A 253,762-nucleotide genomic window follows, 5' to 3' on the forward strand; every position below is an offset into this window, starting at 1 on the left:
TCTCAAGGCAGGCAGGCGCGTTCCTGTTAAAAATAACACCATAAATTATATATGGTGATAAATAAAGCAGGAGAGATCTAATCCACTTCCCGGGCGTGTCTCGAAGAGATACAGCACCACAGAGCCTGATTCTGTAGTGAAGGTGGGGCGCCTTGTAGGCAGCTGGGGAGGGCGAGGGGGGCATTCAGCTGCTCCCCCTTCCCACTTCACCTCCGGTCTACCAATGTCAGGTCAATCCTCCACGCCGATGCATGTCCTGGAAAGGACTGAGGCGGGGGAGAGGGAGCGAAGGGGATAAGGACTGGGCTCTTAGGTGGGCATGAACAGACCCTCCCCAGCCCTGTCACCAGAATTAAATTTCACGGGTTTAAATACACGGGACGTGCACACCCTCATGTTAGGTGCCCCCTTCTATTTTGCAAAAGTCAAGCATCTTTACTGCCCCCCACCCCCAAGCAGAACAGAAGGCGGAGAAAACCGCCGCCAGTTCTGGGGAGCTGCTGGTCTCATCCGCGCCCCCACTTCCAATTTTGCAAGACGGTGCTTCTCTCTCCCCCCTCACCCCCCCCCCCCAGGCCAGGGACGCGCCGTCGCGGCTTTAAAACCGATCCCCTTGGAGAAACTTTGCCGATCAATCAAGCCCTCGGCCGGATCCCTCCGCCGGACGGCAGAGCGAGCGAGCGAGGCGCGCTGCAGCCGCTGCACTGTGGCGCCCTCCGCCGTAGGGAAGAGTCCCGCAGTCTTCGGCTGGCAGAGCGGAGCCGAGGAGGAGAAGGGAGAGGAGGAGGAGGAGGAGGCGAGCGGGACGGGGCGAGGCGAGGCAGCGGAGGCAGCGGCGGCTCAGCATCTTTCTCCGCGGCTTCAACACCACCCAGAGCAGCGGCGGGGGCGACGGATCGGGCGGGGGCCGCCGGCTGCTTCTGGCCCTCCCTGATGTGAGACGGACGGCGGACGGACGGACGGGAGGAGGAGGAGGACGACGACGAAGATGGGGGGCGCCTTCGGCCTGACCCTGGCCCTTTGCCACTCCGTGGGACTCTACCTGCAGCTCGGAGCCTCCTCGCGGCCCCCGCAATGGGAGAACCAGATCTCGGGCAACGGTGAGTGGACCGAGCGGGGGTGCTGAGCCGCAGGGGGGGGGTCCTATGGGTGCCCCCGCACCAAATGATCAACTGCTCAATATCCTTTCGCTCCGCATAGTCCGCTTTGTAACCCCCCTTTAAACCCCCACTCACACCCAGCTTTGTAGGGCACAAAGTCGTATCCCCCCCCCCGTTTTTCATGCGTGGCGTGTTAGTTACCCCGTGTTAGTTGCTCTCTGGGGGGGGGGGGCAAGTCCGGAGCGTTGGCGCAGAGTCCGAATAGGGTTTCTCCGGGAGCGGTGGCATCGGGTACCCCCTGGCGTCCGGGCAGAATCGTGCCTCTGCCCAAATTGGGACCGCGAGGCGGAATGTGGTCCTTCTCCTATTGCTGTCTACGACGACCAACGCGTCCCCCCTCAACCATTTTTAACTGCTCGGGATGGAAATTGCGAGTCCTCCTGTTGTGGATTGGGAAGCGATATAATTTTTGCCAGTTTGCGGGGCGTTGATTGGGGGTGGAGAGAGAGAGAGAGAGAGAGAGAGAGAGAGAGAGAGAGAGAGAGAGACGGACTTGGTTGTTTGTAAGCGGCAAAGCGATAGTGAGGGCAGGGCTGGCGGCGCGGGGGAGGTCGAGGCAACCTCTTTTCTGTCCCCGAAGGGAGGCAGAATCAGTCCTGGCGATTCGGTACTGGAGGCAGGATACGCGCAAGTTAGGAAGGGAACTTTTTTTTTTTATGCGGTGGGGGTCTTTCCTCGAAATCCCACCCTTTGTTTGGAAGGAAGACTGGGAGACCCCTCCCCAGGGAAACCGCTCTCCAGTTTGGCACAGCAGACCAGGAGATGTATAGGAGGAAGAGAGGCTGCGTGGCTGTTGGGGAGGGGGGCGGAGAGAGCCCCCAGTTAAGCATATGGAAGAGTCAGAAACCTCACATCTGGGCCAGATCTGTGCACAAAACCGAATCTATGAGGGGAGGCACGCACACTGCATGTACACAGGCACAGACAGATTATTTCTAACTTCTGGAGTTTCTCTGTCGGGCGTCCTTCCTTCCTCTCTGCCCCAGCTGTGGCCACGATCTTGGTCCACATTGCAGGGGGTTGGACTAGACAACCCTTTGGATCCTCTCCTACTCTACAGTTCCGTGATGTTGTGATAAATAGTTTCTGTGCATAGGGAGTCATCAGGGTGGAGAGGGTGGGCCTCACCTGTGGAAGGTGGGAAACACCTTCTTCCAAAGCAGAAGGTCCCACTTTCAGTCCCTGAAGGAGTAGCTACACAGGGCTGGGGATGTCACCCTTACCTGGAATCCCAGGAGAGCCCCTGTCCCCCAGCTCCGAGGATGCTCCTGCCCAGAGTAGCTCTTTCCTGCTCTTAGCATCTGCCCAGGTGGAGTTAGAGCACCCCCTTGCAAAGCCTGACTGCTCAGGATGCTTTAAAAAAACCAAAAACACCTGGGTGCCCTCCTGGGTGGTTTGGTCCCAGAGAAACTGCCAAGGGGGCACCCTGAACTTCCTTCATCAAGGCAGGAGCCTGAGGGTCTTAGTTGATGGCAGGAGAAGGCATAGAGGGTCTCCAGACAATAGCCTTGAACAGGAACCACCACAATGGCCTTCCTTAAACCTCTCAGGTAGCAGAGGAGGAGGAGGCAGGAGTGTCCTGTGTTGTGCCCAGCTTGTGGACTTCCTTGAAGGCATCTAGCGGGTTGCTGTTGGATGGAGGGCTCTGGATTACATGGATCCTCGGTCGGATCCTGCATCCTTCCACCCACCCTGGTGCCAGCGCCAGCTGGGGTTGGAGATTTCGGAATGGCACAACTCCCTTCCTTCACAGGCTTCTAAAGTCCAAAGACCTCCTAGAAAAAGTGTGTAGGACTTTTTGGAGCCGGGGTTAAGGTGAGGATGAGCTTGGGCACAAATCCAGGAGGGGAGAAGGAAGAGGCTGGCATCCTCTTTGGGAACAGCAAATGAGCTGAGTGCCTTAAGATGAATAAATCAGGCACCACAACAAGCTGAAAAACCAAGAGGAACCCTATATAGAAAGGAACCCCCCCCCCCAACCCTGGATGTGGTGGGAACCAGATACACCCCTGGAGGAGAGGCAGCAGTTTGAGCTGGCAGTGTTTGGGGAAGTGTTTCCATCACTCTGCTTCTTTTCCCTTGCCTTCTTCACTCCTCCCCCTCCATTTGCCCAGGAAACCAGTTTCTGGCAAGAGGAAGAGGTGCAAGCTGTGTTAGCAACTGGTGGGGCTGGGGGAGTTAGTCAACTTACCCTTCTGGGGACAGAGCTGGCTCCTTTCACTGACCCCTGGTGCAGAAATGTCCTGGAAGTTTAATATCACCTTGTTGCAAGGCAGGGACTTGCATATCTGGCTGTGCAGTGGTGTGAGGCTTAGGCAGAGGGGAAGGATTTCAGTGTCGCGCCCATTAGGGAGCAGGCCCCAGGCAGCTTCCTGGGTGCAGCAATTCCTCCTTGGCTTGACCAGCATGCTCTGTGAACCAGCCTGCCTTTCCTGAGTCCGGAAGAGTCAGAGGCCCATTTGTTAGGGGTTGCTGTGTTTTGTTTCTTGCAAAGCGGGGAAGCAGCGAGAGCCCCAGTATTGCAGAGCCTGCGACCAAGAGTAGTTCTGCAGCAACTCACTTAATCACAACCAAAAGCCTTTATTAACGAGGCTGAGGAGCAGTGAGTAAGTGGGTCGTGTATAATAAGCCACTCGCGATCAGTAGGTGAATACCAATTTGAGGAAAGTGCAGCTTGCAAGGAACTGGTATCAATGGCTGTTTAGCAGATTGGAGATTGGCCATTTCATTACTTGCTGGAACAGCTTCCTCCTGGCACAGCGAGATGGGGAGGCGGGGGAGGCGGAGGCCACAATAACTCCCTGGGAAGCAAGGAGCATGAACCACAAAGCTGGTGGTGATGTATTGAAAAGAAGGCAGGGGCAGAAAGGGGACTGGCTATATAATCCCCACCAGTGACACCTCCTCTTGGCCATCATTGTGACACCTTCCCTGAACTGGACTCAGGCAAAAGCCTGGCTCAAGGGTTGGGGGAACCAAAGGGGTGGGTTTGCTCAGGCAGCTCCCCCACTATGAGGTGACTTCAGGCAGTCACAGGCAAACCTGTGAAGAGAGTCTCACAGGAGGAGGTAAAAAACCCCCAACAACCTTAAATGTGTATGTTGGTGGAGATTGCATGAACCCATTCCAGGCACCACACGAGTCCACACCGTGTGGAAATGGAAGAAGACTGAAGCCCAAAATGCATGGTGGGATCAGGAAGGGTGTGAGTTTAGGGCTACAAGCATGCTAACCCTTTTGTAGCACACACAAAAACATGTGTTTTCTCCATCCGGAATCATTCGTGCCCATCTTCCCTGTTAGCTTTTGACCCTTGAGATGTATGTTTTTATGATTGTGTAAGCTGTTTCCAATTGTTTTTAATACTGTATTTTAATGCTGCAAGCCACCCAGGGACCTTTGAGCGAAGGACAGGTGATTAATGACAAACATAATCATGGATCCTGCCATCCACATTTGTGTGGGAGGTTACCTGATACACATTTGGAAAACCTCCCCTTGATTAGGCTCTCTGCGCCTTTTCCTTTCTGCACGTGCTCCAGCCGAATGAAGAAGGAAGTGGGGATTATGCTCTTGCTATATGACCACCCACAGCGTCATTGGGGAGGTGTGGATATGCCCCCTCCGTGAATTTCTGGGACCACCTACATGTGTTTTCAAGTGGATGCAGTACAGGGTAATGCAGAATCAGTCTGCAGGGAGCTTTTGTTTTCAGGATGAAACCAGCTTCTCAAGAAGCACCTTTCGGGGGCAAGAAATATGCAATAGATTTCGGTTTTGGGGGGCTATGTAGGGGGGGAGAGAGTGCTCCGTCTCCATTGATTCTGGAATAAAATGCTGGGTGCACATAGCCTGGGAAGGGTTGAAACAGAAGAAGCCACAGTTCAGTGGCAGAGTATCTCCTTTGGAGGCAGAAGGTGGCAGGGTCCAGGAAGGGCTGGGAGAAAACTCTGCTTGCAACCCCAGAGAGCTGCTATCAGCCAGTGTAGACAAGACTGAGCTAGATGGACTTACTCAGTCCTTCTTCTACTGGTTCTCACTCAGTATAAAGCGGCTCCCTGTGTTCTAAGCCAGCGGTTCTCAACCTGTGGGTCCCCAGATGTTGTTGGACTACAACTCCCATCATCCCTGAGCTCTGGCCTTGCTAGCTAGGGATGATGGGAGTTGTAGTCCAACAACTCTGGGGACCCACAGGTTGAGAAAGGCTGTGAATCTAAGCCAAAGAGCAGCAGGGAGCAAAGAGGGGAAGCCCAGTGGGAGCTGCTGACCAACCTCATGGCAGCCGCTGTAAAAGAAAGCAGGAAGAAACGGGGTGAGCCAGACCCAAAGGAAGCAGGGAGGTATTGAGGGCAGGTGGGGCCTGATTCCTGACATGCACCAGCAGGTGGCCCAGTTACTATTCCAGTAATAGAACCATAGAATTGTAGAGTTGGGAGGGACACCTAGAGTCATCCAGTCCAACCCCCTGCAATGCAGGAATCTCAGCTAAAGCAACCATGACAGATGGCCACCCAACCTCTGCTTAAAAACCTCCAAGGAAGGAGAGTCCACCACCTCCCAAAGGAGTCTGTTCCATTGTCAAACAGCTCTTACTGTCAGAAAGCTTTCCTTGATATTTAGTCAGAATCTCCTTTCTTATAAGTTGAAGGGATTGGTTTGAGAGCAGGAGAAAACAAGCTTGTTCTCTCTTCCATGTGACAACAATTGAGATACTTAAAGATGGCTATCATAGCTGTTGTTGTTGTTGCTGCTGCTGCTGCTGTTGTTGTTGCCCCAAACACAGCAGTAGCACTATAAGGCTGCAGAAGAGAGGCCAGGGTGCTCCCAGAAGGAAAGCCATAAAGCTGAAACTCCTTAGGCCAGGGATGGCAGAGTCTGTGGCTCTCAAAGTATCACAGGACTCCAACTCCCATCAGCCCCAGTCGGTGTGGCTGATCATTGGGGATGATGGGAGCTGTAGTCAAGCTGTTCCTCACCCCTGAAGCCCACAACCTTTTGCAGGAGAGACTTCCCTTGCCCGTGGGGACCAGGCACACTCCTCCCTACACCTCCAGGCCCGGCTGCTTGGTATTTGCTGCTCTGCAGCTCCACTGCTGCAAATGGCCAGAGGGTGTATTGCATCTCTCAGGCTCAAGTCCCCTGTGGATTTATGCAATTGCTTTGAGGAAATTGTTGCAGGGTTCAAACTGAGCTGCCCCAAACAGCTTGGGAGGCTGTGCATCTGGTCTCTGAAAACTCCCCAGGAACTCATTTCCAAAATGCTGTTGGGTGCAGGTCCAGCTTGGATTAGGTCCTGTGGAAAAGTATTAGGGCAGGGACGTCTTTTTTGCCCAGGAGATTGAGGAGGGGGCTTTGCTCTGGGTTAGGCTGCAGGTCTCGGTAGTTTTGTAGATCACAGGAGCTGGTCGCCCACCGCTATGCCAGGGACAGTATTGCAAAGATCACTTCTCTGCTTTCATCGGAGTTCCTGAGTTGCTCAGTCTACACACCAAGGTGTCATGAGATGGGAATAAAATGTGGTGATTTAACTTGACAAAGTTATTGGGACCAGGTGGAGATTGGTATAGCACTGTGTCCTTCTTCACAGTAGGATTAAGCCACCCAAATATCTCTTGCAGAAAACACCACCCAAACTCCTCTGATGCTAGCCTGAGGCTTCAGTTTCAGCCCATTTCCCTCTTAGGGTTTTTCCTGTGCAGGTAAAGGACACCTTGTGCTGAATCTCCAGCCTTTGACCTTCCATCCTTCACTGGTTCTTCTCTCTTCTAACTGACCCATGACCTCTGCAAACTACCCAACAGACCCTCCTTGTGCCGGGGTCAGGGCCTCTTTTCTGCCCACCGTAATTTCCCAGTGTTGCAGTGAGCATGCAGCCAGTTAGAATCCCTTCTTTCTTTAATTGGTCAGCAGGACTGGATGGAGTCCCCTCCTCCCTCCCTCCCTTTCCCCCCTTGAGCTTCCTGGAAATGTAGGCTGTGTGCTCTGCCAACCAGGCAGGCAGCAAAACAAAGCCTCCAGCTTGGCGTCTCTTTCTCTGTGTCCAGCAGCTAGCCAGGCTCCAGGGCACCCCAGGAGGCAGTTTTTACTGCAGTGCACATCCCTGCTCCCTTCTTCCTCCTCTTCCTCCTCCTCTACCTCACTGCCTCTTAGCTTTCCCCTTCAATTATTCATGCCTCCATTGCAGGCAGTCTGCGAATGCCCGGCGGTGCCACGCCTGCTTGCCCTCCTTCCCTGCTAGCAAGAGACTTTCTTCTGCCCGAGCCTGACAGCGGACGGGCATGCTTTGCTAGGTGGCTACAGGAGAGTAGCACCAGGTGTGTGGCCATCCTTTCCCACTGCATTTTCAATCTCCATCGATAAACCACTTAGCGTGGCCGCCAGACAATTAAGAGCCCCTCGCTGGACCCCTGTCCTCATTTGGCTGCTCTCCCCTTTGTCTCAGCCTCTGATGATTACACTCTCCATTATCTCCCTGCAAACACTTTGCATTCAGCTGGATTTCCTCAAGCTTCCAGTGGCGAATTCTCCGCCCACCTGTGTTTTTCCTGCTGCTGTGATGCAGGCCGTCATCTAGTGAAATTGCTTCTGACACAACTCCCCACCCCCACCCCATAAAATGTCCCTGCACCCCATCTCCCAGGCCCTGAGAGGCTTGTTTGTAATGGTGGGAAGTGGGATTTCATTCCTAGTTTTGAATTCTCAAAACATGTGCGACAGCAAAGCCAAGAGCTAAAGCCGATCACTTTCCTTGCTCAGCAGAGATGAGCTCTGTGTGACACCGTGGAATGTGGCTTCCTCGGTTCCTATGATACTGAGTCAGGTTATTTGTCCAGCATTGTCTACTCTGACTGGCAGTGGTACCCTAAGGTTGTAGATAGCAGGCAGGGAATGATCCCGGACTCTTTCCCATGCAAATAAGGTTTCTGCCACTGAGACACTTGAAGAAGAGACAGAAAGAAGACTGAGAGGGGAGGAGGAGGACAGCAGCTGAACGGGGATAGCAGTCAGCATTTTGCAACCAGCTCTCCATCTTCCAGCTGTTTAAGATTTAGGTCAGTGGTCTGCAGCTGGTAGCTTGTGGATCAAATCTACCCCATGTCATACTGGTTGACACACAACCCCTCAGTGCCCTTCTCTTGGCTAAACCCCAGAAAGGAAAACTGCCCCAACCAGAACTAGCAGTGTGGATTTTAGCTCAGGATGCTTGATGGAGGCAGGTGGGTGGGTTGAGTGATGGCTTCTTGCCTATGACCGCTCCCCACAAGTGGCCCACTGAGGAGGCTAGCCGCCAGCCACAGGTTTCAGGCATACACAAGGTCACAATCACACACCCATGACAAGGCAGTGGGAGAGATGCTGGTGTTGTAAAGAGCATGTTTTCTGGGTCTTTTGCACAACATCCTTTTCAGCCTTTGCTAGGTCTACAGTTACCTGCTGCAACATCAGTAGGGCAGCGGATGATGAGGTCCCTGGGATGTTTTCGCCATATCTGGCAGGAAGTGTGTTTGTGTCCTGTGCAAGCAAAGCAGCAGCTGCCCTTGAGATGCTGGATCTCCATCCACCATCACCTCTTGTTTAACCCTTGGCGGCAAGGAGTGGGGTGTTTTCAAGACCTGCCATGCTTCACGCATCTTTTAGCCCCTCACCTGCCCCAGTACTTAGTGCGATAAAAGAGATGTCTTCTTTTGAGGCCTCTCACACACAATCTGTGCACTGAAGTGGGTGAATAGAATAGAAATCAGGACTAATGAATAGAAATCAGGACAGAGAAACAAAACGTCCATTGCTGGAAGCCGCAGGAGGGAGAGGGGTCTTGTGATCGAATCCTGTTTGCGGGTTTCCAACAGGCACTTGGTTGGCCCCTGTGAGAACAGGATCCTGGACTAGAGGGGCCACTGGCCTGATCCAGCAGGGTCTTCTCATGTTCTTGTGTACGTCAATGGTGACTACTCATGCTTAAGCCACCTGGACTAAAGCTGTGGTGGTTTTGTGAATGAACAGACTATTCTCAGCGTGTGAAGTAGCTTAGCGTGTTGAGTTGGCTGCCTTGAAATCCTCTTCTGCTGTGGTCCTCGGTCTCTGCCTGGGATGTGCTGAAGCAGCCACTAGCAGGCAGGCAGTCTGGAGGAGGCTGGCAAGGTCTTGGCCTTCTCACTGGGGCCGGGCTCAGGACTGACATCCAGAAGGTGGGCGGGATACTCAGCACACCTGCTACCCTATTCATTACCTCCGTCGTCAAAACCTGATTAAAATCTTGCTCCTGTAATAATAGGTTTGCTTTATTTATTTCACACAATTAAGGAACCACTTGAGGGTAAAACAACAACAACAACAACCCACAAAGCAGTTTTACAAAAATGGCAAAATAATAAAATCATCAGTAAGAAAAATTAATATCATTTAAAACTTTCTAAAAGTTGAAATAAAGTCTGTTAAGGACAGATGAAAACTTGCATCAACTTTCTAAACATCTAGGTAAGGTAAAGGTAAAGGTACTCCTGATGGTTTGGGAGCTCACCCCGTTGGGGGGATTCAAACTGCCCAAGGCTCAGTGGTTTAGACCACAGCGCCGACCCTTAGAACATTTGGGTAGGCTTGTCTAAAGAAATGTGTTTTTAGCAAGCACCCAGAAAGGTTCAGCGAAGGCGGCTGCCTGGTGTCAATGGGCAGAGAGTTTCAAAGTGTAGGTGCCCCACTAAGAGATTGAGTCCTTGCAAATGTGGAATGGGTATTATGGGATGCCTCTAACAGGGGCAGTTCTGCTGATCAAAGCAGTCCCGTATATGGTTCCTGTTACCCCTCTGGCTCCTATGAACTAGCTCTTTCCAGTGTTCTCCTTTTTAAGATTCATTCCAGGACTATTCCCCTCTCTGCAGGCTGCAGTTTTATGGATGCTCAGAAGGGCTGCTGTCTTAGATTTTGAAAGCTGCTTCTATGTGTAGATCTGAGTTCATGGGTGTGTGGCACACAGGCCACTTTATAAATGGTGCTCTGTGAATCCTTGAACGAGGGACCCTTCCTGCTTCTGGATGTTTTCACAGGCAGATCTCTCTGTCTTTCTCACTACGCTTCTCAAAAAAAATGTGTCTGCTTGTTTCCAGGCTCTAAAACTGAGGTGTACAATTTGTGGTTGGAAGGAATGGGGGCGGGCAATGAAGTGTCTCTTGTGGAAACAGACTGCTTTTCTGCAGCACTTTTTGGTCATCTTCTTGCTAGATACTAGATCTCTTGGCATCTGTGCAGAACATGCTGTGTGTGTGTGTGAAAGAGAGGTGTGTGTGTGTAGTGTATGTACATTGATATGAACGGCATATCCCTTTGAGGATTCTAAAATCCATTTTTTTTCAAATAAACATCTGGATTGCCAACACTGAGCTTTGTAGGAATATCTTAGATTGTGCGGAGAGAGGTAAAGGGAGAAGTTTAGATCAGGGGTCAGCAAACTTTTTCAGCAGGGGGCCGGTCCGCTGTCCTTCAGACCTTGTGGGGGGCCGAGCTATATTTGGGGAAATGAACAAATTCCTATGCCCCACAAATAACCCAGAGATGCATTTGAAATAAAAGGACACATGCTACTCATGTAAAATCTCGCTGATTCCCAGACCATCCGCAGGACAGATTTAGAAGGAGATTGGGCCAGATCCAGCCCCCAGGCCTTAGGTTGACCCCCTATGGTTTAGATGATGCAACTTCTCTGCTTACTGTGGCAGAAGCCACATCTGCCCAATCGCTCTTTACTGCTTCAAAACAAAAGGAGGCTGCATCTCCCTCTCCCTTTCAGATCATTCTTAGGAATTCTAGTCCTATTTTTGATAGAAAGCAAACGATGGAAGCTTTTAAGACTCATTTGCAGTGAAGTCACCCACATCCACACTCAACTGATTCCATTCACCCCCACATTTATTTATGCCTGTTAGGTGCTGTTGTGCTCAAATCCTCCTTGTGGGCTTCCCACAAGCAACTGGTCAGCCATTGTGAGACCAGGATGCTGGGCCAGGTGAGCCACTGGCCTGATTCAGCAGAGTGGTGCATGCTCTGGTTATTCTCTGCTTGGACTACTGCAATGTGCTCTATTTGGGGCTACCTTTAAAGGTGACTTGGAATCTACAACTATGCCAGAAAGCAGCAGCTAGATTGGTGACTGGGAGCAGCCACTGAGACCACATAACGCCGGTCTTGAAAGACCTACATTGGCTCCCAGGACGTTTCTGAGCACAATTCAAAGTGTTGGTGATGTCCTTTAAAGCCCTAAATGGCCTCGATCCAGTATATCTGAAGGAGCGTCTCCACCCCCATCGTTCTGCCCGGACACTGAAGTTCAGCTCCCAAGGTCTTCTGCTGGTTCCCTCACTGCGAGAAGCGAGGTTACAGGGAACCAGGCAGAGGGCCTTCTTGGCAGTGGCGCCCACCCTGTGGAATGCCCTCCTATCAGATGTCAAGGAAATAAACAACTATCTCACTTTTAGAAGACACCAGAAGGCAGCCCTGTATCTGGAAATTTTTAATGGCAGATGTTTTACAATTTTTAATGTGCTGCAAGCCGCTCCAGAGTGGCTGGGGAAACCCAACCAGATGGGTGGGGTATAATATGCTCTTCTGGTGTTCTTAAGGGATTATTGTCTATAGGATCCCAGTCAAATGTGGTTCATATACTGAGCATGAAATACCACTATGAAGCCCATCAGATTTGGCTATATAAAAGTGTCACAGGGCAAGGGAAGTTTCTCCCCTCCTTCTACACCAAACCATTGGCCTTAATCTCCAAATGGGAGGGAGATAGATGCATTGCTCAGGCAACTGGGTAGATGTGCTCCACAGAGGGTTTCCTTGCCTGCCAGCTCTGTGAAGCAATGGTTTTGCCCTCATGCAGCTCTCATCATTGGTCATTGGGATAAATCTGGAGTGTGCATCTCTGTTCTGCCCACTTAGTCAGCTGATCTACACAGGACCAGGGTGGGGGTTCTCAGCTTGGCAAGGGGGATCTGTTCATTTCCCCCTCTCCTGCCAACATTCAGCCCCATTTGAACGGTTTTGCACCCTTTTCCAAAGGGATGTGAACAATTGCTGAAAGGCGTGCTTGCAAGTGGGGTTGCATTTTGTACCCAGCTTTGGTCAGTGTCCCCTTTTGGTTCGTTTGGCAGCTCAAAGGAATTTCAGTGTGGATTAAAAATGCAAAGTGTTTTGCTCAGACTCCACTAGAAACCAACAAAGTAGCAACAAACAGAAGGCGGCCTTTGCAAATGAGATTTGCTATCCCTTTGCAAACAGGCAAGTGCTCCCGAGAGACGGGCCAGGGACTTGCATTGCGGGAAATTGAGTAATAAGTCTGTGAGTTCTGAGCTTGGCATCAGAATTGTTGGAGGAGCCTTGGGAGCATCTTTGGCACACAAGAAGTTCAGCTTACAGAATCATAGAATCACAGAATTCTAGAAGAAAAAGAAGAAGAAGAAGAAGAGGAGGAGGAGGAGGAGGAGGAGGAGGAGGAGGAGGAGTTTGGATTTGATATCCCGCTTTATCACTACCCGAAGGAGTCTCATAGCGGCTAACATTCTCCTTTCCCTTCCTCCCCCACAACAAACACTCTGTGAGGTGAGTGGGGCTGAGAGACTTCAGAGAAGTGTGACTGGCCCAAGGTCACCCAGCAGCTGCATGTGGAGGAGCGGAGACGCGAACCCGGTTCCCCAGATTACGAGACTACCGCTCTTAACCACTACACCACACTGGCTAGGGTTGAATGTCATCTAGTCCAACCCCGCAATGCAGGAATCACAGCTAAAGAACCCCTGCCGGGTATCCACCCAACCTTTGCTTTAAACCCTCCAATGAAGTAGAGTCCACCATCTTCTGAGGGAGTCCATTCCATGGTCGAATGGCCCATGCTGTCAGAAAACTCTTCCTAATGTTTAGTGGAATCTCCTTTCTTTTAATTTGAATTCACTTGTTTGGGTCCTACCTTCTGGAGCACCTGAAAACAAACTTGCCCCATCTTCCATGTGACAGTTCTTCAGAAGTTTGAAAATGCCTGTCCTGTCACTTGCACTAGCAGAACCTCATTGCACGACAGATTGCAGTATCTATTGTGCAGTGAAGTCACCAGCAACCTGCTTCTTCATTCTCTTGAGCAAACAAGATCCACCGGCGCCAAACCTTTCACCAGCAGAACAAGTTTACCACTAAGAGACTTAGCTCCGCATTGGAGGCAGCCCAAGACAAGGAAGTAGTAACTTGAGAATTAAAAATAGACTTTCAGAATTCTGCTCAGATCGGACCTCTGAAATAGCACATTCAAAGTCCAAAGGAAGCTAATTTGCATGGATTTCCAACCCAATCAATCCCAGGATGGAGCACAATAATTAAAGACAGAACAAAACACTTCAATTCCATTCATAGTTTTTCATCCCGCCATTTCACTAGGGAGCTTGGAGCAGTGAATGGGGTTTCCCTCTCATTTTAATCTGAAGGAAATACATCTTACCTTATCTGGGCCAAGGTTACTCCAGCAAGCTTCATGGCTGAGCTTTCATTTTATCCCCATCTCCAGCACCATTTCTGTCCCGGGCATGAAAATCCTACCAGGTCCCCAAAGATGGAAAATATTTGCAGCTCTCCTGGCTTCAGCCACAATGTTTAATAGCAGTTTGGAAGATACAGAGGCCAATAGCAGTCAAGTATCCAGAAATAGGACGCGGGTGGCGCTGTGGGTAAAAGCCTCAGTGCCTAGGACTTGCCGATTGAAAGGTCGGCGGTTCGAATCCCTGCGGCGGGGTGTGCTCCCGTCATTCGGTACCAGCGCCTGCCAACCTAGGAGTTTGAAAGCACCCCCGGGTGCAAGTAGATAAATAGGGACTGCTTACCAGCAGGAAGGTAAACGCCGTTCCGTGTGCTGCGCTGGCTCGCCAGATGCAGCTTGTCACGCTGGCCACGTGACCCGGAAGTGTCTCCGGACAGCGCTGGCTCCTGGCCTATAGAGTGAGATGAGCGCAAGACTGGCCCATACGGGCAGGGGTACCTTTACCTTTATCCAGAAATAAGGCAATTCGCAACTGTGAGGGAGCCATGAGTGGTTTTCTATATGCCCATGATGCCAGTGTGGTGTAGTGGTTAGAGTTTTGGACTAAGTCCTAGGAGAGATCTGGGTTCAAATCCGTACTCAGCCATGAAGCTTGCAGCACTCTCATCTCGGCACCCAGCCCAGGCGAACTGGTTGCCCTCTGCTATAGCCACCTCTTGCTGTTGTCAGCAAGTATGTGGGGAAAATCAATCAATCAATCAATCAATCAATCATTCCACCTCTGTTCAATGGCTACTGGCCATGACGGCCTTTTTCTGCCTCCAGGATTGGAGACGGAAAACACAGGAGCCCGACTCCTGTTTGCTGATTTCCCACAGGCACCTGCTTGGCCACTGTGAGAAGAACAGGATGCTGGACTAGATGGGCTGCTTCTTCTGCTCCTCCGCTTGGCGGTTCAGAAGTCCTGCTAGCCAGAGCGAAATCCAATCACCCAGATGGCCGCTGGCCCAGATCGCCTAACAGAGGGCACTGGAGAACCTTCCTCTCCATGGAGAACCGTCTTCCAAACTGCCCTTCTGCCCGGCTTCCTAGACTCTTGGCAGAACCCAGCTCAAGGAGAGGTCCCTGCCCAGCGCCGCCTCCACCTGACAGCACTAAACCAGAGAGCCCCTCTCCCTTCCACGCACCCACCACCATCTGTCCCCCTCCCCTCCGCCGGGCTGGTGTTGGAGGAGAATTAGAAATGCCTGCAGGTTTCAAGGTTAATTCAAGTGCCTTGGCAAAGTCGCACTCCAGTCCTGATGGCAATCTCCGAGCTGGCTGGGCTGTCTCTTTTTTGCCTCTAATTTACAGTGCAAATTCGAGATAATTCTGCCACTAATATGACAATAAATAGGGTCAGGGAAACTATTCTTCTCCGCCTGCTCGGAAAACAATCGCCCTCCCCTGGTGCCTGGCGGCACGTTCTCCGGCACTTCCCCGCCAAGGCCGGCACTTTCATCTGTGGAAAAGGGCAATTGCATAATTACTGGAAGGAATCAGCTCATCAGTTGATAGGGCCCTCTCCAGTTTTACAAAGCGAGAACAATAGAGGCCAGATGGCTCGCAGGAGCATCTCCTGCCCTGCTGCCCGCCAGATACCAGCTGAGGGCAGGCAGCACTCTCGGAGAAAAAGGGCCGGATGGAGGAGAGCGAAGCAGCTGTACAAGCAAGGGAGAGGCTGGCCTGTATTCTCCATCACTTTTGCCTGTGATTCCTGGCCAATTTGTGACTCTAGACTCTTCGGTTTTGAAGGGGTTACTTCCTATAGGCAGTGCTGCGAATGGTTAGTGCCTACTCCGATCCAGTGTGGAAACTAGATATTCACCCAAGGCTGCAACCTCTGACTAGGACCGACAGGGTCTAATTAGTAATAATAATAATAATTAATTTTATTTATACCCTGCCCTCCCCAGCCAAGACTGGGCTCAGGGTGGCTAACACCAAATATAAAAACAATTGATTGAAATACAGCTTAAAAAACAAGAATAAAATACAACATTAAAATGCAGCCTCATTTCAGTAGAAACCCAAATCAAAAACTTTTTGGGGATGAAAAGGTCAAATCTTCACCAAGGCCAACTATCCAGACTGGTCCTACGTGGGCCAGGGGAAAAAGCCAGGGAAGTCCCCAAATAGGAGTTCCATCAATGAAGAAGAAAGGAGAAAGGAGAAAGGAAAGAGGGGAAGGGGATCAAGTTGATTCCAAGCTAAAGGCCAGGCGGAACAACTCTGTCTTACAGGTCCTGTGGAAAGAAATCAGATCCCACAGGGTCCTGGTCTCTTGTGACAGAGTGTTCCACCAAGTCGGGGCCAGTACTGAAAAGGCCCTGGCCCTAGTTGAGACCAATCTAACCACCTTGCAGCCTGGGACCTCCAAAGTGTTGTCATTTGTGGACCTCAAGGTCCTCCGTGGGGCATACCAGGAGAGGTGGTCCCGTAGGTACGAGGGTCCTAGGCCGTATAGGGCTTTAAAGGTTAAAACCAGGACCTTGAACCTGATCCTGTACTCCCCCGGGAGCCAGTGCAGTTGGTAAAGCACTGGGTGAATGTGATCCCGCGGCAAGGAACTTCGCTGCAGCATTCTGCACCCACTGGAGTTTCTGGGACAGCTTCAAGGGCAGCCCCGCGTAGAGCGAATTACAGCAGTCAAGCCTGGAGGTGACCGTTGCATGGATCACTGTGGCCAGATCAGGGCGGGAAAGGTAAGGGACCAACTGCTTAGGACATAAGAACATAATGAGAGCCCTCCTGGATCAGGCCCACCTAGTCCAGCATCCTGTTCCCACACCAGATGTCTGTGGGAAGCCCAGAGGCAGAATTCGAACACAAGAGCAACTCTCCCCTCCTGGGTTTTCCAGTAACTGGCCTTCAGAAGCAATGTTCCACCAGCTGTGGAGGTAGAACAAGCATAGCCTTCATAACTAGTAGCCAGCAATTGTCCTCAGAGGGTCACCCAATCCAACCCCATGCAATGCAGCAATTTAATAATAATAATAATAATAATAATAATAATAATTTATTATTTGTACCCCACCCATCTGGCTGGGTTTCCCCAGCCACTCTGGGTGGCTTCCAACAAAGATGAAAAATACACTAAAATGTCACATATTAAAAACTTCCCCCGAACAGGGCTGCCTTCAGATGTCTTCTGAATGTCAGGTAGTTGTTTATCACTTTGACATCTGATGGGAGGGCATTCCACAGGGCGGGCGCCACTACCGAGAAGGCCCTCTGCCTGGTTCCCTGTAACTTGGCCTCTCGCAGTGAGGGAACCGCCAGAAGGCCCTTGGAGCTGGATCACCTTTAAAGGTAGCCCCACGTAGAGCGCATTGCAGTAGTCCAAGCGGGAGATAACCAGAGCATGCACCACTCTGGCAAGACAGTCTGTGGGCAGTGAGGGTCTCATCCTGCATAGCAGACGGAGCTGCCCGGGACACAGAACTGACCTGCGCCTCCATGGACGGCTGTGAGTCCAAAATGACTCCCAGGCTGCGCACCTGGTCCTTCAGGGGCACAGTTACCCCATTCAGGACCAGGGAATCCTCCACACCTGCCCGCCTCCTGTCCCTCAAAAACAGTACTTTTGTCTTGTCAGGATTCAACCTTAATCTGTTAGCCGCCATCCATCCTCCAACCGCCTCCAGACACTCACACAGGACCTTCACCGCCTTCACTGGTTCTGATTTGAAAGAGAGGTAGAGCTGGGTTTCATCTGCATAATTTCAGCTAAAGAATTCTCCTGCCAGGATTGGAAACTGGGATCTGTGTTAAGAGGGATCCTCCCTCCTCTCAGGGGCCCCTTTCCAAGAGACAACTGGGGCGGGGGGGGGGGGCGGGAACTCGCCACGCAACTCAATGCTGGGCAGGTGGACAAAGAATCTGAGCTGGGAGATGGCAGCATCCTTTGTTTCTATGACTGATGGGAGGAGTTTCCCTTTTCCTGGTCAAATTTGGCTCAGCCTGGACAGAACAGATGCCTGCCTCACTTGCTTTCAGGCTCCCTGCTCCCTCCGAAACCAGGACGGGCCAATCCACTGGGGGGAAAGGAGTTTGCAAGAGGCTGAGCTCCCGCTGACAACCTGCTTGGCCATTTCCCTGTTGTTAGGCCAGGCATGCAGGGAGAAAAAAAGGAAGCCCTTCATCACCGGAGAGGAGCTGAGCCGGCAATTAGGTCTCTCTGAGCACCTCGGCTCACCGAGCCATAATAAACCATGAATGATGACAAGGGGCTTTGTGGAAGGCAGAGAATAAGCGGCACTCCATCACTGCCCCACACATAATAACAGTCATCAAAAGAGCCAGAAACATTAGGAGCAATATTGATAGCAGAGCCGGAGCAACACGCCCCCCCCCAACCCCGTGCTGCAAGTCAGCTCCCCCAAGCCCAGCGCTCTCCACTGCCTCCCACTTGCGGCCTTCAGAGTTTTGCCACTGACTACCTTCTGCTGGGTGATGGAACCACAGAACTGTAGGGTTGGAAGGGAAGAGCCGTTCGACTGGGGAAGGTGGTAGACTCTCCTTTGTTGGAGGAGTTTAAGCAGAGGTTGGATGGCCATCTGCCAGGGATTCCTGAACCGTGGTTCCTGCAATGCAGTGGGTCGGACTAGATGACCCTTGGGGGTCCCTTCCAATTCCATGATTCTACGAACTCCCAATTCCATAATAATAATACTTTATTATTTATACCCAGCCCATCTGGCTGGGTTACCCCAGCCAGTATTGGTGGCTTCCAACAGAATATTAAAATACAACAACCTATTAAACATTAAAAGCTTCCCTAAAAAGGGCTGCCTTCAGATGTCTTCTAAAAGTCTGGTAGTTGTTGTTCTCTTCGACATCTGGTGGGAGGGCGTTCCACAGGGCGGGCGCCATTACTGAGAAGGCCCTCTGCCTGGTTCCCTGTAACTTGGCTTCTCGCAGGGAGGGAACGCCAGAAGGCCGTCGGAGCTGGACCTCAGTGTCCGAGTAGAACGATGGAGGTGGAGACGCTCCTTCGGGTATACTGGACCGAGGCCATTTAGGGCTTTCAAGGTCAGCACCAACACTTTAAATTGTGCTCGGAAACGTAGTGGGAGCCAGTTTAGGTCTTTCAAGACTGGTATTATATGGTCTCAGTGGCCACTCCCAGTCACCAGTCTAGCTGCTGCATTCTGGATTAGTTGTAGTTTCCGGGTCACCTTCAAAGGTAGCCCCACATAGAGTGCATTGCTGTAGTCCAAGTGGGAGATAACTAGAGCATGCACCACTCTGGTGAGACAGTGTGTGGGCAGGTAGGGTCTCATCCTGCGTGCCAGATGGAGCTGGTAGACAGCTGCCCTGGACACAGAATTGACCTGCGCCTCCATGGACAGCTGTGAGTCCAGAATGACTCCCAGGCTGCGCACCTGGTCCTTCAGGGGCACAGTTACCCTATTCAGGACCAGGGAGTCCCCCACACCTGCATGCCTCCTGTCAAACAGCATGCCCATTTGCCTTTCTGCCTGTCGCCTTTCAGAGTCGGTGTCTGGCAGCTTGGCAGCAACATCCTTGAAAGGCCCGGCTGGCGGCTGCTCAAGACCTTCCCGTCCCCTTTATCTGATACAGCCTTGATTGAGATCTGCCCTTCATTTCCTCCTAGGATGTCATTCTTGCATCTGCTCAGTTCGGCCCGTCCCCACAGCCGCCTTCGCTTTCCGCAGCTCTCCAGGGGAATTTTAATCCTCTCAACGCTGCTGTTCTTCTCCTTTCTCTCCTTCCTCATCTCTCCCCCTCCCACAGCCACCTCTTGGCCCTCAATAAATCAGCAACTTTACCACACCCAGAGATTTTGCTAGAGAGCTCTCTGCATGCACTGGGGCCAGTGGGCCAAAGAACTTATTTCAGGGGTCAGCAACCTTTTTCAGCCGTGGGCCGGTCCACCGTCCCTCAAACCATGTTGTGGGCCGGACTATATTCAGGGGCGGGGGGGGGGGGGGGAATGAATGAATTCCTATGCCCCACAAACAACCCAGAGATGCATTTTAAATAAAAGCACACATTCTGCTGATGTGAAAACACACTGATTCCTGGACCGTCTGCGGGCTGGATTGAGAAGGCGATTGGGCCACATCCAGCCCCCCGGGCCTTAGGTTGCCTACCCCTGACTTATTTCTATCCCCTCAAACAACAAGTGGCTCAGTTTCCCAGGCACCAGAAAGTGCACTCCAAGCCCCCAGAAGCTGTCTGGGGATCTGTCAGAAATACTGAGCCGTTCCTTGAACCCCAAAGCGGTGTCACTTGAGGAATAAAGACCACCTCATGCCAACATTTTGCAAAGCAAACACCTCTTAAAAACCTAGTCGATGTAGAAGAAAAATGCAGTGTATATTTAGGGAGTGTCTTTGGGGGGATGAGGTAGAAATGGTAACCAAGGGTGACCCACTATTGCTGAAAAGGTCAGTCCACCTTGCGGTGGCAGAAGCATAATCTCTGCTTCTGGCTTAAGTGTCTCGCCTGTTGCCTGCTGTCCTTAGATTTTCGGACCAGGCTGCTCTTTTTTCTCTCTGGGGAGGACAGACTCCTTCCACACGCTCGCCTTTCTGCAGACAGATTGCCATTCCCACTTGCCTGAAACTGACTGAGGGAGATACCTGTGCATAATTTGCAATCTGCCGTCAGGCGGCACTGACACCGCTTCTTCTGTATTCAGACCACCCTTCCGACTGCTGGAAGAGAATCCTGGTGGGGGAGATTTTGCTTGCAGGTCCCTCTCTAAAGATCTGCTTCCTGGGACTCTCAGGTTGTTTGCAACCAGGCCTTGGGGTTAAGGATCTGCAGCAAAGCACTCGAGAGCCCAGTGCCTGCTGGAGGAGACATGGAGCCTCTGAACGGAGTGTGTGCAGTTCTGGTCGCCTCACCTCGAAAAGGATACCGTAGAACAGGAAAAGGTTCAGAAACCACAGTGATCAAGGGGCTGGAGCAACTCCCCGATGAGGGTCTGGGACTTTTGTAAGTTTAGAGAAAAAGTGAGTGAGAGGTTTGTAAAATTTCACATAGCATGGAGAAAGTGCTAGAGAAAAGTTTTTCCTCCCTCTCATAGCACAAGACTTTGTGAGAATCGAACGAAGCTGAATGTTGGGAGATTTGGGACGTACACATAAAAGGAAGGACTTCTTCGCACAAGGTCAAACTTTGCTTGAGAGTCTCCTGTTGAGACATCTGGTTGGCCCCTGTGAGAACAGGATGCTGCAATAGATGGGCCCCCATTGGCCTGACGCAGCAGATCTTCTTCTCATGGTCTTTTCTCCATTCCCTTCAATGAAGGTCAAGCTGCCTGCCCTCCTGCGAGCTCCCAGTGCATGTTAGAGTCTCCCCCATCTAGTGAAATGTGGGCAAAAGCGATTTGCCTCTGGGCACTGTTGTCCCCTGAAATGTGTGGGAATGTTAAGGAAGGCAGGAGAGGATAGACAGTGGTACCTCGGGTTACAGACGCTTCAGCTTATGCGTTTTCGGGTTGCGCACCATGCCGAACCCGGAAGTACCGGAATGGGTTACTTCCGGGTTTTGGCGCTCGTGTATGCACAAAAGCACTAAATAGAACTTTGTGCATGCACAGAAGCGCGGAATTGCAACCTGCATGTGCACTGACGCGGCGCTGCGGGTTGTGAATGCTGCGGGTTGCGAATGTGCCTCCAGCACGGATCACATTTTCAACCCGAGGTTCCACTGTATTGTTTTGATATTATCCCTCCTCACTCACACTAGAGAGTAAACAGCAGAGCACCTTCCCTTTGCAACTTATGGGAAGCAAGTTGATGATTTGTTAGAATCCTTTAATTAAGCAATCCTGTCCGGCTTGTCCAGTCTGGATTGTTCCTGGTAAGTTTCCCCTTAAAATAATAATAACACAACACAGTCTTCTTTAAAGGTAAGAATAAACATTCGGTTCACAACAGTAATCTGAAGGCAGGCTTTACCTTGTGGTTACAGTGAAAAGAAATCGGAGCTGCATCTCAGACTCTCTGCTTGTGGGCTCCATCCCGTGTGAAGGTTGAGCCATGCGCTGGCTAAGAGCCAGGAGAACGAGAGGCCAAGAGGGAGAGGGAGAGGCCAAGAGAGAGATGGCTGCGTGGCCAGCCCTTTGATCTGGTCAGCTAGGGTCATGCCCATCTACCTGGCCACACCCAGGGGGAGGAACCTCCAGACCAGGTGTGACAGGAAGCCCTCTTTCTCTGGAGCCACATTCCCCTGTGTGTCCATTCTAGGGAACAGGAAAATGTTGCACTTGACTGCTCTAGTAATACTACACCCCACAAAACGGGACAAGGGGTTTTGGCACCTGTTGACCAGGTTTAATTGCTGCAGTGGTGAGTCTGTATTTTTAATTGGGACAGGGAGAGAGAAAGCTCACATGAGGAATTATTCTCTCCCACTCTCTGAGCAGGTGCACCACCCATCTGTAATGTATTATGCCCTGGAGCATAGAAATATGTCCTATTCATAATCTCTAGAGGGAACATACAGCCTATTGAACCATTTGCTTGTAATCATGAATGTCTGTTGAAATTTGTGGCGCTGCATTAATATTACTAAGCAGTGATGAGAATCAGGCTATTTAAGGATTATATTTTATTTTTAGAAAAGGACTCAAAATGTACCGAGGCCGGCCATGAAAAACACATCCAGTGGCTTTTGTCTAAACAGGTCTTACTACGCATTCTCTGCGCTAAGTTTCTAGAAAGGTGAACAATTGCTCATACAAGGCGGGAGTGAAAGGAAGTAAGACTACAAGAATGTAAGAACATAAGAAGAGTCTGCTGGATCAGGCCAACGGCCCATCTAGTCCAGCGTCCTGTTCTCACAGTGGTTGCCCCAATAGGAAGCTCACAAACAGGTCCTGAGTTCAAGAGCAGCGCTATGGTTTCCAGCAACTGGCATTCAGAAGCACTTTTGTCTCCAACTGTGGAGACAAAACAGAGCCATTCTGACTAGTAGCCATCCATAGCCCTCTCCTCCTCCGTGAATTTGTCCAATCCTCTTTTATAGCCATCCGAGCTGGTGGTCATTGCAGCCTCCTGTGGCAGGGAGTTCCAAAGTCTAAAGGCAAATCTTTCAGACCACTTGAGCCATGGAGCAAGCTGCCATGGAGAGGCTCAGCCTTGCCCCTGAGCTGGGTGGCAGCGGTGCTAGAGGGTGACAGCAGGACATTCCTAGGTCCAGACAGAAGCTGGGGGTGCTTCTGTGAATGCAGGAGTGTCCCTCATAAAATGGAGAGCTTGGAGGGTATGCTCTGAGCATGTGCAGAGAGCCACATCTGCAGCCAGCATGCTAACTGGTGACTGGGGTCAAGGCTGGTGGATGTGTCGAGTTCCCAGAGCCTCTCATTTTACAAATTAGGCATGTCAGCCTTACTGAAGCACCGGCAAGCTGCTGAACAGAGAGAGAGAGGCTTCTACCTGAAAGCAAATGTGCCAGCAGGTGCCCTCCCACAACCCCAGGCCTTAACGAGCGCTGCTAATGAGCCACAAGGCAGAGAAGCCTCTCTGAAACTGGGGAGGAGCCCTTGGCTTAATTCCGCTCTGGCAAAGAGCTCTCTGACTCCAATGGTCCACCAGAGGCCAGGGAGAGACCCCTTTGCTAGCTGCAGGAGAGGCAATTAATGTGCCTTCGCCATCCCTTCCCTCTCTGATCCTCCCGGGGTAATAGGGGATGGTGCCAGGTTAGTTAAGAAAATTGCCTTCCTCCTCTCTCTCTCCCCTCCAGTGCTGTGCTTTGTCTGAGATGAGGAGTCAGGTTTTGCGGGAGTCTCCTGGGCTGTTAACTGCAAGAATCAGAGGGCCTTGCTAGTCTTCCCTCTTACTTTGGGGTGTGTGAGTGAGAGAGAGGGGGAGAAAATGCTCTTTTATATTGACCCTGATGGAAGGGAGTTGCAGGACGGAGCAAAGATGGCTTGGGAGAGAATCGAAGCAGAAGGAGAAGGCTACCAGCCACAATGACTCTGCTCTGACGCAGAGGAAGCAATGCTTCTGAATACAGTGGTACCTCGGGTTAAGTACTTAATTCGTTCCGGAGGTCCGTACTTAACCTGAAACTGTTCTTAACCTGAAGCACCACTTTAACTAATGGGGCCTCTTGCTGCCGCCGGAGCACGATTTCTGTTCTCAACCTGAAGCAAAGTTCTTAACCTGAAGCACTATTTCTGGGTTAGCGGAGTATGTAACCTGAAGCGTATGTAACCTGAAAAATATGTAACCTGAGGTACCACTGTACCAGTTGCATACCCTCCAACATTTCTCCGATGAAAATAGGGATGTCCTGTTCCATAACAATAGTAATAAAAGTGTTATTATTGATACCCCACCCACACTGGGTGGCTTCCAACATATATAAAAAGACAATGAAACATTTTAAAACTTCCCTATACAGGGCTGCCTTCAGGTGTCTTCTAAAGGTGGTAGAGTTTCCTATCTCCTTGGTTTGGTAGTCGCAATGCTCCATACCCGCCAACATTTCTCCAGTGAAAATATGGACGTCCTATTCCATATCCTCCAACATTTCTCAGATGAAAATAGAGATATCCTAAGGAAAAGAGAGACATTCCGGGATCAGATCAGAAACCAGGATGGCTTCTGTAAATCTAGATCTGTCCCTGGAAAATAGGGACACCTGGAAGGTCTGAGTGGAGAGGGCTCTTGTGCTTGAATCCTGCTTATGGGTTTGTGTGGCGAGTTCCCGACCCCTCCAGGTGGAAATAATGACACATGACACAATTATTAAGGTTAATGGGCTAAAAAAGGCCACAACTTTATTGATACAGGTGATGAGCCGTACAGTGGTACCTCAAGTTAAGTACTTAATTTGTTCTGGAGGTCTGTACTTAACCTGAAACTGTTCTTAACCTGAAGCACCACTTTAGCTAATGGGGCCTCCTGCTGCCGCTGCGCTGCTGGAGCACAATTTCTGTTCTCATCCTGAAGCAAAGTTCTTAACCTGAGGTACTATTTCTGGGTTAGCGGAATCTGTAACCTGAAGTGTATTTAACCTGAAGCGTATGTAACCCGAGGTACCACAGTATTGGCTTAGGCATTGGTCCTAACTGACTATATCCGACTCCAGCCCGTCTGCTTGAAGTCCGTGAGGGGTTAACCACCAGTAGGGGGAGTCCTGCTGATGCACATCAACTAGGAATTCCCCCGGGGTCACCGATAGGGGGTGTGCCTTGGCCCCTAACCTCCTTAGGCTTTGGACAGGGCCACGCCCCCCGGAATCCTTTATCGGACTTCAGTATGTGGGACAGGTGATGGTGCTTCCTTCCCTCTTCCATCTACAGAGCAATACCAATGCCTAACCACCAATACCCAGAAAGTTGTGACAATTTGCTACAACGTAGGCGAAAACCAAGTGCCTGGTGCCAATTTGCCAAGTGGAAAAATTCCTACCAGGCCCCTCAATGGCGACCAACCAAGGTCCATAGCAAGGTCAAGGAATGAAAACCTTATAGGGTGGGAGCGTGGGGAAAAACAGGAACAGCTGGCAGGCGACAAAGAGGGAGATCCCCGGCTGTGTCCTGCCTTAAATAGGGCAGGCCACACCCCCCAAGCCAGCTGATTGGCCGACCAGGGAATGACTCGGCCAGGAATTCCCCCCAATCATGCAGGGCTGGCTCCACCCGCCGCACACGTGACGGGACTGTGAAGCCCACAATCCCACCTCCTCCGTAGGGTGGAAGTGGCTTTCCCCAAAGAGGCACCTTCTTGGCCACTGTGAGAACAGCATGCCTGACTAGATGATTCAGCAGGTGCCCTTCTTAACTTCTTAATTTCTTACAACATTTTGAAGCTGATACTTCCTGGTACCCTTGTTTAACCTTGTTTTTGTTAATGTGCCTTTATAATTTTTTAAGCAGCCCAGCTGCAAACATCTGTTATTAAGGCAGCACTGGGCAAGAGGACTGCAGCTAAAATTACTTCCGAGTAAACATGGTTACAGAATGGGGAGTTAATCCCCTGGATTGCCCTGGTGGAATGCCAGCTCTGCAGTCAGCACAGCAGGATCTAATCAGGAAACACAATCTGGTCAGTTTCACAATCACACCCCAACACCCACGGAAAAAAATTGCTGGCTTGATTTTCCCTGCTTCTTAGCTGCGCTGTTCTACCAGAGCACAATTGCAATTGAAAGGGAGGAAAGAAACCAATTCCCGTCTCTGCAGAAGAGGGCTAGAGGGATCTAAGCCACGGCCAGAGGATTTGCAGCCTTGAAAGACACAGTCACAACCACATCTGGGAAGAAGCATTGCTGTTTCATAGAATCATAGACTGTAGAGTTGGAAGGGACCCTAAAGGTCATCTCTTCCAGCCCCCTGAAATGCAAGAATCAGCTAAACTGATGGCCGTCCCAGTTTCCTCCTGCTGGGTTGAGGAAACCTCCTTCCAGGAAGCAATTAGTTAAGGCTGAGAGCAGAGGCAGATTTAGGGCAGTTCCACCACACTGGGTACCAAGCCTAGTGGGCACCGCAGGGCATCACAACTATGATGCACTGAACCAAGCAGAATGGAAGGCAAGGGGGGGCACTGAATTTTGGCCTGAATTCTGAAAGATCAAAGTCCTTCCCTGCTGAGAGCCACTTGTTATCTAGTCGTTTAGTCGTGTCCGGCTCTTCGTGACCCCGTGGACCAGAGCACGCCAGGCACTCCTGTCTTCCACTGCCTCCCGCAGTTTGGTCAAACTCATGCTGGTCGCTTCGAGAACACTGTCCACCCATCTCGTCCTCTGTTGTCCCCTTCTCCTTGTGCCCTCCCATGTTTCCCAACATCAGGGTCTTCTCCAGGGAGTCTTCTCTTCTCATGAGGCGTCTTTTAATTTCGTGGCTGCTGTCACCATCTGCAGTGATCATGGAGCCCAAGACAGTAAAATCTCTCACTGCCTCCATTTCTTCCCCTTCTATTTGCCAGGAGGTGATGGGACCAGTGGCCATGATCTTCGCTTTTTTGATGTTGAGCTTCAGACCATATTTTGCGCTCTCCTCTTTCACCCTCAATAAAAGGTTTTTTAATTCCTCCTCACTTTCTGCCATCAAGGTTGTGTCATCTGCATATCTGAGGTTGTTGATATTTCTTCTGGCAATCTTAATTCTGGCTTGGGATTCATCCAGCCCAGCCTTTCGCATGATGAATTCTGCATATAAGTTAAGGAAATGTATCACTGGACATGCCCACATCGTTTGCCTCAGTGAGGGATTTTAAGCATTACACCTCCAACATCCATTTAGAAAGTTTGTAGGGCTTTCTTTTAGTCTATGTTCTATTGTGGTTTTAACTTTCTGTATGTTTTAAATTATGGCTGCAGACTTTCCAGTGATGATTTTATTGTTTTATATTTTCTCTAAACTGATTTGAGGGTTTTTCCCCCTACAGTCAAGCAGTACAGTGGTACCTCGGGTTACAGACACTTCAGGTTACATACGCTTCAGGTTACAGACTCTGCTAACCCAGAAATAGTGCTTCAGGTTAAGAACTTTGCTTCAGGATGAGAACAGAAATCGTGCTCCAGCGGAGCGGCAGCAGCAGTAGGAGGCCCCATTAGCTAAAGTGGTGCTTCAGGTTAAGAACAGTTTCAGGTTAAGTACGGACCTCTGGAACAAATTAAGTACTTAACCCGAGGTACCACTATATATAATTTTTATGAAATAAAACCAACTAATCAACATTAGACAATATTTCCTCTTAAACACACACATCTCATGCATAATTTTATGAACTTCTATTAAGCCACTTCTCTCTCTCTCTTTAATGTTTCTTTCAATGTGATAACCTGGAGAGGTTCGTAAATTTATACATGTTATCGAGAAGAGGCAAAGCTCAATGGCAGAGCATCTCCTTGGAGAAAGAAGGAGAAGTTTTGCTTCCTCTCTCATAGCACGAGCCACCATGGGCATCTGCAGAACGTCCAAAGATTCAGGACAGAGAAAATAAAGCAGTTCTTTATGCAGGTTCCATAGTTCTACTGTGGAACTCACTCCCACATGAAGCAAGGATGGACACCAACTTGGATGCCTTTAGAAGAGGATTAGACAACTTCACGGAGGAGAGGGTTGTTGATGGCTGCTGGCGCAAAGGCTATGCTCTGCCTCTATGCTCAAAGGCAGTATTTTTCCAGACCTTTGACCATCTTGGTTGCCTTTCTCTGCACAGTCCCAGCTTCAACACAACCAGAAGCCCGGTTGAAATCCAAAGGCAAGGAAGGGCAATTGTATCCTTTGGGTTTTTCCCCCTTGGAGGACTGCAGACACTCTGGAGGAGGCATGGGGGGAACTGGCCATCAGCCCTGCATGGGTTAAGTCTGCCTTGCCCTCGACTGCCATGGGCCTCCCTCTGTAGCAATGGATATTGGCTCTGGGGCAGGAAAATAGCTGAGCAACCGGTATATCTCAGGTTTATGAGAGCACCAAGCTGTCCCAACAGGCGTTTTCAATTCTGTTTATCTGCGTTTCCCCACTGACTTCGTTTTATTTCCCCTAAGTTTTGTTTCCTGGAAGATTTATCCATCCTGATTTTCTCAGTTTATGACGGCGAGAGTGCCATAAACTGGCAAGCAGGCTGAGACCATTCTTCTCTCTTTCTCTCTTTGGCTTTGTCTGTGTTTAAGAGAAGCTGCTCAGCAGGTGGACTGGCAGCCAGGGCAGCGGTGGGTGCTGGTGCTGATGGTGGTAGTGGTTGTGGGGACTGGGAAGGAAATGGCAAGGCAAACTGGGGCTCCAGACTCGCCTGAAAGGCAGCCAGGAGGACGTCTTAATGCTAGGACATGTGGACACCCACACTGGAAGATTCAGAGCAGATTTCTTCACACAGCCCATAGTTTTACTCTGGAATTCGCTCTCCCAGGAGGCAGTGAATACCCGATGCTGGAAACAGCAGGAGGGGAGAAGGGTTCGAATCCTGATTGCTGGTTCCCCACAGGCACCTGGCTGGACACTGTGAAAACAGGATGCTGCACTAAATGGGGCACTGACCAAATCCAACACACTCATCTTACGTTATTTTATTTGACCTCAGCTTTTCAGAAGTCCTTCTCAGGCAAAACCGTGCCTGGTTCAATGAACCTAAAGTCCTAGGCTTCAATATTCCTCCAAGTTAGGATTATCAACGCATATTGTTGTTGTTGTTAACATAATCCAGACGCTTAAAGCAGCCAAGAAATTTTTAAACCACCAACAACTTAAAGCCAGTGCAAACACTCAAAAGTTGAAACCTTAACAGCACACAGCGACCGTAAAAAGCCAGCTGTAGCGTTAAAAAAAACTCAGCTCAAATCTTTAAAAATAAATAGGCCTTATGTTGGTTCTAGAAATTAAAAGGGGGATACATTAAAACGCATCTCCTGCAGGATGCTGCTCCATGGCGAGTCAGAGAGACAGGGGGAGTTTCCATCCCTGGGGGGGAGAGACCCTCTGTTTCCTGATGGATTGACAGGCCTAAGAGTAAAAAAGAGTCAAAGGTACCCCCGCCAGGGTATTACTTCTGCAAACAGATCCTGTCACTTCCAGCCCCCCCCCCCAATGCAAGCCTCAGTCAGAGCAAGGAGGGGGGGTCTCTTCGTTACTCTGAGCAAACGCCAAGGGGTTGCTGAAATTTTTCGTTTATTACACTGCCTTTTCCTGGAGAGGTTTCCAATGAGTTAGAACAGGTTTCATCCAGTCCTGGGGAAGTCTCAGAGTCATCCAGGGAGGAGGCCACTGGCACCAACCCTAATCTTTGACAGCGGCAAAGGAAGCCTCTCGGGCACCTGGGATGGCGCGGCCAGGGGCGGGGTGATCCGCCCATAGCGACGGGACAGGGCACGCAGTGCCCTTTGAGAGGGCTGGGACGCATAGCTGTCAATGTTTCCCGTTTTTTAAGGTAAATTCCCTTATTCCAAATAGGATTCCACGCAAGAAAAGGGAAAAGTTGACAGCTATGCTGGGACGGGGCGCTTGGCACCCAGTGAGGGTGATTGGTGCTGCGATCGTTGTCCAGGGAGGCAATTGGTGCTGTGATTGGCACCCAGAGGGGCAGCGCTGTGATCTGCCCAGGGGGGATTTTGTCACCCCCCCCCCTCAGGGATGACACTCGGAGTGGACGGCCCCCACCCACCCCTCCCTATGCCCATGACCTTGGAGAAGGCAAAACCCTTCAGTTTAAGAAATCCCTCAGGTGCCTCCCCTGTTGGTGAGCTTCCAGATGCGGAGGAGAACTCAAGATTTGCCTGCAGGATCAGGCCAATGGCCCACCTAGTCCCGCATCCTGGCCAAAGAGGTCCCATGATGGAAACCTACAATCAGCCCAGGATTTGAGCACAAAAGCAGCACTCTTCCCACTGTGGTTTCCAGCAATTGGAATTTGGATATATTGCTGTCTCCGACTGTGGAGGGCAGAGTATAGCTGTTGTGACTAACAGCCATCCATAACCCTCTCCTCCTCCACGAATTGGTCGAATCCTCTTTGAAAGCCATCTAGTTGGGTAGCCATCATTTCTTCCTGTGGAAGTGAGTTCCATAGATTTGATGATAATAATAGTAATAATATGAATAATAATTTATTATTTATACCCCGCCCATCTGGCTGGGCTTCCCCAGCCACTATGGGCGGCTTCCAACAGAAAATTAAAATACAGTGGTCTGTTAAACATTAAAAGCTTCCCTAAAGAGGGCTGCCTTCAGATGTCTTTTAAGGATAAGATAGCTGCTTATTTCCTTGACATCTGGTGGGAGGGCGTTCCACAGGGCGGGTGCCACTACCGAGAAGGCCCTCTGCCTGGTTCCCTGTAACTTGGCTTCTCGCAGTGAGGGAACCACCAGAAGGCCCTCGGAGCTGGACCTCAGTGTCCGTGCAGAACGATGGGGGTGGAGACGCTCCTTCAGATATACTGGACCGAGGCCGTTTAGGGCTTTCAAGGTCAGCACCAACACTTTGAATTGTGCCCAGAAACATACTGGGAGCCAATGTAAGTCTTTCAAGACCGGTGTTATGTGGTCTTGGTGGCCGCCCCCAGTCACCAGTCTAGCTGCCACATTCTGGATTAGTTGTAGTTTCCGGGTCACCTTCAAAGGTGCCTTGTGTGACGGAGTCCTTCCTTTTATCTGCCCTGAATCTTCCAGTGCTCATCTTCATTGGGTACCCACGAGTTCCAGTGTAATGAGAGAGGGAGAAAACCTTTCTCTGTGCCAGGCATCATTTTATACACATCTATCATGTTGCCAGGGGCTTTGGCACCAGCGGAATTGGTACGTGGCCCCCAAGAGAATTCAGCCTGGGGACGGGAAGAGAGACAGAAGTGAAACCCTCCTTCTGCACACAATGCATCACAAGAATTAAATTAGGGGATTCACAAGTCCAAGATGTGACTGCTAGGGAGGCGGCTGGCTCATATCTGGCCCAGCAAGGCAATTTCTTCCATTTGCCTCCATTTGGACCTGCTGTTTGCTGGAGCCGAGTTAACAGCACACCTGCAATTGGAGCTCTCCCGCTCCCTCCTCCTGGCTTGGCTTTTGCAAAACTTGTCTGCAATCATGTCTTCCTGGCAGAAGCATTCATGGAAAGTGAATCACAGGTGAGGGAGCTTTTGGGAACCTCATTTTGATTCATGAGCACAAATATTTGCAAGGAAAATAGAAGCATCCTCTCCCTTGCCTGTATTTGTGGAAGCAGCCGGAGACTTTTGACTGCCGCAGATTGCTCGGTGGAAACTGGGAGGCTGCCTTGGCTGCAGTGTTGTGTTGTGTTGTGGTGTTATGTTATGTTTTATGTTATGTTTTGTGTTGTTTTATTTCTATGCTGACTTCTGACCAGAAAAGCATCCCAGGGTGGCTCACAAATAATGCAAATCCAAACATACCATTGCAAATACCATACAACAGGCATAGGCAAACTCGGCCCTCCAGATGTTTTGGGACTACAACTCCCATCATCCCTAGCTAACAGGACCAGTGGTCAGGGATGATGGGAGCTGTAGTCCCAAAACATCTGGAGGGCCGAGTTTGCCCGTGCCTGCCAAACAATAAAAATTGCACTAAATCTTAGCATTTCAAAAATAATAAAATACATTCATTTCCCTGCCAAAAGGGCAACAGATTGTTCCCCCCCCCCAAAAAAAAACTTAAGCACTTAAACATTGGCTCTTGCTTGCCAGGGTCCCAGGCAGAGGGGTGGGCCAAGGCAGGGGGAATAGCTTTGGCCCTGATGGTTCCAGCAGACTCTCCCCATGGCATTGTCATGGCATGAATTGCCTACTGGGAAAGGGGCACCATATTTCCAGCACCCGTGGCCATATGTGTGGGTGCTGAGCAGCCGGTCGTGGTGGGAAAGGCACTTGGCATGGAAGCGGGAGCTGAGCACCATCTCACTGAGCAATTTCTTCTTGCTTCTGTAGCTGCTTGGCCTGCATCATTGAAAGCTGCCGGAAAGAGTGAAACAAAACCAAAAAAGCAAAAATAATTTCATAACAGATTACAGAAGCTCTGTTTCCAAAAGGAGACGCTTGGGTGCTTCGCCTGTGATGAAATTTTATTCATTGCTTGGTTTTTCCCCCCCACCCTCCCCACCTCGAGAGCTGTAAAAAGCAGTTACGGCACTTTCTCTTCAAAATGCTCCCAAGAACTCCTCTCTGTTCTGAAAGTGCCCAGAATCTGCACTTTTTGGCACTTCCTGTCACCAGCTCCTTTTATGAACCGGCTGGTACAGCAGCTAACAGAGCAATCCTAATTATAGCAAGTTGGCACAACATTGTTGTTGTTTAGTCGTTTAGTCGTGTCCGACTCTTCGTGACCCCCTGGACCAGAGCACGCCAGGTACTCCTGTCTTCCACTGCCTCCCCCAGTTTGGTCAAACTCATGCTGGTAGCTTCAAGAACACTGTCCCACCATCTCGTCCTCTGTCGTCCCCTTCTCCTTGTGTCCTCCACCTTTCCCAACATCAGGGTCATTTCCAGGGAGTCTTCTCTTCTCATGAGGTGGCCAAAGTCTTGGAGCCTCAGCTTCAGGATCTGGCCTTCCAGTGAGCACTCAGGGCTGATTTCCTTAAGAATGGAGAGGTTGGATCTTCTTGCAGCCCATGGGACTCTCAAGAGTCTCCTCCAGCACCACAATTCAAAAGCATCAATTCTTCGGCGCAACATATGCTTGCTGAAATTGCAAAAGAGCGTAAGGACAGCCTGCTAGATCAGGCCAAAGGGGGCCCATCTGGTCTATTACCCTGTTCTCAGTGCCAAAGAAGATGTCCCAGTGGGAAACAGCGCCACCCACGTCCCAAGAATCAGTTTAGGAGGAACCTAATGGCTGAAGGCCACAGTGAGAAACAACTCCAGATAAGGTGCAAGGAGGGCTCTGCATGTACAGTCAAAAAAGGTCAGTGGCTCCAAGGATTGTGATTGGATAAAGACAAAGGAGCCAACTCCTAGGGGCAGCAGTTCCTTTGACCCCACCCTAAAATATTTGAGGGGACTGCCCTAGCCCAAGTTGATGGACATTGCCATTCAAATGGTGTGAGTGTACTGCATCATGAGATTATGTGGGGTGGGGCTTCTTCTTCTTCCTTCTTCTTTCTTTTATTTATATTTTATTCCAGTTGGCACCCCTGGATGAAGAGATGGTAGGGTGCTGAGGTGGCAGGAGGGGGCATATTTTGGCTGTATTGTGTGTCAGGGGTCAGCAAACTTTTTCAGCAGAGGGCCGGTCCACTGTCCCTCAGACCTTGTGGGGGGCCGGACTATATTTTGAAAAAAATAATGAATGAATTCCTATGCCCCACAAATAACCTAGAGATGCATTTTTTTAAAAAGCACCCATTCTACTCATGTAAAAACATGCTGATTCCCAGACTGTCCACGGGCTGGATTTAGAAGGCGATTGGGCCTGATCCGGCCCATGGGCCTTAGTTTGCTTACCCATGGTGTTATGTACTTAAGTTCTCACCCTGGGCCAGCAGGGAAATACTGTAGATAGTTTTCACTCAGGTCCGCATATGCAAACAAGGAATTGAAAGTGACGTTCAGTGATTGGATAGTTACAGAAAGTTGTTACTGTTGCTTTGTAGTTGAGCTCTATATAAGCAGGTTGGCTGAACCCTTCAGTTCAGTTCTGTTCTGGCCTGTGAATAAACAAGAGCTGTCTGAAGAATCGCTGTGTCGTCTGATATGTTCAAAATCATGAAGGGGCCTTAGGGAAGCTGCTCTCTCTATCAGTCCCCTCCTGCCCCAGATTCACCAACAGAGATAACAGGGTTATTGTTCAGAATGGAATCAGATCATATCTGTGCGAACTTCTTTTTGAACATCCTAAAACACAAGATAATGGCTAAGGCTGCCATTATGAATTGCATAAAGTCTTCTGCCATTCCTTTTCACTTTTAGAAAAACCCTTTGTGTTGTTGCTGATTCATCAGAACAGCATTGATTTGAGGGCAGATTTTCAATATTCCCAAACTGAAACTATTTCTCTGTGTGGCACCCTGTAAACCGAGCGCATTTCTACCTCCTCCATAACATTTATATACGACTTAAAAATGCTAAATCCCTAAGCAGTTTACCTAAGGCGCAGTAACATAATTAGAAAAGGAACAATGCATGCATAACGTTTTAAACCCAAAATAGAAAGAAATGCTTGCTTTCTTAAGTATCTGAATCTTTAGGAGGCTGCCACTGTTTCTGTCTCGTGAACAGTGCATGGAAGGGGGTTTGGCCATTGGCCATCCTGCCTGAGGTGTCCTCACTGAAGGCTGACTCTGAAAATTTGGCAGGTCTCCTCCCTTGGCGCGGGGCCAGGCTGTGCCCTCCCTGGCTGGGTGGAAGACACCAAAGTTAAAGGCTGGGTCTCTTTTTGAAAATACTTAAAAACACACCCCAATACCCCCCTCTCTCCACCCTTCTGCTCTGTGCCTGCTGCAAGGGTAAACAGAAACATCCGGAGCAAATCTGAACTTATTTTGTTCCCATTTTACAGTGGTACCTCAGGTTACAGATGCTTCGGACTACAGATTCTTCAGGTTACAGACACCAGAAATAGTACCTCGGGCTAATAATAATAATAATAATAATAATAATAATAATAATAATAATTTATACCATGCCCTCGCCGTCCAGAGCTGGGCTCAGGGCAGCTAACACCAATAAAATCATAGTAAAAACATAATAGGGGGGAAAGAGGGAGAGAGAAAAAAACAATTTAAAATACAGGTTAAAATGCAATCCTCATTTTACAAGTAGCCGATTAAGAACTTTTCTTCAGGATGAGAACAGAAATTGTGCTCTGGCGGTGCGGCAGCAGCAGGAGGCCCCATTAGCTAAAGTGGTACCTCAGGTTAAGAACAGTTTCAGTTTAAGAACGGACCTCCGGAGCGAATTAAGTACTTAACCCGAGGTACCACTGTATTTGTTTCATAACAAAGGACAAAGGATCTACATGCTTTCCCTGCGTTCCGTTTTCCCATTTGTTTGGCACTGAATCATAGAGTTGTAGACTTGAGAGGGACCCTGAGAGTCTTCTAGTCCAAGGCAGGAATCACAGCTAGAGAATCTTTGGCAGGTGGCCATCCAGCCTCTGTTGAAGGGCTCCAGTGAAGGTGGAACCCACCACCATCTGAGGTTATAGAATCACAGAACTGTACAGTTGGAAGGGACATCAAGGACCATTTACTCCAACCTCCTGCAATGCAGAAATCTCAACTAGAGCATCCCTGACAGATGGCCACCCAACTTCTGTTTAGAAATCTCCCACCACCTTCCAAGAGAGCCCATTCCACTGTTGAACAGCACATACCATCAGAAAGATCTTCCAGATGTTTCGTTGGAATCTCATTTCACGAGACCAGGGCCCTGCGGGATCTGATTTCTTTCCGCAGGGCCTGTGAGACAGAGTTGTTCCGCCTGGCCTTTGGCTTGGAATCAACTTGATCCCCTCCCCCTCTTTCCTTTTTCCTTTCTCCTTCTGTGATGGAACTCCTATTTGGGGACTTCCCTGGCTTTTTTCTGGCCCACGTAGGACCAGTCTGGATAGTTAGCTTTGGTGAAGACTTGACGTTTTCATCCCCAAAAAGATTTGAATTTCTACTGAAATGAGGCTGCATTTTAATGTTGTACTTAATCTTGTTTTTAAGTTGTATTTTAATCAATTGTTTTTACCTGGTGTTAGCCGCCCTGAGCCCGGTCTTGGCTGGGGAGGGCGGGGTATAAATAAAACTTATTATTATTATTATTATTATTATTAATTTGAATCCTGTAATTTGGGCTGGGTCCTGCCTTCTGGAGCAGCAGAAAACTAGCCTGTTCCATCTTCCATGTGACGGCCCTTCAGCTATTTGAAGATGGCTTTCATACTACCTCTCTGTCCCTAGTCCAAGCCCCCTTCTCTGGACTCCACCATGCTTTCCATGGCACCTGTCTCGCTCGCCCTGCTCCCATGAGCTGCCCTGGGCATGTCTCCCGTCCCAGCAGCTGCCTTCTGTGCCACCGCACCTGGTACAAGCTGGTACTCTGCCCACCCTGCTTAGCAGTGTTCCTGCCACGAGGAGGACTGCCAACGGGGAACTGTGCCATCTCCTCTGGCTGCGGATTTTACACTCGGCTGCTCAGGTTCAGGAGGGTGTCGGGGTCTTTTTTGGTTGGCAAATGATGCACTCAGAATGCAAACATCTCCCATTACTGTGGAAAAAAAGGCATCTGAGAACGGAATGATAAGGAGAAGCAGCCGAGAGCCAAGGGGCCAGGGCAGTCGGATGGAAATGGATGCTGCTCCCTTCATGGGGGCAAAGGATTCAGATTTGCTTTCCCCAGACACTAGAAATAAATTCCCGAAAGGCAGAATGGCCAGCTCTCCATTGCTGGGTCTCCATTACTGAATGATCTACCGTGCTTTTGCAAATATTGAAGAAAGGTTAAGCGGCAAATTAATATTTAAAGATGCAGCGGCTACGTCTCACTCTAGGAAAACGCAACATTTCCAGACTCTGCCTTTTGCTCCAGAGATGCTGGAGGCCAACAGAAGGAACACAAACCCCACAAATATATCGGACGGGGGTGAGTAGCCCCTGTGTCATTAGACATCTGTCCCATCTAGATAGCAGAACGCTGGTCTTTCTGAAAGCAGACTTGCTTGCTAATGCATTGAGGGATGTCCAGTGCAGCTGCCTGACTGCCTTGGTTTTGACTGCGCTCTGCGTAATCCCCAGGGGTCGGTCACAGATGGGTCCAAAATGGCTGGCCTCCTCTTGCCTTTGATCCAGAAAGGGTGCAAGCGGAACAGAACAGCGTAAGGAGAGTGGATGCTCTTCGGCTTGAATCCTGCTTGCAGTTTCCCACATCTGGTTGGTGACTGTGACAACAGCTGATTAGATGGGCTTTGGGTCTGACCCAGCAGGCGATTCCTATGTTTCTATAATTCATGGGTGATGAGGCTTTCGATAGGCATTACTGTATTTTAATATTGTGTTGGAAGCCGCCCAGAGTGGCTGGGGAAACCCAGCCAGATGGGTGGGGTATAAATAATAAATTATTATTATTATTATTATTATTATTATTATTATTATTATTACTACTACTGCCGGCCAGGATGGCTCTGCCCTGCCTCCACTGTCAGAAACAGCAATGCTTCTGAATGCCAGTCACAGGAGGGGAGGAAAGAGCTCTTGTGCTCAGATCCTGCTTCCCATGATGGGCATCTGAAAACAGGGTGCTGGTCTAGATGGGTCATTGGCCTTAACCAGCAAACTCTTCTTAGGGCCGTGCTTTAGTTGAGATTCCAGCCCTCCAGGGGGTTGGGCTAGATGACCCTTGGGGTCCCTTCCAACTCTACAATTCTAGAATTCTCTCATTTCCTCCTCCTCCTCCTCCTTGGTAACACTCCCCACCGCAGGCACTAAGCAAGAAGGAGGAAAGTCATGCCTTTCTGACTACAGTGGAACCTCAGTTTCGAACGTAACTCGTTCCGGAAAACCATTTGACTTCTGAAACATTCGAAAACCGAAAATTGAAAGCGGAAGGCTCAATTTAATAGGGAAACTCAAAACGGAAGCTGCATAGCACATTCGGCTTCCAAAAATCATTCAGAAACCAAAACAGTTACTTCCGGGTTTTGGCGTTTGGCTTCCGAAACATACATCAACTGAGACCTTTGAGAACCGAGGTTCCACTGTACAGTGGTACCTCAGGTTAAGTACTTAATTTGTTCCAGAGGTCCGTTCTTAACCTGAAACTGTTCTTAACCTGAAGCACCACTTTAGCTAATGGGGCCTCCCGCTGCCGCACTATTTATGTTCTCATCCTGAAGCAAAGTTCTTAACCCGAGGTGCTATTTCTGCGTTAGCGGAGCCTTAACCTGAAGCGTCTGTAACCTGAAGCGTCTGTAACCCGAGGTACCACTGTACTAGAAATATTGACTTACTACAGAGCAGAGATTTGTGGACTCTGTCGTCCGAATGATCTAGTGCAAACATAGGGTGCCTTTCCTGCTGCGTTTTGGACTGGCCTACCTTGGTTCAGTTTAACTCTCTCTGTCTGCAATTTGGGGCCGCAAGATCCCATGGGTGGATTGCCGAAGAGCGTTGCTGTATCGCCGATCCTTCCTCCAGCCTCCCTCTCTCACCACCGGCCCCCGAGTCTCCGTTTATCGCGCACATAGCACCGTGCTGCCTCTCAGAGCTATCCTATCCTGCAGAGCATCTCTCTGCCTGTCTCTCATCCCTCGAGAGCGGGTCCCCTTCCATATCAGCCTTGATTCAATGATCCACGATATGCTGGGAGGCAGCATCGCTTGCTAATGTGATACGCGAAGGGAACCCGGAGGAGGAGAAGAAGAGGAGAAGAGGCATTTTCTTCCTCCGGCCTGAGCTATAGGCAGGAGCTGGGTTTGCAGCGGCGTGTCTATGGTGACAAAAGTACATATGGCATCTGTGCGCACTTGTGCATATAAATCAGGAAGCCGTTTCTCTGTAACTTACTGCACCACAGTGTGAATTGGGATGAAGGTCTGTTTTCCCAGCCGCAAGCTGAAAGCCCAAACAGGCAGACGAACGAGAAAAAGCAAAATCCATTTTTTTATATCTCTGATTCACTGTGTGTTGTTTGGGAATTCTCTGCTGTTTTAGTGGGCTGCTCTGCAAAGTCAACAGGCCAGGCTGGTTCCTTGTGGGAAAATGGCTGGTCAAAGAGACTAACCTTGCATTCTCCGTGCTGTCCAGCTCTTGGGTGATGGAGAGCGCAAGGGCCCCGCAGAGCTCATAAGGACCACCAGCACCTCCCCTGCCGCCAATATCACCACCACCACCACCACTGCAGCAATCCAAGGGAGAAAGGTAGGAGAGGACCAGGAGAACCAGGGAGGCTGCAAGGAAGTGCACAGCTTAGCCCAGCCCCAGCCCCAAACTGACCTCCCTGGCAGCTGGCACGAAAAGAGCAGGATGGGGCCCAACCAGGAAACGTGTGCCAGGGATCACCCGGGAGAACCTTATAATTCTATACTTGCAAAGTTGAAATATACTCGGAGTCGAGTGTGGATTTCATGCTCTTTATTCAGCTCATAGTAGTGAGGAATGAAAGTTCCCCCAAAATATCTGCTTTATATACATTATGTACACAATGGGCCGCACGTGATTGGCTAATTCTGGGATTCTCCTGTAGGCCAATCAGGTTGCAGATTCACTTCCACCTGGAGCTGGATTGGGTGGCTCCTGCGGACCAATCAGACTGCTGCATTCTGAATCCTATTGTTCTAGGACCAATCAGACTGCTGCATTTTGGATCCTATTCAACTCAGTACATAACAAAAGTCAAATTATTTTAAAAAAGCAAACCAAGTATGACATAGGCTATGAAATTAACACCACCCAATGGGCTAGAATGTGGTCCAAATCTCCCTTAAAATCCATATCAGCGAAAAGAAAGAACTCACCCTGAAGCTCACTCACAGATGGTACATAACACCATGGAAACTAGCGCTGATACATCCAGGAGCCTCACCAAAATGCTGGAGAGGATGCACCTCCACAGGCACATACCTCCACATGTGGTGGGAATGTCTCAAAATCCAACTCTCCTGGATACCAGTTATATAAGAAATAAGCAAACTAACTAAGCAAGTATTAGAAGTCACCCCAGAACCTGCCCTACTGAACATCTTCCAAGAGAATAATGCCCACTCACCACTTCTTCTTCTTCTTCTTCTTCTTCTTCTTCTTCTTCTTCTTCTTCTTCTTCTTCTTCCTCTTCCTTTTGTGATCACACGTAAGCCAGTAAGATTGTCTTCCATGAACACGGCCTTAACAATGAGTCCGTAGGTGACTGTGGACTGTGGAGGCCAATTCTGGATCCACACGTCCTTCCACAGTGGGGACATTGGTTTCCGGGTGGGAGTTGATCACGATGTGGATTTTCCAAGTGTGCCTTCCTCCTAGCACGTTTCTCCCTTGCGTTCAGAGTTCGAGTGTCTTCAAACCCCATGACACCTTTGGTCAAGGCTGTTCTCCAACTGGAGCGCTCGCAGGCCAGTGTTTTCCAGTTGTTGGTGTTTATACTACACTTTTAAAGATTTGCCTTGAGACAGTCTTTAAACCTCTTTTGTTGACCACCTGCATTACGCTTTCCATTTTTAAGTTCGGAATAGAGTAGTTGCTTTGGAAGACGATCATCAGGTATCCGCACAACATGACCAGTCCAGCGAAGTTGATGTTGAAAAATCATTGCTTCAACACTGGTGATCTTTGCTTCATAAAGAGCTCATAACCCACCTACTCTCAGCAGCCAGAAGAAGACACTAGAGAGACCTGTCAGGAGTAAACATGGACCAATAGTCTAAAATAGTATGGGAAACAGCCATACTAGAAAAACTAACCAATAAACTGAAACTGACACGGGGACAAAAAGAAGAAGATGCCTTCGCCCCGGGACGGTTCCCCTTTATCACATACACAAGACGACGACAAGAATCCACCAACAGCATACAAATCAATTTGGCTAACCTGATTCAAAAAATCCATCCTCTTACACACTCACACACATAAACAAATCCCACTACAGGCAACCAAAGACAACCAACCACACCTTAGGCCACCCCCAACCTCTCTCACCACCAAGGAAATACAACAAGCGAATAGTAAGAAAACCCACACAGGTGAGACAAAACCCCACATACACACTAAGTAGAAGACTGGAAGCATTGCCACTGCACTCCCCATCCCTCCTTCCCCCCTCTTTTCTTCCCAACTCAATGCTGCATGCCACACTAATGTCTCACAACAAATGCAACTGATCTGTAGAAAAAAGAGACAATGCATGTATTTTTGTAAACTAAGAAATCTTAAATAAAAAAATATATTTTTAAAAAAAATCATATCTCTGCTGCTGCTTTTTATTTAAAAGGTACTTTCACTTTTAATTGATTTCAGCATTTCCTTTCCATCCTGAGACACATATCCCTGCTTAGATTAAAACAAGGTAATTGAAATGGCTTGCAGCTTTAATTACAGGGCATTATTTATTTATTCAGTTTATTTATTATCGTTATCTGCAATATTTAGAGCCCATTCTTCATTTAATGTTTTCAATCCCAGAATGGGGAGCGGAGTAATAAAAATAAACAGAGGGCGAGAACTATACAAAAACTGCAAAACCATATAAGCAGGGCCAAGAAGCAGCAATTCTATCGTAAGGCAAACAAGCAAAATTGCAACATCAAAGATTATTATTCCCAATTAACTGGAGTTCAGGGCTCAGAGTCAGCAGGTAGTGATGGGCAGGTAGGTTTTCTTGCCCTCCTTCATCCCTCTCTTCTCCTTACCAGCCGGCACAACCACAGCTCCAGAATCGTGCAGCGTTAGCATCCCAGTGTTTGGGAATCAGAACGCAGAGCAATCCTTCATTTTAACCAGAAGAGAAAAATGCTACTCCGTCTTCTTCTGTGTGTCCCCACTTCTAATGAATAAGAGAAAACAGACGATAGAGGTCACAACCCCACAGCTCCTTCGATGCTTGGTAGATCCTTCAGACCATCATGGAATCTCTGAAGAAATCAATGCAGCCATTACAGAGGGCATGAGGCTTCCCTACCATAAATCAGGCTGAAGGTTTGAGTGCTTTGGGTAGGACTTTAATTAACGCAGAATATGGCGGCAATTTCTATGGCAAACCAGAGCTTTCCTCCCTCCTAGTAGTCCCCGCTTTTGGCCCATGATTAAGCAAAACATGGCAAACTCATTTTCAGCAACGCCGGCTTGAGCCGAGTTTCCAATGAAATGTGAAAGCAGACAATTAGTCAAGGCCTCTGACCAGGCTGGGCGCCTCTGGCCACCGAGATCCATCATTGCCACCAGATGCAGGAGCAATAAAGTTGCAATTAAAGGGCCCTGCCAACTTGTTTACCCAGGAGCAAACCAAGAGCTCCCGCCCCCTGCCCTGCTGGCATGCTTTCATTTATTTTAAGGTTAGCAAATTCACCCGTTGCCTGCTAAGGGAAAATTAAAGAGCTGGTTAGTGTATATGCACAACCCAAAAAAGCAGGTGAGGGAAATTAAGCCCAATGATGCAGCCCCACATCCAAGTTGGTCTATCCCAGATTCACAGCGTACTAAATTTAATTTCCGAGCTAAGTGAAACATATATTCAAGCATGTTGGGTGATTGGTCATCCAATGTTCGTGTTGTTGTTTAGTTGTTTAGTCGTGTCCGACTCTTCGTGACTCCCTGGACCAGAGCGTGCCAGGCCCTCCTGTCTTCCACTGCCTCCCGCAGTTTGGTCAAACTCATCCTGGTAGCTTCGAGAACACTGTCCAGCCATCTCGTCCTCTGTCATCCCTTCTCTGTCATCAGGGTCTTTTCCAGTGAGTCTTCTCTTCTCATGAGGTGGCCAAAGTCTTGGAGCCTCAGCTTCAGGATCTGTCCTTCCCGTGAGCACTCAGGGCTGATGTCCTTCAGAATGAATAGGTTTGATCTTCTTGCAGTCCATGGGACTCTCAAGAGTCTCCTCCAGCACGATAATTCAAAAGCATCAATTCTTCGGCGATCAGCCTTCTTTATGATCCAGCTCTCACTTCCATACATCACTACTGGGAAAACCATAGCTTTTACTATACGGACCTTTGTTGGCAAGGTGATGTCTCTCCTTTTTAAGATGCTGTCTACGTTTGTCATTGCTTTCCTCCCAAGAAGCAGGCGTTTCTTAATTTCGTGGCTGCTGTCACCATCTGCAGTGATCATGGAGCCCAAGAAAATAAAATCTCTCATTGCCTCCATTTCTTCCCCTTCTATTTGCCAGGAGGTGATGGGACCAGGGGCCATGATCTTCGTTTTTTTGATGTTGAGCTTCAGACCATATTTTGCACACAGTGTCCTTGCCTCTCCCCTTATCCATCAGGTGGACTGTCATCTTTGTGTGTGTGTGTGTGTGAGAGAGAGAGAGAGAGAGAGAGAGAGAGAGAGAGAGAGAGAGAGATTGCTCTGGTGGATGTCTGGTGTTGTTGATGGTACAGGTGCTAGCCAATACACACCTTCCCATCAACCAACTTTTCCCTGGTTCACACTGACCATGCTTGAAGCTTGTGGATGCATTTTGTCAGAGCTCACAAAGTTAAAAAGGATGTCCCTGCTGAATGTAGCCCAGGCACTTCCAAACTGGCCCGGATGCTCTGAAAATGTGACATTTGTCTTCACCCTCATTGTGCTGACAGTGGCTTGAAAGACAGGCCTTGGCATGCCTCCCTTTTTCTGCCCCTGCTAAATGACTTTTGCAAGTCTCTTGCTGTTTCAGAAACCCATTTGCCCAGAGACGAGGGTGGGACAAAAGATGCCCCTTCTGCCAGCAGAGCCAGCTGAGTCTCTCCCAAGGGAGTTTCCTTCAACTCTCTCCTGAAAAAGACTATTAATAGTCTCCAGCCAAAAGGGAGAACCTTGGACTGTGAACTTTGAGAAAGCTTCCTGTGGATCGGCAGGGGAGGCATTGTGCAAACAGAGGAAATTTTAAAAAGGAGCACAGTTGGGGCCTCCCTCCTGCAAGCAGCAAATCTATTTCCACCTTCTTTCAAATACAGAAATTTGCAAGCCTGCAGCTACAATCCACAAAAGCAGAAAAAGCAAGGAAAGGAAAAGGGAAAAAAAGGTTAGAGAAGGGAGAAAACAGGAAACAAGTAAGAGAGAAAATGATGGGCTGCTGGAAGGGAACATGAGAACATCGTAATAGCCTGCTGGATCATACCAATGGCCCATCTAGTCCAGCATCCTGCTCTCACGGTGGCCAAGCAGGTCACCCAAAGGGAAATTCAAGCACAAGATCAGCCCTCTCCCCGCCTGGGGCTTCCAGCAACTGGGACTCAGAAGCATCGCTGCCTCCATCTTATTTATAATGTACTGGGACCTACATCGGCTCCCAGAACATTTCCAGGCACAATTCAAAGTGTTGGTGCTGACCTTTAAAGCCCTAAGCGGCCTCGGTCCAGTAGACCTGAAGGAGTGTCAGGGTACAAATAAATAATAATAATAATAATAATAATAATTACTCCATCTGTGGAGTGCAGAGCATAATCATCCTGGCTAGGACTCACCGACAGCCCTCTCCTCCTCCATGAATTGGTCTGATCCTCATCTAAAGCCATCCATCTAGTCTGGTGGCCATCGCTGCTTCCTTCCCGCAGCAGGGAGTTCCATGGATTTAACTACGCCTTGCATGAAGAAGGGCTTTCTTTTATCTGTCCCGAATCTTCCAACACTCAGCTTCACTGAATGCCCACAAGTTCTAGAGTCTCCCCTATCTTCCCCCTTTCTCCACGCCACACTTACTTTTATAAACTTCTATCGTGCAGCCTCTTGATTTTCTTTTCTCTAAAGTGAAAAGTCCCCAACCACTGCAGACTTTCCTTGTAGGGGAGTCCCTCCAACCTCTAGATCATTTTGGTTGCCCTTTTCTGAACCTTCTCAAACTCTACAATGTCCTTTTGGAGGCGAGGTGACCAGAACTGCACACCGTGCTCCAAATGTTGCCACGCCATAGATTTATATGATGGCATTATGATATAATAATAATAATAATAATAATAATAATAATAATAATAAATTGTTTGTTTGTTTGTTTGTTTGTTTATACCCCGCCCATCTGGCTGGGCTTCCCCAGCCACCCTGAGTGGCTTCCAACAAAATATTAAAATACCGTAATACATCAAACATAAAAAGCTTCTGTGGGTTAAACCACAGAGCCTAGGACTTGCCGATCAGAAGGTCGGCGGTTTGAATCCCAGTGGCGGCGGGGCGGGGTGAGCTCCCATTGCTCGGTCCCTGCTCCTGCCCACCTAGCAGTTCGAAAGCACACCAAAGTGCAAGTAGATAAATAGATACCGCTCCGGCGGGAAGGTAAACAGCGTTTCCATGCGCTGCTCTGGTTCGCCAGAAGCGGCTTAGTCATGCTGGCCACATGACCCAGAAGCTGTACGCCGGCTCCCTTGACCAGTAAAGTGAGATGAGCGCCACAACTCCAGAGTCATCCGCAACTGGACCTAATGGTCAGGGGTCCATTTACCTTTAAACAAAAATATTGGCAGTTTTATTTTTCCTTTCCTTTCCTAATGACCCCTGGGCATGGAATTTGCCTTGCTCATCGCTGCCTCCCGCTGTGTCCACAACCCCCTATCCATCAGGGCTAGAGGGGGCGTAGGGTGTGTTGAGGACCAGAGAGAGGGAGCTGAGGACATGGACCCCCCCCCCACTCCATCAATAGCTGTTTCCAGGTTGTTCTCCTCTGAATGGATGATTTTATCAACTGTCTCTCAGACCTCCCTTGCCTGCCATTCACTGTTGCTTAGCATCTCCATCTTGCTCAGATTCTGCCACCTCTGGATTCCATCAATGATGCTTCCTAGGGACACAGATACGTTATGGCGGGGCAAGGAGGGGGGCAGAGTCCTGGCTGCTAAATTTATGGCATTTTGCGAGGGGGAAGGAGGCATCATAAAGGAGGTCAGGGGTAAAGTTTTCTTAAACCCAACAGTTTTGTGTTTATTGATCACTAGTAATGATACAGCAACTGTTCTTTGTAGCAAACCATTATATCCATTTGGGTTACCCTGGAGAGAATATTTTGCTGTTGCATAAATAACCACTCTGGACTCGCTGACGACCTTTCTGTCTTTCTGTTCTTGTTATTTATTGGATTGGGGCACCGCTTTTCCTGAAAGCGCACATAATCATAAATACAAAATGCATATTACAAACATACATATTACATCTCAAAAACAACTTTTGGAAAGCTGTATGCAGGGGACATTTTCCCAAGCCACAGTAGCAAGATTTTCACTGTTCTCTTACTGGGTATTATTTAAACCACAGAGCCTAGGACTTGCCGATCAGAAGGTCGGCGGTTCGAATCCCCGCGACAGGGTGAGCTCCCGTTGCTCGGTCCCTGCTCCTGCCCACCTAGCAGTTCGAAAGCACATCCAAGTGCAAGTAGATAAATAGGTACCGCTCTGGCGGGAAGGTAAATGACGTTTTCATGCGCTGCTCTGGTTCACCAGAAGGGGCTTAGTCATGCTGGCCACATGACACGGAAGCTGTACACCGGATCCCTCGGCCAATAAAGTGAGATGAGCGCCGCAACCCCAGAGTCGGCCACGACTGGACTTAATGGTCAGGGGTCCCTTTACCTTTACCTTTACCTTTACCAAGCTCCTTAGGTTTTTAAAATACTGCTTGCTGCAACTAAATCAGTTGGGGAATTGTGGGATGTAGGTGTCGCCCTTAACACCTGTATGGAAAAAACAAATAACCTCTGAACATTTCATGTGACTTCACAGGGATTCCCCTCCCCCAGCCTTTTGCTCAACATGGAGCTGAAAAATACTGTTTGGCATCTGTGCCTTAGAGTTCACAGTTTCCAGAATCTTAGATTTTTCTCTTTCTCCCTGCGATGTGGTGGCTGGAGGAGGCTCACAGGGGGAGAGGCTCAGCCTCTCTGCTTGGGGGTTCTCTCAGTGATGCTTCTTGGAGCAGCGGCAACTGAGCCGTTGCGATGGGTGAAACAAAACGGAAGGAGATGTGGCAGGACAAGGTGCTCTGCTCCTCCGCTGCTTCCTTTCCCCACGGAAATGTCACCTGGAATGTCCTCCTTGAACTGGCAGAGCTCAGCCACCTTGGAAGGGGCCCAAACGGTCATCTAGTCCAACCCCCGGCAATGCTGCTTTTCTCTGGCCACCCCACACATTTTGCAGCAAGAAACCCTGGTCTCAGTTTGTATCCTTCCAAAGAACTGCAATGGGCATATTGAAATTTGCTGTATAATATTTCTGCATCTGCTTGGCTCATTGACACATTACATATTCGGGTGTACACTTCAAAAAGGCCTAAGTGCGCAGCTTAAAAACTGCAGCATCTGAAGATAATTTCTCCATGTGCTTGCATTGCTTTCCCTGCAGCAAGCAACCTTTACAAATCAGGTCCTTTTGCTGGGATTTGAGGCGGAGACAGTGGTCTGGGATCTCATGGTCTGCGTGGGCATATGTGACTGATTTTCCTGGAGGAGTGCATTGGATCTCTGGTGACCTTGCAGATCAGGAGAATCTAGGTCCTTTTATGGTTCCATGCAGCATGGGATTTAGACCAGGCGTAGCTGACCTTGGGCCATGCTAGCAGAGGCTGATGGGAGCCATCCAGTTGTCACAGAATCATAGAATTTCAGGTGGAAGGTGTTAGGATATTGAGTTTCCGTTCCACCTTTAGAACAGGCATTTGGAGTTTTTGTATGTCACATGTCTGTTTACTTCCAGCAGAACCTGCTGGGAACTTCTCTTGTATATAGCTTTTGCCACTGCTGTTTGCTTGAACATGAAGGGAAGCAGACATGTTTTTCCTTTGTTCTAATGCTGAATAAATGCTTGTAAATATGCTTAGATATGCCTCTGTCCGCCACTTCTGTTGCAAAGAGTTCTTATCTCTGCTGACTTGCATGCTCAGTCTCTAAAGGTTTCTGAGGCTTGAGTCACAGTTTTTGATGCTGTTCGGAGAACTGGAGTTCGCCCGGCTGCCGGGCTGGAGCCAGCTGGGCCCTGCCAGTTGCCCCCGTCTCCCAGGATGCATCCCAACAGAAGGGACCCCGAGTGTCATCTAGTCCAACCCCCTGCAATGCAGGAATCTCAACCAAAGCATCCCTGACAGATGGCCATCCAACCTCTGTTTAAATACCTCCAAGGAAGGAGAGTCCACCACCTCACAAGGGAGTCCTTTCAAAGGGCTCTTCCCGTCAGAAAGTTCTTCCAAATGTTTAGTCAGAATCTCCTTTTTTTGTAGCTTGAATAGTTTTGTGTTCTATCCTCCGTAGCAGGAGAAAACAAGCTTGCTCCCTCTTCCACGTGACAGCCCTTTAGATATTTGAAGATAGCTTTCATATCACCTTTCAGTCTCTCTTCTGCAGAATAAACATATCCAGCTCCAGCAACTGTCTTAAGATGGCTTTCTTGTGCGCACATGAATTCTGCTCAGATCTGTACGCGAATGCTTGAAAAATACAGCGGCGGGCGGCAGAGGTGGGGATTTGGGCTGGCAGTTGTGATCCGGCTTTCCCCTTCCATGCATTCTTGGGACAGGGCCCCCTTCAACAAGAAGCTTCTGCTGCAGCAAATGTGTCAGCCTCCAGTGTGTCACAACATGAAGCAGCTGACATTAAGACGGAAAAAAATCCCACATGTTTAGGGCTTCCAGTGGGGAAGAAGCCATGCTGCTGGCTGCCCAGAGATAAATGACTTTCCCCTGGGATGAAACTGTCTCTTGCGTGTAGGCTGCTATCCATTAAAGGCCTTGGAGGCGTTAATGAGGTTTCTTTTTCTCGGAGGCATAAGGCGCAGTTTCCACATGACCTTTCACAGCCACAGGATGGCAAGCCTGAAAAGGACAAGTTGTTGATCGCAGGATAAACTGCAAACTCTGCTATCGGCTACCCACTTGCCTGCCCTGTTCGGCTTAGGCTCAGGTTATCTTAAAGACTGTATCTCCCTTTATCCACCTGCCCAGGAGTTAAGATCCTCAGGTGAGAATCTCCTCTTGGTCCCATCCACATCCAAGGTATCCAAGGCAAGTTGATGGTGCAAGACGGAGGCTTTTCTGTGGCTGCTCCCATATTGTGGCATTCCTTCCCAAGGGAGGTCAGACTGGCTCCCTCTTTGTTATTCTTCCGCCACCTAGCTCAGACCCTCCGGTTCAAACAGACAACACTGACCACTGGGCTGCTGTCAGGGAAAACTGTGCAAGATATGCAGTCCAATCTAACAGTGAATGTTCTTGCTAGTTAGCATGTGAAGGGGTTAAGGTCATAGAGCTGTATTGCTGACAGGCAGACTCGGACCACAGAAGTGTAATTGGTAGAAAAGGCTCTGTGTGATGTCATTTCCCCATCTCTCCTGGGAGGGAAGAAGCAAATAAGTATTTCCTGTTCCTGCTTGCTCTCTCTGTCTTCGACCAGCCATGGGAGCGGACGTCTGTCTGCTTGCACCAGGATCATGCTCATGCCTAAGGCTGTTTTTGCTGTAAATACAAGAATTTTACCTGCAGTTATTTTTACTGCTGTTGCTGCGAAGGATGAATGCCTGAATGCGAGTAAAGTAAAGTTACTTTTTAGTCTGTAGCCTGCTTCTCTGAAAAGTAGGGTGACCAAAGGGAGAAAGCAGCCTAATAGCTAATTCCTATGCTTTCATTAAACTGTTTAAGATGAGATTCAATCTCTGCTCAGCCCCACGCTTTTAAACACAAGCGATAAGCTGATCCTTTTGTCTGCTAGCGCACAGATGAGGGTCTGTGAAAGGATAGAATATAGGGAATATGGGGAATACCTCCTCAAACTACAATTTAATAAAGGTAAAGGTAAAGGGACCCCTAACCATTAGGTCCAGTCGTGGCCGACTCTGGGGTTGCGGCGCTCATCTCGCTTTACTGGCCGAGGGAGCTGGCGTACAGCTTCCGGGTCATGTGGCCAGCAGGACTAAGCCGCTTCTGACGAACCAGAGCAGCGCATGGAAATGCCGTTTACCTTCCCGCCGGAGTGGTACCTATTTATCTACTTGCACTTTGACATGCTTTCGAACTGCTAGGTTGGCAGGAGCAGGGACCGAGCAACAGGAGCTCACCCCATATTTTAACAGCTGGCTCTAAATGTGTTTTGACATATTTTAACTATTGTTTTGAATTATTATTTTTTTATTACCGTATTTTTCGCACCATAGGACGCACTTTATTTTATAGGGGGGAGAACAAGAAAAAAAAATCTCCCCCTCTCTGCCCAGTGCCCCTTCAGCGAAGCGGCAGGAGGCGCTGCGCAGAGAGGGGGAGAATTTTCCCCCTCTTGTTTCCCCCCTCTAAAACAAGGTGCCGTTTAAGGTGCGTTCAGTCACCTTCAGGCGGCTACCTTGGAAGCCTGGAGAGAGGGGTTGGTGTGCACCAACCCCTCTTGCTCTCCAGGCTTCAGGTTCCTTTCGACCTGCTCTTTGGGGCTGGCGGGGGGAAGCCCACCACCAGCCCCAAAGAGCAGGTCGGAGAGCAGCAGAAAGGCGCACAGCAGAGAGGCTCCTGCCATAGCCGCACGTCACCTCTCCAGCCAGGAGAGGGTTGCGGGGCTATGCCATCTTCGGTCCATAGGACGCACACACATTTCCCCTTCATTTTTGAAGGGGGAAAAGTGTGTCCTATAGAGCGAAAAATACGGTACTTTGCTTTCTCTAACAGTGTTTGCAAGTCGCTTTGAATCCCAGTTTGGGAGAAAGGCAGGATACAGAAGTACATTGAAACATCCTCCTCCTCCCCAGTCTCAGGGGAGCAATAAGTGGCCCTCATCGCAGAACCTCACAATATATTTGCTTACTGGCCTAATCCCGCCCATGTTAACTTGGACTCAACGACTAAACCACAACAACAACAACAAGCCTCCCTGAGTTCAGTGGGACTTAAAGAGCCGCATGAATTACGATTGTGCCTGCAGCCTTTGCAAACCCGAAGGGCAAAGGGAGAAATCCTGACTCCTGACTGGGCTCAAAAGGCAGGGCAGCCTTCAGCCTGACACTCAAATCCCTGCCACTCGCTTTGGCCAGAAGAGAAGGCGGAGATGCCCTTTTTCTGCTGAAGCAGGAGGCAGGTCACAGCCACAGCTTCCCTCCAAGGCTGCCTCTGTCAGAGGAAACTGATCCCTTCAGATGCCCCTTGGCTGAAGGAAGGCAGGACCAGCGCTCTGATTTATTTAAATACATGCAACTTTTGAAATTGCTTGTTGCATCGCATGAAATAAATCCGGTCAGGCTGACTTGGACCTAGCCGGGTGGAACTCCGAGTCTCCCTCTTGAGTGCCCCTCTTAAGTGGAGGTTAATTGAGGGCGCGCAGCCTTCTCCTCCGCCCCAGAGCACCCCAACCTCACATGCAAAAGAGGGAGCAATGCTTCCTCTCCCGCTGCCTGGCCGGGGGTCTTTGCTGTCCCCCAGGGGCCTGGGAGGATTAGCCAGGGGGAAGGTTGGCTTCCGCTGACCCTCGCAGGCTCAAAGCGCCACCAACCGCCGGGCCATTCCGGGGCTCAGTCTCATTTTAATAAGCTGATTTAAGACCTTAAGCCTACAAAGAACCCAGATATTGTAACAGATGCAGCTATGAGAGTCGGATTTATTTCGTGCCTCTTCTCGCCCTCCGTGGCCTCCAGTCTCTTTCTCTCTCTCTGATCACAGATGTTGCTGCCAGGCGGGGGGGGGGGGGAGATGACCAAATGCAAAAGAGGGAGGAATTTTAATGCAAAAATTGAGCAGGCAAAGCTTTCTTCTTCTGGGGAAAAAAATCATAATCCTGCACACAAGTTTCTTTTGCTGACTGAAATGTCCTAAAGGTCCCAGGCATATTTTTACATTTGGCCATCTGATGGTTAAAAGTATTGGGGAGGGCCAGGTTCGCTCCCCTGCTCAGCCAGGGACCTTGGACCTGTCACTCTTGATCATCCTGGCCTCCCTCACAAGGCTGTTGTAAAGATAAAAAGGGTTGGGGGATTTTGTGGGGGGGGGGGGCAGGACTTGCTTCCAAGAAGTTGCAAAGGGAATGAGCCCTGCTGTTTACTTACTAGCGTGAGTGAAGAGGGATCATATCAAAACAATAAATCCTCTCCTACCTCCCTTATAATTCTCACACCTGTTCCTCCCTAGCAAGGCAACTGCGTTGGTGTTAAACTGTGGAACTCCCTGCCACAGGAGGCAGTCATGTCTGCCAACCTGGATGGCTTTAAAGGAGTGTTTGAAAAATTCATGGAGGAGGAGGGAGCTGGAGGGGGCAGTGTTTCTGAACACCAGTAGCTGGAAATTAAAGGAGGGGAGAGGGCTGCTCTTGTGCTCTAATCCTGCTTTCTGGTTTCGTGATCCAGCAGCCTCTTCTTATCTTCTTATGGGTTGCTGTTGTTGAGTCGTTTAGTCGTGTCCGACGCGTTGTGACCCCCTGGACCAGAGCACGCCAGGCCCTCCTGTCTTCCACTGCCTCCTGCAGTTTGGTCAAACTCATGCTGGTAGCTTTGAGAACACTGTCCCACCATCTCGTCCTCTGTCGTCCCCTTCTCCTTGCGCCCTCCATCTTTCCCAACATCAGGGTCATGTCAGACTAACCTGATCTCATTTTTTGACAGAATTACAAGCCTGGTAGATGAAGGGAACGCAGTGGATGTAGTCTACCTTGATTTCAGCAAGGCATTTGACAAGGTGCCCCATGATATTCTTGTAAAGAAGCTGGTAAAATGCGGTCTTGACTATGCTACCACTCAGTGGATTTGTAACTGGCTGACTGACCGGACCCAAAGGGTGCTCATCAATGGTTCCTCTTCATCCTGGAGAAGAGTGACTAGTGGGGTGCCACAGGGTTCTGTCTTGGGGCCGGTCTTATTCAACATCTTTATCAACGACTTGGATGATGGACTCAAGGGCATCCTGATCAAATTTGCAGATGACACCAAACTGGGAGGGGTGGCTAATACCCCAGAAGACAGGATCACACTTCAAAACGACCTTGACAGATTAGAGAACTGGGCCAAAACAAACAAGATGAATTTTAACAGGGAGAAATGTAAAGTATTGCACTTGGGCAAAAAAAAATGAGAGGCACAAATACAAGATGGGTGACACCTGGCTTGAGAGCAGTACATGTGAAAAGGATCTAGGAGTCTTGGTTGACCACAAACTTAACATGAGCCAACAGTGTGACGCGGCAGCTAAAAAAGCCAATGCAATTCTGGGCTGCATCAATAGGAGTATAGCATCTAGATCAAGGGAAGTTATAGTGCCACTGTATTCTGCTCTGGTCAGACCTCACCTGGAGTACTGTGTCCAGTTCTGGGCACCACAGTTCAAGAAGGACACTGACAAACTAGAACGTGTACAGAGGAGGGCAACCAAAATGGTCAAAGGCCTGGAAACAATGCCTTATGAGGATCGGCTAAGGGAGCTGGGCATGTTTAGCCTGGAGAAGAGGAGGTTAAGGGGTGATATGATAGCCATGTTCAAATATATAAAAGGATGTCACATAGAGGAGGGAGAAAGGTTGTTTTCTGCTGCTCCAGAGAAGCGGACACGGAGCAATGGATACAAACTACAAGAAAGAAGATTCCACCTAAACATTAGGAAGAACTTCCTGACAGTAAGAGCTGTTCGACAGTGGAATTTGCTGCCAAGGAGTGTGGTGGAGTCTCCTTCTTTGGAGGTCTTTAAGCAGAGGCTTGACAACCATATGTCAGGAGTGCTCTGATGGTGTTTCCTGCTTGGCAGGGGGTTGGACTCGATGACCCTTGAGGTTTCTTCCAACTCTATGATTCTATGATTCTATGATTCTATGATTCTATGATTCTAGGGTCTTTTCCAAGGAGTCTTCTCTTCTCATGAGGTGGCCAAAGTACTGGAGCCTCAGCTTCACGATCTGTCCTTCCAGTGAGCACTCAGGGCTGATTTCCTTCAGAATGGAGAGGTTGGATCTTCTTGCAGTCCATGGGACTCTCAAGAGTCTCCTCCAGCACCAGAATTCAAAAGCATCCACTCTTCGGCGTTCAGCCTTCTTGATGGTCCAGCTCTCACTTCCATACATCACTACTGGGAAAACCAGAGCTTGAACTCTACGGACCTTTGTTGGCAAGGTGATGTCTCTGCTTTTTCTTATGGGTTTAGAAGATCCCTATTCCCTCCTGCTCTCCTTCTCCCTGGGATTCACATCCCCACCTCTGAGCAGAGGGAAAGGGCCAGAGGGAGTTCCTCCCAGCCGTTGCTCCCTCTGCTAGTGAGGATTTGTGCCATGAGATGGGCGAGGCAACATTTCCAAGAGCAATCGGCCCCTCTGCGCCACCATGCACTCACACTCACACTTGTGTGCGCACGTACACATATATATGCAACATCGCTCCGCCTCGCTCTGGCTCTGCATTCAGAAGGCCAGGCCCTGGGGTTAATTAATACCGTGGCTTCCCAATTAAAGCCTGACAGAAAAAAGATGTTTGATTCAATCAAGCCTCTTTCTCTGCTCCTCCGCTGAATTTCTAATCTTTAGGAGCGGATTTTAATTGTGTTCTGAGCAATTTAGACCCGGTCTCGGGACCTCGGGGCAACGGAGGGATGCGGTGTGTTCTCCTTAAACTCGATAATTAAAGCCGCCTCCCTGGAGGGGAATTTTTTTGCAGAGGATGCTGCCTGAAAAATACAGAGGGTGGCAGAGATGGGGGTGGGCACTGGGCGGAGGGGGTTGCAGAGGAGCCCTCCTCAGAGGGAGCTCTCGGGGGGGGGGGGAAACCACCATCTCCCTGACACCCCATTTAACTGGAGCTGGGGCTTGTCAACTCCAGATCCCAGCTCTGAATGCGAAGTAATTTACAGAGTGCCTCTGAGCTCGTGCAAAGTGCTTTCCACTCAACCCAGTCTTATTTTCTCCAAGGAACTCAAGGTGGAGAACATGCTTCTCTCCCCCTCCTCATTCAATCCCCACATCAACCCTGTATCAGGAAGTTTGTAATGTTTGTTGCTTTATTGTGTTCTTATATTTTCTGTAAGCTGCCCAGAGTGGCTGGGGAAACCCAGCCAGATGGGTGGGGTATAAATAAAACAACAACAACAACAATAATAATAATAAACTTGAGCCAGTGATACCAGCTTTTCAAAGTCATTTACATCTCCAGCGTCCCCCTGCTACCCCGTCCTGGTAATCCCACCCCCCCAAGGGGCAGGAGCACCCTCTTTCAGAACCTCTGGCAATGGCTCTGAAGGCAGCCCTGGGTGGCAACAGCCTATAATAAGAGGCTCTGGAAAAGTTGCCTTGAACCTCTCCAGAAACCTCTGCCTGTTTGTGTCTCCCTCCAGACTCTCTTGCCTTCCATTTGTCCTCTGACTGAACGGACGGCGAGAGGCTCTTGCAAAAGCAGCGGGGAGACAGGGCTCTCATTAAGCCTCGCTCCCCACTCTGTATTTTCCAGTGTTCCCCTGCTAAAATGGATTAAAGGAAAGCAATAAGTCTGTGGGATTTCCAGGCATCCAGGGGGACAGAGAGACATTAGAGGTATTAACTTTTTCTGTCTAGCCTGATAATAATTCACTTTTCAGACCGGATCAGAAACTCAGGGGAGGCCGCAAATTCACTTGCCGGTCTCCTGAGAAGCCCCGGCCGGGTCCCATAAATGAATAAAGGGGGGGGGAGGCCTGTGATGGATTAATCTGCGGAGGGAGTCACTTTGACAACCCCGGCTTCTGTTAACATCGGGTCTCGGACCCCACAGGCTCCTTTCATGAATATCTTTAGGCAGCTGCGCTGAAGTTCAGAGATTTCTGGGGCATCCAAGTTGTTCCCAGGAAAAGCGCTGTGCTGTGCAGGCAACGGCTTCAGACGCATCTGGCATTTGATCCGCACAACCAGTTTTATAGGGTGTTTGCTTTATGTGGTACAGATGCCATGCGCTCAATGCTTGTGCATAACAATCAGCCTTGGAAGGGCATCAGCACATCCTGGGTTAAACCACAGAGCCTAGGGCTTGCCGATCTGAAGGTCGGCGGTTCGAATCCCCTCAACAGGGTGAGCTCCCATTGCTCGGTTCCTGCTCCTGCCAACCTAGCAGTTCGAAAGCACGTCAAAGTGCAAGTAGATAAATAGGTACCACTACGGCGGGAAGGTAAACAGCGTTTCCGTGCGCTGCTCTGGTTCGCCAGAAGCGGCTTAGTCATGCTGGCCACATGACCCGGAAGCTGTACGCCGGCTCCCTCGGCCAGTAATCAAGATGAGCGCTGCAACCCCAGAGTCGGCCATGACTGGACCTAATGGTCAGGGGTCCCTTTACCTTTACCTCCCGATTTGGCAAGCAAGGTTGTGGCAGCGAGGTGGGGGGGGGCAGAGGAGGGCAGACCCCCCCCCCAAAAAAAGCATCTATACAGACAACTCCTGGTGGGCTTTCAAGCTGCATGCACCGTCTTCTTAATATATCTAGAGATACCAAAATATATCTAACTAAAAGCTCTCTTGCCTACCTGGAATTTAAATTACTCCGTCTGCCACCCAGAGGGGGTCTGGCAAATATATATATATATATATATATATGCTTTCGTAGATTTTCACGGGTACAGGAATGCAGGTTTTGGTGTCCTCGGGTGTCTTCCCGTGTAAAAGTTGGGGTGTCTAGGCGACGTTTCGACGAGGTCTCACTCGTCATCTTCAGGCTGGTGCTTTCGGCTTCTTGTTACTGGAACAGAGCAGGATCTCAGTGTTTGAGTTCCTATAAATACTGTTGAGGAGGTGTGGTGTATAGCCTCCAATGTTCTGGGCAGAGAGGAGGTTCCCAGGCTAGTGTGCCTTTTCTTCTTTTGTTCCTTAATTACTTGAGGGATATCTTGAGTGATTTCTTGAGTGATTTCCTGAATCCCACTTAGGTGGGTCATTAGGTGTGGATTAGTTGCTAAAGCCTTCGTGTCTTGAACTCTTGAACTTTGTGAAGAGTTTTTCTGAGAAGATGGCTGTACTGCACTTGGTTGTGCTCTGGCTTGGCTTCGTGTATAGGGGCGAGCTGTGGTTTTGTGGCCTGTGCCAGCCAGATCTGTGTAGGGATTGCAGGGGGGTGCAGCATCCGGAGGTGCCACCCTGGTTTGGCTACTGGATGGTGTCTGTAATTTATCTGTGGAGAGGGTCTGGGTTTGGGTCTGGTGTGGTTGATTGGTGATGGCGTTCTGTGTGCCTCTGGATCTGGTGTCAGATTTTGTGGGGAGGGCTAATTTCCAGATGTCTGGCAAGCGGGATGTGTCGTCACGCTTGTTCATGTTGTGAGGGTGTTTCTCTATCTCGATGGCTTCCATGATTATTCTCTTGTGGTGATGTTCCATGTTAAAGAGCAATTTGGAATCTGCAAAATTAATTTCGTGTCCTGTTTCTTTCATGTGTTGGAAAAGAGAGGAAGTTTTTTCTTCTTTTTTGACGGCATTCTTGTGTTCTGCGATACGTGCATTTATTCGTCTGTTTGTTTGTCCAATGTACGTGGCTGGGCAGACTTTGCAGGGTATTTCATAGACCCCTTGGTTTTCCAACTGAATTTTATTTTATTTTCAGGAAATCACTCAAGAAATCACTCAAGATATCCCTCAAGTAATTAAGGAACAAAAGAAGAAAAGGCACACTAGCCTGGGAACCTCCTCTCTGCCCAGAACATTGGAGGCTATACACCACACCTCCTCAACAGTATTTATAGGAACTCAAACACTGAGATCCTGCTCTGTTCCAGTAACAAGAAGCCGAAAGCACCAGCCTGAAGATGACGAGTGAGACCTCGTCGAAACGTCGCCTAGACACCCCAACTTTTACACGGGAAGACACCCGAGGACACCAAAACCTGCATATATATATATATATATATACATATATATATATATATATATATATATATATATATATATATAAATTTTTACATGAAATTTCAAAAAACAACAACATATTTTCTCATCTTATTCAGTGTTTTGGACTTCCATCAACCACATCTGAAGATTTTTCAATCTTCATTGCTTAATCTGCATTTCATTAATTCCACTATTACTTTTAATAGTCCTTCACTGATAATTCACTTCATACTTTTCTCTGCAATATTTCAAATAGTCCTCCTTACAGAACTTCTTGCAATCCTACTACCGTAATCTGTTGATTACAATTCCTTTTCACATATTTTCTCCAGTCGTCTGGGAATCTCTGATCCCGCAGGTTTCAAATCCTTCCTGTTGATTTATCTAATTCTGCATAGTCCATTAATTTTGGGGGCAATCCTATTTCATATTTGAGTGGGGAGTGAATGGGGGGGGCAACTGTCAATGACTTGGGAGTAAGGAGGTTCCATGTCCGGTCTCGCTGTGGCAGAAGATGGAAGATGGCCAAGACACCACGATTCTGCCCCCCCCCCCCAGTCTCCAACAGTCACACAATTCTTCTAAGTGTGATGATGAGGAATCCCTTGCTAGGGGCTCCAGTGACTAATCTCAATTAGGTTTCCTCCGCCCGTTCCGGAAAGGTTCCAGCGATGCAGAAGGAACTGAAGTGGAACCGACGTTGCTCCAGGAACAGAGATGGCAGATTATCTATGATTAATCCCGATCTCCCCTTTTTAGTATTCCGCTTCTGGCTTGTCGCGTTATCCCTCAGACGGATGTGCGGAAGGAGGCGGAGGGGGAATCCTAGTGCGCGAGGTGGGGGTTGGGTGGGGTTGGCGCAGGGAACTCCGCACATCTCCCAACAGCTGCAGGGGCGGACTCTGCAAGTCCAATGCACACAGCCGGAGCCTGGCTTTGATGTGCATCCTTTGTGCAGTATTGCAGAGCAGGGATTTCTGCACTCGGAGGCAGGTGCCTTTAGACAGTCTTGTGGGGGCCATCCTGAAGAACAGAAGAAGGGGCTGCTGGATCAGGCCAATGGCCCATCTGATCCAGCATCCTGTTTTCACAGTGGCTGACCAGTTGCCTCTGGGAAACCAGAAAGCAGGATCCGAGCAAGAGAGCAGCCCTCTCCCCTCCTAGGCTTTCTGCATCCTTCTGCAACCTTCTGCAACACGCTCCCAGAAGGTCTGTGTGCGAGTGATGCAGGCATGTGAGTAGGGCATCTGACGGGAGGGCATTCCACAAGTCGGGTGCCACCACCAAGAAGGCCCTCTGCCTGGTTCCCTGTAACCTCACCTTTCGCAGTGAGGGAACCACCAGAAGGCCCTCGGAGCTGGACCTCAGTGTCCAGGCTGAATGGTGGGGATGGAGACGCTCCTTCAGGTATATTGGACCAAGGCGGTTTAGGGCTTTAAAGGTCAGCACCAGCACTTTGAATTATGCTCAGGATATATGGTTTTATATACCACAGGCATGTCCAACTCCCAAGAGACTGTGATCTGCTGCCAGTATAAAAGACTGGCAGTGATCTACCCATTGTCATCGGAGGGAGCCGGAGCGTGCGTGGGGTGGGTGGGTTGCCCAGAGTTGCACAGTTGCAGATTGCACAGTTTTTTAGCCTTTTTCCTGCAACTTTTTGTACATGATAAGGATCCCGCGATCTACCATGATCAGCCGTGGATCTACCGTTAGATCACGATCCACTGGTTGGATGCCCCTGATATACGACATGAGCGTAAGATGGAGGGGCTCAGGGCATTGACATCCTTGGAGATTTTGCTTCTCCAGCACAGAGCAAGGAGGTCTCTGGGTCTCCAGCTTCCAGTGTCCTCCAGCTCAGCTCTCACACAACTCTGTGGCTCTTCTTCTCCTACCTATGAGAGCCAGTGTGGTGTAGTGTTTAAGGGTGGTGGACTCGTAATCTGGTGAACCAGGTTTGCTTCCCCGCTCCTCCACATGCAGCTGCTGGGTGACCTTGGGCCAGTCACACTTCTCTGAAGTCTCTCAGCCCCACTCACCTCACAGAGTGTTTGTTGTCGGGGAGGAAGGGAAAGGAGAATGTTAGCCACTTTGAGACTCCTTCAGGTAGTGATAAAGCAAGATATCAAATCCAAACTCTTCTTCTTCTTCTACCTATCAGCAGGGTGATGGGGGTGGAGGCAAAGTGCCCGCATTAATGTGGAGAGCCCCAGCCCTTTGTTGTGGCACCTGCAAGCTGGCTCTTTCTTTTGGGATGCTGAAGAGGACACTTAAGTGGCCAGCCAAGGACATTGTCTTGACATGCTTGTCTGACTAGTTCAGCAATATAATCTTCAGTTAGTATCTTCTATTAGATCCTAACCCTTGCTGGGTCCAGGACCCCAGGAACTGGAAGGGACTCAGGGCATCATCCAGCCCTGACCCTGTTAAAGGAGAAATCCGAGGGCTCCCTTGGACAAAGAACAAGGACACCAGCCAGGAATACCAGAGCAAAACAGCAGCCAGCAGGCTTGGTCTTTATTGAAGACTGTCGCCACAGGACGCCCACCTGCCACCAGGTGGAACAAGATGGAAGCCCAGAACAAAAGAGAACCCAAACTTTTATTAGCTGTTAACCCCCATGTTACACCCCCCTCTAACTACATCATGGTTACATCATGAAAGGGGAGGTCTGGTGGCAGTAATCTGAGCATCCTGGACCCTGCCCCATACCTCCCCTTGCCCTCCACCAAACACCCATCAAGTGTAACAAAAGAGACATTTACATTTCCCTGTTTCCCAGCCAAGTTAAAGGTAAAGGGACCCCTGACCATTAGGTCCAGTCGCGGACGACTCTGGGGTTGCGGCGCTCATCTCACTTTACTGGCCAAGGGAGCCGGCGTACAGCTTCCAGGTTATGTGGCCAGCATGAATAAGCCACTTCTGGCGAACCAGAGCAGCGCACAGAAATGCCGTTTACCTTCCCGCTGGAGGGGTACCTATTTATCTACTTGCACTGGTGTGCTTTTGAACTGCTAGGTTGGCAGGAGCAGGGACCGAGCAATGGGAGCTCACCCCTTCGTGGGGATTCAAACCGCTGACCTTCTGATCTGTAAGCCCTAGGCTCTGTGGTTTATCTGGGATTGTTATTTCTGGGATGGCTAACTGTCTGGCACTCAGGTATCAGGATGCCAGGGATTATCACTCAGGCAGAGGGGCTGCTGAGAAGGTGAGCTCACATGTCTATATGAATTTCTGAAGTTTTCCCTGTGAGCCAGTACATAGATGCATTGATCAGTGAATTCTTACATTTGGTATTGTGCAGCAGAGGCCCTTTGAGTAGATAAGAAGAAACTGTGATGAAGTGTTTTGTGGGGACAAATCACAAAAGTCACAAAAGCGATTGTGCTGATTTTGGTAGTGGGCTGCATGTGCATGATATCTGCTGGATGGGCAACCCCCCCCCCCAACCTACACATAAATTCCCACATCCCCAAACCCACCACATCCTGTCTGTATGCTTGTGCTCTCCAGAGCAGGAGGGAGACGTGCTTGGCTGTCAGAGCCAGGCATGGAATCCAGCACTCCCTGCTGCGTGCAGGATTGCTGCGGCCAATCTTTCTGCATCTCCCCATCGCAGCAATGCACCGAAGATGATTTCCCCAACAATAAATGGCTTGTCTGTGTTATTTAGTCAAGAGCAATTGCCATCTTAATTGCATATTCTCAAGATAACACCTGTATTGAGTTACTGTAGTATTTATTTTAATTGGCTAATTGATTAATCATTTGAAAGGAGATAGCTAATTAGCTAAAGGGCCGTTAATGGGCTGACAGCTCTGATTTTTAATTGTTGGAGAAATGTTTAAAAAAAGGGAAGGAGAGGAAAGAAACACCCTCCCCCCTTGAAATCTAAACCTCCCCATGTGCCAAAGAATTGTGATAAATCCAATGGCTTTCAAGGGGTTACCAAGCGACCCAAAAAGTGTGCTGGTTTGAGGAGCGCAAAGGTTGACATGGAGAAAAGTGTTGCATCCTCCTTGCCCCCCTTGCACCTCTGCATCAACCTGCTGTGAAATGCAGAGCTCAAGACTCCTGAGAGTGACCTGCCTTGCTTGTGGCTCTTTGTCTCCCCTGCAGCGTTTTTCACAGAGACCCCCCACGACATGACCGCCCGGGCTGGTGAGGACGTGGAGATGGCCTGCTCCTTCCGTGGCAGCGGCTCCCCTTCGTACTCGCTCGAGATCCAGTGGTGGTACGTGCGCACTCACAAAGACTGGACGGACAAGCAGAACTGGGCCTCCAACCAGGTATGGCTGACCCACTCCTCCCCACCCCCAGACCCGCCCTGCCTCCACCTCCACCTTTCCATTTTTCTGCAAAGAGCTCAATGCAGCTGCATCCCCATTGCAGACACCCTCTCTGCGGGACTCCACTCGGGGGAAAGACTCCTGGTCAGGAACAACCCCCTGGAATGCCTCCTCCAGGGATCCTTTTGGTGCTATGAAGAGCAGGCCTAGAGAAGGGTCTAATATTCATTCATTCATTCATGTATGTATGCATTCTGTGAGGAATGTGTGTGGTTGCTCACAAAGATAACAGCCAGGACTCCGACCTGTCTTTTACAGGTTTTATTGAGTGCAAAAACTATGTACAGTGCATGCGTCCAAAATCCATGTCTGCCTCCATCACTAGCAGATTCCGGAAGTGGTTTCTTCCGGTTCGCCCTCCAGCACAAAAGCCCAGGAAAAACCCCTCTCCACCTCTTTTCCTTATGCTTAATTCCCTGGTGAAAACTCTGCGGCAGAAGAGGCATTTCCAGCTCCTTGGGAGTGGTGTTGTGGCTCATCTCAGCCTGACTGAGCCTCTGCCTTCTGCTTGCCTTCACCAGACTCTGATGAGGTGCAGCTGCTCAACAAAGGGGGAGACTCTCTGTACGTTCCTTCCTCTCTGTCGCCTCCCCTGATGGCAGCCCCCTGACACATTCATTTATTTATGCATTCATTTATTTATTACATTTATATCCCACTTTTTTCTCCGAGGAGCTCACAGTGGCATATAAGGTTCTGTCATTCCACTTTTAATCCCCACAACAGCCCTGTGAGGTAGGATAGGCTGAGCGGCTATGACTGGCACCCAAAGTCCACCCAGCGAGCCTTGGGGCCGAGTGGCGATTTGAGCCCTCCAAAGGCCTAGTCCAACACTCTGACCGCCTGGACCACACCGGCTCTAATAGGGGTGTGCAAGATTTATTATTATTATTAATCGTTATTATCGCTATCTGCAGATTTTAATTTTCATTATGAAAGCTCAAATTCATTTTGTCTCTCGTTCGTTTAAACTGCATTCATTTCATTACCGAAATTGCTTCCATCGCTGCTTTGACGTCGATCTCTAGATGTCTCAAAATAATGTTATAAACACTGTCTGAAGCCCCTAAAAATAAATCTGGCTGCTTGGATATTCTGCCATCGCAAATCTTTCTGAGGGGGGCGAGGGGGAAACAGTGGCTGCCCCCCCTCCAACTCTATGATTCTGCAAAACCGTCTCTTCCAAAGGTGAAAGAGATCCCTTGCCCAGGGCAGAACAGGTTGCCCAGTGGCCTCCTTGCCTTCTGGCACCCGATACCACCAGGGGGTGTATCGCACACAGTTCTGCCACCACCATGTTCTCAGCTGCTCCTGGTTCTTCTCCTCCGTATCCTCCCTCCCTTCCATCTCCTGCTCCCGCCTTTCTCTCCCCTGCTATCAGACTCAGCAAACATCTGTCTCTTTCTTTCCCTCTTGCTGCTCACACAGAGATAAGGGCCAAACAATGGGGAGGGCCTCTTGCCATGGTAATGGGGCTTGGTGATGATTTTGTGCTTGGGCAACTCAGCTGCTGCCTGCGCTCACCCCATCAGCCGATGGCCCTGAGAGGTGAGAGGAGAGAGGAGAGAGGGCTCTCCAAGCTTGAGCCCCATTGCCCCAGAGTGACTTTGGGGGTGCACATAAGAACGTAGGGTTGCACCCCAGCCGAGCCGTGTGAGATTCCACAGGTTCCAGGCACATTTACCCAGTGTCTGTGTATCCTTTTGCAAATAAGGCACAGCAGAGACTGTGGTGTCTTTCGGCTAGATCGGTATTAGCACATTTGTACAACTTAAGCCTCTCCTGCAGTTCGATAGCACGTCAAAGTGCAAGTAGATCAATAGGTACCACTCCGGTGGGAAGGTAAACGGCATTTCCGTGCGCTGCTCTAGTTCGCTAGAAGCGGCTTAGTCATGCTGGCTACATGTCCCGGAAGCTGCACGCCGGCTCCCTCGGCCAATAAAGCGAGATGAGTACTGCAACCCCAGAGTCGGACATGACTGGCAAACCAGGGCAGCGCACGGAAACACTGTTTCCCTTCCCGCCAGAGCGGTACCTATTGATCTACTTGCACTTTGACATGCTTTCGAACTGCTAGGTTGTGGCAGGAGCAGGGACCGAGCAACGGGAGCTCACCCTGTTGTGAGGATTCGAACCGCTGACCTTCTGATTGGCAAGTCCTAGGCTCTGCGGTTTAACCGCAGAAGAACTTTATGAAGAACTTTAAACCAGGAAGAGTTATTTGACAGTGAAACGGACTCCTTTGGAAGGGACTCACCTTTGTTGAAAGTGTTTAAACAGAAGCTGGATGGCCACCTGTCAAGGATTCTCTAGCAGTGATCACTGCATTGGAGAAATGATTTTCTGAAGGCTGATCTCTGTCTCTCTTTCCACACCCCACCCTCATATGCCAGGGCCACCCGAGGGAGCCCCACTCTGCCTGCCGACTTACGGAGTGCAATGCATTGATCAGTGCTCCTCCAGGCCTGGCCGTGGGTGCAGAAAGCTTTTATTATCCCCCAGTTGACCGCATAAGGCTCATGCACATTGTTTCGTGCTTCAGTTATCAGAATATGTTCCGTTAGTTTTAATTCTCACCTTTTTTAAAATGCAATTTTAATCTACGGAGCATGCATAATGGAACCATCTCCTCCACACAGATACCCAGGAAGCCTCCTGCCAGAGCCAAGAACTAATTGGCTGAAGGTTTAATTTCCCTGTTCTTTCTCCCAAGGACCTGCAGGCCTGCAGGGCTGGAATGTGGGCGGTGGGGGCGGGCTTCTCCTGCAGACGATTCTCACTGCCCTCACCAAATGACAGTCCCCAGATTCTTTGAGAGAAGTTGCTGCAATGAAACCAGGTTTTTTTAAAAAGGCAACCTGTTTTAAATGCAGAGAAGAGTCATAGAATTGTAGAGTTGGAAGGAAATCTCAACTACAGCATCCATGACAAATTGCCCTCCAACCACTGCTTAAAAACCTCCACAGAAGGAGAGTCCACCACATTCCGGGGGAAACTGTCCCACTGTCAAACAGCTCTTACTGCCAGAAGGTTTTGCCAGGTGTTTAGTCAGAATCTGCTTTCCTGCAACTTGAAGCCATTGGTTTGAGTCCTACCCTCCAGAGCAGGAGAAAACAAGCTTGTTCCCTCTTCCATGTCCATCGTTCTGCCTGGACACTGAGGTCCAGCGCCAAGGGTCTTCTGGCAGTTCCTTCACTGCAAGAAGCCAAGTTACAGGGAACCAGGCAGAGGGCCTTCTGGGTGGTGGCGCCCGCCCTGTGGAACACCCTTCCACCAGATGTCAAAGAGAACTACCAGACTTTTAGAAGACATCTGAAGGCAGCCCTGTTTAGGGAAGCTTTTAATGTTTAATAGACTATTGTATTTTAATATTCTGTTGGAAGCCGCCCAGAGTGGCTAGGGAAACCCAGGTGGGGTATAAATAATAAATTATTATTATTATTATTATTATTATTATTATTATTATTATTATTCCATGTGGCAGCCCTTCGAATACTGAAAGATGGCTATCATGTCACCTCTTAGTCTTCTCTTCTCCAAGATAAACATGCCCAATTTTTGAAATGTACCCCATAAAAGGCTGCCTGGTCAGGCCACAAACTGCAGCGATCCCCAACTGCCTCAACCGTTCCTCACAAGGCTTGGTTTCCAGATCCTTGATCATCCTGATCCCCCTCCTAAGCACACCTCCCAGCTTGTCAATATCCTCCTTAAATTGAGGCCCCCACAACTGGGCAAGGGACTCTAAGTGGAGTCTGACCGAGGCAGAATAGATTGGTGTCTGAACCAAATGCAGAGAGCGCAGATTAGTCGAAACAAAATAAAAAAATTCCTTCCAGTAGCACCTTAGAGACCAACTAAGGGTATTATTGGCATGAGCTTTAATGTGCATGCACACTTTTCCAGATTCAGAGTGTATCTGAAGAAGTGTGCATGCACACGAAAGCTCATAACAATAACAAATTTAGTTGGTCTCTAAGGTGCTACTGGAAAGAATTTTTTTATGTTGTTTCGACTACGGCAGACCAACACGGCTACCTACCTGCTAAGATTAGCTGCCTCCGTATGCACTGCATTGATGAAAGGTGAGATTCAGGGCACTTTTGTGTCTAGAAGCAGAGCAAATGCATGCAAAATAAGCAAGGATATAGGGATCTTAATGTGCAAATTTTATTCCATTTTTCTGGGCTATGAATCTGATTTCTCTGAGCACGGAGGGCTTGTACAGCCCTGCTAACAGAACATGCTATGACTCCTTTTGCAAACTGGCTGGAGGGAAGGAGGAGGGCAGCTGGGCTATCCTGGCTCCTTTCAGTCCCAGGGGCGAGGTGCCAGTGGGGGTCAAACTAGTGCATCAAAATACCTGCCTTGCAAATACATTTCCCCACGAAAGCAATCTCATCCCAAGACCACGTCTTCGTCTTGGTTTGCTCAATACCTTTATTGATTTTTAAAGTAAATGTTAAACAAGAGAACACACACAGTTTCTTGAGAATATAAGGACAAGAAATGTCCACATATCATTTCATTTTAGCGAGTTCTAAATATTTGCCGCCGGGCGTCTTCCAGCTCTTCTTCCTTTTAAATTCCTTTATTTGAAGAACAGAGATTTGAATGACCCTCAATCACACAATGCAAATCAATCCTTCCCTCTGATGGATACGTCATCCATCAGTGGCTTCAGACGTCTTTTTGCCCAGGCTTTTCCTGACCCAGAAGACCTGTTGCAGGGGGTTGGAATAGATGACCCCTGGGGATCCCTCGCAGCTCTACAATTCCGTGATTTGACCCTGTTTCATATGTTTGAATGCCATGGATTTTTGTTTTATTTCCTTTGATATCTAAACTATAATCAATAAGACAACGGCAAGCCGCAGTGTAGCACCCTGCTTGTGGTTAACGCTTAGCTGGAATGAAATATTCAACGCAGCAATAGAGAAATTAAAATAATAATTTATTTGTCAGACAAATAAATGATTGGCACAGTGGTATATTTACCAAAAGCTCTGCACACCCCAGCCCTGGTGACCAGCACTTATATTCCCTCACCCCAGCCTCCTTACTCCTCCTTTGGCTGCCTCTGTCCAATCAGCCTGGTTGAAATTCCTATTGGCTGTTTGCTAGAACCAATCATAAAAGATACACCCATTTCCTATTACCTTTTATGGGAGACAAAGAGCAATATTTCCTTCTATCATATATCTTACATTTGTCTTGACAAGGCATCTTAATTATCAGATCCCCTATGCCCTTTGCTCTTTTGCTCTTGGCTCTTCTGCCCTTGGCAACAGGGACAGATGGCTAAAACAGATGGCTCATGGTTTTAAATCTTGTCATATAAACAGAGGTCTTGGGTTCACCTTCTCACACACCATCAATGAAATAAGAATCTAACATAAGAATCTAACATCTCTTACTTTCTACATTCTTTATATAGTTACATTAAAGTCAGTACATTTCATATATATATAACATAGATTGATTTTTTGGAAGAAACGATTAGTAAAGAACAGTTTCCAAAGTGACCAAAAAACAACCTCAGAGCAGTCTCTCTTCCTCACCAGGCTGCAGCTGTTGTTGCTTTTAGCTCTTTGCCTTTTAACCTTCTCAGGATATCTTAAACCTTGAGGAGATATGGCTGAGTTTGAGTAATTACCAACTCTAATTAATGTTTTTGCAGCTTGGATTGTATTCTGTAAATTGTATGACCTTTGTTCCCAGCTTTTGCTCCTTTTTACAACTTTGAAGTACTACAACAAATCAATGAGGGGCCCTGTTCAGAAAAATAAATATCTGCCAAGGCTAAACATCTGCCAAGGCTGGAGCAAGCATCTGAAGCAAGCATCTACAGATATATTTTTAAGCTTATTTAAAATACAGATCTTTGATCAGATGCCTCAGCAGTACATAAAACAATACAACACACATTGAGAAGCAGAGACTGGAGGGTAGAGCAAGGCAGGTGGAGGAGGCCTTGCCTGATGGAGTCTCTCCCCTCACAGTGGACAAAGAAAAGTTTCCCACCTTCTCTCATAACGCTAGAAATTGTGAACATTCAACAAAGCAGAATGTTGGAAGATTCACGACAGGCAAAAGCACGGTGTAGTAATAATAATAATAATAATAATTTATTATTTGTACCACGCCCATCTGGCTGGGTCTCCCCAGCCACTCTGGGCAGCTTCCAACAAAGATTAAAAATACATTAAAATGTCACACATTAAAAACTTCCCTAAACAGGGCTGCCTTCAGATGTCTTCTAAAAGTCAGGCAGTTGTTGTTCTCTTTGACATCTGGTGGGAGGGTGTTCCACAGGGAGGGTGCCACTACCGAGAAGGCCCTCTGCCTGGTTCCCTGTAACTTGGCTTCTTGCAGCGAGGGAACTGCCAGAAGGCCCTCGGCGCTGGACCTCAGTGTCCAGGCAGAATGATGGGGGTGGAGACGCTCCTTCAGGTATACTGGACCGAGACCGTTTAGGGCTTTAAAGGTCAGCACCAACACTTTGAAGCATCTTCCAATCTTCTTTAAACGTGTGTTCTTTTTGTTCTCTTATTCTATATGTTAAGTCTGCAAGTTGTGCATATTCCTTCAACTAAAGTTGCCTGTCTTCTCTGGTTGGGACCTCGCTTGTTTTCCATTTTTGGGGATAACGAAACACAGCCAAAATTGTAGCGTGCATAAATAGCTTTTTCTGACACCTGGGAATTTCAGTTTGAATTATCCTCAGCAGAAAGGACTCTGAGGTTTTTTGAGGAAAGCACTTTTAAACACGCAATATTATTGAGGCAGTGAACTGGGGCTGCGCAAATTATTTGAGTTACCCCTGGGAAAGCACACGATCCGATGCCCCTTGCTCTCTCCTGCCACCTCCCTCTTCTGGACCACTTCTTTTCCTTGATTCTGCTTTCATGCTTTGGATTTCTTCTCTCTAAATATATCCCCCCCCCCTAATTCATTCCCTCTCTCCCTCCCAGCCCAGTTTTGCCTTTGAAGACTGCATTAAAGTCCAAGGTGTGAATTATTTTGATGGGCTTTCTGTGGCCCCCCTCCTTTTTCTTCTTCTTCCTTTTTGTATCAGGCTGAACTAATGGGTTCTTCTCTCCCCTTCTCTCTCCCTCCTTCTTTCCCTTCCATTCCCGACAGCTAAAAGCATCTCCACAGGAAGAACCCGGGAAGGAGGCGACAAAAATAAGCGTGAGTTTTTCCGATAATGACTTCTCAGGAAGGCTTTAAATCAAGGGCACGGCAGCGGCAGCTTTTCCCTTGTGATGTGGGGAGCGCCCGAGGTTTTGCAGCAAAAAAAAAATGTGATGAAGTGCAGAGCTAAGGAGTTGGGAAGTTCTGAGAGAGAGTCCTTTGCCCTGGCTGCCCGTTTGCCAGGGAAGGAAGCGGCATCAAGAACGTAGGGAGAAGCATCCTGGTATTGCTCCATCCACCTCAATATTGCCTACACTGACTGCCAGCAGCTCTAGAGGGTTCCAGGCAGAAGTCGCTCCCAGCTCCACCAGGAGATGTCAGCAGGGACTGAACCCAGGACACTCGCAAGGCAGCCATTGCCAACCTGACACCCTCCAAATGTTTGGGACTAAGACTTCTGAAATATACTCTGAGTCCAGAGTGGATTTCGTGCTCTTTATTCAGCTCATAGCGGTGAGGAGGAATGGAAGTTCCCCCAGAATGTCTGCTTTATATACATTATTTACACAATGGGCCCCACATGATTGGCTAATTCCGGGATGCTCCTGTAGGCCAATCAGGTTGCGGATTCACTTCCACCTGGAGCTGGATTGGGTGGCTCCTGCGGACCAATCAGACTGCTGCATTCTGGAGCCTATTGTCCTAGGACCAATCATACTGCTGCATTCTGGGTCCTATTGTTCTAGGACCAATCAGACTGCTGCATTCTGGGTCCTATTTTTCTAGGACCAATCAGACTGCTGCATTCTGGATCCTATTGTTCTAGGACCAATCAGACTGCTGCATTCTGCACCCTATTGTTCTAGGACCAATCAGACTGCTGCATTCTGGATCCTATTGTTCTAGGACCAATCAGACTGCTGCATTCTGGATCCTATTGTTCTAGGACCAATCAGACTGCTGCATTCTGGATCCTATTGTTCTAGGACCAATCAGACTGCTGCATTCTGGACCCTATTGTTCTAGGACCAATCAGACTGCTGCATTCTGGATCCTATTGTTCTAGGACCAATCAGACTGCTGCATTCTGGATCCTATTGTTCTAGGACCAATCAGACTGCTGCATTCTGCACCCTATTGTTCTAGGACCAATCAGACTGCTACATTTTGGATCCTATTCAGCTCAGTACATGACAACTTCCATCAGCCCCAACATCGTGCGGCTGGGAGGAACTGCCATCCAATGCATCTGCAGGGCACAAGGTTGGCAAAGTCTGCTTTGAGGAGCTGGGACCAGACAGGCAGTCTTCTGCTGAATATGCCCAGCCAGGCGCTGCTTCCCCTGACTGCCAGGGGCTCCCCAGGATTTCCCAGAAATGCGAGTACTAACAGGTGCATTTGGGGGAAGGAGCCCTGGGACTTGGGGGGCTGGCAGGGAGGCAGCCGTGGTAGCAAGGGGGAGCCCCACCATGGGTCTGGCCAAAACCCAAAGGGGTCTCTGCTCCATTTATATTGCCGTGTAGCTTCTGGAACTAGGAAAAATATACATTCTTATTTTTTTCCAGGTCCCTTTATCCGTTTTGATCCCACAAGGCAATTTGCCTCTGAGCAACTTGCACTCCCTATGGTGATTTTCCACCCTTTCCTCCCTCCGGTCATTTGCATTCTTTGTTTGGGGTTGCAGAATGGTACCCCAGAAGCAGGGCTGACAAGGTGGGGTGACCGTCTCAGACGGCAGGGTCCCCCCTGGACAGCAGACTCCAATGTTGATCTAATGCTTATTTCCCCTAAATTGAATTCTGAATTTTATTGTTATTCATGTTTTTATACTGTATTTTATGCTGCTTTTACAATTAAGTGAACTTGTTGTGAACCTGGTTTTTGAACCGGGAAGGGCGGGGTATAAATATATTATTATTATTATTATTATTATTATTATTATTATTATTATTCTCTCTCTCCCAGCCCCTTTGTCCCTTACTTAGACCTTCTCTGACCTCCTCCTTCCCCAGCAGGGAAGTGGGGGCATCATTCTGGGGTCCACCTCAGGCGCCAAAATATATTGGGCTGAACCTGCCCAGAAATAATAGTAATAGTCCCACTCTGCTTTGGTCAGACCTCACCTGGAATACTGTGTCCAGTTCTGAGTGGGCACCACAATTTAAGAAGGATGTTGACAAACTGGGAGGTGTGCAGAGGAGGGTGACCAAGATGATCAGGGGTCTGGAAACCAAGCCTGATGAGGAACGGTTGAAGGATCTGGGTATGTTTAGCCTAGAAAAGAGGAAACTGAGAGGAGATATGAGAGCCATGTTCAAATATCTCAAGGGATGTCACATGGAAGATAGAGCAAGCTTGTTCTCTCCTGATTTGGAGGGTAGGACTCGAACCCATGGCTTCATGTTACAAGAAAGGAGATTCCAATTTAAACACCAGGAAGAACTTTATGATATGAAGAGCTGTTCAACATTGGAACTGCCTTCCTCGGAAGGTAGTGAATTCTCCTTCCGTGGAGGTTTTTAAGCAAGGGTCAGGTGGCATCCTGTCTGGGATGCTTTAGTGGAGATCCCTGCATTGTGGTACTTGGGGGTTTTTTGAATTTTTTTTATTAAGAATTTCAACACGACAAATTATCAAAAATACATCATCTTCATTTTTTCCCCCTCCCCATTTTTCCCTCCCCACCCTCCCACCCAGACCTCCCTCAGCTCCTCTATCTGGTTTTTCAACATTTGTTATTCTCTGCATGTCCCAGAATTGTACAGATCTTTAATTTATCTATCTAAATATTACCAGTAAAAAGTTTGTGTATGTTTATTCAAAAACCTGCCAAGGAGACCAGTTCATTTTGTTGCTTCTTTAAGTACTTTGTGAAGGGTTCCCTGGGAAGCCCCTCCCCTTTCGGATTGATTGACACTTGCTCCTCCCACCCCCAGCGCTGTGACTCACATTATTTCCAACCTAAGACAGTGGCTGGGACGTGGGTGGTGCTGTGGGTTAAACCACAGAGCCTAGGACTTGCCGATCAGAAGGTTGGCGGTTCGAATCCCCGCGACGGGGTGAGCTCCCATTGCTCGGTCCCTGCTCCTGCCAACCTAGCAGTTCGAAAGAACATCAAAGTGCAAGTAGATCAATAGGTACCGCTCCAGCGGGAAGGTAAACGCCGTTTCCGTGCGCTGCTCTGGTTTGCCAGAAGTGGCTTAATCCTGCTGGCCACATGACCCGAAAGCTGTACGCCAGCTCCCTCGGCCAGTAAAGCGAGATGAGCGCCACAACCCCAGAGTCACCCATGACTGGACCTAATGGTCAGGGGTCCCTTTACCTTTTTAAGACAGCGGCTGGCCATGGAAGCATCTGAAGGCAGCTGGAGAAGCCTCCGTTTGCAACTGCGTGAAGGATGGAGCCTGAGAGCTGCCGTGGAGATTTTAAATTTCCTGGCGGGTCCTATCCAAGGCCCTGCTGGATCCACAACTATTTTTTACCTCCTGTGGCCAGCTGATAAATTATAGCCAAGTCCTCTGCCAGAGGAAGGACGGCGTGAGAAATAAATTGCTCGGGCCAAGGTCTTCTGCTTTTCCTTTGACTTCCATTTACGCTGATAGATGTAGCTGTCTCTCGCGAGGTAGCCCACAGTAAAACTCTCTCTGAAAGGGGCTTCCTCTTCCTGGCTCAGCTGCCCAGCCTGTTTTCCCATCTCCTGCCCGGATGCCTGTTGTTCCAAGTGTCATAGAATCATAAAACTAATTAGACGAGACCCCACAAGGCCATCTAGTCCAACCCCCTGCAATGCAAGGATCACAGCTAAGGAATCCCTGAGGGATGCTTAAAAACCATGCAAGGAAGGAGAGCCCACCACCTTCTGAAATAAGCTTTGAGTCTGAAGCCACTGGCTGTTATTTTTAGGACTGGGAGACCAGCACAAAACTTTCATATACACCGCAGGTTCCAGGGTTGCTCTGCATTTTGTGTGGTTTGAAATACATGGCATATAGAGTTGCCAAATATCCTGTTGCGATGAAAAAGGGGTAAGTTCCAAAAGTGAAAGGGGTGGAAGGAACACAAGGAGAGGTGTACAAAGGCGAGCGCCAGGTCAGATTTAGGCTTGCAGAACTACACAAAGACCATCCCATTTCAATACAAAAACCCATCTTTGGACTGTCAGAGAGTTCAAATGACTTTCTTGTCATTTGAATCCTCTGGGGGAGCAGAAAACAAGCTTGCTCCATCTTCCCTTCCCCATATCGCCTCTCTTGTCTCCTCTTTTCCAGGCTAATACCTGCCCAACTCCTTCAACCGTTCCTCATCAGGCTTGGTTTCCAGGCCCTTGATCATCTTGGCCACCTTCCAGCTTGTCAATACCCTTCTTAAACTGAGGTGCCCAGAACTGGACAAAGGACAACAGTGAGGTCTGACCAATGCAGAATAGATAATATTTTTCTACTGAGATGCCCATTTGCTTGAGAGTTTTGGCCCAGCCACTGAGAGGCTTCTGGTTGTCTGGACGTGATGTGCCCTCTCTGGCCAGATCCAGCTGTTTTGGGACCCCAGCCACTTCATCTTTCCACGACACACTTGCCACCGAGGCCGCAGTGCAAAGCAGCTGCCTCTCTTCCCTGGAAACATCTCCTTCGATTTCTGCCAGCGCCTAAAGAACAAGTTGACGCTAAGGAGGTAATAATCTAATTTGCTGAGCAGATTAGAATTCCTAAACCCCATTTAGGCTCACGTGAACGGAATGAGGAGATATGCTAATTAGTTAAATAAAACAAATCTCCGGCGGCCCCTCGTGTCTCTGCCCGCCCTGCCCCCCCAGTGCCTTGGCCTCCCTGTCTCTTGCCATTCCCATTCCAATTTGTGTGTGTTAGGTTTGCAGGAGTTGCATCGTCAATTATCTTCCAGCTCATTACAGCAGAGGGTTTTTGCCCATGCTAAAAACGGAATAATATTTAAAAAGCATTTATTCTAATTGCAGCTCCTCTGACATTGTCTCATTTTAATCATTCTCGGCAGGCATCAGTTCCCTCGACCGGGGGGGGGGGGGGAGGCAGGATACGCCGATACTGCGGTGGCTGTTGGCCTTCAGAGCCAGCCAGCCTCAGTTGGAGGGTGCAATGCTTCTGAATGCCAGTTACTGGAAAACACAGAAGCAGGGAAGGTCCTGGTGCTCAGATCCGGTTCGCTAGTTTCCCCACAGGCATCCGATTGGCCACTGTGAGAAGAGGATGTTCAACCAGGTGGGCCTCCTTTGGCCTGATCCTGCTGCTGCAGCAGGGATCTTCTTTGTTCTTGTTTAGTCGTTTAGTTGTGTCTGACTCTTCGTGACCCCCTGGACCAGAGCACGCCAGGCACTCCTGTCTTCCACTGCCTCCCGCAGTTTGGTCAAACTCATGCTGGTAGCTTCAAGAACACCGTCCAACCATCTCGTCCTCCTTCGTCCCCTTCTCCTTGCGCCCTCCATCTTTCCCAACATCAGGGTCTTTTCCAGGGAGTCTTCTCTTCTCATGAGGTGGCCAAAGTCTTGGAGCTTCAGCTTCAGGATCTGTCCTTCCAGTGAGCACTCAGGGCTGATTTCCTTCAGAATGGAGAGGTTTGATCTTCTTGCAGTCCATGGGACTCTCAAGAGTCTCCTCCAGCACTAGAATTCAAAAGCATCAATTCTTCGGCGATCAGCCTTCTTGATGGTCCAGCTCTCACTTCCATACATCACTACTGGGAAAACCATAGCTTTAACTATACGGACCTTTGTTGGCAAGGTGATGTCTCTGCTTTTTAAGATGCTGTCTAGGTTTGTCATTGCTTTTCTCCCAAGAAGCAGGCGCCAGGGATCTTCTTAGTTTCTTATTATTCCTCAATGGAGTCTCCATGGACAGAGCCAGTCTGCCTTAGAACAAGAACAAGAGTGGGAGAAGGCTGTTGCTCTCACCTCCTGCTTGGGGGCTTCCCTTGGGGGGGGGGATCTGGTTGGCCACTGCAAGAACAGGATGCTGGACTCGATGGGCCACTGGCCTGATCCAGCAGCCAGCTCTTCCTATGCTTTTAGGACAGCACAGGACGTGGGGCACTGGGCCCCTTCCAACACACATTGAGGGGGTCGAGGTGTCTTCGGCCCCCTAGAGTTGGTGTGCTTGATTCTGGGAGTCACAACACTTTCCCAAACTCCTGGGCTCTTTTAAAAGTTAGAGGAGTCTGAGCGAGCAGCTGTGGAGAGACGTGTGCCCACATGTCTAAATGCCAACCGTGTAATCATCAATGTTCTTGGAGAAGACCTAAATTCAGATTCAGAAATGCCTTACTAGACCCAGGGGAGTGAGACACAGCACCTTCTTGGAGATAAGTAACCCATAAATTCTTGCCAAGGGTGAAATTAACTTTTGTGCCAATTGTGCTGGAAAAGACTCTGACGTCCCCCAAGACCCATTCCTGAGCACCATCCTGTTTAAGAGGGACTCGGGAACATAGATTTTTGTCGGTCTGAAGAGGACCGGAAGCTGTAAAAAGAGATGAAGGAGGTGCTTTGAGAGACACGAGAGGAATTTATTTAAACCAGTCTTTTAATGATGCCTCCATTTCAGAAAGACTTACGATCCGCCTGCCAGGCCCATCTCCCGCTTAAAGGGGCTCAGAAGGCAAACAGCCATTAAAGTAATTTGGGAGACATTGCAGGACTCCTGATGCATCCATGCAAAAGCGCATATTCCGGAGAAATGACAGGGAACCATGGCAAGCTGCTGCTGAAGAGAAACTCCATTCTCTGGCCCAGAAGTGTGTGAACTGCTTGTGCCTACATGATGGACCTTGGAAGGTGGTGGCACATGCTTAAAAGGAGTCTCTACTTAGTGGTATTGCTTCTCAGGTTAAGAACATAAGAACATAACAAATGCCTTCAGGATCAGGTCAGGATGCAGCCCAACATTCTCTTTTCACAGCGACTGATCAGATTCCTGCGCAAAACCTGTAAGCAGGACCTGAACACAAGAGCCTTCTCCCCTCCTGTGGTTCGCAACGTTTTTTTGGCCGTGCCCCACCTAAGCATCTCTAAAATCCTGATGCCCATCCCCTGTGACATACAATTCTTATTATTCAAAAATTGAACTCCTATTCATGTGTAAAGGTAAAGGTAAAGGGACCCTTGACAGTTAAGTCCAGTCGTGACCGACTCTGGGTTTGCGGCTCTCATCTCACTTTATTGGCCAAGGGAGCCGGTGTACAGCTTCCGGGTCATGTGGCCAGCATGACTAAGCCGCTTCTGGCGAACCAGAGCAGTGCACGGAAACTCCGTTTACCTTCCTGCCAGAGCGTTACCTATTTATCTACTTGCACTTTGACGTGCTTTCGAACTGCTAGGTTGGCAGGAGCAGGGACCAAGCAATGGGAGCTCACCCCGTCGTGGGGATTCGAACCGCGAACCTGCTGATCGGCAAGTCCTAGGCTCTGTGGTTTAGCCCACAGTGCCACCCGCGTCCCTTTCACGTGTAGAAAGCCTAAAAGGCCATTAACTGTTAATAACTCGTTCTCAGATTGCCCCCCTTAAAAATCAAATTGGGAACCACAGCAGTAATGGGTCTTCAGAAGCAGTGCTAACTCTAACTATGAAGGCAGAGCAGAACCATTGTAGCCTGTACAATGGTAGCCCTGTCCATGAATTTGCCCAATCCTTTCCCCCCCCCCCCCATATTGGTGGCAGTCCCTGCCTCCTGCAGCGGTTAGTTCCGTAGTTTAACCATGTGTTGCATGAATAGGGTTGCCATATTTCAAAAAGTAAAAAACAGGACACCCCAAAAGTCGTTGAGAATGCCCACAATTTTTCGACTGACTTACCTAAGATCCAGGACAAAGAGCCACCTTTCGGAAATTCTCCCCGCACTTCAATTCCAGATGTGCGTGAAGAAGGGCTTTCTTCTATCTGTTCTGAATCTCCTAATGTTTGGCTTCAGTGGAGCCCCATGAGTTTGAGTGTTATGAGAGAGGGAGAAAAGGCTTTTCTCTACAAATAAGTCTTCTGTTTCAGTCACGGTTGTATCTGCTCTGTCTCCACGTCCCCAAGTTTCCTATTAATATCCTGTGACTTATTGTGCCACAAATGTTCTCTGCTTGGGGGGGGGGGGTGCTTTCCTTCTTCTGCTTCTGCTGTAGCAGAAGGCTTCCCACCCCCCAGAAGGCAATAACACAGGAACACTGGGAGCAACTAGCAAAGTGGAACCGGGTGCGGACGGCCCAGTATAAATGCACCACGAACGCAGTCTGATTGCATCAGTGACGGGTTGCAGACTACAAAAGGCAACCCCTCATCAGCCTGGGAGGCCCTTTAGATTTGCTGCACCTGAACTGCAATAAGGAAAGGCTTCCAGCCTTTGCGTCACCTGTGAATGGGCGCTGCACCCCAAAGAACACAGTCTCTCACACACGCAGTGCCATCAAAATAACAAGAATATTCCTTCCTGACCCCTGTGATGGAGCATAAAACTCCGTTCTGCTTTTTCCTCCCAGCCGGAATAACTGCAAACATTATTAAGGGCCATAAAGTTACTCAGCCCTTTTATAATCCTCTGGCTTGGAGGAACCCCCTTTCCGAGCTGCGAGTTGTGCAAAGTTGCGTTTCCTTTTATGGGTTCCGAATTTGCCGGCTGTTAATTTCTCTAAGTGACTCCTTGTTCTCGTATGATGGAGTTAACACGGGGGCCTGATTCCTCTCCCCCGCCCACCCTTCGGTCCTTCAGCTAGCCGGAAGATGGAAGGGAAGGGAATGGAAGGAGAAAACGGGGTGTAAGGGGTGCTTTGCCCCTTAGTTCACTGGCACGCAGCGTGCAGACGCTGCCCAAGAGGTTTTGCTCTGTGCCCTGAGGACGCATTGCCTTGCAGGGCCAAGCTGCAGCAGACACAAGCATTTGAACCGGGGTCAAACCCCATCACATGCGGGAGGGCTTCGCATGCAGAAGGTCCCAGGTTCTGGAATGTCCCCCATTTGAAACCCTGGGCAGCCACTGCCAGTCTGTGTAGGTAATACTGAGCAAGATGGAGCAGTCCTCTGACCCAGTAGAAAACGTTTGTCTACACTGGTCTGCAGTCCTGCCCAAGAGCCAGCAAAGGCTATTGGGGTGGCTGTTGTTTAGTCGTTTAGTCATGTCTGCCTCTACATGACCCCCTGGACCAGAGCACGCCAGGCCCTCCTGTCTTCCACTGCCTCCCGCAGTTTGGTCAAACTCATACTGGTAGCTTCGAGAACACTGTCCCACCATCTCATCCTCTGTCGTCCCCTTCTTCTTGTGCCCTCCATCTTTCCCAACACCAGGGTCTTTTCCAGGGAGTCTTCTCTTCTCATGAGGTGGCCAAAGTCTTGGAGCCTCAGCTTCACGATCTGTCCTTCCAGTGAGCACTCAGGGCTGATTTCCTTAAGAATGGATGCGTTTGATCTTCTTGCAGTCCATGGGACTCTCAAGAGTCTCCTCCAGCACCATAATTCAAAAGCATCAATTCTTCGGCGATCAGCCTTCTTTATGGTCCAGCTCTCACTTCCATACATCACTACTGGGAAAACCATGGCTTTAACTATACAGACCTAACACATCATACTTCTAGATGTGATGCTGTACTGCAGTTGGGGTCATTTGTGTGTATGTTCATACTAGGAGCTTCCACCCATGCTTGCTGTGCAAAGCAACTCTGCCTGCACATTTGTCAACCACCTGATCAACCCCCAGCTCACCTCAAGCCCCTCCCCCTACGTGAAGCCCCTCCCTTTTAAAGGAAGGGGAGATGCTTCAGACATCAGTTGGCTAAACCGCTTTAGTGGTGGCCAAACTTGGCCCTCCAGCTGTTTTGGGACTGCAACTCCCATCATCCCTAGCTAACAGGACCAGTGGTCAGGGATGATGGGAATTGTAGTCCCAAAACAGCTGGCTATTTGAAACACCTCCCCCACCCCACCCCACCCCCACCCCCGGTAGCACAGCTTGCCTTGGCTGCCTGCCATCCATGCTGCTTTCTTTCTCACCTGCCTGCCATTCCTTATGCTGGAGCCAGTGTGGCCCCCTGCTGGTGGTCTTGTGAAGTGCAGCGTGACAACAGCCTTAGATTCTTATATATAGCAATCTGAGCAGACCACACCACCACCCTGCTTTAACTGGGACTGCGGCATGCAGGGAGGGAGGGGTTAACCCTTCCCTGCATCACCCTAACCAAAATCAACCTCACAGCAGCTGTTAGCCCCAGAATGCAAGCTGCCACTGAGAGCTGCCATGCAGGGGCATATTTGATTTTCGTCTGGACTGCAGCAGGGGAGGAAAATGTTGACCCCATGTGCACATGTGCCAGATACTCATTATTGCAGCCATGACATTTAATGTGATGCATTTAGCCCTGTGTCTAGTTTGGCGTCTCCCCCCCTCCCCCTCCCCCTCCCTCTCCCTCTCCTTCTTTTGCATGTGCTGTTATCATCCCCTTACCAAAATGCCATAAAACTGTCTGCTCACAAAGGCAGGGGCAAGTAGACAAATGGCCTTAAACTTCTAGAGGTGATTATATAGCAGAGCAGCTCCTGGGACCTCGGGGATGGGCAATATATCTGATTTATAGAGCCAGCAATGGGCCTTGTCACTCCCTTCCTCCCGAGGCTAAGCAGGGAAGCAGCTGGGACCCGGCCCCTCCTCTCCCTTGCTCTCGCTCGCTCTCACCTCTCCTCCTGGCCCTCCTGGTGCTCAGAACAGAGGAGGGCTGCAGAGCAAAGGCAGGCCAAGAAGGGCAGCAGGCTGAGCACAGCGGCCCCTGCCAGCTGAGGGGTTGTGCTTCCAGGGGCCACAGAGCCCCAGCCCTCAACCATCTTGGGCGCCCTCCTCTCTGCACCTTCTGCTTGTCAGCACCCTTCTTGATCTGGGGTGCCGAGAATTGGACATAGGACTCCCGCTGGGGTCTGACCAAGGCAGAATAGAGCAGTACAGTTATTTCCTACACATCTGCAGATGCAGCCAAGAATTGCGTTAGCCTTTTTTTGCTGCTGAATGACAACTGTTGACTTGTGAGACTCGCTCACTTGGTTGTCAGGATTGCAGACATGCCGTCCGTCAGAGCAGGCAGGGCAGGTGGGTCCATAAAAACAAGGTGGGTCCTAAAAATTCACGCTTAAAGTGTCAAAAAGCCAGGGCAGAGAGGTGCAAAAAGCCAGACTTTTAGAAGACATCTGAAGGCAGCCCTCTTTAGGGAAGCTTTTAATGTTTAACAGATCACTGTATTTGAATACTTTGGAAGCTGCCCAGAGTGGCTGGGGAAACCCAGCCAGATGGGTGGGGTATAAATAATAAATTATTATTATTATTATGTTCCCAAATATTATGGCCTTGCACAGCACAAGGATAGGGAACCTCTGGTCCTCCAGGTGTACCTGAGCCGGTAATCAGGACGCTGAATTTTGGACCAGCTGAAGTTTCTGCATCGTCTTCAAGGCCGGCTCCACGTAGAGCACATTGCGGCAATCCAGCTTGGAAGTCACCGCATTGTGATGCACATGCTTCCTGACGCGGCACAGATGCTTGAGGCATTGAGCCATCAAATGGTACCCTGGGAAGGGACTCGCAGGGTCATCTAGTCCAACCCCTTGCAAGGAAGGTTGTGCCAAGGTGCCTGAGGCCAGGTGCAGGATTAGAAGCAAAAGCCGTTCTCCTCTCCACCCCCTGTTGACCGCTCCGATTTCAAGAAAGGCCTTTTCCAAATAAATCTGCCCAGCGCTCAGATCAGTCCAGCCCATCATTCCTTCTTTCCACATCCTTAGTCCATCAGAAACACGGTGGGTTTTTGTGTGACCCTGATCCCATTACCTAGATGCTATAAAATCTTTAGCTAACAAAGGTGATGGAGACAAGGGCAGTGCGGAGAGGGGGTGGGCGGCCTTTAGCATCCCGCGTGATTAAGGGGAGCAGAGCCAGCAGCCTCCGGGCGGGTAATAAAATCTGATTTATTGACCCAGCCCAATAACAGCAGCAGCAGCAGCAGCAGCTCAGGCTAGTGAGTAAGTCTTAAATTTCATTAGGTGATAAATACTGAGAGCGAATCAATTTGGTAGGAAAGCTAATTAGCTCCCGCGATTCCACATCGATCTCGGGGCGCCTCGCATTGGAGGGGGCTGGATCTCATCTTCTGGTGATGGAGGGGGGCGTGGGATGAAGGGCCCCGGGGTGGAGTCATGGGGTGGGGGCCCCAATACCATTTGGGAAGAGACTGCTGGAGAGCAGAGAACGGCAGAGAGGGAAGTCATCTAGTCCAGTGCAAGCAGAAATCCTTGGGCTGGTTTGCTGAGTCCTGCCCACGGCTTGCTTTAGCTGAATGTCTGTGATTAGCATTTTTCTGGCTTATTATTTATAACCTCTGTGCCTCGGACCGCTCGAGGTGGCTTAAAATCAATTAAACCAGCATGGCTTTAAGCAAACAAGCAAATGGAAGAAACCTGAAAAATCACGAATTGCAACAAGGAGGGAATGGCTAAAATTATGAAGTGCGAAATAGAAAAACAAAGGGGAAAATATTTTTCTTCCATAAAGAAAACCACGCCCTCCAGAGCCTTATAGAGGATGGCACTGTGGTCTAAACCACAGAGCCTAGAACTTGCCGATCAGAAGATCGGAGGTTCGAATCCCCGCAACAGGGTGAGCTCCCGTTGCTCGGTCCCTGCTCCTGCCAACCTAGCAGTTCGAAAGCATGTCAAAGTGCAAGTAGATAAATAGGTACCACTCCGGCGGGAAGGTAAACGGTGTTTCCGTGCGCTGCTCTGGTTCACCAGAAGCGGCTTAGTCATGCTGGCCACATGACCTGGAAGCTGTCTGCGGACAAACGCCAGCTCCCCTGGCCAGTAAAGTGAGATGAGCGCCGCAACCCCAGAGTCGTTCGCGACTGGACTTAACCGTCAGCGGTCCCTTTACCTTATATCATGTTCGAATCTTATGTAAGGTTTGGCTCCAAGGATTCTACGCATACACGAAAATTGCATATGCCCGAATCCTTGGAGCCACCCCATGGCTACTGGTTGAGTGTAGGGGAGAAGGAGAAAGCCCCATGCTCCCAGAGCCCATGCGCAGAGTGTGTCTTTCCCAGCCAGCAAGGCAGAGAGCTCTTCTTTTGCACTGACCGGCCTGCTGCAAAAAGAGGTTTTAAGCTCTGCGTCTTGTTTGCTGGGCAAGGCCTGCTCAGTGCGCAGGTCCTGGCTGGCTAGGCATGCTCACATGAGATCTTGCAGCAACCCGGTTGCCCTGCCAGATTTTGTGCGAGCATCCCAGAGCCGGCACACTGAGCAGGACTTGCCTCCCGCCCCACGAACACACCAGCAATGCAGAGAGCTTAAAAGCTCTTTCCTTTGGCAAGTACAAAATGAGCTTTGAAGCTCTACACCAGGGGTAGGCAAACTAAGATCCGGGGGCCGAATGCAGCCCGCCAACCTCATAAATCTGGCCCGTGGACCCTGCCACCCGCTCAGTCAGTCCCCACGAGCTGTGGACGCCTGGCCACATAGGGACTGACTTTCATGACGCTGGCACGGCTTCTGGGCAGCGTTGCTGGCACAGCTTCAGATTGCCTGCAAGAAGTTCCTGTGGCCAATCCAAAGCCCCGCTGCCCGCACACTGAGGTAAACCCAGCACGACCATGGATGGAGAGGCCGGTGGGTGGGCAGCGGGTCTGGGCCGTGCCATGGGCATCGTGACAGGTGTGTCACAGTTTGTCAGCCAGAGCTTGGTGCGCCTGCTGGCCCCGCGCCTGGCTCGGCGGTGGAGCATGAGCTGCGTGCCGCCTGCCGCCAACCTGGCCTCAGACGACGGGCCGCAGCACGTGGTGCATGCCACCTGGGAGCTCTGCAGGGATGGGCTGATGGAGCAGCTGCTGCTCATCAACAACACCAGTGAGCGGGTGGCACTGAGACGCGCTCCTGAGCGCGTGCAGAATGCGTTCCTCCTCCAGGTCCAGAGGCAGCTGCGGGACCGGCTTGCAGGGTATTTATATTTTTCAAAATATAGCCCGGCCCCCCACAAGGTCTGAGGGACAGTAGACTGGCCCCCTGATGAAAAAGTTTGCTGACCCCTGCTCTACACCTCGCTTGGGTTTAAGTTGCGTCATTTCAACCAGCCGACCTTCAAGCACACATGGTTAAAGTAGCGCAAGTTGTGATGGCACTATCTTGCCGTGGTGTGCTGTTTTCTTTAGAGGAAAGAAGTCGGGCGTCTGCTCTGCATGCAGAAGGTTCCATCCCTGCTGGCATCTCCAGGTGAGGCTGGGAATGTCTTCCAGCTGCAATCCTGAAGAGACCCTGCCAGTCAGAGTAGACCATGGTGAGCTAGAAGGAGCAGTGATCTGACTCGCTGGTGTGGGGCAGCTGCCTGTGTTCATATGCGCACATGACGTTCAGTCTCCTGGTTTTATTTCAGCCCAAATCAGCTACACAAACTACATTCTTGAGCAGAAGGGGCCCCTCCATCCATGATGGGGGCTGCTTCACCCTTTCGTTTCCTGCCATATTGCAGACCTGGTGCAACTGGCTGTATTTGCACAACTTGCTTTTATGCTGCAGCTCAGCTCTAAGTGTGGTGCTGATACCTCTCCCCTGTTCTTCCCATCCACATATAAAATATTGCCATTAAACCTTTCTTTCTTTCCATTCTTCCAAATAAACTTTAAGAATAATCATTGCCATTTTGTTATTTGCTGGTTGGATGTTTTTATTGTCAAAGGCTGAAAAAGAAAATTTAGTCAGCAACAATACAATTTTTATTATAGAAATCCTGCCTAGGAAAGAAAAATGTAACTTTCCCCGTTGTGGGGCAGTACATTGTCTAGAAACACATAAATAATTCCAAATATTTTCTGACATCTTGTTTTTATTCCCACATATCTTACTGGCTCTCACCCACCAACTATAGTCTATCTTTTCTTTTATTTCGACTCAATTAGCAGTTACATTGATTTAACATTTTTCAGTTTTTCCCTTCCAGCTAAGGGACCATATTCAGTTATTACTAATTCCATTTCAGTAAAGGATTGCCCTGGTTTAGTTAGTGTCACAGTGACACTGGCCAGACGTATTTATTTACTTTTCGATTTTTACCCCAGTTATACACTATTTACTCTTATTTTACTTGCTTAAAATTAAGAGAAATATTAAACAGACACCCTTTCCTTTTGCCTTTTGCCACATTAACCTTTTTTGATAAACTCCCATTAGTGTGAATTCCTTCTTTTGAATCTGAATAAATGGCTTAAATCCATTGTCTGTTGCAAATCTGGAATCAAAGGCTTTAAGAGTTTCCAAAAAGGAAATGCCATTCTTTATTGTCAAAAGCCTTTTCTGCATATAGAAACATCAACAAGGTCTCCTCTTGACTTTTGGAGCCAATTAAAGTCTGTGTTGTGTGCAATACTAGTGCAACTCATAGTAGACCCATTGGAATTAATGAAGTGAGGTTTATTAATTTCATTGGGTCTACTCTGAGGAGATGTTTGTTGGATACAACCCGACATGACTTTTGCAGGTATTGTCACTGTTGTGAATAAAAATGGTTGCTGGGTAGGGATGAGTCTGGGAATAGTTTTGTGTCGGGACCTGAATATCTGCAGTGGCTTCAATCCTGTGCTCTCTCTCCCTTGCCCTGCAACCTCCTCCAGGTCGTGAAAGTGGTCGGCAGTAACATCTCCCACAAGCTGCGGCTCTCTCGGGTCAAACCGACGGACGAAGGCACCTACGAGTGTCGCGTCATCGACTTCAGCGACAGCAAAGCCCGCCACCACAAAGTGAAGGCCTACCTGCGGGTGGAACCAGAGGAGACCACCGAGCCCCACCGCCACAGCTCCCCCACCGGGCACCTGCAAGACACCCAGCTGCTGGGCTTGCAGCTCTCTGACCACAGCAAACTGAGCGGCTCCCACCCACACCACCAGCACCACAAGCCAGGCAAGGAGCTCAAGAAACGCTCCGTGGACGATGCGTCCTGTGCCCTCTAGACTGGGTTGCGTCCCGAGTTGTGTTACTGAATGGCCTAAATGGGGTTTCTCCCTCCTCCACCCCCCACTCTTCCACACACACACACACCTGCCCCATCCCACTGGGTGGTGGGAACATGACATCCTAGTGGCCAGTCCGTATTTGGGCCAGGTTGCTGAGGAACCGATGTAAAACGAATGCCACAAACTAGAGTCACCCCGTCCGCATGAACCTCATTGTCAGCACCCCTTCCACTCGGTCATATAGATATGTATTTTTAACATTCCTTTCTAACTATGAATTTCTCCCCTTGAATGGACAATGGGCTGCTTCCGGGACTCCGGAGACGACACGGAGCTGCTCCAGGGTGGATTTAAACGGAGGGAGCCCAGTTGGCCGGGTTACACTGTCCTGCTGACTGCCTATGTCCACATGGGTAGGAGAGGGCATCTTCCCCAAGGAACACAGCTGTGGATGCCCCCTGGCACCTTTACGGGCGTCCAAGCAGGACTGTCTTCTCTGATTGTCTTTTTGGAAGTATTTAGGGTGTCCGAACATGGGCCTGAGGCCACCTGCCTTGCTGTGAGGAGGTTTAATTCAAAGCTGGACCTTCCCCCAGCTCTGGGGACACTCTAAGCCACACCTGGGCCTGACCCTCCTCACCTTTGCATTGCTAGCTTCTTATGCCATTTGTGAACCCCCCGGAGATGCTCCGCCTTGCTTTGTAAAATGAGACGCCCGAGGGATGCCGTTTAGACCATCCGTTTTAATTCACTAGTATCAAACTGTGTAACTATGAAGTTGATGACTGTATATTGTAAATATAACTGACTGTTTCTCCCTCCTGCATTCCCAGGACACTGACCCAGCCCCCGTGAGTTTTCCAAGTGGCACCTCTTTGTAGCTGTGTGGAGAACCAGCAGGATGCATTCTTGGGGGTGCTAGCCGTTAAGAGCGGTAGATTCATAATCTGGGGAACCGGGTTCGTGTCTCCGCTCCTCCACATGCAGCTGCTGGGTGACCTTGGGCTAGTCACACTTCTCTGAAGTCTCTCAGCCCCACTCACCTCACAGAGTGTTTGTTGTGGGGGAGGAAGGGAAAGGAGATTGTGAGCCGCTTTGAGACTCCTTCTGGTAGTGATAAAGTGGGATATCATATCCAAACTCTTCTTCTTCAAAAAACAACAACATGGGAGGCCACCATTATAAAACTGGTTGTCTCTTACGACACCCAAATTTGCACAGTGATTTCATGCATTGCTGTGTTCTTTTTTAAACGCTCCACTCCAATCTATGTCCCAGATACTATTCTAGAGCGATGCTGCAATCTGGTACTAGAGCACAATAATATGGTGACAATTTGCCAGCTGGAAAAGTTGATGTGCAGCTCAGGTCGAAGAGCTGTCAATCACTGGCTATTGAGCACACAAATGGTGGGTGGCGGATTAAATTCTCAGCACTGCTTCTTATGATTTTTTTTTTTTTTAAATTTGGGAAAAGTTTGGGATCAGGTTGGAATCCTCTTTTTTATGTACTCCCTGGAGAAGGGGCACGGACACAACTGTAGCGAGGTCTTTGTATCTCAGTTGCTGGAAGTGAGAACAAGAAATATCTTAAGAAGCAGACCTTAGTTGGATGTGGAGGCCACGCCGGAGAACCAGTAGAGTCAAATTTATGGGCAACCTGGGAATATAGACCCACCTGGGTGGATACTTTCTGGGGGGGAATGTGACCCCACCCCTGTGGGAGTGGATGCCCACAGGTGGCTGCCACCCTAGCTTTGGCAAAAACTCATGGGCACACAGAATTGCAGGGACCCAAAAGAGCATCTAGTCCAATGCCCTGCAAAATCAATCCTTAGAGCGGGGTCTGGGGATGCCAAGGCTCCTGACTGAAACAATTCTGGTCCCCCAAAACGAGAGCATAATATGCAGATTGCACAAGAAATGCCAATTTTCTGGGTTTCAAAACCAGACGCCCAAACCACCCGGTTCCACAAGCCCCTTTCACCTCCCCTCCCCAGTCCTATTCTTCTTGTATATATTTCTATTTGCTATGTCTCGGGGGAGGTTGTTTGCAGAAGCCGGCAAGACTGGTGCAGGGAAAGGTAGCCAGCCAAGGGAGGTCAATATGTGTCTCATCAAGAATACAGTTTCCTGCTGCTGCTGCTGCTGCTGCTGCTGCTGCCTCTGGGCAGAGGGCCAGCCTAGCTGGCTACGAGTAACGACCCCTTCCTTACAGCTCTGTGACTCCAGGCCCAGGGTAGGAGCCCCCTATGCTGCACTAAGAGGGGAGGCAAGCAGCTTTCCCACAATGCCCTGCCCTTACCTGCACCACACAAACCAGTCTGTAACCAGCTGAAGCGAATAAAGTTCTTTAAATGGGCTTGCCATCTCCGAGTCTTCATTCATATCAAACGCGCCTGGGGCACACTCTGAAGTGTCATGGAAAAGAAGTTGAAGGCAATGACCGGGAGCCTGGGAGCCCGTCAGGCATGACTGGGGTGGGTCAAGTTACAGGGAACCAGGCAGAGGGCCTTCTCGGTAGTGGCGCCCTCCCTGTGGAACGCCCTCCCACCAGATGTCAAAGAGAACAACAACTACCAGACTTTTAGAAGACATCTGAAGGCAGCCCTGTTTAGGGAAGCTTTTAATGTTTGATGTATCACAGTATTTTAATATTCTTTTGGAAGCCGCCCAGAGTGGCTGGGGAAACCCAGCCAGATGGGCGGGGTATAAATAATAAATTATTATTATTATATTATCTGTGGGTGGTTTGGGGAAGGAGGCAAATACCATATTTTTTGCTCTATAAGACTCACTTTTTCTCTCCTAAAAAGTAAGGGGAAATGTGTGTGCGTCTTATGGAGCGAATGCAGGCTGCACAGCTATCCCAGAAGCCAGAACAGCAAGAGGGATTGCTGCTTTCACTGCGCAACGATCCCTCTTGCTGATCTGGCTTCTGAGATTCAGAATATTTTTTTTCTTGTTTTCCTCCTCCCAAAACTAGGTGCGCCTTGTGGTCTGGTGCGTCTTATAGAGCGAAAAAGACGGTATATTGTCGTGTGCTTGCTAATCTCCAAGTGGCAAGGCTTTCCAGCAGCTCCAGCTTTTACCCAGGGTTCAGTTTCCTTGGAATGAAGGTCAGCGGAGACTGCGGTGCATTTAGGATTTGCGGTTTTCTTTATGCGTATGTACAAACTGAGTTGGGGATGGAAGGGTTCACATTTCCTTATCCAGGAAACACAAGCCTATTTCTGACACCAATCACAGAAATTGCTGAGGCCGGGAGACTCCAGGGGTGTGGGAATGCAGCTCAGTGGAGACTGCGGCGACTTTAGGATTTATAATTTTATACACACACACACACACACACACAACCTGAGCATGGAATGGAGGGACTTGCAGAATTAACACCCCAAGGATCCTGCTTCTCCATTACAGCTTTGGGTTAAGTGCAGAGTAAGGCAAGCCTCTGTGCCTCTGTCGGTGATCAACAGAGTCATGCCAGAGCCCTGAACCGGAAGGCGTTTTGGCATACTGATGATGATGACGATCGCCAGAGTGATCATTGTTATGTACTGAAGTTCTCACCCTGGGCCAGCAGAGGGATACTGTAGATAGTTATGCAAATAAGGGATCGAAAGTGACATTCAGTGATTGGATAGTTTTAGAAAATCGTTACAGTTACATTGTACTGGAGCTCTATATAAGCAGGCTGACTGAACCCTTCAGTTCAGTTCTGTTCTGGCCTGTGAATAAACAAAAGCTGTTTGAAGAATCGCTGTGTCATCTGATATGTTCACCCACAACGTAACACTCATCTTTTGGTCTGTTGCTCACGCCAGAGAGCCAAACCAAAAACAGAAGACGGGATTGGCTGCTGTGATCTAGGATGTCCCACTTAAAACAGGACAGTTGGTGGGTCTGCACTGTGGATAACTTAAAAAGAGGATTGTAGCAATTCATGGAGGAAAGGGCTATCAGCGGCGACTGGCCATTATGACTATGCGCTGCCTCCACAGTTGGACGTAGCAATGCTTCTGAATTACTTTTGGCTGCAGGAGCTGCCAGGAGGCACCACCTTCCCGCCGGAGTGGTACCTATTTATCTACTTGCACTTTGACATGCTTTCAAACTGCTAGGTTGGCAGGAGCAGGGACCGAGCAACGGGAGCTCACCCTGTCACGGGGATTCGAACCGCCGACCTTCTGGTCGGCAAGTCCTAGGCTCTGTGGTTTAACCCACAGTGCCACCCGCGTCCCTGTGTAGGGTTTACACCTTGGCTTTTTCTTCTCCCAAAGATGTCCCACAAGGCTGAGGGTATGGACTTTCCCTCAGGGTTTACTCCCAAAGTCTTTCCCACAAGTATCGCCACAAAGGCAGGGGAAGTTTAGGATCAGAGTATTCCTTCTCCTGGATTAGCTACCTTCCCAGGTGTCCCTTACCTCCCTCTATAGCTCAGGTAGAACCCACCTTCCTGACAGTTGGGCCCACTATTGGCCTCGCCCATCTGCCGGAGCCTGTCTTTGCATGCAGGGGAAGTTCTTAGCTCCCAGATAGTTTGAGACCCATCGGATCTCCTCACCCGGTTTCGCCAGCCAGGCAAAGCCATTCCTGGGGTGTGTTTGCTGTCGTATGCTGACAGCTTCTAGGAGCCACAGGTGAGACCTGAGTGCAGGGTGGGGACCAAAGGTGGACAAAGGACCCCAGAAGGAGCACAACATGTCCCCACACCTCATACGCTCCAATTTAAATTAATTCATTATTATTAATAATAATAATAATAATAATAATAATAATAATAATAATAATACAGTGGTGCCCCGCAAGACGAATGCCTCGCAAGACGAAAGGGTTTTCCGTTTTCAGAGGTGCTTCACAAGACGAATTTCCCTATGGGCTTGCTTCGCAAGACGAAAATGTCTTGCGATTTTTGAGGGGTTTTTTCCACTCCCCAACCCCTTTTTCTAAAGCGCTAAGCTACTAATAGCCTTTTAGCAGCTAATCCGCTAATCCCTTAAGCCTTAAAAAGCCGTTAATAGCCCTTAAACTGCTAATAGCGCTAATAGCGCTAATCCGCTAATGGGCTTGCTTCGCAAGACGAAAAAACCGCAAGACGAAGAGACTCGCGGAACGGATTCTTTTCGTCTTGCGAGGCACCACTGTATAAGATGATGATGATGGAGACTTTGTCTCCAGATCCTTTTTCATCTCCCCAGATGTCCCAAAGAAAGGCAGAGGCTCAGACCTTGTGGAACAGGACCATCTCTCTTCCTTCTCCTCTGCCCCACAATCACCCCATTACGCAGAGAGAGAAGGGTGTGTGTGTGAACTTGTGCTCAGCTCCATAAGTAGCCCTGACGGTCTTGTCAGGAAAGAAATACACAGCCTCTCCGCAACCGTCCCCAGGCCTCGCTTGTCTATCTTCCCCGGACGGTGATTTCTCGCTTTGTCTGCCCTTCTTATGCCTCCTGTCAAGCAAACTTACGTCTCACCCAGCAAGAGGCGGAAGAGTGGAAGGTGGGGGCCGGCTGAGGTTTGCCCAAGGCTGATGGGACCCCCCCCCCCCCGCCGCCTCCAAATGAAGAGAAATAAATAAGCAATTCCATGATGCATTCCAGACACAGGAGCCTGGCCAGTGAGGAGGTGCAAATAAAAGCAGAGCCTCGGGCTAGCAAGGAACTTTGCCAAGCCCCCTCCCACTTCACCACATCTCTGTGCTGGGGGAGCGCTTGATTTCTGCCTGCCCTTGCAGCTGTCAAGGTGCAGCAGCCCTGCCTGGACCAAGGAGGGGGAAACCGGACGGAGAAGAGCCTGCGCATGCAGAAGCATTGCACACCGCTGGCACATGGCACGGACAATGCACAGCACTCTTTGCTGACCTCTCTCACCCACACGCGGCATCTCTGAACATGGGGCTGCTCCCGCTTCTGTTCGGTAGAGGATGGGAATCTTGCTCCCTCTCTCTCTTTTCAAAATCTTTATTAAACAATCAACATTAACATACACAACAGTACACAATAATACAATATATACAAAATACATACACATATTATACATTAAAACAAAAGAAAAGAATGAAACATAGAATACATAAAATAAACTTCTGATTATTCTCATTGTACTGTTTCTCATTTTGTTATTTTACACACACTGCCTTCTTGTTGTTTTTTGTTCTGTTATTTATCACCTATAGATTACAAGAATCATTCGAGGTCTGCCAGGAGATTTTTGTTATCACAATAATTTTTTTAATACTCTTTAAGTACTATCCATTCTTTATTCACCTTCACTCTCTGAACCTGGGGCTGCTCCCGCTTCTGTTTGGTAATAATAATAATAGTAATAATAATAATAATAATAATAATAATAATAATAATAATAATAATTTTTATTTATACCCCGCCCTCCCCAGCCAAGGCCAGGCTCAGAGCGGCTTACAAGCAATAATAAAAACAAGTTAAATGATTACAACTTAAAAACAACATTAAAAAATACAACATTAAAATATTGAAACATTAAAATATTAAAATGTAGCCTCATCGCAGGAGGAGAAGGAAAAGAAAAAAGAAAGAGAGGGAGGGAGGGAATCAAATTGGCTCCAAGCCAAAGGCCAGGCGGAACAACTCTGTCTTACAGGCCCTGCGGAAAGAAATCAGATCCTGCAGGGCCCTGGTCTCATGAGGCAGAGAGTTCCACCAGGCCGGGGCCAGTGTTGAAAAGGCCCTGGCTCTGGTTGAAGCCAATCTAACTTCCTTAGGGCCTGGGACCACTAGGATGTTGTTATTTATGGACCCTGAGGCTCTCCGTGGGGCATACCAGGAGAGGCGGTCCCGTAGGTACGAGGGTCCTAGGCCGTGAAGGGCTTTAAAGGTCAAAAGCAGCACCTTAAATCTGACCCTGTACTCCACCGGAAGCCAGTGAAGCTGGAAAAGCACTGGGTGAATATGCTCCCATGGCAGAGACCCCGTGAGGAGCCTCGCTGCAGCATTCTGCACCCGCTGGAGTTTCTGGGACAGCTTCAAGGGCAGCCCTGCGTAGAGCGAATTACAGTAGTCAAGCCTGGAGATGACCGTCGCATGGATCACTGTGGCCAGGTCGGGGCGGGAAAGGTAAGGGACCAACTGCTTGATGCGGCCAACCTAGCAGTTCGAAAGCATGTCAAAGTGCAAGTAGATAAATAGGTACCACTGTGGCTGGAAGGTAAACGGTGTTTCCATGCGCTGCTCTGGTTCGCCAGAAGCAGCTTAGTCATGCTGGCCACATGACCCGGAAGCTGTACTCCGGCTCCCTCGGCCAATAAAGCAAGATGAGCGCCACAACCCCAGAGTCGGTCCCTTTACCTTTACTCCCAGGTCATAGTCCAAAACTATTACACCATCACCGTCCTTCATCAGGAAATCAAAGGGCAGTTTGTACTTTCTAGCTTGTCCATCCATCCATCCACAACATGGAAGCTTGTTTTCTGCTGCTCCAGAGGTTCGGACCAGGAGCAATGGGTTCAACTTCCGAGAAAGCAGATGGTAAGAGCTGTTTGACAGTGGAACGGACTCCCTTCCTTGGAGGTTCTTAAGCAGAGGTTGCATGGCCACCTGTCAGGGATTATTTAGCTGAGATTCCCGCATTGCAGGGGGTGGACTAGATGACTCGTGGGGTCCATTCCAACTCTGCAGTTCTATGTTTCCATTATTCTTTTCCAGATGCCAAGAAATGCTCTATGAGGGGAGTTCAGCAGCACACGGTTGACAGCACTGAGGAAGCGGCAACACAAACCGAACCAGACAAAATCTTAAGAAAATTCATTGCTGGGGGCAGACAGAACTGGAAATGTATTTTTGTGAGTCTCTGGGGAAATAACCCAAACAGTGCTCACTAACCATTCCTTGTTTTCCTGGGGAAAACGTGGCAAGTGGGAGTTCTGTCCTGGGCCGCAGAGTTCTGTCCTGGGCCCGATGTTGCTCAACATCTTTAGAAACAACTTGGATTAAGGCATTGAGGGGATTCTTATGAAATTTGCAGATGACACCAAATTGGGAAGGGTAGCAATGCTGTAGAAGACACAACTGGGATTTAACAGATTGGAAAATGGGCCTAAACTAAAGGAATGCATTTCAACAGGCAGAAATGTCAGGTTCTGCACTTAGGCAGGAAGAACCAGATGCACAAAGATAGGATGGGGGACCCCTGGCTTACTAGCAGTACATGTGAAAAGGATCTAGGGGTCTTGGTAGACTACAAGCTGAACATGAGTCAACAGTGTGATGCAGCAGGAGAAAAAGCTAATGCTATTCTAGGCTGCACCAACAGAAGTCTAGAGTCCAGATCATGGGAAGAAGTCATAGTCCTGCTCTATTCTGCCTTGGTCCGACCACATCTGGAATACTGTGTCCAATTCTGGGCACCACAATTTAAGAAGGATGTTGACAAGCTGGAAGGTGTGCAGAGGAGGCCAACCAAGACAATCACTGGTCTGGAAACCAAGCCTGATGAGGAATGGTTGAAGGAGCTGGGTTTGTTTAGCCTGGAAAAGAGGAAGCTGAGAGGAGATATGAGAGCCATCTGAAGGCAGTCCTGTATTGGGAAGATATTTATGGTTGATGCTTTGCTGTGGTTTTATATGTGTTGTAAGCCAACCAGAGTGGCTGGGGAAACCCAGCAAGATGAGTGGGGTATAAATGACAAAATCATCATCATCATATATCTCAAAGGCTGTCCCATGGAAGATGGAGCAAGCTTGTTTTCTCCTGCTCTGGAGGGCAGGACTTGAACCAGTGACTTCAAGAAAAGAAATTCTGACTTAACATTAGGAAGAACTTTCTGACAGTAAGAGCTTTTGGACAGTGGAACAGTCTCCCTCGGGAGATTGTGGACACTCCTTCCTTGGAAATTTTTTAGCAGAGGTTGGATGGTCATTGTCATGTATGATCAAGTTAAGGTTCCTGGATTGCAGGGGGTTGGACTAGATGACCCTTAGAAGTCCCTTTCAACTCTACAAGTCTATCCTCTATCTATCTATCTATCTATCTATCTATCTATCTATCTATCTATCATCTATCTATCATCTATCAGATAGATGGATAGAACTGTAAATGGACATCCGGTTAAGGATACAAAAGAATTTAAACAGTGGCCCTGCATATCATGGGATGCCCTGAGATGACCCCTACCCACAGTGACCCTACAAGGCCCCCCTTTCTGCTCCCCTTGACGCCTCTCTTATAGACTTGTGACCCAGCTTAACCGTCCCATCAAGGCATTGATTTTCCCACCTCTGGCTCCCCTGCCCAGGTTATGGCCCTCTTTGCACAGGAAACAAGATGTTTCTCTAAGTTTATGGCGCCATTAGAAATTCTCTGGGAAGCTTGAAGGCTCCAGGCAGGATGGTTCATGTTCCCATTTTTATGGTGGTGTCTGGCTGGGAGGACGAGGGCAGCGGGGGAGGGGGCAGAAGTGACTCAAGAGCTTCGTTATCACCTTGGCTTTATTATAGGCAGAGTAAATTGCTTTTGTTTGAAGCGGCATAATGGTCAGAAAAGTGACTGTGTGGAAATGACATTTTCACGCTGCCTATTTATTCTCAGCTAGTGCTTTGCATATTAAGTTTGCTCCATTTGCAAACCAAAAAAGAATCAAAGCTTTGCACTGGATTTTTAAAGGCATCCCTCAGCTGCCAGTTTGCAAGCTTCTGCCTCTTGCTTCAAAACAGAACCTGAAGGTTGGATGGCTCTGCAGTATTTTTGGGAGGGGGTTGTAATATTTTTTTGGGGGGTGGGGGTTCCTTGAGTTTCCTCCCACCTGCTCTGCCACCTGTAGCCTACCCAAGTTCCAGAGAACAGGATGAATCCCTCAGGAAGAAAGCAGTATGTAGAGGACCTTCTCTCCCGATCCTGGGTCCAGCCACCTCCCTGGCCAAAGGGAGCTCAATGTCACTTTTCCCACCCCCTTAAGCACATTTAAATTTGGTCTCATTCACACAAACACACCCCGCCCAACACTTGTGTCTTGTTTTGCAATGAGCAAAGCTGAGATGGAACACTTTCCTGGAAGAGGCGGCCAAATAGTACGCAGGCTGAGACCCCCCCTGCCCGCGGACTGTCTCGCCAGAGTGGTGCATGCTCTAGTGATCTCTCGCTTGGACTACTGCAATGCGCTCTATGTGGGGCTACCTTTGAAGGTGACCCGGAAACTACAACTAATCCAGAATGTGGCAGCTAGACTGGTGACTGGGAGCAGCTGCCGATACCACATAACGCCGGTCCTGAGAGATCTGCACTGGCTCCCAGTACGTTTCCGAGCACAATTCAAAGTGTTGGCGCTGACCCCTTGAAAGCCCTAAATGGTCTCGGTCCTGTATACCTGAAGGAGCGTCTCCACCCCCATCGTTCTGCCCGGACACTGAGGTCCAGCGCCGAGGGCCTTCTGGCAGTTCCCTCACTGTGAGAAGCCAAGTTACAGGGAACCAGGCAGAGGGCCTTCTCGGTAGTGGCACCTGTCCTGTTGAACACCCTCCCACCAGATGTCAAAGAGAAGAACAACTACCAGACTTTTAGAAGACATCTGAAGGCAGCCCTGTTTAGGGAAGCTTTTAATTTTGATGCATTACTGTATTTTAATATTTTGTTGGAAGCCGCCCAGAGTGCCAGATGGGCGGGGCATAAATAATAAATTATTATTATTTGGATGTCTTTAAATGAGGATTGGACAAATTCATGGCAGAGGAGAGGGCTATCGAGGGCTTCTTCTGAGTACCACTTTGGGATGGTTTATGGGACGCAATTCATAAATGGAAGTCCTTCAGGAAGTGCCAAGTTAAACTCTGATGGAAATCTCTCCCATAGAAGGCTGTGATGGCCAACAACTTGGCTGGTTTTGAAAGAGGATTGGGCCAATTCATGGAGGAGGAGAGGGCTACCCAAGGCTAACTGTCACGGTCTGGTTCACGGGTGATCGAAGTCCTGGCTGGGGATGTCAGGACTGGGGGCAAGATGGTGGGGTGGGAGCAGGAACGGGAGTCCAGAAGCCAGGAGTCAGAAAGCCAAGAGTCTGAAGGTCAGGGTCCGAGGATCAGTAAGCAAGGGGTTACGAAGTGAGAGGTCCGAGGATCAAGAAGCAGGGAGTCAAGAAGTCAAGGGTCCAAGGATCAAGAAGCAAGGTGTCATGAAGTCAGGGGTCTGAGGATCAAGAAGCAAGGAGTCAAATGCAGCAAGGCAGGGAACATGTTGCTGTGGCAAAGAGCCAAAGGGAAATGCTGACCTTCTATCCCTTCCTGGCTCTTGCCACCAGGTGCTGTGAGTTACCAATCAGCCTCACCTGTGTGGTTGCGCCTTGCCTCTTCAGAACAAACTTAGGAAGGCCCCAGTCCTGCAAAGTCCTACTGGTCACAGGGCCTGGCTCCTGACACTACCCTACCAGCCCATCTAGTCCAGCATCCGGTTCTCAAAGTGGCCAATCAGATGCTTCTTCCCACAAGCAGAAACTGAGCACAAGAGCAGTCCTCTCTCCACCTGTGGTTTCCAGCATCCGGGATTCAGAAGCATCGCTGCCTCCAGGGCGCAGCAGAGCCATTGTGGCAATAGCCATGGAGAGCCCTCTCCTCCTCCATGAATTCGCCTAATCTTCTTTCAAAGCCATCCAACTTGGTGGCCATCACGGCCTCATGAGGGAGGGAGTTCCGCAGCTCAACTGCTCACTGGGTGAAGTGTGGGAATGTTCAGGGTGGAAGGAGACGATATATTGTTTGTTACTATCCTTCCTAACTTGCGCTAGCAAGTTCCTTTATTTAGCAGAGTTTGCATTCCCCTTTTTACACGCACAGCAGATAGCTGGTTGCAGGCTCGTGTGAGCCTCTCACTATTATACAGTTCAGTCTGTCTCAGATTAAATTGTACGTTCCTGGTACGTTCCTTTAATCCCTTTTAAAAGAATAAAGACACGAACGATGTTAATAGGATTAGTTTTAATAAGGTTAGGATTTATGTTTGTTTGTTTTTGTTTGTGTGTTTAAAAATTTGGTGGAAAACTAATAAAAAAATTGGGGCGGGGGATAAAAGAATAGACACGACACTCTTATTCAGTCAATAAAAGAAGTTTACTCACATCAGTTCACAGTTGGATTCCTGAAGGCAGACATAGATACAAATATGTACATGTGGATCTACCCCATATGGGGGAATAATCCCAGTGCTTCTGCTAGCTGAGAAGCGAGCAGAGCAGTCCTAGCTAAAAAGCTACTCCAACAACTGCGGAAGTCAGAAAGAGTGGCAGCATACCTTGTCCTATTGTGACCTGGACAGGTAAGGTCATGCACACCTCTAGTCACATGCAGAGGAAGGATGCTCCAGTCAGGAGGAAATGCATGTCTTCTCTAGGAAAACGAGGAATGTTGTGCTTGACTGCTCCCAGTGGATTACATCCTACTTGACTCTTTTATCTGCCTGAATCTTCCAACATTCAGCATCATTAAATGCAGGTGAGTTTTAGTGTTATGAGAAAGTGGAGCAGAATGTCCCGTTTTACTCTGCTGGCACCCCCACCCCACCTGCCTCTGCTCCTGTGTGTGCGGGGGGGGGGAGAGGTGGCACTGCCATAGGCACCCATTTGGGGCAAGGTCACGCCGATCTGGTGCGAGGTCTTGCCCGAAAAGGACCCCACCTTGCCAAAAATTGGTGCCTATTGCGGCGGGGCACCCATGGGCATAGCCACTAGGGTGCTTCTGCCGCCTGAAGCAGTGGCCTCACCCTGCCTAACGCTGGGCTGGCTCTGTGAGAAAGGGAGGAAAACATAAATTTGCCCCCTTTCTCCAGTGCCACGGAGAGGTGGCTGCTTGTCCCTGCGGCTACCTTGAGTACGAACGCCCAGTGTGAACTGCCATCATTCATTCAGGTGACAAGATTATCCTTTTTCTTCTCTTCTGGATCACAGCCCTGGATTCAATTTATCGGAAGCGGCCCTCCCCGGGAAAGGCAGCCGATCCATTTGCTGGAGCACAAAAGACAAGAGCCCGTGCCCCTCCCCTCGACCTTCTCCCGGGAATCCTGACACGCGGAGAGGCTTTGATGCTCTAATGTCTCTTTTATTCCCTAACAAACGACACCAGAAAAATCTGCCTTTCCTCTGACAGCTGCTTCATCTGTAGTGCTGTAAACCTTGCTCTGTAATCAATAGATGTGATGTGGACAAGCCTCACCTTTTATGCTAAAGCCCTTAATGGGCCGGGAAGGAGGAGAGATGCCCAGGGGGACCCAGAAATCAAATACAGGGAGATAAAAAAAAGAAAAGAAGAGGCTGCTTGCTCCATTTTTTTTATGCCACAAGGCCTGTTTTCCACCTTCCTTGAGGAACTAACTAGACATTCCTGCTGCTCCATCTCTCCCCCCCCCCCACTTTCTTGTACCATCGAAACACAACAAAGGAGGATATTGCAGAGTTGGGAGGGGTTCAGAAAAGGGCTGCCAGAAATGAGCAAGGGGGTGGAGACTCCCCCAGGAGGAAAAAAGGACAGCATTTCGGAATTTTTTAGTTTAGAGAAAATAATAATAATTTATTATTTATACCCCGCCCATCTGACTGGGTCTCCCCTGCCACTCTGGGCGGCTTCCAACCAAATATCAAAAACAATACAGCGTCAGACATTAAAAACTTCCCTAAACAGGGTGTCTTTTAAAAGTAAAATAGTTGTTTATTTCCTTGACATCTCGTGGGAGGACATTCCACAGGGCGGGTGCCACCACCGAGAAGGCCCTCTGCCTGATTCCCTGTAACCTCACTTCTAGCAGCGAGGGAACTGCCAGAAGGCCCTCGGTGCTGGACCTCAGTGTCCGGGCTGAACGATGGGGGTGGAGACGCTCCTTCAGGTATACTGGGCCGAGGCCGTTTAGGGCTTTAAAGGTCAGCACCAGCACTTTGAATTGTGCTCAGAAAAATACTGGAAGCCAATGTAGGTCTCTCAGGACTGGTCTTATGTGGTCTCAGCAGCTACTCCCAGTCACCAGTCTAGCTGCCACATTCTGGATTAATTGCAGTTTCCGAGTCACCTTCAAAGGTAGCCCCACGTAGAGCACAAGTTAGAAGAGACATGATAGAAGTTTTTACTGAAGTAGTGAGATAGCAACACAGACCTTGCGCAACCCCCTCCGCAACTCTCTGGAAGAACGGCAGCCCTTCCTGCAACAGCCACTTTGCATTAACCCTGCATGCCACTCATGGCTGCACAATAACGACTCCGACAGATCTACTATTTCAGAAGCAAGTCCAAGCATTTAATGGCAACGTTGTTAGAAAGAGTGGCATCCTATTTCTCTCCCCCCCCTCCCGTGTTTAAAAAAATCGCACTATATTTTGAACGCTTCCACCAAGCAACGAGATTAATGGGTGGCGGAGTTTGCAAAGATTGCCTGCGATAAATAATTGGTGGAGAAGTGAGGCGGCAGGTGGCAAAGTTTCGCATTGGGCTGCTCCTGGGTAACGGATCACTCTTTGCTTCGGGGTTCATCAGTCTCTTGAAAATCTACACAGGCAGGTTTTTTGCCTCTCCAAATGAAGCAACCATGCATTTTCGCCTCCCCACATTCCCAAAGAAGGGAGCACTGGATTTCCTTGGCCTGAGATGGTGCAGAATGGAAGGGGGAAGATATCTGCATTCAAGCTAACAAGGACGGATTTTGCATGAACTCAATGCGTGGTTGCAAAACTGCAACATTCCCTACGCATCTGCACATGTTTCTACCTCTTGAAACCCAGCAGCAGCCACGATATTTGGCAAGACAAGGATTTCAGAAAACTGCAAGACTTTTTTTTTAACCTACAGGAAAGTCAAGCATCCCTAACTAGGGCCCATCCAGACTCACCCGGAAAATCCACATTTCACATCACCGATTCATCCCCGTGCTAGCGCACACCTGAGTGGTTTATATTCGGGCGCGATTTCAGCCAGGGATTTGGGGGTCTGTTCTCCTTGCTTTCTACTATTTGCTCTTTCAAGCAGCCCTGCCGCCTGCAGGAGCTGCTCCACTTCAAAAACGCCCTTGTCAAAAGAAGGAAAACATGGACAAAGGTGTCCAGGGAAAGATGGCAGAAGCCAAAGGCAAAGGACAACTTCCTGCCTGCTTGATCTGACTTCACTTCATTTGTAAGCCAGGAGGAACATGGCTGAGGACCCCCCCCCCCTCGACCTACGAACAAATATGGTCAACATAGTGACTCGGGGCACCTGAATACTTTAATAACTTGGAGTAACAGGGGAACCTTGTCTTGTTTAACCATTATATCTATACTATAGTTGCTGCCACTGCCACCTACGCAGCAAAACAGCCCTGTGGTTTATTTATTTTGGCTTTATTTCATGTCTGTATTTGTAGATGCGCTAGGTAAACTGCCACACCAGATCCTGTTTCATAACACTGCATTTTGCAGAATATTGCATAACCTTTTTTTGAATCAATAAAAACGACAGGCAGAGCAGGTGTCCCTTTTGGATTTTCCATGGATCAAAGAAATTCCAGATTTAGAAGAATGTCAAGGGCAGTGGCTGTTTCCGGTGAATGCCGCATGGACGAGGGGAAATCAAAGGACACAGAAGGGGTGCCTATTCCACATTCAGCCGAGGTGTGGATGGGCTAAGGTCCCTAGGAAGGTGCAGTCATCTCATGCTCAGAGGCTTCGCAGTCATGTTCTCTGGCCAGCTGAGACCTTCTCCCAAGGAGGTGCATCTCCAAGACTCCTCTTCAGAAACTGCACAAGGCTGTTCCCCCATCGACCCTCCTGTTCCCCTTCCTGCTGCTGCCTGGAGCGCCACTGGACCCCCAGATTCTAGCAAAAGGCTCCCGTCTCTCCAGGTTTCAAGGGTGTCTCTCAGGGTGCAGCTGCCACCGCTCCTTCCCTCCCTTGCAGCTCGCCCAGCAGCCGCCCGACGTTGTCGGTGAACTCGCCCCGCTTCTTCTCCGCCCCGGCCAGCTTCACGGGCCGCAGGCTGGGGTGGGGGGGCTTGTAGGGGTGGGGGCACCAGACGTTGCTGAGGAAGAGCCAGACGGCATCCGGGTCCACCTGCATCAGGTGGAGGAAAACGCTGCGGAGACAAAAACAAAAGCAGGGAGGGGAAGCTGAGTCAATGGGAAGTCTAGAATCATAAAATCGCACGGTTGGAAGAATACCCCCAAAGGTCATCTATTCCAACCCCCGCAATGCAGGAATCACAGCTCAAGAATCCCTGAAAGGTGGCCACCCAACTTCTGTTTAAAGACCTCTGTGAAGCAGAGCCCACCGTATCTTGTGGGAGTCAAAGACAGGGCTCTTCGTCAATCCATTTTATTGTATGTGAACGGGATCCATGCGCGTGATGTCATTTTGAGCGCCTGTGCATGTGCAAGCGTCGAAACCCGGAAGTAAGGCGCTCTGGGTCGCAGCGGAGCGTAACCTGAAAACGCTCAACCTGAAGCATATTTAACCTGAGGTATGACTGTACAGTGGTACCTTGGGTTACATACGCTTCAGGTTACAGACGCTTCAGGTTACAGACTCCGCTAACCCAGAAATAGTACCTCAGGTTAAGAACTTTGCTTCAGAATGAGAACAAAAATCGTGCTCCGGGGGCGCAGCAGCAGCAGGAGGCCCCATCAGCTAAAGCAGTGCTTCAGGTTAAGAACAGTTTCAGGTTAAGAACAGACCTCCAGAACAAATTAAGTACTTAACCCAAGGTACCACTGTATAGCCAAAGGCCTTTACAATGGGCGACAGAGAATAAAAGGAAAACTTTCCTCTAAAACCATACAACGTAACCTGTAGCTGTTTACAACATAAAAAGAAATCTACAACATTAAAACTTAAGACTGGAATGCATTCACATAACTGGAACAGAGCTTCTTGGCTGCCAGAGCAAATTTGGCTAGGCTACCTGGTGTGTAATATCTAGATGTTTACCTGCTAGGAGTTCAATGGTGACTTCCTGTGTGGATTGACCTGGAAGCCAATTAAGAACTGGCAATATAAATTTCCCTCTGGGCGTTGTCTACAGGGGGCAAATCAGCAGACAGCCTGTGATGTCATCTACCTGATGGCATCTATGTATACATTTGCAATCCGCATGGGGAATTCCCCTATCTCTCCCCTCTAAATATGCTGAGGGCATCTGTTGGAATCTTAATTCTGCAAAGGCCCTGCATTGTGGGAAGGTCAGAGTCTCAAGGTGAAGCGATTGGTCTTAATTTGGGGTACCAAGTAGAGTAACGGGTGGCAGTGATGGATGCTCTGTCTTGGTTGGCATCCTGATCAAAAGTCCAGTTTCTAAGGCCACATGGACTAAGGACTAAGGAGTTCTCCATTTGAAGATTATAAACCCTAAACTCATCTTGCCACTTTTGCGCTCAGCCCCCTGCCCTTAGTTGCTCTAACCAGCTGATCTTAAGTGTATGACCCTCGAAGGCATTTAGCCTGCGCCAGTATCTCAGGCTAGATCAATTCAGGCTGCAAGGGGAGGTTGTTCCATGGCTGAATGGCTCTAATAATACCGGATCCAGGATTTGGGGAACCCAGGCTCACCCCAGCCCCCTACTAGACTTGGGTTAGCACAGCACTGAGGGTGCCGGATCTCTTTTCATTAACTCTTCTGATCACATCCACCTGAACAAGGGCTCAAATGATGACTTGAGGCATCCTCTGAAAAGACTAATCGGTCCAGCAAAGGTCTCCTTAACATGATGGAGAACCAACCTGAGTCCAACCCCCTGCCAAGCAGGAACCACCATCAGAGCACTCCTGACATATGGTTGTCAAGCCTCTGCTTAAAGACCTCCAAAGAAGGAGACTCCACCACACTCCTTGGCAGCAAATTCCACTGTCGAACAGCTCTTACTGTCAGGAAGTTCTTCCTAATGTTTAGGTGGGATCTTCTTTCTTGTAGTTTGGATCCATTGCTCCGTGTCCGCTTCTCTGGAGCAGCAGAAAACAACCTTTCTCCCTCCTCTATGTGACATCCTTTTATATATTTGAACATGGCTATCATATCACCCCTTAACCTCCTCTTCTCCAGGCTAAACATGCCCAGCTCCCTTAGCCATTCCTCATAAGGCATCGTTTCCAGGCCTTTGACCATTTTGGTTGCCCTCCTCTGGACACGTTCCAGTTTGTCAGTGTCCTTCTTGAACTGTGGTGCCCAGAACTGGACACAGTACTCCAGGTGAGGTCTGACCTGCAATGACTGGCTTGTCTTTCAAATCAATCAACTTTTCCACAAGTCTTCTCCACAATAATTTTCTTCCGTTCTTCTGGACTGGGTGGCTGGAGACCATTTTTGCTCCGCAGTGATGGTTCCCTGCCAGCCTCTCTCCACCTAATCAATGGCAAAGGATGTTAATTCATCCTGGTTGCTTTGCAATCCATATGTTTGATCCTGGGCGGCCGCGGAGAACACCAGCCCTGTCTCGACTCATTTGGAGCCCTGCCTCTGGATAAAGCCTCTTGTTTCTTCCCCACACCTTCCCCCCAAAATACGGTTCTGGTTCACAGCACAGTCAACACCCTGGAAATTGCAATGTGCTAAATAAGTGTTCTCCGCCTTAATGCTTATTTGCTGCGAGCCGAAGCCCAGAAAAAAACGAGAGAGTTCTGATTAAAGGCATTGCCACTTCCTATTTTAAACTTCCTTCATCAATACATTCCCACACGGAGGTGAATAGCGGTGGGTTCAGAGTTAGCTGCATTTTCAGAATGTGATTACATAAAGCAACTGGTTCAGAGATTAAATTTTTAAAAGGCTGTGAGAGAAAGAAGTAAATCTCTGGAAGGAATGTCTATCTATCTATCTTACGCAAACATACCTTCTCTCTCTCTCTCTCTCTCTCTCTCACACACACACACACACACACACACACACTTAGCTTAACACCTGAGATGACATTACAATCTTTTCCCAAACTTGCTCTATTAAAAGTAGGAATTGCACATACACAAAATTCAAAGTGCGACGTGGCTGCTGAGATTCCCCAACCTGGCGCTCTCCACTGGTACGTAGGCAGAGACCCTCCCTGCCCGCAGACTGTCTGGCCAGAGTGGTGCATGTTCTAGTTATCTCCCGCTTGGACTACTGCAATGCGCTCTACGTGGGGCTACCTTTGAAGGTGACCCGGAAACTGCAATTAATTCAGAATACAGCAGCTAGACTGGTGACTGAGGGTGGCCGGCGAGACCACATAACACTGGTCCTGAGAGATCTGCATTGGCTCCCAGTACATTTCCGAGCACAATTCAAAGTGTTGGTGCTGACCTTTAAAGCCCTAAACGGCCTCGGTCCAGTATACCTGAAGGAGCGTCTCCACCCCCATCGTTCTGCCCGGACACTGAGGTCCAGCGCCGAGGGCCTTCTGGCAGTTCCCTCCCTGCGAGAAGCCAAGTTACAGGGAACCAGGCAGAGGGGCTTCTCGGTAGTTGCCCCTGCCCTGTGGAACCTTCAGATGTGAAAGAAATAAGTAGCTATCATATCTTTAAAAGAAATTTGAAGGCCGCCCTGCTTAGGAAAGTTTTTAATATTTAATGCTGTATTGTTTTTAACACTTGATTGGGAGCCGCCCAGAGTGGCTGGGGAAACTCAGCCAGATGGGTGGGGTATTATTATTATTATTATTATTATTATTATTATTATTATTATTATCTTCATTTGGACTCAAGCTTCTTCCATCAGCCCCAGCCACCGCAGTCATGCTGGCTTGGGGAATGATGGGAATTGTAGTCCAAAGGCAACTGGGGAGCCCCAGTTTGGAGAAGGCCGACCTAGCTGACGCCAACAGAGCGGTTCCTTTCCTTCTCTCTCTCCTTCTCTAGAACTTTGCAAACAGTTTTATTGTGCAGCCACCTTCTCACTGACTTATAAATCTTGCCATTGCTGCTGCTTTTCTATGGGACTTCGTCCTCCAACGCAGATATCAGGTACAGAAGCCAATGCGCATGGTGGGGGTTATGGAGGGACCTGGCGTCTATAAATCATGCTTTTCTCTTTAAAAGCCCACTCAAAATTGCGAGAATATAATGCAAGTAATCAAAGAAATGAGGCAGGTACTCTACCTCGAGAGAACGTTTTAAGAACTTTCCGAAAAGGTTTGCAGTCTGCTGGTCCTGCTTAGCTCAAGAGGCAATGAGTTCCAAAGGTGTGGGAGCAGCTGTTGCAGAAAATGCCCTCTGATTGGCCAAAACACCAGTAAATTTGGTGTGGTTGTTCTACTGTTACTTTGCTAGAAATTGCCTTAATCAGGATTGAAAAAATTTAAACAGCTTAAATTGAAATGTGTTTATGTACTTAAAGCCTAGATTGTTTTGGTTTCTGAAGTCATTCTGTGTGAGCCAAATTGATGATTTTTGTCATTTTTGTATTTACTGACACGCCCTGCGTTTTGTACAGCGGTATTTCCGACGCTCCATAATTTGATGCTCTGAATGTCTGCTGTAATATGGTTTGGCCACAGCTCATTGGGGGAAAGCAGAATATAAGTGAATCAAATCAAACTGATGAAGCAACTCGGTTCCAAAGCACGGCACCGACTAGGCTGCCCAAGCCGGACCCCCCAAACCTGTGTGATTCCCTTGGCAGATTTCTGTGGTTTTCTCCAGGCGAATCAATCCAGAATTACCCTCCCAGAGGTGGGCAGTTTGACAACCACTGGCCGCCTCTAGAGCCGCTGCGGGAAACTGGGCAAAATCCAAACACCAAAGACTTGGCTTCAGGCAGAGAGGGCCTCTGGAGATGAAACCGGTCTCTTCTTCTCTCTCTTTTTAATGGATTTGCGTGGCTTTTTCAACTTCTTGTTTGTACCAGGCAAGGCACCACCCAGCTCAGCCGCTTCCCTGCCTCTTTGCGGCAGGTGTGTTTGCGCTGTGCCCACTGAGAGGGCCTCCGAGGCTGGAATTAGATGCTCTCCGCAGCCAAGCCACCGCTCTTGAAACCAAGAGAGGCTCTTCAGGTCTGATTGGGATTCAGCAGAGCCCTTTCCTAGAGGGATAATTGCAGCACTTCTTCCGTGGCCTAGGAAACGGCTGGCAGACCTGGAGAAATCCATCCTCTTGGGCGAGGAACCGTGCGGGAGGACCAGATGGGCTCCACAATGGCGTTTATTCAGTGAGTACAGAGGCAGCGTGGCACAGTGGTTAGAGTGCTGGACTAGCACCCACTTGACCGGGGTTCGAGTCCATCGCTGGGCCACGAAGTTCACTGGCTATGACCTTGCAGGCCAAGCGCTCGCTATCAGCCTAACGTGCCTTGCAGGGTTGTTGTTGTTTTGAGGATAAAATGAGGAAGAGGAGAGGTAGGCATGCCACCTCAAACTCCATGGAGGCGATAAATGAAATACAGTGGTACCTCTGGATACGAACAGGATCCGTTCAGGAGCCCCGTGCGCATCCTGAAGCAAACGCAACCCGTGTCTGCGTGGGTTGCGATTCGCCACTTCTGCGCATGACGTCATTTTGACCGTCTGTGCATGTGTGAGCAGCAAAACCCGGAAGTAACGTGTTCCGTTACTTCTGGGTCGCCACGGAGCGCAAGCCAAAAACGCTCAACCTGAAGCAACTTCAACCCGAGGTATGACTGTAAATGAAATGAAAAATAATAAAATAAAATAAATTAGTTAGAGACAGGGGATCCTGCAGGAAAGAGAAAAGTACTACAATGCCTTAGGATATAGAGAGGGACCTCTGGGCTCCCCAAATCACAGAGGAAGAGATGGAAGGGGTACCGTGATGCAGCCCATTACGCCTTCCAAGGTGGTGAATGCCCCTTCCTTGGAGGTTTTTAAACGGAGGTTGGGTGGGGATTCTTTAGCTGGGATTCCCTGAATCACGGGGGGTTGGACTAGATGACCCCTGGGAGTCTCCCCCCCAACTCTGCAGCGCTATGATTCACAGATGCTCCATCCCATCCCTGTCCCTCATCCCAAACCTGTGCCTACAAAACGATGCCAAGAGCCGGGCTGTCGTCACGCCACCCTTTGCACCCGAGAAACTCCACCAGGGAGTCCAGCTTGCTTGTTCTGCAGCCCTGACTGATACGCACAGCCTGCCTCGTCTGGGCAGCAAAAGCCACAGAGCCCACCAGGCACTGGATACCATCCGGCAACCTAATCTCACTTGAACCCCACCGGGCGGCAGCGGCCAGAGTCAACAGATGCATGAAGCTGCCTCACACCGAGCCAAACGGCCAGTCTGGCACCCTCAGGCTGGCAAGCACTCCCCACAGCCGCTGGCAAAGGGGCCTTCCCCAGTCCTCCTGCCAGGGATCTCTTAACGGGAAATGTTGGGGATTGAACCAGGGCCTCCAAGCCGGCAGAGCTCGGGCACAGCTGCTGTAAGTCCTCACTAAGCCATGTCCAATGATGCTGGAAGATTCAGGGCCGTTAAAATATGAGTTCCTTCTTCAGAAGTTCCTTCTTCATTTTGACCGTCTGCGCATATCCGAGCTGCGAAACCCAGAAGTAACGTGCTGAACCCGAAAATACGTATCCTGAAGCATACTTATCCAGAGGTATGACTGTATGGATACGTTTGATCAAACCTCTCCATTCTTAAGGAAATCAGCCCTGAGTGCTCACTGGAAGAACAGATCCTGAAGCTGAGGCTCCAATACTTTGGCCACCTCATGAGAAGAGAAGTCTCCCTGGAAAAGACCCTGATGTTGGGAAAGATGGAGGGCACAAGGAGAAGGGGACGACAGAGGACGAGATGGTGGGACAGTGTTCTCGAAGCGACCAGCATGAGGGAGGCAGTGGAAGACAGGAGGGCCTGGCGTGCTCTGGTCCAGGGGGTCACGAAGAGTCAGACACGACTAAATGACTGAACAACAACATGACTGTATATGAAATATGCACTCTCTGCAAAACCAAATAAACAGAAATCTTACAAATCTCTGAAAGTCACAAGATATGCGCTCTTGATGGATTCTCTTGGAAACATAGATCCAAATAAACATAAGTCTTGTAAGTCTCTGAAAGTCTTTGTAGACTATGCAAGTCTCTGAAAGAAGACTTACAAGACTTATTTTATTTGTTATTTTGTTTTCATACTGTTTAATGTTTTGTATAGATTATAACATAAAGAGTTTATATTGACGTTGCATTGTTGTGCTTGGTAAATTGTTGCCTTGGATATTACAGATAATTGTTTGCAATTGTTTAATTGTTTGGTTTCTTGCCTTCGCCAGCCTGGCAGGGCAGATGCACCTTGACCCCTTCCGTCAGGCGCCTCCACTTCCTGACTGGCCATCTCAGGTCCAGCCTGACCTTGGATGACCCACCCTCCACGCCAAGACCCTTCTCCTCTTGGGCCGAGATTCTCCCCTGGTGGTCCAGAGGGCTGTGCAGCTTAAGGACCAACTTGACTCCCGCAATTATATATGTGTGTGTGTGTGTGTGTGTGTGTGTGAATTTACTCCAGCAGTTTCCAAGCAACCTCCGTTTCCATGGCGAAAGATGCCCGGGTTAATCCAAGCAGACGTGCTCGCCTTTGTATTTGCTTTGCTCAAGTGCGGCTTATTGATTTTTACTTTGTTTTTAAGCTTTCGCTTGGCAGGGCTCTGCACCAGAGCTTGCAACTTGGCAGATGCAGATGGGGATGCGGGGAACGAAAGCGGCCCAAGCCGGGAGCACGGAGAGGCGCCTGTTTAACCGTGGCGAGAAACGGCTCGGAATCGCTGGCTTGTGCAAACCCGCCGGGTCTGCGCTGAACGGAGCTGGAGCGTCTCGATGGGTTTGGCTCGTCCGGGCAAGTTGGAAGCAGGCTGCTCAGCACAGAAGCTTCTCTACGGTGCAAAGAGGCCGATCTGCTTTGCAAAAAGGCTGTCGTCGGTGCCCTGGCCTTTCCAAGAATAGCCTTTTGGGCGCAGGCTGGGGGGGTAGGCAGGAATCTGCGGCCCTGCAGCTGATGGTGAAGAACAAAGGAAGAGCTTGCTGGATCCGGCCAGTGCCCCACCTAGGCCAGCATTCTGGTATCACAGTGAAATACAGGATCAGGTTGAAGGTGCTGGTTTTAACCTTTAAAGCCCTATACGGCCTAGGACCCACGTACCCACAGGACGGCCTCTCCTGGTATGTCCCACGGAGGACCTTATGGTCTTCAAACAAAACATCTTGGAGGTCTCGGGCCACAGGGAGGTTAGGCTGGCCTCAACCAGAGCAAGGGCTTTTTCAGCCGTGGCCCCGATCTGGTGGAACGCTCTGTCACAAGAGACTAGGGCCCTCCGGGACTTGACATCTTTCTGCAGGGCCTGCAAGACAGAGCTGTTCCACCAGGCCTTTGGCCAAGGCACAGTCTGACCCCCTCCGTCTGTAATTCTCATAGCATTCTAGCCCAATGGTTGCCATTAATTTGATTTGAACTGGTTTTAGAATGAATTGATTTTAGAATGTATTTCAATTAATTGATTATGATTTTATGTAAACTGTATTATTTTTACTGTTGTTAGCCGCTCTGAGCCCAGATTCAGCTGGGGAGGGCAGGATAGAAATAAAATTTGATGATGATGATGATGATGGACTTCCTTTGATTTGTCCTGAGTCCTACAACATGCAACTTGGATGTTTGTGTGTTATGAGACAGGGAGAAAAAAAATTCTCTACCCACTTTGTCCATGATGAAAGGTTGCAGCCCTTTTTTTAAGTTTAGAGTAACAAGTGACATTATAGAACTTTATAAAACAGTGCATGGCGTTTAAAATAAGCAGATTGGAAGGTACCCGCAAATGCCATCTAGCCCAGCCCCCCGCAATGCTGGAATCTCAGTTAAAGCATCCCTGGCAGATGGCCACCCAACCTCTGCTTAAAAACCTCCAGCGAAGGAGAGTCCAGCACTTTCCAGGGGAGTCTGTTCCACTGTTGGGCAGCTCTTACGCTCAGAAAGTTCTTCCTAACGTTCTTCCTAATGTTGACTCCTTCCTTGTAACTAGAATCCATTGGTTCAGGCCCTCCGTTCTGGAGCAGCAGAAAGCAAGCTGCCTCCCTCTTCCATGCGACAGCCATTCAGATCTCTGAAGATGGCTATTGCGTCTTCTATCCGTCTTCTGTTTGGCAGGAAGGACTCAGGCTGGGCGTCCCTCTGGGAAGGGAGAGGCTCACGGAACTTGAATTTAAGCTTGCAGAAGCTCTGGAGATGGGAAAGGTCTTTCGCTCCCACTGTGGCAGAGCAAGGAGCCACTTGCCCCTGCCGCCAGGGCATTTTGGCGTCGGTTGTGTTCAGATATTGATGTTCTGCCCCACCTTAAGAGGAACAGATACGTGGAGTTGTTGTATGTCATGACTGCTTACTTCCAGCACAGTCTGCTGGGAACTTCCGTTGTATATTGCTTTTGCTGTACTGCTGGTTTGCTTGGACACGAAGGGAAGCAGACATGTTTCTCCTTTGTTCCTGAACTATGCTGAATAAATGCCTGTAAATAATGCTTACACATGTCTCTGTCCGCCACTTCCCTTGTGAAGATTTATTCACTCTGCTGAGAGGAGTGTGCTCAGTTTCTGAAGGTTTCGGAGGCTCGAGTTGCTGATTGATGCTGTTCCGAGAACCGGGGCTCACCCGGCTGCCGGCTGGTGGCTGGAGCCAACTGGGGGCTGCCAAATGCCCCCTTGTTCCCGGCAGCATCCCAACAGGTTGGAGCCCCATCAACAGAACCACTGGTGCTTCTTCTGCTATTAACGTGAGTTGACCGGGGGTTTCTTTCCTCCTCCAAATTTCCTTGACTAAACATGTATTAAAAAGTAATTAAGAAGCCAAACTACAGGGACGCGGGTGGCGCTGTGGGTTAAACCACAGAGCCTAGGGCTTGCTGATCAGAAGGTCGGCGGTTCGAATCCCCGCAACGGGGTGAGCTCCCGTTGCTCGGTCCCTGCTCCTGCCAATCTAGCAGCTCGAAAGCACGTCAAAGTGCAAGTAGATAAATAGGTACCGCTCCGGCGGGAAGGTAAACGGCGTTTCCGTGCGCTGCTCTGGTTCGCCAGAAGCGGCTTAGTCATGCTGGCCACATGATCCGGAAGCTGTACGCCGGCTCCCTCAGCCAATAAAGTGAGTTGAGTGCCGCAACCCCAGAGTCGGGCACGACTGGACCTAATAGTCAGGGGTCCCTTTACCTTTACGTAAGAAGCCACAACGGCAACAGAGGGTCTGGTCCTTTTCCAGGATTTGCCAAGCGGTGGAGAGAAATGGATTTGGGCCCAGGCAAGCACAAGTGACGTTCAGGGCCAAAGGGACAGAAGAGAGAAAACAGAAAGAAAATGAGTGTGTTGTGGGAGAGCCACCTTTGCCTGGTTTTGTGAAAACAGCAGGCAGGGCTAGGAAGGCTTCCCATTGAACCAAATTTGCCTTTTTCCAAAGAGACTTAAATGGTAAGAAGATTTTGTTGGCTGGTCCCACTGGAATCCCAAGAGGCTGGGGTTAGTGCCGGATGCTGCAGCACAATTGCTGACAGGTTGGGGGGTGGGGTCTTGTCCACAGAGAACACCTGTGTGTGCTCAGAAATCTTCACCGGTTGCTAATTTGCTACTGGGCCAAGTCCAAGGTGTCAATATTAGCATAGGAAGCCCTGAAGAACTTAGAATCATAGAATCATAGAATCATAGAGTTGGAAGAGACCACAAGGGCCATCGAGTCCAACCCCCTGCCAAGCAGGAAACACCATCAGAGCACTCCTGACATATGGTTGTCAAGCCTCTGCTTAAAGACCTCCAAAGAAGGAGACTCCACCACACTCCTTGGCAGCAAATTCCACTGTCGAACAGCTCTTACTGTCAGGAAGTTCTTCCTAATGTTTAGGTGGAATCTTCTTTCTTGTAGTTTGCATCCATTGCTCCGTGTCCGCTTCTCTGGAGCAGCAGAAAACAACCTTTCTCCCTCCTCTATGTGACATCCTTTTATATATTTGAACATGGCTATCATATCACCCCTTAACCTCCTCTTCTCCAGGCTAAACATGCCCAGCTCCCTTAGCCGTTCCTCATAAGGCATCGTTTCCAGGCCTTGGACCATTTTGGTTGCCCTCCTCTGGACACGTTCCAGTTTGTCAGTGTCCTTCTTGAACTGTGGTGCCCAGAACTGGACACAGTACTCCAGGTGAGGTCTGACCAGAGCAGAATACAGTGGCACTATAACTTCCCTTGATCTAGATGCTATACTCCTATTGATACAGCCCAGAATTGCATTGGCTTTTTTAGCTGCCGCGTCACACTGTTGGCTCATGTCAAGTTTGTGGTCAACCAAGACTCCTAGATCCTTTTCACATGTACTGCTCTCAAGCCAGGTGTCACCCATCTTGTATTTGTGCCTCTCATTTTTTTTGCCCAAGTGCAATACTTTACATTTCTCCCTGTTAAAATTCATCTTGTTTGTTTTGGCCCAGTTCTCTAATCTGTCAAGGTCGTTTTGAAGTGTGATCCTGTCTTCTGGGGTGTTAGCCACCCCTCCCAGTTTGGTGTCATCTGCAAATTTGATCAGGATGCCCTTGAGTCCATCATCCAAGTCGTTGATAAAGATGTTGAATAAGACCGGGCCCAAGACAGAACCCTGTGGCAAGTTTGGGAGCAGTTTACCTACAAGGTTGCCTTGATCCCACATGTGCCCACTGAACTGCTTTGATCAGCAGAGCTGGCACTGATACAAGGCCACAGGATGCCTTTTCTGTGTTGGAAACTAAAACTCAATCTTTCAGTGGGGTGGCAGCTGGAAGCCCTTGCCACTTGGCATCAGGCAAGTGCCTTCACTGGACTCCAGACATTTTGATCTAGAAAGGACTGTCTGCATATGTAGAAAGTGGACGTATGTTTTAATCTCTTCTTAGTTCATAGCTGACTTTTATCTTTGGGATATTTCAAAGGTCTGGGTTTTTTGGGGTTTTTTACTGTTTTTACAGATAGTTTTATTGTTTTATTCCCTTTGGAAACTGCGTCAAGGTTTTTTTTAAAAAACAATCAAGCAGCAATAATAATAAATAATAACTTATTACTTATAGCCTACCCATCTGGCCAGGCCTCCCCAGCCACTCAGGGTGGCTTCCAACAGAATATTAAAAACACAATAAAACATCAAACATTTAAACCTTCCCTAAACAGTGTATAAATGTATCAGGAAGTTTTTAATGTTTTATATTTTACTATGTTTTATATGTGCTGTAAGCTGTCCAGAGTGGCTGAGGAAACCCAGCTAGATTGGTGGGGTATAAATAAAATAATGGTAATTATGAAATGAATGAATGCAGGTCCTTGTTGAGTGAAGGGCAAGGCCCCCTGCACCTTGGCTCACTTGCCTGAGTCACCTAAAGCAGCCGACTTTGTGGTGTTGCTTGTGGAGCATATTTATGGATCTAGGAGGGGGCAGCTTTTCTGCAGAGAGGGGGGATTAGACTTGATGGCCGAGGGAACCCTACGCTGCTATGTAATTCTGTTCCGGGAACAGCATGAAAGGCTTTGTGTTGCCTGGGTTTCCATTACCTGCAGGCGGCCTCTTGCAATTTGGCAGGCTGCTTGGCGCTGAGGTAGGGGAGGCAGGCGTCCTCCACTTTATTCAGGTCGCCCTCACCTGTGGGAACAGGAAGAGAGAAGCGTCAGAGGAAGACGACTCGCGCAAGGAGCGCCCTGGAGGGTGGGCAGAGCGTCAGCTTGCATCTGCAAACAAGGAGGGTCGGACAAGGTTTAGGGCTTGCAGAGTGAGGCCTCAGGGCGGGCAAGGGAGACTTGGTTCCTGGGAAGGCAGGAGAACAGGGAGTCCCAGTCTCTACAAGGCCGTTTCCCACAAAGCACACGCGTCTGCCTCGAACCTGGCATTGCACAAAACAAATGAAATACCGTGAAAAGCCCTGAAATGAGAAATAATCGACTAGAAGTATTACCTTGTGGAAATCAACTAAATAATAAAATCAAAAAGCTTAAGGAAAAAATCAGGAAAACCTAAAATAGAACAAAGCCTTTAACGGGATGCCGGCTACAAACCTCGTTCCACTGAACTATTCAGTTTCCTCAGAAAGAAATAGAAAAATCATAAACCTTAAATGGCCAAGATTCAAACAAGGGTAGAACCCCCAAAATTCTGACGTATTATAATCCTAGCTCGACCTAGGTAAAGCAAAGCGCAGTAATAAAGGATTGAGGACTCAAAGGTACAGTTTCTAATAGTGAATTTACAAAAAAGCTACAAAAATGGCAAGTTTTAAACAAAGCCCAGCTTGAAGAAAGCCAAGCACAGTAATAAAGGGTTGAGGACTCAACTGTGAAAATTCTAGTGCTGCTTTTACAAAAAGGTTTAAAAACCTAAATAGCACAAATTCAAAGAAAGGAATACAAGATGAAGCTGTTTTAGATTTTGAACAAACTCAAGAACAGGGTTGAAACACTCCCATGGTCTAGATGTTACTGCTGATGTTAAAGACTGATTAAAGACTGAAGACTAATGTTGAAGACTTTCTCACCTGGCATTGGGCAGGTAGAGATGCGCACACGACCCCTGCAGAAAGCAGCTCTGCCAGCCCTGAGTTTGTCTCGTTCCCAAGCGCCAGGCTGGCAGAGCCCCTTGTACTGCGGTTCCCAAGCAACAACCTCCGTTATCCTTTTTTATTATATACACTTTTTATTGAGTTTTCTTTAACATGTACAAACAAAATAAATACTCTAAAGTTCAACAATCATATGTCTGCTTATTTTCTACACGCTCTATCGCGCACAGACCTCCCTCCCTCCCTTCAACAGGCTTTCATATTAAATTTTCTCTTTCACAGGTTCTTAGTTGCATTCTATACACATCACAAGATTTATTTTAATCCTGCCACAGTCTTTAAACTTCTACAGTTATTGCCTATATACTCGACAAATTTACTCCATTCCTTTTTGAACTTTGTTTCCTCTTGGTCACGGATCCTGTGGGTCAGTTTTGCTAATTCTACATAATCAACCATTTTTGTCTGCCACTCCATTCGTGTTGGAGTTTTCCATTCCTGAGTTTTTCATTTTTCAGCTACTAAGATTCCGGTGGCAGTCGTAGCGTACATAAATAGTCTCTTGTCTGCTTTTCTTAATTCATCACCTATCAGCCCCAGCAGAAAAGCTTCCGGTTTTTTGGGGAAGGTATATTTAAATAGTTTTTCCAAGCTCTGTTATCCTAAGGTTACAAAGGTTCGGCTGTTGTAATTTGTCTAATTCTCTTTTAAAGCTGTCTAGGCTGGTCACTGCCTCCTGTGGCAGGGAGTTCCTCAGATTAACTACTCACCGAGGTCCAGAGTTTTGCATAGGGACCCGAGGCCCTGCAGCACGGCGAGCTGTAGCTTGAAGGCAAGGGTGTGGCTATAGATGGGCCCTGCCCGGGCGCTGACCGGGGCCTGGGTGACGAGGGAGGCTGCCAGCTTGGGCAGGACGTCTTTGGAGAATCGCCGCCGCAGGAAGTCGCCGCTGTGGGCTCCCAAAGTGCACAGCACCTGTGGAAATTCCACCAAACAGGCTCTTATTCACAGAGGCAAGTCCCATTTGCTTGAATGAGTGCAATCTGCAACAAAATGTTGCCATATCGAGGGCTCCTGTGCAGTTTTCTAGCCAGCTATGCCCTTTCCCGGGATACTCCATTCCATTCCCCTTCTCCCCTGCAATGAAAAGCAGGACTCTTTTTCATTCTGCTTCAGAGCACAGCCGCTCTGCGCCAGGCCACCCGCACCCAGTCTTGCTTTCTGCATGGATCTGCACTGAGTGGGCGATCTGCCACAAGACCCAGGCAGAGGGGCTTCTCGGTGGTGGCACCTGCCCTGCAGAACGCCCTCCCCTCAGATGTCAGATAAAACAACTATCTGACTTTTAGAAGACACCTGAAGGCAGGGAAGTTTTTAAATGGTTGATGTTTGATTGTGTTTTTAATATTTTGTTGGGAGCCACCCAGAGTGGCTGGGGCAACCCAGTCAGATGGGCGGGCTATAAATATAAATTATTATTATTTCTCTATGCCACGTTCAGCCCAAATCTGGGGGGCTCGGAGCAAATCCTGCAGGTTGGGCTTCCACAATGTTTGCACAGTGCCGCGCAGCTCTGTGTATGAGAGCGACTCTGCAAGTTGGGGTGCCTGCAGCATCATGCAAAGGACTAAAGACAAGAAAGTGCAAGAACTGCTGAGCCTCTAGGCATCGTAGGGGGTTGGACTAGATGACCCCTGGGACCCCTTCCGACTCCGCAATTCTACGGTTCTAAACTCGGCTGCCCAGAGGAGGCCCACCCAGCACAGGGAGGGGGTTGGGTCGCCTGCCGCACTGAAGTTCTCTCCCTCCCTCTCTGCAGTTTCAGAAAGGAGGCCACCACGATCAAAGGGATTTCTATAATTAAAAAGTATCACCTTCCCTGCTGCTTGGCAGCGTATCTCAAAATGCTGAAAAGGTAACTGCGTTCCTCGATAACGTCTTCTCCTCTCCAGCGCAAAAAATCCTGCCTGGTCCTTGAGATGTTGGCTGGGTATTGCGGGCTTGGCTGGGTTTTTTGTTTTTTTTTGTCCCCCCCCCCAAAGGTATTACGCCCCTGTGTATTACGCTTTTAGCTTTAAGTCGCTCAAACCATTTGCACTTCAAACGCTCTCCTTGTAGGCCAGATCTCGGAGCTGGAAGCCTGGAGGGCATCGGATGCTTCTTCCTTGCCAGGTTAGTTGGCAGCTGGAAGAATCTGCTGGCACACAACTGGGCCAGATTCACTAAAAGGGAGCACAATCCCCCCCCCCAAAGCAAATCTTGCACCAGCCCTTGAGAAACAAACAGGAGATGAAATACAGGGAGGGAGATTTCATCTTTGCTGCGCCACTTTCCCCCTGTAACCCTCTTTCTCACTTTGCTTTTTCAGCCAGGCTGCAACTGCGGAAGCCAACCTGGTGCCCCCACACTCTGACTTAGTTAGCACTACGGAGCTCAGCACTGGACCGCACTGTCAGGCTGTTGCTTTGCTTATTGCAAATCTGTGTTGTTCTCATCGGCCGACTGGCCGTCTTTTGGAAGAAGCAACGCTTCTCACTGCTGGAGGGGAGAAGGGCTCCTGCGATCGAATCCTGCTTGGGGGTTTCTTCCCACAGGCATCTGGTTGGCCGCTGTGGCAACTGGCCTTCTGTGGTTTCCAGCAGCTGATATTAAGAAACCGGGGCTGCCCTTGAGACTGACCCAGAAACTCCAGCGGGTGCAGAATGCTGCAGCGAGACTCCTTACGGGGTCCTGGCCGCGGGATCACATTCACCAAGTGCTATACCAGCTGCACTGGCTCCCGGTGGAGTACAGGATCAGGTTTAAGGTGCTGGTTTTATGTCCCATGGAGGACCTTACGGTCTTCAAATAAAAACATCTTGGAGGTCCTGGGCCACAGGGAGGTTAGGCTGGCCTCAACCAGAGCCAGGGCTTTTTCGGCTGTGGCCCCGACTTGGTGGAACGCTCTGTCACAAGAGACCAGGGCCCTGCGGGACTTGACATCTTTCCGCAGGGCCTGCAAGACAGAGCTGTACCACCAGGCCTTCGGCCAAGGCACAGCCTGACTCCCTCCTTTGGCAATCCTCACAGAACTCTAGCCCAATGGTTACCATTAATTTGATTTTGAATTGATTTTAGAATGTATTTCATTTAATTGATTGTGATTTTATGAAAACTGTGTTACTTTTACTGTTGTTAGCCGCTCTGAGCCCGGCTTTGGCTGGGGAGGGCGGGATACAAATTTTTTATTATTATTATCACATACTTTCTTTTTTAAAAAAAGTTTTATTAAATAGAGGGCTAGGGTGTGCCATTTTAGGGGAGGAACTTAATTTTTGCAAATCTCTTTCCTTAAAATGTGTTTCTGGGTGTGAGGAATTCAAATCTGCTATTATTTTTGTGACTAGACAGCATTTAGCTTGGTAAGTCTACATCTGATGAAGAATCACATAAACTGCTTCTGGAAAACCAAATAACTTCTAATTTCACATTCTGAAAATGTCAACTAACGCTAAATGACGGTGGAGATGTAACTGGAAATACTTGGCAATCAATGATTTCTATGCAATTTTCCTTACCAAGAAAACTAAATTCTATTAATTTAACCAAAATATATTTTGAATCCCCAAGGCACGTTACGACATTTTAGCACCCTTCATTTTCAGAATCTGCAAAAGTTCAATACCACCTTATAGGGGGAAGCCCCAAATTCAGCAGATCAGGCCCACGAAACTAGACTGTGGTCAAGACGGCTGGCTCCTCCCTTTCCGGAACTGCGTCAGGGGCCAAGTTCAGACCCTTGCTGGCCCTGGTGGGATGTGGGTGGGTGTTGAGGATTCTGAGCAGGCTCACCTTAAAGGCCCTGAGAACGGCCAGTGGGTCGTCCTTGGTCAGGCGGTGGACGAGGGCAGGCCACGTCCGATGGGCCAAGGGAAGGAGGTGGCTCTGGTGGGGGCTCAGCACCGTCACGCAGAGCTCCAAGACATCCAGGACCTGCCAGGGGAAGCGCAGGAGAATTCAGAGGAGAAACACAATGGCATTGATGGAGTTGGGGCTGGAGACAGCTAGACAAGTGATTCTGCGATGTAAGAGTGTGCAGCCCTCTTGTTTGTTCTCACCTGGAGAAGGAAACAGTCCTTGACCTCTTTTTCAAAGACTAAAATGTGTTGGTCACTTGCAGGAGTCAGTTGGTAGCTGACCACCCCTCAACTTGCGTGATGTGTCAGCAGAGGGTGTGGAGCCCCAGCAGTGTCTCCAGAGATTTCCTGCTCCCAGCAGAGTCCCCAGTTAAGGGGGAAACTCCTCTCCCGCACAGCTCAAAGGAACAATGTGCTTTTTGTCTCCAGACACAAGACAAAGCTAGACACTGCTATCTACTTATGAGCAGAGAGATCTGCTAACACTACCTCCATGCTAGCGAAACGCTGCTGTGTAAAACCTACAGCCTCTTCCTCTGACAGCTTCAGAGTCAGACCCTGACAGCAAACAGGGCACGGCTCAACATCAGGACAAGATCCCAGGCCCTAAGGAAGTCAGACTATCCTCCACCAGGGCCAGGGCCTTCTCAGTGATGGCTCCAACCTGGTGGAATGCTCTGTCACAGGAGACCAGGGCCCTGCAGGATTTCACTTCCTTCCGCAGGGCCTGTAAGACAGAGCTATTCCGCCTGGCCTTTAATTTGAATTCAGCCTGATCTTTTATTCCCTTTCTCTTCCCTCCCCCTCCCCTTTTTATGAAGATCACCCGCTCTGAGATCCCACAGCTAACTCTCCCCTGGTCTCCTCGCTGGCCCAAGTAGGACTAATTTAGCCAGCTAGCCCTGGTGATCATCTAATGTTTACTGGATGGATTTTCCCCCTAAATTGATTTTTGATTTTATCGTTATTCACGTTTGATACCGTATTTTATGCTGTTTTTTGTAGCATCAATTAAGTGTTTTAAATTTGTTGTTAGCCGCCCTGAGCCCGGTTTTCTGAACCGGGAAGGGCGGGGTATAAATAAAAATTTATTATTATTATTTATTATTAAAAGCGATGCCCTGGAGACCATTATGCCTGTCTCCCCATCCCTGAACCAACAGAAGGGCGAAGGACTCTGCAAATCATACACTCGACCTCGCTGGTGTTGCTATGGTGACCCAGGGCACCTGACACCCTAATCTCAGAGCATCCAGACACGGAGGATGTGCTCCTCAAGATATGAGGCCTAGCACTGTGTCATTTAACCCATTCTTCGCATTATACCCAAGGGTACCCTCTGGCCGGCTTTAAGATCAGCACTCTGAGCTGGGAGCCAAGCCCATCAGTCTCAGGCACATGAGAAAGGGACTGCGGACATGCTCGAAGCAACTCGTTTCATTGTTGTTTTACATATTCAAAGCAAGGGCTGGCCCTTGGCACTAGGATACCGTCTCCAGGGCTGGGCCAACAGCAGAGCGTCTGGTGTCCTGGCTGCTGCTCCAAGGCATACCTTCAGCCGCACATGGAGACTCTTGTCGGAGAGCAAGTGGGCACATCTCTCCATCACGGCCTTGGCGGCCTGGGCATGGGCTGGCAAAAGGCTCTCTGTCTCCAGGCTCTGCTCGTTTGCTTCTGGCTCCAGATAAGGCAGCTGATCCTCTGGGAAGGAGAAAGGAGGGTTGTTGGCACTTAGGGGAACGATACAGGGTGGAACTTAAACACATTTTATTATTATTATTATTTCATTAACTTTATGCTGCACTGCTTGACTGTAGGAAAAAAGTCTCAAAGAAGAAGAAGAAGAGGAGGAGGAGTTTGGATTTGATATCCCGCCTTTCACTCCCCTTCAGGAGTCTCAAAGCAGCTAACATTCTCCTTTCCCTTCCTTCCCCACAACAAACACTCTGTGAGGTGAGTGGGGCTGAGAGACTTCAGAGAAGTGAGAGTAGCCCAAGGTCACCCAGCAGCTGCATGTGGAGGAGCGGAGACACGAACTCGGTTCCCCAGATTACGAGACTACCGCTCTTAACCACTACACCACACTGGCTCTCAAAGCAGTATGGAAGTGAGAACTGGACCATAAAGAAGGCTGATCGCCGAAGAATGGATGCTTTTGAATTCTGGTGCTGGAGGAGACTCTTGAGAGTCCCATGGACTGCAAGAAGATCAAACTTCTCTATTCTGAAGGAAATCAGCCCTGAGTGCTGACTGGAAGAACAGATCCTGAAGCTGAGGCTCCAATACTTTGGCCACCTCATAAGAAGAGGAGACTCCCTGGAAAAAACCTTAAGCTGGGAAAGATGGAGGGCACAAGGAGAAGGGGACGACGGAGGACAAGATGGTTGGACAGTGTTCTCGAAGCTACAAACATGAGTCTGACTAGACTGCGGGAGGCATTGGAAGACAGGAGGGCCTGGCGTGCTCTGGTCCAGGGGGCCACGAAGAGTCGGACACAACTAAACAACTAAACAACAACTAAATATATGAAAGATGAACAATATTTCAAAACTTTCAAAAAGTTAAACTAGCAATAGACTAAAAGCAGGTTAAAACTCACACCCATCTGGGTAGGCTAGTCTAAACAACAACAACAACAACAACAACAATAATAATAATTTATTATTTGTACCCCGCCCATCTGGCTGGGTCTCCCCAGCCACTCTGGGCGGCTTCCAGCAAAGATTAAAAATGCATTAGAATGCCACACATTAAAAGCTTCCCTGAACAGGGCTGCCTTCAGATGTCTTCTAAATATCAAGTAGTTGTTTATCTCTTTGATGGGAGGGTGTTCCACAGGGCGGGCGCCACTACCGAGAAGGCCCTTTGCAACAAGAATGTTTTTTGCAGGCCCCAAAAGAGGGTACAGTGAAGGCACCTGCCTGACGTCAATAGGCAGGGAGTTCCGAAGGGCAGCTGCTGCCACACTAAAAGATCAAGCTCTCCCAAATGCAGCCATGGCATTCCATGCACATGCAGGGTCATGAGTGTAGGGGAAGAGGTCTCTGGGCTCCGACCAGAGACCTGAAGCGCTTCCAGCTGTACTGACCTGCCTCCTCCTCCTCCTCCTCTGTGAGATTGCCTTCTGCAATCTGCTTCTGCTTCATGTACTCGAGGAAGAACTCTTCCATGGCCTCTGCGGTGAGAAGTGGCGGAGAAGGGGTTTCCTCACTCTGCTCAGCTGCTCCCGAGAAACGGCCACCTTCGTGCTCCAAATTCTTCTCTGTTTGGTGCTCCACCACAAACCAGGAAGCTGCCAAGAGGAGGAAAATGTGAATTCCTCAAGCCCAACACAGCAATCCTAAACTTGGCTACGAAACGGGTTCTATTCTGGGCAGCTGGGATACAGATTTACCGTATTTTTTGCTCTATAAGACTCACTTTTTCCCTCCTAAAAAGTATGGGGAAATGTGTGTGCGTCTTATGGAGTGAATGCAGGCTGTGCAGCTATCACAGAAGCCAGAACAGCAAGAGGGATTGCTGCTTTCACTGTGCAGTGATCCCTCTTGCTGTTCTGGCTTCTGAGATTCAGAATATTTTTTTCTTGTTTTCCTCCTCCAAAAACTAGGTGCGTTTTGTGGTCAGGTGCGTCTTATAGAGCGAAACATACGGTAAGTCCCAATTTGGAGAAAGAGGGCTAAGCCACACAGGAAAGACACAGCGCAATGAATCTCCATGCCAGGCTATGTCTGTAAAACCATGCAGAACTAGTTTGTAACACTCTTATTATATATTTGTTGACTGCGGTTAGGTTGACTATTGCCCAGTAATGGAGAAATATGTTTGATTTTCCCCTTCACGTTTGGTTTCAGAAGGCCCTACCTACACATCCCAATTGCAGAAGAGTGGAATCATTTGATGTGTGTTTTACGAGACACCACCAAGCCAACAGCCCTCGCATGATGGATGTTTCTGACATGCATTAAGGAACTGGCAAATTCCCACGGAACCAGATTTATTTGGTGCTGACTACACACCAAAATCCACTACCACAAGCCCTCTTTGATCCCGAGAGAACGATAATCCCATTTTCTGGTCTGATTTTAATCAACCTCTTCATGCTCCCATTTACTATAGATAGCAAATCGCCACCAGATTCGTTTCGCTTCATTGTGTAAGATATTTTGATTCCTTAATAAAGTTCTAAAAAACAAAAAGAGGTACTGTACAGTACATAGTAGCAGCTACGAATTCTCCTGGCTTTCCTCTGCAACTGGGACAACCAGGCTGCAAACTTATCTGGAAGGAAGTTTCAAGGAATTCAATTTGTTCCTTTCTATACAGGTAGATCTTGACTCCAAAATAACTGTGGGATGAATCCTGTGCTGATCCTACACAGAGAAAACCCACTGAAATTTAAAAGGGCATGACATAGGTGCCTCAATTTCAATAGGTCTACTCGCAAGTATGATTTAGTTGGCTATAACCCTCAGTGCTGAATATTGCTCTCACATATGCATTCCTGAGTATGCATCCTCTGAAGGAAATCCCATGCAGAGATTAACGGAGTTATTCCCGAGTCATTTGGCATCCCCACAGAGTGTAGATCAGTGGGGAGGACCACCCCATGGGGGACAGTGGGGTTACCTAGGAAGGCACTAAGAGGCAAGGGGCAGGAAGGGGGTGCCAGAGGTTTAAAGGACTAACAGAATTTGAAAAGCTGATATCACTGATACAAGTTCATCTGCTTTGTTGAATTAATTAAACTAACTAGTTTTAATTGGATTTTGAATAAACATGGAATTAATTGTTACCATTTTGAATTTCATTGTGCCGTTCTCTTCCTTAGTGGGTTGGGCTATCCTGATTAGTGATCTTTACAGGGTTGGGGGTACTGAGGATGCGAATGTGGAATCAAGAGCGCAGTGGCCTGAAAAAGTTTGGGAACCACTGGAGTAGATGTTACCAGCACAGATCCAAGGCCCTGGTTCATTTCCTAACTCAGCTACAGAATTTCTGAAAGGGAGAAATGGGTGAATTAAGCAACACACTGAAACCAAGGCCAGGACCCCTGGGATAGCAGAGACAAGACAGAGGTCCCCCATTTTGGAGGGGGTGCTGTGGATTTCCTACTCTGAGTCAAGGTAGCAAAGTGGTTAGATTGCCGGACTAGGACCTGGAAGAGCAGGGTTCGAATTCCCCACGACCACGAAGCCTGGCGTTGGCCCATTCGCCATCCCTCAGCTAAGCCCTACCTCACAGGGCTGTTGTTGTGAGAGGGAAAGTAAAGGTAAAGGTAAAGGGACCCCTAACCATTAGGTCCAGTCGCGGCCAACTCTGGGGTAGTGGCGCTCATCTCGCTTTACTGGCCGAGGGAACCGGCGTATAGCTTCCGGGTCATGTGGCCAGCATGACTAACCCGCTTCTGGTAAACCAGAGCAGCGCACGGAAACGGTGTTTACCTTCCCACCGGAGTGGTACCTATTTATCTACTTGCACTATGACGTGCTTTCGAACTGCTAGGTTGGCAGGAGCAGGGACCGAGCAACAGGAGCTCACTCCGTCGCAGGGATTCGAACCGCCGACCTTCTGATCAGCAAGCCCTAGGCTCTGCGGTTTAACCCACAGAGCCACCCGCGTCCCTGTGAGAGGGAAACAGAGCCACTTATGGCTTGAGCTCCTTGAAAGAAAAAGCAGGATAGAAGCATGGCGGTGAATCGGTACCTAGCCTCAGCAGCAGTGTGTGCAGGACCCCGAGGAACGAGGCGGCCCGGTCAGCGTGATGCAGGTCAAGCTTGGCCAGGATGTCCTGGAGGACGTCATCCACCAGGGGCAGCACATTGGCATCCGAGTGTCTCAGCATGGCTTCCAGGACCCGCGAGCAACGGGGCACGTGAGCCTGGTGACGCAGGTGCAAGGAGATGCCGTTCACCAGGTAGTCGGCATTCTGGTTGATAAGGTCCGGGATGGAGCCGTAGCCGCAGGCACAGCAGATGTCCTCCATGGCCCCGCTGGCTGCCTGGCTGATAAGGAGCGTGGCATCTCCTGCCTTCTCCAGGACGGGGTACAAGGCAGAGATCAGCAGCGGGCGGAAGTCCTGCTTGAGCGCGGAAGCAAAGCAGCCCACCCCTTCCAGCTGGATGCAAATCTGCCAGATGTTGCCGTTCATGGCGTGGACGGTGAGCTTGGCATCTGGGAGAGGAAGGGGCTGGCCAGGCGGAACGGCAAGGAGCCCGGAGCGCTTCGCCTCCGGTTCGCTGGCCACCTCCTCAGCCTCGATGCTGGTGACCAGATGCCAGTTAGCTTGGTCCACGTATTCCTCCAGCACAGAAGCCACGACGCCTCTGAGATCCTCAGCACTGGTCACCTCTTCCCGCTCATGAAGGACGTCCACCTCCAGCCCAGCTGCTCCAGCAATTAGTTCATTGAGGACCATCGCCGCCTGCTTCCGGTAGACAGCCGACTCTCCGTACAGCCCCAGGAAATGGTCCGCCAGCAAATAGAGGTTCCCGTAGTATCCGAGGACCCGGCAGATCTGCTGGAGCAAGGAGAATATGCGCTCGTCGGCAAAGAACCGGAAGCACTTCCTCTGGGCGCTGCTGCTGTGCTGCGAAGGTCCTGGCAGGTTCCCGAGGCGCCGCTCCTCCACAACCTTCACATCCTTCACGTCCAGCTCCAGGACTTGCACAAGGGCCCTGGAGAGGCGGTGGAGGTGGGAAGACGAGTTCAGAACCAGGTTGACCCGGGGGCCCAGCAGCTTCAAGTACCCGAGGAACAAGTTCAAGGTGACCGTCTTGCCCTGGTCATCCTGGGAGCTCATCAGGCGGGGAAGGGCAGTGGCCAGGGAGTGGAGGTCCTCCGAAAGGATGTCGGCAAGAAGGCGGTTCTCCGCCACCCTTCCCTGCTCGGCGGTGCTCCGCAGGACCTCGCTGCTCCGAGTTCGGATCTCGGGCCTCTCGTCGTTGACGAGGCCAACCAAGGCCTTCAGGAGCTGGCTGGCGGAGTCGACCAAAGACCGGCCGCAGGTTGCCATCAAGAGCTGGACCATTTCCACCAGCTCCATCCTCGCCTTCCAGTGAGGGTGAACGGACACGGACCCAACCACCTTTGCGATCAGGATGGAGAGCTTGGCTGCTGTGCTCTTTGCCCAGTGGGGGTCTCGGTGGACCACGAGCTCCGAGAGCCTGCCTTGCCCCTGAACAGATGTCTCCGTCTTTGGCGGGATCCGTGCCAGTTGCTCATCTGCCATGACCAAAGCTACCACCCGGGAGAAGACTTTGATGGCCAAGACGACGACGGCATGGCCTTGCTTCACGTCCCCCGCGATGATCCGGGAGAGCGTGAGGGAGATCCCGGGCAGGAAGGAGGCAAAGAGATCCCCGCAACGCTTTGCCTCCTCGCCGTCCAGCGGCCGGTGGCCCCCCTCGCAGTCACACTGCAGAAGCAGCGCTTGCAGGCATCTCAAGGCCGTGATCTTCAGCTGCTTGGCTTTCTCTTGCTCCGCCAGGGAGAGCAGCAAGGAGACGGCAAAGCCCAGGTGCGGGAGGTTGGAGGGCTGGTACAGAGTCGCCAGGACGTCACCGGAAGCCGAATGCAACAGAGCCAGCAGTGCCTGCAAGACAGCCTCCTTCAGCTCCTCCGACAGAGGGGCCAGCTGCTGTGGGCTGGAGGGGGAGGCCAGGCAGACGCAGAGCTCAGAGAACAGCTCCAGGAGCAGCTCGGGCTTCTTCACGCACGTGGCGGAGAGCACCGAGGCCACGCACTGGGCCACGGTCTGGACCACGCGCTCCCGCTTCGGCCCTGGGATCTTGAGGGTGAAGCGCAGGGGGAAGAGGACATATTCCTGGAGCTCCTGCAGGGCAGAGTCGCTGACTGTTCGCAGCTGGGAGCGGAGCAGCTCCACGTTCTCCGCCGTCTGGGCTTTGGTCAGCTGCACACAGGCCGGGCGCAAGGCCCCAAACGCCTCCTGCGGGGTGTCGAAAACAGCCATGGCCTGGCCCTGCCGCCCTCGACTCAGGCCTCTCCTTCGGTCGTGGTCATCCTGAGTAGGGAAGGGGAAATAAGTTCTGTGAGAGCAGCTTTCAGGTTACAGGAGCAGGAGCAGGAATAGAAACACAACCAATAAATAAAAAAGGTAACAAGCCCAATGTGCCCCTTCACATAACTTTTGTCAGCCTTAAGAGGCCTTAAGTTCTCAAAAAACTAGAGGAAGGCTCTCTGAAAAACAGCAGGCAGTCTCAAGGTCCCTTAAAGAGTTTCACTGCATGGCTAGCTACCCCACTGTGTGCAGAGCAGGGCAGCTTCGGCCGATGCCTGGAGCTGAAGAGGGAAAGAAAAGCCCTCTGGCATTCAAAGGAAGCGGCCTGGGAATCCCAGAACTGTAGAACTGGAAAGGACCCCGAAAGGTGGCCCAGCCCCGACCCTCTGCAGTCCCGGAATCGCAGCATTGTGGAGTTGGAAGGGGTTCCCCAGGGGTCATCCAGCCTGATCCCCTGCAATAACTTGCAAGGGGTCAAGCCCTCTGGTTTAGCCTGGCAGATTCCCTGGCCTAGACCGGCAGTCTCTTTGGGGTCGAACTTTGCAGGAGGGGACCTGGCCTGGCCTTTAGGCCCGGAGGGCACATGCTCTACCCACTGAGCAACACTGCCTCACCTGGGGCCGGAGTCCAGCGAGGGGGCGGGGTCAGGCCGCCGGCAAGGCCCTGGAAGTGGGCCCGGGTCCGCAGGTCTCTGGCCCCCTATTCCCCCCTCCCCAAACACCCCACAGCCTCCCCGCCGCTTCTCCCTTCCTCACGCGTCGCCCGGGAGAAAGCGAGAGTTCGCCACATGCCGGAAGTCACCATTCTGACGGAGCGAAATATCTCCAGCGGGGGAGACGGGCGGGCGGAAAGGAGCGACAAAAGTCCCCCCGGAGCAGCACCGCCCATGCGCGGCGGCCGAACCCTACTGCGCACGCGTCGCTGGGAGTCCGCGCGTGCGCTTTAGGGCGGCGCCGGCTGGACTTGGCGCCGCTTGTCCGGCCGAAGCAGCAGCAGCAGCAACGGCCGCCGCTCTCTCGCGCCTCCCGGGTGGTTTGTCCCCCTTGGCCCCCCGTAGCATGCCGCCCTCTGACCCTCGCGCGGCGCCGGGGTGAAAGGGCGCGCGGCCATTTTGTGTCGGCGGTTGGTCGTCTGTGAGGCGAGGAGGGAGGCCGGGCGGGAGGCCGGGAGGGCGGCGGGGCCGGGCCGCTCCAGCGAGGCCGCGCCAGGCCGGGCCGGGCGGAGCTCCTCCTGCTCCTGCTCCTCCGCCGCCGGGCGCGCCATGTCCTCGTTCTCGGAGTCGGCGCTGGAGCGGAAGCTGTCGGAGCTGAGCAACTCGCAACAGAGCGTCCAGACGCTGAGCCTGTGGCTCATCCACCACCGGAAGCACGCCGGGCCCATCGTCACCGTCTGGCACCGAGAGCTCCGTAAGGGTGAGGAGGAGGGAGGAGGGAGGCGGCGGGGCGCCGGGGGACGCGGGAAAGAGAGGAGGCCGGGGGGTCGCTCGGTCTCTCTCCCCCGGGTCCCTCCTCCTGTGCAGTGGGGGGGGGGCAGCATGGCCGAACTGTTGCGTAAAAGGGAAGGCCACGCCCCCTCCCGGGAGAGACTGAGGGGGCCAGCATGGCTGAGCAGTTGTGTAACCAGAGAAGGGGGTGAGTGGGTGTGTTGCCAGTTGTTGTTGTTGTTGTTTAGTCGTTTAGTCTTGTCCGACTCTTCGTGACCCCCTGGACCAGAGCACGCCAGGCACTCCTGTCTTCCACGGCCTCTCGCACTTTGGTCAAACTCATGCTGGTAGCTTCGAGAACACCGTCCAACCATCTCGCCCTCTGTCGTCCCCTTCTCCTTGTGCCCTCCATCTTTCCCAACATCAGGGTCTTTTCCAGGGAGTCTTGGAGCCTCAGCTTCAGGATCTGTCCTTCCAGTGAGCACTCAGGGCTGATTTCCTTCAGAATGGAGAGGTTGGATCTTCTTGCAGTCCACGGGACTCTCAAGAGTCTCCTCCAGCACCAGAATTCAAAAGCACCAATTCTTTGGCCACCAGCCTTCTTTATGGTCCAGCTCTCACTTGTACCAATAATTGATCACATAACATAAATTCCTATGTACATAAATTCCTGCAACAACACAGAGCACAAACACCATTTGAATTGCAACGCCTACCAACTTCGCCCCCCTCAAATATGTTAAGAGACCTCAGCTCCTAGGAGTTGGTTCTTGTGGCCACCAGCATGGCTGAACAGTCATGTAATCAGAGCAGCGTGCTCCCCTCATGGGAAAGAGCGCACAAGTTGCAGAGTAGGGGTACCAATAATTGATCACATAACAGTGTTAAGCCAGAAATTGAGGACACCAGCCAGGAATGCCAGAGCAAAACAGCAGCCAGTAGGCTTGGTCATGGAAGATTGTCACAACAGGCTTCCCATCTGCCACAAGGTGGAACAAGATGGAAGCCCCAAACAAAAGAGAACCCAAACTCTTATTAGCTGCTAATCCCCATGTTGCACCACCCCAGAACGACATCACTCCTACATCATGGTTACATCATGAAAGGGGAGGTCTGGTGGTAGTAATCTGAGCATCCTGGACCCTGCCCCATGGTTCCCCTTGCCCTCCACCAAACACCCATCAAGTGTAACAAAAGAGATCTTTATATTTCCCTGTTTCCCAGCCAAGTTCATCACACCCTTTTGTCTTCATCTGGGTTTGTTATTTCTGGAATGGTTACCTGTCTGGCACTCAGGTATCAGGATGCCAGGAATTATCACTCAGGCAGAGGGGCTGCTGAGTAGCTGAGCTCACATGTCTATATGAATTTCTGAAGTTTTCCCTGTGAGCCAGTGCATAGATGCATTGATCAGTGAATTCTTAGATTTGGTATTCTGCAGCAAAGGCCCTTTGAATAGATAGGAAGAAACTGTGACAAAGTGTTTGGTGGGGACAAGACACAAAAGTGAATGTGCTGGTTTTGGTAGTGGGCTGCATGTGCATGATATCTGCTGGAGGGGCAACCCCCCCCCCCAACCTATACATAAATTCCTGCAACAACACAAAGCGCAAACACCATTCGAATTGCAATGCCTACCAACTTTGCCCCCCTCAAATATGTTATGGGACCTCAGCTCCTAGGAGTTGGTTCTTATGGCCACCAGCATGGCTGAATGGTCATGTAATCAGAGCAGCGTGCCCCCTCCTGGGATAGAGTGCACAAGTGTGGTAGGTGTGCAAGCGTGGCATATCCAGAGCACCATGCCCCCTCTTTAGAAAGGATGTGTGAGATGCCAGCATGGTTGAACAGTCGTGTGATAAGAGTGCCAAGTCCTCCGAAAGACTGCATTAGGTTAGGGAATGCCAGCATGGCTGAACAGCCGCCTAACCAGAGCACTATGTGCTGTCCTTGAAGGGTGTGTTGTAGGAGAGCCTTCCAGAGCAGGGCTGGGTTGTTGGGAGACATATGGAGGCTCTCCAGATCCCATTGTTCACAACATCTTTCTGGAACAGCTGTGTGAGTTGTGAGCTGGAAGTGTGGAGGTTTCAGAAGGTAGCTCTGGGAACCATTACTCCATGCTGTTAATATGTGCTGTATGCGGAGTTGCCCTTGAAGACACTTGGGGAGCTGTAACACGTTCAGAATGCAGCTGCTGGGATTTTAACGGGGAGCAGTCCACTGGGATCATATCTTGCCAGTTATGAAAGGGCTTCACTTAATTCCAATACAAGGTGTGGGTTTTGATTCTGAAAGCCCTCCATGGCTTTTGACCCAGGTGCCCAGGTACTTACTAATAAATAGAAATATTAAAAAACAATTACAATAAACACACCTGTACAATTAAAAGACAGGTCCTTCTGCCACATCAAAAGAGGCCATGAATACTTAGAAACCTTAATCTGATTCTCCAGATGATCAACCTGCCTGGATGTTAATATCTTCTACTGAGGCCTTTTTTCCAGGTTCCTGTGTCATTGAGATAAGGTGGGTGGGTGGTAACAGAAGCTTGGTGTCTTCTGTGAACCACCCTGAGAGCCCTGGGTATAGGGCGGTATATAAATTCAATAAATAATAAAAATTCTATTTGCTTCTGCAGGGCAGCATTTAGGAGCTGGGGATCCCTGCAGAACGTGGGCTGTGGGCTTGTTATCGCTTAACATCCCAACTTTTAATTTGTAATGCAACTTGATCTGCAGGCTCTTTCCCCACCCCTCTCAGTGGCGGCTTGAGCTGAAGATTAGCTTGGAGAACCTGAGCATAAGAGCTGATGGTGTGGTCTTCACAGCTTTGATCAGGGAAGGTTCAGACTTTCTGCCTGTGGAGCTCCCACTAGGACTGGTCCTTGTATGATTCTTCTGTTCCTCAAGCTTCAGTTTTGACAAAATGTCTACTAATTTATCACCTGCTGAGTTGTTCAGCTTCTCTGTATCTGCCCAACACAGGGCCTTCACAAAGGATGTGTTTGAGGAATTAAGAACTTACATTGTGGCTGTTCTTCTAATGGCAGGTGCTGAGCTTAGCTCTACCCCCTCATAAGGAAGCTGTTCTGCCAGCCTTGATAGTAGAATGAATTGATTGTGTGTCTTGGTGGAGAGACATGTGTCAAAAGGCACTCTCTGCTTAGTGCTGGGTAAACCTGGTATGGGAAAGGGAGGGTTTAAAAATTGCAGGCCTGTTAGGGTCAAAAGTCAACAGGGGCAACTGGCAAGCTACACATTGGCCCAGAACATCTTCAGAAAACTAAATTGAATTGCTCTGCATAGCCTGGGTTGTCTGTTCTCTGGTGCACAGTATAGTCTATTGTTCAGTATTCAGCTTCAAGGGCAAAGTGTTTGTTCTTGATCCTGTCCTGCTGGTTCTAAAAATATACGATTTGCAAATAACATTTGAGCTGACTGTTAGCAAGTAGTGATCCCTCAGTTGGTAAAGTAAGAGAAAGATACCTGGTTTCACTCCCAAATGAGGTCTCAGTAGCTGGTGCCCTTCCAGGAGTGTGGCACTCACTTTGGCTGCCCCCATCTCCCCCTGCCCCTCCAGCACCTGGCGGTACCAGGTCACATCACCTTAGGCTGATGCCTTGCTTCTACAGTTAGAAAGCTCTGTTAGGAGTCTAAGGTGTACTTTTATTTTTTTGGAGTTTAAAATGTGCTGGTTGATGCCAGGCACTTACCGCTATAGTCACTCTGAACTTAATGAACTATTCTGAACTCTAATGAAATTGTCATGCTTTGAATTGGGGAGGGCAGAAGACTTGCAGTAAAGACTGTGCTACTGTTTCTCTGATGTGCTGTGCCATGCATTTTTTTGAGTCAATTTGATGTTCTGTGGCATGCATTTTTGATAGTTAATTTGTTAACCGCCCTTCCTTGGTTAGGATGCCAAGCAGTTTCTGCGTTTTGACGCAAAGGAGCCAGTTTGCATTGAGTGGAACCTGTTGAACGCATGATGCAAAGAAGCCATGTGTGTGGCTCACTGCAATGAAGTTGAACTTTTATCTTCAGGACAGATAAAAAGCAAGTACAGGGAACAACAGATTTGCAACGGGTGACCCCTCAGGCATCTGTGGGGTGTGAATAAGCCTGTCCCGCCACTGCCCCTCATCTGTGTTCTCTCTTAATTTGGTACGAGGCTACCAGGCTGTTGTTGTTTTTTAAAAGCTTAGCTTTGATATTGTGGCCTGTCAGGTTTGAGCAATATAGGGCATGCTTGGATGAAAGATATCATAGAATTGCACAGCCTGTCAGCATCAACATTGTTTTCTGGGGCTGCCTCCTTCCCCGAGCCTTCACCGTGATTACCGATGAGTTCATTCTTGTCAATGCCACTTGCTTGCTTGTTTTTAAGGATTTCTACAAATAAGTCATATTTATTGGCTTTGATATTGAAATAATTACCACTGAAACAGCTCAGTGCAGCCAAGCAGTTCACACAACTCTTCTTGGAATATTGTAATTATAATGAGCACCAGCTGCAAGTGCTGATGGTGCAAAGAAATGCTTTTTTGGTAGCTGTTTTCTTTTTTCTTCCCTTCAACTCTCCAGACTACCTTTCTCTTCAATTCTGGGAACCTAAATCTTTTCCAAGGGCAGCAGAATTCTATGAAATTTGTTAATTTAGACACCACGCCATGGTTTAAAAAGCTCAAGTAGGGGTTGGCATGGTTTCTCAATAGAGAGTGACTCCTTTTGTATTTGGGCAGGGCTGAGCAGGGCATCTGGGAAGGGCAAGTCCATGCCTGGGCCTAGTTTACCTGGTGTTTTCCTACCCAGACCCTGAGCTCTAAATCAGATGCCTTTCTTTGAATGCTCCCAGCAAGTGAGGCTCAGCAGGGGATTATGAGTCACTGAAAGAGCCTCTTCAGCAGTGGCCTCTCTGTTGCGGAATGCCTTTTCCTGAAAAGTCCACAGTGCTTGGTCTAGTTCAGGGGTCGGCAAAGTTTTTGTGACTTGGGCCGGTTCATGGTCCCGCAGACGCCGCGGTGGGCCAGAGTGCGCACACACACATGCGCAAACGCTATTTCCAGCACAGAGGAGGCGTGTGCAGCTTCCCATTGGCTGGCAGGAGCTTCCTGCAGCCAATGGGAAGCCAGGGAATGTTGCAGAAGGCAGTCCGTGCTCTGCTCCGCGCTAGTTTAGCACGGTGCACAGGAGCTGACCGAGCGGGCGGTGGGGGTCCATGAACCTGTTAAGCGACCCCCATGGGCTGCTTGTGGCCCATGGGCCTTGGGTTGCTGACCCCTGGTCTAGTTCCTTTTTGCAAAGGACACTATGATTTTCTTAAGCTTTTAATGTTTTTAGATTTGCTTGTTTCCTTTGATTTGTTTCTGGTCACGCCTGATTATTTAACGCTGCGTTTAAAATAATTTAAACAATAAATGTAAACAATAAAAATACAAGATAAAATGGAATAAAACAAGATTTGTTTCATTTTGTAAGCCACCCATCTGACTTGAAATAGGCTAATTGAGAGCTGTTTTGTCTTGAAAGCATGGCGTTACTGAGGCTAACCACAGGAATCTTCAAGAACAAAGCAAGCCAGCTTGGGAGGTCACCTTGCATGAAATTAAATATATACTAGCCTGTGGAAGCTGACGCCACAATAAACCATCTGCTGGGCCTTTCAGTTGCCACAAGACGTCTTTCCTTGCTGTGCTTCTGCAGCTCTGCTCTGGTTAAGTGTAGATCCGCTGCTGGCTTTAAAGACGGGGGCCTGAAATGAGAATTTGGCTTCTGTTTGTGATGTCGACCTCGAGGGTGGCTGTGAGACTGAATGAAAAGGATGGGTGACTTGAGAGCTAAACATGCTATACAGATATTTTTTCCCTCTTCTATTTTCCCAGCAAAGTCAAGTAGGAAGCTGACTTTCCTATACTTGGCCAATGACGTCATCCAGAACAGTAAAAGGAAGGGGCCTGAGTTTACAAGGGAATTTGAAACAGTTCTGGTGGATGCTTTTTCACACGTTGCCAGGTATGTATAGCAACCTCTTCTAATGCCTCTGGCAACCTCTAGGCTGGATTACTGCAATGTGCTGCATATGGGGCTCTCTGTGAAGTTCAGAAACTTTGTTTAATGCAGAATGCAGCAGCCAGGCTGTTAACGAAAACAGATCTTCAAGGGAGGTCCTTTCTTCGGGCCCACCACCCTCATAGGCACACTCTGGGGGATATGGAAAAGGGCCTTCTCGGTAGCTGCTTCTAGACTCTGGACCCCCCCCCCCCCCGGAGAAGGTAGACTGTCTCCCTCCATGTTGTCCTTCAGCAGGTGAAGACCTGCATTAGGATTGGGGGGAAGGGTTTGGTCTCTGCGGCTGAAACACGAGCCATAGGCCTGCGGGCTCTACACCTGCTGTACTACAAGGGGCTTCCTTGAGGCACGCTTGCTTTGCTCCCTTTGGGATTGAACTGGACGCACTGTATTTGATCATTCTGTGCTGCAGAAGTGTTCTTTTCAGATTTCAGCAAATCTAACTTTCCTTTGATCTGTTATTTGAAGAGTTATAACTGTGGCAAACACATTACCACTTGGAGTATTCCCTGCAGAAATTTCAGCTTGTTTCCTTCAGACCCCCAGTTGGCAGCCTTGTGCAATTGCTAGTTATTCCACGTGCCTTTGCTCTGTCTGAACACCATTTTAAGTGAGGTCAGCTTCTCAAATGCTATGGATTTATCAGATTTTTTTCCACCAGATTGCCTTTCTGCTTGGCTCGCTCCATCTGTCATTGAGTGACTGTTCTCTCACTGTGGGGCAAGCTACAAATGAGCAGCTACGTGTCATTTCTTGGCACACTGTATGTTATCAGCTACTTAAAGGCTGTGGTGCTATTTAGAGAAGACCTTAGTCTGCAAACTGATTATATCTAGAACACACAGATGAATAAGTGAGCAAGTGTGTTCTGGATAACTCTATACTTAACTGGATGTGTTGCTGATGACTAAGTATTCCTTTTACTTTGAAATTGCATATTTCAAATTTGTGTGCCTATTGATATAAGTGGCTGGCATGCTGGTGAACACCTTACTTGGGAAGCCTGGTGGGTTTAGCTCAGTTTCATCCCTATTTTGTCTCTGATTGTGTCTCTCCTTAAACATTTTATGTGGGAGGGAAGGAATGGAGTGAACACCCTCTACCACTTCCCCCCCCTAGTGCGTGTTCTCTCTCAACCCCTTTCTGACATTCTGAATTTCTGACCCTCCAGAGAGGCAGATGAGGGCTGCAAAAAGCCCTTGGAACGATTGCTGAACATCTGGCAAGAGAGGAGTGTGTATGGCAGTGAGTTCATACAGCAGTTGAAACTGTCTTTGGAAGACTCCAATAGCCCCCAACCCAAAGGTAAAAAAATAGTATTTGCTTTTTCGAAACACCCTTGACTCTGATCGAGCCACTATGGAAAGGTAGCTTGCTAAGGAGCAAAGAATGGTGTGTTTATGGCAGTGGTGGGGAGCCTGGGGGCCTTTAGATGTTGTTGGACGAGAACCCTCATCATCCCAGGTCATTTGGTCATGCTGACTGGGGCAGATGGGAGTTGAAAAACATCTGGAGGGCCACAGGATCCCCAGCTGTGGTTCATGGCCGTTTGAATTCAAGGTACTTGTGCTCAAGGGCTCCTGCTTGGTTGGAACTGAACTGGTGACAGTCTTCACATCTGCACTGTGCAGACACTTATTGTATCGTGTCCCTCCAGCGTCTCTGTGAGTTATGTTTGTGGAGCAGGGTCCATCATCCCAGGGGCGTTTCTAGGCCCTGGCAGGCAACAGCCAGAGTGAGACATAGGAAGTTGCCTTGTACCAGATCACATTACAGTGGTACCTTGGTTCTCGAACTTAATCCGTTCCAGAAGTCTGTTACAAAACCAAAACATTCCAAAACCAGGGTGCGCTTTCCCATAGAAAGTAATGCAAAATGGATTAATCCATTCCAGGCTGTTGGAAAACTACCCGCAAAATGCTCCTCCCCACCTCCCCAGTCAGTGCGATCTTTCTATCTCTCTTTTTCTTGATCTCTTTCTCGCCAAAGCGGCTGGGCTGCAGAGTGCTGCTGGGATGCTTCTCCTCACCAGCCCAATCAGTGTGATTTTTCAAGATCTCTCTCACACACACACACATATCAATGCAGCTGGGCTGCAGAGCGCTGCCAGGACGCTTCTTCTCACCGGACCAATCAGCGCGATCTCTCTAAAAACGGAAGCACAACACTAAAAACAGAAGCTCAGGACTCAACATGTTCGACTCCCCCCCCCCCCCCAAATGAAGAACCAGAACACTCACTTCCGGGTTTGCAGTGCTCAGGTTCTAAGTTCATGAACTAGGCTGTTCGAGAACCAAGGTACCACTGTAGTTGTCTGTCTACCCCTGCATTTTCTCCTGACTATCGGCATCTCTTCAGGCCCTCAGACAGAGGTCTTTTCCATCAGCTGCCATCTGATCCTTTTAACTCGGGTAGGGAGGTTGCTGGACTGCAACTCCCATCAACATCCCAGACCTGCTCTGGAATGGAAGGGAGATGAACTCTAACAGTATATGGAGGGCCAAAGATTCTCCACTCCTTTTCTAACTGGAGGCACTGGGAATTGGGCAGCCAACCTTCTACATGCAGAGCTTATGCTTTGCTGCTGAGTTCTGGCTGCTCCCCAAATCACAAGGTTACTAAAGACCATTCTATGCTCTGAAGCTCGTCTTGTTATGGGAATGAAGGCACTGTAGTTGTTCTTAACATGTCTGCTATCGCAGTAGCCGTGGTGGCAGTCACCGCGTTCTAAATAACTCTGTCTGTTAATGATTATTTGGCAGTGCCGTGGGTCTCCATGGTTCCTTGTAGTGACTTCCCCCAATTGGGTTACAGAGAAGGCTGGGTTAAGCCCAAAGTCTAGGCAGATGTCTGTAAACTGAGAGTAGCTTTTGAGCCACTCGTGACTAGTTTGGCCATTGGGCACTTTCCCCCATCGTTCATTCATCCTTCACTAAATTGGCACCATTCAACTGTCATCCTGGGACTGGAGCAGGAGGTTACGTTGTCGCATTTGATTTACAATCTGACGTGTTTACTCCTGTGATAGGAACAAGAGTGTCAGCATGCAGTTGCCCAAAGCATTTCCCTCCCCTGCCCCATGAAGTCGCCTATGAGGCAGCTTCATCTGCTCTCAGATGGTTTACCCTTTCCTTATGAGCTTTACTGCTCTGTTTTTCAACGTAATGGCACTTGAAAGGGGTGCTTGGGACAGAGTGCCCTCAGCACAGCTGGCTTTCCTCGAGTTCTTGGTCGGAAGATCTGGCTTGGCAAAGAAGAGGAGCCCTCCAGCTTCAGGAGGGTTTAATTTGCACCCTGGAAGCCAGCCAGAAACAGCTGACCCCTTTGTCGATGGCGGCAGCAAATGCTTTCTGACCAGCTTGTGCTTCGTCTTTCTCCTGGTGCTGCCAGATGCTGCTCCCCTTCCAGGCATGATTGCTGAGGACATGCCAAACATCCCTTGCCCTCCAGCTCTTCACCATCTGTGCCCAGGTTCCCACCTGCAAAAACATGCCGATAGTTCTGTATGCAAGGGGGAGGAGGAGGACTGGTATTGAGCAAACCTGGAGTTCTGTCCAAAAAAAGGAAAGAGAAGGGGAAAAGAACCAGGGGACACCCAGCCTCCCAAAATGTTTTCTGAAAAGCCTCGGCATGCTGTCCTCCTCTACAATACAATAATCTTTATTCTCAGGCGGCTAATCCTAGTCTTTATAACCCTGTACCTTCTTCCAGAAGGCAGAAACTGAAAGAGATCATTTCCTGGGTGCGCACTATCCTGCGCTATCTCTGCAGCTTTCTTAAAGCACCTGGAAGCATAGATTTGATCCAAGGTGGGAAGAGTGCACCCAATTATTCTCTCCGCAGTCTTTACAACCCTGGACAGCATTGTTTTTTCCCTGACTGTGCAGCTCCCAAACCACACAGAGAGACCATAAGTTAATACACTCCCAACAGTAGAATCGTAAAATGCCATCAACAGGTCCTTTGAGAGATTGTTTTTCCGGAGGATTCTCAGATTCTCTACCTTAGATGGGAGGGGTTTCTGGCATCCCGGAGCTCTTTACTTGTCTGGTCTGCAGAGGAAGAAGACACAGGAATCCAACAGCGCCACCTTGAGATCGCCCAACAATTCAGCCTGAGAAGGATCTGCTATGGGGAATGGGGAAGCCTTTTGTCTTTCTACCTTGGTGCCTCCCCAGGTTACTGCAGGTTCCTTCTATATCTGCAGTGTTCTATTAATCTTTGGCAATTTGTGGGGTGGGTTTTCCTTTTTTTTAAAAAAAAGGAAGTAAAATTCATGATAAGATGATTCATACAAAATATGGAAAATTCTGGAGTGTGGCCTAATGATATGTCAGTCTTCAGTTGTTCACACCTTCCTGATTCTTCCAGAACCTTTAAACCAGTGGCAAAGAATGCCACCCATCACCAATTGTGCAAGCTCCCAAAAGCTGCCCCAAGCAGTGCAGAATTGAAATGAGGGGAAACGGAGGCCTCTGTGGTTTCCCTTTTATCTTTCTCACAACCCTGAAGGCAGGAGGCTTGTTCCTCAACCTGATCTATGGGACACTGTGGCAGGTGAGGTTGGCTTCTGTTTTAAGCTTTTAGAGCTAACTTTTTCTTTTCTTTTTAAAAGATGAACCTGTTCAGACTTTGACCTTCAAAGCAGTTTAGGTTTTATCACACACATATACACACGCTTTTCAAAAGGTACCACTGGAACAATGTCTCCTTACAGGATGTGATTGTCTCTCTCTGTGTCTTTTCTCAGTTACAGAGGAGAAAAAGTCATTGAAACGAACATTTCAGCAGATACAAGAAGAAGAAGATGACGATTATCCCGGGAGCTACTCCCCGCAGGACCCCAACGCTGGGCCTCTTCTGGTATGTCTGGAAGGCCAAGGATTGAGAGAGATAAAGGCCCTGGATTCTAAAGAGAGAGCCACATGGTGGCGCCATTAGCAAATGCAATAGTGTTGTTCTGTTTATTTGCTCAGAAACACGCCCTCACGACTCAAGGAAGAACATGGAACATAGTAAAACGGAACATAAAACAAATATTATTCCATAAAATTGCTGCAGTCAAAGCAAAATAAAACAAATTGCCCAAAGCGCGACAGTATATTATACCCAGCATGGTGTGATCTAATTTATATATGGTGGTAGATGATTCCAGGAAGTTCATTAAACTCAGATTTCCTGCTCTGCTGTCTGTTCTGTGGACCAGAAATGGGGGTTCAAATATTCTGTGATTGTAGTTTGGTTTTGAGGGTGGCTTGTTGACCAAGGGGCGGGGAGTGAGAGCTTTCGAAAAGCAAGACTTGTGTTGGAATAAGAAGTTAGAAGCAGGGTGGTGGTGGTGGCTACATGCACTGGGAAAGTGATCATGGCAGTCTCTTTATGTCTCAATTGCACAGACTGAGGACTTGATCAAAGCCCTGCAAGATCTGGAAAACGCAGCATCAGGAGACGCCACAGTGCGGCAGAAAATTGCTTCTCTTCCCCAGGAGGTTCAGGACGTGTCACTCTTGGAGAAGATTACAGGTGAGGCTCTCGAGTGCCAACACTTGGATGCAAAAGGCAGGACACGACTCTGTACCTGCACCAGGAAACTGCCCAATGAGACTAGCTTGTTTTTAAGGGTTTCCTTCACCCTCAGATGCCAAAAGACGAATATGAACCTGCCTTTCCCCTTTTTGTTCTGTTCCAATGTGGCTTGGACTCTGTTGGGCCACATGCCAAGCCCTGCCTGCTGCTGTTTGTGTGGCAAGAGCATTTGACACGTTCCTCACTGAAGGGGATCATTGCCTTGTAAAGGGAGCCCTGCAGATTGTGCGCAGAGGCCGCTGCTTTAACTGACTATGTGAGAGGCCCAGGACACATTCATTTCTGTTCCTCTCTGGCCCTTGATGACCTCCTCCATCACTGCTTACAGTGTCTCACAGTGGAGGAAAGGATGCCACTTTTGCAGTGTGTGCTGCTGGGTGGAGATCTAGGCAGAGCACCTGATGCATAGGAGCTGCACTCCCAAGGCAACTGTGGTAGCACAGCTCTCTTCACAGTAGGGCCCAGGGGGAGCTGAATCAGGCATTTAGCAGTAGAGTTCGCTGCCTATGCTCATCAGAAGAGAGCCAACACGCAGTTTCAGTTCAGCACTGCTTTCGCAGAGGGTGGCACTGCAGCTATCAGTTCAACAGATGTTCTTACCCAAGTCCTCTAAAGCAGCCTGCTCAGGCCTTAGCAGCTTGCTAACCTTGGGCACAGACAGAGCAGCTCTGGGACCACGCCTCCCTGCAGATGTGCCAGTCTGCTTCCTGGATCACCTGCAGCCAGCCAGCCCTAACCCTGTCCTCTTGGCCTTCCAGGAATAAAAGGACACTTTGGGCTAGCTGCACTTGTCTTGCTCTGCCAGTGCTTAAAGAAGTGTGTTGCTCGCTGGTCCTTGTGAAATCCACGCTTGATTGGAATTCACCCCAGATGAGCTGCTTTCTGTCACCCACACAAAGGCTTTTGCACACAGTCACTGTCGATTATTTGCCACCTTTGTGCCTAGACAAAGAGGCTGCTGAGCGTCTTTCGAAGACCGTGGACGAGGCATGTTTGCTACTAGCAGAGTACAATGGGCGACTGGCAGCAGAGCTGGAAGACCGGCGCCAGCTGGCACGCATGTTGATTGAGTACACCCAGAACCAGAAGGACGTGCTGACGGAGAAGGAGAAAAAGCTAGAAGTGAGTAGCGTTCCTCCGATAGATGCCGAGCAGTGTCCTTTCTTAGAAGTGTCAGTTCCTCGAGTTGGCCCTGGCTTCTGGGGTTGCTTTAATCCACATTTCCAATAACGGCCATGTGGTTTGCACAGTCACAGCTGAAGCAGTCACACCTGCGTCTCCTCCACCACCCCACGGGCATGAAGCTGGGGACTGTGGCCTCTCCAGGTGTGTGCACTGAGGGCAGGAGAATGTGACGGGAAAGAGTCCGGTGGCTGCTTGCGATGTGACTCCAGGAATGTTCAGACATTGGCCTGAACACAAGAATGGTCTCAAAGTGTGGGCAAGGGCATGTGCCTTCCCATGTGGTGTGGGGAAGATCGGGATGGGTCTTCCAACTGCATTTGCTTGAACATACGTAGAACCACCACCAGAAGCAGCAGCAGCAGCCCTGAATAGGGGCCCTGATTTATTACTAATAATTGCATGATATATGTGTTTGTGTGAGTGTTAGTTGCATGTAGACCTTCCCTGTGCAATGTGGCCAGAAAGTAGGGTTGCTGGGAGAGTGCAAGACGACAACACATGAGGCTGTTTTAGGTGGCACTTGCAGGCCCCACCCGTACTTGGACCAACACACCTCTTCGCCTTCTTTTGTTTATTTGCTTTTTACATAAAAGTGTCTTTGTATGTCCGACATAATAAAAATAACAGGAACGCTACAGTCAGGTATAAAAGCAGCGATAAAAGAATACGTAAAGTGCTTATCCAGAAATACACATATATTTAAGAAATACTTCCTTCCTACCTCGCCTGAAAACAGGCCACAGATATGACTAGTAGCCCTCCCAGTCAAGACCCAAAGGCCTGCTGGGTAGATGAAAATGGTTTTTGCTTTGAAATAGACAATGATGGCACCAGGTGAGACTCCCTGGAGAAGGGCATTCCACAGACGGGGCCACCACCGCAAAGGTCCATCTGTGTGGCCACCCCCCTCTGTCACCTCCCCCCTTGGGTGAGGTGCATGGAGAAGGAGGGCCTCAGATGACAAAGTCCCTGAGATACTGGCCTCCTGAGCCATATATGGCTTACCAGCACTTTGAATTGACCCCAGAAACGAAATTGCAGCTGATAAATACAGATGTGTGAAGCTGTGTGCTCAGAGCAACCTGCTCCAGCTGCAAATTTGAAACAGTCTTGAACTACATGACTCTTGGGGTCCCTTCCAACTCTATGATTTTACGATTCAAAGGCAGTCCCCTATGTAGTTTATTGCAGCAATGTAACTTTCGAGGTCACATGAGCGCGTTAGGCTTCCCCTGTCCAGATAGGGCTGTTGATGGAAGGCATTCTGTGCTCCTCTGGCGGAGAGAAAGATAGCACACTTGTGTGTAAAGCTTGAGCATAGGAAGCGTGTGTGTTTGGATTGCTATTTGTATACAGTAGAAGGCATCATGTTTTAATAGTTAATGTTAAAAACATGATGCAGTGGTATCTTGAGTTACAGGCGCTTCAGGTTACAGACTCCGCTAACCCAGAAATAGTATCTCGGGTTAAGAACTTTGCTTCAGGATGAGAACAGAAATCAGGCGGCGGCTGCAGGAGGTCCCATTAGTGGTGCTTCAGGTTAAGAACAGTTTCAGGTTAAGAACGGACCTCCAGAATGAATTAAGTACTTAACCCGAGGTACCACTGTACTTCACTTGGAAGAAGGAACTCCTGAAACATGATCTTCCTCGAAGGAAATTTGAGTTCTGGGTTGCTCTGGCGTTAAGTCCAGGCCAGCTCCCCGGTATTATCAGAGTCCCCCCACTTGCACTTTGCCGGTAACTTTCCTCTTCTTGGTTCACTTGATCTGCTGTGCTCAGCTTTTCCAACCTCGCCGCCTGCTGCCATCTTGCGAGTTCAGCTGAAGCCCTTTTGAATTGCTTTTGACCTGACGTGCAACCACGCATGTGGGCAGATGATAAAAGTGGTTTCGTAAAAAGCCGCTTGACTTGGGAGCACAGGAAACAGCTGACAAATATGGCTTTGGCAGCAGGCTGGAGCTTGGCAGCGTCCAAAAGCCACTGGAAGAGAGCGCATGAGCCGGGTGGAGAGCCATTTATCTGAAATGTACCATTTTCAGCAGGGCGGCATGTTCTGCTCTGCACCCCGGGATTATGACGGGAACATAATTAATGATTCTGCTTGTATGTCACTCTGCCATCTGTTGCGTTGCCCCCTGGCTAGCACATTAAGGGCTTCCTGTGGCTGTCAGGGCTGACTGTTAGGAGCAGCTGTTCTTGGGCGGAACGTGAGTTGCTGCAGAGTGCAGAGCTGTCCAGAAGGAGACAGCAAGTGCTAAGCAGGTTTTCCCAACGGCAGCCTCTTGTCCTGCCACGGGGCCGGTGTTGTCGCCTCGAAAGCTGCATGTCGCCCTTGCTTTTCAGAGTGCCACTTTCTCTTGGCTCTTGTCTTGAACTTGTACATGTTGTTGCAGATGTCACAGGCGCGCTTGCGCTGCAGCTCTTCTTGAGGCTGTTGGCTGATGAAATCTACTATAAGAGGGGGAGCAGCGCGTGGTTTGAAAACGTGCCGCTTTGTCCCTGACGTGAGCAAAACACCCCTACGGTTCAAGGAGTCGTGGCTGGCGCAGCAGTGCAACTGGTGCATTTGTGCTAGAGTCACAAGCTCACCTCTTAGCCAGTGAATTGGGCAAGGCTGTCGTTCACAATTGCGTGAGACGCTGTGAGACACTTTGTACGGGGAAGCAGTTCTCCTTGAAGTCCTAAGCCTTTTGGGTCCTTGGGAGCCTCCCAAGTCTGGTATACCCTATTCTGCATGTGTTAAGGAGCAGGATTGTTCCCTAAAAATGGGTTTGTGGTGGCTCAGGTCACTGGTAATACCAGTGCTGCCAAAATACAACGTTGATTGATGCATGTAAGATTATTAGCATACTGACTTCAGTATAAAGGAATCCTCCGGTTACATCTCTTGCTGCTTTTCTGGGACCTGAGCTAGGAGGATTGCAAAGGGTGGCGTAAATGTACAACTTGGTGTGTTTCAAGCACTCTGGCGAAACATCCTCAGTATAGGTTTCTCCCGGGTAATGCCCTGTTTGCTTTGTTTTGCCCTCTTATGGCACAAGGTCTCTACTGTAGGAAAGCCCAACCCCTTGTTCTCAGAAAAAGTGTGTTGAAAGGCCAAAAACTTTCTGGAATGAGCTGGGAGGAGAAATTTGGTTCCCCTCTGGCAAATCTAAATTGGGATTTATTTTGCTAAGTCAGGAAAAGTCTGCAGTGCTCTTATCAAATAAGGCATCTTCAGGGTGCTCCAGGTTCTCAAAGTAATTAAACAGTTAATCCCTTTCTCTGGCACCACAGCTGGCTATCTAAACATTGGGGTTCAAATTTAGAAGCTGCTAACATAATCACTCATCGGTCAAGGCAGATCCTGCAACTAAATATTATTTACATGGAATGCCAGTGATTTCTCATTGCAGGCTGTTGGCCAAGGACTGGAAATAGCAGGGCCTGGGGGCTCTGGGCACCCTTTCTGGGCTCTGTCATACCAAAGCATTAATCAAACCAGGACATATTGCCAACTGAGACTAGCTGGAAGCTAACTCTGGAGCAGAGAAAAAAGTATTGAGTTTTAATCTTCATTAGGGGCTAAAGAGACAAGTTTCACCTTCAGAAGCAGTGGGTTTGGGTTGAAAAGATGCAAAAAAAGGGTATGATGTCTGTCCTTGACACAGTGTGCATATATAGGATGCAATTCACAGTTGACATGTAGAACACAATCTCAGACCTAGTTGACAACAGTGAAACTCTGCATTGCTCAGTTTCAGAAAAAGTAAAACTCCCAACAGGCAGGGTGGTTGGAAGACTGTTTTTGCGGATAAAGCCAGTGTGCAGCAGGAAGGCAGCATAACAGCAATTATCATGACAAAGATATTGAAAGATGAGGCCTGCTCCTTCAGTTTTGGAATGGCAAAGTAGCAGGCAGATTGCGTCCTTATAATTGATTTACACTAACTTAACTCTCTGTGGGGTCCCCTCTTTTATTACTTACTACTCTTCATTCCTATTACAGTATTCCATTTTGTTCCTTCTTTCTTTCTCAAAATTAAAAATGTAATAACGCACAGACACGGCATTTCAGCCCTTGTAAACAGTTTTCAAGGAGGCCAGGAAAGGTTTGTTTATTCATTTATTTTAAAAAATTGTCTACTGCTGTGTGGTATATCAAAGGGGTTTACAGCAATAAAAGCACAAAAAGGTAAAAGCAGACATCAGTTAACCGTTGTAGAAGGGGCGTAGTATTAATTGCCTGCATAGTTTACAGCAGGCATTCAAAAGTTGGCACAGAAGGGGCCTGCTGAATTTCTGGTACACACTACATTTATTATTATTATTACAGTGGTACCTCGGGTTAAGTACTTAATTTGTTCCGGAAGTCCGTTCTTAACCTGAAACTGTTCTTAACCTGAAGCACCACTTTAGCTAACGGGGCCTCCTGCTGCCGCCGCGCCGCCGAAGCACCATTTCTGTTCTCATCCTGAAGCAAAGTTCTTAACCTGAAACACTATTTCTGGGTTAGCGGAGTCTGTAACCTGAAGCGTATGTAACCCGAGGTACCACTGTATTTATTAAACTTGTATACCACCATTTATCCATAGATTTCTGGGCAGTTCACAATATGTTGGATCCCGAACGCCTTGCGAGTCAAACGTTTTGGCTCCTGAACGCCGCAAGCCCGGAAGTGAGTGTTCTGGTTTGCGAACATTCTTTAGCGGAGTCTTTAGAAGCCGAACGTCCAACGCAGCTTCCACGGCTTCTGATTTGAGTGCAAAAAGCTCCTGCAGCCAATCGGAAGCCGCGCCTTGGTTGTCAAATTTTTTCGGAAGTCAAACAGACCTCCCCTAAAAACTAGGTGCGTCTTATCGTCCGGTGCGTCTAATAGAGCGGAAAACATGTTGCTTGGCCTCTTCCTAAACGCAACGGCAGCAGCCAGAATAATTTATGCAAAAATGGAAGGACAAAAATAGTCCTACAAAAGAAGAATGGCAGAATAAGTTAATAGAATCTGCGGAATTAGCAGTGTTGACTGCAAAGATAAGGAATCAGGATGGGACAGATATAAGAGAGGAGTGGGAACACTTTGGAGAATATTTAAAGAAATGCAATAATCAGATGAATTTCCAAGCAGAGTTAAAGAAAAGCAGAAGAGGAGTGTAATTAAGGAAATGCAGCTCAGCAAGGACTAGACAAGCACCCATGAAGGGATGTGTGGGGAAGTCCAAGTATATAAGATAAAAGAAGATAACTATAATGGATGTAGCAAGCTATGGAAAGAGAGAGAGTGTGTGTGTATAAACTGTTGCTTGCTCCCCTCCAGCAGCTGAGTCAGTGTTTGGCAAGCCAGTTCTGGCCACCATCTGAAGCCGCAAGTGTGCAGTTCTTTGTTGCAGCTCCAGCCTTTGAAGTTAGCAGAAAGGGGGAAGAAGCCCAAGTAGTCGTTAAAATGTGGACAGGGAGTGGAGCCCCTTTTTCCAGAAAGCATCTCCAACACCTGTCCACACCCTGCCTTGCTTGCTCTGCATCTCAGTTCTGCCCTCCACGCTTGGTGGCAGGTTAGCAGCCCCGATGGATGCCTTTTCCTTTAATAGCTCAGCCTGCACAGCATCTTTTTAAAAGGCCCATGTTGAATGGTGAATCTGATTTAGTGTGTCTCATCTGGATCTTCTGAAGGAATTTCCCTGAACCTAATCTCAGCTGGGATGGGAATTGAGCATAAGTCACGGAGTGTTTACTTTGTCTGTCTGCTCCATGCAAGTCAGGAACAGCCGGCCTCAATTAGGCCTATTAATATTTTGTGTGTTTTTTTTGGTTCAGCTAAGTCTTTACTACTTTGGTTTGGCTGTTTCCTTTTATGGGTAATGTGCCTCCCTTGTGGATGCAGACCAGCCATTTTTAGCACCGGGTTTAGGGGGGTCATTGACTGCTTAACGGGCTGAACACCAGAGATTTATGATGGCTTGTTGTTCGCCATCTGAACTCCAGTTAGTAAGCCTGGTGAGAGAGCATGGTGGAAATCTCGGTGCCGCCACTGCTTATGCATGGGTGCCACAGAATCACAGAATTGTAGAGCTGGGAGCGGGGTCCGGAGGGTCATCCAGTCCAGCCCCCTGCAATGCAGGAATCAGCTGCCGGATCGTTGGCAGACGGCCATCCAACCTGTGTTGAAAAGCTTCCCAGTGAAGGAGAGTCCACCACCAGCTTTCTGTCCAGTCTAGATCAGGGGATTTAATCCCCCTGCCCCACAATTGCTGTGGGTCTTGGTGGACCGTGTAATGATTTTTCTGCCAGTCGTAGCAATTGTAATGCACTGTACTAGCATGGTTTTTAATTGCATTTTTATTGCTGCTTTTATTATGTATTGTATTTTATTCCGTAGAATGATGTGGAATAATTGCAATGCCATAAAACTAACCATCAAACTAAAGCCTATTGTTTTCAAATCATGATACAATAAAAGAAGCAATAAAAATACCAAAGAAATACAATTAAAAAACAATATGAGTATGCAATGCAATGGATGTCCCATCTTCAAGCACAGTCCAGAGGCCGCAGATGGTCTGGATGAAGCCCAGTGGCCTGTGGACCACGCCTTAGAAGCCCCTGGTCTAGATGAAATGAGGTCCTCAGATTATGCAGTTTGGGGTAATTTCCTTGTGCCTCTCCAGACAGTTGTGTTACAGCACAAATAATTTTTACCCTGCTGCTCTAGTGAGGATTCTCTTTTGCCACAGTTGCTTGGAAGATCATTTACAGATTTTTCTCAAGGTTAAGCACTCTGTCCCTTCTCATCAGGCGCCTCTTTGGGATTAAATGTAATCCTGAAAGAGCTCTGTGAGAATTGAAAGGGGAGAAGGATTTGGGTCAGCTAAGCCCCCTGAGCGTGGGGAGTGGACTGCGGCTGTTGATTAGTTGGGGAGCCGGCGTGGGGGACCTTGAAATGCTCCCTGTTGCTCATGGGCACGCTCACCCTCTTGCAGGATGCCTGGAGCAGGGACCCGCCTGATATATACACTTGCATGCAGCCGAGTGTTTTTCCAAGAGAGAATGCATTGCATTGCAGGGAGCTGGACTGGATGGCCCTGGGTGGTGAGAGAATGAAGAAGCGCTGGCTTCGAGGAAGGACCTCCCCCCCTTGTCCTCCTTGTGGAGCCCTCCATTCTGCTGCCCTGCCCTACTTGGGGGGGAGAAAGCGGCCTGGAGGAACAGAACGCCCTTCTGGGAATGTGCCCTCCCTGGTAGTTGTGGGCTCCCTCTTCTGACTGGTTATGGGGAAGGACCCCCAGGCTTGGCCTGATGGGTTGACGGACCCCCCTGCATTCTTGGGTGCAGGAGAGCGAGGATTGGCCCGCAGCTCTCGCCCCCTCTCCCTCCTGGCTCTCCCAGTGCCGCATCCATCACTGTCGTTCAGAGTCATGTACTACAATTTCCAAGCAGCAGATTCTTGGCAGGAAGTTATCTGTAGACTCAGCTGTGTCAGCCTCCTGTCTGTGAGCATGTTCAGCTACGATAAAATCCCATTTCTGTCTGCGCCCCTAGGCAAAGCAGCAGAGCTTGTCCTTTAGCACACTCTTCCAGCGTGTGTTTTTGGAAACGGCAGGAAGGCCTTTGGCAGAGTATATACCAAAGGGGCAAAGAATCGTAGAATTGTAGAGTTCAAAGGGACTGCAGGGATCATCTAGTCCAAACCCGCTGCGGGGCAAGAATCACACCTAAAGAATCCCTGACAGACGGCCATCCGATATCTTTTAAAACCTTCCATTAATGGAGGGTGCGCAAGCTTCTGAGGGACTTTGTTCCACAGTCCAACAGTTGTTCTTGTAAGAAAGTTCTTGATGTTTAGTCGGAATCTCCTTTCTTGTGACTTGAATCCATTGGTTCTGACCCTCCCCTCTGGAGCAGGAGGAAACGAGCTTGTTCCTTCTTCCATGTGATGGCCCTTGAGGTGTTTGAATGTGGCCCTCATATCAAGTTGGGTCGGGGGCTGGCGCAGGGTGCTCCCAGCCACCCATGGGAATAGAATGGCCCCATGCACCCCACAGGTGCTTAACCCCACCACTGGTCCTATCTCACATTGCATGCACAGAAGATGGATGGGGGTCTGTTTCCAGCACTAGCTCTGCTTGTCTCCTCCTGGACCTTTGTGTTATTGGAAAGAAAATGTTCTTCATTTTTCACGTATCCTTCTTGGCTGTGCATTAGGCCAGACTCTTCTCCTTCTCCCCGTCTCCCACTGCAAAACTCCCTGGTTTTTGCAGGGCTACAGCTGGAGAGCAGTGCTGAGGGGTTTAAACAGCAACACACCCTTCACCCCCATTAGAGCTCTGGCTCCCATCCTGAATTAGAGCTTTGGCACTCATCCTGCAGCTTCCTGAACCCAGTGCAGGTGATGAAGGAGTCTCTTGCCACAACAAACGCCTTCATTGCCCAGGAGCTGCCATTTCCGGGCCACATCCTGAGCTGGTGCTGTGGCAGTGTCTCCTTCCCTCTCTTTGCTGGAGAACCTCCAGCTATTTATTTTATGCCTGATGAAACCTGCGGTGCCTCTTCTGCAGTCGTCCCGTCTACTGCTGTGCATCTTCACATAGATCTCCATGAAGGAGCGGCCTGCCACTCTCCTCAGCCTTGGAATCCTGCAGGGATTAGCAATAGCACGTTAAAGGAAATCCATATCTGTGCATCAGCCGCTGTTGCTGAATGTATTTAGTTCTCCCACAGCAAATGGGGAGAAGAGCACACCATGGGCCCCCAGTCGTGGGGGCTCCTGCATTATTCCTGCTGTAAAGCCGGGATCCTAGAATTGTATGATCCCAAAAGGCCATCTAGCCCAGCCCCCTTGGATGCAGGAGGGGAAGGTGGGAGGTGGCTTGGAGATGGAGAGCTCTTGCACCGTTGTTTGGCAGACAATGTGGTGAGGAGGCAGCACACTCTCCTCCCCAAGTTCCAAGGAGGCCTTTTTGGAAAGGAATAAAGTAGTCAGTGTGTCAGCACCCTCAAGGCTCCCCTGGACCTTTAGCCAAGAAAGCCAACCAGAGCTACGGTTGTGGCTCAGGAGGTTGGGTTTCTCACAGCACTGCACCCTCTTCTGGTGGAAGCAGCTGGGTCAGAAAGCATTTGGATAGTGGGGAAAACAAGGGCACAGGGAAAGCATTTTGGGGGCAGCATTATGGAAATTCTTAGCTGTACCCCACCCCCAGAATGCTCTTGGTTAAATGCTAAGCCTGTGTGTGGCCTGTGGTTGAATACACAATATTTTTTTGTACACATAGAAAACTAGACAGTGAGCATTAAGACTTTCCCCACTGCAAAATTCCTGACACTATCCAAAGGCCACTTCTCACACCTCACTTTGTATTCTGGACATGCACGTTGCGTTTTAGTGCATCTGTGACAAAGCCCTTGTGTGTGTGTGTGTTTGGCAGGTCATAAACTGTTCAGAAGCATTTAAGCCATGTACAAATGCTGTTGAAATCATCCTGGATTGTCCCCTTGTTTTTTGTGTAAGATGGACCCTGGGAGCTGCATGTGGGTTGAGCAGGACTTCCAAGGTCAAGATGAGATGAGCTCCTTGGGCCTCTTGCCCTGCAGACTCCACAGTCCCACCCATTCCCCCAGTCTTGGTCAGCCCAACCCCGTCAGATTTCAGAAAGCATAGTGGGTTGTGCGAACAATATATGTCTCAGGTTGCCTGCCTTGCCCTGCCGCTGTGCCCATTTTGTGTTTCACCTCCTGATTTCCTCTTCCTCCTGCCCTGACCCCTGTTTCTTCTGCTCCTTAGTCTGATACTTGCTGTGGCTCCACTTGGCCCAGCGTAGAGATGAAGCTGTAGAATTTCTGCCCGTGGCTATAAATGGCAATCACATTCACATTATGTTGCAACAAAAGCTGGGAAGGCTGCAAATCAACTCTTGACTGCAGCTAAGACGGGGAGGATGGTTGAGAAACAGGAGCATCGTCTAATTCATTTTTTCCTTTGTGTTTTCTGTTTTTCCCTTTGTCCCGCCAGGAGTACAAACAGAAGCTTGCTCGGGTAACTCAGGTCCGCAAAGAGCTCAAATCCCACATCCAGAGCCTCCCCGATTTGTCGCTGCTGCCCAACGTGACGGGCGGGTTGGCACCTTTGCCATCTGCTGGGGACCTTTTCTCAACTGACTAGGGCACGTGGGTGTCTGCGCTCCCCTCCCCCTCCCTCCACCCACAGTTCCAGTTACTACCAGCAGGACACCGGAAATTCCCACCGCATTCTCACACAGGAAGGACTGGACATAGGATGACTCTCCTTTGACCCTCCGCAGGACATGTCGCTGCAGTGGCACAGGCACGGCTCGCTTTCGGAAGGAAGGAGGCAAGCGCCCTCGTCTTGGGCAGAAAATTCAGTTTCTCTTTGGCTGTGCCCCCGTTAGCACCTCCAGTTTCCACCACCGCCTGTGCAAATCATGTGTGTCGTCTTCTGAGAGCTTTTTAGGCAAAAGAAAGAAAAGTTGATTTACACTTTTGCTCTCTCCCCCTCCTTCCCCACCTATAAAAAAAGAACTGGATTGTTTCCGAATTGGTTTGGTGTGTGTCAAGCTTGGTTTTTCTGGGCCTCACAACTCTGGCATGGGCGCATGCGGCGTGGCTGTGTCCAGAAGCCGAGGCCTCCGTTCTGCGGGTGCATCTCAGTGCAGCGTGGCTCCTGCTCTCTCATGGCATGGCTGCGTGGAGACATGCAGCACACAGGTGACCAAAAGGAGGTTGCATGGCCCAAGCAAAACCTCTCCTCCAACCAGCGCTGCCCTTTGTCTTTCATTCAGCACATGTCAGTTTTACTCAGGCTCCCTTACCTTCATCCCACAGAGGGAATTCTCAGGAGGCACCCACTTGGGATGTGTGGCCCTCTTAAGAAGGCTCTGAGACCTCAGTCCAAATTCTCCTTTGCTGTAAGCGGATGGGCTGAGCTTAGAAGTAGGTTGCAGGTGTCCACTTCCTCCAAGGAAAGTCCGTTGGCATGTCAAGTCCATTAAAGGAGCTGGGAATTGCGTAGCTGTGGTCTTGTGCCCATTGCTGGTCCGTCTCAGGGATGGGGAGCATCTGTAGCCCTGCGGATGCTGTTGATCTCCAGCTCCCATCATCCGTGATCATTGGGCCTTTCAGTCAGGGAGTCCAACAACATCTGGAGGACCTAGTCAAAATCCCGTTCATGTTTTCCTTTCACTACACAAGCAGTGCAGGAACATTTGCACATCTGGAGTAGGCAGACTTATTTTGCAGACCCCTTTGTTTTGGGGTCTCCCATTCTTCAGGAGTTTCCCCCCACAAGGAAAACAAACCTGCCAGCTCCAATTCATTCCAGTGCCCACAAGGGCCATCCCACCATCCCTCACACTCTGATCTTTAGAGGAGGGGGCTTCCCCCTTGCTCCCCTGGGACCCTGCTGTATACCCAGAGCCCTCAGCCCTCCGTTTGGCCTGCAAGTGTCCTGCATCTCCAGTGTGTGTTTGCATGTGCCAAATCCAGCCACAAACATCAGCATGCATCATGCCGCTTTACATTATCAGAGGCAAGAGAGCCCTCCATGCAATGCATTGCCCTCTAAATAGATCAGGGGGTCATGGGGAAATCCCTGGGGGGTTGTGGCGGAGCGGAGAGGGTTTGGACACAGCAGCACAGATTAGGCAATCCACATGTTCCACTTTTTATTTTTAACGTCATTGAAATCCTGTGAATTTGATTTGCTTTAAAGGGTCAAGGGGGGGCAGGAGTCTGGCTGGGCACCCGGTGCTCCGTGCGAAATCTTCCCTCGAGATCAAATCCACATTCTTGCCCCCCAAACATTTTCTTAAATCTGTATATGAATCGATCTAGAAATAAATTTAGAGGTATAGGCTGCCATTTTCGCAGCAGTATATTCTGAAATGTCTCATAAATATATTTTTGAATAAAGAGGGTGTCGTTCAACAGGTGCGAGTGCCTCTTTTATTGGTGGGCTCTACCGTGTGTGTTTCAAAGTCTTGTGCTTGGACAACGGCGTCTTGGGACACCTGGAAAGTAACATTTATCGGCTTTCTATGGATAGAGCCTACTTCATCAGATACAAGGGTGACACACTGTTGTTCTTGCTGCCTCAGACTGATCTGGCTGCCCCTCTGGAAAATCTTGGAATTCCCAAATATGGGTGTTTAGTCAAGGGTATTTAGGTTGGAAGCAGGAGTGCCTTGTATCATGGTTCCACTCGGGAAGCAGTTTCTGGTGTAGCTGGATCTTTCGGGGTCCATAAAGCTCAACAGTGCCCAAATCAACTTCTTCCGAACTTGGTGCGTTCCTTGGCCAGCTGACTGATGCTGACAGGTGTACTCCGTTTTCAGAAAGCACAGGTAAGTGCTCAAGTTCAGCCATCAAACCGTCGCAGTTATTTTCTCTGTGGAACTTTAAATGTTTGGTTCCTGGAATTACCGTATTTTTCGCTCTATAAGACGCACCAGACCACAAGATGCACCTAGTTTTTGGAGGGGGAACACAAGAAAAAAAATATTCTGAATCTCAGAAGCCAGAACAGCAAGAGGGATTTCCCCTTACTTTTTAGGAGGGAAAAAGTAAGTCTTATAGAGCAAAAAATACGGTAATGCTACCCAGATTGATTGGGAGAGTTTAGGCATGAGCAGAGGGTGCTGGCTGGCTGCTGGTTTGCAGAGGAGCTGTAACTTGAAGGAGCTTTTTTCTTAAATAATAGTCCTTGGTTAAGTCCTGTCCTCTCCCATTTAGAAGGTTATTAAATGGCAGTACAGGGGATGTAATGTTTCTGCCCGAGTTCAGTAGGTAAGCGACTTGCATAGATGGTCTGACTCTGGGTACTTAAGAATGCCTTGCAAAATCAACCCACAGCCCCATCTAAAGCAGTGTTCTGGGCCCAGCCAGCTCCCCACTTGAAACCAGTGCACGAAGGAGTGACCCTAACCCTTTTCGATTCCAAACAGAATTATAAATGTTAAGGTCACGTTTTGTTTTAGAACATTTTCCCAAAGAGAGTAGCTGGAAGCATCTGTATGTTAGATCTTGCATTAAGGTCTTAATGCCAAAAGGTGTCCTTGGCCCCGATTCCTTGCTCACTGGGGATCTTCCTTCACTCTGTGGCAACCAGAGTGTGTCACAACTTTGAAAAAGCAGCTTAGGGTGCTGGGTGCCTCTTGCAGGGCTGAGGCTCAGCTCTTTACAATCAGTCCTCAAGAGTGGTGTGTATCCTTCTCGCCCCTTGTTTTCCCTTCCATGCACAGAGAAAGAGCCACCTCCCCAAATTTGTGTGTCAGCCAAGCAACTTGAAGCTCTTCCCCACCCCCAACCTGTGGATGGGTTGCCAGGTCCCGTCTGCAGCTCACAGGGAGAAGCAGAACAGCCAAAAAGCCTTGAAAATCTGGGCTGTTCTGCTGCATGGCGCTTGGGATATTTTGGCTGTAAACTGCGGCGCATGCAGGAATGGGAGTTCAGCGTCGGATAATTCCTACCAGCACACAAACGGAGCAGAGGCCACATCTTCTGGACGCTTTTTAAATCTACTCCATTGGGGGCGGGGGACGTCAGTTGAGCCCAGCAAGGATGACACGGAATAAGGCCTATTTCCATGTCCCTCTGTCCTAATTCACTCACATTCTCTGAAATGATCAGTGTTCAGTTGAGGCAGGCCTGGCCCGTTTTATTTTCAACCAGGTGTATTGTTTTAAGGAAGCTACCTTGAACTGAGTTGGGCTACCAGTCAGTATGGTCTACTCTGTCTGGCAGTGGCTCTCCACGATTTCCTGCAGGGATCCTTCCCCAGCCCTGCGTGGCAATCCCACCACGGAAACTGTCCTTTCCTACTGAACTTAAAAAATAAATCCTTCATTAAATATAAAGCTGTCAACTTCCACAATGCCAAGCTGAAGCTTTCAAAATCGTGTTTCTGTTTTTAGTTGGGGTTAAGCATCGGGTAAATGATGCCCTTTGTCTTCTGTGCCTCCGTTTCTTTGGGGTTTCCAGGAGGAATTTGCTAACCAGTCTGCTGGCAGAGGAGAAGAAGGCTCTTGACGTGGAGGTAAGCAACTGGTGGCTGTTCCTCTGGGGTCTTCACGCCTTGGGAAATTCAGCACAGCTGGTGCCAGTGCCTCCATCCCAACCCTGCTCCCTCTCCATGTCTCCCCTTTGTGTGAGCCAGTTGCCTGTAGATGGAATTAATGAGAGAGAGAGATGGGATTAACAGCTGGGGGAGATTGAGGACCAGCCAGTATTCTGCTGAGATTCTTCCCAATAAGAACCTAAGGAGAGCGTGCTGGATCAGGCCAGTGGCCCATCTAGTCAGCATCCTCTTCTCTCAGTGACCAACCAAATGCCCATGATGGGAAACCCACAAGCAGAATCCGAGCCCAAGGGCAGATAAAATCGTATCGTATCGTAAAACCTTTATTGGCATCGCATACAACATCCAAAACAAATCAATACAGAATTACCACTTCCCCAGTGGCACAAAACCTTTCCTAAAAGAAAGGAGGCAGAGCAGTCTATCGCCACATCTCTTGGTCTCCAGGGAGATCAGATGTCTGCAGTGTATTTCGACGGAAAAAAACCAAATAGAGATATTTAGCCACTAACTTGGTGAGCTCCTGATCATTCCCCAGTAATAGAAAATGTATGACCTCTGACTCTGGTTTCCATTTGGGGATACAGAGTTGATCTAGAAATTGCTGGCGGAGTTCAGAATATAGTTTACAATTAAAAACCATATGTGCGAGGGTTTCCACCAGGTGGTCTTCACCTGGGCAAGTTCTTTCTTCCATCCTGCCAGAGAACCTTCCCCAAAGGAGGTTTGATGGATTTGAATTAAACCTGGCCAGCAAAAATGCCCTTCTTTCTTGAGGGTTAAGCAGAAATTCAAGTGCATGGTTGAAGTAGGGAACTCAAAGCTGCAGGAGGCAGTGATGGCCTCCAACTTGGAAGACTTTAAAAGACAAATTGGGAGGGGGGGCTCTCGATGGCTCCTAGCCAGGATGGCTTTGCCCTGCCTCCGCAGTTCGCACAATGCTTCTGCATTCCAGTTTCCTGAAAACCACAAGAGGGGAGGTGTTCAAATCCTGCTTGCTGGTTTCCCACAGGCTTCTGGTCGGCCACTGTGAGAACAGGATGCTGGACACTGGTCTCATCCAGCAGATGCTCTGCTCGTGTCCTTCAGTTCCAGGATGCCTGAAAACAGGGAGCTGGTTCTCCCTTCCCCTGTTGCACTGCAGAAAATGATGGTCATTCTGGCCTCCTTTCAATCCAGCCCTCCTCAGACATCATCATAAGCCCTGCCCTGTCCTGGAGCCCCTCCAGTTTGTGGGCAAGACGACTCCAGAGTCCCAGTAAATAGTGAGCAGGACAGTTTGTTCAAAGCAAAAAAAAGCAACAACACAGAGAATTTGGCTCTTTTTCTGGCTTTTTTCTGGGGCCAGGGCAGTTCACAACCTCCTTGGCTGGCACTCTCTACCAAATACTTTTATGGGCAGTGCATTAGCCCCACAGCCAAAGGTTCATATTTCCCCCCAAGTGAGGAAAGAAAGCAGCAAATGGGAGCCCTGCCAGTGCCTGATTGAACGAGGCACCAACACAAACTGGCACAGCTTGCTGGTTGTAAAACTGGTGCTTGAAATATGCAAGGAACTCTGCTCAGAATCTCTCCTTTCAGCCACCATGCCATGAGCCTTCCTGGGAAAAGAGAGCTGGTCCCATGAGGGCAAGTGGGGCTCAGCCTCACAAAGCTCAGTCTCCATTTGCCCCCCTCCTTACTTACTTTCAACCAGCCCAGGAGATGAGATGGCACAGCCTTCTTCCTCCTCCACCTGAGCCTCAGTTCTGCCCTTGTAGATCTCAGCAGGGAAGAGGAGGCTGGGGACAAGACTGGAGAGGGTTTGTTTTGCCGCCTGCTAGAGCTGGGCAAGGGACACGGGTGGCGCTGTGGGTTAAACCACAGAGCCTAGGACTTGCTGATCAGAAGGTCGGGGGTTCGAATCCCCACGATGGGGTGAGCTTCCGTTGCTCGGTCCCTGCTCCTGCCAACCTAGCAGTTTGAAAGCACGTCAATTGAAGGATAACGTGAGAAATGTGATTGACATTATTGAATACTTGGAAACTAGATTAGACAAGCAGGCGGCCTTGATATTTATTGATGCCGAAAAGGCATTCGACAATATTTCTTGGCGCTTCCTGACTGAAAATCTAAAAAAGATGGGAATAGGAGAAAGATTTAGAAAGGGCATTGAAGCTATTTATTCTGAGCAAAAAGCAAAACTTGTAATAAATAACACCACATCGGAATATTTTGATATATCTAAAGGGACTAGACAAGGTTGCCCCCTGTCTCCTTTATTGTTTATAACAGTGCTAGAAGTACTTATTAAGAATCTGAGGGAAACAACAGAGGTTAAAGGAGTCAAGGTGGGCATTAATGAATACAAGATTAAAGCCTTCGCGGATGACATTGTACTAACATTGGAAGATCCAAAAGATAATGTGGAAAAGGCTCTAAAAAAATTGGAAGAATTTGGTGCTGTGGCTGGATTTAAAGTGAATATGAATAAGACTAAAATGTTGACCAAAAATTTAAGTAAAGAAGACAATATAGACTTAGAACAAAGGACAGGAATTAAGATAGTAAAGAAGGTGAAATATCTTGGAGTGTGGATCACAACCAAGAATATTAACCTTTATAAGGACAACTATGAGGTCACCTGGAGGGGCATTAAGAAAGATTTAGAAATTTGGGAGAGAATGAAACTATCCTTCCTGGGGAGGATAGCGGTTGTAAAAATGAACATACTACCCAGAATGCTTTTTGTGTTTCAAACTATACCTATACTTAAAGGGTTAAAACAGTGTAAAGAGTGGCAAAGAGCCTTAGCGAGATACATCTGGCAGGGAAAAAGACCGTGAATAAAAATGAAAATATTGGTAGACAAAAAAAGAGGGGGGGGGCTTCTCCCTACCGGATTTAAGCATATACTATGAAGCGGCGTGCCTACTGTGGCTTAAAGACTGGATAAGATTGGAAAATAGAGACATCTTGGACTTGGAGGGCTTCGACAATAGGTTTGGGTGGCACGCGTACTTATGGTACGGAAAGGTGAAGGCACATAGAAGCTTCCTGAACCATGTTTTCAGAGGACCTATATTTCAAGCATGGGAGAGAAACAAAAACTTGCTGGAAAGGAAGACACCCTGGTAGATCTCGCCAATAGAGGTCCTAACGGTTAAAAAAACAAATATGGAAGGGAAGAATGCCACCTATGAAGAACTTATACGGAAAACTGATCAAGGCATCAAACTCAGACCATATGAAGAGGTTAAAAATTCATTTACTGGGTGGATACAATACCACCAGGTAAATGATTTGTTGAAAGAAGATAAAAAAAACCTAGGGTTTGAAGATAAAAAATCTAAATTTAGTATAGAAATCATAGAAGGTAAAAATAAAATATTGGCAAAGATATATGATATTTTACTGGAGTGGTATACAAAAGACGAGGAGGTAAAGGAGGCTATGACTAAATGGGCAGTGGATATTGGGTATAATATTGAGTTTGAGAAGTGGCTGGAATTGTGGAACATCAATATGAAGTTTACGGCGTGTACGGTACTAAAGGAAAATCTATGGAAAATGATATATAGATAGTACCATACACCAGTGAAGTTAGCCAAAATCTATAGGCTGAAAAATAAGAAATGTTGGAAATGTGGAGAGGCAGAGGGAGACCTCTACCACATGTGGTGGGCATGCAGTAAGGTGAAGGGCTTTTGGGAAATGATTTACAATGAACTTAAAAAAATTCTCAAATATACCTTTCCCAAAAAGCCTGAAGCCTTTCTGTTAGGAATGATGGGTAAAGAAATTAAAAAAGAAGATAAGATACTATTCTTATATGCCACTACAGCCGCAAGAATTTTGCTAGCGCAAAACTGGAAAACAGAAGTTATACCCAGTATAAGTGATTGGCAAGTTAAGTTGATAAATTATACCGAGCTCGCTAGAATAACAGGAAGATTAAGGGACCAAGACGAACAGAAATTTCATGACAATTGGAATAAATATTTGACTTATCTTGGAACTAATTTTCAGACGACACTGGCGGGGCTGAATTAAATCTAACAGTAAATGATACAGATTGAAACGATAAAATACGTGAATACAAATTTATCTGATACTTACCAAAAGTGTGGAAGGAAGTCTACGGCTCGGCGGAGCCTAAAAGAATTTTGTGTTGTATTTTTGACTTGTTGTGATACGCGCGAGTTATGGTATAAATTTTGTATTTGTTCTTATGTATAAATGAGCAATATTAATAAAAATTTACTTGCAAAAAAAAATAAAAATGAATGCACGTCAAAGTGCAAGTAGATAAATAGGTACCACTCCAGCGGGAAGGTAAATGGCATTTCCATGCACTGCTCTGGTTTGCCAGAAGCGGCTTAGTCATGCTGGCCACATGACCCGGAAGCTGTACGCCGGCTCCCTCGGCCAGTAAACGAGATGAGCGCCGCAACCCCAGAGTCGGCCATGACTGGACCTAATGGTCAGGGGTCCCTTTACCTAGTGCTGGGCTAGCAATGACAAACCTAGACAGCATCTTAAAAAGCAGAGACATCACCTTGCCGACAAACGTCTGTATAGTTAAAGCTATGGTTTTCCCAGTAGTGATGTATGGAAGTGAGAGCTGGACCATAAAGAAGGCTGATCGCCGAAGAATTGACGCTTTTGAATTATGGTGCTGGAGGAAACTCTTGAGAGTCCCATGGACTGCAAGAAGATCCAACCTCTCCATTCTGAAGGAAATCAGCCCTGAGTGCTTACTGGAAGGACAGATCCTGAAGCTGAGGCTCCAAGACTTTGGCCACCTCATGAGAAGAAAAGACCCCCTGGAAAAGACCCTGATGTTGGGAAAGATGGAGGACACAAGGAAAAAGGGACGACAGAGGAGGAGATGGTGGGACAGTGTTCTGGAAGCTACCAGCATGAGTTTGACCAAACTGCGGGAGGCAGTGGAAGACAGGAGTGCCTGGCGTGCTCTGGTCCAGGGGGTCACGAAGAGGTGGACTCGACTAAACGACTAAACAACAAAAGTGCTGGGCTCCCTGCCTGGCTTCTTACCAGCCTCAATGGTCACCAGCCGCCACTGCAAATCACTCTGAAGCAGCAACCCCACAGCCAAAGGGCTCCGGGACTGGCCTGCTGAAATGCTGTATCTTCTCCCTGCTGATGGCAGCTTTGCGATTTATCCCTTTGTCAAGAAGATCAAGCAGAAAGTGAACTGGGAGGAGGGTGCTGGCCTCTCTATCGCCAGGGGTTTTTAAGCAGAAACTAGATGGCCACCTGTCAGGGATTGTTTAGCTGCGATTCCTGCATTGCAGGGGGGTTGGACTGGATAACCCCCAGGGGTCCCTTCCAACTGTACGATTCTGTGACCACGGATACATCCTGGAAAACAAATGAAAGGCTTTCTCCCCTCTTCAGCCCCACCAACCCCCCAGTTTTTGGAGAGGCAAGCCAGATGTTGTTTTGGAGGAGCTGCTGACATTCTCTAGGCCAGGGAATGGTTGTGGTCAAGAACACAATGCAGGGAGGGAGACCAGATGCTGTGCGGGAAATCTCTGATCTTCTTTTATTTCTTTTGGGGGATTTTTATACAGCATAATCTAATAGCCCAAAGCAATGGACAGAAACTTGGCATGCACAAAAAATGCTTGCAGGATGCTGAGAGTTTTGCTTAGAGTTTTTTCCTTTTCTTTTTAAGTCCTCAAAAGCTTGTGTCTTTACCTTTTTAAAAAAACCTATAAATATAGTAGTCTTATGAAACTTATTTCAGGCATTCATTGGAACAGAAGAAGAGGCTTGCAGGATTAAGCCAGTGGCCCATGTAGACCAGAATCCTGTTCTCACGGTGGCCAACCAGAGCCCCATTATGGGAAACCCACAAGCAGGATCCGAGCCCAATAGCCCTCTCTCCCCTGGTCCTTGATTCACAAAATGCGGGGAAAGCCCATTTCCAAACGGACCTGTGCAGGATGCATCCACTCCAGCCTGGCGCACAGGAGCAAGATGTCCTTTTGAGATAGTGGCAGAAAAATTAAATTGCTTCTCTCCGTGGGAAGCGGGTGCAATTGTCAGTTATAGCAGCAACTGGAAGAGTCGTGTATGGTAGATGCTGCAGGATTGAGGCTTCATTAGTGCCTCAATCCGAGGGGAGAGATGAGAGCCAAGAAGATCAAGGAGGAATCTGCACCCAGCAGAGAGGTAATTGCTCTGAACTGGGAGCAGATGAAAAGGACTGGGGAGAGGCAGCAGCAGCAGCAGAGGAGGGAGATGGAGGAGGCTGCTAGGTCTCTCCTTCTTCTCCTCTCCAATTAATGCCACGCAGGAGATTCAGCCGGGATGGAAGCAAAACGCGGGGTCTCTCCAACAGCTTCCCATTTCATAACGCCCAGCTTGGGGCACATTATCCTTCATGATGGGAAGGCAAAGCGGTGCCAGATTTTTTGGAATTTAATTCCGACAGAAACGACAAACGCTACTAAAGGAATGATTGACTGTAGTCCTAAATCAACGCTGAGTATTTCTGAGGATGCCAATGCAGGTCTGTGGTTAAAAGGATTGCTTTTATCCATGAAATTGGCAACTCAAATTGTAGCTGCAGCTCAACAGCCCAAAACCTTAGATTGGACACTCTGGAATAGAGCTACAATGGAGAAAATCAAACAATAATTGAGATGTCGACAAAGATTAGAAGCTCCAGATAATTTTTTATGTGATTTGGCATTTTCAACCGTCCTTTTCAAGGCAACCCTCATCACCAGCGTGAAAAATCTGGAATTAATAATCTGATGATACTGATAGTATTTACTTGGACCCCTGTGAAACTGTTACTCATTCTACACGCCTATTTTATAGCCTTGTTTTTCATCTCTTGTCATCTGTTTTTATAATCGTTCTCTCTATTTTATATGCATTATAAAGTGAAATTATTTTTTTTAAAAAAAACTTCACCCCCCAAAAGTGGCCAGCTTAAAATCATAGAATTGTAGGGTTGGAAGAGACTCCCAGGGTCGTCCCCCCCCCCAAAAAAAAAAGTCAGCAAGCCTCGTGGCCCCAGAGAGCCTCCTCTTTTATCTGCTATGAATCTTTCCACAGCCAGTTTCGTTGGATATCCACAATTTCATTTCTTCCATTCAGGAAGGAATGCGTTGTCTAAACAGCCCCTTGAACCTCAGGTCAATGGCTGCAGGGGATTTCCTGGCAAAACTGGCCCAAACCACACTGGTACGTCAATTTAGCTCTGACCGCATCCCGTCCCCCCCCCCTCCCCCCAGGATTAAATGCTGCGGCCTCAAGTCTAGATCTTATCTCTGACACCTGCGGCTTCTCCAACCCGGTCTGATTCCATTTCCCATCCAATCCTGTCTCTCTGCCAGTGGTTTGCAGTCCTAGCCCGACACCCACAATTTTCCCTCTGAACATTGCAAGCCGGTCAGGAAGAAGAAGGTTTGGGGGTTTTTGGTCCCCGCCATTGTGCGAGGGGCTTGATCCTGGCTGGATGAGTGGCTTCCGCTTGTCCCCAGAGCTGGTTTCTGAAAGAAAACAGCTCTCAGGTGGAAGAGAGAAGCCTCTGCAAATAAGAGGGTAGAGAAGAGTCTTTGTCCCTCTCTCTCAAAGCTAGAATTTCTGGGTATCCATTTGTTGTGAACAAAATCTGCCCCTTTCCCCCTTATGGGGTATCCAAGAGCCCATACAGAGTCCTTACGTGGATTCCCTATTGGTAGGAGAAAATAACAGAGGCCAACCTGAGAATATTGAGAAGCAAAGCAGCTAGTAAGCCTGATCTTTTATTGATCTGTTGCAACAGGGTCCTCACTCACCACACGCAGGAGGGAGGAGGAACCCTGAACAATGGCACGCAAGGCCTTAGATAGACATTTTAAATTCCCTGCCCTGGAGCGCAAGATCACCCCTCCATACATCATACCTACATCACAGAAGGGGTGTAACCCAAGACCACCCCCCACAAACATCATACCTACATCACAGCAGAAATCTGAGTGCGTTGTTTATCTCATCTGACAGGTTACCTGGTAATGCTCACTTGATTGGATAACCTGGGGAGCCTGGCCAGTCTTTCGTAATGATAAATACTCAGTTCCTGAGCCAGGTCACAGGCTCACCCTATTCAAACACACAGACATACCCTTAAGACAGGATTTGTGAAGGAAAAGACAATGGGGAAGCTTTTCCATTTTCCTTGACCTTGCAGAGAAAACATTTGCTCAGTTTGGGAATCAAAATGGTTTCAGGTCGGTCTTCCTGTGCTGATCTATGTACGTGCTTGGCTGGTACACTTATGAATGTTTAACATAGATCTAAGACCTCAAAATTCCTATCACACATTGAAGCAGGACAGATAAAAGGAAGGGGGGAGATGCTCTTCTGCTCAGGTCCTGCTCAGGGGTTTCCCTTTGGCCCCTGTGGGAACAGGAGGCTGGACTGGCTGGCCTGATTCAGCTCTCCTCCTGTCCTTATGCTTCTAGAGGCGAGGATGCAACTGCCGGCTGTGGACTCTGCTTCTTGCTGGCTCTGGCTCTCCTGCTGTTGGTCTCCCTGCCTTCTGCTCCGCCAGCCCCACTGCTCCAAGGGGGAAGCCAGAGCCCCCTTCAGGCAGGCTCGAGTGGGGCTAGGAAATCTTAGCAGCTTTCTCTCGCCCAGGGCAACCCCATGCAACTTGTATTCAAAAGAAGAGCAAGACAGGAGGTGTTTTGCCCACAAAATAGGTACAATAAATTCTGTGTGTATCTGCCATTAGCATTACCCACACAGTTAGTTTTGGGAGGGAACCCCAAAGGCCCTCTAGTCCAGCCCCCCGCAATGCCGGAATCGGAGCCGAAGAATCCCCAGTTATTTCTTTATTTATTGCTTTCAGATATACCCCTCCAGGGAGCTCATGCATTGTTCTCCTCTTCCCCTTTCTGTCCCTGCGATGGCAACCCTGCGAGGTTGTGGCCCAAGGTCATGCCCAGTGATCTTCATGGCCTAGTGAGGATTTGAATCCTAGCCACTCCCAGGTCCTAGCAGTCTGCCACCCTAACCACTGCACCGCACTGCCCTAGAACCATGGAATTGTAGAGCTGGAAGGGACCACGAGGGTCATTTAGTCCAACCCCCTGCAGGAATCTTTGGCTCAGTGCTCAACTGGAGCCGCTCACCTTCATTTTGTTGCAGGAATTTATGTATAGGTTGGGGGGGGGGGTTGCCCCTCCAGCAGATATCTTGTACATGCAGCCCACTACCAAAACCAGCACAATCACTTTTGTGACTTTTGTGATTTGTCCCCACAAAACACTTCATCACAGTTTCTTCCTATCTATTCAAAGGGCCTTTGCTACACAATACCAAATGTAAGAATTCACTGATAAATGCATCTGTGTACTGGCTCACTGGGAAAACTTCAGAAATTCATATAGACATGTGAGCTCAGCTACTCAGATGCCCCTCTGCCTGCTATCTATAAAGTATGATACGACGCAGGTCATTGTATTTGGGAAGCGTTCTAAAAAGCATGTTTGGCACCTGGATGAACACATCATAAACCAAGTAAATACGTTTAAATATCTGGGATTGATTTATTCAGAAACGGCATCTTGGAATACACAGCTATCCAATATTAAATTGCAAGCCTTTAAATCAGCAAAAGCTATTCTGAAATTCGCTGCCTGTAAAGGTGGAAATCTGGTCAACCCAGCTCTATCTGTGTATAAAGCAAAAACAATGGCCCAGATTCTATATGGTGCAGAGGTTTGGGGTACCTCAAAGGTCTCCGGTCTGGAACCCCCACAGAATTATTTTTTTAAGAGTTCTTTTAGGTTTACCCAAAGACGTGCAATCTGCCATGGTCAGGTTGGAAACTCGCATCTTGAGCATAGAGAGCCAAATAGATAAAAGAATTCTCTGTTACTGGTTTAGAGTTCAACAGATGGACAACACTAGGCTACCAAAAAAATGCCCGATTGAGCTCTCAAATGGATTACCCCTTAAAAACTGGGCACATCACGCTGCCCAACTGATGGGCAAATATGACCTCTCAGTGACTGAGATTAAAGAACTTCCCTTATATTCCCAGAAAAATATCTTTAAACGAACCATAAGGGCAGTGGCAACTAAAAACGATCTAAACTCTATGTGCACATCTACATGCGCCCCATTGTATTTTAAACTTAGAGAGGTCAATGAACACATATCTTATTTTAATGAATTGACTTTTGCACAACTTCGAAAAGCTTTTACAGAGCTACGACTAAATACAATAAGCTCTGCTTATAGAGATGGGAGACACAGAGGCATACCAAAAAACGAACGTGTTTGCATTAGGGGATGTTCTGAAGTAGAGGACCTTATGCATTATATCTTGCGCTGTCCCTTATATAATGATGCAAGAAAAAGATTTTTAGTAGCTATAATGACAGGGTCCCCTGGCCAGAACCCCTTTGACAAGTAATTTCATTGTCCCCGAAGGGGGCAATGACAATAAAGATATTATTATTATTATTATTATTATTATTATTATTATTATTATTATTATTATTCTTACATGATGTTATATCTCCTTGCAGACACAGATAAGTATGTGACCTGGCATGTAGCACTTTTTGCAACTGCTGCTAGGAAAATTAGAGCAAATTATATAGCCAAGGTAGCCATTAACTGTAAAGGAGATGAATTCATTTGATCCTATCTATCTACCTCAGGCTATGCTCTATCTTTGTCACCAAACTCTGAGTATAAATTGCACACTGTATTAATTGATATTGATTTTAACATTAGTGACCATGTGATGATTTTAGCTTATGAATTTTATTGTTTAATGTTTTTATTTGTATATTGGGTTACTTTTATAGCTCTGTTTAGAGTACATAATGTTTTAATAATATAAATGTTTTAAGTCTTTTTTATCAATTCAGTATATATTTTTTTAATTGTCAAATAATTCTGTGTACATTGTGGCAGCCTTTGGCTATGTGCAATAAAACTGACTGAGACTGAGTGATAATTCCTGGCATCCTGATACCTGAGTCCCAGACAGGTAACCATTCCAGAAATAACAAACCCAGATGAGGGCAAAAGGGTGTGATTAACTTGGCTGGGAAACAGGGAAATATAAATATCTGTTTTGTTATACTCCATGGGTGTTTGATGGAGGGCAAGGGGAACCATGGGTCAGGGTCCAGGATGCTCAGATTTCTGCCACTAGACCTACCCTTTCATGATGTAACCGTGATGTATGAGTGATGTAGTTTGGGGGGGTGTAACATGGGGATGAGCAGCTAATAAAAGTTTGGGTTCTCTTTTGTTCGGGGCTTCCATCTTGTTCCACTTGGTGGCAGGTGGGAGTCCTGTGGTGACAGTCTTCAACAAAGACCAAGCCGACTGGCTGCTGTTTTGCTCTGGTATTCCTGGCTTTTTTGTCCAAGGGAGCCCTCAGATTTCTCTGTTAACAACTTCTTACTTTGAATCATAAAATCAGATTTGGAAGGAACCCCAATGCAAAGCATCCATGACAAGTGGTCAGACCTCACCTGGAGTCTCAGCTAAAGCATCCATGATGGAATCTCAGCTAAAGCATCCATAACAAGAATCTCAGCTAAAGCATCCATGACAAGAGGTCAGACCTCACGTGGAGTACTGTGTCCAGTTCTGGGCACCACAGTTCAAGAAGGACACTGACAAACTGGAACGTGTCCAGAGGAGGGCAACCAAAATGGTCAAAGGCCTGGAAACGATGGCTTATGAGGAACGGCTAAGGGAGCTGGGCATGTTTAGCCTGGAGAAGAGGAGGTTAAGGGGTGATATGATAGCCATGTTCAAATATATAAAAGGATGCCACATAGAGGAGGGAGAAAGGTTGTTTTCTGCTGCTCCAGAGAAGCGGACACGGAGCAATGGATCCAAACTACAAGAAAGAAGATTCCACCTAAACATGAGGAAGAACTTCCTGACAGTAAGAGCTGTTCGACAGTGGAATTTGCTGCCAAGGAGTGTGGTGGAGTCTCCTTCTTTGGAGGTCTTTAAGCAGAGGCTTGACAACCATATGTCAGGAGTGCTCTGATGGTGTTTCCTGCTTGGCAGGGGGTTGGACTCGATGGCCCTTGTGGTCTCTTCCAATTCTATGATTCTATGATTCTATGATTCTATGACAAATGGCCATCCGACCTCGGCTTAAAAACCTCCCAGGAAGGAGATGGTTTCTTCCATCACTTTCTGTGGAGTTTGCTGCCTGGCCAGCCCTTTGAAGGCCTCCCAGCGTCTGGCTCTGGGAAAAATGGGCAGAATTTACCTTCATTGCCTCGGCCTTGAGCTGCCTGGGTCAAGAATGCAGAGATAACACCCCATTTCCATCAGGGTCAGGTCAGCGTGGAGGCAGCTGGTTTCCAAGAGGCTGCCGAATTGGAGGTTTCTGGATTTCCAAGAATGATGGAATTCCTTGCCCTGCCCACGGACAGCTGTCATGATAAGGCTGGACCTGACACGTTTTCACTGCGCTCAGATCTGCATTTTGGCAACACAAAAAGGTCTCCCCCCCCCCCAACTTTCTCCCAGCTACTCCTGAGGATCCTCCACTTGGGCCTGTTCAGCCGCTGGGTCCCGGGCCATACCGTATTTTTTGCTCCATAAGACACACACCTGACCATAAGACGCACCTAGTTTTTAGAGGAGGAAAGCAAGAAAGAAAAATATTCCGAACGAAACAGTGGATGTATGATTTTTGTGGTTCATGCTGTGGCCACAGACACGTGATCTGATGGTGAGTTTGGAGTGACCCAATGCAAAAATCCTGAGGATCCATGTGGATCCATGCTTTGTAACCACGTTTTTGCACCATTGCGACCCCACGAAACAGTGGGTGCATGGTTTTTTTGGTGCAGGCTGTAGCCATGGACATGCTATGTGATGTGATGGTGAATTTGGGGTGACCCAATGCAAAAATCCTGAGGATCCATGGGCTTTTACCTCCCCCCTCCCAGGCAGCCTCCTTTATCTCTAGAGTCCCTTATCTCCCTCCCTGACCGCTTGCCAATCAGATGCTCAACGGCTTTGTTTCAACACTCCCTTTCCTCCTGTTTGCCTTAGTGTCTTTTCCTTAGCTGGAGCAGTTTTTTGCTCCTCCTTTTCTTCTAATTTCTCTCCTCATTGCTTTAATCTTCCTGTCTCCTCTCCTTGCAAGTTTGCTGTCTTTACCTCCCCCCTCCCAGGCAGCCTCCCTTATCACTAGAGTCCCTTAGCTCCCTCCCGATCGCTTGCCGATCAGCTGCTAAGCGTCTTCGTTTCAACACCCCCTTCCCTCTTTCTAATAAAAAAAAGCACGATCTGCTTTTTGCCCGTGGGCAATTCGGCTCCAGGGACCACGCATTCGCTCCATAAAATGCACAGACATTTCCCCTTACTTTTTAGGAGGAAAAAAGTGTGTCTTATGGAGCAAAAAATATGGTAATTAAACTGTGGAACTCCCTGCCCCGGGAGGCAGTGATTAAAAGAGGATTATGGAAAAGAAACCTATTGAAGGCTACAAGCCATGATGGCTCTTCTCTGCTGCCACCATCACAGGCTGTGATGCTTCTGATCCTGACCGGGATGGGCCATTGGCATGATCCTGCGTGCTCTTCTTATGCTGCAACGATGACTAAGTGGATATCTTTGAAGTGCCACGGGCTGTGCAATCGTAAGTATTGACCCAGTTAACCGGGGCTGCAAAAATTACACAGCCTCCATCATTTCATAGGCCTTCTCGGTGGTGGCACCCACCCTGTGAAACACCCTCACAATAGTCACCAAGGAGAGGAATAACTACATAACCTTTAAAATACACCTGTATAGGGAAGCTTTTCAGTGTTTCATGTTTAATTATGTTTTTATATCTGCTGGAATCCACCCAGAGTGGCTGGGGCAACCCAGTCAGATGCGCAGGGTACAAATAAATTGTCATTGTTGTTGTCATTATTAACACCATACCTTCCAACGTCGTCTCCGATGAAAATAGGGATGTCCTAAGGAAAAGCAGGACATTCCAGGATCAGGTCAGAAATTTGGAGGGCTTCTATAAATCCGGGACTGTCGCTGGATAATAGGGACACTCATGAGGGTCTGAAATTATTTGAGTTACCCCCCTAGGAAAACACACACACACACCCAGCCCCATGTAGAGTAGCAAGGAAGTCATTTATGGTGGAGGGAAGGAGAGGAAAGCGCTCCAGAGACATCTTGAAGGTGAAAAATTAACTCTTTATTCAGTGATTGCATAGTTCAGTTCCACTCTGAGAACACAGCACTTGCCGCGAGCGTCAGCTAGAAAGGATCAAGCGAAGCCAGCAAACCACCTTCTCCTCCGCACATTTGAGATTACGCATAGCGTCACGGTACACAAATATATCTATGTACATGTTACATTGCTCACATTATTAAGCCCTTTGTTTCTTGGGTCAGCTTTTAAAAAAATAAATGAATGAATCTTTCTCCAAAGTGTGGACCTGGGAGCATCTTAGCAAGAAATGCCGCCACCAAGAATTTGTGCTCGTCTTTCTGTTCCCCACTGGAAGGGGTAAGAAGGCTGCTTTCTCTGCCTGCCTTCCTTCTCCACAGTCCTGGCTCTCAGTTTTCATTTTTCCCCCTGCCATGCCTTTTAACAAACACAGAGAGTTTGTTTCTCTGGCTAAATACTTAAAGATGGCCCAGGGAAAGGATTTGAGGCTGGTGCTCTTGAGCCCAAGAAAAGCTGGTGTCTCTGGCCAGCATCTGCCTTGGCAGCACTGAGTGCCTTTGACGTCTCTGTTTATCTGACGGTCGCTGGCAGACTCCTTCTGAGTCCTTCTCCTGTCCCACCCAGCCAGATCTTCCCTGGTTTCAAACACGAAATAAAACTTCGCTCGTCACAGTTTTTAGACAAAGCACTTGTGCCATCAATGTGAAACCCTGGACCTTGGTGAACGGTTAGACTGCGGAACTCCCTCCCACAGTAGGCAGGGACCAACTTTAATAGAGGGCGGGGCAAATTCATGGAGGGGGAGGAGACTATTGATGGCTACTAGCTACTAAACTGCAGGAGTGGAGAGGGGTTCTGTGTTCGAATTCCGCTTGTGGGTTTCTCAATAGAGGCATTTGATGATCAGGATTTGAGAACAGGATGCCGGATTAGGTGGGTCTTTCAGGACTGGCACAGCCGAAGTCTGTACTTGCTGCCGGACATTTCTGGCGGCTGCTGGTGCCGGAATCTTGATATATATTATTTTCTTTATTTTTGGCATGGTGCAGCAAGCAGCTTACAATATTTGCATCCCTCTCCCCAGCATAAACGACTTTGGGGAAGGGCATGTCACATTTTGTTGGGGCCGCAGACAGCTGGACATTAAGGGCCACCCATTTCTGGGCAGGAGATATTCCTGTCTTCCAGACACAGCGGACGGAGGGGGGATAAGGGGTTCAAGTCCTCCTGAGGTGGAAGAACGGAGCTTTATTTATTGCTCCAATTCCCTTGAAGACAGAAAACCAGCAGGCCAGGGAGTCTGCAAACTTGCCAGGCGCTGCGGGGAGGAGTTTTGCGTGTGACGTCGTTTTTCACGGGGGAACTCTCAAAAAGTACCTGCCCCGCCTGTGGCCTGAAGCGACACATTTCTGCTGTGTGCGCAATAACATCAGGAGGATTTCCAACTGGGATTCTTCAGCTGTGATTCCTGCATCGCAGGGGGTTGGACTAGATGACCTCTGGAGGTCAATTCTAACTATGATTCTTTGAAAAAGCCACAAAAATATATCTTTTTTTATTGCAGGGGAGGGTCTAGCTAGGACCAAATTTCGGCTCCTTGGTAAAGGAGCAGTTGGGGGGTGATGGCTCCTTGCAATATTGTCACATTTTGGGGGGGGGGGGGTTTCAGGGTTGCTGCTTCCAAGGCCCCCTTGGGTCCCCGTTGGTGCCAGAATCACCCGTCTTTCTAAAGAGGCGGCTCAGGCGATGGATTTCAGGCCGGGCCAGCAAAGCAACCCTCTTCCCTCCCGGGCACGGTGTGGGGCGGCACATCATTTGGGCAGGGGGGCGATGATGACGTTCCGGTAGCCCTTCACCCCCTTCAGCTTGTCGCTCTCGAAATCCACCACCAGCTTCCTCAGGCCCGACTGGCGGGGCACGAACTCCACCCTCACCTTGGCGTCCTCACCCGGCTCGACGGGGCTGTCCCTGCGGAGAGAGGGGAAGGGGGTCACACGAGGTCAACCTACGCTCATCAGAAGAGTCTGCTGGATCAGGCCCGGGGCCCAGCAAGTCCAGCAGAACATCAACACAAGAGCGCTTTCCCTTCCCAGAGTTTCCGTCACCCCATATTCAGAAGCATTGCTGTCTCTGACCGTGGAGGCAGAACAATAACAATAATAAATTTATTATTTATACCCTGCCCATCTGTATTATTTTACTGTTAGCCACTCTGAGCCTGGCTTCGGCTGGGGAGGGCGGGCTATACATAAATTATTTATTATTATTATTATTATTATTATTATTATTATTATTATTATTATTATCTGGCTAGGCTTCCCCAGCCACTCTGGGCGGCATCCAACAGCTCTCATGGCTAGGAGTCCTCAGTAACCCTTTCCTCCTCCACGAAGTTATCTAATCTGGTGGGGATGAGTTCCATAGTTTAACTTTGCACTGCAAGAAGAAGTAATTTTATCTTTCCTGATAAAAGTTCCCTTGAAAGTCCACACGTTCCAGAGTTCTGAGAGAGGGAGGAGAAATTCTGGTGGCAATATCCTTTTTGAGGCAAGGTGACCAGAACTTCACACAGTATAGTCGTATCTGGGAAGTCGAACGGAATCCGTACCGGAAGTCCGTTCGACTTCCAAAACATTCAGAAACCAAGGCGCAGCTTCCGATTGGCTGCAGGAAGCTCCTGTAGCCAATCGGAAGCTGTGGAAGTCTTGTCGGACGTTTGGGTTCCAAACAATTGCAAATTGGAACGTTCACTTGCAGGTTTGCGGGAGGGAGCCAAAACATTCGGGATCCAATGTACGACTGTACCGCAAATGTGGTTGCATCATAGATTTGTAGAATGACATCATGATGCCGGTAGTTTTATATTCACTTCCTTTTGTAATGATCCAATGGTCCAAGGGATCAGAACCAGTTCCCTACAAAGGAAGGCTGCCGTTTTTCAGGCTTCTTAGCTGAGCAAAAAAGGCCAGGGAGAGGCAACACGATAGACGTTTGTGAAATTATGCATGGTTGGTTTGAGAAAAGTTCTTCTCCCTCTCTCTCACCACTGCAACTCCTGGAACACCCAAAGGCTGCTCTGCTTGCAGAATCAAGCCTTTCCTCCTTTTCCCCTTCCACAACTGAATTGGGTGTCAACAGCCCTTGTTCGGGTCTTGGAAGTGTTGGCATTGAGAACCAGAAGATGTGGTTGGGGGAAACTCACAGCTCCTCGATCTTCTGCCCTTCTGTCAGGCCGGCACCCTCAACTGCGAAGAGGCAGCCGTTCAGGGGGGTCGGAAGGGGGTTCTTCAGTGTCAGCTCGGCTACCAGTCTCCGCTTCTGAACTGGCTCCCCCAAGATCTGCATTTGGAAAAGAGGAGAAAGCTCAGCCTGATGGGGAAATATTGGGGTTCAGTGCCCAATACCCTTTGGGTTCAGCCAGATTCCAGGGGTCAACAAAACAGGACATTTACTTAGGCGTTGCAAGGCGAGGCAACACAAGCTCAGCCAACAAGGAGTTGATGGGCAGAGGAACAACTATGAAAACGGCACAAGCATTTATTGCACCCTATATGAGTGGAGGAAGCTGTGTCCATATATGACATCTTTCTTTCTTCTAACTTCCTTATCTGTTCCTCTACAATAGCTTCTAAGAACAAGATCTTGCTTACCGGTATATGATACTTTGTCATTCTCTCTTGCAAACACAGAAGAACCACACATGTCCCTAGCAGAACTGCATTAAGCTGCACGGTCTGGACTCAACATATGTCTGTCTGTCTGTCTGTCTCTCCCCAGAACCTGCAGGGGATTTTTTTCCTGCATTGCAGAGGCTTGGACTAGATGGCCATTCCGACCCTTTCCAACTCTACTGAAATAGACTTGGAGTCAAGAGCGGATTTCATGCTCTTTATTCAGCTCATACTGGTGAGGAGGAATGGAAGTTCCCCCGAAATGTCTGCTTTATATACATTATTTACACAATGGGCCCCACGTGATTGGCTAATTCTGGGATTCTCCTGTAGGCCACTCAGGTTGCGGATTCACTTCCACCTGGAGTTGGATTGTGTGGCTCCTGTGGACCAATCAGACTGCTGCATTCTGGATCCTACTGTTCTAGGACCAATCAGACTGCTGCATTCTGAATCCTATTCAACTCAGTCCATAACATCTACAATGTGATTATGCCCAGGGCACCCACTTCCCAGAAGCAGCCACGAAATCCCCATGCAAATTTGCCTTACCCGGACTTTGATATCTGGGTTTTTGACATAGATGTTCCTGGACTCGAGGACGATCTCGTTGGTCTCGTGCTCCTTCAGGAGAGCCATCACCTTGATCATATTGTCCTGCGTCAGGCAGTCACCATACTTCTCGTAGAGGATGCGCAAGGGGACGACCCTCTCTGGAGAGGAGGAGGAAGAAGAAAGAACATGAGCTTTGCCCAAGACAGAATCCAGACTCCTTGGATCTCCTCCAGTTTTAAGAAGATTCCACAACATCATGTAAAGACAGTGTGAGGGACTGGCTCTTGCACATACCCAGTTGACCACTGGGTAGAACCACAGCTGGGAGAAACCAGGCCCATAACCACAGGAGGGAGAAAGCATTCTGGATGCAGCATCACACACAAAAACCAACTCATATGCACATGGGTTGAGGGCATCAGCCTCATATCTCCTTCAGAACATAGGGAGAGCCTCTCTCAGGTGTGGGGAACCTCTGGCCTTCCAGATTTTGCTGAACTACAGCTCCCATCATCCTTGACCACTGGCTGGGCTTGCTGGGGCTTCTGGGAGCTGAAATCCAGTGACTTCAGGCTGTCCGAAGGTTCCCTATGCCATTGGTCTATCTCAGCCAGCATCCTTTGTCTCATTGTGGACCACCAGATGTCTCTGGGAGACTCACAAGCGGGAGACGAGGGCCATCACCCTCTCGGGCTGATGTTCTCCAAAGCATGTTGAACCCTGACCCTGGAGGTCATATGCAGTCACGGGGGCAGTTTTAGGGTAGCGGGGGTGCTGAATTTTAGCACCGCACAGGGTGACGCTGAAATTTGAGGTCCCGATTTCTCGCTCATGAGTTCTCCCGTTCCCCCTCCAAATATAGAAAGTTGCCCTCTACTGAGCCAGTCCAATGGCCCACCGAGTTTAGTATTGTCTACACTGACTGGCAGCAGCCCTCCTGGCTTTCATGGCTTAGCCATTCTCCCCAGCCCTGTCTGGAGATGTTGGGGATTGAACCAGGAACCTTCTGCATGCAAAACAGATGCGCCCCCACTGAGCTGTGGCCCTTCCTGCTCTGCCCACCTAGTAGGAAGATGGTGAGTTTAACCATTTCCTGTTAGGTAAAGGGACCCCTGACCATTAGGTCCAGTCGTGGCCGATTCTGGGGTTGCGGCGCTCATCTCGCTTTACTGGCCGAGGGAGCTGGCGTACAGCTTCCGGGTCATGTGGCCAGCAGGACTAAGCCGCTTCTGGCAGACCAGAGCAGCATACGGAAACGCCGTTTACCTTCCTGCCGGAGTGGCACCTATTTATCTACTTGCACTTTGATGTGCTTTCAAACTGCTAGGATGGCAGGAGCTGGGACCGAGCAACGGGAGCGCACCCCGTCACAAGGATTCGAACCACCAACCTTCTGATCGGCAAGCCCTAGGCTCTGTAGTTTAACCCACAGTGCCACCCGCGTCCCTCTAACCATTTCCTGTTGCATGTCTCCTATTTCACCCAGTAATTTGGGGAGAGGCATGGATGTGGGTCTCCTGCTGCTGCGTTGAGTGACAGCCATGCACCTGCCCTGATCTCTCTTTGGCCCTCAATGCAATAGACATCTGGGTGCACTTCAAAGCCATGGCGGCTCCCCAAACCCAGCTGTGTCCAGCAGGGGGCCAGACGCAAATTAGCTGCCCTAGGATGCATTTGGCCAAGACTCTGGGTTTACACTTGGCCTCTGCCTCTAAGTCTTGCAGAGTTTCCCCCTTTAGGGATCTTGTGGGTTTTTGTTTTTAAATCTCTTCCAAAGTCTGCCTAATGGCAAGAGTCTTTAAGATAAGGCCCAGTTAATGCAGCCGGGTCAAGTGGAAGGTGCACTTGTAAAAGGTTTCTGGTGCACGTAAAACGCTACAGTGCCATCAGAAAGTTGGATCAAAGCATATTGGTTTCTTTCCCAGCTCTGGAAGAAAACATGACACTTCTAAATGAAAGAATGCAGAGAGAGAGAGAGAGAGAGAGAGAGAGAGAGAGAGAGAGAGAGAAAGTTTGCTTCCGGGTTGAGCGCCATCGGTCATGGCGGCTTCCCTCTGAGCAGCGGAGGGGAGAGCTCCGAAAAAGACAGGGTTCGACCGCTACGGCGACGCGGCGAATCCCTGAAAACGTAGGCGGAGGAAGCCTATGACCGTGGGACTCGGCGGGCACCAGCAGCGCTCCCCTAAAATGTCTCTGGAGCCCGGTAAGAGCTCCGGAGTGTGGCGGGGGCTGGCGCGGTGCTGAGAGACAGCGTGAGGGACCGTCTCTTGCACATACCCAGTTGACCGCTGGGTAGAACCACAGCTGGGAGAAACCAGCCACATAACCACAGGAGGGAGAAAGCATTCTGGATGCAGCACCACACACAAAAACCAACGCACATGGGTTGAGGGCATCAGCCTCATATCTCCTTCAGAGCATAGGGAGAGCCTCTCTCAGGTGTGGGGAACCTCTGGCCTTCCAGATTTTGCTGAACTACAGCTCCCATCATCCTTGACCCTTTAGGGATCTTGTGGGTTTTTGTTTTTAAATCTCTTCCAAAGTCTGCCTAATGGCAAGGGTCTTTAAGATAAGGCCCAGTTAATGCAGCCGGGTCAAGTGGAAGGTGCACTTGTAAAAGGTTTCTGGTGCACGTAAAACGCTACAGTGCCATCAGAAAGTGTTGGATCAAAGCATATCGGATTCCTTCCCAGCTCTGGAAGAAAACATGTCACTTCTAAATGAAAGAATGCAGAGAGAGAGAGAGAGAGAGAGAGAGAGAGAGAGAGAAATAGAAAGTTTGCTTCTTCTGCTGTAGTTCCCATGCCTTGCTTCTTCAGCTTTCTGATTCTTTAATTCAGAATTGCAGCTGAAATGGAAAACTTGGAGAGGACTAAAACTCTGGGGTATTAATAGGATGCAAAGAGGACACAGCATTTAATGCTTTCTGACATGGAGATGGCATTTGGACAATTCCCCCGGGAGTAAAGAATGCAGTCATACCTCGGGTTAAATGTGCTTCAGGTTGAGCGTTTCCAAGTTACGCTCCGCGGCGACCCAGAAGTAACGGAGCGTGTTATTTCCGGGTTTCGCTGCTCACGCATGCGCGGACACTCAAAATGACATCATGAAGCGGCAAAATGTGACCCGCGCACGTGCAGACACACAGTTGCGTCTTACGTTCTACTCAGGATGTGAACGGGGCTCCGGAACGGATCCCGTTCGCATCCAGAGGTACCACTGTATAAGAAGGGCCTGCTGGATCAGGCCAGTGTCCCATCCAGTCTTGCATCCTGCTCTCACAGTGACTGACCAGATGCCCATTATGGGAAACCCACAAGCGGGACCTGACCATAAGAGCAACTCTGCTGGCATTCAGAAGCATGGGCGCCTCCAGCTGTGAAGGAGAAGCATAGCCAATATCCATTGATAGCTTTCTCCTCCATGAATTTATCCAGTCGTCTTTTAAAGCCATCTAGGTTAACAGCCATCACCGTCTCCTGTGGCAAGGAGTTCCATAGTTCAACTCTGTGCTGCATGAAAAAGGACTTTCTTTTAACTGTTCTGAACCTTCCAACATTCAGCTTCACTGGCTCTTCATGAGCTCCAGCGTTAGCAGAGAGGGAGGAAAACTCTTCTCGGTCCAGTTTCCCCATGCCGAGAGTAATTTTATAAGCTTCTATCATGTCTTTCCAAAGAGGATCCGAGAGCTGGCGAAGGTCACTCCCAGATAACCGGTTTAACTGAGCTGTCATCCCGACCTATTTGAAGGGAGGTTAAACTCCACTGTACCAAGCCATTGTGTTCCCACGCTGAATTTCCCCATTAATCTCCTCACCGCAAAGGGTCATTTTTTAAAGGAAAATGGGCTTGTTGTGCCAAAGCACCGAATCCACTGGAACAGCAAACCTGAGTTATTTGGGACAAGATCCAAGCCCTGTTTGCAAAATAGCAGCAGCCTGGGAGCATCCTGGGTTTTAACCTCTGCAAGCATAGAGGCTCTGGGGGTCCCCAAAGGGTGGGAATACCCCCCAAATCCCACAGCTTGGAGATATCCGGCAAGACGGAGCCTCAGGACAACTTGGAAGCTCAAGCGACCCAGATTGTCACAGCTTCTCAGGGGTCTGTGTGGCTCTCACCACTGGCCCTTACATCGATGCTCCATCAATGACCCGAAGGTGGATTTCTGCCAAACAGCTACATTCCTGCCTGAGCAGTCTTGGGCGCTGAACGACAGCCTGCGGTCGCCTCAACGTGTCTCTGCGTTCTCTTCCAAATGGCTGTCAACCTGCGGGTGCTCAGGCTGTGGGTGTTTTCACCCAGGAAGCTAGCCTCCCTTGCTGCTCACCTCCAAATTCTTGCTGTTTGTCTGGAACTGGGGGAAGGCATTTGTAATGCAAATGAGCATCCTGGCCTAGGCCTGCCAACTGAAGCAAGAGGAAGCCCCCAGGGTGGAAAGGCTTTCTTAATGCAAGAGAAGGAGGGGGGGAGGTTCTGGCTTGCATGGTTTGTTTAGGGGCTTCCTGGGGAAATCTGACTGACCATGGGTGCAGGGGTGGGGGAGAGAGGGAGCTGAACAAGATAGAGCCTGCTTCTTTAATTCGTAGCATTTTCACCTTGCTCTTCAGCCAGAAAAAAGGCTCTCGGCACTGTCTGCAAATGTTCACAGAGTATCCCTGCTTATGATCTAAAAGGCACATGGCACAAAAGGAAAAGGTATCTGGAGGGAGGAGGAAAAACGCAGCTGGTTCTTCCTTAGTAAAGGGCCCCTCTGCCTCTCCTAGGCACTGTTGAACATGTCCTGTGGAGGTGGGTATTTTAGCCTGGAGAAGGAAAGGCTTAGAGGGGATACGATAGCCATTTTCAAATATCTCAAGGGCTGTCCCACGGAAGATGGAACCAACTTGTTTTCTCCTGCTCTGGAGGGCAGAACTTGAACCAATGGCTTGAAATGACGAAAAAGGAGATTCTGACTATACATGAGGAGGAACTTCGACAGTAAGAGCTGTTCAATAGTGGAACAGACTCCCTCGAGAGGTGGCGGACTCTCTCTCCTTGGAGATTTCAAAGCAGAGGTTGGAGGGCCATCTGTCAGGCGTTTTGTGATTCCCACTAGACAGTCCTATGGTTCTACGAAAGAGAAGGTGAGGTCATACTCCCGCCGGAGTGTCACTCAGTGCACAGCGAGATCCACCAATTTGAAGAACCAGTCCAGCTGTTTCATGGGATTACAGAGTTGGGGGAACCCAAAGGTCATCCAGTCCAACCCCCTGCAATGCAAAAATCACAGCTAAAGAATCCCTGGCGGACGGCCACCTCTGCTTAAAAAGTTCCAATCAAAGATCACCCACCGCCTTCATTCTTAGCCCCACGGTCCCAGGCACCAGGAGGCCAGCAAAAACTCCTGTGCTGACACACCCTCTGCATGAATGCACAGTGACAATCTTGGTCCAGGTTCAAAGCAAACAAGCACTTCTCTCTCCCTTGGGGCAGGGAGCCAACGCTCACGCCAGTCTCCATCTCCGGAAGGGCTGTTTATCTCTGCGGTTTTGCCTCTGCGAAGGTATGCGGTTTGGAAGGAACCTGACTCCGCCAGCCCCAGCACTGCAAGGCCCATTGTTTGCTTGAAACCCACCACCCAAAACCCCGCCTTTCAGGTGCTGTTATATAAATGGGCTGAAAGGAATAGCAGCTGCTCACTTGGAGGAGCCACAAAGGGCAGGAAATTGCCTGCTCAGAGTGCAGTGATCCCCTTCCACTTACGCTTGGTCCTCAGGATGTGAATCCAGGCCCTGGTGCCAAAATCCACAGGACGGGAGCCAAGAGGAGTGAGCCAAGCAGCTCACAAGAACGCACAAGCATTTGTGTGTCTGCTGAAAACCAGGAGATGATGCCACCCTCTCCAATTCCATCCTAGGGTGGCCTGGTGTGGTTGCCAAGAGATGTCTCAGGTTGCCAGCTGAGAAAGAGAGGCTCCCTCCAGTCTTGCTCAGGGGTGGCAGCCCTGTGGACCCCCCCACACATGGGAGGACTCCAAATCCCAGCAGGCCCAGCACCTAGCATGGCCAATGGCTAGGAAGGAGGATGGAAGTTGTGGTCCAAGAAGATCTAGAGCAGGGGCCAGCAAACTTTTTCAGCAGGGGTCCGGTCCACTGTCCCACAGACCTTGTGGGGGGCCGGACTATATTTTGGAAAAAATAATAATGAACGAATTCCTATGCCCCACAAATAACTCAAGGATACATTTTAAATAAATGGACACATTCTGCTCATGTAAAAACACAAGGCAGGCCCCACAAATAACCCAGAGATGCATTTTAAATATAAGGACACATCATTCTACTCATGTAAAAACATGCTGATTCCCAGACCATCCACAGGCCAGATTTAGAAGGCAATTGGGCCGGATCCGGCCCCCGGGCCTTAGTTTGCCTACCCATTATCTAGAGCAGCCTTTCTCAACCTGTGGGTCCCCAGCTGTTATTGGACTCCAACTCCCATCATCCCTGAGCTCTGGCCTTGCTAGCTAGGGGTGATGGGAGTTGTAGTCCAACAACATCTGGGGACCCGCAGGTTGAGAAAGGCTGCTCTAGAGGGTCCTAATCACCTGCTCTACCCAGAGATGCGGAGAGCTAAAAGTGCAACGCCAAAGATTTAGGCGCTGCCCTGGGCAAAGAAAGCCTCTCCAACATCTGGAGATGCCTGCTGCGGTGGAGGTGATGCTGCAGCCAGGAGATAGGGATGCCCTGGCAGCCGCTCCCCATCAGCGCTTCCTGCTGCAAGAAGGAGAAGGAGAAAAGGAGAAGGAGAAGGAGAAGGAGAAAAGGAGAAGGAGAAGGAGAAGGAGAAAAGGAGAAGGAGAAGGAGAAGGAGAAAAGGAGAAGGAGAAAAGGAGAAGGAGAAGGAGAAGGGGAAGGAGAAAAGGAGATGGGGAAGGGGAAGGGGAAGGGAAGAAGGAGAAGGGGAAGGGAAGAAGGAGAAGGGGAAGGGAAGAAGGGGAAGGGGAAGGGGAGAAGGAGAGAAGGAGAAGGAGAAGGAGAAGGAGAAGGGGAAGGGAAGAAGGTCTCGGCGCTTGATGCAGATCATTTCCATTCCGTCACTGCTGAAGCGCAGCAGGAATGCTAAACAAGGAGAAGTGGAGCTGGGGGCGCAAGGAGGTCACAGACTGATGGGGAACAGCTGGGCTGAAGAGAAGCCATCTCAACTGGAGGAGAAGTGGAGCAACAGAGGGGCAGGGGAGGAAAGGGAAAGCCTGCAGCCCAGGAAGGGACTGGCGAGGGGAGCAAAGGCCGCTGGGCCCTGCTCAGCAGCAGGCTTGCAAATCCTCTGTCTGCTGCCTCCAAAGAAAGGATGGAGAAACAGCACAACAGCCAGTCCTTGCTGTTCTACTCAAAGCTGAAAGTGCAGCAGCAGCTGCTCTGCTTCCAGACTCCTGGGATCCAGGCCATGCTTGGGGGCAGCAATGCTTCTGAATTCCAATGGCTGGGAAATGAAGGTGGGATTCAGGACCTGCTTGTGGGCCTCCTGGGGGCTCCTGATTGGCCACTGCGGGAACAGGATCTGGCCTTATCAAGCAGGGCTCTCCTTTTGAAAGCATCAGGCTGCAGGAAACTGAGTTGGATCATTCTAAGCATGATCTGACTCTCCCTAAGGTCCATATGGTTCAAGCCATGGTTTTCCCAGAAGTGATGTATGGAAGTGAGAGCTGGACCATAAAGAAGGCTGATCGCGGAAGATTTGATGCTTTTGAATTATGGTGCTGGAGGAGACTCTTGAGAGTCCCATGGACTGCAAGAAGATCAAACTTCTCCATTCTGAAGGAAATCAGCCCTGAGTGCTCACTGGAAGGACAGATCCTGAAGCTGAGGCTCCAATACTTTGGCCACCTCAGGAGAAGAGAAGACTCCCTGAAAAAGACCCTGATGTTGGGAAAGATGGAGGGCACAAGGAAAAAGGGACGACAGAGGACGAAATGGTTGGACAGTGTTCTTGAAGCTACCAGTATGAGTTGAGCAAACTGTGGGAGGCAGTGGAAGACAGGAGGGCCTGGCGTGCTCTGTTCCAGGGGGTCACAAAGAGTCGGACATGACTAAACAACAACAAGGGAGCTTCATGGGTCCATATGATTAGGGGATGGAGAAGGTAGATAGTTCACCTGCTCTCATCTGTCTTTACCTGCGTAGGGCTCCAGGTTGACGTTGAGCAGGTCTTTGCTCCCACATTCTGGCCCCAGCGTCCCGTTGTAGGTGAGAGTCCGGGCGCCAAACATAAGCCGGCATCGCCGCTCGGTGTCCGTGTTGTTGTTGATGACGGCAAAGACGTCAAAGTCGCACCCGTTGTTCATCCCTTCAGAGGCCTTGATTTTGACTTTCAAGCCCACTTCTGTTGGCGGGTAGACCTTCTGGTGCTTCGCCTTCTCAAAGACGGACCTCTCCTCCTCTGAGTCTGCAAAAATGGAAGCAGGAACAACTAAGGTACCTACAGGACCGCCTCTCCTGGTCTGCCCCGCAGAGGACCTTAAGGTCCATGAATAACTGTAGTTTAGAGGTCCCAGTTATTTGGTATCAGATACCAAATGTGCATGCACACAAAAGCTCATACCAATAACTAACTTAGTTGGTCTCTAAGGTGCTACTGGAAGGATATTTATTTATTTATTTATTTATTTATTTATTTATTTTATTTGATGTCCATTAAAAAAAATATTTTTAAATGGTATGGTTTGTACTGTGTGTGGCTTTGTGTATTTTGGTTGTAAACCGCTTTGACTTTTTTTTAATGAGACAGCGGTCCATAAATGTTTTTATAAATAAATACAGAAGTTTGGGAAACTGATGTGAATCCTCATCCTTACATTCAGAGACATGAATCTTTGTCATTATTGAAAGTTTGGAAAATGACTTCCGTAGGCATAGATTTCCCTGAATCTAGTATTCCCTCTAGTACGGTGCTGGAAGAGACTCTTGAGAGTCCCATGGACTGCAAGTAGATCAAACCTCTCCATTCTGAAGGAAATCAGCCCTGAGTGCTCACTGGAAGGACAGATCCTGAAGCTGAGGCTCTAATACTCTGGCCACCTCATGAGAAGAGAAGACTCCCTGGAAAAGACCCTCATGTTGGGAAAGATGGAGGGCACAAGGAGAAGGGGACGACAGAGGAGGAGATGGTGGGACAGTGTTCTCGAAGCTACCAGCATGAGTTTGACCAAACTGTGGGAGGCAGTGGAAGACAGGAGGGCCTGGCGTGCTCTGGTCCAGGGGGTCACGAAGAGTCGGACACGACTGAACAACAACAACAACAACAACAAGTATTCCCTCCCTCCCTCCCTCCCTCCCTGCCTCCCACTTATATACAACCCAGAGATGCTCTGGGTACCTTCTGGGTACTTGTAGTTGTGGGTGATGTCCTCCTTGGCATCTCTGCCCACGCTCTTGGTGCTGATGTGCTTTCCCACCAGAGAGGAGTAGGTGGTCCTTTTCCGAGACATGTCACTCTGCAGCATCAAATAGGCCACGTCTGCGTTGACCTCGGCGAAGACAAACTTCACGTCGTACTTCAGCTTCAGGTCTCCTTCCTTGACAGCTCGGACCGGAGTGGGGCCACAGCAATAGACTCCTGAAAGGAGAAAGAAGCCACCGACCAGAGGAATATTAAAACGTACACTGGCTGCGTTTAATTATTGTTGGAAATGATATGTTGAAAAGTAATGAAAAAATTATACATAAAAAAATAATCCATTCCAGACTTTTAAAAACAACCCCTAAAGCAGCCATTTAACATGAATTTTACTATCTAACGAGACCATTGATCCATAAAATGAAAGCAATAAACAATGTACTGCAGTCACACAATCAATCAATCAGTAGCTGAACTCGGTTCCACACAAAACAAAACAAAACAAAAAAGAGCCGCAAAAACAAAAACGCAAAATAAATAGCAAAAACAGACAGACCTCAGCGTAACACTCAAAATGAAAGTATGGCACTCAAAATGGAGTACATTTGGCTTCCAAAAAAAGTTCGCAAACCAGAACACTTACTTCCGGGTTTGCAGTGTCTGGGTTCCAAGTTGTTTGAGTACCAAGAAGTTTGAGAACCAAGGTCCCACTGTATGGAGCGTTAGGGGCATAATCAAGCCTCTTTTCTTTGTCCCTTAATTGCCTCCATTCCCAGCTCTGCAGAACCTCCCAGCCAAAGTGATGATAGGAAACTGCGTATAGGGCTCAGCGTACATATAGATACGTGCCTATCTGTAATAAGCGATTGTCATCGTTGCCTGCATTTCAGGCACCATTCCTTTTTTTTCTATTAAAGTTCTACCCTGTCCTTCAGTTAAGCAACACAGACAACCTCCTCCCAGCCCAAATCCTTTGGGGCCTGCCTATGGGGCTGAGAGCTGTAGCCCTAAACCTCTGCAAGGTGCTAGGATGGAGGAGGAGGCTATTGGCTGGCGCTCTGGGCAGAGATACCTTCGCTTTTTTCCTGGGGAGTAGGGTCCAAAGCCTGCCAGCCGTCATACCCGCCTGGGAGATCTGGGCGGGTCATCCAGGATTCGTTCCAGCAGTGATAATTCCTGTGGCAGGCAGAGAAAAGGGGGAGGGAGGGAGCGAAGTCCGATAAGAGAGGTACACTCTGCATTTCTCCAAAGGACCCTCACATTCCAGAGGCGTTTGGCACAGGCCCAGCTGGAAAATTCTCAGCTCCCCCCATGGAATTTCTCTCCTAGGTGTTCCTGAGGAGTGCCAGGCACCCTCGCTCTGCAAGATGCTTGAAAACCGTTATGGGATGCTCAAGTATCAGGCACCTCGTCAGCAGAGAAATCCTATCAACGCCTGAAATGCAAACTTTGCTGATGTCTGCCTGCTTCCAGCAGCACAACAGCTTTGACTTGAGGCGACAACAGGAGAAGCGTAGAATTATTTTTAATTTAATTTCTTATTATTTTCCGTTTTTTCTTGGTTTTCACACATTGCATTACAATACAGATGTACCAAAGCCAACACCATTTCCTCCCCATCCCCCCCTACATTTCTGTTTCCTCAATCCATCATATTATCCTTTTCTCCTTCCTCCCACTTCCCTCTGCCCCCACTCGATTTCCTCCACATTATACAATTTACAATAATCTTTGCATTCTACAATCTTCTCAAATCATCTATATATTCTTATTATCTTTCCTTACTAATTTTTCTTCCATACAGTACTTCACATTTTAATCTAGACATGTTAGCGTATCTTTTTTTGCCATATATTCATCAAAACATTTCCATTCCTTTTTAAATTTTTGATTCGACAGATTTCTTATTAAAGCAGTTAATTTTGCCAGTTAAGTTGGCAAAGATATACAAATTGAAATCCAATCTCTGTTGGAGATCTGGTGGAGAAATAGGAACAACAATACATATGTGGTGAAGGTGTGAGGAAATTAAGAAATTTTGGGTATTAGTACATGAAGAACTAAAGAAGATGTTGAAAATATCAATAACAAAGAAACCAGAGACATATCTCCTTGGATTGATAGTTGAAGAGATACCACGGGGGGGGGGGGGGGAGAGAACATTTTCCTTAATGCAAGTACAGCTGCTAGAATAGTGATTGCTACTAGGTGGAAGCTGTTAGGATATTTCCGTTCCACCTTAAAAGGGAGCAGGATGTTTGTGTCACAGCCTGCGTATTTCCTGTTCACAGGATGTTTCTGTTGTGTCTTTGCTTTCATTTCTCTCTCTGTGCCGGAGACACCGAAGCAGGCAGTCATGTTTTCTTTGTTCTGACCAACGCTAAATAAACTTGTAAATAATGCTCTCCTGTGTGCATCTTTCGCTGTGTGAATTCTGCTGATAGAACGTGCATCAGCTCTGGAATGTGGCAAGCTATTTCTGGAGCTCATGTCGCTAATTGCTGATACTGCGTGTTTACGGGAGATCGATGGATGTCCGGAGGCGACGTGGAGTCATGATGGACTATGTCTCCCTGGCAGTATCCCAACAGAAGTCACAAACTATACCCACAAAGGAGGAATGGATTTGTAAACTAAATGAATATTTAATTTTGGCAAAATTAACTGCTATAATGAGAATCGTGGAATTATAGAATGGGAAGAGAAGCACAATTCAAAGTGTTGGTGCTGACCTTTAAAGCCCTAAACGGCCTCGGTCCAATATATCTGAAGGAGCGTCTCCTCCCCCATCGTTCTGCCCGGACACTGAGGTCCAACTCCGAGGGCCTTCTGGCGGTTCCCTCACTGCGAGAGGCCAAGTTACAGGGAACCAGCCAGAGGGCCTTCTCGGTAGTGGCGCCCGCCCTGTGGAACGCCCTCCCACCAGATGTCAAAGCGATAAACAACTACCTGACATTCAGAGGACATCTGAAGGCAGCCCTGTTCAGGGAAGTTTTTAATATGTGACATTTTAGTGTATTTTTCATCTTTGTTGGAAGCCACCCAGAGTGGCTGGGGAAACCCAGCCAGATGGGTGGGCTACAAATAATAAATTATTATTATTATTATAGAATAACAGTAGGGTAGGGTTGGAAGGGATTGCCAGGGATCATCTAGTCTAACCCCTGCAATGCAGGAATCTCAGCTGAAAGTACCCCTGACAGATGGCTTTCCAACCTCTGCTTAAAAACCTCCAAGGAAGCCGTTGTTGTTGATTCAGTTGCTGCTTCCCTGCTAGCTGCACCAGGAACCCTAAAGTTCCTTCATGGACAGAGCCCAGCACCTCATAGCTAGGCAAGGCTATCAGACTGATGGGTCCAAGACGCCGCATGCATTTTCGGGGAATCCCAAACACCCGCCGGACCTCCACTCACCAGATGAGCTCCCGGTTGCCCTGCTGCAGCTTCCCGTTCTCATCCAAATACTGCTCTATGACCAGGTTGCCGTTGGTGTCGTGGGCAGAGTTGTAGTTCGTGACCACGCGCGTGGGGATCCCCAGGGACCTCAGCACTGGGAAGGGAGGGGGGCAGAAGAGGAAGAGGTGAACGATCCGTGGAACACGCCCAACAGACCCACCAAGCTCCCAAATGAGGGAGACACTCGCTCCTACAGCTGACTTTAAAAATCCACACAACTGCATGCAAGGCAATACAGATATACCTGCATTTGCAGTCATTCCGGTCCTACAGTGAAATATTAACAAGCAAAGAAGACAAAGGCAGAACTAGCTGCCTCATTCCCAAAGGCCAAGTTTATTATTTTATTTTAATTATTTATTAGATTTATATACAGCCCTTCGTCAGAAAATCTTAGGGCATTCACAAGATAAAAATACAAATAAATAGCTAAAGCCAAAGCAACAAAAAGCAACAAAACAATAGTTTGCCTCTGGTGTGCCCTGGGAGGGGGCATTGGGCATGGTCCCCCATGGAGAGGGTGAGGAAACGGCCCCCTGCTACAGAGAACGGTGGAACAGGGGGCTGTAGCATATACCAGAACCCCCAACGCACTTTAAAAAGAGAGCTTGTGTGTTTTGACATGGAGGAGCCTGTCGGACTTGCGTTTGACCGAGCGACTCCTCCGGTCGAGTCCTCCGAAATCGCCTCCGATGTGATTAATGACCTGAGCCTCTGATAAGGCTCCAAGCACGTTTCCCCATTACGCAGAGTATCCAGCACAGGGAAGGACAAGAAATATGAGCTACATGCTAAGAGTTTTACTACTAAGCTACGCAGACAGAAAAGAAATACACCCTCTCTCTGTGAAAGCAGAGAGCAACCGAAAAACAAAGGAACAGGAAACCAGTAAACATCACATCCGTCTCCTGTCTTCCATGAGACTTCCAACAGTCTGGAATCCCAGGAATGTAAACAGAGTCCTGTGACTCCAAGGGCACTGCACAGAGGCAACACACAGAAACCAACAGAGCCATGGTATTCCCCAAATGCTGTTTGTGATGGGGGTGAGCCAAGGAGGCCGCCCCTTTCTGCTTCCTCACTGAGGACCCCTCACCTGTGCAGGCCACAGCGGCAAAGACCCAGCACTGCCCGTACCGGACTGGCTGGCACCCATATTTCTGCCACCTCTGGAGGATGTCCACGCTCCCGTTCCAGGCCATGGGGCTCACGCCGTCGTCATACTGGTTGTCCCAGCGTCCAAACAGGATGCCTTGGTCATCGTTGCAGTTCACCTGCAGCCCAAGACACAACAAGAGGAGGAGGATGTGAACAGGTGGCTCAGGAGCTGAAGGAACCATTTGCACAGATTGGGTGGGGTTTCCTGAGTCCAGGTGCAAAACAGCTTGGAGCCAAGGGAGCCTATTTATCTGCCCAAAGCCTGAGGCTGTCTTTGGAGGTCCAGTCCGGGTACCTCTACTGAGTGGGTACCCCAGTTATGGAATATCCTTCCCTGGGAGGCCTGCCTGACACCATCTTGTGGTCTTTCCCCCTGTTCATCTTCAAAACAACTTACAGAGCCATTTTTTGAAACCTGCATTTATTTGATGGTGCTGTGAGCTCTGCTTTCATTGTCTTTACAGTTGTACCCTGAATCCCAAAATTTTTTACACCTCACTTGGGAAGACAGGCAAACTAATGCCATTGTACTGGAAGAAGCAAAGATCACCAGTGTGGAAGCAATGATTCTTCAACATCAACTTGGTTGGACTGGTCATGTTGTGCGGATGCCTGATGATCGTCTTCCAAAGCAACTACTCTATTCCCAGCTTAAAAATGGAAAGTGTAATGCTGGTGGTCAACAAAAGAGGTTCAAAGGCTGTCTCAAGGCAAATCTTTTAAAATGTAGTATAAACACCGACAACTGGGAAACACTGGCCTGCGAGTGCTTCAGTTGGAGAACAGCCTTTACCAAAGGTGTCACTCAAACGCAGGACGCAAGGGAGAAACGTGCTAAGAGGAAGGCATGCTTGGCAAACCCTCACCATGATCAGCTCTTGCCCGGAAACCTATGTCCCCACTGTGGAAGGACGTGTGGATCCAGAATTGGCCTCCACAGTCACTTACGGACTCATTGTTAGAAGCATGCATATGTACTCAGTACTTGGTTTGGGCCCCTTTTGCATCAATTACTGCCTCAATGCGGCGTGGCATGGATGCTATCAGCCTGTGGCACTGCTGAGGTGTTATGGAAGACCAGGATGCTTTAATGGCAGCCTTCAACTCTTCTGCATTGCTCAGTCTCATGTCTCTCATCTTTCTCTTGGCAGTGCCCCATAGATATTCTAATTTTCCGAGTTTCGCCTGTACTTGCAGAACTACGGTAATTACCTGAAGTAAGATAAAGGCAGCAGCATCTCTGATACACGTTTCAGAATGCAAGTGTCCCCTAACACATAATTCTGTGTTATCTTATTTTGCAACCAGCTCACAGGCAGGAGTTTGGGCCATTTCAGCTTCGCAGGAAAGCCCCTGAGTGTGTGAGGAGGACTCGGCTCTCTGTGGGGCTGGCAGAAGACAACGCGAGCATCTCCTTAGGACTGGGCAGAAGCTGCCTGGGGAGGCTGCCGCTGGCACGGTCACCCACGTGGAGGGCCTGTCCTCTTGCTCCAAACTCACCATGGCGCTCACTACCCTGCTGATATAGACAGGGCTGTTGCGTCGGGAGCAGTCCTTGTCCTGGTTTCGGAGAAACTTGGGGTTGGTGTCCAACAGCTGGAGGCAGATGTCCAGAATTTCATCTTCAAACTAATCCAGAAGGAGAAGGAAGGCATAAGAGGAAGACATCATCATCATCATCATCATCATCACGGGAACTTACAAAAAGTGAAAGAGCACCAGCAAACCCCACATACATGCATTAAACCAAGGGGGGGTTTACATTAAAACATCTCACCAACTCTAAAAGTGCGTAGTTTAAAGCCAAAGGCCTGGTGAAAGAGGAATGATTTCCCTGGTGACTGAAGATATATGATGATGGCACCAGGCGAGCCTCCCTGAGGAGAACATTCCACAAGCAGGGAGCCACCACTAAAAAGGCCCCGTTCTCATGTTGCCGCCCTCCGGGCCTCTTGTGAAATAGGCAAACAAAGAAGGGCTTCAGATTGCAGGGTCTGGGTTGGTGAATAGGAGGAGAGCTATATAAGGCTTTAAAGGTCAAAATTCGGCCCAAAAACTAATGGGTAGCCAGTGCTGTCAGACAGTACCAGGAAATGAAAAAGAAAACACCCAGGTTTTTCTTATTTCCCTGGACTGCAATACATCAGGAATAAAGCAAACTAGACAAGTTGCTGGATCATGGAAGTCTCCACCCCTACCTCGCTCTCTAAATAGCCACAATCAGTATTACAGCTGTGCCATGTGGAGAGGAGGGGGTTAAACCTTCCTTGTCACTACTAAAATCACCACTACATTCCCACATCTATTTGCTGTGAGGGGAAAGGACCCATCTTAGCCAAAGGATGCCTGCTGTATGTCTTCCTGCCTGGTGCAGATGAGGAACACCACAAACAAATACCATGGACAATCTGGAGAGATATAACTTATGGATTAGGAAAGAATATGCAGTTGAAAAGGTTGACCGTAGGACCCATGGAGTGGCGCGTGGGAAGTCTGGAGATTCAGAGAAATCTCTAAATATGGATATGTATTTTGTATTGTCATAATTCTACACTTGTAAAATCAGATAAAAATTGTTTGAAAAAAAGGAAAAAAGAACACCACAAATGCCTCCCTGAATCCAGCACAAGGTCCATCAAGTCAGCCATCGAAATCAGGGAAGGGGTGTGTTTTTCAGGCCCCAAGCGGACGGGGACAAACAAACCTGTCCAAATGCGGGTGCACATGTCAAAGGCATATATTAGCCGTTGAGTCCAAGAAAAACCTGGACACGTCTGAGTGCAACACATTTTTCTCCACTTTGAGGAGAGTTTCCCTTTCTGGCAAGGAAGGGGGAAATAAGGAGGGAAGCTGAGCATGGTTACGGATTGATTAAAATCCAAAGCTGTGTGTTGCTGCAGAGATCTCAGCGGCTCCACATGCCCATTGGGTTGTCAAACTGCATTTTAAAAGCTCTCTTAACGCGTGTGATTATCAGGCTAATTGTCCCACTGAGTTCATAGCATATTCTCTCTCTCTCTCTCTCTCTCTCTCTCTCTCTCTCTCACACACACACACACACACACATACATACACACACAGCTAGCTCCTTTTTCTTTGCCATGACACCCTCCCTCAAGGAAGATGGGACCAGGGCAACAGGACAGAGTCCGAGGGAATTTAACCCTGGTTGCTTCCCTAACAACCAAGAATTCAGGGATACTCTATAGGTGGCAACGTATCATTTAAACCCACAGCAAGGACTCTTGATACTGGGGGGGGGGGGGGGCTGTGACAACTCACCCCCTGCACTAGGTGTAAATCAGAGCTGAGGCACAATGGAAACAAAAACTGTGTTTTTATTAAACTCTCAGAGCGGGATAAAGCGTGACCAGTTCAGCATTAAAGCCACAGTACTGGTTTTCTGTCTGAAATGCCAGTTCAGGTTTGAACACGAACTGTGCTTGCAATCCTCCACTACAGAACTGTTTATATAAAAACAATTATAGAAATGTAGAGTTGGAAGGGGTCCAAAGCGTCATCACCCTGCAATAACACAGGAGGAACAGCTAAGGACCATCCACTTTTCCTTTTCCTGCAAAAGCACCTCTAGCCCTTTGAGGGACACTTTCCCTCCACCTGCGGGAATTGGACAGCTTTATCCTACCTGGATAAAGTAGTGAGAGCATGGAAGTGAGAGCTGGACCATAAAGAAGGCCGATCGCCGAAGAATGGATGCTTCTGAATTGTGGTGCTGGAGGAGACTCTTCAGACCTCATCAAACGTATCCATTCTGAAGGAAATCAGCCCTGAGTGCTCACTGGAAGGAAAGATCCTGAAGCTGAGGCTCCAAGACTTTGGCCACCTCATGAGAAGAGAAGACTCCCTGGAAAAGACCCCGATGTTGGGAAAGATGGAGGGCACAAGGAGAAGGGGACGACAGAGGACGAGATGGTGGGACAGTGTTCTCGAAGCTACCAGCATGAGTTTGACCAAACTGCAGGAGACAGTGGAAGACAGAAGTGCCTGGCGTGCTCTGGTCCAGGGGGTCACAAAGAGTCGGGCACGACTAAACGACTAAACAACAACAACAACATCCTACCTGGCAAACCCGTAAGAACAGCTAGCTACTTCCATGGCCAGGCCCTGACTCCAGGTTAAATTCTCGCTTACCATCCTTATTCTGTCCTGATCGGCCAGAATCAGCTCCCACCATGACTGGCTAAGGATCTGCCAGATGATGACCCAACGATCATGTGTCAATTACCCCCCCCCCCCACACACACCATTAATTGATCAGGCCGGGGGCTCATTGAAGACAGCATCCTCTTCTGACAGTGGCTAACCAGATGCTCATTGGAATCCCCACAAGCAGAACCTGGGTTCAAGACCACTCTCTCCCTATGTGATCTGCAGCAACTGATACACTGCCAATTAGCTATTTTCATTTTTATCACATTTATGCGCCAACTTTCCAGCAAGGAGCACGAATTGGTGTGCATCGTGTGCAACAGCAACCTTGTGAGGTAGGCTATGCTGATAAAAATAATTTATAATAATTTATTATTTGTACCCCGCCCATCTGGCTGGGTTTCCCCAGCCACTCTGGGCGGCTTCCATAGAAACAAAAAATACACTAAAATATCACAGATTAAAAACTTCCCAGAACAGGGCTGCCTTCAGATGTCTTCTGAATGTCAGGTAGTTATTTATCGCTTTGACATCTGATGGGAGGGGGTTCCACAGGGCGGGGGCCACCACCGAGAAGGCCCTCTGCCTGGTTCCCTGTAGCTTTGCTTCTTGCAATGAGGGAACCGCCAGAAGGCCCTCGGTGCTGGACCTCAGCGTCCGGGCAGAATGATGGGGGTGGAGACGCTCCTTCAGGTATACTGGGCTGAGGCTGTTTAGGCGCTAACTGACGCATGGTCAGCTTCATGGCTGGTAGGGATTTGAACCCGCATCTCCCACATCCTAGTCTAACCACTGCACCATCTATAATGGCTAGGAAACACTGATAGACTTCTTCTATGTGTGAAGCTGAGACTCCAATACTTTGGCCACCTCATGAGAAGAGAAGACTCCCTGGAAAAGACCCTGATGCTGGGAAAGATGGAGGGCACAAGGAGAAGGGAGCGACAGAGGACGAGATGGTGGGACAGTGTTCTGGAAGCTACAAACATGAGTCTGACTAAACTGCGGGAGGTAGTGGAAGACAGGAGTGCCTGGCGTGCTCTGGTCCATGGGGTCACGAAGAGTCGGACACGACTGAACGACTAAACAACAACAACATGTGTTTACCAGAGGCAAACCTTCCATTTGGCGCTCTATCCATATGCACACACACACACACACACTTCTTATTTCCTGCATTTTGCCAAAATGCTGAAGAAAATGCAGATGGCCTGCAGCCAGTCTTGAGAGCAGGGACTCCTTTCAGCCCCCTAAACCATTAGCAACCTACACCTATCTTGCTTCTCTACAGCACCCCACAGGACTTCCACGTTGACCTACAAACCCGGGGAATTTTTCCGTGATCCCTTGGGCAGGATGGAACCTGCAGGGCATCAGGGATGGTGCTGAGGAAGCTGATTCATGAGAAGGTGCTCAGCCCAGAAGCTTTTGCTCCAAGCCGCCTGGAATGTGCTGGAGGTTGAACCCACTTATGAGGAAGAAGTTGAAAAGAGTGGCCTGGTCTGACTAAGAACTGAAAGGGAGTTTTTGTCTCTCAGTTTAGGATTTCCACCTACTGAGAGCTCAGTAGGGTTGGTTAGATGGGGTGAGCAGTAAAGGTAAAGGACCCCTGGATGGTTAAGTCCAGTCAAAGGCGACTCTGGGGTTGTGGCGCTCATCTTGCTTTCAGGCCAAGGGAGCCAGGGTTTGTCCACAGACAGATTTCCAGGTCATGTGGCCAGCAGGACTAAACTGCTTCTGGCACAATGGGACACCGTGATGGAAACCAGAGCGCACGGAAACGCCGTTTACCTTCCCACCACAGTGGTGCCTATTTATCTACTTGCACTGGTGTGCTTTCAAACTGCTAGGTTGGCAGGAGCAGGGACAAAGCAATGGGAGCTCACCCCGTCGCGGGGATTCAAACCGCCGACCTTCCGATCAGCTAAGATGGGGAAGCGGGACTGGCAAGGCCCATCATTGATGAGATGTGGGAACAAAAAGAAAGCTAATGCTATTCTAGGCTCCATCAAGAGAAGTCAAGCATCCAGCTAAAGGATGTTTTAGCTGTGATTCCATGCCTGATGGCCACCCAACCTCTGCTTAAAAACCTCAAGGGAAGTAGAGTTCACAATCTCCCAAGGGAGACTGTTCCGTTGGAGGGTATGGAGTTATGTGAGCCAAGGAGATAAGTAATTATACAACCTTTGGAAGACATCTGAAGGCATAGGGAAGTTTTTAAATGTTTTGTTATGTTTATATAAACAGTGGTACCTTGGTTCTCGAACTTAATCTGTTCCAGGAGTCCACTCAATTCCCAAAACAGTTCAAAAACCAAGGCATGGCTTCTGATTGGCTGCAGAAGGATGTTCGGCTTCTGAAAAATGTTCGCAAACCGGAACACTCACTTCCGGGTTAGTGGCGTTCAGGAGCCAATTAGTTCAGCAAGTAAACCATTCGGGAACCAAGGTTCCACTGTATATTTAAAGCCGCCCAGAGTGGCTGGGGCAGCCTGTTGTTGTTGTTGTTAAATAGGATGCCCCTATTTTCATTTTGAATTCTGGTGCTGGAGGAGACTCTTGAGAGTCCCATGGACTGCAAGAAGATCAAACCGATCCATTCTGAAGGAAATCAGCCCTGAGTGCTCACTGGAAGGACAGATCCTGAAGCTGAGGCTCCAAGACTTTGGCCACCTCATGAGAAGAGAAGACTCCCTGGAAAAGACCCTGATGTTGGGAAAGATGGAGGGCACAAGGAGAAGGGGACGACAGGGACGACAGAGGACGAGATGGTTGGACAGTGTTCTGGAAGCTACCAGCATGCGTTTGACCAAACTGCGGGAGGCAGTGGAAGACAGGAGTGCCTGGCGTGCTCTGGTCCATGGGATCACGAAGAGGTGGACACGACTAAACGACTAAACAATAACAATTTTCATTGGAGAAATGTTGGAAGGTATTCAACAGCTCTTTCCATCCAGCATTCTGTCCTCACTGTGGCCAACCAGATCAGATGCCTCTATTGGGAAAGACACAAGCAGGATTCGAACACAGGACCCCTCTCCAGCAACTGGGATTCAGAAGCACCTCTGCTTCTGACTGTGGAGGCAGAGTAGAGTCCTCCTGGCTAGGAGCCTCCTGGAGAAAATCCTTCAGTGGGGTCCCATTTCTCAAAGCCGCAACGACCAGGACTTTGGCAGAGCCTGATGCACATTTTATTCACGGCTGCAGAACCTACGGAGGGCAAGAGATTCTGGCACCGAGAGTGGCAGCGGACGCCACTTTGAAGGACTTTCTCAGGCATCGGAGAGAGTGACAACTGGCTGCCTCGTCTGGAGGCGTCAGAAGCGGTTTTTATCTCGCCGTCCAGGAAGAGGAGTTGGGCAGGCTGACAGCCAGCCAGGATGCCTCTGGCCTGTTTGTGCAGCAGAGATTAGATGCTCGCTGAAGCCTCAGATAAGAACGGAGAACTCCAGGGAGCAGCTTCCCCCCTGTTCTGGCCCCATAGAAAGGCGAAAGGAGGGGAGGGGGCAGCTGTGAGCCAAAGCACAGTTTGGCTCAATGAACAGTCCCAAGCTGCTGCCCTCCAGAATTAGGCAAATTCATGCAGGAGAGGACCCGGAGAGTTACGGTCTGCCTTCGGTCTGCGCATGAATACCAGGTGCTGGAAGCCACAGGAGTTGTTCTGGTGCTCGATTCCTGGTTGTGGGTTTCCCATTGGGCATCTGGGGCAGAGGCAGCCATGCTCAGCACCTGCCCTTGCCTTCCTCTGTGAAATTGTTTGTGTGGCTATGGGGCGACCATACCCAAAAGGAGACTTTTGGATCAAGCCTGACAGCCATTGAATTGCCCAGCGCACGGCTGATTCCCCTGGCAGATCTTGCCCCAATGCTGTGGTGTTTTCCTCCCTTTCATGTCCTTGGCTGTCATCCGGATCAGTTTCAGACTCTCTGATTTCTCCTCATGTGCAGGCTTGCTGTATATGGATTTGATCTGTTTTTATTCTCTTTGAATATCTGCATTTGCTTCCTGTTTGTACTGGAGAGCTCCAGGAATGCTGGACTGGGTGATGCGATGATGAACGTTTTGTACAGTCCGATGTTTGCACTTGTTCCTGTTGCCTTCTGGCACACGTCCGAAGCAAATACAACAACCTGGAACCCAAAAAGCTAGTGCAAAGTGTGTTATCTTTGGCTCCATTTCACAAACGGAGGAACTGAGGCTGTGGGGTACAGCTTTGCCCAAGGTGACATGTCCCTGTGAGGATCATCAGGACTCTGAGATCTTGGTTTAACTTGCTACCCTATCCTCTAAAATAGCCTTTGCCAACGTGGTGCTCTCTTGCCAGCACTGAGAGAGTTGTAGCGTAAAACATCTGGAAGGCATTAGATTGGCTCTAAAAGTGCCTGCAAAATGGTTGTTTCTGGCTGAGGACCTTCTGTTCTCTCCTTATCATATGCTTGAATCTGGAGATGGATTGTGTCCTACATTGTTGCCTCAGGGCTGGAGAATCGGACTTGCCCAAGACATTTTGCTGCCTGAGGCAAAGGACAAGATATTCCCTCTCTCCCTAGCCCATGGTCAAAGCCCACCAGATGGTCAGATGCATCTTATTTCAACGGTGTCAAGTGGGCAGCATCCTTTGCTACGCCCAAGAGACGCTGGCCAGGTTAGAGCTGGCCCTGTGAAATAAGCTCAAATACCTCCCTGTTTCTGCCCACTCTGCAGCATCTGCCGCCTGAGGCAACTGCTTAATGGTAGAGCCAGACTATCTAGATCAGCGGTTCTCAACCTGTAGGTCCCCAGATGTTGTTGGACTACAACTCCCATCACCCCTGAGCTCTGGCCTTGCTAGCTAGGGATGATGGGAGCTGTGGTCCAACAACATCTGGCGACCCGCAGGTTGAGAACCACTGATCTAGATCATAGGTAGGCAAACAAAGGCCTGGGGGCCGGATCCGGCCCAATAGCCTTCTAAATCCGGCCCGCGGACGGTCCAGGAATCAGTGTATTTTTACATGAGTAAAATGTGCGCTTTTATTTAAAAGGCACCTCTGGGTTATTTGTGGGGCCTGCCTGGTGTTTTTACATGAGTAGAAGGTGTGCTTTTATTTAAAATGCATCTCTGGGAATTCGTTCACTTTTTTTTCTTTTTCAAAATATAGTCCGGACCCCCACAAGGTCTGAGGGACAGTGGACCGGCCCCCAGCTGAAAAAGTTTGCTGACCCCTGATCTAGATGGCCACCAGCTTCCCCTCAGCAATGCAGCTCTGTTGCTAGACAGCCCTGCCTCCCACATTCCAAACCAAACATTTGGGAACATTTGCACATACCCAAGGGATGCCCATCTTTTATGACTCTGCATGCACAGAATTTCATGTGGGTCATGTTGCTCCTGCTAACGGATACAAAACCTGGACTCCAGTGTGCAATGCTATGCAAGCTATGCAGAATTTCCCCTGACCCCGACTGGGTTCAATGATCTATAGCCTCTCTCCCATTCTCTCTCTCCTCTCTCTCTCTCTATCTCTATCTCTCGGTTCCTGCAAGTTCTGGAGTCAGCAATTTCACATCCAGAAAAGTGTGGGATTCTTTCGTTGGCCCAGAAAGGTCCTCAGTATGTATGTTTCAGCTTGTTGGGTTTCACCCATTTGAGATGAATTTCTGTGATGATAATAATAATATTATAATTTATTATTTATACCCCGCCCATCTGGCTGGGCTTCCCCCGCCACTCTGGGCGGCTTCCAACAAAATATTAAAATACTGTAATAAATAAAACATTTATTATTATTATTATTATTATTTATACCCAGCCCACTCTGGGCAGCTTCCAACAGAACACTAAAATACAATAACCTATTAAACATTAAAAGCTTCCCTAAACAGGGCTGCCTTTAGATGTCTTCTAAAAGTCTGGTCATTGTTTTTCTCTTTGACGTCTGGTGGGAGGGCGTTCCACAGGGCGGGTGCCACTACCGAGAAGGCCCTCTGCCTGGTTCCCTGTAACTTGGCTTCTCGCAGCGAGGGAACCGCCAGAAGGCCCTCGGCGCTGGACCTCAGTGTCTGGGCTGAATTATGGGGGTGGAGATACTGCTTCAGGTATACAGGTCCGTGATATTTAAAAGACCATTGGCATCAGATAAAATGAAGTCCTTCTTCATTTGACGTGAAGATCTTAGTTTCAATCATTGAGCAGACGTCAGAGGTCAGTTATGGATCAGAAACCGGGACAGTGCCCCGTTTCGACGTATTCTTCTTCATCAGCTGGAATCATCGTTACAATTTACTATTCATTTGCATGTAGGGACCACTCCCACTTTTGAAACTTATATTGGCCAGAGTTCTTGGTGTGCTTTTTTTCTTGTTATATTTATAGCCAAAGACAGCTACATCCACCATGAATTTATCTAACCCCCACTTAAACCCTTCAGAGTTGGCAGCCATCACTGGAACTTGTGGCGGTTTGACCGGGTGCTTTGCGAAGAAGCACATTCTTTTATCTGTCCTGTCTCTCCAAAAGGAAACAAAATCATTCTGGCAGCTCCATTTCCACGCTCTCCTCTCTAAACCTTTGTAAGGGTTACATTTTTAAAAACTCACCCCATATGCTTTTAAATCTACTGTCATCCACCCAAAGCCTTTGGAAACTTCGGGTTCTGGGAGGAATTGGATTATTTCTGTGCAAGAGAACAGCATGACAGGAGCCAAAGTAATCCATGAGTGGGTGCAAAGACAGATGGGTGAATGATGAAAGCACTTCTGGCATAGACCATCAGAGGACGGAGCCCTTTGGGCAGAAGGCAGAGCTGTTTTGAAAACTGTTATGTACTGAGTTGAATAGGATCCAAACTGCAGCAGTCTGATTGGTCCTAGAACAATAAGATTCAGAATGCAGCAGTCTGATTGGTCCTAGAACAATGCAGCAGTATGATTGGTTGGCAGGAACCACCCAATCATGCTCCAGATATAAGTGAATCCACAACCTGATTGGCTTACAGTAGAATTCCAGAATTAGCCAATCATGTGCAGCCCATTGTGTAAATAATGTATATAAAGCAGATACTTTGAGGGGGCTTTGATTCATTCCTCCTCACCACCATGAGCTGAATAAAAAGCATGAAATCACTTTGCGACTCTGAGTATATTTCAAAAACCATTGCCTGAAGAGCTGCAGAGTGTTGTGAAAATGTTTTGATCCACTTCAGTCTCTTCTGTGTCCTTTTTTTCTAAAGCTTGCTGAGGAATTTCAGCCTTTTGCATGCCTTCTCTCTCCATCCCAGGGGGCATCTGCCAGAAACTCCTCATATTGCCTCTCTCCTATTTTGTGGAACATTCTCTAAGAGGACGATAGACAGGCAAGTTCTCTGCTCAGGTATCTGATGGTGCCATTTACACTCCTGGAGTGCCTGTTTTCAACCAAATGCAGAGGGGCTTGGACTAATGGATCCTTTGTGCCCCTCTTCCGGCTCCCCACGTGCTTCGCAAAAGGGCAGCAGAGGGCAAGGAAGCAACTCACCTGGCCAAAGTTCCATGGGATCGAGTAGATGTAATCCTTGGATCCCTGGTAGATCTGGCCATGCTGGGTCAAGACGTATTCCACACGCTGCTCTTCGCTCTCCAGGAAGACAGAGTCCGCTGCGGGGAAAAGATGCCGTCAGAAGAGGAAGGCGGAAAAGGCCTCGGAGGAGAGGGATGGGGGAGAGGCCGTGTGGTGTAGTGGTCAGAGCGTTAGTCTAGGACCGGGGTGACCTGGGTTCGAATCCCCACTCGGCCAAAACGTTCATGGTGTGTGTCCTTGGAGGCCAGTCACTGCCTCGCAGCTTAAACCTACCTCACAGGGCTGTTGTGGGGATTAATGAGGACTAGAATGTGGTCTAAACCACAGAGCCTAGGGCTTGCCGATCAGAAGGTCGGCGGTTCAAATCCCCATGACAGGGTGAGCTCCCGTTGCTCGGTCCCTGCTCCTGCCAACCTAGCAGTTTGAAAGCATGTCCGAGTGCAAGTAAATAGGTACCGCTCCGGCGGGAAGGCAAACAGCGTTTCCGTGCGCTGCTCTGGTTTGCCAGAAGCGGCTTAGTCCTGCTGGCCACTTGACCCAGAAGCTGTACGCCAGCTCCCTCGGCCTATAGAGCGAGATGAGCGCCACAACCCCAGAGTCATCTGCAACTGGACTTAACTGTCAGGGGTCCCTTTATCTTTACCTAGAATGTTTATAGCCCAATTTTTCCTCCTAGGTAAAAGGTAAAGGTAAAGGACCCCCGGGGGGAAAAGTCCAGTCAAAGGCAACTACGGGGTTGCATCTCGCTTTGAGGCCAAGGGAGCCAGCATTTGTCCACATAAAGTTTTCCAGGTCATGTGGCCAGCAGGACTAAACCGCTTCTGATGCAATGGGACACCATGAGAGCACATGGAAACACTGTTTACCTTCCTGCCACAGCAGTACCTATTTATCTACTTGCACTGGTGTGCTTTTGAACTGCTAGGTTGGTAGGAGCAGGGACCAAGCAATGAGAGCTCACCCCGTGGCAGGGATTCAAACTGCCGAGCCTCTTTCCGGCAAGCCCAAGAGGCTCAGTGGTTTAGACCACAGCGCCACCCACATACGTGATTCTAGCCTTCATTTAACCCCCACAACAACCCTGTGAGAAGCAAGCACTGGCCCAAGGTCACACAGTGAGCTTCATGGCTGGGGGGAGAGATTTGGTCCTAGGCGAACACTCTAACCACTGCATTGCACTGTCTCTGGGAAAGCCTAGAAACTGAGAAAGCAGATCCCTTCTGATGTCATCAAGGACAGTGGGATGACCCGGGAGCAGAGCCCCAGCAACACGGCAAAGAATCTTGGAGCAAATATTGCAGATTGCTCCAGCTGCTCCTTCAAGTAAACGGAATCTAAATTCAGGTAGGCAGCCCAGTTGGTCTAACACAGTCGAAATAAATAAAAAAATTGTCCAGTAGCACCTTAGAGACCAACTAAGTTTGTTCTGGGTATAGGTTTTCGTGTGCATGCACACTTCTTCGGATACCTTCAGATTTGCACACGAAAGCTTATACCCAGAACAAACGTAGTTGGAATCTAAAATAATCCTCCATTTTGCTCTGCTCTGTGTGTCTGTTCCAATTTAGCATCCAAACCCCGTGGGTGCATTTCAACCTTTGAACACTGACACAGAGAAAGGTAGTAAGATAACACTCATCGGCAGCATCATATGGGATAATGAAAAGACACGACAGAAATGCAAAGTGTTGCCAGCAATGTTGCCGCCCAGGTCAGAATGTGCTTGACTGCGATAATAGGAGGGGGGGGTGGACTGTAACACTTTCAACACAGTTTGCTGGGGAGTGTGGTCTCCCTGCACTAGAAACACAAAGCCTTGTCTGGGGGAGGAGGCAGTGGGGGAGCAGGAGATGCTGCCCGCCCGTGTAGACAATACTGAAGTAGATAGACCAATGGTCTAACTCTCTCCAAGCCAGCTTCCTTCCAAACGGGTCTGCCTCCTTCTAACTGTCCCAGGCTTCTGCAGCCCTTCAGCCTGAGATCCCTTTAAACTGGAGTTCCTACAGACTGGAAGTAGGAACCTTCTGCACTCAGAGCACATGCTCTAATACCATTTCATCCATGGCTGCTTTGCATCTAGAAGGTTGCAGCATCAATCCCCAGCAATTCCAGGCAGGACTGCAAAAGACCCTTGTCCATTGCTTCCGGGGGCGGCGCGAAACCGTGATGGCGGACCTCTTCGAGTTCTGAAGAGGGGCACCGCAGAAAAGGGTTGCTCGCGACGGCGCAGCGACAACCCATCAAGAGAAACCACGGGCAGAGTGAGTCCGTGGCCGTGGGACCCGGCGGGCACCTGGAGCGACCCCGAAATCACGAAAGGAACCCCGTAAGGGGCTCCGGAGTGAAGGAGGGGGAGCGGTGCTGTGGGTTCATCGCTCTTTCTGCGGAGGCGAAGCCGCGCGGCTGTCACGGATGAGCGCTGATCCTTCTTCCAAGAAACATCGGGCTGAAACATCAAACCCGTGAGTAAGGACCTAAGATCCTACAAATTAATTCGGAAAATTTGGCTGAAAACGGGAGACGAGAAAGAGGAAGTCCGTCTTCCGGCACTGCTTGCAAGATCAAAGCAGATGATCTAAAGAGCGGAAAGCGCTGTGAGTAGAGAAGCTTTCAAGCTTTAAATTGGGACTTTCGTGCACATTGGAAACTTTCCTTTTAAGAATAAATACAGCATAAATTGGACCTGAAGTGGTCCCCCAAGGGGCAAGGGAAGACTCTAACTCCATATTCCCGGGTGGCCGGGCAAAGTTGTATAAACTGCGGAACTGTTGCAAACCTCCAGATACTTTTGTAACTGGAAAGTGTAATTTTGAGCTTATTTAGCTGAAGTGGATACATTTGCAGGCACCTTGCTGGAACTTTGTTACATGTTTAAAAGTGCTCTGCAGGACTCTTTTCTTAGCGCGTTGGAACTAATTCGCCTTTAAAGGTGCTTTCAAAGTTGGAACAAAGGGACTTTAATGGCGGAAAGTTACCTTCTTCTCACTAAAATTTTGGTGGCACTCCCCCTAGAGGATATTGGCAATATAGAGGCCAGGGAAAAGTTTTCTGTTTATCCTCTCTCAATGGACTGTTTTTAAATTTGAGCTTGTCTTTCCCATGGGATTATAACATTTGACCTTGAACATTGACTGATGAGTGGCGCAGGAAAGACAAGAGCAGCCAAAGCTAAAGAAGCTAAGGAGAAAGAGAAAGCAAAAAAGCAGGCACAGCTTGTCCAAACAACTTTAACTCAGGGACGCAGATTATCAGTTCCAGCTGTGCTTGCGACACAAAAAGTAGAAACCGAAAAGCCTGAAAAATCAGAGGAGGGAGATATGGCAACAGGAGGAGCTGAGGGTGTACTGAAACAAGTTCTGGAACAATTGGCAGTGATAAATCAAAAAATTGATAATCAATCAATAAAAATTGATCAATCAACATCCTCAATCCAGAAGTTGACAGAGCAAGTTTCCCTACATAACCTAGCAATTGAAAAATTGCAAGGAGCATCAGAAGAGAATCGTAAACTGGCAGGGGAAGCCGCTCAAATTGCAATATCGGCTAAAAAAGAGGTTGAGGAAGTTAAAGCGGAAGTCAAACCTCTACACAAACAGATAGGTGACCAACAAACCTATCTCTCATTGGTGGAATTGAAAAATCGGGAGACTAACCTCAGGCTGAGGGCAGTCCCAGAAATTGAGCAAGAAGATTTGATTGGACTCTTGACAACAGAGTTTACAAAGTTCTGGGATCTAAAAGAAGAAAGTGACTTTAAAATTGTATCGGCTTTTCGGTTGGGAAGATTGGTAAGAAAAGATAGATCCAGAGACTGCTTAATAGCTTTGAGATCAAGGGAAGAGAGAGACAAAATACTAGGCCTACACTTTAAAAACTCAATTGTGATACAAGAGAAAAGGGTGGAAATTTACCGAGACATTCCCAAACAGTTATTGGATTTGAGAGCCACCTATTCAGAATTGGCTAAATTGTTGAGACTTAACATAATTCCTTACAGGTGGGAGTTCCCACAAGGACTATCATTTACTTACAAACAGAAGAAGGCTAAAATAAGATCACCAGAGGACCTGCAAAAGTTCCTGCACGACCACGGAGAAGATCTCCAAAAACAAGCAGCAGCTAATTGGCCTTTACCCAACCCAGGTGGACCAACGCCTGCACCTTCGGAACCAGAGGAGAAAGAAGACACACCGCTCTAGGTGTGACAGAATAGTTCAGGATGTCTCTGCGGCTACTTAGTTGGAATATTAATGGCGGAAATTCCCCGGAGAAAAGAAGGAGGTTATTTCACATATTGAAGAAAGAACAATTGGACATTATTTGCCTACAAGAAACTCATGTGACCAGGCTCCATAGAAAGGTTTTAGTTAATAAAAGATTAGGCCAAGAATTTATATCGTCGGACAAAGTAAAGAAGAGAGGAGTGGTGATTTATGCTAAAGAGAGCCTGACACCTAAATTTTTATTCAAGGATGAACAAGGTAGAATTTTGGCAATTGAAATTCAAGCTCAAGGAGAAAGAATATTGATATTAGGAATTTATGCTCCAAACGACGGGAAATCAGAATTTTTCAAGAAGCTGCATGAGACGCTGCTGGACTATCTGGATTATGCTAACATCATATTGGTGGGAGACATGAATGGAGTGGTGTCTACACACATGGATAAGTCTCATAATCAGAATTTAACATCAGATGGCAGACTGCCTAAAACTTTTTTTGAACTGACTGACAATCTGGATTTGATTGACATATGGAGGACAAAGAACCCCCTAGGTAAAGAAGGAACTTTCTTCTCTGAGGCCCATCTGTCCTGGTCAAGGATCGACCAAATTTGGACCTCCAGGGGGCTGGCACCAAAGACTAAAAAGGTGGAAATCTGCCCAAAAACATGCTCCGACCACAACGCCTTGAAAATAGAATTTAGACTAACTCAATCCGGTTCCTTCAGATGGAGAATGAATGACACATTATTAAGAGATCAAGAGATTGTGAAAAAGGCCCAAAAAACACTAAAGGACTACTTTGAGATAAATTTGAATACTACAGTAGAAAAAAGAACGATCTGGGATGCAAGCAAAGCCGTTATGAGAGGGTTTCTGATACAGCAGAATACAATCAAGAAAAAATTCTGGAACGGAAAGAAAGATAAAATATTGGAGAAAATACACCAAGGAGAGAAAAAATTGAGAACTAAACCAAAGTCAAAGGAGGTGCTGAGAGAAATTAAATTCCATCAAGCAGAATATTCAAAATTGATTAATCAGGAGATTGAATGGAAAATAAAACAGATGAAGCAAAGATCCTTTGAATCAGCGAATAAATGTGGAAAGCTGCTAGCATGGCAGCTGAAAAAAAGACAAAAGTTAAACACGGTTACAAATCTAGAGATTGAAGGAAGGATGATTCAGAAACCAGAAGAAATCAGGAAGTGCTTCCACAGATATTTTAAAGAACTGTATGCACAGGGGCCTCAGAAAGAATCAGAGATAGATCAATTTTTAAAGACAAATGGATTATCAAAGATAACTCAAGATAAAAAATTAATCTTGAACTCTACAATAACTCCACAGGAAATTGAAGGTGCCATTCAGAATATGCAACTAGGCAAATCTCCAGGCCCGGATGGGCTTACCTCCAAATATTACAAGACTTTGAAGGACTATTTGATACAACCCTTGTTGGAGGTATGCAATCAGATCATGGAGGGGAAGAGGGCACCAGAAACGTGGAAAGAAGCCTTCATCACATTGATACCCAAGTCAGAATCTGAAAAGACTCAGCTCAAGAACTACCGTCCCATCTCACTCCTAAATGTGGATTACAAAATATTTGCAGACATTTTGGCAAGTAGACTTAAAAAAGTATTAAATGAAGTAATTCATAAGGACCAAGCAGGCTTTCTCCCTGGTAGACACTTATATGAAAATACCAGAAACATCATTGACATTTTGGAACTTTTGCAGACTAATAGGAACACAAGGGCGGTGTTAATCTTTATTGATGCGGAGAAAGCATTTGACAACATATCTTGGATGTTTATGAAGAAGAACTTGGAAGGGATGGGAGTGGGACGGGGGATTGAGAATGGATTACAAGCAATCTATTCAGAACAAAAGGCTAAATTAATAGTGAACAATGTGGTGACGGAGGAATTTAGAATCGAGAAAGGGACACGACAAGGGTGCCCCCTATCCCCTCTGTTATTTATTTCAGTCCTGGAGGTGCTATTGAACATGATCAGAGAGGACCGGTTGGTACAAGGGATAGAGGTCGGAGTGAAACAATATAAACTGAAAGCATTTGCAGATGACCTAGTTTTGACATTGCAGGAGCCAGAACCCAGTACAAAAAGAGTTCTTGAACTTATATCTGAATTTGGTCGGGTGGCGGGATTTAAGTTAAATAAACAAAAAACTAAGGTGTTGACCAAGAATTTGACAATTACAGAAACAGAGGGGTTTCAGAGAGAAACAGAATTGAATGTGGTAAAAAAAGTGAAATACCTAGGGATCTATTTGTCCTCCAAAAATTTGAATTTATTTAAGGACAATTATGAGAAATGTTGGTTGGAAGTTAAAAGGGATTTAGAAATTTGGTCAAGATTGAAACTTTCCTTGTTGGGAAGAATCGCAGCTATAAAAATGAATGTGTTGCCGAAAATGTTATTTTTGTTTCAAACCTTGCAGATCGTGGACAGAGTGGACTGTTTTGGAAAATGGCAGAAGGACATATCTAGATTTATCTGGCAGGGCAAAAAGCCCCGAATAAAGTTTAAAATACTAACAGATTCAAAAGAAAGAGGGGGGTTTGCCCTGCCGGACTTGAGGTTGTATTATGAGGCTGCAGCCTTCTGCTGGCTGAAAGATTGGTTTTTGTTGGAAAACACCGATGTCCTAGATCTGGAAGGATTTGATAATGCTTTTGGTTGGCACGCATACCTATGGTACGACAAGGTTAAAGTACATAAATTGTTTAAAAGCCACATTGTCAGAAAAGCAATTTTTGCAGTCTGGATGAAATATAAAGACCTACTAGAGAGTAAAACTCCGAGGTGGTTATCACCAATGGAGGCCAAGGCCCGAAAAAGACCCAATATGGAGGCCTACTGGCCGAAATATTGGGAACTAATTGAAAAAATTGGAGACAATTGGAAGCTGCAGAGCCAGGAGAAATTAAAAAACAAGGTGCGAGATTGGTTACATTATGCTCAAATTCAAGAGGTTTTCAAAATGGATAAAAAAGTTGGATTCCAGGTGGAAAAGTCGAAACTAGAGACAGAATTGTTAGAACCAAAGACAAAGCTGTTATCTAGAATGTATAACTTGCTGCTTATGTGGAATACACAGGATGAGATAGTTAAATCTGCTATGATTAAATGGGCACAGGATGTTGGACACAACATTATGTTTGAAGACTGGGAAAGGTTATGGAACACCGGAATGAAATTCACGGCAAGTACTGCCTTGAAGGAAAACATTATGAAAATGATATACCGGTGGTACATGACCCCAGTCAAGTTAGCTAAGATACATCACCTGTCTGACAATAAATGTTGGAAGTGTAAAGAAGCAGAGGGGACTTTCTTTCACCTCTGGTGGACTTGCCCAAGGGTTAAGACCTTTTGGGAAATGATTTATAATGAGTTGAAAAAGGTATTTAGGTATACCTTTCCCAAGAAACCAGAGGCCTTCCTGTTGGGCATGGTGGACCAGAGAGTGTTAAAGAAGGACAGAATTTTGTTTATGTATGCTAGTACAGCAGCAAGAATACTCATCGCTAAGAACTGGAAGACACAAGATCTACCCACGCTGGAGGAATGGCAGACGCAGTTGATGGATTACATGGAGATAGCTGAATTGACCGGCAGAATCCGAGATGTGGATGTAGAAACAATTGAGGTGGACTGGAAAAAATTTAAAGATTATTTGCAAAAGTATTATAAGCTGTATGAATCTTAAGATTGTGCATGATTTGGAAAGGATATGCTTTAGCAACTACGATTAAGTAAACAGTAAATTAAGTGAGCAAAGAGAAAAGGAGACAATATGAATTGAACATGTTACGTTTATTTTCAAAGGTATAAAAATGGTGACATAATATATTGAATTTGGATACATAACATGTGAAAGTTACAATAAGGTATGATATAAGGTAACAAATTGCTGACATTGTTAATACAAAGAATGCAGAATCGGAAGGGGTGGGGAAGTCCAAGTTAGGACTCTTTTTTGTTTTGATTTATATTGTTTTGTTATATTAAAAAAAAAAAAAAAAAAAAATGGTTTCTTGTAAATTTGTAGGTATGTTGTTTGCAATGTACAAAATTTGGAAAGAAACGCAATAAAAAATATTATAAAAAAAAAAAAAAGACCCTTGTCCATTGCTGGTCACTGCAATCTGGTCTTTGCCAGCCTCGTGTCCTTCTCCAGATGTTTGGGGCGGCAGCATCAGTGTGATGGTGCTGACCAAGGTCAATGGGAGCTGTAGTCTAAAACATCTGGAGGGTGGAAGGTTGGCGAGCACTGAGCCAGATTCGTCCGTGATGAAGCAGGCTCCTTCAGCACTTGCCAAGGCTTGCAATCACCTACCTGGGCACCAAGGGTTGAAGAGCAGGACAAATTCGCCCAGGCTGAAGCTGGAGCCCTGGTGGTCAGTGGCAGCGTCCATGGTCAGGCGGTAGCGGCCGATGCGGGCGTCAGGAGGGGAGGAGATGGACACAGTCAGAGAGGTCCCCTCCTGGCATTCCACGGCTGAGCTCCAGACAGCCTCTTCCAGGGAGCAGGAAAGGGGAAAGAGAGATCTGGTCCCCGAAGTCTCGATGGGGCAGGGGCCTGCAGGAGGAGGAAGCAAAACAGGCCGGTTGTCAGAGCTCTCTGCGCATGAACTAGAGATATGGTGCAGAACGCAGGAGCCAGACAGCAAAAGCCGCTTTGCAGTGGAACGGACGCTCCTTCCTTGGGCGATTTTAAGCAGAGGTTGGATGGCCATCTGTCAGAGATGCTTGAGCTGAGATTCTTGCATTGCAGGGGGCTGGACTAATAATAATAAATAATAATAATACATTTTATTTATACCCCACCCTCCCCAGCCAAGACCGGGCTCAGGGCGGCTAACACCCGATATAAAAACAAACTGATTGAAATACAATTTAAAAACAAGATTAAAATACAACATTAAAATATTAAAATGCAGCCTCGTTTCAATGGAAACTCAAATCAAAAACTTTGGGGGGGATGAAAGCGTCAAGTTTTCACCAAGGCTAACTTTCCAGACTGGTCCTATGTGGGCCAGAAAAAAGCCAGGGAAGTCCCCAAATAGGAGTTCCATCACAGAAGGAGAAAGGAAAAAAGAAGAGGGGGAGGGAATCAAATTGATTCTAGATGACTCCTGGGGGTCCCTTTCAAATCGACCATCCTACAGTTCTATGATTTTGTGAAAGGAGATTCCATTAAACACCGGAAACAACTTTCTGGTGGTAAGAGCTGCTCAGCTGTGAAACGGACGACCTTAGCCACTCCCAGTTTAAAAGCCATCAGCCATCAGACCCAAAGCAAGCAGAACCTCTCCCACATGGTACATTTTTAGCAGTTTTATGCCACTTTTAACAGATAGGATTCCCCCCAAAGAATCATGGGAACTGTAGTTTGCCAAGGGGTTGGACTAGATGACTCTTGAAGGTCCCTGTCCAAGTCGACCATTCTACCGTTCCATGATTTGTGAAAGGAGATTGCAACTAAACACAAACTACTTTCTAATGGTAAGATGGTAGTTTGCCAAGGGTGGTGGGAGTTATTTGGAGACTCCGATCCACCTCACGGAACTACAGTTCCCACATTTCCCTGGAAAGAGGGGTTGGTTAGCTCCGAAACTAGCTGACCTGACTGGAAGAATCCGCGACCAGAAAGAAGAGGAGTTTCAAGAGGACTGGAGGAAATTCAAGGACTATTGGAATAAATATTGTAATATAAAAAAATAGAAATTACTTGAAAGAAACAAATAGGCCTAGGATTAAATTAAGTTATAATTATGGTAAATAAATGGGATTCAGAATGTTAAGAAAAGTGAATAAGATGAACTATAACTGGAAACTGTTTTAGTTTAATAATGATATTCGAAAGCTGTTACTTTTAATTACAAGGAAACTCAGAAGGGAGGGATTTGAGGAAGTCAACCAAGATGTTTAAAAGGTTGGATTTGTGAAGTATTGCGGTAAGTTTGTTATTATTGTCTATCTGTTTATTGTTCCCCCCTTTCCACCCCCCTTTCTTTTTTCTTTTTTTCTTTTCTGTTTTTGTGTATCATCTTGCTTTGTGGTTTGTGTTATCACGGTGGAAAATCTAATAAAAATTTATTTTTTAAAAGAAAAGGAGAGAGGGGCTGGACCAGTTGAAGCCTGTGGGGTTGCAGTGCCCCAGAGAAACGCGCCCTGCTGGCTTCACAGGTGGGAGGAAAAAGCCGAATTCAGGGACCAATGGCGTAAAAGGCAAAACCTTGACAGACGGCCTGTGTCTCCAGAGCAGGAAAAGTGTGGATGGACTGCGAGGTTTGTTCCTTTGAAGAGTCTTTATTGGAGAGGGTTTATTTCCAGCATTTTTTCCAGGGTGTGGCTGCTTAGGCAGGAGAAGGTTTTCCCCATGACTGATGAGGCTACCTGAGCTGCGTCTCCTGAGGGTCACAGGATCACGCCCCCAGCCACCGAGGTTGCAAGCTGTTCCACCGCTAAGAGACAACAGGAACAGGGGCTGATGCAGGACTGGACAAGGCCAGCAAAGGAGAGGCGTCCTTGGCGGAGCAGATTTATCAAAGCTGTGCTTTGTGCACCAGCCCCGTCCCTCGTCATTCCGTGTCAATAAATAGACTCCTGAACCAATGCACACATTTCGGGTGGCCTCACCCCGCCGGCGGTTTTGCTCCGGCAATCCCACAAGCCCATAAATCTGAGAACCAGCAAGGGAGCATCTTGCCATGTAAGGCGATTCCCTCGCCATCTCTTCCTCCCCAGCACAAGTTAACAAGGTGAAATTCGGACAAGGATGAAAACCTCCAGACAGACGCCTTTTATGCAATGTGGGAGCCCTGTGTCCCATAACCGGCAGTGTCCACGTTTTCAAGGCAGCGAGGCATTTATTATCCCACGCGATTTATAAAAGGTATAAGCCGCTGGGATTGCAAAAAAAGCCCACACACCTCACAGTAGTTTGCGAAAAGTTAAAAGATGTCTAAGAAAAATTCGAGGCATGCAAAAAGTTAAAAGAACAATTGACTAAGAGCAGATTAAAACTTGCACTAACTTCCTAAACATCTGGATAGGTTTATCTAAGCAAGCATGTTTTCAGCAGATGCTGGAAAGCGGGCAGTGAAGGTACCTGACAGATGTCAAGAGGGGCTGCTTCACTAAAATATCAGTTCCTTGCAAATGTGGAACGGGACTCCCTGGTCCTGAATGGGGTAACTGTGCCCCTGAAGGACCAGGTGTGCAGCCTGGGAGTCATTCTGGACTCACAGCTGTCCGTGGAGCGCAAATTAATTCTGTGTCCAGGGCAGCTGTCTACCAGCTCCATCTGGCTAAGACCCTACCTGCCCGCAGACTGTCTTGCCAGAGTGGTGCATGCTCTGGTTATCTCCCACTTGGACTACTGCAATGCGCTCTACGTGGGGCTACCTTTGAAGGTGACCCGGAAACTGCAATTAATCCAGAATGCGGCAGCTAGACTGGTGACTGGGAGCGGCCGCCGAGACCACATAAAACCGGTCCTGAGAGATCTGCATTGGCTCCCAGTACGTTTCTGAGCACAATTCAAAGTGTTGGTGCTGACCTTTAAAGCCCTAAATGGCCTCGGTCTTGTATACCTGAAGGAGTGTCTCCACCCCCATCATTCTGCCCGGACACTGAGGTCCAGCACCGAGGGCCTTCTGGCGGTTGCCTCGCTGTGAGATGCCAAGTTACAGGGAACCAGGCAGAGGGCCTTCTCGGTGGTGGCGCCCGCCCTGTGGAACGCCCTCCCACCAGATGTCAAAGAGAAGAACAATGACCAGACTTTTAGAAGACATCTCAAGGCAGCCTTGTTTAGGGAAGCTTTTAATATTCTGTTGGAATAGGTGCAGCTGCAACAGTTTGAAGAGGTCAGATAGGTGCATATGGGGAAGGGTAAACTGGTCCCAAATTGTGAAGGGATTTATATGGGATAGGAGCTTCCAAAGTCAAAGGTTGATACTCACAAGGGCTGCAACGTTTTAAGAAAGAACCTTGTGACAATCCTATACCTTGTGCCCAAGGCGGTTGCATAAGTTGGCACAGTTATGGCAGTTAATTATAGCCTTTTTTGTGTTGCTAGAGCAGCTGATCAGTAGGTTTGTTCTGTTTTGCTGCTGCCAGCCTCCGAGTTAATGAAAGTCTGTTGGAGTTTTAGCCTCAGTGATAAATCTCTGCAGTGCATTACTAAGATAAGTAAGACCTGCCTGCCTTGTACATATGCATTTAATCTAACAAGTGCAAGGACACCATGAGGAAAAGTTATTTAATCTTTAAAAGTGTGTCTTTCGTATTTTTTGTGAGGGGAATGGGAACAAACAAATGGGTTAAACTGCCCGGTCTCTAGCTTTCACATAAGCTCTGAAATTAAATACAATTGCTAAATAAACCAACCTTTATTAACTTCCAGAAATTATCACAGGAAATGTGACATTCGGCTAATTCGTTTTTCAGAACTGAAATCTTAGTTCCCACAATTTATATGTGAACAGTTAACTTCTTGAACTTGACTTGGGAGCATATCAGCAACCGGTGCAGATCTATGAGCACAGGCCTTATATGCTGATGGGGGCTAATAATAATAATAATAATAATAATAATAATAATAATACTCCATCCTCTATAGCACTCCCCTGTCAGCAACTGTGCTGCAACATTCTGCGTGCCATGATTGTGCTGTGGTTGAGACAAGCCCTTGGGGGTGACCCACTGGACTATGTACTGGAAAGCCTGCACTGGCTGCCCTTAAATAGCCAGGTTGTTTTGAGGGATGGCTGTAAACTTCCACTGGCCAGTGGTCAGAAGGCAAGATGCCCCGAAGACAGGGCTCCCTTTTGCTTCCGTCCAGGCGCAGCCCACAAGCGACAGGGAGCCTTGCAAAAAGAGGCTCTGCCGTCTTCCGAGGCTCCACCCGAGACGGAGGGTTCGGCAAGGGGTGAACTGCACACTCATGCTTCACGCCCGCCCTCCCCGCCCGTCTGCCCATGATGATTCACAGCTTTCACGGAGTGCCAGGGCTGGTCACAGACTTCCGCTCCTGACTGTCTGCTAAACTCAGAATCTGAGAACTGCAGGGCTGAAGGGAGGGACCCTCAAGGGACATCTAGTCCGACCCCCTGCAATGCAGGAATTTTGGGCAGTTTGTGCCACAGAAGGGCCTTGGAGCAGAGGCACTTGTAGGGGTGGCCCTGGCATTTCCTGATGGGCCCCAGGTCTTCTGTGTCTACCTCCTGACACCCCGTTGCTCAGGTGCCACTCAGGTGCTACAGCTCCCATCAGCTCCAGCCAGCATGAGCCCTTGTCCAAAAGATCTTGAGGGCACCAGGTTGGCGAAGGTTGGGCCAGAGGGCCAGATTTGGGTCAAAGAGGGCCAGATGTGATGATGTGAACATGCATGAGGGCCGACCAAAGCTGCTGAAGTTGTTGAGCTTTTTTTATAATTTGACCCCAAAGTTGTTTATTTAGGATTTTACCCCAGGACATATACTACTATGGGGCCAGATTAAATTGACTGCCGGGCCCCCTAAACGGACTTTGGACAGCTGCCCCCTGGTTCGAATGTCCCCTCTAGCTCTGGGCATCCTGGGAGCTGAGGGACATTGTAGCTTCATATGAAAGATCATAGAACGGTAGAATTGGAAGGGGCACCCAAAGGTCCTCTAGACCCCCCCATCGCAAAGCAGGAATGGCAGCCAGGGAATCCCTGACAGCCGGCCACCCAACCTCTGCTTCAACACCTCCCAGGAAGGAGAGTCCACCACCTTATGAGGTCAGTGGATCATAGAACGGCAGGGGGGGTTGGGAGGGACCCTAAGGGTCATCTAGTCCAACCTCCTTGCATTGCAGGACTCCCAGTTCAAGAATGCCCAACAGAAGGACACCCAGCCTCTGCTGAAAAGCCTCCAGTGAAGTCCTAGTCTCCTGCGTTGCTCCTCACCCCCACCCTAGTTGTGGACGGAGTTGGAGTCTGTGTGCGAAAATACACATGAGCTCACAATGGTGTGTGCAGCCTGCTTGCCCTCTCTCCTTGGAGCAGGGCGGTGTGTGTGTCTGTGTGTCTGTGTGATCCTGCTGGGACACTCAAGCGTGAGAACAAGGCTAGGCTACGGCTTCCTTGAGTCGCCGGAGCCATTACTCAGCCCCCCGGGGAACAGGAGTAGCTGTTTCTCCTCCGCCTTCTTCCCAAACAAGCTCACTGTGTTCTTCCTCCCTCGGACAAATGCAGAGAATTACAGGGTGGGGGAACTCAAGGCCCTTCTCCATCGGAAACATCCACAGGATCTGTTTATGCGCAACCCTGCGGCCTCACAACAGGCCGGACCATCCCACCCCCGGTGGCTCATCAACAAGACCTTCTCTTTGCAGAGCGAGGTGGAGGAGGCCCTCGGGTCAGCCTCTCGCTGCCTAGACTTCCTGGAACCTCAGGTCTGGCATGGGGGAGAGACAAAGGGCCTTTCACCACCTGGGTGGATAAATCCAGACTGGTACACTTTGCTCTGGGAAGGGTGGGCCGAAACATCAGGGCGTGGGTTGGAGCCTCATCTTTCTCACAAAGGTCCCTTATCCCGAGGTCAGGTCTTCTCTGGCGGCCTCATCGTTCGGGGCAGAAGGCTGTCAGGTGAGAGGAGAGCCATCTTCAAATCTCTGAAGGACTGTCCCATGGAAGATGGAGCAAGCTGGTTTTCTCCTGCTCTGGAGGGCAGGACCCAATCCAAGGGATTCCAATGGCAAGAAATGAGATTCAGGAATAGGACCCTTTACCTTTAATAGGAAGGGACGCGGGTGGCGCTGTGGGTTAAACCACAGAGCCTGGGACTTGCTGATCAGAAGGTCAGCGGTTCGAATCCCCGTGACAGGGTGAGCTCCCGTTGCTCGGTCCCTGCTCCTGCCAACCTAGCAGTTCGAAAGCACGTCAAAGTGCAAGTAGATAAATAGGTACAGCTCCGGCGGGAAGGTAAACGCTGTTTCCGTGCGCTGCTCTGGTTCGCCAGAAGCAGCTTAGTCATGCTGGCCACATGACCCAGAAAAACTGTGGACAAACGCCGGCTCCCTCGGCCTATAGAGTGAGATGAGCGGCGCAACCCCCAAGTCAACCGCAACTGGACTTAACTGTCAGGGGTCCCTTTACCTTTAATAGGACCATCCTATTCTGCCTGGGTCAGACTACACCTAGAATACAGTGTCCAGTTCTGGGCGCCACAATTTGAGAAGAAGGTTGACAAGCTGGAAGGTGTGCAGAGGAGGGCGACCGAGATGATCAAGGGTCTGGAAACCAAGCCAGATGAGGAACAGTCGAGGGAATTGGGTATGTTTAGCCTGGAGATACAATAGCCATCTTCAATTATCTTAAGGGCTCTCATATGGAAGATGGAGCAGGGTTGTTTTACGTATGCTGCTCTGGAGGGCAGGACTCAAACAAATGGCTTCAAGTTACAAGAAAGGAGATTCGGACTCAACATTAGGAAGAACCGTAAGAGCTGTTTGGCAGTGGAACGGTCTCCCTCGGGAGGTGGTGGACCTTCCTTCTTTGGAGATTTTCAAGCAGAGGTTGGGTGGCCATGTCTCATGGATTCTTTAGCTGAGATCCCTGCACTGCAGAGGTTGGAGTAAAGGTATCTTCCAACTCTATGACTGTATGATCCACCAGGATGTTCTCCTACACAGGTCCAACCGAAATGGAGGAAAACTCTGGACGCTGCGTTCTTAGGGCACCTGCCTTGCCCCAGCTTTGCTTGTCACAGGACGGATCGCCCTGAGAAACGTGGGTGGATGAGTTGAACCCACACCTGTTGCTGTGATAATATCTGGGAGGCTTGTTGCAAGCAAGTCACAAGTGTAGCCCCTCTTCATAAAAAAAACAGCCTTTCTGTTATCATAGGTCAAAAGGAGCACATTTTGCGCATGCCCAGGGGCGCCTTTGTTCTAGGGCTCTGGCTGCACAAGCAAAGCCCAGGAGAAGAAGCTATTTTGTACTTAATTCATAAGAACATAAGGTGGATCAGGCCAGCATCCCATCTAGTCCAGCATGCTGTTCTCACAGCGGCCATGCAGATGCCTGTGGCGAACCAGGATTCGAGCACAAGAGCAACACTCTCCACTTCCTGAAATTTACAGCAACTGGGATTCAGGAACATCGCTGCCTCTGACTGTGGCAACTGGTTGGCCCAATGAGAAAAGGATAGTGGACTAGATCCATGTGACAGTCACCTCCAGACTTGATTATTGTAACTCGCTCTACGCAGGGCTGCCCTTGAGACTGACCCAGAAACTCCAGCAGGTGCAGAATGCCGCAGCGAGACTCCTTATGGGGTCTTCGCTGCGAGATCACATTCACCCAGTGCTATACCAGCCGCACTGGCTCCCGGTGGAGTACAGGATCAGGTTTAAGGTGCTGGTTTTAACCTTTAAAGCCCTATACGGCCTAGGACCCTCGTACCTACAGCACCGCCTCTCCTGGTATGTCTCACGGAGGACCTTATGGTCTTCAAACAAAAACATCTTGGAGGTCCTGGGCCACAGGGAGGTTAGGCTGGCCCCAATCAGAGCCAGGGCTTTTTCGGCCATGGCCCCAATCCGGTGGAACACTCTGTCACCAGAGACCAGGGCCCTGCGGGACTTGACATCTTTCCGCAGGGCCTGCAAGACAGAGCTGTTCCACCAGGCCTTTGGCCAAGGCACAGTCTGACCCCCTCATTTAGTAATCCTCATAGTACTCTAGCCCAATGGTTGCCATTAATTTGACTCTAAATTGATTTTATAATGAAATGATTTTAGAGTGCTGTGTTACTTTTATTGCTGTTAGCCGCTCTGAGCCCAGCTTCGGCTGGGGAGGGTGGGATATAAATAAAATTTTATTTATTGTTTCTTTATTATGGTCGGATCCTGCAGGGCTCGTCTGAGTAATCTTTTAAGCAACACCAGGCAGTGACCTCTTGGCACTGTGTGCGAATTAAGCCCTGGAGCTGGGGCTGAAGAAGTTGAGACCCGAGCTCTGCTCTGGGTGCTTTGCTTTCTTTGTTTTATCTGGAAAAGGGAAGGACAAAGTGGGAGTCCTCCTTCCTTGCAAGCCACACACAGAACTGTGGGAAAGGCCAAGCCAGGGGAGAGCTTCCTCCTTTTGTTTCCTGCCCTTGTCCACTTCAACTCACCACTGGCTGCCTGAGGCTGCGAGATAAAATGGGGTCAGAGACCTCAGGGAGCCTCCACCCCCTCCCCTCCTTCTCCCATCCCAGCCTCAAAAGGGCATGTGGAGGCTTTGCCCTGGGAGAACGAATGGAGCCAGAGGCATTTCTTAGGAGCATTTATAGAATCATAGAATTGTAGCATTTGGAGGGACACCCAAGAGCCGTCTAAACCAACCCCTGCAATGCAGGAATCACAGGTGGGAGCTTAATTTGCAAGCTGTGGGTTAAACCACAGAGCCTAGGATCAGAAGGTCGGCGGTTCGAATCCCCACGACGGGGTGAACTCCCGTTGCTCGGTCCCTGCTCCTGCCAACCTAGCAGTTCGAAAGCACGTCAAAGTGCAAGTAGATAAGTAGGTACCGCTCCGGCGGGAAGGTAAACAGTGTTTACTGGTTGCCATTTGATGCTCATGATTTCATGGAGATGCTGCAAAGCAGCTTGTGTTTATGAGGAGCATCAGTTGCACTTTCAACATCTGTCTGGAAGGACCCCTGTTTCAATTAATCCCTGCAAGGAATCATCTAAACTGTTAATCCCCGAAGCAAATTCTCTTTTGCTGCAGAGTTGCTGCAAGGGTGAGGGCGACACACGTCCAGCTTTTCTATTGGTTTTGTTCTTGGACATTATCGCAGGGTATTTCATGAACCCCACGGCTCTGTCAGGATCTGGTATGGTTTGATGCAAGAGGAGGAGAGGCCCTCCCCTCTCTCCTAACAATAAAACTCAAGGATATACAATGAAGCTGAACACTGGAAGATTCAGGACAGATAAAAGAAATTCATTATTCACACAGCACATAGTTAAACTATGGAACTCCCTACCACAGGAGGCAGGTTTAGATGGCCTTAAAAGAGAATTGGCCAAATCCCTGAAGGAGAGGCCTATTGATGTCTATTAGCTGGGATGGCTATGCTGGGAACCTCAGGAGGGGAGAGTGTTGTTCTTGTGCTTGTGTTCCTGCTTGCAAGTTTCCAACTGATCATCTGGTCAGCCACTGTGAAAAAAGGATGCTGGACAAGACGTGTTATTGCTCTGATCCAGCAGGATCTTTCTATGTTCTTAACTCCCGGGGCAAGACATCTTTGTCAAATCGCCATCTCCCCGTCTGAAAGCATTATGTTCAGAGAGGAATGCTGAGGGCTGGACTTCACGTGCTAATTATTTGGCAGGACTCTTCTGCTCTGACAAACTCCAGGAAACAGTAACAGAGCCCTCACACGGGAAAAGAACAGGCACAGCTGGAAGGTATGAAGTTAGAGAAATACTGGCTCTTAGAATCACAGAACTGGGGAGCTGGAAGGGTCCTCCAGGGTCATCTAGCCCAACCCCCTCTGTGATGCAGGAATCTCAGCCAATGAATCCCTGGCAGATGGCCACCCAACCTCTGCTTAAAAACCTCCAAGGAAGGAGCGTCCGCCGCCTTCCAAGGGAGTCAGTTCCACTGTCCAATGGCTCACACCTCTAGAAAGTTCCTCCTAATATTTGGTCAGATAATTGGTTCCAGGTATGGTTTTCCCAGTAGTGATGTATGGAAGTGAGAGCTGGACCATAAAGAAGGCTGATCGCCGAAGAATGGATGCTTTTGAATTCTGGTGCTGGAGGAGACTCTTGAGAGTCCCGTGGACTACAAGAAGATCAAACCTCTCCATTCTGAAGGAAATCAGCCCTGAGTGCTCACTGGAAGGACAGATCCTGAAGCTGAGGCTCCAAGACTTTGGCCACCTCATGAGAAGAGAAGACTCCCTGGAAAAGACCCTGATGTTGGGAAAGATGGAGGGCACAAGGAGAAGGGGACGCCAGAGGACGAGATGGTGGGACAGTGTTCTCGAAGCTACTAACATGAGTTTGACCAAACTGTGGGAGGCAGTGGAAGACAGGAGTGCCTGGCGTGCTCTGGTCCAGGGGGTCACAAAGAGTCGAACACGACTAAATGACTAAACGACAACAAACCTGGATAATTGATTCAGGTCCTCCCCTCCAGAGCAGGAGAAAATGGCAGCCCATCAGATATCTGATGGCTCTTGTGTCACCTCTCAGTCTTCTGTTTTCCAGGCTGAACATACTCAGCTCCTTCAAATCCCAACATCCCAACCAGTTCAAGTCCAGTCCATCATCTTAAAGGTGCCTCTTCCTCCAGCTGCTCCCCGCACAGCTTCTCTCCATTCTCGCTGCACAAACCGGATCATTTGCTCTCTCTTTCCATTTCTGCTTCCTCCACAAAAGTCCCCCCTTGTTTGCTTTTGCAACATCTCTGAGGTCACCGGCCAAAACAAAATGGGCTTCCAGGGCCCGGCTGCTGCTGCAAAATTCCAGGAGGATGACTCCCTTTTTTCCGCCCGCGTTTCCTGAGCCCAACAACAAAGCGAGAGAGAGGACCCTGGCCAGGGACGGAGCCTGAGGTCACCCGTCCTCTGCCATGTTTTCCTTTCCTGGCTGCATTGTCCACAGAAGAACAATAAGGGAAATTTGGCAAAAATAATCAGGAAAAAAGGAGGAACCAAGTTGTTGGCAGGTTTTTGTTTAAAGTAAGGAAAAGGGTTGGCAGGATTGGAATGGAGCAAAAGTGGCCTTGCACAATTACTTAGTAATAATCAAAATAGTAATTTTATTATTTGCACCCCACCCATCTGACTGGGTTGCCACTCTGGGCAGAGGCAGATGCTAACTCAGCTGCCTCAGAAAGCAGTGAAGTCTTCTTCACTGGAGGTTTTTAAACTGAGGTTTTTAAAGGGCTAAAAACTGAGGTTTTTAAAGGGCGAAAAACCCTTAAGCCTTAAGGCATGTCCAAAATCCGTTTTGGGGGCCTAATCTGGCCTACTGGTAGGTAAAACCTGGTAGATTCAATCCTAAAAAAAAAGCAACTCAATAATTTCAATCCTAAAAAAAGCTGAACAACTTTGGTTGGCCCTCTGGCTGGCCCTCACAGCCCTTCACTTCATCAAATCTGGCCCTCTTTGAAAAAAGTTTGGACACCACTGCAAGCTGTATTATTATGAGTCTGAGGCTGTTATTTCACCCTTCCACCCATTTGGCTGCAGCATTCAAAGCTGTTTCACCCCAGCGACATTTCACCAGAGTCACATTAAAAAGCAGCCTTGAGACTGGGGAAAACATTCAGACCCAGTTCCCAGGCATGAGCCAGCAGTGCAGTGCTTGCTTGCTTACACCAGAGAGGGCTGAGGACCAGGATGCGTGTGGTGAGGTCAAGATCCAGACCTGTGGCGCCCGCATGTCGAGAACGGATTCTCACATTCCTGTAAAATGTCCAGCTCAGTTTAGTGGGCTGAACCTCTGCCTTAAGAACAGCGCTGCCTTAATCCAGATTTATTTATTGCATTTATATACCCCATAATATCCCCCACGGGGCTCAAAGCGGAAAACATGGTTCCCCCACCCTTGTTTAATCCCCACAACAACCCTGTGAGGTAGGTCAAGCTGAGAGAGAGGAGATTTGAACCCTGGTCTCCCAGGTCCCAGACCAACTCTTTAACTACAGTACCACCACTGGGTATCTAAAGTCCAACCAGATTTATTTGCTTTGTTAATTTATTGCCCAGGAGGTAGGCTAGGCTGAGAGGCAGCGACTGGGCCCAGGTCACCCAGGAACAGCTTCATGGCTGAGGAGAGGGATTTGAAACCTGACCTTTCCAGGTCCCAGTCCAGCACCCTAACCACTATGCAACACTACCTGTCTACTTGCTTGCCACTGATTTTGAGCAATCTGTTGCCCTCCAGACGCTGCAGGACTCCAACTCGCACCAGCCCAGCCTCCCTGGGAGCTGTGGTCCAGCCAAGTCCAGAAGTCAGCACGATGGAGGAGGATGCGTTATGAGCATCAAGGAGGACTCACCTGTCTCAACGTGGAACGTGAGCTGGTCCACGCCTTCCTGGTACTCCCTCCCAGAAAAGTGCAAGGTGATGGTGAACGGCTGCCCCCTGCGCACAATCAGCCGCTCGTTGCCGTTTTCGGAGGTCCGGTGCTCCCGATTGTTGCGCTCGCATTCCAGGTCCCATGTTTCTAGCTGGAGATCTGCGAGGACAAAGGAGAAGGAAAGTGCTTCTTCAGGCAGCGCAGTGTGAAGCTGTGGAACTCACTGCCACAGGAGGCCAGGGTGGCCGCCGACTTCGATGGCTTTGGAAGAGGATTGGACAAAATCAGGGAAGAGGAGAGGGCTATAAACCACAATGGTGCTGGTTTTGACCTTTAAAGCCCTACGCAGCCTAGGACCCTTGTACCTACGGGACCGCCTCTCCTGGTATGCCCCGCGGAGAACCTTAAGGTCCACAAATAACAACACTTGGGAGGTCCTGAGCCTCAAGGTGGTTAGATTGGTCTCAACTAGGGCCAGGGCCTTTTCAGTACTGTCCCCAACCTGGTGGAACGCTCTGTCCCAAGAGACCAGGGCCCTGAGGGACTTGACATTTTTCCGCAGGGCCTGCAAGACAGAGCTGTTCCACCTGGCCTTTGGTTTGGACTCAGTCTGACCCTTAGGTTTCCCTCCCCTTATGGTCTTGATTTATCAGCTACTTTTAAAATAAGGCTGCATTTTAAATTGCATTTTAACCTGTATTTTAAATTGGTGCCCCCCCCCCATTGTGTTTTTACTGTGATTTTATTGGTGTTAGCTGCCCTGAGCCCGGCTCTGGCCACGGAGGGTGGGGTATGAATAACAACAACAACAACAACAATAATAATAATTAATGGCTCTGCCCAGTCTCCACAGTCAGAGGCAGTGATGCTTCTGAATCTCAGGAGGGGAGAGTTGCTCTGGTGCTTGGATCCTGCTTCCCGGTTTCCCAGAAGACGCATCTGGTTGGTCACTGTGAGAAAAGGAGGCTGGATGGGATGGGCCATTGGCCTCATCCAGCAACCTCTTCTTAACATTCTGGTGAATACAGAAGCAGGCTCTAAATTATAGGGATGTACATTAGAATCTTCTTGCGAGAAAAGCAATGACAAACCTAGACAGCATCTTAAAAAGCAGAGACATCACCTTGCCAACAAAGGTCCGTATAGCAAAAGCTATGGTTTTCCCAGTAGTGATGTATGGAAGTGAGAGCTGGACCATAAAGAAGGCCGATCGCTGAAGAATGGATGCTTTTGAATTCTGGTGCTGGAGGAGACTCTTGAGAGTCCCATGGATTGCAAGAAGATCAAACGCATCCATTCTTAAGGAAATCAGCCCTGAGTGCTCACTGGAAGGACAGATCCTGAAGCTGAGGCTCCAAGACTTTGGCCCCCTCATGAGAAGAGAAGACTCACTGGAAAAGTCCCTGATGTGGGGAAAGATGGAGGGCACAAGGAGAAGGGGACGACAGAGGACGAGATGGTGGGACAGTGTTCTCGAAGCTACAAACATGAGTCTGACCAAACTGCAGGAGGCACTGGAAGACAGGAGTGCCTGGCGTGCTCCGGTCCAGGGGGTCACGAAGAGGCAGACATGACTAAACGACTACACATCAGAATCAAACCAGCTTAGGGAACAGGGCTGGGCTGCTGAGGTAGGTGGTGGAATCAGCATCTCTGGAACTCCTTGAGGCAAGATTGAACTATTATAGAATCACAGAACTGTAGAGTTGGAAGGGACCCTGAGGGTCATCCAGCCCACCCTCTGAAATGCAGGAATCTGATCCAACAGGCTCTTCCCATGTTGTTATCAAAATACAGGTCAGGGAGAGGTGTGGGTGAGGTTTAAACCAAACCACTTGACCATGTCTGTATCTCTCCCACCTTTTCTTTTTTAAACCAAAAGGAGGCTTTGGAGGAATTTTTAGTGAGAGACTTTAGGGAGGGGTGAGTGTGTTTGTGTGGCCTAATCCTTAGGTACTTTCCATGCAGTGGTGGAAATAACATATTTCTGGCCAGAGATGTTCCTCTGATTCTAAGTTCAAGCCTGTGAGCAGCAACAGTCAGGAGGATGGGGCCCTCTTTGGAAAGAGCCCTCCCCCCTCTTGCTGGCAGCTGGTTGCGAGTGTTAATCACCCCCTTGCTATTGTTGCTTCCTTTCCAACATGAAACAGACCCCCATCCCCTCTTCACCTTCCTTCGGGAAATGAACAAAGCGAAGTTTAACGGCTCTCGCTTGCTGGATCGTATTTTTCCAGGAGTTTCAACCTCCTAGACGCGCAGTTGTCTGGCAGCTGGGGTGTTTTGCAATGTTGTATTCCCAATTCTGCATCATCATCATCATTAGTATTAAAATAATAAGAGCTTAAGTAAAAAATTAAAAAGAGCATCTTTGGATGAGACCAAAGGTCCACATAGACTTATGTGTTGTTTCACACACAGGCCGATCAGATGGCACAGAGGACAGTCTGGCCTTGGTGAAGACTTGACATTTTCATCCCCCAAAAAGTTTTTGATTTGAGTTCCTGCTGAAACGAGGCTGCATTTTAATGTTGTGCTTTAATCTTGTTTTTAAGTTGTATTTCAATCAATTGTTTTTATACCGGTGTTAGCCGCCCTGAGCCTGGTCTCGGCTGGGGAGGGGGGGGGTTAAATAAAATTTAATAATAATAAATAAATAAATAAATAAATAATAAAGGAAATAGCCATTCTTGCCTTTGTTCCCCAGGATGTGGCTTCCAACTTTGGCCTCATCCAGACCTCCTTGTGTGCCCTGTTTCTAGGAACAGGTCTGGGGGTTTAAAGCTTTGTTTCTGAGTGGATTTGTGTGGGGGTTTTTGGTCCTAGCAGTTTCCAGGGGAAAACCCACATTTTACTGCTGAACTGGAGCAAACTGCAATCGAGTTTCCTGCAGATTGCTGTTTGCTCCAATTCAGTGGTAAATCACGACCAAAAAAATCCCCCCGTTTGGACATGGAGCTTTAAAGCACTGGCCTGTCTTTGGAAAGCAGGTTGCAAAAGGGAGTTTGGATGAGTCCTTAGTCTGTCCCAGAAAGCCACCTTGACTGACAGCTCTTGACAGATCCTTCCCTCGCCCCCATCCTCCTCCATGAATTTGCCACAACTTCATTTCAAGCCGGAAGTTTTCACCAAACCTTGGGGCAGTGAATGTTATTATTTATTTAGTTATTTCATAAAAATTATACACCGCTTGACTGTATTTTTAAAAGGCCATCGAAGTGGTTTACAAAAAGGTAAAACAATAAAATAAAATAAAATAAATGTAACCATATTTTAGAACATAAAAAGCTAAAAAAATAAAAGAGGTCAAAATTCACACCAACTTTCTAAGCAGGCTTGTCTAAACAAGAATGTTCTTAAAGGTAAAGGGACCCCTAACCATTAGGTCCAGTCGTGACCGACTCTGGGCTTGCGGCGCTCATCTCACTTTATTGGCCGAGGGAGCCGGTGTACAGCCTCCGGGTCATGTGGCCAGCATGACTAAGCTGCTTCTGGCAAACCAGAGCAGCGCACGGAAACGCCGTTTACCTTCCCGCCGGAGCAATACCTATTTATCTACTTGCACTTTGACGTGCTTTCGAACTGCTAGGTTGGCAGGAGCAGGGACCGAGCAACGGGAGCTCACCCCGTCACGGGGATTCGAACTGCCAACCTTCTGATCAGCAAGTCCTAGGCTCTGTGGTTTAACCCACAGCGCCACCCGCGTCCCTAAGAATGTTCTTAGCAAGCGCCAAAAGGAATACACTGAAGGCGCCTGCTTGATATCAAGAGGCAAGGAGTTCCAAAGTCTTGGTGCTGCTGCACTGAAAGATCAAATTCTTATAAATGTTGAACCACCAATTGAAGTGGTCTTGAGCATTCCTGTGGGGTATCTCATAGGTAAGCCAAGTTGCTAAGGGCTTTATAGACGAATAGTAACACCTTGAACTTGGCCTAGCAGCAATTTTTCAACCAGTGCAGATCTCTTCTTTTGATACTGCTCTTGTCCAGAATTGATTCCAGCTTCCCAGGTCAGATGCCAAGGTGAACAAAAATGCAAATACGCAGAACTACTGTGAAAAGATAAGCCAGCAGATCTAAAAGAGCTGCAGCCTGAACAAGTAAGCAGCTATTTGCCTGGTACCTAAATAGGATTTGTCTGATAAGGTTTGGTTTCCATTCTTCAGTTCTGTGAACAAATGTGAAGCCCAGTTTCTGCCCTTCTTGCCATCTCAAATGCCAGGAGGCCACAGCTGATCAAGTGCCACTTCCTAATTGCCACTTATGTCACTTCAGGCTGGGAACACAAATGGAAAATGGGCATTGGCAGCAGACCGCCTCTCCTGGTCTGCCCCGCACAGGACCTTAAGGTCCATGAATAAGCAGAGTTTAGAGGTCCCAGGCCCTAAGGAAGCCAGACTATCCACCACCAGGGCCTTCTCAGTGGTGGCTCCGACCTGGTGGAATGCTCTGTCCCAGGAGACCAGGGCCTGTAAGACAGAGCTATTCCGCCTGGCCTTCAATTTGAATTAGCCTGATCCTCCATTCCCTTTTCCCTTCCCTTTTTTACGAAGAAACCCTTCTGGGACCCCACATTTAAACTCTTCGTTGATCTCCTTGCTGGCCCTAGTATGACCAACTTGGCCAGTTAGCCCTGCTGATCATTTGATGTTTACTGACTGGGTCCCCCCCCAAAAAAAAATGACCCTAAATTTTTGAATTTTATTGACGTTGATACTGCATTCATGTTGTATTTTATGCTGTTTTTAAGTTGCGTTTTAATCAATGTTTTATATTTGCTGTTAGCTGCACTGAGCCCGGATTTTAAACTGTGAAGGGCGGGGCATAAATAAAAATGTATTTATTTATTTAGATGCTCCTAGAACAGAGGGACCCCATCCCCAAACCCTTTCAGGCTTTAGCTAAAACTCCTGTCTCCTCCAATATCTAAGTGGGTTGAGAAAATCTAGTCCCTAGTTACTAGCATCAAGCTAACTTGCTACAAAAGAATACACGTATAAACCAGCCTAGCAGGTTTATGGAACGAAGGGTATTTTTTGGTAACATTTTGGAACAAGTTCGATTATAATGTCCAATTTTAGGCTGCTTTCAGCCAGCTGTAACAGGATTTCTTAAAGCTCTTTATGTTTGGTTTATTTTGTTTATCAATAGACTATTGTCAGGGGTTCAGGAGCAGAGTCACTGGAGAGGGAAGAAACAGAGAGCGAGGGGGAGGAGTCGGAAGGAAATGTCAGCGGCGACAGTAGTCCAAGATCTCTGAGTCTCTCCAGTGACTCGGAGGATTCACAGAAAGGGGCCCCCATGGTCAGGGCAAGGGGAGTGCCCAGGGGGACACCTCGGGAAGAAGGGGACTCAGAGAGTAGCAGCTGGAAATCCGGACCAGCGTCCCCCCCAGAGTGCAGTAGGGGGGAGGAGTCTAAGGCATCGGGATCAGGGAGCGCGCAGGCAGAGGGAGAACGTGAGGCAGGAGTGGCCACACCCTCGTCAGGGAGCGAGGAAACGGTCATCCGGAAAGTAAAACGCGCGCGCGCGCCAAGTTCAAATGTACAGGAGGGCGGCAAGGTGGGCAGCCCGGGTAAGGAGCCAGGTCCTAAAGCCCGCCGAAGAGAGGGGGAGGAGTCAGAGGGGTCTAGCTCCGCGTCGGAAGAGTCCAGGAGGAATGAGACCCCGGGGGGTAGTAAGACCCAGAGGAAGAGAGAGAGAAGGAAGAGGTGGAGTAAGATTAGAGTCTTGAACTGGTGCACGGGGGGTGGAGATCCAGACAGAGCTTCGCCGGTCTAAAGTCCAGATGTAGGGCTGGGACGCTGAGACTTGTAAATGGAGACTATTCTTCAATAAAGACTTTGATACTGTACTATCGGCTAGCGTTGGTCCTTGGTGAGCTGGGACCCGGAGCCAGCCCTGACAGTAAGCTCTGTCCCACATTTTAAAGTTTTGGCACCAAGAACCTCGCCACGTGAGTCGGCGCAGCGAGGACAGAGGAGGGGTGCTTACAGAGCTCACAAAACTCAGGCAAGATGACGACGGAAGAGAAGATAAAAGCCCTGCAAGAAGCGGTGACACAACTCAGCACTGAGGTAATTGCATCCAGGAAGAGAGAGGAGGAGATGGTTACCTCCTGCCGGGATCTCCAGGCCAGGTTGGACGTGCTTTCCAAAGAGGGGCAAACGGGAGCCAAGGCAGAAGGCATAGGTTTGGGGAGAAGGGGAGGAAGCCTTGTATCGCATTTCGACGGGAGTTTGCAGCAGTACCCCAACTTCAGAGCAGACCTGCTGTTTGCGCTGGATTTACTTGACAAAGACTTTAGAGATGAGAGAGAGAGAGTGGGGTTTATCTTGTCCCATTTGCATGGGGAAGCCAAAACGTGGCTGCGGAATCTATGGAGGGACAATGATCCAGCGCTCCAAGATGCGAAGGCTTTTATTAAAGCAATGGACTCATGCTTTTTATCAAAGGTAGACGTCGATATTGCCAGGAGGGACATACATGGACTTAAACAAGGCAAAGCCAGCGTGCGGCAGTACCATACTCGATTTTTCGGACTGGTTCATGCCCTGGGGTGGGAAAAAGATTCTGCGCCAGTCAGAGACCTCTTTTGGGAGGGGTTGAATGCAGATGTAAAAGCGGAGATTGGAAGAGGGGAGAGACCAAGGAGCACCCAGCAGGTAGTCCAGAGGGCTCTGGAGATCGGGGTGCATCTGGAAGAACGTCCTTGCAACAGGGAAGAAGGGCGTTGGGGAAGGGCACCAGCCAGAGCACCTCCCTTCTTTCCCAGAGAAGCAGCGCGTGCGCACTCCACACCCTCGCAGGGAGGGGGAGAAGAGCCGATGGAGATAGGAGGTGCCAGGGCTCAGTCAGCTAACAGAGCCCTAACACCGGGAGCAGCCAAAACGAAGCCTCCTAGAGGGAACAGGAAGTGCTACATCTGCGACAGTGCTCAACACATGGCGAAAGAGTGTCCCCAGAGGCTCCACAAGCACACTGCAGCCTCCGCAAAAGTCGCTGAAGCAGCTCAATTGAAAACGCAGCAACAGTTAAACGACGGAGTCTGGCTGGAGGAAGAGGCACTGGGGTCCAGTCAGACAAGTCAATGAAACAATCCCCAGCACTTTTGCAACCCACAGACCCCCTCCCACCCAAACCAGTGGTGCAGCTTACAGCGTCTCTCCAACTGCCCAATGGACGCACTCTGGAGGTGCCGATCACCATTGACTCCGGCAGCAACGCTGACTTTATAGGACTGGAATTCATTCAGCAGCACAATATACCACTGCTACCAGCCACGCTGCCCCTGAACGTTGTCACGGTGGATGGCAGAGACTTGTTAGGGGGGCAGGTGGTGCAACAAACGCAACCAATGGTGATGCGGATTGGAAATCACCAAGAAGTCATCAGCTTTAATGTCACACACCTGTCGGACACGCCTGTAGTCCTCGGCATGAGTTGGCTGCACAGGCACAGCCCAGCATTGGCGTGGTACCAACGCCAACTGACCTTCGGCTCCTCCTATTGCGCGGAACATTGCATCCTTCCTAGCCCGGAAGAAGGAGGGGACGACCCGCAGCTACAATTAGGCACGCTGCAAGCAGTGCCTCGCAAGTATGCAGCGTTTTTGGAGGTTTTCTGCGAGAAGGAAGCGGACAAGCTGCCCCCCCACAGGCCCTATGACTGCAAGATTGACCTCCTGCCAGGAGCGACGCTGCCAGCCGGGAAACTGTATTCCATGTCTGAGGATGAGCTGCAGGAGCTCAAGGAGTTCATAGACCTCAACTTGAAGCGCGGTTTCATCCGGGAGTCGAAGGCAGCGGGGGGCAGTCCTGTATTCTTTGTGAAGAAGAGGGACACGCCCCAAAAAAGACTTGTGGTAGACTTCAGAATTTTAAATTCCAGAACCAAGCCCGCGGCCTTTCCCATGCCCAAGATAGATGACCTGCTGGCGACGGCGAGGAAAGGACGCGTTTTTACAAAGTTGGATCTGCGAGGGGCGTACAACCTGATTCGCATACGGGAAGGAGACGAGTGGAAGACTGCCATGTTCACGCCCCTGGGCACATATGAATACAGAGTTATGCCCTTCGGTTTACAAAATGGCGCCCACTGTTTTCAAGCTTTCATGCATCACGTCCTGGCGGGTCTCCTCTACAAGACATGCGTCTGCTTCTTGGACGACATCCTGATATTCTCAGAATCTGAGGAGGCCCACGAAGGTGACGTCAAGGAAGTTCTGCAGAGACTGCAGGAGCATCGGCTGTATGCCAAGCTGGAGAAGTGCCAGTTCGACAGGACGGAGGTGGATTTCCTGGGCTACAAGCTGTCGGACAAGGGGCTTGCCATGGACAGCGCCAAGGTTCGCGCAGTGTTGGACTGGAAGAGCCCGCGCAATCGGAAGGAGGTCCAGCGGTTTGTGGGGTTCGCCAACTTTTACCGCAAGTTCATCAAGGGGTTCGCGATGCAGACGGCGGCCATTACTGACACGCTCAGCTCTAAGAAGAAGAAGTTCATCTGGACGGAGCAAGCGGAGCAGTCCTTTCAGAACCTTAAGCGTCTCTTCTCGTCCGAAGGGCAGCTACTGCATGTGAATCCCAGCAAACCGCTGAGGGTTGAAACAGACGCCTCAGACAGAGCCGTGGGCGCCGTACTGTTGCAAGAGGACCCGCATGGGGACTGGAGACCGTGTGCCTTCTACTCTAGGAAGCTCAGCAAGTCGGAGCAAAACTACACCATCTGGGACAGGGAGTTGCTGGCCATTCATGCAGCATTCAAGGCGTGGCGGCACTTCCTCGTCGGGGCCAAGCACACCGTGCAGGTTCGCACGGATCATAAGAACCTGGAGTACTGGCGCACGGCAAGATTCCTAAACCAGCGGCACATCAGATGGGCGGAATTTTTCGCGGATTTCGACTTCAGGATAGAATACATCCCAGGCGACAACAACATCATGGCGGATGCACTGTCCAGGAAGCCGCAATACCTCGAAGAGGCGGCACCAGCAGCGGCCAAGCACATTTTCGCTCCGAAAGCGTGGGCGTGCGCTGCAGCAACCGTGGACTTGGAGGCGGTCCGTCGAGCACTGCAGGGGGACCCCTTTGCACAAGCCAAGATGGAGGAGGTGCACAAGGGCACGGTGAAGGACGACGAGTTCCAAGTACGAGACGGATTGCTCATCCGCAGAGGAGCTCTCTATGTACCGGGAGACGACCTCCGGGCGAAAGTACTGCAGCAGTTACACGACGCACCCACCGCCGGGCACTTTGGCAAGGAGAAGACGGCAGACCTCGTTGCCAGGGATTTTTGGTGGCCCAAGATGCGGGGGGAAGTCGCGGAGTACGTCTCGAGGTGCGACACCTGCCAAAGGGCCAAGTCAGTGCACAAACCTCCGGCGGGACTGCTCGAACCGCTGCAGACTCCGAGCGAACCGTGGGAGAGGGTGGCCCTGGACTTTGTCACGGATTTACCCAGCTCAAGGGGTAAAACGGCAGTGCTAGTGGTGGTGGACATGTTCACTAAAATAGCCCACTTCATTCCGTGCGCGAAGGTGGCCACGGCAGAACAGACCGCCAAACTGTTCATAGACCACGTCTTCAGAGTGCATGGACTGCCACGGTCTATCTTGTCCGACAGGGGGCGCCAGTTCATTTCGAGCTTCTGGCAGAAGCTGATGGGTTTCCTGAATGTCAAGATCAACCTAGCGTCGGCGAGACACCCGCAGACCAACGGACAAGCGGAACGCGTCAACGCCGTCATGCAGCAGTACCTGAGATGCTATGCAAATCACCAGCCGACGACATGGGTGGACTACCTGCCGCTCGCTGAGTTCGCTTACAACAACACGAAGCACGTGTCCACAGGGGTGACGCCGTTCTTCGCCAACAACGGGAGGCATCCCAGAACCTTCCCGGGATTAGAGAGACTGGGGGAGGGGGAGCCACAGGCAGCGGAAGTCTTGGCGGCGGAATTGCAGGAAGTCCACGAGCAGCTTAGGAGGCAGTTAGAGCTGGCAAAGCACGCATACAAACTGCAGGCTGACAAGCACAGGAGGGTTGGTGAAGACATACAGGTGGGAGACTGGGTGTGGTTAGCGGCCCACGCAGTGCCGACCAGATCCTTAGCTAAGAAGAAACTCGGACATAAGCAGCTAGGACCTTACCTAGTTGAGGCACAGATCAATCCGGTGGCCTTCCGGTTGACACTTCCGGAAGGATCCAGAATGCACCCAGTATTCCATAGGTCGGTGCTCACGCCCTACAAAGCACCTCACCGATTTCAGGCGCAGGGCACGGCACCAGACCAGTATAAGGAGATCCCCCCAAGGAGGGAGTCGCCAAGAAGGGAACCCATCAACCAGGTCACAGAGATTTTGGACTCGAGATGGGGGGAAGAGGGAGTAGAATATTTTCTCGCAAGGGAAGGTACCCCGGCCAGCGCCAACAGTTGGGTGCCGGACTATGCCCTGGACGAGCCTCTCCTCAAAGAGGAGTTTCATGCCTTGTTCCCACACAGGCCCATGCCAGCCGAGTATTTCGACGACTGGCTTTTCACACCCACGCTTTCTACCAGCACGTTCCAGGGATTCACCTCGGACGAAGAACCACCATTAGACACACGTTCACCGGAGGGCTCGCCCTCGGGGTTTGCCTCAGACCGCTCGTTTTGGTGGGACAATCGAGGAGAGGAGAGGTGGCTGAGGGGCCCTTGGCAGGCAACGGACCCAGAGGGGAACGAGGGTGAGAGGGACATGGACGTGATGGGGGAGGACGTTGGGTTCGAGCATGGCGGCACGGAGATGGAAGCAGAGGAGAACGAGGTCGGCGAAGACATGGAGGACGAGCCGGATTTCTCTAACTGGATGCACGCCACGGGGGACGAACTGTATCCACCATTCACCCCCACAACGACGGAGCACCCAGCACCCCCGCCGGAGGAAGGGGAGGGGGGAAGGGGGGGCTTCGAGGGGGGGATGGATGTCAGGGGTTCAGGAGCAGAGTCACTGGAGAGGGAAGAAACAGAGAGCGAGGGGGAGGAGTCGGAAGGAAATGTCAGCGGCGACAGTAGTCCAAGATCTCTGAGTCTCTCCAGTGACTCGGAGGATTCACAGAAAGGGGCCCCCATGGTCAGGGCAAGGGGAGTGCCCAGGGGGACACCTCGGGAAGAAGGGGACTCAGAGAGTAGCAGCTGGAAATCCGGACCAGCGTCCCCCCCAGAGTGCAGTAGGGGGGAGGAGTCTAAGGCATCGGGATCAGGGAGCGCGCAGGCAGAGGGAGAACGTGAGGCAGGAGTGGCCACACCCTCGTCAGGGAGCGAGGAAACGGTCATCCGGAAAGTAAAACGCGCGCGCGCGCCAAGTTCAAATGTACAGGAGGGCGGCAAGGTGGGCAGCCCGGGTAAGGAGCCAGGTCCTAAAGCCCGCCGAAGAGAGGGGGAGGAGTCAGAGGGGTCTAGCTCCGCGTCGGAAGAGTCCAGGAGGAATGAGACCCCGGGGGGTAGTAAGACCCAGAGGAAGAGAGAGAGAAGGAAGAGGTGGAGTAAGATTAGAGTCTTGAACTGGTGCACGGGGGGTGGAGATCCAGACAGAGCTTCGCCGGTCTAAAGTCCAGATGTAGGGCTGGGACGCTGAGACTTGTAAATGGAGACTATTCTTCAATAAAGACTTTGATACTGTACTATCGGCTAGCGTTGGTCCTTGGTGAGCTGGGACCCGGAGCCAGCCCTGACAACTATTTAAAAAAAAAACACTTTAAAAAAAGGAACGGTAGTACTGTGAATGCATTGCATTCAAAGTGTGTTGCAAGAAAAAGTGTTTTCTTATCCATGTCCTAAAATCACCGGCCAGTCTAAATGCATGCTAATTAAATGCTTTGTAGCTGAGAACAGTCTTTTCCTTTTGGTCAAAACAGGAGTTGCCCATGTTGTGGGATCATGGCGAAACCACGGGAATGTCCTCAAAACTTTCTGAATTTTACAATCACCTGCCAAGTACCTCTAATGTAGCTATTCTATAATGCACTCATTTTCCCACCTTACAGGCATAATCCTTGCAGGTCTTTCCCCTGGAATGAATGAGAAATCAGCAAAAGCTCATCTGTGTTCAATGTGAGAGCCCCATCTCTGGTGCTTAACCTGTGATGGCACCATCGCACTTTCCATCTGGCGATGATGGGCATGAAAGAAGGAATCAGCCCTGGCTGGAAGGGAGACGTATTTCCCCAAATTACTTGTTTTGGGAACAGTGTCTGCTGCTCCATTTCCACTTTTCTTTTTCCCTTGAAGAAAAGTGTCAGAGGACACTATGATCTCCATTAGTCAGCGCAGAACAGTCCATTCTAGGAAGAAGAGACAAAGTCATCGCTTGTCACCACCAGCAAGGCTAACAAGGAAGAGATGCCAAGATCGGATGGATTAAAGTCACACTCGGCGGCTTGCAAAAACACAATATGAAAAACAGTTTGAAACAACTTAAAATTACAGCAGTAAGGTGGGTCCTTTCAGAGGGGGGTACCCTAATCCTCAACTCAATGGGGAAGAAAGCAAGCCAACTGTTTAGGGGCCACAATACAGGGTGAAGATACACACAAGTGACCCCCCCCCCAATTGACCCCTTCTTGTCTGTCTCTTGAGCAACTTGTCATCCAAAACATTATTATTTATTACCTCTTCAATTTATTAGTTGCTCGCTACTTCAAAAGTCTCTAAGTGACCTACAAAGCTTAATGGTAAAGGGACCCCTGACCAATAGGTCCAGTTGTGGCCAACTCTGAGGTTGCGGCGCTCATCTCGCTTTATTGGCCAAGGGAGCCAGCGTACAGCTTCTGGGTCATGCGGCCAGCAGGACTAAGCCGCTTCTGGTGAACCAGAGCAGCACACGGAAATGCCGTTTACCTTCCCACCGGGGTGGTACCTATTTATCTACTTGCACTTTGACGTGCTTTCGAACTGCTAGGTTGACAGGAGCAGGGACCGAGCAACGGGAGCTCACCCCGTCGCGGGGATTCAAACCACCGACCTTCTGATCGGCAAGCCCTAGGCTCTGTGGTTTAACCCACAGCGCCACCCGCGTCCCTACAAAGCTTAGATATTATCTAAAAAATATTTCAAAGTACGTAAAGGTCTCTTATATGAAAAATGGAGCATGTTTGCTGCTCTACACAGCAGTGGAGGAAGGGTTAGGCTCTGCCCTGGGCACCGGTATGTGTGTGTATGTGCTACGCCACTGGCTCTACAGGGGAGAATCCGAACCAAAGCATTCAAATGACAAGAAGGAGATTCAGACTAAACATTGGAAAGAACCTTCTGATTGTAAGAGCCATTAAGCAGGAGGACAAACTTGGAAGGGGGCAGAGGTTTTCGAACAGAGCGATTCTTTAGCTGTGATTCCGGTGTTGCCCAGGGTTGGACATGAATGACCTTGGGGTACCATCCATCTCTACGGCTTTATGACCAGTCTTGAAAGACCTACATTGGCTCCCAGTACGTTTCCCAGCACAATTCAAAGTGTTGAAAGCCCTAAACAGCCTCGGTCCAGTATATCTGAAGGAGCGTCTCCACCCCCATCATTCAGCCCGGACACTGAGGTCCAGCGCTGAGGGCCTTCTGGCAGTTCCCTCGCTACAAGAAGCCAAGTTACAGGGAACCAGACAGAGGGCCTTCTCGGTGGTGGCGCCTGCCCTGTGGAACGCCCTCCCACCAGATGTCAAAGAGAAGAACAAGTACCAGACTTTAAGAAGACATCTGAAGGCAGCCCTGTTTAGGGAAGCTTTTAATGTTTAACAGACTACTGTATTTTAATATTCTGTTGGAAGCCGCCCAGTGGCTGGGGAGGCCCAGCCCGATGGGTGGGGTATAAATAATAAATTATTATTATTATTATTATTATTATTATTATTATTATTATTATTACCTTCCTACCCTTTGTGGCTTCCAGACACTGGTACTCAGTAACATCACGGCCTCCAGCCGTGAAGGCAGATCACAGCCATTGTGGGTTATAGATTCAATAGCTCTCTCCTCCTCCATGAATTTGTCTCACCCTCTTTTAAAGCTAGTTGGTGCCCATAGCTGCCTTATGCAGAAAGGGGGTTCCAAAGATTAGCTATGGAAGTACAGTGTGGTGCCAGTGTGGTGTAGTGGTTAAGAGCGGTAGTCTCGTAATCTGGTGAACCGGGTTCGATTCCCCGCTCCTCCGCATGCAGCTGCTGGGTGACCTTGGGCCAGTCACACTTCTCTGAAGTCTCTCAGCCCCACTCACCTCACAGAGTGTTTGTTGTGGGGAGGAAGGGAAAGGAGAATGTTAGCCGCTTTGAGACGCCTTAAAGGGAGTGAAAGGCGGGATATCAAATCCAAACTCTTCTTCTTCTTCTTCAGGGCAGCACATTGGCGGAAGCTGGTTGGCCACTGGGAGAATAGGATGCTGGACTAGACGGGCCATTGGCTTCATCCAGCAGGGCTCATGTTATGTTTATTTTGATTATTATTATTATGTTTATTATTATTAAAGCTGTTGCTGAGAATCATCCTCCTGGTTGTGGGCCTCTTTAGTGCCTAGTTCCTCCCTTGCAAGTCAGCCATAGTCTCTTGAACTTATAACACAGACTCTCACGTGAGCATCCAGCAAAATGAGACAACTGGTGGTATGTTTTTCACTATTTCCTCTGTGCTGACAGCTCAGAAAGGCGCCAACCTGGATCCGCCAGCAGCAGAGAAGTTGACATCAGCCGTTGTCCTTGTGCAACTGGGCAGCCCACGCTCAGTCAGCGCTCTTTGGGGTCTAGTGAATGTGCAGCGGCTGGCAGTTGTAAATCTACACACAGCTATTACACGCAGGGAAAGAGGAGAGGAAGGGGTCGTGGAAACAGCCCTTCTGAGAGCACGGGCGCTTCTGAAACAATCATCATTTAGGGATGGGCTCAGCTCATGGGCTTTGCATGCAAAAGGTCCCAGGTCAGTCCCTGATGGCGTCTCCAAATAGGGCTGCGAGAAACTCCTGCCGGAAACCCCTTACCAGTCAGGGTAGATAATATTGAGTTTTAATTTTTTCCTTCCCACCCTTCACCCCAAGGTCCCAGGGTGGGCTACAGCATTAAAAACAATTTAAAACAACTTGCAGCTATAAAACAGCCTTGGCCCAGTAGACCTGAAGGAGCGTCTCCACCCCCATCGTTCTGCCTGGACACTGAGGTCCAGCTCCAAGGGCCTTCTGGCGGTTCCCTCGCTGCGAGAAGCCAAGTTACAGGGAAGCAGGCAGAGGACCTTCTCGGTAGTGGCAGCCGCCCCGTGGAATGCCCTCCCACCAGATGTCAAAGAGAAAAATAACTACCAAACTTTTAGAAGACATCTGAAGGCAGCCCTGTCTAGGGAAGCTTTTAATGTTTGATGCATTACTGTTTTAATATTTTGTTGAAAGCCACCCAAGGTGGCTGGGGAGACACAGCTAGATGGGTGAGGTATGTATGTATGTATGTATGTATGTATGTATAAATAAATAAATAAATAAATAAATGAGGTGGGTCCTAAAACCACACTTCAGGTGTAAAAAGCCAGAGTAAGAAGACGCCTCATCAGCAACCTCTGCAGGATGCACAGTGAAGGTGCCATTCACTCCTTCATGAGGAGGGGGCTCTGTGGCTTGGGGGCCACCACAGAGAAGGCCCTCTCCCCCTGGGCCTCTGAAAGTGGAGGGACTACCAAGAGGGCCCCTCTCTGCCCATTGCAGCATTCAAGAGGATCTGTGGGGAAGGTCCTTCAGGTATTTGGGGCCTGAGTAATTCAGGGCTTTAAGCACCAACGTGAGCACCTTGAAGGGCAACCGCGCAGCTCTTTTAAAACAGGGGTTGTGTGAGATCTAAATGGAACCTTGGCTGGAAGTCGGAGTGCTGCATTTTGGACCAACTGCATTTTGGACCAACGTGGAGTGAATTGCAATAACCCAGCTCGGAAGTCACCAGAGTGTGCTGTACAGTAGCCAGATGGACCAAAGGTCTGACTCAGAATAAGGAATCTTCCTGTGGTCTATGTTTCTATCTGAATCCCCCCATGCCCAGATTTTGGAGCTCTTTCCAAAGTGGAACAAAATGACTTAATGATCTGCTACTGCTATTATTATTATTATTATTAACCCACCCCATTCCCAAACTGGCAGCTTACATAAATTAAAATGACACATGCCAATTTAAAAAAGCCAAAAACATACCAAAGATAATCATTAGAAAGCAATTTAACCCTAACAGAATTAAAATAATTATCTATCTATCTATCTATCTATCTAGGTGGGTTCATAGGAGGGAATATGATTTTTCAGATAGCCTGACCTAAGCCATTTTAGGTCTTTTCCCAAATTCTGAATTTGTATAGGACACAATCATGCTTGCTTGCTGTGTGCCCATTCATGCACACTGAGGGCACACAGCAAGCAAGCGGACAGTGTTGTGCTACACGCACAACACCCACGTCAATATTCCTGAGGAAAGAGGTTGCACCAGCTTGCAAGGACCAGTGGACTCCTTGGTAAAGCATCACTGGAAAAGAAGAGGTCTAAAAGCATACAGACAATCCCCCCCATAGAATCACTGGAAGGTACCCCAGGGGTCATCTAGTCCAACCCCCCTGCAACGCTGGAATTATGGAATTTCAGCAGAAGAATCCCTGCTTATAAACCTCTGGTGAAAGAGAGTTTGCACCCCTTTCCAGGTCAATGGCTTCTTCTTTGTCCTTGTAATAAAGTAGAAGGATGGGAGAAAGCTTCCCAAGGGAGAAAACAGAACAGTCCAGCTCAAAAATTGTCACTTTTCACGAGGACTTAACCCTGTGAGGTATGTGAAGAGATGGTCTGGTGACTGACCCCACCGGTGAATTTCACAGCTGAGCTGAGATTTGAACCCAGGGCTTCAGAAATAACCCTCGTGCCCATTCCAGTGGGAGAGGAGAGGTGGTCTTGCAAATCTCCCCTGCAAGGGTTTAGACCAGCTGGTGCTTAGGTAAGTTTGCAAAGCAGCTGGGGTCTTGCAAGAAGCTGCGTCGTATAAGCTAGCAGCTCAGGTTTTGCAAGGGCCATTTTCATTTGCCTGAAGAAGAGCCGAACTAAGCGCTAGGAAAATGTACCGTATTTTTCGCTCTAGAAAACCCACCAGACCATAAGACGCACCTAGTTTTTGGAGGAGCCAAACAAGAAAAAAAATATTCTGATTCACAAAAGCCAGAACAGCAAGAGGGATCACTTTGCAGCGAAAGCAGCGATCCCTCTTGCTGTTCTGGCTTCTGGGATAGCTGTGCAGCCTGCATTCGCTCCATAAGATGCACACAGATTTCCCCTTACTTTTTAGGAGGGAAAAAGTGAGTCTTATAGAGCAAAAAATATGGTACTTTTGCAAAGCTGATTTGGAATGAGCATTGCTTAGGAGACCTCGGATGAAGATGAAAGTGGTCTGTGCAAAAAGCAAAGCCAAGAGCCCCTGTTCTTAAGCTGTGGATCTCACGTACCCATTTTCTCCTGAGAGACCCAGCAAGGTTTTCCCTATTAATAACAAGGACATGGAGGAATCGAGAATTAAACTTCAGAGAAGAGTGATGAGGAAGATGAAAGGAAGCCAAGACCTGCAGAAGGAATTCTCTACAATTTTTCACGCTAAAGCAATTATTTGCGTAGAGCTGCAGGAAGTCCGTTCTGAATCTGAAGATGAGTTTCCGAAAGCGAAAACCATGGGCAGAAAGCAAGAAAGTGGATTTGTCGCCTTGGCCAATGCGGGGAATAGCTGCAGAAAATATTCAGCTTAAAGACAGGGATTTAATTACAGTGGGGTTTGTGCAGAAAAATATTCCATTGGGCTGTAGCTGTTATAAATTCTGCATGTGCAAGAAGCACTCTGAAATAAATATATATATTTCATTTTCTAACAACTGCCTGCAAACCCTATTCAAACATTCCAACTTTTTCTTCCAAAGTTTCCCTTTTTTGGTATGCTTTTCTTACTTAAAAGCAAAAATTATTAAAAATCATTTCAGTATTATACGGATAAATTAATTGCTGCCTGCCCCCAAACTCACATACGCCACACACAACTGCTTTAGCTTGTTTATCCCAACTTTTCCCAATTGACAATTTCTTCTTTTTTTTAAAAAAAAAAATAACAAGCAGAACATCTTTCAACAACTGAGTGGACAGTTTAGGTTCAAGGAGTAAAAGTAGTGCAGTTTGTTTTGACAAGGTTGCCATTAATAGAGTCGGTGAGTCGACTTGGAACATGCTCGTTCTGGAGTTAGTATGCGCACACACACACACAAATATTGTTGGTAACCTTTTGCAATGATCATATTACAATTAGGCAAAAGCATTTGCAGAAAGACAGTGGGAAGAAGACAGGATCTTTGCCTTAAGCCAGAGAGGAGAGTGCCTCCAGAGCTGTTCTATTCCTTTCTGGGTTTCCTTCCCCTTTTCTCTTTTTACCTTCTGCCATGCTGCCCGTCACAGGAGTCCCGCAGTGCCCTTCCTCGGTCTCGCCTCCTGTCTCTGCCGCCTCCTGCTTCTGCAAAAGGAGCTCCAACTTAGCTCCCCTGCCTGGCGTCTGTCCACTTATATAGTCATCCAGAGAGCGCGCACACCCCACACCCCCAGGCTGGGTGTATGTCTGGCCGTGGCCAAACAAAAGTTGTGACAGAGGAAGAAGGAGGAGGGGGAGAAATGCAAACACATTTCCAGGGGAAATTAAGGCTGCACTTGTTGAACTTGAAGACGAATGAGCGGGCTTTTCGGTGACCAAGGCAACTGTGGCACAGCTGGAGGAAGAGCCCCCTCTAGCCGGCTGATCAGCCACATGTTCTCCCTAGGGGACAAGATGCCCCCACTGCTGCCCCCACCTGAAAACTGGGGCTCTTTTGTGGCATTCACAGGGAGGGGTAGGTCACTTTAAATGCTTTTTATTAGGTTTTCATTTCAAATACGCAAACACAAACAAAATACACAAATATTTCATATATTTTTACATCTATTTTTCTTTACGCTCCATAGAGCAATTGGCTTCCCTCCTTCCCTTCCGCAGGTTTTCTTATTCCAATCTCTAATCCGCAGTTCCTCAGTAATATCTAGACCATGTCATAAGATTTATTTCAGTCCTGCTAACATCTTCAAATTTCTACAGTTATATAGTCCATGAATTTACTCCATTCTTTTTGATGCTTTGTTTCCTCCCGATTACGGATCCTGTGGGTCAGTTTTGCTAATTCCGCATATTTGAGCATTTTCGTCTGCCACTCCTTCAAAGTTGGTAATTCCTGTGTTTTCCATTTTGGGCTATCAGGATTCTGACAGCAGTTGTAGCATACATGAATAATCTTTGGTCCACCTTCTCAATATCCTCCCCTAGCAAACCTAGCAAAAAAGCTTCAGGCTTTTTTGGGAAAGTATATTTAAGCATCTTTTTAAATTCATTATAGATCAGTTCCCCCCCAAAATTCATTTTATCACATGTCCACCACATGGGGTAAAAATCACCGTCCTTTTCTTTGCATTTCCAACAGATTTTACTACCCATCCTATACATTTTTGCTAGTTTGACAGGTGTTAAATACCAGCGATATATCGTTTTCATTACATTCTCTTTTAGAGTAGTGCGTGCAGTAGGAGGCATAGGTCTCAATCCTCTTGAGCGAGGAAGAGGCAACTTGACTGAAGCTTATGAAATTATATCTGGAATTGAGAAAGCAGAGAAAAAATAATTTTCCTTCTCTCCTAACTCTAGAACTCATAGACATCCATGACGCTGAATCTTGGAAGTTTCAGAACAAAGAAATGAAAGTTGTTCTTCGCACAGGGCAGAATGAAACTGTGGAACTCACTGCTGCAAGAGGCAGAGATGGCCAACCTGGGTGGCTTTAAAAGAGGAGTAGGCAAACTCATGGAGGGGAAAGGGCTATTGGCAGTCAGGCTCGCAAGCAGGACATGTGGAAAGGATCAGGGGGTCTTAAGAAACCACAAGGTGAACATGAGTCAAGATTGTGATGGTGGTGGTGATTATTATAATAATAATAGCAATAATTTATTATTTATTCCCTGCCCATCTGGCTGGGCTTCCCCAGCCACTCTAGGCAGCTACCAACAAAAGATTAAAAATGCATTAAAGCATCAGTCAGTAAAAACATCCCTATAACAGGGCTGCCTTCAGATGTATTCTAAATGTCAGGTCGTTGTTTATTTCTTTGACATGGGAGGGCGTTCCACAGGCCAGCAGCAAAAAAGCTAATGCTATTCTAGGCTGCATCAACAGAAGTCTAGTGTCCAGATCAAGGGAAGTCATAGTGCCACTCTGTTCTGCTTTGGTCTGATCACACCTGGAATACTGTGTCCAGTTCTGGGCACCGCAATTTAAGAAGGAGGTTGAAGGAAACTAAGCCTTGTGAGAAACGGTTGAAGGAGCTGGCTATGTTTAGCCTGGAAAAGAGGTGACTGAGAGGAGATATGAGAGCCACCTTCAAATATCCCAAGGGCTGTCACATGGAAGATGGAGCAAGCTTGTTCTCTCCTGATCTGGAGGGTAGGACTTGAACCCATGGCTTCATGTTACAAGGTTCTGACAACACCAGGAAGAGCTTTTTGATAGTAAGGGCTGTTCAGAAGTGGAGTGGTCTCCCTTGGGAAGGGGAGGACTCTCCTTTCTTGGAGGTTTTTAAGCAGAGGTTGGAAGCTGTTGAAAGCCCTCTCCTACTGCATGGATTTATAAAGCCATCACTACCTCAAGTGGAAGGGAGTTCCATAGTTTAACTATGCAGTGGATGAAGAAGGGCTTTTTCTCTGCACTGCTTAATTCCATGGCTTGGATCTCTCCAAGGACCTTTCCCCTGCTTTCCTCGCCACATGACTGTCTACTTTAAAAAAAAAAAAAAAGTTTTTATTAAATTTTACAGTTTTATATTCATCACAGTGACATTTTCTCAGAGAAAAAGAAAAATGCAATTCCCATATCAGTGCCCACGACTTCCCTCAACTTCCTCTTCTACTGCTTATTTTCTTATACCGTAATATTGCATTCTTTAAATTGAATAGTGTTCTGCTGTTGTTATTTTCCAATTTTTACACCTTAATTTCTATGTTTGTTTTGTTAATTGTAAGTGTTTACTCAAACCCTGCTAGTGAGTCCACTTCTTTACAATGTTTCTGTAAGTATAACATACTAAATGGTTCCCAGTCTTTTTTTAAAGTCTCTGTTGCCTTTATCTCGAAGTTTCTTCTTGACTATCTCAAGCTATTTCTAGGTCAACATGTTTGACTTGACGGTTTGCTTAGACAACTGCGGATCTTTACAACTTTATAACATGCAGAGAATAATATGTGCTGAGAAACCAGGGAGAGAGGAGCTGAGGGGAAGTCTGGAGGGCGGGGTGTGAGGGTGGGTTTGTCTTTTTAGGGGAGGGGGAGGGGAAAATGAGGATAATGTATTTTTGATAAATTGTTACTTGTTGAAATTCCTAATAAAAAATATTTTTTAAAAAAACACAACAGTTTGCTTAGACAACCAAGGAGTAAACTGGAGGGTGATGTGACTTGAAGAATCAGCAGCCGCTTCTGAGAAAAGCTGAGTCAAGAATTCTTCTTCATCTCAGCAGTTGCTGTTTGCCTTCCTGTCGCCCCTGCAGTTCACCCTGCGGACATTAAAGCAGAAACACAGACTCATGCAGAGACCCCACGCCCAGGAACAGCCAGACTCTTTGGTAAATTTCTAGGGCTGATTCTGAAGTCTGGAGTGGGAGGAATCTTATCGCAGTGGGGTCTTGACCTACGCCTTATGAGGAACATTTGAGGGAGTCAGGGGGAAAGCAATGGCAAACCTAGACAGCATCTTAAAAAGTAGAGACACCACCTTGCCAACAAAGGTCCGTAGAGTTAAAGCTCTGGTTTTCCCAGTAGTGATGTATGGAAGTGAGAGCTGGACCATCAAGAAGGTTGATTGCCGAAGAATGGATGCTTTTGAATTCTGGTGCTGGAGGAGACTCTTGAGAGTCCCATGGACTGCAAGAAGATCCAACCTCTCCATTCTGAAGGAAATCAGCCCTGAGTGCTCACTGGAAGGACAGATCCTGAAGCTGAGGCTCCAAGACTTTGGCCACCTCATGAGAAGAGAAGATTCCATGGAAAAGACCCTGATGTTGGGAAAGATGGAGGGCACAAGGAGAAGGGGACGACAGAGGACAAGATGGTGGGACAGTGTTCTCGAAGCTGCCAGCATGAGTCTGACCAAACTGCGGGAGGCAATGGAAGACAGGAGTGCCTGATGTGAATAACAATAAATCCAGAATTCAAAAATCAATTTGGGGGGAAATCCATCCAATAAACATTAGATGATCCCCAGGGCTAGCTGGCTAAATTAGTCCTACTTGGGCCAGTGAGGAGACCAGGAGAGAATTAGCTGTGGGATCCCAGAGCGGGTAATCTTCATAAAAAGGGGAGTGGGAGGGAAGGAAGGGAAATAAAAGATCATCAGGCCTCACCTGGAGTACTGTGTCCAGTTCTGGGCACCACAGTTCAAGAAGGACACTGACAAACTGGAACGTGTCCAGAGGAGGGCAACCAAAATGGTCAAAGGCCTGGAAACGATGCCTTATGAGGAACGGCTAAGGGAGCTGGGCATGTTTAGCCTGGAGAAGAGGAGGTTAAGGGGTGATATGATAGCCATGTTCAAATATATAAAAGGATGTCACATAGAGGAGGGAGAAAGGTTGTTTTCTGCTGCTCCAGAGAAGCGGACACGGAGCAATGGATTCAAACTACAAGAAAGAAGATTCCACCTAAGCATTAGGAAGAACTTCCTGACAGTAAGAGCTGTTTGACAGTGGAATTTGCTGCCAAGGAGTGTGGTGGAGTCTCCTTCTTTGGAGGTCTTTAAGCAGAGGCTTGACAACCATATGTCAGGAGTCTGATGGTCTGATGGGCGGTCTGATGGTGGTTCCTGCTTGGCAGGGTGTTGGACTCGATGGCCCTTGTGGTCTCTTCCAACTCTATGATTCTATGATCAGGCTAAGTTCAAACTGAAAGCCAGGTGGAATAGCTCTGTTTTACAGGCCCTGCGGAAGGAGGTTAAATCCTGCAGGGCCCTGGTCTCATGGGACAGAGCATTCCACCAGGTCGGAGCCATCACTGAGAAGGCCCTGGTGGAGGATAATCTGACTTCCTTAGGGCCTGGGACCTCTAAACTAGGATTATTCATGGACCTTAAGGTCCTCTGTGGGGCAGACCAGGAGAGGCGGTCCCGTAAATAGTAAGAGCTGTTTGACAGTGGAATGGTCTCCTTCAGAAGGTAGTGGACTCTTCTTCTTTGGAGGTTTTTAAACAGAGGTCAGATGGCCATCTGCCAGGTATACTTCACTGTTATTCCTGCATTGTAGGGGGTTGGACTAGATGACCCTTGGTGTCCCTCCCAACTCACAGATTCCTCCAATCCAAGGCTATCAATGGCTACTAAGCCATGATAGCTAAGCTCTGCCTCCACCATTGGAGCCATAATCCAAGTTGCTGGTAACCACAGGAAGTGAGAATTGCTTTTGTCCTCAAATCCTGTTTGCAGGTTTCCTACAAGCGCCTTGTCAGTCCCTGTGTAGACAGGAGACAGGACTGGATGTGACACTGGCCTGATCCAGCAAGCTCTTCCCAGTCCTGATGGAGATGGAACCTGGGGCCTCTTGCAGGCGAGGCGAGTTCTCAACCCTTGAGCCCCAGCAACAAACCCCATCATCCTCAGTCAGCGGCTGTATGGCGCTGGGCTGATGGGTGTGCAGCTGTGCTGGGAGGGGGCAATGGAAGCTGGACTCCAAAACATCTGGAGGGCCCTGGGTTTGGGAAAGCTGCCCTTGTATCTTCCAGGTTTTTGATTTCTGCTTTTGGGTGCACACTGCAGCATCAGATGAATGAGGAGTTCAGGCTCAGACTTCCTGGTTTCCCAGGAGAGCAGATAGTCTCCTGAATCCTCCATTTTTGCTTTTATTTCTGTAATAAATGAAAACCTGCCCTTATTCCCTTACGGGGGGACACAAGAGCCCGGATAGAGTCCTTAAGTGGGTTCCCTATCGGTCAGGGAAAATAACAGAGGCCAACCAGAGAATACTGAGAAGCAAAGCAGCTAGTAAGCCTGATCTTTATTGATCTGTTGCAACAGGGTGCTCCCCTCTCACGCAGGAAAGGAGGAGGAACCCAGAACAAAGGTGTGTCCGCACTTATATAGACATTTTAAATTGCCCACCCTGGAGTTCAAGACCACCACCCAGACACATCATACCTACATCACAGAAAACACGGTCTACAACAGAAATCTGAGTGCCTTGTTTATCTCCTGTCTGGCAGGTTACTTGTTAATGCTCACTTGATTGGATACCCTAGGGAGGGAGCCTGGCCAATCTTTTGTAGTGACAAATACTTAGTTCCTGAGCCAGGTCACAGGCTCACCCTAGTCATACACAGACATACCCCTAAGGCAGAATTTGTGAAGGAAAAGACAATGGGGAGGCTTTTTCATTTTCCTTTGACCTTGCAGAGAAATCATTTGGTCAGTTTGGGAGTCAAAATGGTTCCAGGGCTGTTTTCCTGTGCTGCTTCAGACATGTGGTTTATATATTTATGTACGTGTTTGCTTGGTACATTTATTATATATATATATAAGACCTTAAATTTTTGATTTCATTTCCCTAGGGAACTGGAGCTGCCCTTTGCAAAAGCTTGACCAGCAGAGCTGCGGCCCCCACCCCTTGCTGTGACTTGTCCCACAGAGAGCTTTCAGTCCCTGTGTGTCAACTGTGACTGCATCACATTCAAAGGCTGCTTCTGCTCTGACCCTCCCACCAGTCTGGCACCACCTGAGCAAAGTATTGACATTTGCACAGATATGCCTCAGTGTCCGGCTGAATAGTGTTTGCATTGCTGGGAGCAGATATTGGCTCTGGCACTCACAGAGGGTGTGGGGACCTCACCACCACCCCACTGAATCATCCTGTGCCCCACAGGGAGTCCTGTCTAGTTTCTAACAGCTCAGGCATCATGTGCCTCTTGCTTAATCCATGCATATGTTAAAAAAATCAGGTTCCCAACAAATTTGACTTTCTTTGGTACGGATCGCCCTCTCAGTTCTTGTGAGAAGAATCTTATTTTCTAGTCTGACTTTAGATCTAACCTCTTTATGTTCCAATCAGGTAGTATGGATTTATAGCAGCAAGTTACTCCTTGACTCTTTGTTTTGTTGTGAAACACTTTGACTACTTAATAAAGTCCTTTTAAAAAATAGATCAGAGCATCTGCATGTACGAAATCCACAAAAACAAAAGCATCCATGCGCACACTACAAAAATCTATAGGGAAAAGGTTTCAGCCATGGCTGACGCTGGCAGCCAAGCTTGTTTTGGTCCCTGCCTTGCAGAACAACCAAGCGAATGTGCCGCTGGCTTGCCGACGTGTTTTCCTCTCCAGGAGCAGCGTGGACCGGCCCCTCAGCCATGAGATCAGCCAGCAGGCAGCGCTGGCCAAATGTGAAGTGAGCAAAACAGAATGCCTTCATCCCTGCAAAAGATGCAGAAGCCAGGCTGAGCTCTGGCTCTGAAAGGCTCTTTCGTTGCCCCACGCTGAATGCTGAATTAAGGAACGGCCAGATGCGTGTTGACACACATGGACACCCACCCACAGGGAGACCCCTCAGGCTCCAAAGAGTAGCTGCCTCCCTTCCTTGTCTGTCTTCTCCGCAGTAGGCCTTGACTGATCATGACCTGTTGCGGCTTCAGGGAGGGTAACGGGTCTTGGCTGTCACCGACAGCTGTCTTCTGCTGGTTTTGGAGTGACACAGCCTTCCCACCGCTTGGCAGGAGAAGATTGGCAGCCACCTCCCTCCTCCTGCCTGGAATAGCAGAATAACCTTGCCCAGAATCAGAGAAAAGGTTTATTTGAAGGGGCTTCCAGATTCCAGAACAGCAATATCATTTGTCAGGGCAAAAAAACAACACCCTGATTTTCACATATACGCTCATAGGGTCTGAATGGGCAGTGATGGACCAGGAATGAGACCTTGGGGTCATAGCAGACAGCCCTTCTCCTACCTAGGGAGTTATCTTTCCACAAGGGCCAACATTGATGCCCAAATCCAGCATCGCCTGAGATCTGCAAGTGTGGCTTTCCCCCAATTGAAGTGCAGAGTGTTTGAGGACCAGGACATTCGCAGGGAAACCAAAATGCTTGTTTACAAAGCTATTGTACTACCAACCTTAGTGTATTCTTGTGAAACATGGATCACTTATAAATGCCATCTCCAACTCCTTGAAAGATTCCATCAACGGTGTCTCCAAAATTTTTTACACATCACTTGGGAAGACAGGCGAACTAAGATCAGTGTACTGGAAGAAGCAAAGATCACCAGTGTTGAAGCAATGATTCTTCAACATCAACGTCATTGGACTGGTCATGTTGTGCAGATGCCTGACTATCATCTTCCAAAGCATTTACTCTATTCTGAACTTAAAAATGGAAAGAGCAGCCTTTACCAAAGGTGTCGTGGAGTTTGAAGACACTCGAACTCTGATCCAGAAGGCTCTGCTTATGTTCCTATGAAAGGGCATCTGGACTCGGGAAGCCTAACATGCTGGCGCTACAGCATGGCACCCCGGCACCTCTTGGGCTCTGCCTGCTCCTTATTCTTATTGGGGCTCAAGGGGGACAACACCTGGCCTTTCCACAAAGACCATTACACTGGCTCAGGTGAGAACAGCAACAGAAATAGATTCCTTTACCGACAGATACGTTTTCCTCTGTGGGGCTACTAGCTTGACCCCAGGAGGGAAGTTTCCTGGTTTAGGGAAGGGCCCTAGCTCAGCATCTGCCTTGCATGCAGAAGGCTGCAGGTTCAATCCCCTCTGAAATATCCTGGTGGGGCTGGAAGAGACTCCTGCCTGACACGCCGGAGAGCCAAGCCCAATCAGCATAGGCAATATTTACCTAGATCTGACTCAGTCCAAGGCATCTTCCTCCGTTCTTCTGTCCACTCAGTCATGGGCGCGTTTGGCTGCCCTCCCTCGCAGGGACATTGTTCATTGTAAATATCAGACACCCGCCCCCCGCCCTTGTTTTACGCACAAAAACAGCCAATACATGGAAAACAGATGTGGCCGACGGTGACCCTGTCAGGTCTCGGCTCAGAACCAGGAAAGTAAACGCCTCTTTGCTTGCCAGGATGTGCCTTGGGGAAATGGGTGTTAAGGGGAGATTTGCAGAGGGATTTATTTTGGCAGGAGTCCTTTTTTTCCGGGAGGCCAAAACAGAGGCGTTGTCTGCAAGGGACCCCAAGTCCTCCTTTCAAGTCTCTCATAACTTCCGAAGGATGTCACACAACAGTGAGTGAGGAGGAGGAGGAAGAGGAGAAGAATCTTACTGCAAATCCCTCTTTGTTCTGCTGCTGTTGACTTTGGACAGAGCTCAGTGTCACTTCCGTCTTCTGCTGAGCCCACCACCTGCTTGGGTTGCCTTTCCAAGAGACTGGCACTAGACTGGCTTCCCAGGCTCAGCTCAAGATCTGCACGTGCGGTCAGGATGGTGCCCTGAGGCCCTCCCAATTCTTGGGGTCCTGTACAGTGGTACCTCTGGTTGCGAACAGGATCCGGTCCGGAGGCATGTTCGCAACATGAAAAGAGCGCAACCCGCAGCGGAGCGTCTGCGCACGCACGGGTTGCGATTCACTGCTTCTGTGCATGCACGTGACGTCATTCTGCACATGTGGCGAAACCCAGAAGTAACCCTTTCGCGGGTCGCCTCCTGCTTGGCAGGGGGTTGGACTCGATGGCCCTTGTGGTCTATTCCAACTCTATGATTCTAGGACATAACCTGAAAGAACATGAAGCGGACGTAACATGAGGTATGACTGTACTTAGTGGTGCTTACAATCTAATAGAAGTGGCTGCTGCTTTGGTCAGACAAGTTTCTTTGTAAGAAAATGAGTTTACCTGGCCCCTCGAGTAGCCTCATCAGCATCCCCAGCCAGGTTGCCAGAGCTACAGCTAAGGCGTGAAGCCCTTCAGGCTAATGGGTGGGATTTTCCTCCACCCCCCCCCTCACCCAGCTGCTAGGTAGGAGATGAAGAGCCAAAGTTTGAGGGGGGTGGTGGTGAGCTGGAAGCAGGCTGGAAGCTGGAGACACACAGACCTGCTTGTTCTGTGCTGAATCCAAAGCTGTGACGAATGGAGATGTACGATCAGTTGGGGTGTTAATGTTGTGAGCCCCCCGCCCCCCAGATTGTTTATAAGTGCAAATAAACCCATATAATCCTAAAGACACCATAGTCTATGCTGACCTTCATTCCAAGGAAACCGAACCTGCGTGCCTGGAACCCCGTCTCTCACCGCTTGCAGATTGTGATGGTGTCGTGTAGCAATGAAATATGAACCAGCATTCACCAGAAAGTTGAATACCAAGAATTGTTGGCTAAACAGAGCCAATTTTTTTTAAAAAAAAATCAAACTAGATAATTAGATAATTAGCTTATGGATGAATGTCAGGATTCTTGGTATGCTTTTTTCTTGATATGTTTAATAACAGGAACTCCAACTTATTTAACGTTAGTATCCGGATATATTTTGTGTCATCTAAGACTATTTCCTGCAAATGTTTCCCTACGCCACTACGGGTGTTAATAAGAGAATCTCAGCAATGATCATTAATCTGATACTTAAAAATGGTGAAACGCGCGTAAACATAATTTAAGCCCTAATGATCACTGACTGTGCTTTTTTGCACCTCATTGCTATTCAACTCCCACCTTACACTTCTCTTTTATATACCTGCCAATGAAGATTTCACTTCATGCATCTGACTAAGTGGGATTGAGTTCCTGAAACCTCATGCTATAATAAACGTGTTAGCCTCTAAACTGGGATAAGTATCTTTTGACTGTTTCGGCACGCACGAGGTGCACTTCCAAATACACACCCAGAGGCAGCTGCTCCCAATTTGCAACACATTGCTTTCCATACATGTCTGCAATGGACTCCCATCCAAGAAGCGGCAAACCTTGTCATGTCCTAGAATGGTAAAGTTGGAAGGGACCCCCAAAGCTCATCTAGTCCAATGCAGGAATCACAGCTAAAGCATCCCTGACAGATGGCCATCCAACCTCTGCTTAAAATCTCCAGTGAAGTCTGCCCCACTGCTGAACAGTTCCTGCCCTCAAAAAGCTCTTCCTAATGTTCAGCCGGAATCTCCATTCTTGGCACTTGAATTTATTGGTTTGCAACCTTGCTGGAGGAGCAGAAAACTTTTGCTCCAATTTCTCTTCCTATCTTGGAAGATGGATCTCAGGTGACACCTCAGTCTGCTCTTCTCCAGGCTGAACATACCTAACTTCCTCAACAATAGCTGCATTCCGCTCACACCAGACCCATCAGGCTTGCTCTGCACACCCACACACCTCTTCATCCTGCCTGGCCGCGAGAAAAAAGCACAATCCCATTATTCACCGGAGGGTGTAACCTGGCGAGAGCGGATGTGGTTTTGGGAAAGTCCCAAGGGCTGATCCTGAGGCCACGTGGCTCCAAATCCCCGGGGAATGCTGCTTTGCAATCTCACCAGAAAGCCCTCGAGGCACCTTCCAGATCCAAAAAAAACCAGCATGCTTCTTCGGCGATGACTCATAGCCGAATAAGATTGTCTTCCATAAACACGGCTTTAACAATGAGTCCATAAGTGACTGAGGAGGCCAATTCCGGATCCACACGTCCTTCCACAATGGGGACATTGGTTTCCGGGCAGGAGTTGATCATGGTATGGATTTGCCAAGTGTGCCTTCCTCCTAGCAGGTTTCTCCCTTGCGTCCTGAGTTCGAGTGTCTTCAAAGCCCAGGACACCTTTGGTAAAGGCTGTTCTCCAACTGGAGCACTCGCAGGCCAGTGTTTCCCAATTGCCAGTGTTTATACTACACTGCCTTGAGACAGTCTTTCAACCTCTTTTGTTGACCACCAGCATTACGCTTTCCATTTTGAAGTTCAGAATAGAGTAGTTGCTTTGGAAGACGATCATCAGGCATCCGCACAACATGACCAGTCCAACGAAGCTGATGTTGAAGAATCATTGCTTCAACACTGGTGATCTTTGCTTCTTCCAGTACACTGGCATTAGTTCGCCTGTCTTCCCAAGTGATGTGTAAAAATTTTCAGATGCACAATACACATCGTAACATAAATTATCAAAATGATCCAAACCCCCAAAATTTATGACACGAGCATAAATTTGACAGGAAATGTGTTTCCAAAGACTTCACCATGGCGATTTTGATCTCCATAGCAACATAACAAACATGAGAAGGATTAACACGGATTATCAAGTGAATGCAAACCTGAGTGCGAATTGCTGTAATGCCGTTCTTAATGGATCTCCCAGGAGGGGAGACGGGAGCCATTGAGCACTGCTCTGGTTTCAGACTTTAGGTTTGGGGTTATGAACTAAAGCAACATGCATGTAAAACGATGTGCGGAAATAGGGAAATGAATCTTGACTGATGCCAAGATCTTCAGTATCACAAGCCTGTCTCTTCTCTCCTTTTCCTCTGGAGAAGTGAGGTCTTAGCTGTGTTGATAGAGTATTTATTGCCTCGTATAGTGCTGTTTCCCTGCATATCACATCCAGAACTTTCAGGGCAAGAGTTTTGTGGGGTAAATTCCCCTTGGGGTTCAAGTACAGAGGCTCACACCATATTCCCAACTGGTCAGACATCATTCAGTGATGCTTCACCAGTCCAAAGAGTCTGCAAGAGCATTTCCATCAGGACACACACTATATGGAAAAAGATACATCACCATAGCTGCTCATTCTCTACCCGCATACCTTGACTGACACCCCAACACTCAACCATCTCTCATCCAACCAGAGTTCTTAAAAACGCTTAAGAAAGCAGTATTTCTCTTATATAATGCTTTTTTGTATTGTCACCAATTTATAATTTTGTGTATGTGCACACTGGTTGGAGAGCTCCACTGCAAAGTTCAGAGAAGTGCAAATTTCAAAGCACAGCTGTGTTCCGCTTTGCAAATTGGTTCAAGCAATGCAAACTAGACACGAAGATGGATTTCTCCGCCACCCCTAGCCATGCGTCTGGTCGGGCTGCTGTGGAATCGGGCAGCGAGGAAAGCGGTGGGTTAACAACATAAGTGGGTGCGTAAGTATGCCTGGCTTGAAGTCAAACTTTCAAGGCCAGCCAGGATGCCTGGATTGCTTTTGACCCCCGAGAAGCAACATTCGGCAACGGCAGCGATGCCTCTGGCACTCAACCAAGCCAGCCGGGGCACCGCAAGCCACTTGTCACTGAGCAGGAGCCTTGGGGATGTAAGCGGCTTGGATGCGTGTCCAGGCTGCATGCGAGGGGGCTGGCAGAAAACCCAAATTTCTGACGGCAGATGGAGAGGAGAGAGGCAGAAATCAGAGCACAACGGACACACGCCTGCTTTGTCCCAGTGTCTCCTGTAGATTAAATAGATCAAACTGATTTCATTTCAGCTGTTTGGTTGCTGTTGCCAACGCAGCTCAGGATAAAGAAAGAACAAAACATTGGCAACTGGAAAGAGCTGTTTGCTTTGCATTTGAACTCCTCTAGTCTTAAAAATGTGACACTTGGCTGAGACAGAGATGTGTAGCTCTGAAAGGAGGGGGGAAGGAGGAAAAACTCTTAACAGAGGCATTTCTGTCGGTGTGTAACAGCAGGGATCCATGAATCAGTCTTGGCTTTCCATCTTTTCTTCCTTTCCCAAACTTCAGTTCGGTTCTTGCACATCTCTACCTTTTTGCAATTTTTCATCAGCATATTAGTGTGCATTCCTGCCACAAATACAAATACATTTTGCAAGCACTAGCCCCTATTATAATTCAGTTTGCATGCTATTTTAATGTACATATTCCCCTAACATACTCATTTTTGAATACAGTGGTGCCTCGCAAGACGAAAAGAATCCGTTCCGTGAGTCTCTTCGTCTAGCGGTTTTTTCGTCTTGCGAAGCAAGCCCATTAGCGGATTAGCGGCTATTAAAGGCTTAAGGGATTAGCGGATTAGCTACTAAAAGGCTATTAGCAGCTTAGTGCCTTAGAAAAAGGGGGTGGGGAGCGGAAAAAAACCCCCAGGAATCGCAAGACATTTTCGTCTTGCGAAGCAAGCCCATAGAGAAATTCGTCCTGCGAAGCACCTCCAAAACGGAAAACCCTTTCGTCTAGCGGGTTTTCCATCTTGCGAGGCATTCGTCTTGCGGGGCACCACTGTATGTTCTTTGGCCTGAAAACTGCAAATATGGAGACAATGTACCACTCCCTGTTTATCTGTTTTCTTTGTAACACAAAAAAACCTTATTAAAAACGAATTTTTAAAAAGAAAACCGCGCTGCAGCGTTCAGAGAAGTGCAGATTTGGAAAGAGGGCTATGTTTGCGTATTGTTTTGGGAACAGGCGGATTAGGTGATTTTACATTAAAATGAATTTCACACCGAATTTGGAAGCCAGGAGTCATTTTGAATTGAGGTGGCGGACTGAAATGTGACTTTGGCATGACTTCACCTGATTTTTGGTGTGATGGGGCCGAATTCACAAACTACACTAATATATACAGTGGTGCCCCGCAAGACGAATGCCTCGCAAGACGGAAAACCCGCTAGATGAAAGGGTTTTCCGTTTTGGAGGTGCTTCGCAAAACGAATTTGCTATGGGCTTGCTTCGCAAGACGAAAATGTCTTGCGATTCTTGCGTTTTTTTCCGCTCCCCACCCCCTTTTTCTAAGGCACTAAGCTGCTAATAGCCTTTTAGCAGCTAATCCGCTAATCCCTTAAGCCTTTAATAGCCGCTAAACCGCTAATAGCGCTAATCCACTAATAGGGTTGCTTCGCAAGACGAAAAAAACGCAAGACGAAGAGACTCACAGAACGGATTCTTTTCGTCTTGCGAGGCACCACTGTACATGTGCCCGCTAGTAAACAATAATAAATGAAAACATTTCAGTAAGCCTACACAGTAAGACTAAACAGGCCCCAGGTAATTCATAATAATGTATAACAATAATGATACAAAACATAATTCCAAAAAAGAGCACAAAAACCCTTCAGATTAAGTCTTGACCACCATCAAAAGCTCCTACCCCACCCCATCAGTCTCTAGCCAGGATGGCTGTGCTCTGTAGCACGAAGATACATTTACAGCGAGCACGCATGAATTTGCACATTATCTGCCTCTGAGATGTGCTTGCTTTCTTAGGTGGGAGAGACCCCATTTCCTGGCAGGGAGAGCAGCGTGGCTCAGCATCAACAGTGGTGAACCACGGCAAAAAAATCTGTAGGAGCAAGGAAGAATGGTGGATGTGCAACCCCCTCAGGCTCATCCTTGCTTTTGGCACCTCTTAAAATAGATGGAGATAGGATGGTGGACAGGACCTGAAGTAACAACAAACAAAAGATTAGAACCAGGGTGTGTCCTGCTTACGAGGATATTCATCTTTATCAGAGGCGACTAGACTGCCAGTGAGGCCTTTTCCTGCTCTGTCCCTACTCAGGGGCACAGTGCCCCTGAATACAGAGGTTCCAATTAGACAGTAGCATCTGTTGCTGCCAGCTCCCCGTGACACTGCTCAGCAGCCTTGCCTCCTGCTCCTTCATCCTTCTGAGCCTTTTTAAAACACCCTAGTTGTACCTGCAAAGTCAAATGGAATCCGTTCTGGAAGTCCGTTCAACTTCCAAAACATTCGGAAACCAAGGGGCAACTTCCAATTCACTGCAGGAA

At 48.7% G+C, this 253,762-nt stretch overlaps 4 protein-coding genes across 9 annotated transcripts; 2 read left to right on the forward strand and 2 right to left on the reverse strand.

Annotated features, from left to right (window-relative positions):
• Nucleotides 1-557: 557 nt before the first annotated feature.
• Nucleotides 558-87,325, forward strand: VSTM2L (V-set and transmembrane domain containing 2 like). 2 transcript variants are annotated; one of them, XM_083447683.1, is made up of 5 exons: nucleotides 558-1,100; nucleotides 61,626-61,795; nucleotides 68,999-69,049; nucleotides 84,626-84,911; nucleotides 85,798-87,325. In XM_083447683.1, the coding sequence occupies exons 1-5, from the start codon at nucleotides 989-991 to the stop codon at nucleotides 85,803-85,805; spliced, it is 627 nt and encodes a 208-aa protein (XP_083303809.1). In that variant the 5' UTR covers nucleotides 558-988; the 3' UTR covers nucleotides 85,806-87,325. The 2 variants fall into 2 exon arrangements, with proteins under 2 accessions (XP_083303809.1, XP_083303808.1); XM_083447682.1 differs by having other exon boundaries at nucleotides 559-1,100; nucleotides 84,626-87,325.
• A 12,934-nt stretch (nucleotides 87,326-100,259) lies between these two features.
• TTI1 (TELO2 interacting protein 1) lies at nucleotides 100,260-127,304 on the reverse strand. 2 transcript variants are annotated; one of them, XM_083447286.1, is made up of 8 exons: nucleotides 126,907-127,304; nucleotides 123,979-126,295; nucleotides 121,364-121,567; nucleotides 119,828-119,976; nucleotides 118,211-118,351; nucleotides 115,150-115,354; nucleotides 113,382-113,469; nucleotides 100,260-101,005 (listed from the first exon to the last, which is right to left on the reverse strand). In XM_083447286.1, the coding sequence occupies exons 2-8, from the start codon at nucleotides 126,242-126,244 to the stop codon at nucleotides 100,792-100,794; spliced, it is 3,267 nt and encodes a 1,088-aa protein (XP_083303412.1). In that variant the 5' UTR covers nucleotides 126,245-126,295; nucleotides 126,907-127,304; the 3' UTR covers nucleotides 100,260-100,791. The 2 variants fall into 2 exon arrangements, 1 of the variants encoding a protein (XP_083303412.1); XR_014512829.1 differs by lacking the exon at nucleotides 100,260-101,005 and adding an exon at nucleotides 112,786-112,933 and having other exon boundaries at nucleotides 113,096-113,469.
• Nucleotides 127,305-127,553: 249 nt separating this feature from the next.
• RPRD1B (regulation of nuclear pre-mRNA domain containing 1B) lies at nucleotides 127,554-152,466 on the forward strand (the record flags this gene model as incomplete). Of its 3 annotated transcripts, none has more annotated exons than XR_014512867.1 (7): nucleotides 127,554-127,704; nucleotides 133,597-133,726; nucleotides 134,955-135,088; nucleotides 138,534-138,646; nucleotides 139,180-139,306; nucleotides 140,316-140,699; nucleotides 141,308-144,181. XR_014512867.1 is itself a non-coding variant. In XM_083447611.1 (7 exons), the coding sequence occupies 7 exons, from the start codon at nucleotides 127,554-127,556 to the stop codon at nucleotides 150,683-150,685; spliced, it is 981 nt and encodes a 326-aa protein (XP_083303737.1). In that variant the 3' UTR covers nucleotides 150,686-152,466. The 3 variants fall into 3 exon arrangements, 2 of the variants coding, with proteins under 2 accessions (XP_083303737.1, XP_083303738.1); XM_083447611.1 differs by lacking the exon at nucleotides 141,308-144,181 and adding an exon at nucleotides 150,536-152,466 and having other exon boundaries at nucleotides 140,316-140,491; XM_083447612.1 differs by lacking the exon at nucleotides 141,308-144,181 and adding an exon at nucleotides 150,536-152,466 and having other exon boundaries at nucleotides 127,554-127,698; nucleotides 140,316-140,491.
• Nucleotides 152,467-168,799: 16,333 nt separating this feature from the next.
• TGM2 (transglutaminase 2) lies at nucleotides 168,800-238,773 on the reverse strand. Of its 2 annotated transcripts, XM_083447408.1 has the most exons (13): nucleotides 238,457-238,773; nucleotides 220,006-220,185; nucleotides 207,308-207,550; nucleotides 198,676-198,794; nucleotides 188,512-188,640; nucleotides 186,950-187,127; nucleotides 185,812-185,947; nucleotides 183,471-183,574; nucleotides 182,378-182,617; nucleotides 181,178-181,447; nucleotides 173,021-173,181; nucleotides 172,000-172,136; nucleotides 168,800-170,765 (listed from the first exon to the last, which is right to left on the reverse strand). In XM_083447408.1, exons 1-13 carry the CDS (start codon nucleotides 238,464-238,466, stop codon nucleotides 170,609-170,611), a joined length of 2,064 nt encoding a protein of 687 aa, XP_083303534.1. In that variant the 5' UTR covers nucleotides 238,467-238,773; the 3' UTR covers nucleotides 168,800-170,608. The 2 variants fall into 2 exon arrangements, with proteins under 2 accessions (XP_083303534.1, XP_083303535.1); XM_083447409.1 differs by lacking the exons at nucleotides 220,006-220,185; nucleotides 238,457-238,773 and adding an exon at nucleotides 218,106-218,241.
• Nucleotides 238,774-253,762: the final 14,989 nt, after the last annotated feature.

The sequence above is a fragment of the Podarcis tiliguerta genome (assembly GCF_965153285.1).
Source record: "Podarcis tiliguerta genome assembly, chromosome: 6".
Lineage (NCBI taxonomy): Eukaryota > Metazoa > Chordata > Lepidosauria > Squamata > Lacertidae > Podarcis > Podarcis tiliguerta.

Coding starts and splice junctions, on each gene's coding strand:
- VSTM2L (XM_083447682.1), top strand. CDS start 989: ATGGGGGGCGCCTTCGGCCTGACCCTGGCCCTTTGCCACTCCGTGGGA. Junction 61,796..68,998: donor AGAACTGGGCCTCCAACCAG/GTATGGCTGACC, acceptor CATTCCCGACAG/CTAAAAGCATCTCCACAGGA. Junction 69,050..84,625: donor AGGAGGCGACAAAAATAAGC/GTGAGTTTTTCC, acceptor AACCTCCTCCAG/GTCGTGAAAGTGGTCGGCAG.
- TTI1 (XM_083447286.1), bottom strand. CDS start 126,244: ATGGCTGTTTTCGACACCCCGCAGGAGGCGTTTGGGGCCTTGCGCCCG. Junction 115,355..118,210: donor CCGTTCTCAGGGCCTTTAAG/GTGAGCCTGCTC, acceptor GAATTTCCACAG/GTGCTGTGCACTTTGGGAGC. Junction 101,006..113,381: donor TTGCAAGAGGCCGCCTGCAG/GTAATGGAAACC, acceptor TTGTCTCCGCAG/CGTTTTCCTCCACCTGATGC.
- TGM2 (XM_083447408.1), bottom strand. Junction 181,448..182,377: donor CAACTACAAGTACCCAGAAG/GTACCCAGAGCA, acceptor CCATTTTTGCAG/ACTCAGAGGAGGAGAGGTCC. Junction 170,766..171,999: donor GGGCAGAAGATCGAGGAGCT/GTGAGTTTCCCC, acceptor CTCTCTCCGCAG/GGACAGCCCCGTCGAGCCGG.